Raw genomic sequence first — 202,037 nt, 5'->3', positions numbered from 1 at the left:
TTGCATGTCACTCGCCTTCTAAGTGCAACCCTCCTCTTCATGAAATGATAATAAAACAAGAGATATCTTTAATTTGTTTCTGATCTTAAAAAAGAGACTCGATCTGTTTAGAAGGTATTGTCGATCTTTGTTTCCTAGGTGACTTTAATAAAGTTAACCCAATTTATATATAGTTGATGTTTTTTCCATATGCTTTTACCTTCCACTGTTAAACACAACAGAATCTGATTTCTAGCATCCTGTCTCCATTTATCATGGCTAAGTAACTTCCTAAAAAAAGGAAAACCTGGACCTTTTAACCCTTTTTTCCTCGGGCGGGGCTGCTGGTCATTCCAAAGTCCAGGGTTTAGACCAAAGGTGGCCAGGCCATTTCCATTAGGTGCTCTAAACTTTATAACCCTACTTGTGGTATATAAGTAGGGTTATATACCACAAGTATTTTTTATACCGCTTCTTCAAAATGAACATTTTTGTTGAAATTATTTCTCAGTGTTTTTTTAATGCAACTTGTATTCATGCTTTTCTACTATGCAAACTGTTTTATTTGCAACACAACCTCTATGCACTGAGAATGGGGAATGCAAGTATAAAAACTGAAATTCTATTCCCAGGTCTCCATGTATAGCCCAACAATTCCACCCCTCCTCCTCGCTCAATCAAAACAAAGAGCCTGAAGCTGTACTATCCACATCAAGACATAGAGGTATGTTGTGTCCTGATGTGTCTCACCCTAACTATTACTTAGTAGTTGTACCTAGCTGTGAAAGATCTATAATTGTCAAATACAAAGTGTAGCAAATTGCACTACATGATAACTTTAAATCTGCAGTAATAAAATAACTTATTGGCCTTCTAGTTAACCTATGTATCTGCAGTTTATTGTGCTTGTAGTGATCAAACACTAAATTCAGCAAACACACATAATGTTGCTTCACTGCTGCACACAGCCGCCCCCCTGCCTGAGGGCAGAACTGGAGTCTTGGCAGGGCTCCATGGGATGTGGTCCGAAGGTGCCGTCTTATAAAGGAGGCGTGAGCGTCTGAGGGTCCCTCACTCTCTGCTCCACACGACTGCGGCTGCTGCAGAATCGATGAGCTGACCGGAGCCAGCTGTGCACCCCGGGTCCTCCGCCGTCCCTGCTGCCTTCATCACGTCCACATTTCGGGCTGCACTCCAACTGAGGTACAGCGTTCCTGAGTGAAAGGTAAGTCAATGTGGAAACTCAGTTGTTTTTAGGACTTATTCCTCTAACTCGCTGCAATTAAACTGTTGTCTTGTTATAAGAAGTGTGGATGAACTTGATTAGATGCTCAAACTACTTTTTGTGGACAGTAACATTGATGGAACTTTGTATTGTTGTTGCCATTTTTCTCCACAACTGGGAAAAGGATGTTTCCCTCCTTTACATCAGTGCTGTTAGTCACTGCACTGACCAGTGTCTGGGCCCAGGACCTCTATGAAGAGAGGAGAACTGCTAAGAAATCCAGAGTCAAACCTCTGGCTGCCAATATTCATTATGGACAAGGTAAGAAAATTAATGAAAAAAAAGTATATTCAGTCTTTTTGGAGCTCATTTTATTGCTGTGATACATCAATCAGTATTTTAAGTGGTTTAGTTGTGGATGCTTTCCTTCATTTTTATCAAAGAAATCCTATTTAGGATTTATAAATATTTTACTAAAGACAAATTGTATAAAAACCTGAAGAAAATGCAAGATTTTTACATGAAATCCAAAGAAAGTGTATCATTGAAATCGCTGGAAGAACAACTTGTAAAATGGGTTGTAATGACAATGGAACATGCTGCATCTTGTTCTGTGTGCACGCAGCCATCCAAGACGAGGACTGCAGCTTGGAGCTCTCCTTCCTGTTGGACAGCTCTGAGAGCGCTAAGGACAACCATGAGCAGGAAAAGCAGTTTGCCATGAACGTGGTGGACAGACTCCAAGGGGTTCGACTGCAAACCGGCCGCAGCACGAGTTTGAGGGTGGCCCTGTTGCAGTACAGCAGCCATGTCATCACAGAGCAAACTTTCAAAGACTGGAGGGGCATGGAGAACTTCAAGACCCGGATCGCTCCCATCATCTACATCGGGCACGGCACCTACACCACCTACGCCATCACCAACATGACCAAGATTTACCTGGAGGAATCCAGTCCTGGCAGCATCAAGGTGGCCATCCTCCTCACAGATGGCACTTCCCACCCAAGGAACCCTGACATCTTCTCCGCTGTCGCTGACGCCAAGAACCAGGGTGTCAAGTTCTTCACCCTGGGCATCACCCGGTCGGCCAATGACCCAGCCAATGTAGACCAGCTGCGTCTGCTCGCCAGCTCCCCTGCCTCCCGGTTCTTCCGCAATTTACAGGACGAAGACATAGTCGAGAAAATCGTGACTGAGATTGTGAGTAAAATATCTTGTCTTTCAGCGGAGAGCACTTGCAGAAAAGTCGTGCATTTGCCTTGACGAGGCATCTTTTGGGAGTTGACACATACGGGCTTGTTCAGGTATTTATATAGAGATGGAATGATGACAATTCAGCAGAGAGACAAAGGGATAATGTATGTGTGACAGCGCTGGATTTAAGTTTTTCTCCAGAGAATCTACACAAAAAACTCAATGTTTTGATGAGCTTATCCCGTGGATTTCCTTTAAAGGCTTAGCGTCTCTTTTAGGACTAAATCTCTCATCACATTCCTTTATGTGGAAACAGTTGCATTTAAACAAGCATTTTCGTTACAGCAACACACAAGGTTTGCAATTCATTCCACTTCATCTCGAAGGGTAGAAGATGCTTAACGTAGAAGCATTCAGGAATGTTATCTGTCTTTATCAGCTTTTTTTTGTGATGTTTTTGCTACATTGAGTTATTAAAAAAATCTATAGGTTAGGAATGAACAAACTTGATAATGTTTTTTCATAAACTTCTCATTTCTTTGCAGACTGGCCTGGCTGACGAAGGAGTAAGTATTACAGTTAACTGATAGACATTTAATAATGTGTAGGACAAGATGCCCACTTTGATTGTGTAGAATTACAGCCGTGACAACTTTGCAACGATGTCTCTTCTTTTTGAAGTGCCCTCTGGCTCAGAGATGTGCTTGCGAGAGAGGGGAGAGGGGGCCCAGTGGGCCTGCGGTGAGTACTAATCCTCAAACTTTTCAAAATACCCCGCAACCGAAGATCAGTTTTCCTTTTGAAGTGTCAAAGATGTCTGACAGAACAAACGATATCAGAAATCTGGCGCGAAGAAATCTGACATTGATCCTGTTATGTGGGGTATGGTAATTGTGCCGTTTGGAACAATCAGGATAACTGTTTGCTTTTCCTCCACCAGTATAGCTTGCAGGCATTTGCAAACTCGCAGTAAGTGGACAGGTGGTGCCGTCCTACATTCTATAAGCAAACCAATGGCAACTGGGAAACAAGAGGAGAGACAGGGGATTGTATTTGCCATAGAAATATGTTTGTCGATACTCCAAGCTCCTTGTCCCAGCTAGTTACTGTGCATTTCTCATGCAACATAAGATGTCCTATGGAAACCAGAGGCACCACATTCAGGGCTCTTCTCCCTGTAAAACTGGACCTTTGGCCATCATAAATCTAAAATGCAACCCTGTCTGCCACCAGGTCAGTAAGACAGGGACACAGGATGAGGGAGTGCAGTATGGAGAGCCAGATATTCTACTGTATGTAATGGTTGATGCTAGAGGAAGACATTCACAGCCCCTCTTAGTACCCACTTGTGTATACTTCCAAATTTCCGTTCGATCCCTCTCCTTCTTAGACAGCGCAGGTAATGTGAAGCTTTCCAGCAACCGGACGGGTAATCACGTTGCTGACAGACAGCTGCATGGTCATTAACCAGGGGCTTTCTCCTCAGAGAGATTCTTTAAATTCTTACACTAAGACAGAAAGGTTCTCATAATTGCTCTCATTAGTTTAATGGTCAAAAAGTAGCAATTTCTGGTGACCGGCAACTGAAAATCCTGGTCCAGGTGCAGCTAGAGACAATGACCTGTGGCTCCGTGGACAAGACACTTCATGCCCACTAATGGCGTCAACCGACGTTCAGCCCTCAAATCCAAGAGCACACCCGTACGACACATTCAGACACGAGGCCAGTGGTTTTATTAGCCTCTGTCTGTATTGCCCGGTGTCTCTCTGTAGTGGACAAAAATCCTTGCACTTTGACTTTGCAAACAACGTAGTAGACAATCTTTAATTTTCAGGTTATGGGTCATGGACTTGTGTATTTGTCATTAGTGATTTTAATACATACTGACTGGAGAGAAAACACTCAGAAGAACAAATGATCCCAATCTTGACCCATATTTTGTTTCGTTCTCCAGGGAAAGAAAGGTCGATCCGGAGATGATGGAACCCCGGGGCTCAAAGGGCATAAGGTGTGTGGTTTGATTGACATATGGGCTGACATTCTTTGCTGGGAATCTTTTTTACCCTCCTGAGTGCACTCCTAAATCATATGTTTCCGTTTTGCGTGATCCAGTATCTGTTAATTGTGATCCATTGAGCAAGACTTCTAAAAATTTATATTTGTGTCAGAGTTAATGGATATTTTTTATTATGTTTTGTTCTTATGTTATTTGATTTTATTTATTTATCATGTTATCTGTGATTAGGATTAGTTTTAGGGTTAGATAAATTACATGCTAATGATCTTAAACAGATTTGGATGTAATTTGAGAGTAACGTTACCTTCTGACCCAAGCGATTCTGTGCTCTGCTTGACATTTAGTGACAAGTATTTATGCAAATATTGAGCATATTATGATCTCTTGCATCTTACTCTTCACTGATCTCCTACGGAGTACCCCAAGGTTTGCTATAGGGCCCTATTTTATTTACTTTGTATGCTTACCAGGCCCTTTACTTTCTGATTCTGATTCTGATTTTACAGACAAAGTGACAATCTGTATTGTTTCACTGATGATATTTAGCTGTAACTTCCTTCAATAACAGATGATGCCAACTGGTGTTTAGTCTGCTAATCCATGGATCTGTTCCTGCATATTTTGCACTATTTTAGTATTTGTTGTTTTAAAATATATTTAATATTATTAATATTATTTAATTCTTTGTATGGGGCTTATAGACAGGGATTTTAAAGGGTCTGACGTTTTCAGTCCATTAAGAGGTAACAGTTTGATATGTTTCATATGTTTTTTGTTTTTCTTTTAAACTTGTTAATAACTGCAATGTCAGACTCTGACCTTCTACAACAGGCTGGACATACTAACATTGATTATTATAATGAGTCTGTGTAACCCCTTCATATCAGGGTGAAGCAGGATTGAGTGGTCTACCTGGACGAGAAGGTGCTGAGGTAAATGAGGATATTTAACACCAAAATAAAAAGAATATTCGCTACTGTCACATTAGTTTGTTCACACATATTTCATTTATTCTATTTGCAGGGGAAATTAGGTCTGAAAGGAGATAAGGTAAGCAATTCAGGTATTGACAATGATGATGTTTTATATTGCTGCACACAAAATGGATCTGTGCTGTACCTGTAATCTCTACACAGGGTGAGGGGGGGGAATGTGGCACTCCAGGAATCAAAGGAGACAGGGTACGTTGGTACTACCGACACTACTCATATTGAATAACATGTTTGCAGTTTGAGAACACTGTATTTGATGTTGTGATCTCTTTCCTCCAGGGTCTTGAAGGTGCACTTGGTCCAAGAGGAGTCAGAGGCCCGCAGGTGAGTCATAATTCACGTGTTTATAGAGCTTGTCTTTGTTCGTTAAGACTTTATATTGTTTAAACAGTCACATAGAAGAGAACAAAGACATGTTTTACCTACAATCCATGGATACTCTGGATACTTACAACTGGAAATACAATAAAACTTATTTCAGATACTGTAAATAACCATTAAAAATATAGATATACATTATCATGATATTCTACACAGTACAACCAACTTCGTAATCGACAACTACAGTGTCAGTCAACGACAATGTTCATTAAACACTTAACACTACAGCAGGTACAAAGGACCAGATTATGTCCAACACTTCCTCCTTTCCATACAGAGTCATGTACAAACCAACTGTCTGGTTGTTTTCTAATTAATGGTTGTTTGTTGTCTCTGCAGGGGGTACCAGGACCACATGGAGACATCGGACCAGAGGGCCCTCCGGGGAAACAGGTCAGCCCCTTTCTAAACAACTCTCACTTCAGCTCATCGTGCACATCTGCTGTGACCTTTACATTTCCTTTTATGATAAGTTTAAACAAGAGGTTGGAGTTTTACCACCCAGGGTCATAACCATCCTGCACAGAGGCCTGTTTGTCTGCTAATAGACCCCTGCATGAACATTTGGCAATGAGCCGAAATCCTCACCATTATTACTGTTATTCACCAACATTAAAAGAAAATCATACTACTGCTTCTCCTGTGTGTATCCTGTTACTAAATACAGACTAGAAAGTGCCTACAGCATTGTCAGCTTCTCCAACAAGAGCTCCTGTTAATAACATACACGGACCGTCAATGTATATGCTCAGTCTCGCCATGTGAGGATATGCTCGTAGGTGGCATTTGCAAAGATTAACAGCAATCTTGGTGGTCTCTATTTAGTGTGATTTGTATTAGATCCCAAAAACAGATTGCTGGAAGAAATGCAGTAACTGCTCAAATTTACCTGATGATTCAATCACATAAAAATGGGCAAAATGATTACATTTTTACGTGTCATGCTTGCTGTATATAAACATACCATCATTTTGTGATTCGTGAGAGTGCACCAATACATGCTCTCAACCAATCAAATTCTCAGTCTCGGTTGTCAAACATTGACAATTCACTTTGTTGTTATAACATCCATCAAAAACTATAATGTTGTTTTAGTGGCCTTGATTGAATTTGAAGGATGAAGCCCAGGTGTGTGGGCCAGTTGGCAGAAGATGAAAAAAAAGCCAGAAGTCTCGTCTATCCAGCAGACAGGAAAAAAAATACAGGAAAGCGAACCAGAAAGAAAAAGAGAAACAGAGAGCTTCCACCAATACTCAGTTATTTTGAGAAACAGTTGTTTGGGGATAAACATTGAGACATTACAGGGGCTTGAGTTTCGCTCATATTTGTCCTGACCTGCAGGGAGAGATCAAATACCTCGCACATTACCCGATTTACAATACACACAGCAGCTGAAAGATTGACTGCATTCGTTTCAGCATCTTGTCTACATGTGTTTGTGTGTCAATCAAGTCTAGTTTTAATTTCCAGTGTACACTTTTGTCAAGTGTTATTATGTTTGTCCTCACAGGGTGAACGTGGCCCAGCTGGTCCTCCAGGAATTCAAGGGGAAACTGGTATTGGACTTGCTGGACCAAAAGTAAGATGTGTAATGGATCATCCAGTGAATAAGTTATTGTACTATGAGACTCTTTGTGATTGTTTATTAGGTGTCGTTTATTTAGGTTGATGTTATTAAACTAAATCATTATATCAATCTACAGGGTGACATGGGGTTCCAGGGCAGGCCAGGTCCTCATGGTCCTCAAGGAGTGGGGGAACCTGGACTTCCTGTAAGTTAAGAACCAAACTGTCTGTGGCAAACTGTGGCTGTAGTTGTATCATTGGTAAATTGTTAAATGTTTTATTCAATTTAATTTTTGGGTGACGTATTCAACACTTTGGCTTTGTTTACAGGGACCTCAAGGATCTCAAGGCGTTCAAGGGGACAAAGGACCCCAGGGTGAAGGGTTCCCTGGACCAAAGGTAGGCCTATTATTTTGAGACAATCAAACAACAGTAACATTGTCTAGGTTAGGGTTAGGGTATGGAATATTGCTTTGGTAACATACTTAAAAAATAGATAAATACATTCTTGAGAGTAGAATAGAGTGAGCAAAGACCCCTCTATCCCCTTCACTGATGATTCTGTCAAGCTGCCCTTGAAGAAAGCATTTAACCTCCAGTGCTGCTGAGGCAATGGCTCAGCGGTGAGTATGTGGATCTGCAATAGTATAATCTGTACAGTGCTTCTGGTAAAGTAATCAAACCCTATAGTAGAAAATCAAAATAAAGAAGTCATAAAGTATCCAAAGAACCAAAGCTTGAACCACTGTAACCCTCTCCTAGGTTATTCCACATCTTTTAATAGATGACAGTGAATACATACTTTGAGTGTCTATGGCGTCAGGAAGTTTGGCATACGCTCTACTGATCTTTGAGTTTTGCAACAAGTTATTTCTGTGGAGTCATGTTCCAGTGTTTAATTCTGTGTCGCTCCTGTATCAACATGATATCAATATAAAATTAGGGGCAGCAGACATTCTGTAATTGATGCGCAAAACAGAGACTTCTGAACCAATTAGTTTAAAAAGCAATTGTTTCATTACCACCTAATCTAAATAACTACCTGCTTTAATTTTCACAGAGTTTAAAACACACTTGCATAATTACCACATCAATTGATTGTTGGATGCTGAAAGTAATGTGACACCAGTTTCCAGTTTGTGTGGCTGGCATTGCTCAGAGACAGATTCTTTCAGGCCGACAATTAACACAGAAACACAATGTGCTGACAAATTCCTGATCTCAGTGTAATTGTAGCTAACAGGGGCATTCTTCAGTTCAAGGCCTGCATCTGTCAAAGCCACATCTCTTTCTGTTCCAACTCAACGGCTCACAGCTCAGGTGTTTGTTCAAGCTTTGCAGCTGATGTGTTAAACCTGTGATTTTGTTTTTCCTCCCGTGCTGCAACATGCCTCACAATGGAACATTGTATTTTACAATCGACCGCAAACTCCTCATTCAGAAGCACATTGCAGGGCTTCCACCAGGGTTTTAACGTTACATGCGAGACTGGATGCAATAGCATGTGGCTCAAAGCCTAAAACTATACTTGAGGATTATAAATGACAGCAACATGTCTTAGTGTTCAAAACAGAAAGCATTGAACAGTGAAATTACAAGACGTAAACTATATCTCATTTTACAGCGGCTCATGACAGAGCTTGTCAGTAAATCTGACAATGTAAGGAACATAATTATGAGGTTGTTGAGGAAACCTTCGGGACACTTTTATTGGTCGAAGGAAGCTCAGAGAAAATGATCGCTGGGAAATGTCCTCAAGCAACTTCACATCTGTTCGACCTGTGCCAGACTTCCTGGCTGTTGTAAGTTTTACTTCTCCGCTCACTTCTACCTCTTGTAATAGGGGGATCTCTCACAGGTGATCAACTTCTCAGTTCAGGTCGGCTTGTCTAAATCTAGTTAAACTAGCAGTTCTTGTTCAGCTCCTGTCATCACCCACTTGTGCTTCATTATTCATGGGCAGTGGAAAAAAGTTGAACAATCATGCGGGCATGAAGAAAGTTGAAAAAAAAACTGTATCATTCCTCGTGCATAGGATCATTGTGCATCAATCATGAAAAGCTAACAGGTGCTAACATGCTCTTTCTTCCATACTCTCTTCGTGAGAACAATGCACATTTGGCTTTGACTCAAACTGGCTGTGATGTAACTGACGAACATGAACTGATTTTCGTTTCCACAGGGTGATCGGGGGCTCCCAGGACCGAGGGGGCCAAGGGGACAGCAGGGTGCAGGAATCAAAGGAGACAGGGTGGGTTATAAATTTATAATCTGACACAGAGTATTCACACAACAAAGGCAGAAATGAAATCCATAAAGGAGCCCAAATGTTCTCTACTCTTTGAAACACAAGACTCGGCCAAGAGGAGTTTAGGGAGACCTACACTAAACATCTGGTTAATATGGAAAGGTTTAAAGTTAATGGTGGTAAAAGCGGGCTACACCATGTGCTATAAATAATGTGGGACTATAAAGGTAATACATATCAGCCACAGCATAAAACCTACCCACTGTCAGGCCTGGACTGAAATGAGGACTCAGATGCAGAGGATTACACGTACCAGCACACTTTATTGATTTCTGATCCTCTAAGAAGAGTGACAAACAATCGGGCTATGAAAAAACTCACTTAATATATACAAAACACTCACTAGAAAAAGAAAGAGGTATAAAACATAAATCAAAACAGAAAGTTACGAGACAGAAACCCCAAGACAAGACAACCCTCACCGCGGTGTTACACCTGCCATAATATCAGACAGGTGGTTTCGATGTTGTGCCTGGTGTCTGTAGTATGATTAGATGGAACCCCTAGCTCTGGGAGGCTCTGTAGAGTAACTTTGGCACAAAAAAATGTGTTTTGGGACAGAATTATTGTTAACTCCACAAAGTGACATCCAATCCAGAGGTAGGCTATCACAAGAACTCCTTTTGCTTGCAATACAAACCTGTGTATGTGCCTGTTTATGTTGTCTCTTTGTGTTGCCTGTTTTTAAGACTTTATGTCATTCATTGCTACTTATTTTTATGATTGTCTTCATGTTGTTGCTTGTTGATTGGCAAGTTGAAGAAAATGTTCCACTTCGGTGAACATAAAGTTCTGAGTGAGTCTCAGATGTCAATCATAATGTTTCACCCCGTTTTTATAGTATCATTTTAACTAATTAAAACCAAACTAACCGGGAAAATTAGCAGTTCAGTAAACAGCAATGTGATAAGGACTGTCTAAAATGACAGAAACCGTCTCTGCAAACCCTTTATTTTGTCATGTACTTTTGGAAAGTTACTTTTTCCCTTCCACTATACTACAACCAGTGACCAGGGGGGGATTTAGCTTCACTTTTTGGGGGGGGGGCTTTATTTCCCTCCATCTTTATATAGTTTACGATATTGACCTGTCAATGGTGTTCTACTTGTAGGGTGAACTTGGGCCTGCAGGTCCTCTCGGGCCAACTGGACTGACAGGAGCTGGCATACAGGGAGAAAAGGTCAGCAAGAAATTGTTCTCTAAATGTTTAAAAAGTTGTGTATCTCATGTCTCTGTCACACTCTCTGACATATACAAATGCAATAATAGAATCTACAGTAATTATAATCTTCTACTCTTTATTGTTACACAGGGTGTTGAGGGTCCAAGAGGTCCACCAGGAGTCAGAGGGCTAACAGGAGAAGGTTTACCCGGATCTAAGGTTTGTTTAAACACATGTCAAATTCAAGAGTCCATTTGCTTGTTTGGTCAGAGAGAGCTGGTGCAGTATTTATTATCATCTCATACAGTCAAGGTCAAGGGATTCAAGGGTTTTACATTTAGGATACTTTGGGTTGCTGAGACTTAGGATTTGATATGACATGCCTGATTATACCTAGCAGTGTGAATGGTTAAATACACAGTAAATAGAAGGTATATTTGAAGTGACCATTCTTGTTGAAGAAAGGGGAAGTCAGTGGAGTCAGTTCTTGGCAGCCTTACCTTCTCCGGGTAGAGATTGCTCCTGATGCTGTGTTACATTTTTAATGATGACCAATGCCATTTTTCTGTTTCTAATTCTAGGGAGACCAAGGTTTACCAGGAGAGCAGGGAGGTCCAGGAGAGAGAGGCATTGGTGAGCCTGGTTCAAAGGTAATCCAACACATGTCTCCAACTAAACAATTCAATGAAGCTAAGGTCCGTATTATCACTGCCCATGTAACAAATCCATGAAAAACCTATTTTGCTGTCACAGGGAGAGCTTGGAACAGCTGGTTTGGGTGGGCTGCCTGGTCTTCCTGGAGAAGATGGAGCTCCAGGACAGAAGGTACAGTATTTAATGCCAATTTAGTGGAAAACCCCAAATGTCCTCTTTGTATCTGAACCATACCGTCCTTCCCTTTGTTCACTGACTTACTAATACAAAAACGATTATTTCAAGAACTCTTTGTGTTAATAAGATTGTGTCTTTGTCTCTTTTAATGTTCCTCCATTAGGGGGAGCCTGGTTTATCAGGTTTAAGAGGTCTTGAGGGAGCACAAGGAATTGGAACTCAAGGGGAGAAAGTATGATTTAAATTACACCATATATCATTGTGTAGTTCACATTTTTATTAGGTAAAATGCTAATCAGATAATGTATGGCTGTCTTTCTGTCCAGGGTGACCAGGGTATGAGGGGTATCCGTGGGTTACATGGTCCTCCAGGGATTTCAGGACCCTCTGGACCAAAGGTAAGAGCTAATGTTGTATTTTGCTATGTTATGATAGCTTCTTCCTACAACCAAAAAACACATCTTCAATTGGCATCTGAGGTATTGTCAATATAGAGACTGTACATCTCTAACCAATTCTCTTTCCAGGGAGAACGTGGAATACCAGGTCAGCAGGGCATCTCAGGTCAGCCAGGACGGTCTATATCTGGTTCAAAGGTAAATTAATAAACATTTATCATCTACCTTGGCAGATAGACTATAACCACACATCAAGAGTAATTTCCTGAAAGTGTCTGATGAGATGTAATGCAACCAAATACTGTTGTAGCCAAGAATCCATTTGACTTGTTTGTCCTGTTTTCAGGGTGATCAAGGTCCTGTTGGGCCCCATGGTCCTGTTGGGGAAACAGGCCTTGGACTGCCCGGTCCAAAGGTAAATACCATTATCTTTTATTCTAGAGTGTTATAGAACTTTAAAGACAATGTTTGTATGGACTGCAACATGTTATTGGTCTTCATCAATTAATTTTGTTCCAAGGGTGATCGTGGTCATCCAGGTTTACCGGGTCCACATGGTCCAAAAGGAGAAGGCTTTCCTGGCCCTGAGGTTTGTATTACAAACCAAGAATTCACAAATCCTAATATGTTTTAGTTTATAAAACCCTGTGGACATTGGCACAGTGTGAACTAATCTATGCATCATCTTTTAGGGTCCTCCAGGCCTGCCAGGCTTACAAGGAGAACTAGGCCCAGAGGGAATTGGAATTCCTGGTCCAAAGGTTTGTGTCGAGTCTAGGTGTTGTTTTTTTGTTGGTTGTTTGTCTTTCTGTTTTTTATGGGAGTGTATGTGTGAATATGGTGATGTTCATTGTCAATTTGATTATGTCATGTCTATTCTAGGGTGATGTTGGCTTTAGAGGATTGCCAGGATTGCCTGGCCCATCTGGAGAGGGCTTACCAGGACCACCGGTAAAAAACATTCTTGAACATTAAGATACAAACCACTCAAATCATTCAAATTCAATTGATATTAAAATATGAATCACGACTAATACATGATCAAATAAACCACACACAATATACTTTATAAGATTAGAAATTGTCCAACAGATGAATTTGATCATTAACTAAATGTAAGTTGGTCGTAAACTAGTGTCATGATTACTTCTTAACCTTTGTTTTAAGGGTAATCTTGGGAGATCAGGACCCCCTGGTCCAATTGGAACTCCAGGCGAAGGCATTCAAGGTCCAAAGGTAAATAATTGTGGTTTACAGTTTGTGGATATTCTTTATTTCTGGAATTTACCAAGCTTCTCATAATAAGGTTTGTTTCACAACTCTACTTCCTTGTGACAAGTGTGAAGCAATATGATTTAATTAATTTTTTCTGACAAGTTACACAGTAGACAACTGTCTGACGAACTAGCTGCAGGACAATTCATAAAAGTATTTTAAGATCCTTCAAGAGACTGGATGAATTTGAGTGTCCAATGCGTCAGTCTACAGTACAGTCTAATTTCAGGGAATGCCTGGATCTCAAGGTATGACTGGACCAAGAGGTCCTACCGGAGACGGCTTTCCTGGCCCTAAGGTGAGAAATTTCTATGTAGCTTTCAAAAATGTAATGATTATGACATGAACAGGTCTTTGACTAGACTGACAATACTCTCCTTGATACAGGGTGATCGTGGATTACTGGGTGAGAGGGGAATTAAAGGTTTCAAAGGAGAGATGGGAGATACTGGAGTCGCTGGTGAAGCAGTAAGTACTGACATTGCCATTATGACTTAACTTACTGCATGAATATGATTAATACACATATATAGTGTGAAATAAAACAGCAGAGGAAGCTGTTATTCATCAGATGATGACTTAAGAAGATATTTTCAATTCATTACCTTGTAAAATGTACCAAGAGGCAGAAAAATTTAAGTTAGTCAAATTTATGCTTTTCTTATTCCAGAACAATGGAGTTAAAGTGTTTGTGTGTAAAACACTTGAACAATAGTATACTGTTAGTATTAATATTAGCATCACAAAGCTATGACAAAGAAACTAAACTACTTACCACGAAGTGAAAATGGTGATATTTTTATACTTTTCTCAAACCCCAGGGGAAGCCAGGAACAAAAGGAGAAACAGGCCTGACGGTAAGTTTATAAATTCAACAAATGTTTGACCATTCAACAAATTAAATAGATTTTATACTAATAAGAATGTTCCATGTTTTACAGAGAGAAGACATTATTAAGCTGATCAAAGAAATCTGTGGTAAGACCAAACGTCCACTCGGGGTTAAACTATGTTTAACTACGTTTCTGGTGGTTTTTAACTTCACAACTGCTATAAATGTAGAGGCAAAGTGAGATTGACAGTATAAGTATTTTGTTTTCAAATCTTATTAGCTTGGTCCAAATAACGGCAACAGCATTTTGAATAAGCTACAATTAATTTAGCCAACGGTTGGAACATTTGGATCCAGATCAAAAAATCTTTACTACTGGATGGATTACAATGATGTTGTGTATATAATTCATGGGCCACAGAGGATAAATCCTTTTGATTCTGGTGGCCCACTGACTTTTCCTTTTCAACGAATAATTGAGTTTATGACCAAACTAATGACCTTCCCATCAGACTCAGCTGTGTTTGATGCTAATTTTAGCAGGCTAAAAAGCTAATTTAAGATCATGAACAATGTCATTGTGTCACAGCCAGGGGTGGACTGGGACAAAAATTCAGCCCTGGCATTGTCTGTCCAGACCAGCCCACTACATTATCAGCGGACACCACATAGAAGTCCACAAATCTTGCGGCGTCTTTTCTCATGCATACTACTGTTACCACCTAGCTCAAAGATGGCAACAAGAAGGGAGGCCACACACAAACCTCTCAAGCCAAAAGTAAATTTATTTAACTCCAAATCAAGATAGCTCTAACTACGTAGTGGGATGTGTAAAATATGTTACGCGTCAGTGGTGTTAACAGTGTTTGGATGTGTGAAAATAAGGTGTGATGTATGTTGTAAGGTGCAGAAGCAAAGAAAAACAAAGGCTGAGGGCCCCATGCCCCTGGAAGCAGCCTTTAGATCTGCAGCTGAAGCCCAGCCCAAAAGGGCAGGCCAAGGGTGACACCCCTGCCAGCTCTACCTGTGTCTGGAAAACAACTCCTCAGGCTCTCACATGTCAAGTGGTCAACCTGAGAAGGACATGGATACATTATAATGTCTCTAATCATCACAAATTAAGTATGATTTCATAAAACATAAAAAACTCACCAGACTAGAGGAGACTCAACAGACAAACTTTGGTACAGTGAAGGCAGAGAGTGGAGGCAGACAGAGAGCAAGTCCTCGAACATGGACAGAGGGGGAACAACTCCTCAGGCTCTCACATGTCAAGTGGTCAACCGGAGAAGGACATGGATACATTATAATGTCTGAAAAATAAAGAAAATGTTTTCCTCTGTCCTGAACCTAGAGTTGAGAACTTTTTGGATGTGTGTTTCTTTTAAAACCTTTTGAAAATTATTATAATTATGAAGTATGAATTTATACATTAAAAAATACAGTATAAACTTACCAAATTCCAACAGTGGTCCCAAATGTCCACATATAAAACAGAGGGAGAACGACTCCTCAAATATATCACAACAACCTGTAATAATTGATAATTTAGTGTACATGATCACACCATTAAGGATCAACACATAAGCACTCTCATCTCTATTTACAGCTCAGAAAGTTTACTGGTGCTATGGCAACAGTAAACGACGTTAGCAGCTCTTAGCTAGCTTAGCTAAATCATCTGAACAATAATAACCCATAATATCACAATTCGGCATATTAAAACAAAATCAAAAACGTTTTCTACTCTGTTTTGGACATGTCTCAAAAATGTAGCCTAGCCAGCGCCAGGCCAACGTTACTTACCATGTCTGCCTCCACTCGCTCATCATTGTCGAGTCCTCCTCGCTCGTCTCCCGGCGCACCTGCTGCTGCTGGGCTGGTGAACCCGGCACCAAATAGGTCAGTTTGGCACATGTAGCAGCCTCCACCTCCAGAGACTTAGGCTTTTTTCCCGATGCTTCTCAGCGCCACCCGGGCGTTTTTTACTCTTATTATCCATTTTAAGTTTCTGTCTCAGCAGCAGCCCGTCCCGCGACTCTCCCCGCCAATGCCTTGAGGTCCCGCCCCACCCTGGCTTGTGTTGTGATTGACAGCACTGTCAGGGCTCTCTGAGCCTGTCAGACCATGATTGATTGACAATGACAAACAATAGACCAATAATATGTGTCGATGCTGGCAACACACTGCCAGCCCTCTGTAGCCAATTGGCCGGCCCAATTGGAGGGAATTTAGAGAGGAAGAAGAGAAAAAAAAAACAAAAAAAAACATAGCGGACCAGACCGGCCCACATTGGGTCAACGGCCCACCGGGACGCTGCCCGGTATGCCAGATGGCCAGTCCACCCCTGGTCACAGCCATGCCTTTGTCCATTGTAACAGAGCTGTTGTTGCGACTATAGATTTTGCCCTTAGCTAGCATAAGGTAACCTAAAGTACTGGAGCAAGTGAGATATGCTTAAATCTATGGACCTTATTTTGTTTCAGGATGTGGCATCAAGTGCAAGGAGAGGCCCATGGAGCTTGTGTTTGTCATCGACAGCTCAGAAAGTGTCGGCCCCGAGAACTTTGAAATCATCAAAGACTTTGTCACACGGCTGGTGGACCGCACCACAGTTGGTCGAAACGCCACCAGGATCGGACTGGTCCTCTACAGTCTGGAGGTCCATTTGGAATTCAACTTGGTTCGCTACATGACCAAACAGGAGGTCAAGCAGGCGATCAGAAAAATCTCTTACATGGGTGAGGGCACCTACACAGGCACCGCCATCAGAAAAGCCACTCAGGAGGCCTTCTTCAGCGCTCGGCTTGGAGTCCGGAAAGTGGCCATCGTCATCACCGATGGGCAGACCGACAAGCGAGAGCCTGTTAAGCTTGATCTAGCTGTGAGGGAGGCTCATGCTGCCAACATCGAGATGTATGCACTGGGGATCGTCAATTCATCTGATCCGACACAGGCTGAGTTTCTGCAGGAACTCAACCTCATTGCCTCTGACCCCGACAGTGAACACATGTACCTTATTGATGACTTCAACACACTACCAGGTGATATTCACAGCCAGATGTTGTAAATATCATTCTTTAAGCTGGGTCTTTATTAGATTATAAAGCCAATTGTTGTCAGCTGAAAGATTGTAAAGTTCCTTAAATTAACTGATGAGTTAATTTCTTTTTTTCAGCACTGGAGTCTCAGCTTGTCAATAAGTTCTGTGAAGATGAAAACGGCGCAGTCTTTTACAATCGCATCGCAAATGGACAAAGGAACGGCAACAATGGGCATGGTATCAATGCACACAATGGAAACAATGGATATAATGGCCATGGTAATAATGGTTATGTTTATGGAAATAATGGACATGGGAACAACGGGAATACTTATAACTACCAAGAGGAGATTCAAAACGAGAGACGCACCAACACCAGAGGCCGTGGAGACACTTTCACGCTGCCCATCAGTGCGGATCCTCTCCCTTTTCAGGTCTTGCTGAAATACTAAAATTCTATCCTTTCTATACTGATTGCTGAAAATTCGTCTCTGATTAAAAAAATGTATGTTGCTTTACTCTAGGTGGTGGAAGATGATGATGGTGAAGATTTAGACATCAGAGCCCAAGTGCGGGCCAGCACCACTGTGGCTGTTGTTAACAAAACAACAGTGCCTGAATCTTCTGTGACAGATCGCTCTGTCCCCAACAAAGCAGTCATATCATCTTCGTCCTCCTCATCCTCATCAGCAGCATCTTCTTCAACGCTGGATTCAGAAATATCCTTAAACTCGAATCAACTGCAGCCAGTGGTGACCCCGGTCCTGCTTGAAGGTGAGAGCTGCACTCCTGCTCAGTAGACCTTTTTCACAGAGAACATTCTGACACGTCACTGGATGGTTTATGTTTCATTAAGGACAGTCCAAGACCGAGTTGGCCCTCCTGCCCAGTTTATTTATACTTTTGTGTTATGTTGTTTCATCACCTCCAGCAATGAGCAAATCCTCCATTTCCTTTGTGCATTGCTCTTTATACCAAAACATGCTTACCAAATTACCAACCCTACAATAGATCCACACCAGTGAAGGTTAAAATGTTCGGTCTCAGTTGAAACTGTGAAGTGAGCGGATTTAATACAACTGCATGGTCATTTTGGAGGCTGCAGATTGTGGTGCTATTTTGTACTATATTCATACAACCTGGCTTGGACTTATTATTAGAAAAACTTCTCAAGAAAATTAAGTTTAATTTAAAAGCACCATAAACTGTTGCCTCCCAAAGGACCATATAGTTGAATCAACATCTCTAAATTAAATTTTTATTATAACTTCCTGAAGAGATGATTTATTGCAGAATTATTATATTAGCCTGATTTGTGGTTTCAGTTACTTAGATACAACTAATAAAGTGACATGTTGTAATATTCAGAATCGATTTGGGATATGCTGCTACTCTAATTGGGTAAATAAATGTTTTATGAAAAATGTAGATCTCACACACACCTTTTCTCCTGCAGAGGCCGCTATTGAATCCCGCTGTAACCTCAGCCTGGACCAAGGTACCTGCCGAGACTACATCATCCGCTGGTACTATGACAAGCAGGCCAACGCCTGTGCACAGTTTTGGTATGGAGGCTGTGGCGGAAATGACAACCGTTATGAAACAGAGGACGAATGCAAGGAGACTTGTGTTCTATCCAGAAGAGGTGACTTTTAGAGATTTTTAACAGCAACTATATTATAAATTGTTGTTCCATTATTATTCACATCTATCTGTTACACTTTTCTGCCTCCAGCTGGATAAAAAGAAGAACAGAAGAAAGAAGCAGAACGTGACAGAAAGTTGACATTTCTATTCTACATTCTTCTGAAGTGTTCTTTCAACGTGTTCAAAACTTCTCATGCACTTTTGTCCCACAATTATATTTTTTGGTTAAATAGCGAAGGCGTGTGAGATAGTCAGGCGCGGCGCGTCCCATTGGGCAAGTCCGGCAGTTGCCCAGGGCCTCGGCCACCAGGGGGCCTCGTCGTATTTATGATTTTTTTCTTTATTTTTCAAATAAATCACTCCTCATGTCCTCCTTCATTCAATATGAACCCAATAGCAAGACAGGTTTCATCGTACTTTATTTTCAACTTGGTTTTTGACACTCGCCCGCACAACAGTGTACAGGTAGCCGCTGTAGAGTCGCGGGTTGCCGACCCCTGCCTACGGCGAAAGAATGATTTGTTTACAGTTCCACTGTTAAAGAGATGCGGACGTCAAAAGTTTTGACTCAAAACATTAGTTCCTCCTCACATATCCCCTACCGCAGTTGGGGCGCAGTTTGAGAATCACTGCATTTGGGAGACCCAGAGGTGAACTGTCCCCCTCGCCCCCTCCCCTTCCCACTTCTCACACAGCATCAAGCAGGGGTGCCTGCAGTTGCCAATTCCCCACAGAGTGATATGATAGATAATAGAAAACCGCTTCGCGGGCCAGATGATTTTTTTTTGTGTGTTTGGTTAGTGCAGGGGTCGGCAACATGCGGCTCCGGAGCCCCTCTGCAGTGGCTCCCTGTACAGTGTTATGCATGTTGCGCATATTTTTCGCGAACGGTGAACTTAACGAATAAGTTTTCATATAATGAACGTGAGTGAACGTCACGTTCATTTTTTAAATCATCATCATATCAGGCCGTCATGAAATACCAGGAGCGGGTGAATGTGTGGGTGCGTGCTCCCAGATAGCGGACACACACACACACAGGCCCCGGGGCTCCGCCCCCCGCCCCGCTCACTCGCTCAGAGAGACTCAGTGAGATCAGAGCTCGTTCACGTGAAGCAGCCACTCAGTGACTTACTGCCTGCTTCTTATCAGTGGAAACAGTGAAAACATAGAGTTTCTCTGGTCACAGCTGATCAGAGATCAGCGCTGCAGCTTCTTGATCAGAGCAGAAGCTGCATTTGGTTTGTACCGAGCTTCAGTGTCTGTGTCCGCCTCCAGTCTGACCTGGTCTCATGTTTTGTTTTAATATTTCGTCAACTAAAATATGCGTCACATCCTATTACGTCCTGGCGCTCTTACCTGCAGGTTGCTAATCTATAGTGTCCGACCCCCGGCCTCGGTAAACTAACCAGGGACAAATCCCCCAAAAGAAATGTCTGGGAGGTAAATAGAGAGTTTAATTCTGCGTGGACAGATTAATTTTCAGATTAACTTTCACTGCCAACGATGTAGGTTTACCTGTATGCTTGATATGTGGCGAGGAATTAGCAAACTATAAGAAAAGTCATGTTGAAAGACATTTCCAGAGCGAGCACACAGCATCTGCTGAAAAGTACCAAGCTGGAGATGAGCAAAAAAAGCAGAGTTCTGTGTTTCATTTAATTCAAAGTAGGCCTACACATGTATTATGTTCTCCTCTTCATAAGAGTTTGGTGTTTTCCTTTTTTGTAACAGGTTAAAATAGCAGTTAAACCGTTTTTTTATTGTCGTTCTATAATTTAATAAATGCAACAAACTATAGTTTTTAAATATATTGTATAACTATATATATAACTTTATAACCTGTGTTATCAAATATTTTTTTGGCTCCAAGAGGGGAAGAGGGGGCAAAATGGCTCTTTCGATAGTAAAGGTTGACTACCCCTGGGTTAGTATGACACAAAAACTAACTCACTCACTCACATGTCTCCCTTTCTCACACACTTATTTACTCACTTTCTCTCTCTTTCTCTCTCTCTCTCTCTCTCTCTCTCTCTCTCTCTCTCTCTCTCTCTCTCTCTTTCTCTCTCTCTCACACACACACACACACACACACACACACACATAGTCAAAATAGATTATTTTTTTTTGGGGGGGGGGGGGGGCCCATTGGAGGCCCTGTTCTTTGCCCAGGGCCTCCAATTAGCCAGAACTGCCCCTGGAGATAGTCATGACAAATCGAATCAAACGCTGAAAAAGTGCCATTATGTTACTGTTTTAACCTCCTGACTTAATAACCTCTACAAGAACTGACTGCATTACCTCAAAGAAATTGTACAGAAGAGAAAATAGTCTTAATCCTGGCTGTCCTGGGTTTAAAGCGACGACTTCAGGGAATTAACTACAGTTCAAATCCAATCTATAAATAAGCTATGGTTTAGATCTTTTGCCTATTAGACCCATGTATGCTATACATACAGTTAATATAGTTCTAATAAAATAGCAATAGTGAGATGTTTGTTTACATTATGTTGACCTGCTGAAATATGTCCTGACTATTTTCGTGCAGCTGTAATAAAGGGCCGGCCATTACTGTTTTCAGAGGTCTGGTAAAAGTGGCAACTTGTACATTGAAGCATTCTGAAATCAACCCATTTAAATGCCTGTCTACTTGGGCAGCGTGTGTGTACTATGTTTTGTATGTTGTTTAATAATAAAATATAAAACAAGAGTCGTTGAGTGTTTCACAGGTGCTTGTTCAGCAAAGTATTACTAATACCATTATAAGTATTAAAACATTTGTGCACCCTTCTTTGAGTTCCTACTGTTATAATTAAATATAGTTTTTGCACACTATATTAATTTTATACAAAATAAATACACAATACAGAGTAATAAATGTTTGTATTCTTAGTTATGAAAAGTACCATTGCTTAATTTGAACTGTTTTGAAAGGTTGAAACTCTGTGTTTGAAAGTTAAAAAAAATATATTTTAAAGTTTATAATTTTTCAATCTGTAAAAAGTTTTAAAGCCTTGCATTATGTTTTGATAGACCTCCACCAGCCAATCAGAAGTCCGACGACCTACATACATACATACATACATACATACATACATACATACATACATACATACATACATAATGCCATAGTAATTCAATTTATGAAATTCTAAATTCATTTATTTGTTTATTCAAATGTTTCATCTATTTCTATTTTGGCCTTTCGGTTCCGCCACATTTTTGGCCCTCCTCTCCCACCGTCTGTTACCACGGTGATTATGACGCTAGGGGCTCGCTCAGATTAGCCGATTAGCTAACCGAGTGGTCGCTTGTCCAACAGGTGAAGCGACCACAGGTAGTGAACGTGGATACACTGACCTGTGGGATCTATAACCCGCGGCCATGGCGTCTGTGTTAGACGCTCTGTGGGAAGACAGAGACGTGAGATTCGACATAACAGCGCAGTAAGTTTACCCTGACTTCGTTTCTCCATCGTAGCAGCTGGTTAGCTCAGCTACGCTACATGGCCTGCAGCTAATAGTTGTTTCCCCAATAACTGTGTGTCCACGGTGTTTATGAAGCGCAGCCATGTGGTAGATGTGAGTATTATAACTGTACAACACACCGACCTGTCTATTAACGTATCGCTGTTCACAGGCAGATGAAAACTCGCCCAGGAGAAGCGCTCATCGACTGCCTGGACTCCATAGAGGACACGAAAGGAAATAACGGAGATCGAGGTCCGTAACGCTCTTTGGACATCTAGTGTGTGGCCGATCAGAGACCTTATAACCGACCATGTCCGTTTTGTCTTACAGGACGATTGTTGGTAACGAACCTACGGATCATCTGGCACTCGCTGGCTCTGCCTAGAGTCAATCTGTGTAAGATCACCTGTCAAAAGGATTTGTTTATTTCGTCTGACTCTTTCACCATCAGCTGCATAATTCTGCCCTCTCTTGGAAGGGGCATTAATGACTCTTTTCAAACAGTTATTGCCAGAGGTTAGATTTGTTTGGATTGTGCACCCACTATTCGGTTTTCCTTTTAGCATGTACTTCCTCCAAATCGTATTATTTATAAGCAACAATAGTTCTGAATATTTAAACAAGAAAGGCACACACACTTAATGAGAAATGTAAATGCAAATCTGTTTTGGTTTTCAGCTGTGGGCTACAACTCTATCATTAACATCACAACAAGGACCGCTAATTCAGTAAGTAAACCTTATTAAGTATTTATTGTTATACAACAACTTTTTAAAAACTGTTGTCAATATGATATTACGAATATTAGTAATAAAGGTGAATGGAGATGTAAGAATTGAATGCTCTTTTTCAGAAACTGAGAGGCCAAACTGAAGCGCTCTACATCTTGACAAAGTCCAACAACACACGATTTGAGTTCATTTTTACAAATGTGGTTCCAGGAAGTCCACGGCTCTTTACTTCTGTCATCGCTGTGCACAGGTAAAACAAAGCTGTGGAAATATTCAGTCCTCTTACATTTCTACTTCAAATACATTTCCTACTAAATGTCTCTGCCTTGTTGTGTTTTGTTGCAGGGCCTATGAGACCTCTAAGATGTACAGGGACCTGAAGCTGCGAGCGGCTCTCATTCAAAACAAGCAGCTGAGACTTTTGCCCCGGGAGCAAGTTTATGATAAAATCAATGGAGTCTGGAATTTATCCAGTGATCAGGTACTGGTGCGCATCATGAAATATGTCTGTTGAAAGAATATTTAGCATTTACAAGTTCACATAATGTACAGTTTACCTTTACAGATTAAACCTGGACTAGCTCTACATATCTTCACAGTTACTGTACTATGCAAAACCCAAATATTTTGAGATTTGTGTACTTTCAATTGTAATAATTCTAATCAGCGTAATAAGCAGCATGATTGTAAGAAAAGTAAACAATGTAAGATATTTTCTCAACGACATTAACTGCAGATTTAATTAAAGGTGTCTAGAGTTTGACTTTTATTGCTGTTGTTAATTCGATTTTTAATAAATAGTAAACTGTATAAGTGTGAGTTACTGTACCTACTCCTCTGATGTTGGCTTCTTTCAGGGTAATCTTGGGACTTTCTTCATCACAAATGTTCGGATTGTGTGGCATGCCAATATGAATGAGAGCTTCAATGTCAGCATTCCTTACCTCCAGATTGTAAGTATATACCACTAAATATCAATAATGATCCAACAGTCAAACTTTCTATTTAACAGAACTCATATCTGAGCTTTTGATAAACAAATAGTTTTCTGCTTCTTTGTTGATACAAATGTTTTTGAAATGAATCTCCATAATAAAGGGACTAGATACTATAATGTAGACAGTAGTAACAATCACATACCATCCCTGTTAACATTGTTGTTATTGTCTTATCTGTCTGTCTGTCTGTCCGTCCCCCCCCCCAAGTGGTCTATCAGGATAAGAGACTCAAAGTTTGGCTTGGCTTTGGTGATAGAGAGTTCACGTCAGGTAAACTTGTTTTTGAGTGTCCTTCACCTCCACTAGTCACAAAACAAAGATTGAATACTAGTGACAGGAGTCCCTTCTCTGATCAATTCACTGGTAATCGACGAACATGCTTTGTCTGTGTTGGTTTCAGAGCGGTGGCTACGTGCTCGGATTTAAGATTGACCCTGTGGATAAGCTTCAAGACGCCCTGAAGGAAATCAACTCATTGCATAAGGTTTACTCTGCCAACCCCATCTTTGGAGTGGACTATGAAATGGAAGAAAAGGTAGAAATATCTGACTTTCAGTGATCTCACTGTAAACAAACCAATTTTTAAAAAGTCTAAAATATCATGATGCCATTTTTACAAGTGGATTTATTTTACCTAGACCCTCATTAATGTTTTTGATAGTTTTCCATATGTTCAGCTGATGTTGTTGTCATAGCGCTGTTTGTCCTGACTGTGATTGCAGCCCCAGCCGCTGGAAGAACTGACCGTGGACCAGCCCCCTGATGATGTGGAAATCGAACCCGATGAGCAGACTGACGCTTTCACTGTGAGTGTGTCTGTTGGCCACCGCGTCACTCCTCTGGGAGTCAGTGGTTTACTTTTCAGACTCTCAGAATAGCTGTGAGCTAATGCACCTCAGCTTAATGAACAAACATGAATTTGTGTTGCCTGGTGCTCCTGTTTGTATGGGTGGAGCTCATCAGACAACAATAACCTATTATCACAGTCAGCGCCCCAGCTACTTTGACTCAATATGTTTTTGTTGTTTCTGTTTGTTTGCTTTCAGGCCTACTTTGCTGATGGCAATAAGGTAAGATGTCACACAAATAATGAATAATGATAATCATCATCCTTAAGTGTGTTGTCAAATATGCTAAACTTAACTTGTTCATCGTTTTTCCAAAGCAACAAGACCGTGAGCCAGTTTTCTCTGAGGATCTGGGGCTAGCCATCGAAAAGCTAAAAGATGGCTTCACACTGAATGGACTTTGGGAAGTAATGGGCTGAAATAATGTGCATGTACATTGTGTCATTATTCAGAAAATAATGTATTTATTTATAGCTCAGGTTAAAAGTTGTACAGCTCATCCATACACACATAAATAGAAAATACAATATCATGTGTGAATGCTTTATTCTGGAGTAATTTGTATAAAGTATATTTTATTGTCATGGGTAGAATGTGAAATATAATAAAGTTTGTAAAGTTTTAAAGTTAATAAATACGTGTATTTAAATAAATAATGTACAGTACTTTCTTCCCAATATTTAGGTGTTTTTTGGGTTTTTTAACCAATATGTTTGTTGAGTTTTGATAAAGTAATAAAGCAAACGAAGAGAAAATATACCTTTTAAGTAAAACAATATTTAAATTTATATAATGACATAAACATACATATATACATGTGATAAATGTCAATTGTAAACTCATCTATGCATTGAACAATTATAAAACTGTATATTGAAGATTAGTAAAATACAATACAAAACGAGTGTTTGTATTTGTGTGGGGAAGGGACACAATGATCTCGACAAAGCTGCACAAGTATTTAAAAAATGTCAAAGGAGGACAAACTGTCACCTCCTGCAGCCGCAGCTGTTCACTGTCCCTGTCCAGGGTTGTGACGTACTCCACACTCAGTATCCAGAAGTACGTAGAACACACTGGATTGTGGTAAATACCAAGCACATCCATCATCGTGTACAGTAGAGAAGGTGGTCCTGACATTGTGTTATTAAGTGTGTGGTGCTTTTACTATGTACTATGCTGAAATTCTTTTAAGAATATATTCTTCTAGTTAGACCGGAAGGTGACTCAAACGAAAAGATCAGAGGTTATTTCTGTGCGGCTGTACAACAATGTTGTCACTAATCACCAAGGTGACAAGGCCGTCACAGCTGTTCCTGCTCTGTGACAGCTGGGTGAGCTCTCCCCTTTGGCCAAGGGGAATACTTTCTGAATGGAGTGGTCGGCTATATTTAGAGGGGCATAGTTATATTGAAGTGGCCTCAGACCTGACTGCCTAGAGTTCTGCCTTCACAAGCTGGGACAGTCGGTAGAAAACTCATCTGCTCATCCACTCCCTGCCCTGAGAGAATGGATCCCCGCGCCATGAGGGACGATCTGCGTCTGTTCCAGAGCACCCTGCTGCAGGACGGACTCAAAGAGCTCCTGAATGAGAATAAGTTAATCGACTGTATCTTAAAAGTGGGAGACAGGAGCATCCCCTGCCACCGGCTCATTCTGTCGGCTTGTAGTCCTTATTTCCGGGAGCTTTACTTCGCTGAGGATGGCAAGGACGTGGACAATTCTGAGTTTGTTCTGGAGAACGTGGATCCCAATATTATGGAGTCGATTGTGAACTACATGTACTCAGCAGACATAGACATCAATGAGAACAACGTGCAGGATATTTTGGTTGTTGCCAATCGCTTCCAGATCCCCTCGGTGTTCACGGTCTGTGTGAACTACCTGCAGAAGCAGCTGTCAAAGAAAAACTGCCTCGCCATCTACAGGCTGGCACTGATGCTGAACTCCGCCAGATTGGCAATAGCGGCGCGAGATTACATCGCAGATCGGTTTGACACCATTTCCATGGATGAGGATTTCTTAGAGCTTTCACCCCCTGAGCTCCTTGCTATTATTGGAGCGGATGCACTAAACGTGGTAAAGGAGGAAGTGGTGTTTGAGACTGTCATGAAGTGGATCAGGAAGGACAAAGAGAAGCATGTGAAATCCTTGGGAGAGGCTTTCGATTGCGTTCGCTTCCGTCTGCTCCCGGAGAAGTACTTCAAGGAAAAGGTAGAGAAAGACGAACTCATCAAGGCAGATCCAGAGCTTCTCAAGAAAATCAAAGTCATCAAGGAGGCCTTTGCGGGGAAGCTGCCCGAGAAGAAAAAGGTAGTAGATGGTGAGGAAGGAGAAGAGGAAAAGTTGCCCGGCTACCTGAACAATGACCGCAGATATGGCATGTATGCCAAAGACATGGTGCTGATGATCAGTGACACTGCTGCCGTGGCCTATGACAGCCAGGAGAACGAATGCCTCCTCGCTGCGATGGCGGAGCACATCCCACGGAACCACGTCAGTCTGACATCGAAGACGAACAACCTGTATTTGTTGGGAGGACTCTTTGTCGATGAAGAAGACAAAGAAAACCCGTTGCAATGTTACTTCTACCAGGTAAGAAAAAATGTGTTTATATAACCAATGTTCCCTTTTGGTCAGTCCTCGGTACTACACATTAGTAGACAGGGATTGATTCCTTGTACCGAGTGGATTGACTGAAAGACAACGTTTCATTTTCACTCGAATATATCCACTTTCATGGTTGTTTTAACAAATATCTCAAAATGTGTCTTCCAGTTGGACAGTCTTTCTTCTGAATGGATCGCTCTGCCACCGATGGCCTCCCCCAGGTGTCTCTTTGGTATGGGGGAGTTTGAGAATCTCATCTTTGCTGTAGCTGGGAAAGATTTAGAGGCTGACGAGTCACACGACACAGTTTTGTGCTATGACACTGAGTAAGTTCAGCTCGACAACATATGGGTTTTAATTCAATGGATTATATTGAAATAATTGATTTATTCACATATGCTTTGTTACTTTATCTGCCCTTTTCAGAAAAATGAAGTGGAGTGAGACGAAGAAGTTGCCCCTAAAGATCCACGGCCACTGTGTTGTCTCTGAGAACGGGCTGGTTTACTGTGTCGGAGGCAAAACGGATGACAAGTAAGAACGCAATGCCAGAACATTAAATATAAAGACAAGATACCATATTCACAGTATGCTAACTCTTTGGGGAATCAATTTGTCTTACCCGTAAAGTAAATCCACCAACAAGATGTTTGCATACAACCACAAGAGGTCAGAGTGGAAGGAGGTGGCCTCCATGACGACGCCCCGATCGATGTTCGGAGCCGTTATCCACAAAGGGAAAATTGTTGTGGCTGGAGGCATCAATGATGAAGGACTCACAGCTACATGTGAAGCCTATGACTTTGCAACCAACAAGTATGTGCTTTTATACCTAAAGTTACTATGGACCCTATAAACTTACCATGTGTTTTATCACTATATATGGATTTGATTTGGGGATTGCTCTAACATTTCTTTGTTAAAGTAACCACATTCATTTATTTTTCAGTTTCTCTTTCCTCTAGTGTTTTAAGTGGGTTTTTGTGTGTCTGTTAAAAAGTTAGTATGGTTTGGGTCCGTCAAGCTCAAAGTCCTCAGTAAAGAATAAACAGATGAGTCGTAGCTATATGAGGAAATTGATGCGTTTTCTGAATATCAAAGCATGGAAATCTTAATAATAACCAAGATTGAAATTGTGAATCTTAATATGGACAGAATACATCTCCTTTGAATGCCATTTCCCATTGGCATTCAAAGTGACATTTTTTTCTTCAATTATAACATTCAAATACATTTTTGTCAAATAAATCTGAAATTATTTAGTTGCCTACCTTTTTGGTTTGTGACCCCTCTGCAGTTCACCTGATCTTAAATCACCAGCCCCCGAAATTAGAGAAAATGTGTCACTGAAATATATTTTTTCCCCCTTATTTTCAACCTTAATATATCTGAATCATCTGTGTGGGAGTTGTTGGGACCAATGATGTAAATCCATAAAGAGGATAAAAAGTCAAGGAACGAGAGCCATAAAGGGGGAAAGTATCACATTACTACAACTGAGGTCACTGTGTTGCAGGTGGTCACCCTTCACAGAGTTTCCCCAGGAGAGGACTTCAATCAACCTGGTCAGCTGTGGTGGGGTGCTCCACGCTGTGGGAGGCTTCGCTGTGATGGAGAATGAGAACAAAGAGGTTGCACCCACTGAAATCACTGACATTTGGCAGTAAGTGTGGATTTTCTTGCATTATCCAACATATTTTAATGTGGTAATTCACACGATTTTGGTGACTTTCTTCTGCAATGACAACTCTCGTCACATCTTTTCACTTCCTTGCCAGGTATGAAGATGACAAGAAACAGTGGACTGGTATGATCAAAGAGATGCGTTACGCAGCCGGAGCATCGTGTGTGTCCATGCGTCTAAATGCAGCCAGAATGCCCAAACTGTAATAACAGTTCAGGGACACTCAGTTTTCTGCTGTAGAAGAGTACATCCTCAGAATGCTTCATTGTGGTCAAATGACATTTTAACATATCAAACACGTCCCAGTAACTTGTATTTTTTCCTACAATAAATTCTTATCATAATTTATCATCATTAGAATGTCTAATATGGAGGAGTTATTGTTATTTGTACCATAAGTTGTTGTTTCTTCAGTAAATGGTTTAAATAGAAATAAATATCTCCTGTTCATCTTGAAATGTTCCTCTTCTGCTCATTTAAAATGTCTAGTTTGACTCTTCGGCATTAGCAAATCATCGCCCACTCTGACATGTTGGCTTTATCTTCAACTACATTTATCCTTCACTTCCATTTTACAAAATGTCCATGAGCATTAGCATTTTTAACACGACTCGTGAAATATTAAGTCTCCTTACTTCGGACATGAAACCCTGTGCATATATACATTTGTCTGACAGACTTCAATTCCTTTCCAAGACATTGTAGCTGTTTTTAATACGAGAACAATAACAAGTCAGATGTCTGCCGATGATGAATGTTGGAATGTTTGTGCAAATTCATATATCATACTAAGAAAAAAATAACTATCTATATGTTTCTATGCAGTGACTTTACACATTGACTCACGTTAAGGCACATTATTTGAATACTTTGAATAATAATAAAGATGTGGTGCAGATAATAAAACCATCCATCCATCACTTATCCATACCACTACTTCATTGAGGGGAACTGGGGGGCTAGTGTATTAATACCAAATAACAGTGAATTATAAACCCACTGTAAACTTTCAATTGCAACCGTTATCTTTCCCACAAAAAATTCTACAAAATAAAATATACAACAAAAAAAGTTTCACACTTTGTTTATTTTTTTAGATATTTATACAAAAGCCCATTATACACAACCGTTCTTAACATGAAGGAGGTAGATTCATGTCAATCTTAGGCTCTTTTACAAAAAATAAGGAGCACTTGATTATTAAACAACTATATCAAAAAACAGGTATCTCTTCAGGCATGCTGAAAGTGTTCAATGTAACATTTCTTTCATTCTTCAATAAATACGGCTTCATAAAGAAAGCTCTCTGAATATTTTCTTCTTTAGATATTCCTTCCAAGCATCCTGAGTTGAAAGCTCCATGGAGTTCCATTCAAAGTGAGGGATCTGTAATCAAAACACACGCTTATTATTTCACTCTCCGTGTTTTATACAACATTAAACTGGCCACTAATAAGATCCAGTACAAGAGATGATTCATGCGACGTCCACTGGAAATTTGTCTTTTCACCTGAACAACACGATATCCCAGAATCTCAAGGTGTCGTTTTCTCATCATGGCTTCACCTTTCATGTGGTGGGAGTTTTTGCAGAAGCACCGCGAGTCAAGGAAGTTCACAGCCACTCTGAAAGATGAGTAAAAACAGTGTCCATTGGATTTCTGAGTGATTATTCCTGTTGGATATTTCAGGCCGTGTTCTGTATTAGTTACCGCTGAGCTCCGGGTGGCAGCTCGTGCTTGTCATTTTCCAGCGAGCTCACCCCCCAGTGAGCCTTCCCTCTGTCAGAGATCTGCAGTGTGTTCAGGTTAGAGTACGGCAGCGGCTGTAGGTGTTTGTCCAGAACACATTCAAAGTCTAAAAGAGAAAACAAAGACATGGCTGCATTACATCCTATCATAGGAATCTGGACTTTTCCCCATTCACCTCCATTGAAGTTCTTAGGAGGGACAAGTTCAGTCTGTGTTGCCTAGTGCAGGTAAATTTCATTACACAGAAGATAATCAAATACTACTCACCTATGGTATAAAAATAGGGAGTGACGACGGCGACTTGAACACAGTTAATGCCACCGAGAACTTCACCCAGCATTTTGTGGATCTGCTGCTGCACAGGACCCACAGAGCTATTCCCTGAGAAAGACATTTTGATCGAGAGTCGGTCGACAGTATAAATTGATTTGAATTGAAAAGTTGTAATCCACCAACTCTGGAACATATTAGACAACCACGTTACCTTTCCTTTGCAGCTGCTGGCAGTGGCTCTCGTGAAACCACGGCACCTGGAACTCAGGACACTCGAGACACACAGCGCGATTGAGCTCCATGAGGCGCAGTCGGGTCCGCATGTTGAGGGAATCAGGCAGAGCTGAAAGACATAACAAGAATCTAAACTTGTCCTTTTGAGGAAGAGTGGTGAGGTTATGTGCCGAGATGAATAGTTTGCCACAGATAAACAAGGACACGTAATTATAAGGTTACTGGAAACTTGAACATTTAAGGCAGTACTTTTCCCATCATTGAAAGAGCCTAGAAAATATATTAATATCATCAAATATCCTGGAAATGATCTCTATTGTCCTGGAAAGGGGTTTTGTATGTAAACTTCATCGCATAGTTGGTTTGAAATTCACATTTGGTAAAAAGCTTTGCCAAACAGAGGAGGAGGTTTCTAACAGCCACATACAAGACAGTCCTGACATCCATTTCCAGGAAGTTTCACTGAAATTCACACCTGAGGACTCAAAGCTCACAGGGGGCGGGTGGGTCAACAACTCTCGACGACCCGCAACAACTCCCAGTGAAACCAAAAGCAGGTTGGGTCTTGCCTCTCAGGTAACCTCAACTACTCCTAACGACCCTACAATTTAAATACCTGGGAGTCCTAGCAGACAGCTAGAGCTGAAGAAGCCTCTTCGATGAGAGGTGAACGTCTTCGAGGAGCTCAAACATGGGGGTCTTGCAAAGAAATGCAAGACCCCCAACATTTAATATTTTCAAACACATCCTGAGTGAAACATTACAACTGAAACGACCCACCTATACCCCTTCTCCCCTTCCCTTCTCCATTAGCGTGTCTATTAAATGTCTAAAAAAAGTTGAAAATTACCAACTGGGCACATACTTTCTAGTTGGGAATCCAGTTTTCCCAGAAAGTCAATACTGAAGATTTCTCTGATGAGTTCTTCAGGGAAACTGTCAGCCACAGCCAGCGAGTACGCCTGGAGAACGAGCAGATGTGGGTCAAAGGAACCTGCAAATACACAAAAAGTTGCTGTTAGTACGAGCTCTAAATAAGGACAAATAAAAGTCTGTAATCCCAATATTCACTTACTGATATGAGGAGTGAACCGCTGAATGCACAAGTCATACAACTCGTCTGCTTGTGGAGGATCATAACTCAGGACAGAGAAGGGCAGCAGGGTGGCGTATGTCGCAGAGTAGTGAATCTTTAAAATGACACGGGAAATATAAAGTTAATATAAAATCAGTGATTACAGATTCAATGTGGCGTGATGGTCCTCGAAGCACCTTGTCAATCTCTTTAATGGCCACACTGGCGATTCTGTCCATCAGCGGAGGGCAGAGGTGATTCATCCTGGTTAAAAAGAAAGCCAGCTCCGGCACACTGGTCCAGTTGATCTGATCCGTCATTCTCTGCAGCGTGGCCATCGTCTCCTGCAGCAGCATTTCTTCAAACCACTCCCCGGACACGTACTTCAGCTCCTCGAGCAGCAGGTCGAGCCGGTCGGAGGTCTGCAGCCTCTCGTGGCCGCAGCGGTTCAGGGTCTGCAGCAGGCGGACGTACTTGCTGGGAGTGCCGTGGCGGTGGGACGGATCGTTCCGTACCCACTTGGCGACGGCAAAAGAAATGGTGTTGAGGTCGTTGAGGCTGCACTGCGGCACCACTGCCTCCACGCGCGCCTTCACGGCCTCCTCGAGCCGCGGGCTGGGCAGCATGGACAGGACGCGGGTCAGCATGGTCACCTCGTGGGGGAAGACGCTGTGCTGCAAAAAGCTGCACAGGTGAAGAAGTGTCATCAGGGTTTTTTCGTTCAATCACAGTGTTGATAAGACACAGAATGGCTTCAAGGGAAAACATACTTGACCAAAATCCTTCTTAGTTTGGTGAAGAATTCAGGGTTCTGGTACTGCAACAGATAAAGGGCTTGTGTGATTCTGGCCACTTCCACTGGTCTATACACATGAAGGTTCCTCTGGACCACTGATGCAATTCTGTAAAACAAAGAAGGAATAAAATATTTAAGCTTTTATGTTCTTAAAAATATTCACAAAATATTTAACATGTTTAAAAAATCTGATGATCTTTACATAAAATACACAAAATGATGATAAAGATCCGTGAAATTAGATTTGTAAAGATATGTAAACAGGCTACGACCTGAGTGGGAGGTGTTTACAGTTTTAAATGTAACTTGTTTCAGTCACATATACGCAAATGTAGCAGCGAAAAAACCTTAAAGTGTCCGATGACATGACAGCAGGGAAGCTTCCTCTGCTGAGGTCGATAGTGTGATAAAAAATTTAAAGCAACGTACAATCTTTTATATTTTTCATATGTCCTATCAAGATGCTATAAGACAGACATATAAACACACTTGTTCAGTAAGCTGAGGTTCCTGCTCTGAATTTCTTCCAGTGCTTCAGCTACAGCCAGGGCCTGCTGTGCACTGAGCTCATCCGCCAACAGGAAGGCCGTGTTCTCCAACCTGAATGGACGGAGAGCACAAAGCAGACGGGTGACTCTCGAGGACTGCTGTGAGGTGAAGGGGCTCGATTTCCACTGCACTCCACTCATAATGATACCAACCCTTCTCGGATCTCCGGACTGGCCATGGGAGTCAGCGCCACAAACAGTTTAGAGAAGGAGAAAGGATCAGTGCTGGAATCGATCAGCTCTACCAGTCTTTGTTTCACAGCGAGCCTGAAGTCACAGTTGTTGAACTGCAGGGCCTGATACAGCCCCATGATGATGCTGATATTCTCTGCGTCCAGCCGGGGAATGCTGGACAACAGGATCTGGTTGCACTTCTCCAGCAGGGGGCGATGGCTATACTTCATGTTGCGGAGGAACTGCACCACTCTGCGAGGGTTATTGTAATTTGAGGGATCCATGGTGTCCAGGAGTTCATCTGCTTTGCTGACGAAGGCGTCCCGCAGCCGGGTAGAGACCAGGGATGATGTGCTTATCATGAGTGTCGTGAGGATCCTGAGAAAAACGATGCCAGAGTAAATAAACATATTAAGATGATTCAGATTAATCATAAGAGGAGGTTTTCTTAGCAGGATTACATAAAACCTACCAAACTGATTTGACTGGTAGAAAGATGGAGAATGAGCCAAGAAAAAACCTGTTAACCTCTTTTAACTTTCTTCAACGAGATCAAGATCTTTCTAAATGTTTGTGAATTTCTCAAGAATTATTGCACAGACCTCAGTGAAAAGAATCAGGCATATTTAGGGGATCGATATCTATGAGTGTATGCAATTGAGTGCAGCTTGACTGAATTTAAGGGGACGGTTCATTTGTCAGAGTTTTTTTAGATTTTTGTCTGAAAAACACCAACCTGGCATCATCAATGGACGACAACCTCTGATCCACAATACTGGTGATGTGGCCCATGAGAGGACTGTGTTGAAGGTGCTGATCACTGAGACAAATAGCAAACTTGGATAGGGAAGCCATCTGAAATCTGAAAAATTAAAATTTGCAACATCTCATTAATATCAAACATTTGTTTCATAAATCAAATCAATTTACATCTTGGATGCTTCAGTCATTATTATCAAGGCAAAAAGCAGGAAACTTGCAACTTCCAGCTTCTTTAATGCGAAGATCAGCGAGGGCTGGGTAACATGGCCAAAATATTATCAAGATAAATGTGATATTGTTATTTCTTTTAAGATTTTTTCTCCTGAGAGAAGGTTGTGGTTTTGAGCTCTTTATTAACAGACAAAACATATCTACATATCCATTTGTCTATCTATCGATCAAATTTTTTCGTAATTACTATTGAGCAAAATTGTAGATATAATGGCGGAAGATTTTCTCAATTATCTGGCATCTTAGAGTGTAAACAATCACACATTTAACTGAAGAAGATACTTATTAATACTAGATTAATCAGTGATGAAAATTATAGTTGAGCCCTTTATTGCCTGAAAACAAAGATAAAATAACAAAATAGTGTAATATAATCATACCGGTCTATTCTGAGCCATGCTTCAGAAACCAGCTGTTGTATAAGGGAGTCATGTGGATCCACATTCAGCCTGCAGGACAAACAATAATACAGTTTCATAAGTCAGATAGATACTCTTTAAGATAATGGTGTCTGTGTGTTCAGGTACCTGAGGAAATTATAAAGCATGTCCACCAGGATGAAATCATCCATTATAGCGATTTTGTTCTCAGCCAAAACCCGGAGGGTGAGGAACTGGGGGTGGGTCCTGATGAGCTCCACGGTCCTGAGCAGCTGAGGTTTCTCCCTCTGGAACTGCCACAGCATCCCCACAGCACAGCTCACATGGCTCACCGTGAGCTTGGCTTTGTTCTTGCCCACCATGTCCAGCACCTGGTCCTCGGCCGAGCAGACCCTCAGCTGCTCCAGAACCTGGTCCCGGTTCCCCGTGCCCCCGTGGAGGAGCCTATGGAGGCAGGAGGTCACACGCCGGAGGCGAAACATGATCACAGGCCTGGGGGCTTCGGGTTAAGTGTAGACTGGGGTCTTCATTGTGCCAACAGTGTCCACCACCACCGTCAACCTCAAACTGACAGGCAAGGACAGCAGTCTGGTGTCACTCCCATCAAGTCTCAGTGTGGAGGTGGTAGATGTTAGCTGCACCTTTAAGGACCTCTATCAACTGAGAAAAAACACAACAACACACATTATTTTCATCTAAATCAAAATTTCTAACATTTTCTCTGGTTCTATAACATTAAAGAGACAAACAGCTGACATGTCAGATCTCTCTGGGTTCAGAGGAGCTCACCTGCTCTGAAGCTTGAGAGGAAACAGACCCACTCAGACACTTCCTGTGACTTTCCTCTGGTGTGGACTGGAGTGGACAACCACTGACAGCAGTTCAGTTTTGCAACGAGGTCTTCACGTGGATGAAGAACCAGTCAGCTCAGATGACTGAAATGACCGGACCACCCCTGCTCGCCCTGCTCTTAGCGGTTTCTCTGCAGGCTAGACAGAAACAGACTTATATATGAGGCAAAAACACAAGGGTCGCACTAAAAACCGCTCATTCAAAGTCAAAATCACCTAGCATGTGTGCTACAGTGACTCACTTCCGTAGCCAGTGACGCAGGAGAGTTTTCAACCCTGGGATTTGTCTTTCAGGCTGCAGCTCACTCATCCTGTAGAATGGAGGCTCATGTCAACATATACTTTAAAACTTTGCTCGAATACCAGTGATTTCCATTTGTATGAAATCTCTATATGAATCTTTTTGCATTTATTGGCTAAAATAACCCTTGTCGTGTTCATACAAGTATTAAAGTATGTCATGATTTTCAACAGGGGGGGAGGTAAAATTCATAGATTTTAAACAAAAACTTGATATTAATAAATGACATGCATATGACTTATGAAAACCTGTACCGAACCTGCGCTTTGAATAACAAAAAGTCTATCTTTTGAATCTGTGAATTTGGTATAATCAGCAGAAAGTTTAGCCAATATAAAATAAATAGAAAGAGAAATGATAACAAGTTCAAAATCTGTCATCATAGATATCACAAATAGTACATGTACAAAATAATTGTTTTATGGATAGAGTTTATGATACAGTACTGAAGATATTTCAAAATAGGGTAGTACCAAAATAAACACACAGCAAGGTCAAGGCAGATACGATAAGTAAAAGCTTGTGTGCAGTGTGTGCCAACGAACGTGTTCGGGGTTCCAGAGGAGGATAACAGGACATTTAGCCAAAAAGTTAATGTAAATGGACTCAAACACTTCCCCTCCATCGGCATGCATACGTATATACTGAGTAGATTGTTCATTTTGGGGGCGAACTATCCCTTTAAGCAGCCTTAAGAGAGGTTGTGCCTGAGAGGTAAAACTCGGGGCACCAGAGCGCTCGCGTTCAGCCGATGTGCGCACGAGCCTCCCCAGACGTTGACGCGCCATCTTTAGAAACCCTGAGCGCTGCTCTGAATGAAACTTCATTTTCGTCGCCTGTGAGGAGCCGCTCGCTGTATGGAACGATTCCTTTCCTCCCCAGGTGCAGTGCTTTCACATTACCGTTATCATGGCGACCTCTGTGTGCGGTTTAACACACCGAGACCGTCCGTGTGGCGCTGTGCTCTTCCCCTTACGTGTTGTGTGACTGAGGCTAGCTGAGCGTGCTAATGCTAACCCCAGGCCTGGCGCTAGGTGGAGAGACGTGAAGCCGCCGCGATATGAGCGTGTAAACGGGGACACTCAAAACACAACACCGTATAATGTAACGCTAGCTAGCTAACGTTAGCATACAAGTAAAAACACTAGCTCGCGTTATTTTGTTTATAACTCTGATGTTTTTGCCCCGTTTCCCCTGCTGACCTGCCATGTTGGACACCTCTGATTTACAGTCAACACCAGCATCGTTTATTATTGTGATGAGTGGGTTTCAGTAACGCTTCAACAAACCGAGATTTTCACTGTATTCCTGAACTCGTGCATCCTGTTGTCACTCATCTTTGTGATCTGTGTCTCTCACCTGCAGGTTTTTGATCAGATCAGGTTATAATGGGGATCAAGGCTCCGCGCACACGGTGCTTCTTCGACGTTGGCATCAGTAATGTGCTCGGTAAGAATCGAACCTCACCTCACACTGTCCACTTTCTGATGCGCTCGCTCACCTGCGAGGTCACCGGGGAAACCTCCGCAATACGGACGCAGTCTTTTAATTAAGAGATTCCAAACTCCACGAGGATTACCAGTGTCTGTTTTGATTCACCTTTAGAGAGGAGCGAGAAGAGTTGTGCATCTTCACTAACCCCACGATACGAATGCACAATGTATCTCAATGTTTCCTCAATTTTCTATATATTATTACATCTTCTCTATTACTGATTACACATGGTTGCCTTTTCATTAATTAATTCAATCGGTATTATCTAGAAAGTGCTTTAAATGGTGGATAACCTGTTACTGTTAAAGCAAGTGGGCTGTAATTTACAAAATTAGGGTTTCAGTTTAGAAAATCTGAGAATTAGGAAATTTGCATTGCAATTAACACTTCTACTATATGTGAATTGTATGAAGGTAGTGTACAAAACAAAATTTGAAAACAAGTCTCAGTATAGTGCAATAGAATACGACACCACAAACTACTGCCTATTGATTGGCCATAAAGTAGGATTAGGAATCCCTCTAAAATGCCACCTGAACATTATAACCTCCCTGAAGGGAGGATTCATATCAGGGAGGTTTTATGACACCCAGTTCCGCTGACATTAGCATTTGTCCTGAGTGATCTGGTCATAAGTGATTAGCTCTAAGTTACACTGTGCATCCTGAGATCTAATGACTCAGACCACATGAAGAGGTCGTCTGGGGACACATGCGGTCACGTTCTTTTCGCTGCGTGAGTTTGAATCCGTCCTGGGTCACATAACATAGGATTGCTTCCTAAGCTGACGTCCTCTGCCCTGTTGCAGTTTCACTGTGATTCAAATGTAATTGTATTTCCCTGTTTCCATATGTTGATGTGTTTGTAGCCACCACCACAATATAAATGCTGAACACCACATCATAATATTTTTTTTTTCTCTCCTTTTTTTCCAAATGGGTAAAATCTTACTGAATGGTGGAACTGTGCAGCGCAGTGATTCACTCAGCCTCTCCTTACTCAGATTTTCCTCTCTCTGTTTCTTGCACACAAACAGACACACACACACACACACACACACATTGACAACATACACATTTGTATTGTCAGATTGACTAAAAATCTAAAAACAAACTCAATATTTGCATATAAAGGGGTTAAGGGAGATCGGATCAGAATTGGTCACAGGAGATGTATAGAGTTACATTCTTATCCCAGGTGTGAATTGATGTACTGTACTTTGAACTGTCCACTTGTGTTTGAATCTCTCATAACACTTCTGAAAGGGGCCTTTGACTGCATTAGTTTTACTTGGGTGCAGACAATACAAAGACAACTAGAGTATAGGGTTTCACCTCAGTTAAAACTCAAGTAAACCATTCTAACCCAGTGTCTCCTCTCAGTTGGCAGAGTTGTGGTGGAGTTGTTTTCCGACATCTGTCCCAAAACATGTGAGAACTTCAGATGCCTCTGCACAGGTGAATATGTAATTTCCTCGCCAAGAATATTCCAGCAGCTCTTTTTCTCTGATCACACGTGGAATAATGATAATTGCTGATGTGACCTCCAGGTGAGAAAGGCATCGGTAAAGGAACTATGAAACCTCTGCACTACAAAGGATGTCTGTTCCACCGTGTTGTGAAAGACTTCATGATTCAAGGGGGAGACTTCAGTGAAGGTGAGTTAATAAATGTTGACACTCGTGAATGGTGTACTTCGTTGAGAACAAATGTGACACATGCCAGGATGCAGTTCCTGACTGTCTTACATGGTTTTTATTTCTACACAGGTTCAACATAGTGTCTACACTGTGGCCTGCGGCATTTTGTCTATTTGTGCACTAGTGTTATTGTTGCAATTAAACCATCAAAACGCAGATTGCAGATAGAGCTTCTGTACCACTGTGTGTTTACTTCAAACAATGGCAACTGAAACGTTGAAGTTGATAAATATGAAACAACTGTTACTTTAAAATTACCACATAGCCCAAAAGACAGAAAATGTTGGAGTAGATAATTTGTAAGACCATTGAAGCGGTAGGAGGGATAGAGCCATAGACATCAGAAAGACCAATCCCAGTTGTTGTGGTCTGCATGGCTGTGATTTTTTGTTACATTTCCTGGATGGTGCATGTCAATCTACAGCAAAGGCTATGGTAAAGTGTGCACTCAGGGTTTACCTCCTAGATATCGTATGTAGATGGTGACAGAATCTTATAATGAAAGCAGCAAAAAAGCTTTTATCAGCCTCTGTCTTGAGTATCCAAAAATCAATAGTTTCAAAGTTCTCAAATTTGTATTTTTCTTTATTTTTTGCTTCAGCTCCTTAACCTATTATTTCTTTCACATTACAGGCAATGGAAAAGGAGGTGAATCCATCTATGGAGGCTTTTTTGAAGGTAAAGACGCCACTATCAGAGCTGTCAGTTGTTCCAAATTGACGTTGGCTTCAAGGTGAAATTTCATCTTCTCCTTTTCCCTCAGATGAAAGCTTTGCCGTTAAGCACAACAAGGATTACCTCCTGTCTATGGCCAATAGAGGCAAAGACACAAATGGATCCCAGTTTTTCATGTAAGAACTGTTTATATTACGTATTTATTTTTGTATCATTCTGTTATCTGTAAGTCTTCATAATAATGATTTGCTTTTGTCTTTTTAATTGTTCGCTGTGACACATCAGAACAACAAAACCTTCACCACATCTGGACGGGTAAAGACTGCTTGACTGTTATTTGAAAGTCTACTTGATTGCATATTGCTCAATGTACACTAAATGTCTCACAGTATAAAGTTAACACCGCTTTACTTTCTCAGAGTCCATGTGGTTTTTGGTCATGTGATCTCTGGCCAAGAGGTGGTTCAAACCATGGAGAACCAGAAAACGGATCCTAACAGCAGACCATATTCAGACGTGAAAGTTTTGAACTGTGGAGAGCTGGTCCCGAAATCTAAAGGTTTGTTTGTGCAAAGCATTTTCAGTATTTTACTGAATGATTTTTTTAAATACCAACTTATTCTCCTGTTGGATGAGGAGGCACACTTTTTAGATTTTATAAAGCAGTTGTAGTATAACACAATTTTACTTATTTGCAGCCAAGAAGGAGGAAAAAAAGAGAGCAAGAGCATCCAGTTCTAGCAGTAGCTCCAGCGACTCTGAAAGCTCCTCAGATTCCTCCTCTGACTCTGAAGAGTCTGAGAAAGAATCCAAAAAGCGGAAAAAAAAGGCAAAGAAGCTAAAAAAGAAACAGAAGAAGAAGGACAAGAAAAGGTACTTAATGAGTTTTTCACATTTTCCCTGTCTACAGTGTAAACAGTACTTGGTGTCTTTATATTGAGCCACAATGGTTTTCTAGGTCAGAAGCTGAAAGTGCTGAAGAGAAGGACCAAGAGGAGACGGTTTCATCTACTGTACGTCCTGAAGAAATCCCACCCATCCCAGAGAACCGATTCCTCATGAGAAGAAGTCCACAGGCCGCCCAAAAGTCGAATGAGGTGGATGAAAAGGATCAGAGACATAAAGAGGAACGGCAGAGAGAGAGGTTGGTCTGCCTCACAGGCATTTATTATATAATATAAACTCTTTGTAGCATTTAATTGGCTCTGTCAATTAATACTTACCTCTTTTCCAGTTCTAGCACAAGATATAATTCTCAGTCAGCATACAACAGAAGACTTGTGATGACCAAATCTGGCAGGAAAATCAAAGGAAGAGGTCCTAGGGTAGGTGGACAAAATTCTTGTCACCGTTCATTCTATTGAGCCGTCGTTTTAGTGTCGTTATCGCAGAGGAAGTAATTGATGTGTCATTTCTCCAATCCAGAGGTACCGGACACCGTCTCGTTCAAGGTCCGGAGACCGCTTTCGGCGAAGTGAAACTCCTCCACACTGGCGTCAAGAGCTGCAGCGTCAGAGGATGAGAGCAGTCACTGGAGAGCGCTGGATTAAGGGTGACAGGTAAGATGCAGTGACTTCGGATGCTTGTGGACAGTTTTGAAAAACAAACTTCAGCTGATTGAACTAACCTAACTTTTACTGTAGGTCTGCTAACTGAATCGTGATTGCACCACATGACTTGCAGTTGGAAGACAATGAAATAAGTGTAATATTAAAAAAATATACTGTGGATGCAACTTTACATTGAATATTAATATTGTGAGTTATTGTCTTAATCGTGAAAGGAATTTGTAAAACAGAATTTTTCAAATCTAAATATTAAAAGCTTAACAGGCTGCACCTGCAGTCGTGGCAGATTCACACTTCGTCATCCTGAATCAGGATACTTGTATGGTTCAAGTGTCATTCAAGTAATGTTATTTTTCACATTACTGAAAGCAAAATTCTGCCTGATGTCAGTTGTTGTTCTGTCACTGACATGTGTTCTGCATTTTTTTTCTTTTGCAGAGGTGATATGAATGAAGCCAAGGATGAAGCTGCTAAAGCACCAAGAAGAGAGCGACGAGCCTCCAGCACGAAGCATGAAAAGACCGCTGAGGGTAAAAAGGAGAAGAAAAGTCGGTCACATAGATCCAAAAGCAAAGAGGAAGAAACAGCTGAGGATGGGAAGCCTAGCAAACACAAGGCAAAGAAACAAGATAAATCTCCAAGTCGTAGTAAAAGCAGAGAGAAGAGTAGAAGGTCAAAAAGCAGAGATAAGAGTCACAAGCACAAAAGTGATGACAGGAGAGGTCGTTCACGGAGCAAAAACCGAAACAGTGACAAGAAAGAAAAAGAATCTGATCGTAGTAAAGATAAATACAAGAGCCACGAGTCTGACGAAAAACATAAAGAGGACACAAAAGGAAGAAATGGTGAGGGAACTAGAGAAAAGTCCAAAAGCAAGGAAAGAACAACCTCAAAAGATGGACATAGATCGAGTAGCAAAAACAGGGATAGACACGGATCTTCACCGTCAAAAGACAAAGAAGAAAAACGAGAGAAAGACGGAGAGCGGGGCAGGGAACATAGCAGGAGTAAGGAAAGACAACGCACCGATGAAAGAGAGAACAAGAGGAGAGGAACATCCAGGGATAGGGACCGTCGTTCAAGAAGTCCAGACAGGAATAAGACTAAAGACTCTCAGAGAAGCAGGCGCTCCAGAAGTAAGAGTAATAAGAGTGATCACAGCAAAGACCAATCATCTCATAGAAGAGACAAAGCAGCTACCAGTCAAAGGAGAAGACATAGCAGCAGCAGCAGCAGCTCCGACAGTGACAGAAATGAGAAAAGTAAAAGTCGAAAGAGACCCGAGTCCAAGACAAGACCAAAAAGTAAATCTAGATCTAAAGACAGAAGAAGTCCAGATAGATCCAGACCAAGACCAGATAGTACAAAAGGCAAAGACAGAAAGGACAGCAGGAGGAACAAATCGAGTTCAAGCTCCAGCTCTGACAGCGACTGACCCTGTGACAGTAGCCTGAAGGAACAGATTTCCTCCATTTTATACCCACTATAAAATTCATGCAGCCTTTTAACCACAGTGGAGCATATTCACATTCCTCATTCATTGCAAAAAAACGAAACTCTTCACTGTTCAGGAGAACTTAAGCTCAGTGTAGAAAATTATTTTCAAACACTTTTAAAAGTAAGAATAAGGGGGAATTCCTTTTTTTTTTTTTTTTTTTCCAGGTTCCTGTTTATATATGTGGCAGTGTAAATAATTGGTATTCAAAAAAACGTTCTAGCCAGTCCGGTGGGTTTACGGCAGCCACAACATGGAAGCCGTGGCCACAAGGTAATCCTTTGGCGTAACCACGACGGTCCATGAAAAGTCCACTAAGAGTGCTTTATTCACTAAAGGCTTAAATTGTAAGTAGGAAGTCGGTAACATCGACACAGTCCACTTCAGGAAAGGATTCAGCCATTATAGATTCAGTAAAATATAAACTCCTCTCTCCGAAGCTCACTCACATTTCTACTCCCGTCTTTCTGCAGCAATCCAAGTCTCGTAAGACTTCTTGTTTAGCACATGTGTAATCTTGTCGCACTCTTTGCAAAGACCCAGAATATGTTGAGCCTTTGATTGGTAAAGTGTAAATTTACCCCATAACACTGAAGACTCTGCTGTTGTGTTGCTGCTCCCAGTGGGGGGTTGGGGATCTATTGGGCAGATTCGAAAAATGTTTGTAACCTTTCATTTATAGGGTCCAGAACGGTATAAAGAGTAAACATTTAACTGCTTAAACTTAAACAAACTGAGGCAGCACATGAAATTTGTCTGAACTGTTTATCTCTGAATGGGGATTGTGAATTCATTATGTCACTTTTGATGGTTAGCTGAAGCTGCAAGGCCGTTTAAAAAAGAAGGACTTGAGACTGAAAAAGAAACTAGAATTAGTACCAGATTTTATTTTAATTGTACATGACCAGAGGAATTTGGGATGAATTTTATTATTTTCACTGTTTTTTGGGGTAAATTTAGGATTACTTGGTTAATTATATTTTGGCTTATCATAAGTTCTGATTTCAGGCTGTAAAAAATTTGATTAAACTAAATCTTTCCCCTGATGACATGTACTAAAATTTGTTTTAATATTATTTAAAGCAGTTGGTTTTGGGGGTGACTTGCCTCTTCCATATTTGGGAAATGCCTGCCATTCAAGTTATTTTCACTACACAGTTAGTCAGGAAGAGCCCACTCAAAACTACTTGCATGTGTGCTTAGCCCTGACATCAATGGATAAAATCATTTTTTGTTTTACATCCACAACTGTTTACTGACTTTGTGATATCTCTGGATTGTCTTTTGTTTTCTTTCTTTTTTTGCGTTTCTGTTTTGATAGAAGAAATGTCATTATGATGCTGTAAGTACAATATAAAATCAGTTTGTATAATTGTGTTTTGTGCAAGTTGGTTTCAAGTACTCGACTACGGTGTACAAAGATTAAAGAGCTCAATTTGGATTGTAATCTGTTTTGATATTCTGTTAATACTGATATAATTATAAACAAAGCTAAACAATTAATATCGCAAACATTCAGCTTCCAGCATTTCAGTCACTAGTTCAGTGCCTGTTCTTAACATGCCTGTTTGGAATGAGCCCATCTGAAACTGCAGAAGTGCAGTAATTAAATATTGAAAATGCCGTTGATCTTAAAAATCTGTTCTATCTCCCCCTTCCGTATTGGGAATAATAGATATTTTTAATGATTTTAAGTATAACTACTTTTTTAGTTTTTTTTTTATATACACTCCAGACCCTCTATCAGAATTGTTCTGTCATTTTTTAGTCCTCTTCAAACAGAACTACAATATTGCATGCCAAGACTTCCTGTGCAGCGTTTTTATTAAACAGATGTTGCAGAGTGAAGTTAGATAAGTTTGTGTTCATCCTACCTGGTTTATCCGGAGAGAAGAGTCTGTTTTTCGAAAGACGAACCCGTATTTGCTTCATTTCTGATCACGCATTTGTGGCTGATGAACAAGGTCGAATGATTAACCATTCTGCTATTATTTTTTTCAGATATCACATTCGGTTATTTCAGATGTCTGTTAAGCAAAATGGATACAGATTTTCATGCTGCCAATAGCGTGAGGCATGGTTATGGGTTGTCTGTCCGTCTGGGGAATGTCTTCAAATATTTACTTGGACTCCAGGAAGAAATGATTCGAATTATGTGATGAAAGGTCTCAGTGACTTTTCAAAGCAAATATTTCGCCTTGTGAAGGGGATATCTCTGTAGCCTCGTGAATGAATCATTTCACATTTGGCACAAACCATTGTTTGGACTTGAGGATTAAACCACTTCATCTTGGTAGCCAAAGGTCAAGGTCACGGTGGCCTCTCAGAGTACATTTGTTTTTCTTGATCATGATATCTTAAGATCGGCTTATAATGTTCACTTGGACTCAAGAGGAACCTGTTTAGATATAAATAAGTAAAAATAGTAAGACATTTTTATGCCTAAAGTAATATCGTGACAGGAAAAGACAGAAATAGAGATGGGATCAACGGTAAACAATATTGTAAGGTGTAAATCCTCCTGCAAACATCTTAGTTTTCACCAGATAAACCCCATTCTCATCTTTGCTTCATCAATAAATACTGTCTCATAAATGTCCTTGGTAGGACCAGAGTTGATGGACATCTGAACACCGTTGTGTTCCTGAACCATGTAGCTGGGCCTGACTCCCCCGACAACAGGACCGAGTCCTCCTCCAATCCCATCCCCTATAGCTTTGCAAAGTGGGAATACGTCTCGCTGAGCCTCTGCTGCTGCATTGATGACGTTGTGTGAATAGATTAGAAACTGCTTTTCCTCCTCAGCCAGAATGTCTCTGTTCTTGGCCTCAAACTCATCTTTCTCCCGTCTCAGCTTCTGCTTCCTGGAAACTTTTGCAGCCTGGGTGTGCAGAAAAAACAACATTTACTTTCAGAGAACAAAGGCTGCTGTTACCTGTGATGGTGCAGTGGTGGTGCACTGATGGTGATCTGTGTCGTTACCAGTTGTGTTGAATTGCAGTCTTGAATCTCTCTTAGATCTTCTCTGATCCTCTGAGCCTTCGCTGTTTCTTCCTCAAGAAAGATCATCTCAGCTTTTTTCTTGGCTTCAAGAATGTCTCTGCACATCTGTTTTTCTTCTCTGTCCCTCTGCTCCTTTCGGCGTATCTGACAAAACAGTGTTTTGTTAAAGGTGCCATAACATTTAGTTTGCTTCAGCAGGACAAAGCAACACAAGCAGGGATTCTGCTTGGTCTAAAAATCTATTATCAGAACTTTAGGCCTTGAAAGTAAAAAAAAAAAAAAAATAATGTTAGGTCTTCAGTGTTTTTAATTGAAAGGTATGTTGATGCTCATTTAACACAACTTATGTTGTTCTTTTTAAAAAATCTTTAAGAGATTTTATTTTTTGATAGTAGCTCCCTTAATTAAAAGGAATGACATTGATTAACAAATATTTGCTTCTATAATATCATGATGGTTTTATGGACGTTTGTAGAATCTGAGCCAGTGTTACCTGCAGTTCTCTGTGTTCAGTGATGGACTCCACGAATTCAGTCCTGTTCTCCTCCTCCTCCCTCAGCAGCTGCTCACGTCTGGCCTCCCTTTCGGCGATGGCCTTGGCGATCCTCTGATCCTCTTTATCAGTTTCCTGATGCTGTTGGTCCGTCATGTACTTTATGAACACGTCTTTTCTTCTCTGGGACTCTCTGTGGAGTAAAGAAACTCGTACGTTTAAACAATGTTAACCAAAGAACCACTGGGATGTGGAGGCAGATGAGTGGGTCTACACTGGGAGCTGGATGAAGACATGCTGGGTCTTACCTGAGCAATTCCATTTCTTTCTCTTTCTTTAACTCCATCTCTATGTCTTTCTCAAAGAGATACACTTTCCTCTGCTCCTCTTCAGCCGCCCGTTTTTGGGCCTCTGCTGCTCTCATGAAGTCTCTTTTATTGACATATTCCTGTATAGTGAAGCTGTGGGTTAGAAAATAAAAATAATCCGACACAACATGTGTTGTTAAGACCCTACCATTTGACCTTGCTTCAGGTTTCTCTTCTGCTCTTCCTGTCTTTCTTCCTCCATTCTCTGCTCTGCCAGATAGAGCTCATGAAGGAGAAGGTTTTCCTCTCCGTCCTTCTTGTTCTCTTCCTCTCGTCGCTCTTTAGCCAACTCAAATTCCCTCACCCTAAAGAGAAGAAATCACATTCTCGTGAACCAAATCTTTTTTTACTCAAGCCTTCTAACTTGAAATATGTCACAACCAGAAACAGCGGGCCGCACTGTTATACTTTACTCTGTTTCTAAATAAATACGATTTTAAATGCACATTTTCATGCAAATTTACCAACAGTGATGCATATGTTTGAGATAACTGTGGAGACAATGAAACTGCTCTGATATGAGACTCACTGTTTTTCCAGTTCCTCTGCAAAAGCCAGTTGCTTAAGCTTCCTCTGGACGGCTTTCTCTTCCTCCTCCCTCAGAACCTCATCCTTTCTGCTCTCTCCCGAATTCATGAATTCTTTTTCCACATCTTTAGAGGCACGCCTTCTCTTCAGCTCAATCTGAGCCGCCCTTTCCTTCAACACCTCTGTCATTAAGAGTGCACTCTATAGAAATGGTAAAAATCAATTATCCCCAAACAAAAAGGTGGTACATGGATACAGCCTATTATAATAAAAAAGAAGAAGCAATACTAACATGTAATCCTTGGACTCGGTTGGTTTGATTGAAGATCTGAGTCTTGGCTTTCACAACAATGTCTTTACGTTGTTGGTCCTTGTAATCGGCCTCTTCTATATCCAACTGTTTCCTTTTCTCCTCCATAATCTGTTCCCGGATCTTCTTCGCCTCCATCTTCTTTTTCCTTTGATTCTTGATAAGGAGGACACAGACTTATACTCACAGGTGGAAACAATAAAAGTAAAAATTGGACGAGAAGCCCTGTAAGGACGACCTACAGTGATGGTGTCTGGCCACTCTTTCACCATCTGTTCTGAGCGCAGGTGCAGGGCTCGTCTCTGCTTCTCTGCTTCTCTCATACCCTCCTTGTCTCTATCACCCTGCTTAACTTCATTTTGAATCCTCTGCCATTCAGCCTTGGTCAACACGTTGACTTGTCGGATAGCAGGTGCCCGGAACATCTTGCTGTCTTCTAAATAATGTTGTAGAATACAAATGAATTTCCTGCATATTAAAAGGTGGAACATCTGCTATACACTGGCTGGTTAGTGCAGCACACTGAGGTCATTTGAATTGCTTAGAATATGGACAGTTTTCATTCTGTAATTAGTTGCATGTTCGAAAAAGCAGACATGAAAAGTTACACTGTTAATTACAAAGTGTGCTACTGTATTTTGTACTACACTGACTGAAATGATTTTGAAATGGATCGTGTAGGATCCATGTATATGTGTGTACGTGTATTGTGATAAGTGTTGTGTGATGAAGACACAAGTTTCCCTATGGGACAAAAGATTTCTTGTTGGCCACTTCCAAAAAACAAATCAAATGACATATATAGATAGATTGGCAAAGTCAGTAATCCAATAATAATACTGCTTATTATTGACAAGAAACAGTAATATTCTACTTAACATGTACACCATGGTACAGGAATGTCATCCTTTTAAAGCTAGCTTAAATATTTATTTGTAGAAACATGACATAAAAGGCTTCGGGGCTAGTCGAAGTTGTGCATTGTGGTAGCGACTCATATATTTTCATATATTTTTCATTTCTTGGTTATATAATATATTAAGATTTTAAATCACTCATCATGCTGCTAATAAACCAGAAAAATGAATCCATATCTACCTCAACCCCTAAACTCTTGTTTCTTTATTTCTCACCTCTCTTACAGGATCCTCTCCGGTGGCTCATCTGAACCTCGGATGTCATTTTATCACATATATTGTCGATCTATCTAAAAAGCTGATAAAGGGACCTTGTTGTGCAGCTGCATCAGTCAGAACTTGTTGCACTGTTTCCACGTGGACTGGCCTCTTTATCATCAAAGGGTCCAATCATAGGTTCTACATTATGGGTTGCCACTTCCTTTGAACCTACAGTTATATCCCTCATTTGTTTCTGAGCTGCCGCTTTGAAGCTGCATTTGACCAGTGCCATCTGGGCGGTTTGGAGTTGGACATTTCCAAATATGGACAAGAAGGAGGAGCTAGAGAGGATTGTGTCAACCCATTTACCAGCCCTCCTGGCCCAAATGTCAGTCAGGCCCACCAGGAATTGTCCCGGTCCTCCCGATTAGCCACCCAGGCCTGTCCCCACAAATGATCCCAAAGCGGAACTAATAAAGCACTTCTTATAGCTGAAAAAACTCATCGAAATGAAAAGATTTGGACCAATTTTTTATTTTGAAATAAAAAACGAATTATCAAGTGACTTCTGTAGCTCGTTTCAAACAAAAAAACAAACTGCGTGAGCTGCCACTTCATTCTTCAGTCCTAAAAGATAAGTTATAACAGCAATTTGGAAAATTCAAAAATGGCAGTTTTGGATTGGTTTATCATTTTTTTTTCCGTTTTAGGTTCTGGACAAATAACCTATTTATGTTTTTGTTGTTTGATAGTTACACATTCATTACTTATTATCCTATGATACCCAGATCGCGAACGCTGCCAACACCAGGTTGTCCTTAAGTAGCTTTAATTAGCTTGATAACAAGTGGCCAACATAAAACAAGCAACAATTATCTTTAAAGATGATGAACTTACATAAAACTATACCAATAAGTGATTCGCAGTACTTTCACTAAAATGGCGCACACAACAGTGAAAATAAAACCATAACACCCTTTTTCGGGGCTAAATTGGTTGAACGAATGGAACTCAAAGCATCTCCTGCCATCTTTGTGAACTACACAAAACTCACCACTGTAAGGGAGGGGCAGACCTAATGGTGATGGTCTTTTTAACAACCGGCATCACTGACTCATTATAAGAATGATTTAGCTTTATATTAATGCCTTTCTAACACACTTAGTATAGTTTAATCATGTTTTGCTGCAAAATGACACTTCACCACTAGATGTCACTAAATTCTAAACGCTGAACCTTTAAGGCCTTAAAGATCACAATGAATCGCTCACGCATATATTTATATATTGTTAATTATCTTAACATTTCTAGAGAAACGTTTGTTGATATTGATCTTTTCTATCAATATAAACTATAATCTAAACCTGCTGTATTGCTACACACAAACACACACATACACACACACACACTCACACACACACACACACACACCAATAGTTAAACTACATATAGGTTGTTTACTGTACTTTATACTGAGTTTGTGTGGTTTTTAAAGGATACATAAACCTAAAGAACTTTTTTTTAACCTTTGTTTGAGCACAATCTGAGGGAGATAAAGAGTGCTGCTTAAAGCTGTTCACTGCTCTTACACTAGTGTATATTTAGATCCTAGAGTGCTGAAATTTATTTTCAGCCTATACAACGTTAATACGAATACTAGATGTTCAGTTTCCTTCTCTTAGTGCCAGCGTGTTCGAGGACACATTTACAAACAGTTCATAAACACATATTATTTCATTTTTCTGTAGTTTATTGGTTTGAGTGTATATTAGGACCCCCCCCCCCCCCCCCCCCCGAACCATACATGCAAAGACAGGTGACAAATTAAAAGTCAAATCAATATGAAAAAAAAGGAGATAAACGTCACAATTCCCCTTGCAAACATGTTAGTCTTCCCACATGAACCCCAGTCTCTTCTTTGCTTCTTGGATATCTACTGTCTCGTGAAGCTCTTTAATGTTCTGGGTAGCACCAGAGCTGTAGTTAGGCATCTGAGCACCGCTGCGGTCCTGAACCATGTAGCTGGGCCTGACTCCCCCGAAAACAGGACCGAGTCCTCCTCCGATCCCTTCGCTTGCCGCTTTGCAAAGTGGGAAGACGTCTCGCTGAGCCTCTGCTGCTGCATGGATGACCTCGTGTGAATAGATTAGAAACTGCTTTTCCTCCTCAGCCAGGAGGGCTCTGGTCCTTGCCTCAAACTCCTCTTCCTCCCGTCTCAGTTGCTGTTGCCTGGCAGCTTTTGCAGCCTGGGTGTGCAGAAATATCGAGATTTACTTTCAGAGAACAGAGGCTGCTGTTACCTGTGATGGTGCAGTGATGGTGAGCTGTGTCGTTACCATTCGTTTTGAATTGCAGTCTTGTATCTTTTTCAGATCTTCTCTGATCCTCTGAGCCTTCGCTTTTTCTTTCTCACAAAATATGCTGTCAGCCTCTTTCTTTGCCACCTGCATGTCTCTGGATCTCTGTTGCTCTTCTTTGTCCCTCTGCTCCGTTTCTTGTCTCTGATAAAACCGTGTTGTGATAAAAGTGTGATTACATTTTGTTTGATTCAGCTGATTAAAGCAGCACAAACAGGGTTTCCACAGGGTCTTAAAAAGTCTGAAAAAGCCTCAAATTTCATAATCATAATTTCAGGCCAAATGTTAGTTATGTGAACGTCCATTTAATGCAACTTCTGTCAAGCTTTAAGAATTGTTCAAATGAATAAGAGATATTTCTTTGAGAAATGTTTTTGGTTGAAAGCATTTTGTAATGTGCATCTGTTGAAGTTTTCTCAACGAATACAGATATTGGCACGCTGTAAAAAAAAATTAAAAGGATACAGGAACTGATAACGTACAAACACCTTAATCGGAATTTATCAAGGGGGGCACTGACCCGAGCTGAAATCTGATTGGCCGCTGAAGTGCCCCTATCCTTTCAGCAATCTCTTCTCTTTAAAAAAACAAAAAAAAAAACAAGTCATATACTAACAATTTAGATGAAAATGTGTTGAGAGTTTTTATTTCCTGATCTTTTCTGAAGTATGTAATGTTCTTGAACAAGGAACCTTTAAGTGCTCAAAGCCATAGAGCTAACAGTGAACAAGGAATGACTTAAATATGCAACTTACTGAATCAGGAATTGTTCATGGATGTTGGAAATATAATTGGCCCCTCTCTTTAAATTGTGGCCCCCCTTTTTTTAATTCTTGATCTGCCTCTGCTTAAATTGAACTAGTTAAAAAACCCTGAAACCCCCAGGTTTAAAACATAATTTAAAGTACCAATGAAATTGATAAAAAAAAGTTTCCTGCTGTTATATCATGACTACGTTACCATCAGTTCTCTGTGTTCAGCGATGGACCTTGACCCTGCAGCCCTTTTCTCCTCCTCCTCCCTCAGCTGCTGCTCACGTCTGGCCTCCTGTTCGGCGACGGCCTTCGCGATCCTCTGATCCTCGTTCACAGTTTGCTCCTGCTGCTGGTCTGTCAGTTTCTTCATGAGCCCCTCTCTCTGCCTCTGGACCTCTCTGTGGAGTAGATTCACTTTTTGGGACGTGGAGGCAGATGAGTGGGTCTACACAGTGAGCTGGATGAAGAGATGCGTGTTCTTACCTGAACAATTCAGTTTCTTTCTCTTTCCTTAACTTCATCATTTTTTGTTTCGCAGAGAGAAACAGTTTCCTCTGCTCCTCTTCAGCCGCCTGTTTCTGGGCCTCTGCTGCTCTCATGAGGTCTCTTTTATTGACATGTTCCTGTATAGTGAAGCTGTGTGTTAGGAAATAAAAATAATACGACACAACTTGTGTTGTTAAGACCGTACCAGTTGAGCCTGCTTCAGGTTTCTCTTCTGCTCTTCCTGTCTTTCCTCCTCCATTCTCTGCTCCATCAGATAGAGCTCATGAAGGCGAAGGATTTCCTCTCCCTCCTTCTTGTTCTCTCTCTCTTGTCGCTCTCTGGCCAACTCATGTTTCTTCATCCTCAAGAAAATAATTCATATTCTTATGTGAACAGATATTTGTATATTTAAGTCTCCTGCAGGTTCTAACCTGGGGCTGCACTGTGATACTTTACTCTGTTTCTAAAACAAATACGATGTTAAATGGAGACAATGAAACTGCTCTGATTTGGGACTCACTGATTTTTCAGCTCTTCTGCAACAGCCAGTTTCTCAAGCTTCCTCTGGGCGGCTTTCTCCTCCTCCTCCCTCAGAGCTTCATCCTTTCTGGTCCCTGCCAAATTGATGAATTCTTTTTCCACATCTTTAGAGACACTCTTTATCCTTTTCTTCAGCTCAATCTGAGCCTCCCTCTCCTTCAGCACCTCTGTCAGCAAGAGTGCACTCTGTAGAAATAGTCAAATTCTGCTATTATCCCACAGTATGAATATGCAGCCTATTACAATTAAAAAACAATATGCAATACTAACATGTAATCCTTTGATTTGGTCGGTTTGATAGTAGAGCTGAGTCTTGGCTTTCACAATGGCCTCTTTACGTTGTTGGTCATTGTATTCGGCCTCTTCTATATCCAACTGTTTCCTTTTCTCTTCCTCGATCTGCTCCCGGATCTTCTTCGCCTCCAGCTTCTTTTGCCTTTGATTCTTTGATAAAAACGAGTACAGACTCATACTCACAGGTGGAACCAATAAAAGTAAACAAAATCGGACGAGAAGCCCTGTAAGGACGACTTACAGCGATGGTGTCTGGCCACTCTTTCACCATCTGCTTTGACTTCAGGTGCAGGGCTTTTCTCTGGTTCTCTGCTTCTCTCATACTCTCCTTGTCTCGCTCACCCTGCTTTACTTCATTTTGAATCCTCTGCCATTCAGCTTTGGTCAACACGGTGACTTGTCGGAGATCAGGTGCCTGGAACATCTTGCTGGTTTCCTCTGCTGAAGACACGATTAAAAGGGAGGAAATGATCCCAGGAAGACAAAACAGTAAATGTACCACTACACTAATAACACTGTATGTTTATTCAAACCCTAGATTTGCATGATTCAGATTAATTGGCACTGATGAGCTTGTCAACCATTGTGTCATGGGATCTTGTAGAAAACAGATTTTTTAGATAGATAGATAGATAGAAAGATAGATAGAATGATAGATAGATAGATAGATAGATAGATCGATAGATCGATAGATAGATAGATAGATAGATAGATAGATAGATAGATAGATAGATAGATAGATAGATAGATAGATAGATAGATAGATAGATAGATAGATAGATAGAAAGAAAGATGGATGGATGGAGGGATAGATAGAAAGGTAGATAGATAGATAGATAGATAGATAGATAGATAGATAGATAGATAGCCTTAACTTGCATATGAGAAATACAATTAAATGCATGCAAATAATACTGCATAATAGTATAAACAACAGTAATATCATGCTTAACAAGTACAGTGTACAGTGTGAAGTATTATTTTAAACTAGCTTAAATCGTTGTATAGATTAGAATATTAAAACATTGGTGCTTATTCTGCATTTTAGTAGATTCCTCCATTTAATAAAATTACATACATTTTAAAGCTGTCATCATGTTGCCTATGAACTAAAAACACATTCTGATTCTTATCAACCTCAACCCCCCAAACCCCTGTTTCTTTTACCTCCTCTACTGGATCCTCTCCGGCGGCTGAGCTGAACCTCGCAGGTCCTTTTTATCACAAATATATTATCTATTCAAAAAGCGATGAAATGAACTTGTGCTGTTGCAAATGTTACAGCCAAGTCAGTGAGGATTTGTTGCGCAGTATCCAGGCAACGTAATGTGTGTACGTGTGTGTGTGTGTGTTTGTGTGTGGTTCTTCCTCCCTGCCTGGGGGTGGTGCTGGTCCCCTGCTCTGTGTTTTTCCTGTGTCTGTGTTTCAGGTCCGGCAGATGATTGCAGGATTGGTCTGATGGAGCTGACTTTAAAACCTCCACCTGCCAGTTGCCGGCCCTCGTCTTCTTCCTGACGCCCAACACAGCTATGCGTCTGATCACACGTCTGATCTATAGTGTTGTGTTATTGCTATTTTGTTAAGAGTATTTAATGTTTGTTGCCTTTTCAATGAAATTCCGAGCAATCCTGATAATTGTAGGGAAGAGAAGCCTTTCGTTGTTTTTTTGCTACTTTTGGATGTAAGGATGTTATTGTGGTTTTATAGATTGTTTTTCTTATTTTGGCTTATGCTCAGGTTGCTCCTAGGCCTGGCGTAACACTTGTCATGTAAAGACAAAAGTCTACAGACAAAAGGGAGGTTGAATTTTCTTTTTCATTTTTAGGGTAGGAACCATAGACTATATTTGGGTAGGAACTCCTCTTCCTTGTATCTTCTTCCTAAAGGTGGACACACAAACTAGTTGTGCAGGGGGTGATCAGCACAGTTCAACATTACCTGGACCTTCCTTAGGATCGTGCTCATAGAGGTTAGAGAGCTGACCTGGATTCACCTCAATGAGTTTGCTGCCCACAAGATGACCAAGCTTAATCCTGTGGGTCAGATTCAGGTTTCATAACCATGCTACGATAGAAACGGACAAGACTGATTCAATAAAAGCTTCATAACAATCATAATTTTGGTGCACACATTGAAAAATAATTAACATAAATACTTTGTTGAACCATGTTTGAAAAAGCATCTGAGCTCATAGTGTGATAATTTAGTAACATAACAAGAGCATGTTATTTTAAACTTTAACTACAGGTTTGTATTTAAATGTACTCTTATTCATCACAGAGTCAGAGAAACACGTTTCCATCATATTGGGTTCATATTAAAATATACTGACACAGATTCTGTTGAAAATCAAATGACATGCATTTTAACAGCAGGGTTAAAGGCATATAAGGGTTGGACTTGAAAATACTGAGCCAACACTGGCTGGGCAGTCATGTGCAGCCTAATGAGTCAGGTGATCAACACTGTCTCTTGAGTTAAGACTGAACTCGTCTGACCTCAGTGAGTGTTCAGTGTGAGAAGATAAAATCAAGTCTGATGTTGCTTGAAGGGATCAAATTGATTCCTGGTGTATTTGAACACAAACAATCTATCATATTTCGGCACCACACTGTCTGTAGCTTCCTGTTTACCATCTGGTAAGCATGAGGGTGGAAATATGCTTCCAGGCAGAGGAGGAAATAATTCCAACAATTCTAATATGAATCCGAATCTGCAAATTTTAGAAATCTGATGTATATTATTCAACGTCTTTAAAGAAGATAAGAAAGGGAAGTTATTATTAATAATTGTTATTAGTAATAATAATGTATTTGTTATTGTATACCTTTTCTTCAATCTATTTTCTGTTGTTTATTTATGTCTTAATAAACTTGTTATTATTTGACCATATCGGTGGGGGCATCATTTTCTTCTTCATCCTTTTAAATAAAACATATTTTTTATTTATCGAAGTCATAATCCTAAACATGCATGCAACATATCTAAACATAAAACAGAAGACTAAGGATAGAAACTAAAAAGCCCTGTGGTACGTGTCATGGTTTCAAGAATATTCATGGGGAGACAACAAGAAAAGATCTTTGAAAAAATGATATAAATATATTGTTTAACGTCCACTCCTCATGGCTTTAGGGTTCTTGGTCATGACGTCAATGGAGTCTTTCATCTCAACTCTAACAACATGAAGAGATGGTTCAACGCCTCTGGACTAACATCTGTTAAATGTGGTAGTTACCCATTAGAAAGAAACGGATTATCATGAAGAATTCAGCTTCACTATTTATCTGAGAATCTCAAACGGGCAGCTGCGCCACAGTAGGCATGATGGGGGCGGGTCCACTGAGTGAGGGGCGGTCCCCAAACCCGAGGGAACCATTCACAACCAGCAGAGGGAAACTCCCCGTGTCCACCATCACTCTCTCTCTCTTCCGGGCATCAAGCGCTACCCAGCTCCACTTCATCCACCACCCGGCACCGAGAGAACCCCTCCGCACCAAGATGGCCCCTGTCTCCATCAAGAGCGTGTTGATCAGCGAGAGTGTGGACCCTCGCTGCAAAGCCCTGCTGCAGGAAAATGGCATCCGAGTGACGGAGAAGCAGCAAATGTCAAAGGATGAACTCATCGCGGAGATAAAGGTAAAGTTGTCTTTCTGCTTCCACGTGCATCGTCTTCTTTTCTTTTTTCCTGCTACGCAACATGCAGACCTTTTTCTCTCTCTCCTCCCAATCCTGTTCCAAAAAGTGTTGTCATTCGTTTTGCTGCTGCAGTTGTCGGAGGGGGGGGGGTATATACGCAATGCATCATGCGAACAGTAGTTTTAGATTCATTCAAACTTTCACTTGAAGATTGAGCACTTTGATTTGCAAACCTCGGTTCCCAGAGCATTTCCACCAGGCTGAGGTGTGATCGCCTGGATTTTAGTTTAGCACCGCCCCCTTGGGAAGCTGATGCAACTCATCCATGGTTTTACCATTTCTCCTATCACACAAAACAAAGGGCTGAAGTGGATCTGTTCTCACCACAAACTAAATGGATCCATAACATAAGAGAATCTGAAAAGTGATTCTTCTTAACCCCATGTAGCTCTGTTCACTTTTAAATCATTCATGTTCCCATCGGCTTTTTTAAATATTGTTTTTAAAGATAATAAGTGCAAACATGAACTCACACTGACACAAGCATTTTTGATTGTGGTGCATTTAGGAGTAGGCTCTATATTTTTCAAGAGCATTTAAATTATCTGTATCTGCACCTCATGTATCATAAAACATGACAAACAGACAGGAGAGAACCACATTTAAATTCACCAGGTACAGATTTCATGTTGGATCTGCACCAGATATTCATAAATATTAGTCATCTAAAGAAAGTGGTGGGAGAAATCCTGGATCTACATCTGATCTGGATTTGCACCAAAATATCTTCCCTGGGTCAGGCCCCTCCCCCCCCTTTTACAAAATTTGTTTGATTTAGGTTTGTTGTGAAATCACTTTTGATTCTCGATTAAAACCAGAACACACAAACTGATTCCAACAAGTAGGATTTGTGCTTCCCATTAAATGAAACAAGTTAAAGTGTTGGAACTTATTATTTTATATAAATTATATAGTAAGTAAGTAATACAGTAAGTTATTAACTTATTTTGCACAATTTGCCTAGAAAACTTCATCAGGTGTTGTAATACCATGTTGTTTTTTTCTTTTCTTTTGTACATTTCATATTGTGCTATGTGTGGTGTAGTTGTCCAAAAATGTAGCATAACCGCAAAGTATTTGACAGAATTGAATTTGTGGGCCTCAGGGTTTTGGAAGATTTGGAATCGCAGGTTAATTTGCCGCTTTGCTTCGTTACTATTCATATGATCAACTACAGATATCAAATGATTTCTAATCAACAATGTGCCTCTCTCCCCATCCCAGGACTACGATGGCCTTGTGGTGAGATCTGCCACCAAGGTAACAGCCGATGTTATCAATGCTGCTAGTAATCTGAAAATCATTGGGAGAGCTGGGACCGGTGTGGACAATGTGGACGTTGATGCTGCCACCAAGAAGGGCATCATTGTAATGAAGTAAGTCTGGAGGCCTTTTATAAAAATTAGACTTGGATTGCAGCCTCGATATAATGTGCAGTTCATTAACTGGAGACTGTTTCCTGCAGCACACCGAGTGGGAACACGATCAGTGCTGCAGAGTTGACATGTGCCCTGCTGATGAGCCTCTCAAGGTAACATGACTTCTGTATTCATGAGCTTTTGTCGATATGCTCAGTCTTTTTAATTGCACGATAATAATGTGTTTTTGTGTGTTTGCAGAAATGTGCCTCAAGCTGCAATGTCGATGAAACAAGGGAACTGGGATCGCAAAAAGGTCAGCAGAGATGTTGGTCCTCCCCTTTGAACGACCGGGGTCCTCAGTTGGCTCACAAAGCGATTTACCGTCGCATGGTCGACTCCATTGTTGGTCCAGTCTGCAATAATCAGACCGGACACTTGGATCTGTGTAGTTGTGGATTTCGTAATCAGGGTCATTGTCTTGTTTCTAATTTTACAGTTCATGGGTGCAGAGCTCTACGGCAAAGTGCTCGGCATAGTGGGACTTGGCAGAATAGGAAAAGAAGTCGCCTCAAGGATGCAATCATTCCAAATGAGGGCAAGTAAACAGATTATTCCACGATGAAACTGTGTACACACGTTTAGATGAGACACAAATGCTGATGTATTTTCTTTTCTCTATCTCCAGACTATTGGCTATGACCCCATCACTCCAACTGAGGTGTCGGCCAGCTGGGGGGTGGAGCAGATGGAGCTGGAGGAGCTCTGGCCCCAGTGTGATTATATTACTGTCCACACTCCCCTGATGCCCTCTACTGTGGGTGAGTTGTACACAAGTTCTCCCCACTGAGCAGCAACAGACCTGGTGTTAACGTCCAGCCAGTGCACAGCGTTACGATTGTGATTGGATCTCACTTCCCGGCACTATATGCAAATAACACGACTGTCATTTCTCATTTGGGTTTCGGCAAAAGCGAGAGATGGAGAGAAAGAGGGCGAGCAGAGTCAGGAGGGACAGAATTACGAAAAGGATCAATCATAATGTGAGGATCAGTGTTGATATTGTGGTGGTGGCTACAAACAAATCAATGTATGGACACTGAGAATCATAGAAACATCTTTTGATTTATTGTGAAACTTAAGCGGGTCAGAGGACGTCAGCTGGGTAGGCGGTCCTTCACCTGTGGCTCAGGAAACATGTGTGTTCATGCAGTAAAAGGAATGTGGCCACATGTGTCCCAGACCACCTGGAAACGGGGTCTGAGCGATGGGATCTCAGGACACATTTGGGTGCATTGTACTTCAAATGTCTCAGGATGGATGTTAAAACCAGGTCTGAATAGGCTCTCTGAAATCTTTGCTGATTACATCACTTTTAATACGATGCATTGAACTAGCGAGTTGTAGAAGGCACTTATCAGATGTTTTTTGTGTGTTTGTGTATTAAAGGTCTGCTTAACGACGAATCATTCGCTAAATGCAAGAAAGGAGTGAAGGTGGTGAACTGCGCCAGGGGCGGCATCATCGATGAGGACGCCCTCCTCAGAGCGTTGGAGTCTGGACAGTGTGGAGGAGCAGGACTTGATGTCTTTGTTGAGGCAAGTTTACAACCCCCTATCATCACACATCAGTCTAATCATGACGGACCGCGGTAACACAAATCAAGTAGATATCCTCAATGGATATGTGTTTTATGTTTGGCCACAGGAGCCACCGAAGAACCGCGCACTGGTGAACCATCCCAACGCCATCAGCTGTCCTCACCTGGGAGCCAGCACCAAGGAGGCTCAGGCTCGCTGTGGGGAGGACATCGCCCTGCAGATTGTGGACATGGTGAAGGGCAAGAAACTGGTTGGAGCAGTAAGTTGTACCCGATATCACACCAGTCTTTTGGGTTACAAAGAATATTTAAGAGGTGTACTAGGAATTTAGTATTGCACTGCTATAAAGGTAAGAGATGGTGAAAAGGAAATCCGGACATCTCCCCAAAAATGGATAAATCAACGACAACAATAAAACCATAACCCTCAGCTTGTAATGCAGACTTTAAAATTGATCCAGGAACACAAGCTGATGACACTTTAAGGGCATAGTCACACATACACAAATGGGGGCCAATGTCGCGGCTCAAAGTTCACCAGAGTTAAACTTCACGCCAAGCCATGCTGCGGATTGCTCTGACACAGGAAGTGAATGTTTGCAGATTGTTTGTGTGAACAAGAGGCAAATATTTGCCACTGCTTCATTTGTTTACATGTGACAGTGCCCTCTGTGGGTGGTGTTGTTTTTTTTTTTGAGCCACAAATGTCATGCAACAGTTTTCATCTTCACAGCAAATAAGCTGTTTCACATGTTAAATCCATGTTGTGTGTCTCTTTTTAAAGCTATTGCATAAAACCCAAGGTAGGTAACAAGAGAACAGAATGAACCCATGTGACACTAACACTCACTTTACCTGAATGGCAGGATGTCAGCGGCGTCACACACAAAGCTTTTTTTTAAGCATGAGCTCTCACTGTTTTCACTCTTCTACACTCACAATGCACAGCATCAAATTAATGCATTAAGAACACGCAGCTTTGTGCACACACTTCTGGCAATAATCTCCATTTGCAGACTTACTCTATGAAACCAATTTTCCGTTCATCCCATATCAGAGCTGTCACAAGTCTCTCACTTTATTGGAATATCCGATGCATGCAACCACTTCGAACAAATTCAAACTGCAACGGTCTCATAATCCTCCAAGTTAGCCTTTACTTTAACAGTCAACGATTCTATAACACTTGTCAAAGCATGGCCAGGTAGTGGCATCATGTCATGCGAGTGATCAGATCTGAAAATACGTCCTCGACGTGTCACACCAGAGACGTGTGTTAAAACCAGGTCACAACAGGGTCTGAGGGGAACTTAGAACTGATAAGTTCTGAGGTTTCAACATTTCAGTCTCTATTTAACATTCAGATATCACCAGTGAATCTGTTCAGACCCCGAGTGTTGTAGGTGAAGGATTGTGTCTTTTTCCACCGAGAGACCGAAGCGATAATAGAACATAATATATTTCATTATGTATAAATAGAGATTATTAAATGTGATTAAGTACAGCAATAGATTATAGGGACTTGTCAATAACCTTCATGTTTTCATCTAAGAATGTGAATTATAACATTATTCTTACGTTGTATCCCCGAGAAAGCAACGACTCTGTATCAGTTTTTAAAAGCGGACTGTCAATATCCTGTTGCAATTACAACACTTCCAGCTAATCCAGCTTCAGAGGCCTGAAACAATTCAAGCTCAAGTCAAATCATCAACAATCTAATCTGGGTAACTCGGATGTTCATGTACAAGGAGCAGGCCTTCACTACTAATGTGTGACTAAGTCTGTATTTATGTCACTGAATTTTGAAAGTCAAGAAGAAAATGGCTAAATCATGATTATTGAGATGTAATCGTTTGACTATGTGTGCTGCTTAAAGCATCTGCTTCCGTTCACGAAAACACACCTGATCCAATCCAACATGTCTTTTTTTTCTCTTCTAGGTAAATGCTCAGGTTTTGGCGAGCACCTTCTCCCAGGAATCTCATCTGCTGATTAAACTCGGAGAAGCCATTGGAGCCGTGCTGCAGTCGTGCTCCAGCTCTAATAAACCGTTCAGCCAAGTGAAGATCACCACTCAAGGTAAAGCTATACTATAAATATGTACAGTTTGTTTCACCAGTGAACTCAAAGGGAGGACAATATTGCATGAGTGGCGCTTTCCCCCCCTCTAGTGGCGTGATTGTGATTCAGATGCTGTAAGTGATATCAGTTTTACATGAGCTAATGTAAAAGATGTGATCTTCTGTTTATGTCTTATCTGTTTTTATTAAATTAACTGGAAGGTAATCGTATTCACTGTTTTCTACAAACAGGTGATGGCATGAAGTCCTCTGGCGGTTACATGACATCATCAGTCCTGGTTGGACTGCTGAATCATGAATCTGGCTGCTGCCCAAACCTCATCAATGTCCTGAGTCTGGCCAAGGAATCTGGAATCGAGGTACAGTGTCATCTCATTGTGACAAACGCCACCTCGCAATAAGGAGTGTGTCTTTTTAGTTTTTAGTGGAATAATGGTGTCGTGCATGTGAACTGACCCTTCAGGTAAACCAAGCGCACTGTGCTACTGACGAGGCGGCTGATGGAGTGTGCACGGTGGAGATCGAGGCCAACGGCTACAGCTACAAAGCCGTGGGTGCAGTTCATGGTGGTGTGCCGGTGCTGCTGGAGCTGAGCAACAGTGTGTTCAGACAACCGGTCCGTCTCACTGGGAATCTGCTCCTCTTCAAAGCCCCTGCTAGTCCACAGCTCCTTACTTCTGTGGCTGGTGAGAAACTTTAAAGATTATTTGTGTGAAAATCTGCCTAGTAGAACTGAATGTGTTTTAATAAGGCCACAGTTAAAAGATAGGAACCAGTTTGTCTCTGTATTAAAAGTCTTATCAGATTTATAAAATTAAATAGCTAAGTCCTTTCTTGTGCTTCAGCATTTTACACTGAAAAACTAGCACAGATGAGTCTGTGGAGGTCATCGCTTACATCTTATTTTTGATCTTTTATCAGAATTATCAAATTAGTTTTAATGGCGCACACTCACAAAAGGCATTCCTCCATCCATATCTATGGGCCCTTTCCCATCTACTTTGGATAGTTCTGATTTTCAGAAGTTGAGACATGATCAGACAAATGAAGAAAATGAAAAGGAAGAAGGCTTGTTTGTATCTGTGGAAACAATGTTTATTTTGCTGGTAGTGAAACCACATAAAACTAGAGTGGCAACAAAGTTTACAAATTGAACTGAAGGCTATTCTTTTTCAATGCACTTTATTCAGAAATCTTAGCGAATACAACAGCCAAACTGACATCACACTGAGATCACGTGCACGACCATCTACAAAGCCAGTCCCAGCTGTCATAGGGCGAGAGATGGGATCAGAATTATGTTTTTGTTTTTGTGTGTCATGGGCACAACTAACATCCTTTCTATCATCTCAATTCACTTATCAACAAGTGGTCTTGACAGAGTGCAAACACTTCAGCAAAATTAAGTTCATGTATTTCTGTCAGAAAACCTGTATTTAGTTTTACAGATGCTCTTTTTTTAATTTCAAGCTTTCCATTTAAATAAAAGATGGAATTGAGATGTGATCTCTATGGACTAAATAACAGTTTTCCTTGAGTTATTATATTTATGTTTTGCCTTAAACTCACACCTTTTTTCTCTTTCTTTTCAATTGTTCTTTGTTTAGGAGTGCTGGCCACAGAGGGAGTGGAGATCGAGTCTTTCAGCACTCCCTCAGACCGCAGTGGTGATCTGTGGTATTGTGTGGGGGTGTCCTCCCTCCTGCGAGACCTCGGTGCCTTAAAGTCCTTGGTTAAGGAGTCTGCACAGCTCGCCATTTAAACTGACGGCAGCAGGAACCGCTCCAGTGCCTGGATAACATTCAGTATCTGAAGAAGCCTAACATGTTCAATAGTGTCTAATATAATTGATCTGTCTTGGTCTTCATGTTTACAGCTAACGACTTGTTTAGAAGTTGAACTGGTTTCAAACACTTGAACACTTTAAAATGTCTTGCGTTCTGATAACATTCCAGTTGTAAGATGGGTTAGGAGCCCTTTGAAGTGAAGATGGAGTGAATTGTTCTTTTACAGTTTATTTGACCATTTCAAAGCAGAGATGTGAAATAAAATACACTTACTAAAACACTGAAAATGTTTTTTTTTTATTATTACCTAGTGAGACTGAAGAATGAATTACACGGGAGGATTATGTCAATTGATCCGGGGCATTGCGGTTTTGGACCACATCATTGTACTGGTCAACATACCTGACAAGTAACGGTGTCAATAACATAAACATATTTTATTCAAAACCAGTCATAAAATATGATTCATCACCTTTTTAAAATGTCCCAACAGCATGAAGCAATGCAACCAACACCATTTTCTACAATTTGTAAAATTCTGTCTATAAATGTCCCCCTTTGCAATGGCCCATTTCTTCATTCAGTATGATTGTTCCTGACTTTTAAATACATTTACTGACTGAAAACGGCAGTAGGAATGTTATCATGATTTGATAACATTCTCCAAAATCGTTTTATGAATTCAGCTCAAGTTCTGTATTTCAAATCCAATTGCCTTTACTCTCCTATCTGCTTGAACTTCAGGTCAATTTTCTCAAACTCAACTATCACTACGTAAAAACTTGAGTGACACTCAGTAGAGCGCACACGCAGAACGCATAACACAAACCAACTAACAAAAACTGCACAATTGCCCACTTTGACCTACGGTCTCTTATAGTAATTTAACTGATGAAACCACGAGTAGAGTTCATAGGTAGACTGTCCCTGTGGTGGAACTCAGGGGATGGATGTGTTCTAACCCCCCAATAACCCAAACCAGCCTGTACAGCCCCCCTATAATCATACCTTGACACTGAATGAAAATGATTGACTGAATATGATAAACATGATAAACTGCTTGGTTTTCTTGATTCCAAATAGTTTTTTTTTATTTCTTTCAAACTTTTTTAGCTATGTAGGCCAATATAGATAGGGATTCTTTCTAAGGAACTGTAGGACATTTTCATTGGTAAGACATATTCATTTAGAAATGAGTATTTATTAGAACTTTTTATACAGTTTGTGTTCGGCCATGCCATTTGTTCTCAAAACCCACAAATTCAACACATATTTATGCGCTTGGTGGAACTGATAACAGGGACATCTGAGACAGGAGGCCCCAATAGACCCCGGGGCCCTCTCTCAGAACCCTACCCTCACAAGTCAATGAGGGTAGGGAACCAGCCATTTAATATTTAACTGTATGTTGTTTTCATATGTTTCATCATATGTTTGTTTGTAAATTCATCATTAAACGTCAGATGGTAAATAGAAACATAGTATCAGAAATAATCCCCACCAGTGGAAACCAATGTAAACCAGCTCCTGCAGTTACACATACCTCTGTGAGCACTGTTCTGTTAAACTCTAATCCTTGTTAGGATTAACAGGCAAAGCCCTTGACCATGCTGGAAGTGGGTTCAGGATGCCATGGCAACCGCAAGAGAGAGAGAGGGGAAAACACATGAATGGCGAAAAGAGGCAGTGGAGCAGCACCGAATAACATTTGTATTCCAGCGGCGAAGCTTCTCCTGCACAACGCGGGGTCATTGAACGCACCACGGGACTGTGATCGTGGATGTAGCTTTTATATTCAGGCTCGGGGAGAGAAAGTAGCGGTGCGCGGGGGGTGTTTCATGTCAATGGAGGACCTGCTGGTGCAGACCTGAGACTGCTGGAGAAGGAGAAGGAGGACGAGGAGGGGGAGGAAGATGCAGGAGGAGGAGGAGGAGGAGGTGGGGGGTTGAGGGGGGTTGTCCGCTGCACACAAATACCAAAATAGGATCGGAGCTGCCTGCGACCGTCCTGCCCGAGCTAAATTGAGCTTCATGTGTTTGTTAGAGACGATCTGTTCACACACAAGGAGAGAGAGGACACAGAGGAGTGTGTGTGTGTGTGTGTGTGGAGCTGCAGCCTGTATTCATGGATATAAAATGAGAGGTAAGACCTGTGTTGTTATATCAAAGAGGTAAATAACTGACAGCGTGACTGTCATTCATTATAGATGGGAATATGACACTGTGCTGCCCTTTGCTTTAAATGTGCCCTTGGATCACTGCCACACGTGTGTTTTTCCTGCAGACACCATGTCACACAAGGAAGGCGACATCTACACGTACGACTTCACTGATGGAGATCACCCATCGCAGCTCCTGGACGCACTCAGGCACTTCTACGTCGGCGGCCTCTTCACGGACGTCTCCCTCCAGTGCGGTGGCTCCGGGGCGCAGGTGTTCCACTGCCACAAGGCGCTCCTGTCGGCCCGCAGCTCCTATTTTAAGGTCATGTTCACGGCTGACATGAGGGAGAGGTCCGACAGCAGCATCACCCTGACCGGGGTGCGCGCCGAGGTCCTAGGCGCCCTGGTGAACTACGTGTACACGGCTCAGGTGCGCATCACCGAGAGCAACGTGCAGAGCCTGCTGGAGGCCGCGGACCTCCTGCAGTTCATCCCCGTCAAACAAGCGTGCGAGGAGTTCCTCGTCCGCCTCCTGGATGTGGACAACTGCCTGGGGATGCACGCCTTCGCACAGCTGCACCTGTGTCCTGCCCTGGAGAGGGAGGCCAGGAGAGTGACGCTGAGCAGGTTCCCAGAGCTCCTGCTGCAGGAGGAGTTCCTGGAGCTGGACCATGAGAGGATGAGGGCGGTGGTGGCCGCACAGAGCCTCACTGTGCAGAGGGATGAGGTCCTGGTAGATGCTGTGGTCAAGTGGGTGACCCATGATTTGGATAATCGCGTTCACCATACTGTGGACCTGCTGCACTCCATCCACCTGGACCTGGATGAGATTTATTTCAATGCGTCTCTAGAGGTGCTCAGGCAGGGCTTGCTGAGCAGTGATGGGAAATTCAAATCTATGATAACTCAGGCGTTGAGGTCCAATAATGGCAAGGAGTTTTGTGCAAGTAGAAAAATGTCTTCCAGCATGTATATCATCGGTGGCTACTACTGGCACCCACTGTGCGAGGTCCATTTCTGGGATCCTGTCAGTGACACATGGGTGCAAGGGAAAGCAATGCCTGACCACGAAAGAGAGAGTTACAGCATCAGCTCACTAGGAGCAAGTATATATGTGACGGGAGGTTACAGGACAAACACGGTTGAGGCCCTGGACGCTGTTTCGATTTATAACTGTGACTATGACGAATGGACCGAGGGCTGCTCCATGATCACAGCGAGGTACTACCACTGTTCCGTGGCGTTGCATGGCTGTATCTACGCCATCGGAGGCTACAGAGGAGGAGCTCCGGAGCGAGAGACGGAATTTTATGATCCTTTGAAAAAGAAATGGTTTCCAGTGGCCAAAATGATCCAAGGTAAATAATTAGTTGATATGTTATGGATTGACTGAAAAGCAGGAAAAATGAATGAATTAATGTTGAGAAAACTCACCACAAGGTCCGTTTTTTTTTCTGGAGCTTCCGATCAAATCACATGAACTTCATCCATTGGTGGAGTTTACCCACTGTACTCGGGAAGCTGGACTTGCTTGTGTTTCTTGAAGACTTTTCAACTGTCATCCAAGAGGCCAGAAGCTGAAATACACTGTTGACCTGAGGTAACACTGTTCCACAACTGAACTGAACAAGCCTCTTGGATGAGAGGTGTAATGTCTTCAAGAAACACAAGCAAGTCCAGTTGCCTACGAACACTTGTACAACTTCTGAAGATACCATGACCTGGATGTCTGAGAATCTCTCACAGATATCTTTAAAGAATTCTCGACAATTGAACCATTTACACGAATAACCCTCATAAGATCCAATAAACCCTTTCAGCTGAGGCTCAAAGTCCTTACTTAGCCTTCAGATCTCCTGAAGAAGTTTGTGTTGCATTACTGAAAGCTCCTGAACAGATCATATATTGAGATTTTCTCGTTGTCCTTTTCTCCAAAGTCAAGAATGAACGCTCAATAAATTTACGTTTTCCGAAAAAACTATTTGTTGATGATACTGAGAAGAGTTTGTACATTTCATCAATTTATATTCTCATTTAAAACCCCAACTTTGAGCTTAGTGTTTCATTCTTGACCTATGGAATTACATTAAGACAAAGATAATCTTAACACAAGGCCCACTCCTGTTTCTGATCAGTGTTATCTGAGGTCTTTCATCAGTAGCTGAAGTTTGCTCAGATATCAGTGAGCTGGTTCAATCCCTTGAATCTATACATTGAAGAAAGCTGATAGAGAAATCAGTTTGGGAAAATTGGTTTAGATAATGCCTTTTTACATTTTTCTTATACAATTTAAAGCTAAACTTATAATATTCTTTATTATAAGATGACACAATCATTTGTTGCTTGTCATGACAAACCTACAGATAATAATCACCCAACCAAGGTTTTTCAGCCCACAAATTCTTCAGACATGGGCAGCCACCTAGAATTAGCTAAAAGCTCTTAAACTCACTTTAAAACCTCTTCTCACCAAATAAAAGACAATGTTAATGACTAGATGGTGAACGTAGCCCAGCATCTGCTGGGGAAACCAAGATATTTCCCTCTGCAGTTTGTGGTGATCTAAATTTAGCTTAAAACAAAGTGCACATTAGACTACAGGTGGCCAGATACAGAAATACACACTGTGGCTGCTTTGTGTCTGTTGAATGTCTAACCTGTTTGATAATAATTCACCATGTCAACTTTGAAACCTGATAATGTAGGAGTGTGGTGTTTACAGCTTGTCACGCTGCCCCCAAGTCAGTCAAATATATTGAGTTGTTGATCAGATGTTGCAAATGACCTCTGTTCTCTTCAAAGGTGTTGGAAATGCCACTGCCTGTGTAATGGAGGACAAAATCTATGTTACCGGGGGCCACTATGGCTACAGAGGAAGCTGCACCTATGAAAAAATCCAGGTCTACAAGCCAGAGGTCAACGAGTGGAGCATCATTACAATAAGTCCCCATCCAGGTATGAACGTAGGAGAGAAGAACGTCAGAGATAATGGTCTGAATATAATTTTCTTATGTTAAAACTCTGTGTTTTTAGAATACGGGCTGTGCTCTGTGCCTCTCAACAACAAGCTGTATTTGGTGGGAGGACAGACGACGATCGCCGACTGCTACGACCCCGAGAAAGACGAGTGGAGGTCAATATCAGTGATGAAGGAGAGGAGGATGGAGTGCGGGGCCGTAGCAATAAATGGATGTATTTATGTAACAGGGGGATACTCCTACTCAAAGGGGACTTATCTGCAGAGCATCGAGAAGTACGACCCTGAGCTGGACACATGGGAGATAGTGGGGACTCTTCCTAGCCCGGCCAGATCCCATGGATGTGTGTGTGTTCACAGCGTGTGATGTCAAACCCTCATCACATTCTATGTTTATTTATTGTCATTTTGTGCCAAATCGATGAAAGTCTGAACAGTATTCTGTAAAAATGCAAATGCCATGTAAACCGTCACACAAGATGCCAAGCTAGCCCATGTTTGGCACTGTAGAGAATTACACGTCTGCCAAACTGTCCAGGATCGACTGTTTATAAAAATGAATGGCATTGCTCCACTTCCTCCCACTATGGAACCAGAGTCTCTGCAGTAGTGATCCGGGGATGAAGCCATCGTAGGGACCTGTCGATACATTTGTATATACATTATAACAAATTAAAACTAAACTTAGAAGAAACACCCAGCAGGTGGCTCTTGAATTGCATTGGCTTAATTTTAGTTATTCATCTGTATACACAGTCTATGATCCATATAGTGAATAACAAGTCTATTACCTAACCTCAGGGACAACTAATATTTTACTTAACATTTTTGAGTATTTCTGTTTTATCATATTAAAAGGAAAGACTGAAAAGAGAAATGCAGAATCCAGCTCAGACCAACGATGCACTGTGACACTTCAAAGCATCTTTTTTTTTATAAAGCTGCACCACCAGGCTGCTACTGATTAAATAAATATCTACAACTGTGGTGTGATTTCTGTCTACGTTTATTATTTACGTCCATGTAGGTATAACACTGGACTCCATTTGAACTTTGACCAGCTACAGACAGGCTTTATGTTTCACACAGACTTTGAATGTCATATACTGTTGACAATTCATTAGCTTTGTCTAGCTCAAACTAGTTCAGTCAAATACAATAATGTTTCAATGAATCCTCCTTTCACGAAGGTTATAATGTCCGGTAATTGCTGATACTGTTTTAGGAGGTGTTCTCCTGTTCTGAATGTAGTTTGTTGCGATGTTTTTCCTGTACTACTACATTATACTGAGTGATATACTATTATTATTGTGTTCTCCACCCCATTCAGAGTCTAAATAACACGAACATAAAATAATCATGAGGTTGAATAAACCTAAATCAATTCCAACAAAAATTTGGTGGTTTATTTTTGTTGTGCACTTATTGCTGGTTGTAAACCAAATTGCCCTTGATAAATTGCAGGAAGTGCGCAGTGGGCTTCTGTGCGGGAAGTCCGCAGTTTGGCTCTGCGCAGGACGTGTTAATTTTTTTTATATTTAATATCTTTTAATTTAATTTAATTTAATCTTTTTTTATTAAATTAAATATAACTCTTTTATATTCAATTCAATTTAATTTAATTTAATTTAATTTAATTTAATTTAATTTAATTTAATTTAATTTATTTATATTTTATGAGTCATTTTGCTATGCCCATTGAAAATTCCTCCAGAATACGTACTTTTTCACAACTTTCTAATTTTCTGCAAATTTTGGTCAGAATTTTAGCATGTTAAAGCCCTCAAAAAGCCAATTCATTTGCCTGACAAATAATAATAATAAACATTACAATTTCAACAGGCCTCACTGTGTGTCAGTGCCTGTCAGTGCTCGGGCCCTAATTAAACATTCGAACTTTGATAAAATAAGGATTGATTGCCAAACTGTCAGACTGCAGACTATGGCCCAAGTGCATATAAACTAATAATTGAGTGACTATTGAATGTATCAGCAGAGAATAAGATAGTGTTAGCAGCAGGGGCGTTTCTAGGGTTGAAAGAAAGGGGGGGCTTAGCCCCTAAGGATGCCGAATGTTTGCGCGCGCAGCGTGCGCCAATGTTTTTGGGGCTCATTTGGGGCTTCATGGATTGGTTCAATCAGAAAGAGTGTGATTTTTCTCTGTATCTTTGCTTGCATTCATTCAGTATAAGATAACAGAAGAGACATAATTTCAGGGTCATTGTGAAATTTGACAACACAAATATGAACTGATTATAAACAACAACATTCTATAGGCACTGATATTATTGTTTTAAAATACTAGAGATAGATATTAATGCAAAGAATAGAGAGCTGTCGATAGTTATTTCTTATATTTCAAATTTGCTCGTTCACACTCTTGGAGACATTTTCTAACAAAATAGCTAGCTAGCTAGCTTAGTGTTAACATAGCTCATTACAATATTCCCTTTCATTTGCCTCAAGTAAACCTAAATTTAAGCAGGTAACAATCGTTAACAACTACAGATAGCCACATTCTGTAACTACCTGTACTTACAATTTCACTCCGTGCATCCTTTACTATGAGCTAACCTCCTTGGCTGTAATCCTGCTGTCTTGATGAGAAACGTTACTTGGCACAGTGAGAAAGCCAGCGCAGCAGCCCTAACCCTAACCCTAACCCTAATCCCGGCATGAAAAAGCCCATAATGTAGCCCCCCCTGTTCCTGCAGGATCTCTGGAGGCCAGTGTCTCTGTGAAGCCTCCAGGGCCAAACATCTACCTGGGTGAGCGTGTGCTCCTGCAGTGCACAGTGGAGTCCCTCTCTGCTTTTGTGAAGAGCTACTGGTGGTTCAGGTCCAAACCACACAGGGCTCCCCCCCAGGCACCTGATCTCTGGTGACAGCTAATTCATGACCGCGGTAACACGGGAGGAGGCCGACAGGTACTGGTGCCAAGCCGAGTGTCGGGAGAACCGGACTGAGGTTGAGCTAAAGGCCCGGCCAGTCTCGCTTGTAGTGTCAGGTGAGCAGCAGCTACGACTGCAGCCACTGCAGCGCGGCATCAGATTTCTGCTTTGCACAGGATGAATCAGATGAGTACAGAGGTTGTGTATTCTCAAACTGACTAATGCAGAGACACATAGAGGCTCTTATTTTCCTCAAAACAGCCTCTGTCACTCCTCCCTATCATGGGTAAAAACATGGTTTATACTATTTCTAATTGATCAGAAAACTGTCAGAAGATTTTTTTTAAATGTGTTTATTCATCTAAGCTTATTTTGGCTTCATGACTGACTGTGTTTAGCAACAATAAAATGTTGAAAACCCCTTTGAGGGTCCCTGGAGCGAACCCTAGCTGACATTAGGTGAGAGGGTACACCCCGGACAGGTCAATCTCAAAATGTAAAACTGTCAAAAAGAATGTATATTAATTATCAATAGGATATCTTCATCAGTCTTACATTTTTTTGCCAAACATTGAATCCAAAAACAGACACAACTCTCACTGTAGTACTTGATTTATTACAAAATGTTGCTGCACTCGACACAAGATTTGTTTTGTCTCTTTACTATTCGGAGGTGTGTTTTGGGCATAACATGCAATAAACCAATCAGAGAGCCATCTACCATTACCTTTAAAAGTATTAGTGTCCTTGCACCAGCATGAGCCCTTACAAGTCTGAAGCATTTGTGTTCACTGCTGCCAGTGGGACCAGTGGAGTGTACTGGTGTGAGGGCGCCAGGGGCCGCAGTAACGCAGTCAACATTACAGTAAGCTGTGAGTCTTGTGTAACAGAGAAGTTTCAGGACAAACTCAGGAAGAAACCACCGACTTCTGTGTAGCACTGATGATTAAATAGGACTGTATTTAATACAAAGGTAACATAAAAGAAGTAGGAGTTCAATCTTGCCTTCTAATTTTCTTCCACAGATGGCGACATCATTCTGAAGACCCAAGCCTCCCCTGTGTTTACGGGTGACGATTTCACCTTGTGTTGTCAGTATCAGAGCGGCAAACACAAACAAACCAGCTTCTTTAAAAACTACTCTTTGATAACTCTTTGATAACTACATTTGCTGATGGTGCAGATTTGATAGCTTCCAATACAAATGTTGTTTGTTTCAGTTGTCACATTTGTCAATGTCAATACTTTTGCACATTTAAACGTCTCTCCTTTGAGTACATTTTGACACTAAGAATCGTATTTGTTATATCTTATTATCTAATCATTAATATAATTGACCGTTCTAAATCATTTTACATGTATCATTTCTCCTGTGTTTGTTCGAGGTTCCATGTTGTTTGCTCCCTTTGAATCGTTATTTGCTATTTCTTGTCGTCTGAAGTTATAAAAGTCATGGAAATCGTCGTGCTTGTTTTATATCTTTTAAGGCAGAACAAACAACTACCAAGAAACTAAAAATAACTATAAAGATTAACCAAACAAATACAATTTAACACAAATCCACTGCAAACAGACAAAAAAAAGACTAAGAGACCCAACACAAGTCTGAAGTGGCACAAAATGGCTAAAGAGAGACACACAAAAGTACTACAAACAGACAAGAAATGTAGAAAGAGAGAGAAAGAAAGAAATACTCTACATATATATTCTACATGCACCTGATAATATATTTCCATTCAGCTGATTGAGTAAAATAGATTTCTAAAATTTCACAATTTACTTCGCTAATTTAGGCTCTGGATTTAAATGCTACATTTTTTTTAGAAAGACCCGAAACCATTATGTGTCTGTCAAGATAATTAAGATGCAGGCCACACTGCATTATTCCTCATATACTATACTGCTTATAATTTAAAAGAAGCACATTACTGTAAAATAAATACATGTGCATGCCTTTAGAAGCTGGCATCTTTGTTAGTAATTTAATGCAGTCGATTTTATTTTCAGTTCTTCTCTTTATTGCTTTAGAGGATGAAAAGGAACCTGAGAAGAATAGTTTTTTCCACTTTGTTTGATAAGCAGGGGTTTAAACACACGGAGCTATTTCGAATAATGTAGAAAATATTGGCTGTGTCAGGGATTACATCTCTTTGCGAGGACTTCACTCTTATAATGACTGATATAACTCACAGTATGAGCAACAAAGTAAAGACTCAAGATCATCCAGTGCTGCTGTGTGCACACAGTTTGCCAAAATACAGTATAAATATGACATGGATTTTCAGGAAAGCATTTGGTCTGAGTTACCAGAGGAACAGAGAGGTGACGTGAGGTGCAGGACAGAGAGCAATATTAATATTACAGCCCTGCACTGTAAGACACGCTGAAGAAGAATCTGTCAAAACATCAGGTCAGAATTTGATCTCATAAAAAACTTCTCTTACATAATGAATGGTGTGTTATGTTGACAAAGAAATTAAGTACAAAAGGTTACTCCTACAGTTCTTTTTATCTTTGTACAATAATACAAATTTCTAAAGAACATCTGCAGCAGACATTGGTTCTTTATTGTCGTTGATATGCCGTTCATATAAAGTTCATATATTCCAAAAGCCTCTATAGCGGTCAAACCAGTTAGGCCTCATTGATAGACCATGTTAGCTGCCAATTTGTTGCATTTTGCATTAATAGATCACTACAAACAGTACATGTCTTCTTAAATAGACCTAAAATCTACTTTAGACAGAAAGATGTTAAGAATCTCCAGTACTAAGAATCTAAAACAGTAAAAATTAACTCTGAGATGTTTTTGAAATCTGACCTTCAAAATCATACTGTCATGCCATGTGTAAGGTAGGGCAGTCGGTGGATGAACAGAATGTGTGTCCATTCATCGTTGAGGAAGATATCAGGAAGTCCTACTGACAAACATTGTTGTGCACTTTAAAGAACAAAGTATTTTCATGTGAGAGAACAAGCATTTCAATGAAAACCAGGGCTGCGCAAAATGATCAAAATGTCATATCCTCTTGTAGAAGTCATTTCATATCCAGTTAGTCATATGTATTGTAATTGGTCATCCGTCTCCGTGATTCTTTAGGTTTTGTTTGAGCTCTGAGCTGTATTGCTCTCATCCATAGACACCTATGAAGGTATTTTCTGCTGCAAAACACTTGTGCAATGGAATTTTTGGTTGTAGAAAATCGTCTTTTCTTAAATGTTCTCCACACAGTGTGACATGAACCTCTTGGTAAAATAAATTTAAACTATTTAAGTCTGAGTTTTGTTTGGAAATATCCTGGGTTGTATAATGTTCACATGTTCGTTTGTGATGAAATACTGCGGCTAAGAGTTACACGACGAACAATAGAGAATGAAATGAAACAAAATACATTTTCTACCATCACACAATGTGTATGTGTATGTATGTATACATGCATTTGTATATGTATATAAACATATATGTAAGTATATATTGTATATATATATATATATATATATATAAAAATATATATATTAGGGCTGTGAAATGATTACAATTTTTAATCAAATTAATCACAGGTTTCTATGGATTAATCATGATTAATCACATTACCGATTTTTTCGGAATATTTTTGTGAAAACAAGATTTATGACATTTAACTTTTCTTTTGTGCTGCAACTCAGCAGTTCTTCAGCAGTTCTCATTGCTTTTCCATATGGAACATTAATATAATCTTCATCCTAAACAGAATTCGGGCTCCTTAGCCATTGTGTGGTTGAATAAAACTTTTTTTTTTAAATTAAACAGAAATTATTTGAGCTTCTTAAGGCCAATGTATGCTTCTCCGTTTTTACGGACACAGACAGACAGGACCGCCCTCTCCAACGTGGAACGCCCTCTCCGTGCCTCTCCGTGGCTCCTCGGAGAGCTTTTCGTGCCGCGCTCATTTTTCTAAAGGCCTCAAGGCCTCAGTATGCTTCTCCGAGTCCGTTTCGGAATGACGGACGGACGGATCGGACGGACCCTTTTTGATTTATAGTTCTACGAGCCTTTTTGTTGTGAAAACAATTCACCGCCAGAACAGTAGATGGCGAGACGGAAGTCGAGCTTAGACAAGCCTACCTCATGAGGTATATAGAAGAAGTCCACGCTGGTTTATTTACGTCCTCCCGGCTCCTCACACACAGTGAACGATGGTAACAGAAAAAGGATGTTGATGACGCGACAGTTTTTGCTGAATAAAGTGACACCCAGCGGGTCAAAATGCTTATGTTATCGTGTCTTAGCGCAGCGGTTCCCCGGTCTTGTTTCCAAACTGCGTTGCTAATTCAACAGCTGCAACAGCTTGAAGCTACACGGAGGCAGCTAGCTCCCCCCAGCTTCCACACACAGTCAGCACGGACACCCGATACTAAGTGTTTGCTTCTAACCTGACGGTGTTTGAGAAACAGTGTCATGACAGCCGTGGGATTAAAGTCAGCGGGTTTTTTGCGCTGTTCCCACCGCAGTTAGCATGGTGGCTAGCCCGCTACCCCCGTTATCAAAGTTCGTTATAACCGTATGTGACCGTACACACATGCTGTAAGTGCTCTAACCAGCCACCGTCAGCCGGACACACTTGTCACATTTATCATAGAGTCGTAGTTGTGATTTTGGTTTATTGTGATGTAGGGAATGGAACAGGAAGTTTCCATTCCGAAATGCTGGCGTTAGCGGACCAATCACAGCCAAGTGCTATCCGTGGGCTGTCCGTCATTTCGACGTGTAGTTAGAAAAATGAGCACGGCACGAAAAGCTCTCCGAGGAGCCTCGGAGAGGCACGCAGAGGGCGTTCCACGTTGGAGAGGGCGGTCCTATCTGTCCGTGTCCGTCAAAACGCAGAAGCATACATTGGCCTTCAGTATGCTTCTCCGAGTCCGTTTCGGAATGACGGACGGACGGATCGGACGGACCCTTTTTGATTTATAGTTCTACGAGCCTTTTTGTTGTGAAAACAATTCACCGCCAGAACAGTAGATGGCGAAACGGAAGTCGAGCTTAGACAAGCCTACCTCATGAGGTATATAGAAGAAGTCCACGCTGGTTTATTTACGTCCTCCCGGCTCCTCACACACAGTGAACGATGGTAACAGAAAAAGGATGTTGATGACGCGACAGTTTTTGCTGAATAAAGTGACACCCAGCGGGTCAAAATGCTATTGTTATCGTGTCATAGCGCAGCGGTTCCCCGGTCTTGTTTCCAAACTGCGTTGCTAATTCAACAGCTGCAACAGCTTGAAGCTACACGGAGGCAGCTAGCTCCCCCCAGCTTCCACACACAATCAGCACGGACAGCCGATACTAACTACTACCAAGTGTTTGCTTCTAACCTGACGGTGTTTGAGAAACACATTCCGAAATGCTGGCGTTAGCGGACCAATCACAGCCAAGTGCTATCCGTGGGCTGTCCGTCATTTCGACGTGTAGTTAGAAAAATGAGAGAAAAATGAGAGCTGCACGAAAAGCTCTCCGAGGAGCCTCGGAGAGGCACGGAGAGGGCGTTCCACGTTGGAGAGTTCCACGTTGGAGAGGGCGGTCCTATCTGTCCGTGTCCATCAAAACGCAGAAGCATACATTGGCCTTAAGGTTTTCTTTAACAAGTCAAGTCTTTCATTCTCACTGTCCACCTTAAAACTATGAAATGAACTGAAATATGAACTAGTTCAGAATTTAAATGGTATGAACGTGAACTATTCATGTTTACTTGTATGAACTGAACTGATTGTGGACATCATTATTGTTTATTTGTATCAACATGACATTATATGCTATCAGTACAGGCTTTTGTCTGCCTGTGTGTGCATCTGTTTACAATCCAAAAGTTATTGGTTAGGAATGTTGGAGTTACGAACAGGAAGTATGTCGTGTTCGCTGGACTTTAATAAAGTTAAACATAAAGAGAGAAGTTTCCTGTCGTCTATACGCAAGGACGCTACAATATGAACGTGTTCACCGTTCAAATTAATTATTGTCATTGAGTTGCGTTCAGTTCATCGTTCTCATAAAAGTGAACGTGTTCAATTAAACGCGTTCTTTTGCGTTCGTGCATGCACAACACTGAGTATTAGTATTTGTTGTAGGCTTTAGTTTGTGTGATTAACATAGAGGGGATATTCTCCATCTTGTCCTATATTCTAAAATGGGACAGCGTTTAGTTTAAAAAGGCATAGAGGTAATGATGTCTGATCTACTGAGAGGGCCAGATGGCTTTCATGGTGCTGCCATACAAGCCAGTAGCCAGTCAGATTTACCTTTGGCCTCAGCGTATCCTCAAGTGAGGTATAACTGAAGTTGCAGAAGACCTTCAAACGTACAAGGGATATTCACCATCTAGTCCTATATTCAAAAATGAGAATTAAAGTGAATTCATTCTGGTTGTAATGTAAACGCATAGTAACTTCATTTCTATAGCATTTTTTAACCGACAAGGATATTCAAAGGGCTTCATATTGTACATCAAGACATTATGTAAATGCACACAATTCAAAGATTCAAATGGGAACAATGAATAAACTGGAAGGGAACAATTGAATTAAAATCTTAATATGTTGAATTATGAAATAATAAATATGTTACAAAGCCTTTTTAAATATGAGGGCATGTTTTGTAATGTTGCCTACGCTGTCTTCTTGATTCTTTATGTCAGTAGTTATTGTGGGGGAATCACAGCGACACCCTGAGGCTGAGAGCGGCACCACACATATCCGCTCCCGTAGCGTGGAGCTGCTGTCGCGCTAAAACAAACTCTTTTTGGTCCTCGCTGTTCGCCGTAGCACGCAGTCCCACAACGTGCAGGCGACGAAGTGAAGCACTTTTAGATTTCAGCAGAAAACCCGCTGCTAGCGCCGACTCTTCGTACTGTAAGTTTCACCTTCTTGACATAAAAAGTCGGTCTTTATAGTGTTTCTGTGTCACCTGGTTAATGTTAGCAGCTTTACGAACGAGCGCAATAGACATTATCTAACGTTAGGCGTGTTTTGGCGACATGCTGACACGAGACAGGCGTTACGCAGTTTTCTTAATGACTTAAATAACTAATTTAACTTAACGTGTACAAACAACTGGCAGCCGACCAAGTCTCACGTTGGATAAAACACGTTTGAGCCGCGTGTCTGCACCCAAAACATGTCTCGATTGTACAGCTGGTGCACGCAAGCTAACCTAGCGTGTTAGCCATCAAGCTAGCTGCAGCACCGGCAGCGTGAGATCAGGGTAAATGAAAAATGTCCACTCCTCATGGCAATCAGGCTCAAACATTCTTATTTTGCCAGTTTTTCAATCTGCTGATTGGATTTCCATATTTCTGATCATTATGTTCCAGCTGCTGAGCATCTGCCTAATCTTGTTTTGGGGTTATTTTGTTGGTATTTATCTAAAACAAACTACAAATGTCTTGTTTTGGCCCTCCATTTGCTATGTGCAGTCATTTTATTTGTCTTCTGTGAGTAAAATAATCCTTTCTTCGCTCATTGTTCATACACAGTGACTGAGTCGAAATGAACAATGTAGATAATCAATTTTTTTTTATAAAAATTGCAATATGTCAAAATTCTGGCAGGGATGTGTTAAGGTGTACACAGTTTTTAACTTCAACCCATCTACTAGAAGTTATCAAACTCAACTCAATATCAAATTTGGACTAACAAACTTGAAGGAGGATATTTCTCCATTATTGAGAAGATGGAAGCAGTGAATATTGAGCTATATGACGTAGGCCATTACTCGGCACAATTGTTGTGGTTTTATTTGCTGTAGACATAATTGTTTTTTGTTTTAGGACCTGGGGTTACTGTTGTCTCGACTGGACAATCATGGCAGAAAAGCAAGAGATGTCTTCAATTGAATTGAAAGTGGCACGACAAGTAGAGGTAATTTCAATGCTTAATTTGTTTATATTAATGTAACAAGGACATCTGAACAACTGACAAATCTGTTTTATTCTCACCTAGTACTACTTTGGAGATCACAATCTTCCCAGGGACAAGTTTCTGAAAGAACAACTGCAGCAGGATGAAGGCTGGGTGCCTTTGGAGACCATGCTTAAATTCAACAGGTTTGCTATTCTCTCAAACTGCTCCTTTCAAAGCCTGGGATAGAGGCTGTCGCACCTTGTACAGATTGTTAATCCCTATGAAGCAAACTGTGGTTGGTGAATATGGGCTATACAAATACAATTTAAATAACAGGTAGGACCAGGTTAATGTGCTCCCTCAGACCTGTCCCTTAAGTGAACCTGTTAGCAGCCAGATCACATTTAGCCACAACATCCCGTACACAAAACGGCCACACCTCTCAAATAAAGAGATTCATAATTATTAGAAACTCCGCTCAACTGGTAAGTCGGTGTGACTCGGCACATCTGCTTGATGAGAACTCTCATCAAGCCTAATGGAGCAGTAATTCAGTATCATCTAGTGTCTGTAATTATGCACTGTCACTTCAGTAAAATGCTGTCGCATGCTCTTCTTGCTTTCTTTCCTGCTCAGTGTTTAAAACATTTGTGTTCTCCTCCCAGACTCAAGACTTTAACTACCGACAGCAGCGTCATTGTTGCAGCTCTCGAGAAATCTAAGTCCGGCCTCTTGGAAATCAGTGAAGACAAGACAAAAATCAGGAGGTTGACAGATAAACCCTTACCAGAGCTGAACGATGAATACAAAGACGTCGTTAAACACAAATCTGTGTACATTGTAAGTTTATGAATTGATTCCCACACAAAGAAAAGTCTTTGTTGATACATTATTTTTTCTTGTATTCCCACTGTATTGAAATATACATGAGCCATTTTTGTTTTAAAACTTTATTATAAATTCACAGTCACAGTCGTCTATTTTCCAAATTTAGAGCTTTGTGATTTCTGCTGCTGTGGCTTGTTAGTGTAATGTTTTTTTATATCTCTAAACATCTAGAAAGGCTTTCCTCTTGAAACCTCCCTCGATGAGATTCAGGAGTGGTTGAGCGGAAAAGGCGACATAGAGAATATTCAAATGAGGAGAAACTTGCAGAGGCAGTTCAAGGTAATATTTTTGTATTTATCACAAAAAGTTAGTTTTTCTGTGTTTTTGGAGGAGATATTTAATACTTCAGTCTTTGCAGGGATCAGTGTTCATCTGTTTTGACACAGAAGAGTCATCCAAGCAGTTCCTTGAACGTTCAGACATGAAATCATTCAAGGACAATGAGATGATTGTGTTATCAAGGTAAGTTGTGCTGCTTCTTGGATTAAGCTTTATCTTCAGTGGACAAATTCTGTGTAGTGATTTAAAAAAAGGAAAGCACCATATCTGAGAACGGGTACAAGTGGACGTATTCTGCTGGATGACACGCTTTTGGAAGTTTTCGCACCCTTCCAGTCTGTCAGGGCTTATTTTAACTTTCTTGAGCTCTCCAGGTGCTTCGCCTGAGCCGCTTTTGAGAAACTGGATGATGGAAGTACTGTTAGTCATTCTTACTTGTTGTTGGTGTCATGGATATGTGCTGTGGGATTACGCTGAATGTAAAAAGTATTACTGGTAGTGTGTCTTTTATACAATAATGGGTGTACTATCACATTAAACTACATTTGACAGGGATTTGAGTTCACCAGGACGTTATCACCTTATTTTTGAGAAACTGTTTCAAATATGTTTGTATGGGTAAAATGCACTTAAGAATATCCAAAGATCTCGAGGAACAGATTAATGTCCCAGATAGATTAATTACTTAAGACAGTAATCATTTGATTGCTGTTATCTTTTCAGGGAAGACTACCATGCAAAGAAGGCTGAGGAGCGAAAACAGTTCAAACAAGAGTCAAAGGCAAAAGCAAAACAGTAAGTACAAATGAAATACTATTTCGTCCTAGTATTCAGTTTATAAAAACTAAATTTCTGACAAATATATTATTCAGAGACAAGGAGCAACTGCAGAAAAATACAGAAGATAAAGAAATGGTAAGATCCCCTCAACTGTTAATCACCTTATATTCGGCCACTGCGATGGACTCATACAAATGTGTTATGGCCACCTTAATAATAAATTGTTATTTGTATTGCAGGGTCTGCTCCTGGACGAACAGACAGGGTGCTTGTTGAAGTTTAAAGGGGAGCTCGAAGATGTTTCCCGAGAGGACTTTCATGAATTGTTCTCTGGGCACGGAAAGATAAAGTGGGTTGACTTTACACGAGGAGCTAAAGAGGTAAATAAAATCTGCACCAATCACAGCCTTGAACTCAGGATGAAGAGATCGGGTTGTTAAAATGTTTTTTTTTTACCTTCCAAACAAGGGTACCCTCCTTTTCGATGGAGACGCAAAGGAGGCCTTTGAAAAGGCCAAGGAGGCAAACAAAGGAGAGCTAAAAATCAAGAACAACAGTGTTGAATGGCAGGTGCTTGATGGAGACGAGGAGAAAGAGGAGCTGAAGAAGATCATCGAAGCTCAACAAGAATCTTACAGCAGGTCCCGGGGTAGAGGTGAATAATAAGCTTCCCAAATAAATGATTTGTAAATAAATTAAATATATAAGATAATCTGTTATTTACAGTATTGATTAGTTTGTACTGATGCATCTTGTTTGCCTTAAAGGTGGTAGAGGAAGATCAGGCGGCAGAGGAGGAAGAGGAGGACGAAGGGGAAGAGGTGGAAGGGATGGAAGCAGAGGTCGGTACCAAGGCAAAAAGTCGAGATTTGATAGTGGTGATGAAGACGATGGTGAGTGCAGCATCTTAATTACTTCCTAATTTGTTACGGACAGTTTATTATAGGCTTTTAAATATGTATTTACTTTGTGTTTATTCTCCAGCACCCGCTGCCCCAAAGAGAGAACGAGAAGATACAGACGGTCCTCCAGCAAAGGTCATCAAAACTGAAAACGGATCTTAGTCACACGGTCGCAACCAGAGATTTTTTCTTTTGTGGAAACATTTATTATAAACAGTTAAAATGCAGAGGCAACTTAAATCCATTCCAGTGAAAGCTTCAGGCTTTGGAGAATCGAAGGAAATCCACCTGGATGTCGACCTAGAGAAACAATTTGCAATGATTGGCATCAGTTTTTCAGCATTTTTAAGTCCCTGTATTATATTGCGCCTCCTACATTAATTATGTACCTTTTGTTTGTAAGATCTTTTTTAATTTTATCATATTCAGCATAAAGACAGTCATTTGATTTCACTGGGACATTTTAGTTGGTCTTGTAAGGCCCGTGTGACATCTAGCGTTGTGCGCCATTGTGTGTTTTGGTTTTTCCTTTGTAGAACTCCTACATTACGTGAGAACATCTTATTTGCTATTTCGTTTTTTTTTGTTTGCATATGTGAATAGCAAATAAAACATTTATTAAAATGAAAAAAGGTTTGTCTTTGTTTGTCATATACAGCTTCAGATATCTGAAGGACAATGTCTGTAATGCAGCTCATTAGCTTACCGATTTCTTTTTGTGGAACTTATAAGAGGCTGGCAAGTCATATCTCAGCTCTGTAAAGAAAACGCATAGTTAAGACTTCAAATATTTAAATTGTAGAGGATATATCCTGTATTTTTCTTACCTGCTATTACTTCCATCTTAACTCCCCAGTCCTTGGCCCTCTTTTGTATGTGCTGTAGATGGAGGATTACACATCAGGCATTACACACACTTTAGATATCAGAGTTGTAGACATGAAATTAATTAAACTGAGATTTGACTAGTTTTGACCTCATCATTGAAAGGACGTTGTCAACAGGTGATGGGTATGAACTTACTTCTCGTGTTGATGTTTTATGAAGTGAGTACACTGCTGTCTTTGCCATTGTTAAAGCAGTCTTTAGGAACTTCATGTCCATCCCTTAAACAAAGAGTAAAAGCAACATTAAAACTACATATAACATTAGAACTACAGGTACCTGCAATTATTATTTTTTAATTACCCCAAAGGAATCTGCTCTGAATTTGCAGAACAGTTGTTAATGCAAAGTATTTTAATCTCAAATGAAAATCTCTTCAAAAATATAGATGTGGAAGTCATTTTCAAACCATGTTCAAAGGATGTTTGTTCAGGAAGATGGGAATTTGTCTCATCTCTAAAATATGTCCCTCATGTCCTGAAGGTTACATAAAGTCAGAAAAAGGCCACTTTTGCATTATGGTAATTACAGTATAGAATATTTTTGGATCTTGACGCAAAATACGTTGAATGAATCAGAATATTTCACCCTCTTCTTTTACCACATCTGTCGTTCAGAAGTGCCAAACCTAATGGATGTGAAATACTGAATCATTGGAGCAGCAGGTTTAAAGCGATGTCTCACCTTGGTTGTGTTTTGTCCCAAATGGTGGATTCATTATTACGGTGTCAAACTTGGAGGCGTAAGCATCTGGGTCCAGAGAGCAGAGATCACACTGGACCAGATCCACGTTGGAAATCTCAAATTCCTCTGCATTACTTCTGAATATTTCCAGTGCGTCCTCGTCAATGTCGAAGCCAATGCACAAACTGCAGAGGAGAGAGGGTGTGAGGAGGGATAACTCCTTTTAAATCAAATGTGTGAGGACAATCAAAAGCTCTCACCCTGCATCAAGCATCGCAGCTCCGATGCTGAGGACACCACAGCCACATCCCAGATCTGCCACCAGTCTGCCCTCAATGTCCCCAAATGTGTTCTGGATGGTGTACAGCATGCATGCTGCAGGAAGAAATAAAAAACAAAGTTAGTGACAACAATCTTTCCACACAAACTCTCCAAATAAGCACATGTTTATCTGCTCCAACCTGCAATGTGAGGACTGGTTGGATACTGCTCGAGAAGGATTTTGGGTTCGTCAAACCCGTCCACCTGCTGAAGACAGCTCTCCAACTCTTTCAGTTTCATCACTGGCGACTGGGACAACACACCATGCGAGGATCCAGCGCCACGACCCAGAGATCAGCTACTTCTCACGATCTTCTTCAGCTGTGATCTGTGAGGGTGTAAACATTCAGCATGGTTCCAGGCGACTTCCGCTGGGGAGTGTGCATCCTTCAAAACAATCCGACCAGATCGAGGCCAATCTCGATAGTTCCTGTTCCGGTTGAAGGGTTAGGAGAGAAAAAGAGAGGGAGTGAGAGAAAATAATAATAATGAAAAAAAATTCATACAAATACATATATGTATATACATTTACATAACACACACACACACACACACACACACACACACACACACACACAAACACACACACATATATATAGGATGCACCCTGTGTGTGTATATAGCGAAAGAGAGATTAAATAATGTTCTGGTCTTCCTGGTCTCATTTCATTTATGGGTGCACTTGAATAATGATTTGTTTGTATCAGTGCGATGAGGATGATGGTGGTGACATTATGATGAGGTTGATAATGATGATGATGATAATTATGATGAGGATTGTGATGATGAGGATGATGATGAGGATGATAATTATGATGAGGATTGTGATGATGAAGATGAGAATGATAATTATGATGAGGATTGTGATGATGAGGATGATGATGGTGACAATTATGATGAGGAGAATTATGAGGAGGAGGATGATGATGACGATGATGATGATGATGAAGATGATGATGAAAGGACGGTCCCACGCAAGGTTATCAGTTGCCTAGAAACCAGCGAACCCAGCGGTGCCTGTGTGTGTTCCGTGTGAACATCAGCTCAGACTCCGCTGGATCAAATCCCTGCTCGAGGCTCAGCGGGATTAAAATACTTCACAGCACATTTATCTGCACTCACTGTGGACCGAGAGCACACCGGGAGTCCGACAGCGAGGCGACGGGTCGTATCGCGAGAACGTCCGAGAACATGGAAACAGGACAACAAAAATAAATTGGTGGACAACAAGCCAGAGAGCATGATGGCGGCGTCGCTGCTGCGCCGGGACAAGAAATCCACTGCCGTCCACCTGAAGGCCGACTTGACCCGGACGGACGACACCAGCGGGGTACGGCAACTCCAGGAGCTGCTCGACGTGGTGCTAAATCCTGAGAAGCCCGCGGCGGACACGGAGGCGCTAGACTGGTGCAAATGTCTCATTGCAGGAGGCGAAGGTTTCGAGGAGTTCTGCAAGACGGTCCGGTCTTATGACAACGCGACCCTGTGCGGCTTGGTGTGGACCGCCAATTTCGTGGCGTACCGCTGCCGGACCTGTGGCATCTCCCCGTGCATGTCCCTGTGCGCCGAGTGCTTCAACAACGGCGACCACACGGGCCATGACTTCAACATGTTCCGAAGCCAGGCTGGCGGGGCCTGTGACTGTGGAGACAGTAATGTCATGCGAGAGACTGGGTGAGACCGAATTAGCTGCGAGCTAAGCTAGCTAGCTAGCTAGCTACAGAACGGGTTCAGCCGGGTGTCGCTTTGACAGCTCTCGGATGGAAATAGTCCCACTTGGTTATTTACTGCGCTGTCGTCGGTAATTTGTGGAAGAGACATGTTTGAATGTTCTGATCATTTTGATAATTTGCTCGCAGAAAAGGTTCGATAGAGCAGGTGAGCCTGGTTGGTTCACCAGCACAGCCGTTCCAACCATAACATTAATGTCATGCTCGTTGCCACAACTGGAGGCTACAACAGATCCCTGTGACACTGTGTGACACAAACATGAGTCTGCATGATGTGTCATTAATAACCTTAAACCCTGATGTGTTGCTACAGCTAATCCAGCTGTTATCTGTGGGCTCTATGGACAGTGGAAACCTCTGTCTGTCTGACATGTCAACATTCGTGATGAAGCTGTGTGTATTAAAGAGCTGGACAAAAAAATACTTCACCAAAATAGTGTGACAGTGGCCCACCTTGTACTTTTTAGTCTTTTAATAATAATAATAATGTCTTTATTTATATAGCACTTCTGTTAAGAGCTTCCTGAAGAAAAAAACAAGCAAAACATTTAAAGACAGCCATGAAAGATACAAAATACAAATTTATCCATGACAACTTAATATAATACTGATAATAACTGATTAGTGTGTAGATTTGTGTGTTGCAATTACTGTGTGGTCTTAAGCAATATGAGTGCGAAATGTAATAGTCTGTGTGTTGCAATGAATCACACCATGTGTATTTAATGAGATAACAAATACCTCCCATGCACTCTACTTGGTTTAATCAACAAATCCTAAACCTGTTTAACATCAGCCCAACCCCAATACTCAATCTTTGCTGAGCCTCTTTCCTGATCATATAGGTCAAAAGAATTAAATAATAAATTAATTAAAAAGGGAATTGAGAGATTTTTGCTGATTAGTGGTCGTCGAGTTTTCTGCAACAGTAACATTTGTGTGTTTCTCTTCAGATTTTGCAGACGACATCGGTTGAGAACGGGAGAAAATATCCCCTCAATACCTCGAGACCTTCTCTTGATGTCTGAGATGGTTCTTCCTCGCTTCATCCTGTGTATCGTACAGTACCTGAGGGATGGATACGTCGAAGCAGGTGAAAACACTCAAAACAAGGACCTTCTCTGAATAAAGATATTGAATATTATTGTAACCAATTTAACCAGTAATAAATGTCTGGTGTCTGAAACCATATCAAATGCAAAACACGGTCTTCTGTGTCAGACAGATACCGTTGTGTTGTACAACCGTTTACATCCCCAAGTTTGTATTGAGTCTCATGGCTTCTCTCTGTTATCTTGCTTCGTCAGACACCACCGCTGAGAGAGATCTGCAGAAAGTCCTGCAGCAGCTGGAGCCTCAGATCTCTTTCCTGGAGGAGCTCACGAAGATGGGCGGAGCAATGAGGACTGTGCTGACGAAGATCTTGACCAATCAGCAAACATTCAAAGAGTTGAGCATGGGTAAATATCTACACCCCTGTTTGTGTAAAAAACAACATAGAGTGAGACCTAATGTCTAATGTCACTTTGCTATTGTTTTATTCTCATCTGTTGCTGTTGAAGTAAAACGGTTACTTGCTTGGAAAGTGTAGACTGTACTCGATCTACTCATGCACTTGTATACAAAAAACAAAACCAGAAATAAAATATGAACTCAAATTGAGGATCAATATTAAGAAATAAAGTAATTGAAAGAAGGCAAGATCCCCTTTCCTAAAATGTTGTTTTCTTCAGCTGGAGATTTCAACACAACTGGTGTTGGTACAGTGTTGAGTGTTTTTCTTCTTTGTTTCAGGCCAAGAGGAGAATTTGCACGCTAAAAAGAACTATGACAAGTATTTGTCAGCGTTAAAGAATTCCGGTCTGGTGTCTGTGGAGGAGAAAAGTCAAGGTGCCACTGCTGATGTCCCAGTAGGTGCTGAAGGAGGTGCTGGGGCATTGGTCCTATTGGGTAAGATAACATAACATTTAATGTGATGCATATTTTGGAAATGGCTTATCCTTATTCATCTGCCTCACAGGGGTCAAAGTCTTGCACTTGCCAGAAATAATAAGTCCTTGTCAGACATTACGGCTTGAGAGATCAAACTTTGCCGAAGTGATTTTGAATGTGTTAGAAAGTTCACGTCTTGCTCTAACCAATGCTGAATACTGCTGTTAGAACAAATTATCCCTTTTAATATTTCAGAAAAGTGCTTTGTGTTTGTCTAATGTCTCAAGATGTGTCAAATTGATACTGATACATTTGTTTTATTTATTTATTATTAATAAAATAAAATAGTTCATTTATGTATGCTTTTATGTATTTTAGGAACCACTGCACCAGGGGCCCCAGATGAGGCTAGTAAAGAGGTTTGTGTCAGCATCATTACCTAAAACCTTAATGACCATTTACAGTTTAATTTACGTTCAGGCTTCAAAGGTTTAGTCTGCCATTTGTTATTATTATATGAATAAATATCTACTATATGTGAAAAAATTATGATAAATCACAATTTAACAGATTCACTGAAGTTAAACTTGGTGTGAACTGATGTACAGTTACTGTAAGTGTTTGTTTTTACTCCCAGGAAGATCAAGATGCTGGGCAATCTGTTGGTCAGAGGAAGCGGGTGAAGCTGAGCAGCAGTACCAAAGGTAAAAAGAGAAAGAAAATGTAATGCATTGATAAACATGAATTACCTAATTTATTGTGATTCTTTTTTCTGCCCTCAGACCCAAGGATTATTGATTCTCTGAAGCATAAATGCTTTCTGGAGGAGTTGCTGTTTTGGACAATAAAGTATGAGTTTCCTCAGAAGATGGTCACCTTCTTACTAAACATGTTGCCAGATCAAGATTACAAGGTATTTCTTTGTGTTTGCATTTATTCACAAGTATGTCTCGTGTTGCTCTAATTTCCCTCTCAGATGTGTCAGTGAATTGAAATCATACTTTGAACAGAGAGACAAAATAGCAACAGTCTGCTTAAATTGTGATGTGGTTTTTTCCCTTTTCCTCTCTGGCAGATCACCTTTACAAAGACATTTGTTCAGCATTACGCGTTCATCATGAAGACGCTGATGAAAAGCCACGAGTCGGACACCATGTCCAATCGCATCGTACATATCAGTGTGCAGCTGTTTAGCAATGAGGAGCTGGCTCGACACATGACAGAGGAGTGTCACCTGCTGGACATAATGGTCACAGTCCTCCTCTACATGATGGAGAGTTGCCTTATTAAAAGTGAACTTCAAGGTAAGTTGTCAGGATGTGTGGGATTCTGCACAGCTCATCGGACTCTTCACATGTTATTATTGTAAAGAATGAAGTAGACCGATGTAAGGACGCTTATTACGGATTACTGCACCAACTCTGTGCCAGTGAACATGGTATAACTGGTGCTTGATCAAATTGAAATTTAAGTTTTAAGATGGAGCTTTTATGTCGTATCTCAAAATATCAAATTGCACACACTTAGTCAAAAGATCTTGTGTAATGGATTGAGGCCGAGGGAATGGATAGCATCATACAAGGTGGTCCTTATTCTTTGTTGCTCATCATTGGATCTAAATTCATAAAGACCACATCCAATTTGTTTTTGTGGAGTAACTGGTACATGAATCCTGTGAATTGTTGAATGAGGTAAAAAAAGAATTGCTTTTCAAACAAAGAAATGCAACTGTTACTTTTTTATTTCTAATCATTTGTCAGTGTAGACAAAAACATGCACAGATGTTTCACCCCTCTGGCATTTCAAATTTTTACAGGGTCTGAGTGAAATGAGCTTCAATATTTAATTTGAGAGCCGTCCTATTTATCTCTACACATGACATTGTCTTTCTGTATTGGCAGCCAGGTGTTGAAATTGCAAGTGAATTGTCTCTCTATATATTTGCCGATTTCTTTCAATGTGTTGCCTATAAATATAAAAAAACTGCTGTAACCTAACTTGCATGTTCGTCCCCCCCCCCCTTTTTTTTTAGATGAAGAGAACAGTCGACATGTCGTGGTGAACTGTAGCGAGGCACTATTGAAGAACAACACCTACTGGCCGTTAGTTAGTGATTTTATTAACATCCTCTCACACCAAAGTGTAGCGAAAAAGTTCCTTGAGGACCACTCACTGCTGATGCTCTGGATGAGCTTTGTGTCATTCTTTCAAGGTAAAACAGGATTTCAACCTGAGCAGTAAACAGACACACTCATTCACTGAAGGTAGCAGAGTTTGTTGTGATTTCTCACATTCAGATAATAGTTGCAAAAATTGAGGCAAAAACCTCAAGAAAGATGTGCTTATTTGTATTTGTTTTTAATTTGCTTGTTCCCCATTCATTCTATTGTGGCAGTCTGGTGGTTTCTCCATTATCCATGACTATCAATGTCTGTCATTTCGGATTGGAAGCAACATGAGGTCAAACACAACAGCTGATTTAAATCACAGCTCATTTAGACTTTATATTCCCTCAATATGCTTAGTCAAGATAAAGGCAACCTCATCTGTCCCTTGGTATAAATACCCCTAATAGAAAGGGTGTGTTGTGGGGTGTATGACGCTTTGTCACTGAATTAGAATTGAGGCTAGTGCTGCTCATTTGCCATGTGAACTGTACCACCACCCTAAAAATAACACTCACCCTTGCACAGTGGGTTTGAGTATCCTCTTGCAAAGGCTATGTGCAGTGTCACTATTACATTGCATGCATGTCTGCTGAACTACTTTTGCATTGAATTCTGCTGTTTCATAACAGTTTGTCGGCAGATATGAGTTTAGAGCATTATATAAGGGGTCACCAGATCTTCACTAGAAAAATTCTAGTTTATGTTAGCATATAGACTTCATGTAGCATGTTTCAACTCTCTATCTTTTCAAATCCTTTCCTGCTGTGACAGGAATGAACCTGAATAAGCGGGAGCTGAATGAACATGTGGAGTTTGAGTCCCAGACGTACTATGCAGCGTTTGCAGCAGAGCTTGAGGCATGTGCACAGCCAATGTGGGGTCTCTTAACACACTGCAAAGTCAAAGTAAGTCCCGTCTTCAAACCAGGACAGCTGTCACACACAGCTCCCATATCCGGATGGTCTTGATCACCGGAACATGCCTCATACATATCCTCTACTTAACGTCCTTAATGTATAAACCTGCATTTATTTTAAAAACATAACATTTTGTGTAAACAGGAGACTCAGGAATATACTAAAACTGTGGTTCGCTACTGTTTGGAGACCCTTCAGATCTGGTTTGATTCCATTGGCTTCATAGACGAGGTAAATAAAAACGACAAAGTGTTATGAGCAAACATTCCTCTTTCTTGTTTCTCACGATTTGTGTCTCTCTCATAGCCTGCTCCAAATCAAGTGACTTTTCACCTGCCACTGCACCGCTACTATGCCATGTTCCTCAGTAAGGTATGTCAGACAGTCTCATCTCTTAAAGACACGCAGGCGTATCTTTTTATGTGGTTCAAAGCTAATCGTGTGGTTTATAATTCAGGCTGTAAAGTGCCAAGGCCTCGACCTGGACAGTCTCCTCCCTGACCAAGAGATGCTGATGAAGATCATGGTGCATCCACTCCAAATCCAGGTTTGACATTCACAGCCCAATGAAAACATTTACATTTTGTATTCATCTGCTTGTTCTCGTAGCCACTTTTTGATGAACACTGTTTTCTTTATGGCTGTAGGCATCCCTGTCCGAGATCCACAGCAACATGTGGGTCAGGAATGGGCTACAGATCAAGGGACAGGCTATGACCTACGTACAGTCGCACTTCTGCAACTCCATGATTGACCCAGACATTTATCTGCTCCAGGTTAGAATTGCTGAATCCCATACATATATACATTTTCACAGTTTATATCATTTTTTTGTTTTGTTATTCTAAATTTTTGTATGCACTTGTTTCTTGGTTTACAGGTGTGTGCGTCGAGGCTAGATCCCGACTACTTCATATCAAGTGTTTTTGAGAGGTGAAGCATCTCATACACACAGTTTTCTTGTTCCTGCAGCATGCCCTTAAATTCACATGCAGCTTAGTAGTCTTACCAGCACTTTACACTCTTGTCTGTAACACAGGTTTAAAGTGGTCGACCTGCTGACCATGGCGTCTCAGCATCAGAACGCCGTGTTAGACTCTGAGCAGGAGAGACCGATGCTGGAAGGAGCTCTGACCTTTCTGGTCATACTCACGAGCCTGCGTGTACATTTGGGTAAGTTGTACATAAATACAGTGATTGCCAAAATAAGAAATACCTTACTATATGATAAAGTAGCTCTACAGTGAAAACAGATCTGTAAACTATAACGGGCAGTGCGATTATTTATTCTTGTCAAGGAAACTTTCACAGTTAGAGACTGGGTGATCATCTCATGGCTTGTTGCTGCATCATTGGGAGACATTGAAAAATGATTAATGTTTGATTTTAATGTGGGGCTGAACTTTGTGATTTATTCACTCTGACTCATTCTCACCAACAGGGATGACGGACGATGAGATCCTTCGATCTGAGATGGTCTCACAGCTGTGTATGAATGACCGCACACACAGTGCACTCTTGGATCTTGTATCCTTCAGTATTTAAGAGATGCATTACATGGCTTAGAGATATTTTCAGTTTCCCCCAGACAATCTTTTTTCTCCTTAAGAGTATTTTCTTAGATTCCTGAGAATCCCAACCCAAAGAGTGGCATTGTTCCAGGGAGTTGTAGTTTTGAGGAGATGCTCTCTTCTGTGGCCGACTTCAAAGCACCAGTGTTTGAGCCCGGAGGCTCGATGCAGCAGGGCATGTACACACCTAAAGGTAGGATGAGTTAAATACTCAACATTCAAAGAAGTACCCTGTCATTTGAAATAACTGAATACTTGAGCTGGAAAGCCTGTAATTCAAAGTGCCTAAAAGCGACACCATAGCACTGTGGCCTGTCCGACTTATTTTAATATCAAGGTTGGCACAATACCTGTAGGACCAGTGAGGAGGTAGATGTTTCTATGTGCTGTGCTCCACTGAGCAAGTCTAATTATAACAGTGAGGAAAGCTGTGAAGGGAATTGGGAATTTCAGATTAAAAGAAAATGGACAAAATAGATTAAAAAAAGTATAGCATGTAAAATAAGAGAATCAGTGGCCTGTTTTTTTCTGATTAATAAAAACCTTTTAGCAATAGTGCTTTCTTTACCTTATTGTGAAGAACTCAATACTCGAGTCCAGTCCAATGAATTGTAAATATTGTGGGTATACAAAGGTTAAAATTGCGCTACAGTAAGAAGAGCAATGTGTATACATATAAACTGGCACATACAAGAATGTTTTTTTTAATGAATCGGATCAGATGATCCTAGGTACATAAACTAATTTGCTTTAATACGCTGAGTTTTATACTATTTTTATACTATTGTATTTTGATCTATAACACTGTAATGTGTCTCCTTATCTGTGAGCTATGTTACTATTTTTTTTTTTTTTTAAATATTTTATTTTCAGTTTCATATGTAATGTGTACAAACAAACATATCAGTATACCAACAGTATAGAGACATAACAAAGGACAACAAAGGATAGCTATGTTACTATTTGAATCACTGGGACACTTCATTCCATTGTCATTAATGTCCCTGGCCACTTGGGGTCAGGCTTACACCACTCACGAATAGAAGGTGAAAATGATGAGAAAGTGAATCATTGTCGCTTTGCAGCAGAGTTAACAAATCATTTCTTTCTCCTTTTCTCAATTAGCCGAGGTCTGGGAAAAGGAGTTTGATCCCATCATGGTCGTTCTCAGAACAGTCTACCGGCGTGACGTCCAGTCAGCAATGGACAGATACTCAGCATTGTAAGTGAACACTGATGCCTTAATTTCCCCTCAGTAAATGCCTTGGTTGCAGCAGTGGTTTTAATTTAAGAATGTCATAGCAGAATTCCCTTTTTATCTGTATCCAGCTTGACCGTACTCTGTTCTTTAGTGGGAGTATTAATGTTCAGTCATCCCTGACAAAGCCAACCTGCATCACGATCTGTTCAGTGTCACAGGGTCCCCTCTCTCACCTGCTCATGAAGGGACATGATAAGAAAGGTCAGGTCTGCTCGGTGCCAGAGCTGCTTCCAATTAGATAGCTGTCGAGAAAAATCAATTTATTATTTCAGGCTAAATTGTATTAGAATGGAGAAAATCTTTCTTCTTTGATTGCACTAGAGACGTCTCGGTGAAGGTGGTGAAGGAAATTGTTTTGGACTTAATTTTCTAAAAGGTTACTGGAGTGTGTGGGGGATGCTAAGTATACCATAGCGTCCTTCTTGGTTTGAAATGGTACTTGGGGATGTGACCTTTTTCACAATGGGATTTTAGTAGAGCCCGGCCAATAATACTTTCCGACATGAACCTTACACAGTCATATCGGTATCATTGTTTGTTTGCTGTTATACAACATAATGAAAACTTAAATTTTACAGAATGAAAACTGTAGAAGAGATACATTTCTTCATAATATATTATAAATATATTTGGTTGTGTCTGTTATTTATAATAAGGTTGATGGTTAAACCGAAGAATATCAAGCATCAGTTACATTTCTTTGTTATAACGACATTTCGGAGTAGTTCATTTTTTTAAATATCTACATAAACCTGTGTTGTAATATTTTATCTCCCTAATAATGGTGTCGGCATAAGGCCGACACCTTCAAAGTCTGTATAGATCAGTCATGTATGACCTTAATGTAGTATACCCTTTTCTCTGCCAGTATTTTCTTTTCCAAACCAAATGGAATGGAGCCATATTTCTCCTTGAAGCATATTGAAGCTGCCAGTGCCACCTTCAGTCTGATACCAGCCTCATGTTGCTCATTCACGCTGTTTGGTTATGATGGATTGCCTGTCAAGCTGGCCTTGGTTTTATATAACAATGATCCCAATATCACTAATCGCGTGCGTGACCGTGATACCCATTGGCTGTGCTGTTGAATAGACTGAAATCTTTTGTACAGTGAATTATTCTATAACAGTGTCACCTCATCAAAGTGTCGAAATTCAAACTTCTGTTGCATGTAATCTGATTGTTCTGCTGATATATCTTTTTTTCCTTGTCGATGATGACTTCTACTAGTTTGAAACAGTCTGGGATTCACACTGGCAACCCTTGGCCGCCTTACAAGGAGAGGACTCCTCTGCACCCGTGCTACAAAGGCCTCATCAAGCTGTTGCACTGCAAGACACTGCACATTGTGATATTCACTCTGCTTTACAAGGTGAGCCTCAAAGACCATTCATGTGATGATACAGTGCTGCCCTTGCATCTCAATTTACTCCTTGAACTTAATCAGAAGTGACTCGGTTTGCCATGTTTAATTGGTGCACAAGTAAAATGACTGAGCAAATAATTGGTCTTGACGCGTCACAAGAATTTGCTTGAAATCACGACAAAACACAGAAGGTGCAGGACTAAATTAACAGACTATGTAGATGAGCCATAATACAGGAACAAAAGGACCAGTGCATTATGAGGTGTGCATTAACTGGAAGAGCATTGGCATAGTCAGTATATATAATAAGAGATATACTGATACTGATACCAGCATCCTCTTTACCTGGAAATCACTTCCTCGCCTCCCCAGCAGCAGTTGCACTGTACTGCCACTGGCAAGTACTGTGACAAGTACTGTTTTTAGAGCAGCTTAAGAAGAAGTCATTCCCAGTAGTGTAGCGTTAGCCAGAGCTAGCTACAATGTCAGCAGTTTGGCAGTATTTAAAGCTGTTAGGTCCCACAAGCAAAACAGCAACATGTTCCTTAGGCATGACTGTGCCTAAGGCTGGCACCACTGTTGTAATTGTCAACACAAAGATTTTTGCAAAGTCCTGATATCCTAATTGGTATCAAGAAGGGGAAAATGGTATTTATTATTTAACATCTCCACCAGTATCCCATTTGTTTGGGGATCTTGTTTGTACCGGTACCATTACAGGTATAAGTCCAAGCAAAAATGTTGATGCACTTGCAGAAACATTTTCCTCAGGTTAAAGTAATGATTCAATATGTTATAGATATGGATGGATCATCCGAACATGTCGGAGCATGTGCTGTGCATGGTGCTATACCTGATCGAGCTGGGCTTGGACAACCAAGTTCAAGACAACAAGGACAATGAGGTGAGATACAAGACCTGTGAGTAGCAGTCTTCTCACTGTGCAGACTCCCAAACCAGCATCCTTTTTTAAAACGTGTCTCTTATACCTTAAGGAGCCTTGCATTGAGGAGCACTGCCATGACAGCTGGTTCCCAGGCACCAACCTCCTCTCCAACCTGCACCATGTCATCAACTTTGTGAGGGTTCGGGTCCCTGAAACGGCCCCAGAAGTGAAGAGAGAGGCCCCTCCCAGCACCAGCACCGAAGCTTCCTCTTATGGCCAGGTGAGAGTTCTGCTAAAGGCTCAGCTGAGTTAGGGTGCTATTAATGACACTGCAATGCTGCTATAATAAAAACTTCTGGGAGTGAGACTTCTAGTAAGTCTAGCTCTCAGTTTGTTATTCACTGTGTTCCAGCTGGCTGCACAAAATGTAGAGTTTCTCTCTTGTCTTTATACAAGAGTGCTGTCAATTGTTTTGGGGGCAGTATGTCTTCTTTAAATGTTTAAGGTATGAAATGATTTCCCTCAATAGCTCCCCATGTACAAGTTTCCTTTGCTCCTGCGCAAAACAGTTTGTCTGCATCCAGCTACACTGATATTTTGCAAATTACTTCAGTTTGAGTTCTTGTCCTCACTCTCAGGCTGCTCCAGTCCACTGGCACAACCTCTGCTGTCAGGAATGTCTGCCCTTGCTCCGGGGCTTCATGTGAAACTACATGAGCAAAATTGCTTTTATATTTTTTGGTGAAAAAAGAGGAGATGAAATATTGAGTTCTGTTTCAGTCGTATTTACTGTGCTTTCAGTTCAACCTTTATTTTCACCCAGAAATACATTGAGATAATAGGAACTCATTTACCAAGAAAACCCAAATATGAAACTCAGGTAACAGAGGTAAGAGCAAAGGTAAAGCCCTCGGAATATTGATAAAATCTTTTGTGATGAAATTTTGATTGGTTTAGCTCGACTAGATTGACTGAAATGTTTATTATAAAAAGAAAAAAAAGTTTATTAACTGACTGTATATAATAATAACAAGGGCATTTGACACAGGACAAAGACTGAATAAAAAAAAAAACTGATAAAATGAACACCCCCGAGGCAACTAGTGCAAACTAAAGAAAGTCACTCCTCCCGGCTAAGAACAGCAGCCACATCATGAGCTTTTTTTGTGAATTAAAAAAATGCTGGTAGGTTCTAATGTTTCTCTCTCTTTTCGGACTTTGTGCTAAATTAACCTTACTGGCTGAATAATGATGGTTAAGGCCTGATGAATGTTGCCCTTACTAAGAAGTTAAGTTAGCGTTTTTCCAGAAATGTTGAACTACAGCTTTAAATAATTCAATAATATAACAAGTACTGAATACAATGGCTTTTAACTCGGAATGCAGGGACTGAATGTGTAAAGAACTTGATTCATTATCACAAAATCACATTAGTAATTAACTGACTTTACAGGTGTTGCTGACAGTTTCAGTGTTTGTTGACTTGCAAGATTCTGTTTGATATTCTTTATCCCCACGTTTTCTTTCAGCTGAGCCCTGGCCTGTGCATGCTTCATTTACCAGGTTACATTGATGGTTTGGTGCTCATGGTGTGTTCATCTGTAACCTCATCATCATCATCATCATCACTTTTGTTCACTTTGCTGTACTTGCTCCACAGAACTCCAGACGTCTTTCAGGGAATTGGAGAGAGGTAGCTGTCTTTTTCTAAACAAGGCTGATTGCTCCGATGCCACCAGCAGCTGCATTTGTCCATGTGATCTTTTACTCTCAAAGAATTCCCATGCACGCGTTTGTTTTGTGCCTTTCAACGGAGGTCTGCCTTGGTGTGTTATGGCGTGTGTATAATGTCGTGCTTCAGCAGTTTCCCTCCCTCTTGACTGCTGAAACTAATTATGTGTGTAATGCAGGTTTGGGTAAACGCTTTTTAACCGCATGTCAGTATGATTGATGTCGCCTAGACTGGGGTATATGATTTATGTTTATTTAACGGTGCAGCTCAGGTCCTTTTTGTCAGGTCAGGGCAATCCTTCAGACGGCTTGTGAGCTTTTACATGGGGAAGATTAGAATTTTCTCCGGAAAATGGTTGTTTTGAGCACTATCAGCAAAGGTACTGGTGAGACGTCAGCTGGAATTTTAAAAAGGACATCTAATCTGACATTTATATATATTGTCCCGGTCAGACTATGGTAATGAAGCACCTGTTCAATCCATCAAAGCCAATCAGACCATTACTGACATCATTGTAGGAGAGAGGGTGTTTGGCATCAAGATTTTTTTTCTCTTGCTTCCCGCATATTGTGTTGATACTGAGGGGGCTTGATACTTGATGTGTATCAAGTGATGTAAAAGTTTGTGTGTGTGTGTGACAGTATTTGTAAAACATTCACAGTGGGTTTCTGTATCTTAAATCATAGAACATCACATTAACATTGCCCATATAAAAAAGTAATTTAAAAAAAGCGGTGATGTGTAATTCATGTCCGTCCAATGTTCTCCTAGAACCTGCGGGAAGCTCAGGTCTTCAGCCTCGTGGCGGAGCGCAGGAGGAAGTTCCAGGAGATAATCAACCGCAGCAACACCGAGGCCACCCAGGTGGTCAGGCCCAAGAGCTCCTCAACCCGCTGGGTCCCGCCAGGCACACCTCCCCAGCTGGTGACGGAGATCCTGGAGATCCGAGAGAGCATGCTGTCCCTCCTCATCAAGCTCCACCAGAAACTGTCGTCCAGGCCGAACTCCCTGTCGCCAACCTGGCTGGAGGATATGGACACGAGCCGTCACGCTCACGGAGACGGCATTACGGCCATTGAGCGTATCCTCACCAAGGCAGCCACGCGCAGCTGCCAAATCAAGCGTAGCATCCAGGACATTTGTGGAAAAGTGTGTCCTCCAGTGCCACCAAAGAAGAACAGTCCATCTGACAAGAAAACCATGGATAAAGAAGAGAGGTATTGTAATCTGCGAGTGCTTTTGTACAGCTCCATTTTGCATTTAACATTCCTCTTTAGAAGACATAATCTATCAAATTGTCTTCAAAAAGTGCTTTACAATATATTTGCTTCAAGTTGTGTGTTCAAGGACAATGCATGTGTATCCTGTCACTTTTCCCTCTATACATCCACTGCCAGGAAGATAATTAATCATGGTTCTCGGGAGCCTGTCACATTTTATCTTTTCAACAGCTGCACTAGGCACTGAATGGGTGTGAGTGTCGGTATGCCAATATTCTGTATGTCACCATTAGTATATGTGCCATTGATGAAGCCTCTTTGTCTAATTCTAAAGATTATAATCTATTTCTGAAGATGTCAATTCTCTACTCACCTTCTTTGTGGAAAGACAATATCCTAATGCGCTCACATGTTTCATCATGAGGCCAGTAAACTTAGCAAAAATCAAATCAAAGTCGGTGGGTTTTGGCTTTTCACCACTCCGCGTCTCCCTTTCCCCCCCTCTAACGATGATGGAATGGGCTATAACCGTGTGATAATGGTCTGCTTTTGGGGTTGGTTTCACCCCACAGACTAAGGTAAAGGTAGAATCGAGTCCCACTCACTGGGACTAGTGCCAGTTTCCATGGCAACAGTCAGGCAGCAGTGCGCTCTGGGCAGCGAGGAGTGAGGAGCTGCTGCCCATTCCTCAGGCTGGTTGTCGGCACCCCTGAAGCCATCAGTGGAAAATTATTGAGCTGCAACGCTCCTGTCAGTATTTGTTTATGTGCTCTTATTAGGAAGTTAATTTACAGTCAGCTCTCACCCTGTACGTCTTCGGACTGGAGCGCAACCCTCCATTTCAGACCTCTTTTACACCAAAAGTGAACAGGTCTATGCAGGTTTTCGAAATGCGGGTAAATCCACTAATAATACAAAATAAAATCGAGTTCGACGTCATGAAAAAGTCAAACACCGATCCACTCTCCTTCACTTCGCTGTCTTGCCAAATTAGCGCGTTCACCTGAGTGTCACATTTCATCACTGCCGATCGGACCCGACTAAAACCCATGTCTACTGCAGAGTCATTCAACTCTGGAGTGAATGCCTTTTGTATCCATTCCCATTGCAAACAAAGGGCGTGTGTTAGTTTGTGTTTTTTGACCAGTGGAAAGGGGCTTAGTTTAACAATCAACCTTTTGATGTGTCTCCTTAATGTACCTACATCACAACTAAATTGGGTGAATGTGCATTAGGTCACTATGGTCTTATTCTGTGGAACAAACTTTCTAATGCAGCTGTATCTTCTTTTAAAAACAACTTAAAACATTTCATTGCTCTCAAGCTTGAAAGTGTGTGTGTGCATTAAGTGTGAATGCAGTAGTTGCATAAATGTCCTGTATTGGTGTCTCTTAGGTTATTTAGTTAGTGTGGAGCATCTATATGTATTTTCTATGTCATCTGTTTAATGTTTTCCCTGTTTTACTGTAAAGCCCACTGAGTCTCTCATACCTTCCTACCTCTGTATGAAATATGCTATATGAATTTAATATATAGATTAACAGATTTTCATCTTTCACAGCTAAGCTTAATTAAAATCAGACACAATGTTACTGGTAGAGATCTAAAAGTAATATTTCTGCAGCTTCATCAAATAATATTTTGCTCGTTCTTTCTTTTCAGACGCCAGAGGGCCAGAGAGAGACAGCAGAAACTGCTCGCTGAATTTGCTTCCAGGCAGAAGAGTTTCATGGAAACAGCCATGGATGTTGGTAAGAAAAGGCAGATTTAATTCTGTTTGCAAAGAGTTCGCCACCAATCACTTCAGGACGCTCTATATATGCAAAAAACCAGCAGCAGCACTGCAGCGTGCTCGCTGTAGTTGTTAATCAAAGTGCGAAATTCAGTCTACAATAACCAACTGAGGCAAGTGATGAATGGTGACAGTATAATGTACAGTGAATGAGGTACTGACTCTCCTCCGTAAACACATGCATAAGGTTAGATGTGTGGTGGAGCTGTTTAACAAGTGCAAATACAGTTTCCTTTTCTTTCTAATATATGGCTCTTGAAAGTATGATGAGTATTTGGATGGTGTGAATGCATTTTTTTTATTTTGATATATTCAAGAATACATGTTTTTGTTAAATTTGCTTCCACCAAGGACGTTATGTTTTCCCCCTTGTTAATCTGGTAGTTGGTTAGTTTGTATGTTTGTTTGTTTGTTTGTAAGCAAAATTACACAAAAGAAACTGAACTGATTCCCTCAAAACTTTCATGGATTTTGATCCCAAAAATGATGCGGAACATTAAGGAAACTAATTTCCCATCAGTGTGCAGTTTTTTTTGTGAATTTAAGGGGACTGTTGGGGCCTGGAAGTGGTAAATGCTCTACTGTTAGCAGAAATCCTATCAACAATATATCTCTTTTTTATATTAACAACAATAACATTAATATAAAAAATAAATAATTGAAAAGACATTATTTACACAGAGCTCTGTTGTGGAAATTTATATTTTCAAAAATAATTGATTAGACACTGATGTGTCCTGTCTACAGATACTACAACCAGTCTGACAAATCATGCTTATCAAACTAGTTTTGTTCTGACATACATGTACAGCTTTTTAATAAAGCACACACATTACTTTTTTTTTTTTAAGGACATTCTGCTTCTGTAGACCTTTTAAAGAAAGTGACCGCTGTCTGAAATACCCCTATCATTGCTTTTCCTTTTTACATTGGAACAAGGTGACAGTGGTCTGAGTCCGTGGCTGTGGTCCTGTTAGGAGAAAGTGAGAGGAGAGTGCTCCTGTGGGAGTGTGGGCGGCTGCTGGCTGAGGGCACACAGGATCAAAGCACTAATAGTGGGCTGGACTCCCAGGACCCACTCTGACACAGCATTGTTAGTGAGTGAATAATAGCTGCTGTGATCGGATGGACCATTATGGCAGGACCGTGTTCTGACCTCTTACTGCACACTTCCTCCTGAGCAGTAACTTTAGTTTGCTTTGCCTCAAGCTAATTTTTGCGTAAGGATCCCTTGTACTGAAGTAAAATTTAATTGTAATTGAAAGATTATGATATAAATCCAATTATGTGAATGTACTGTAGAATGCTTGCAAATATCTTTTGAATTTGCCTGCATGATTTAGCATTTGTTTTTATTTCAGTAGGGAGATATATTTAAGGCGTCTCTTCTCCAGCCTGCCCTTCGTGATAGGTTTTCAAGAGGTGTTATGTTTTATGCAGCTGGAATTGCTACTTGTTCTTGAAGTCGTCCTTAGAATCCGATTTTGTCACAGAATATACCAAAGTCACTTAAAGACCATGGCGTTCGGTTATCTGCAGAAGGAACACAATTTTTAATCTTAAAATATTCTGTTCCCACCTGGACATTGGTGTTGCTACTGGAAAAGATAAAGATTAGATGAAGGATTTGATCTCAGAGTGGTAATTTGATGTAATTATATTAAAGAAATATTAATATTAAAATGTATGGTAAAGCAATCTGAGGTAAACGCACTCAAACAGTCATTAATCAATCAATCATGTATATAGATAATTTTGCAGTGAGGAATTTATCTTTAATATTTTCCAGATCACTATCTCTGATACTTGAGTTAATCCACAGGCCTTCACTGTGAACTTCGGTCTATGAAAGAAATACTCCTTTGTGCCGTAGAGTATTGGACGTGATTCTTAACAGAGATTAGTGGGATCAATAATGTTGTGACCTTTTCCTTTCAGATCGATGACTGTTCATTAGGTCTGTTGTTGTAGTCTAGATGTGTTTAGTAGTGTTGTGCATTATCACTGGCATAAAATCTTCTCTCACAGATGAATTTAACATTCAAAAACGTATCTGCTACGTGAATACAAAACTTAAAAGAGGAATCACAAATGTACGCTGTCGAAAGCATAAAGCTGTAGCACATCCTCAGTGTGTGACCTTGTCATTTTACCTTGTGTTTGTGTGCGTGCGCATGTGTCTGAGTACTGGGATGGCCGGGGGCTAAAGCTGTAGCGTTGACATCTAATGCAAACAACATTCATTTCCCCAGGAACACAGTGACCTCTCCTGAGAACATATTATTCTAAAAAGCAATAAATCAATTTCCAACACAGCTTGACATTTCTACACAATACATGCTGCACAGATTGAACACAGTTCTTAACATTTAAAACTAATTTCACATCAGTAATCAATCTGTAATGTTGTGGCAATCACGCAAATAGTAGCAACGTAGTGCATTAATTTATGTTCTCAGTATGGCCATATAGACCGTACATATATATATATTTCATTGCTTAAATCCTATTTTGTCAGTCAATCCCTATTCTTTGCCCATAACTGTTGTAAACAAGCATAAGTTTTGAATTCTTGAAGACTGGTTCTGCTCTTTTTGACAGAATCCCCTGAGACCGAGGCAGCTATGGATCTTGGAGCATCTGAAGTGATGGAGTCTGAGGTTCTTTATGACTGTGTCATCTGTGGCCAGAGTGGACCGTCCACTGAGGACCGTCCCACTGGCCTAGTAGTTCTCCTGCAGGCATCCTCAGGTACTACACTTCCCAGCTTCCTCCTCTTCCAATTTAACTGTCCTGATCTTCTTTCTACAATTTAAAAATACCTGACAATAAGCAGCCTGGTCAGGTCACATCAACAGGATGAGCCCTTGACAAACATCACCTTCTATTTCACCATTGACTGCCAGAAATATTCCTATCACATTTGATCCACCATATTGTGAATCACATGTTAAATAGGCAGGTTAAGCTTTGTTTTAATTGGCTCATTTATCATTCATGTTGATCCCTGCTCACTTGTACATGGAGACTGCTCTTGTAAGAGGTAATTTCTTTCCCATTTTTGGGACAGGGAGGATCCTTCACTGTCATCCAGATAAATGGTATTTTTGATTATTAATTAGTCACCTTGTAAAACCGTTCAAAAGTCTCTGACCTCAATGTCAAAAAACATCTTGTAAAAAAAACAAAAAACAGCAGGTCCATTATAGTTTACAATGTCATTGTCCTTTCAAGTGACCTGAAACCATTGTCATTGAAAGCTGCACATGTTGTGATGTTATTATTATTTCAGTGTGTTACAAAAGCATGAACATCTCATTATGGTTAACACCAAGTAATAGCAAACCATATTGTCTTGGGCTGAAATCTGTAGTTCATTAAACAATTAGTTAATCAATAATAATAATAATTAATCATGCAAAAATGCCAGACTTTAGATTGGTTCAGCTTCTGCATTGGGAAATTGTTGTTTTCTTCTGTTTTACATCATTGAAAATTAAATATCATTCGTTTCCTTTTTTTCTGGTGAGCAGTGCAAAAATACATTTCATTTTATAGATGTGATTTTGTGATTCGATAAATTATGATGCATTAGTCACTGTTCGCCTACATTTTTGGTTAGCCAAAAGAAGAAAAAGAAATCAACAGATAAATCTAAAGGTTAATTAATCGTAAGTTGCTGTGATTGTCTTCCAGTGCTTGGGCATCGCTGCAAAAACCAAGAGGCTAAGAAGCTACCGACGAGCGACGAAGAGCACATCTATCCTGCAGACACGTGTGGAGTGGCTCATGATGTCAAGCTCACGCTAATGCAACGGTTCTTCAAAGATGTGGGTGTATCGCTCATAATAATAACAATAACTTTATACCAGAGAGAAAATGTGCTTAGAACACTATTAGAGATATGGTTTTATTTATGCAACATAACTGCTTGATTTTCATGGAATATCACCAAATAAAAATTGGCTCAAGAAACTCCTGAAGTAACTACAGGACGTTGCATGGTCCTCTAAATGAATATATGTTGCAAAACGCAGTAACAATTGTACGGCACTCTTTTACAATTCCTGATGCCGACCACTCATCTATAATGATTACACTTATCCCTTGGATATAATCAAATGCGACATTGTTTATTTAGAAAATAATCTGTCATTTAAATACCTCGTACAACACAACAGAATAAAATATGCCTCTTTATTTTCACTTTGTTATATATATTTTTTAGTTTTTTTGCTAATTCAGCACCGCAAAACATCCAGAGACAAACCTATATGCATTCTCTAATTGATGGCATTTGTCGCCTTTGAATTCTGCAGAGTTCTTGTCTGCAGTCTGTGTCCATAGGTTGGGACGGAGGCGTCTACGTCCAGACCTGTGGACACACTTTGCACATAGATTGCCACAAGTCTTACATGGAGTCTTTGAGGGTAAGAAAAATCTTGGACCTTGTTATGTGATTAGTGGACACACAATTCACACAGACATTTTTCAACACCCATAGTTTTTAGTCATAATTTCTTGCTCAAGTTGATTTCTTATCTTTGTCTTATAACATTGTTAATTGATTTTTTTTTAAAGTTTTGATAAGACAGATACTAAAGGTTTAAGCTCTGGTGAACTGACGAGGAGCAGTCGCATTACATAAAGTAAAGAAACTACTGATAATCACTTGAGGCCTAAATCCACCACTTATTTATATTTTCCACATTTAATTGCAGTATGATCCAAATATACTAGATGACATTTTCTGCAATTTTGCAATCCTGAAATGTATTATTATTATTAATATTATTATTAAAAGTATCAATTGCTTCTTAAAATGTGTAAGTTTTAGTCAAATTCAGCTTTCTTTTTTACTTTTCTTTTTTCCAGAATGACCAGGTGCTCCAGGGTTTCTCAGTGGACAAGGGTGAATTCACGTGCCCACTCTGTCGGCAGTTTGCCAATAGTGTCCTTCCCTGTCGCCCCGGGCGGGGCACAGAGGGCGGAGCCTGGCACGCGCCCACAAACAAGAAGTTGTGTGTGCTTGTGAATGAAGTAGAAGATCTTCAGGAGAGACTCGGACCTTTCCCCGTAAGTTTTACATTAAATCCTGGGGTTCATCACTAAAAGCATCAAAGTATCCTGTATTTTTCACACAGCTTTTTTTTAACACAGTCATCAGTAGCTGGTGGTAACAGACAGTGATTGTAATTAGAACAAACAATCAGCTGACGCAAAATTACAGGGGGTGTTGACCACTGATGTAAATGAAACAGGACGGTTAATTCTCCCAGGAAAAAAGCTCCTATTTCATCAAGCACCTGCTTTCCTCAAAGTGTCAGTGTTTATTAGATCCAGTGGTAAACTAACACTCTTTAAGGACCACACAGTTGATTTTGCATGTTTTATCCAGATTATTACAAATCACAATATAGGTACTTGATCAGTCTAATAATTGTTCACAGCATGTTTTAGTATTGTATGGGTTAAATAACATTTCATTTAAATTTTGCTTTTACTGTATTCAATGGAGGTTTAAATGTAAATTATTGGAAATATCTAAAGTACCATTCAACTATACTGTCTCTGAGATTAAATTGATTACCTAGTAATACCATTGCAATTGTCCAGCTGCTGTTAACCATCAGCAATCGTACTGGCCTGATGCAAGATTACTCCATAAAAACTTTTTGATGTACGATTGCTCACTTCTTAATAGTAGTAGTTATAGTTTCTGGAAGCAAGAGGCATATAAGAACTGTACTATATAATCAGGACTTGTTTGTGTACTAAAAAATCATTGCATTACTTATCATAAACCGCAGTCCAAACTGCTAATGGAGGAAATTTCATTAAAGATAAATCATAAACACAATTATGACTAGCTGCCTTGGAAAGATGAGTTGTTTTTTATTACGTACTGGGTCAGTGAGTTTATGGTAAATACCTCCATCTTAAAGCTTCTCACTAGATGACATTTCAAGGAAGTTGTGATTTCATCATTCTGTGCAGATTTCTGGAAAGTTCTTTTGATCGATAAGTGGAGGTTCTGAGTTGAGGCTAGATTCCTAAAGTTCATTCCAGAAGAATCTTGACTTCATGTTGTTCCTATTTTTTAAAGACGGAGTCCAACTTAAGTAAGGAGATGGAGTTGGTTATCAAAGACATCAAGAACACCACCCAGAAGAAATACATGGACTATGGCAAGCACGCGGGCTCTCCTGACAACGACTTCCTCTTCATGTACTCGGTGGCAAGGTAAGAGCAGAGTCACCTGGAGATTAGATGGGATACAGTGCGAGTATGAGTGTTGCAGATTTTTTTGTGGTTTTAGAACCATAATCTTCAGTACTCTAAGAATACTTCATGGATGATGGAGTGTGTCCACCCAGCCAGCACATCTTTGACAGGATTTGTACCTTATCACTGAATCTGTTTGTCATTTTCATGGACGGAAGCTCCATCACATCTGATATATGGTGTTCAGATTTAACTCTTCAGTAAGACTTCTTGTTTTTGGGCAGTGTGGTGAGGGTCTGTATCGGGGACTGTCCCGAGGGGAGGAGTCAAAGTGTCTCAACATGCAGATTAGTACAGATTGTTGTGGTAACGAGGAAACGGCACCTTAAGCAATAACTCTGCATTTTTTTTAGTAGTAGGGTAAAGTACTTTCTCCTATGCATTAAATGGAGATGGTTAATGTTGGGCGGGAATCTGCTTAGATTCCTCCTGAATATACATATGGAGGTATTCTAGACACGTCCAACTAGGAGGTGACCCTGGAACCCAGAAGCCCAGAGTGCACAGAAGGGATCTTGTATCACAACTGGCCTTGGACTTTTCCAGCATCTCACTGGAGGAGTTGGAAAACACAGCTGGGCAAATTGTGTTTCTGCTATATGTATATATATATGTGTGTGTGTGTGTGTGTGTGTGTGTGTGTGTGTGTGTGTGTGTGTGTGTGTGTGTGTGTGTGTGTGTGTGTGTGTGTGTGTGTGTGTGTGTGTGTGTGTGTGTGTGTGTGTGTGTGTGTGTGTGTGTGTGTGTGTGTGGAAATGTGAGCAATGACTAGGTCCTATCAGGTTATCTCTAAGTTGCTCTGTGTGGCCACTGACCTCTCTGTCTGCAGCACTCAAACCCATTCACACACCACTGACTATTGAGACCAGAGGAATAAATGCCAACTCGCTCATCCACTTGACTCTGAAGGTCAGCCCCTCTTATAGAATAACAGTGATTGTCACTGTAGAAGAAAGACAGAAGTGTCCCCTCTGCAGTTTCACTTTATACGTTTCTTTTTACTTAAACTGGAACTGAAATTCAATACTGCAGTTGTTGCAAAGAACTTGTAGCAAGTCTATGGATTATTTTCCCTTTTTTCTCAGTTGTTCAGAGAGCTGTGAAGGCTTTTGATTAGTTTTCTTCATATTTCTCATTTGACTGTTTGCTATATAGTATTGGTTCTGGAAGTCTTTCAAGAGTTTTTTAAAGCAGCATTAGCAACTTTGCCGCTATGTGCTGCAATGAAGTTGTATTGATGGGACATCTAACTAAGTATGATTTATAACACGTCCTATGTCTGAATTTTATGAACAGTGGTCTTTTCTAAGCTTGCATTGGCCACATAAATACAACTACACGTTTGTTTAAAAAGGCTGCACCTTTATTATGTATACGACTGGCATCCACACTACAGAGTTTTTAGAGCTGCTAACAGGGAGAAGTTTGGACGAGCTGCAGGTCCTAATAGAGTTTCAAAAACTCTGGGGCTGCGTTGCTGTCTGAACGGGCAGAAACTGAGATGTTTGGAAATGATGACCTCAACACTCAAACCAATTTGCTGATTCCTAGCCTTCACTGATTCATCAGACTCTTATCACATAACTTTCTTCCGGAGGAAAACAACTTGGCTTCAGCCTCAACTACCAGTGTGGAACGCAACGTGGATAATCAATTACAAGCGATGCTGACCCTGTTGTCTCTGTAAAGTGCAGAATTCAAAAGCAGCCGTTAGCACTGATACAACTGGACCTACTTTTCGCCATTGGTGCATCTAGTTTTTCATCTAGCTCTTTCTACAACTAACAACCAAATGCTTCTTGTGTAAGCTTGCAAGCGATATACTTTTTCAGGTGTGTTGATATGGACAGGGATTAAAACTGAGCTGTTTGATTAAAAACGCTCTGAAATGCTTGTGTGGACAGAGATCATTTTAGTTGAGTTGCAGTTCTGCTGATTGCTCATTGACATGGTCTGCAGGTCCTCTTCATTAGTCCTGAGTCATCTTGGGGTGAACTAGCCTTGTAAGATGCACATTATTCAACTTCGATGTTCCTGTAAATTTTTGACTAGAGATCTTAATTGTATGTCACCCTCCGTCTATCCTCTGGAGAATTGGTCGGAGGTGTAATCTTGGGGAAGAAAATTACCTGGTCTCTTTCTCGTGTATTTGTATCTTCTCAACAGATTGGATACAGGTAAGAGAAATGACCGGCCTCCAGTTAACCTTGGGGTCTATTAAGTCCACACCACTCCCATTCCAAAAAAGCCCTTCCCTGAAGCGTAGCCATTGAGACCTTTTTCCCCACCCAACACTTTGCTCCCTCAGCCCTCCACCCTGAACAGAAACATCCCCTGAGTACGTCTGGGTGCCTGTTGGCTCTCTGAAGTTCAATGAACAACGCAAATTGCCTGAGGAGTGGAAAATTCCTCTGTCACAGGGGCGCTCTTATCAGCAAAAGCCAGATGGAGCTTCACCGTGGCTGCATTATCTATGTGAAATTGCTTTTTCTCCCAGGAAACCCAAGGATTTGCCCCCACCTTCCCAGCCCATATAAAGAAATGGCCAGTGGCATGATAAAAACAGGCTAAGATCAGTCTCATTTTAGTAATTCCTATCTGTTTTCGCCATCTATGTACTTTGCTAAAGCTTTTAGTTTATTTTTTCACTGTTTTGCTGTTGAGGAATTAAAATTCAGGGGTAGAATGTGTTTGGATCTGCATGGGAAATGCACATTGAGGATTATGAGTGAACCGTAGCTGGAACAGCTTTTATGCTAATGGTCCAGCTTGTGCAAAATCAGTCTTGGAAAGCTGTCACTTATTTGATACGGAATTGCTGCTTCAAAACAGGCACATTAAATGGCAAATGGCTTAACTAGAAATGCATCTTTCATCTTCCTAATCAAACTGGAAAAGACGCAGGCCACGTAACCAGAAGCTGAATATGATGATACTCACTCAGCACCATTAATACCAGTGCCCACACTACCTTTCCCAAAAAGAGTACAATCTGCTTTTATGGCTGGTTTGAAAGAAATACTGCTCCCAAGATGTAGGAATTTGTTTGTGTGTCTCCCCCACGTTAGCCTTTAGAGACCAGTCAATTGTGTTTTGTATTGGCCAATATCACAAATTTCTCCCAAGGGGCTTTTACAATATGCACAGCATATGGCTCTCTATCCTTAAACCCTCAATCAATACAATGAAAGTGAAAATGAATACAAAAGGCAAATCTTCCCTGTAAGTCGTGCCTCATAAATTCAGTACTCGAACAGATGATAAATTCCTAAAATGTATATATTTTCAAAAACTCTTTAATACCTTCCTGCGTTCACACTTGGGCCGACTTGTGTGTTCATTTAATTCAATAGCTGCTTCCTACTTCACTGCATCTATGTGCAGGCATAACATGAGAAACTGTGTGTTGTGTAAAACTGTACGATTTTAGCCAATGGAAAACCAGTTAAAATGTATTTGCCCCTACAATAATTTGACTGGTGGCATGACTGAGCAGGATTAGTTTATACTGATGAATAAGCCAGAGGTAAATGAGTGAGACACAACACAATGATTGAGAACACAGAGTAGACAAAGCAAACTTGGACCCAAACCACAGATGAGAAAAGGACAGGATAGAGGATATCTAGATTAACTGATTGATTGTCTGTTGTGTGGCCATTAAACTGTTTGCTTGGCAAATTTATTACAGCTAGATTGAAAGGAGGTTAACAGGTTATGGCAAGTAGAAATAAGATCTTCAGTTGGAGAGACTTCTCTTATATTTCTATGTCCGTGGTTTCTGTCTGGGGTGAATGCAGATTCTAATGTTTGCTCTTTGAGATTTAATGTAAATATACATGTAACGGATATGCAATATAAATAAATGGAAATGTTTTGCCTCTTTAAAAGCAGGAGTAATAAACTCGTTGAAATGGTCAGCTGTGCAGTGTCCATGGAAAATTGTCACATTTCGGAGTAGTTTACTTTTAAGGGTTTTGTGTAGTGTTTGTGTCTTTTCACATGTGTACCTGCTGTCCACTGATGCTCAGGCTCTGTCTCCTCAGGACCAACCTGGAGTTGGAGCTTGTGCATCGGGGAGGAAACCTGTGCTCTGGAGGAGCCAGTGCAGCTGCCAAACGCTCATGTCTCAGTAAGTACTTTAAGACCTCCTCAACTTTTATATCTCATATAATGTCTCCTTTAAATCTGTGTATGGTGAGTGTGATATGTTATGTCAGTTGGAGAGCCATAAGCCTGATATTGCTCCACTTATGGGATCATTAATTACAAGGATGAAAAATTAGGTTTTTATGGATCATTTTATGGATCCTGTATAAATTTTTACGTCACATTTTAGATATCATCAACACTGCACATGCAACATTAGAATGAATCGTTTCCAGTACTGACTGATAATAATATAATTACAATAGAAAGACATTTAGTAAACCGAGCGACCAATTCCCTTTTCCTAATAATATTCATAAACTGTATGTCTGGTCTATTTTGAAATAATAATGGTAGGTGCTAAATAAGACTTGATTAATTTCTTATTGTGTAATCGATTATAGTGTTTTTGTGTTGCCATAGTTTATTTTTTTTATATTTTTTTTTTCAATGAAATGGTGGTTGTCATTTGTAAGGGGAGGTTTGTGTGAATTGTAGTCAAACCCATTCTTCAATGTTACTGCAATGAACCATGAAAAGAAAAAAAGAAAAACACTCAGGGGTGATTAGCAATGGCATGCAACGACAGAGACTGTTGCAGGTGAACTGTTCGGGGCAGTCAGGGTAAATGAAGCAGACAAATGGGTCAAATGTTTTTGTCGACCGTGTCACAACTGATGAAAATGGTGATCAAAGCTAAACATCAATCACTACTAATATTTATCACATTGATTACGGATCAAAATCTAAAATTTTTATGAATTGTTCGAGCATTTGTGAATGAATGACCCTATGTTGCGAGACAAAGTCATATATACCTATTAGCTGTCAAAGTTTCCTGTTCACACTCCGTCCCATTTCCTATTTCTTTAATTATTCTATCAAAGTTGCGGCGGCTGCAGTGAAATGGCCTGTCATCCTTGAGTGGCTGAAAAGAGATTTCACACTAGAGGTTTGCCATTTATGAGCTACATTAACCATGTAGCCGCACTGACAGCCAAATTTACTCAGTTGCAGTACATTACTGTTCGTTCTTCTTTGGGAAATGGATCTGAAGGAAAAAGGCAGAGGTGTGCTAACTGTGAGAGCCCAAGGGGTTCCTAAGCCTGTTTCCCAGCAGGCACTTCTTCTGTTCAGCTGATGAGGATATGATGGACCTCAGAGACGAGCTGTCCGCAATTCCACTGAAATGGGCGAAATCGGCTCCAGAGTCCGGACTCAAAATAGACTGTCCTTGGTTTATTTAACTGCAAATATTTGAATTAATTTCGGTGACTGTGTGGCTGTTACTGTACAGGGAGTTTAAAGGCGGATCCCATTGACCTCAGTTGTGCAGACTTGGGAGGGTGTTGACTGCTGCATTTCACTCACCTCAGCTCTATGCCTCTGTGCCAGCGACAACCAGTGATGGAAGGTGTTATTGGGTGGTCCACCTGTCCGATTCTTGTGAACCCTTTATCTCAAGAACTCCGTTTGGGAATTTCTTCACTGATTTCTCCCGGATGAACTGAGCTTTGTACGTAGAACACTGTATCATCATATGCACCAAGACGACTTGTCACTCTGCCATGAAAAGTCAATCCACAGATCAAAACCTCTTCTGTGAATAAGGTCCATTTTCTAAACCGTGTGTGGTTGACCAAAATGTATGTCAAATGATGAAAGACATTGGCAATACAGAAATATAAATTTCCCCTCATCAAGAGTTAGAACATGGGAAACAGAAGAAACATTATTATATATATATAACAGAGTGAGGTGCCTACAGTTAAGCATGTTGTCCAATCAGGTGGATCAGACTATAGAAAGATTAGTTGGCGGTGACACCTTTCATAAACCAGGCAAGTAGCATGAAAGTGCAGTCATTTACATGTGAAGTTTCTTATGTCTTTACTCATTTCATCGTAGAGGACAGTTAAATTTGTCGGGCAAAAAGGACACATCCCATTACACTGGAAATGCTTCAACTCCCACTGTCCCCTCTTTCCCGTGTGTCTCAGTAGCGTGGGAAGCGGAATAACATGCTTTATTGTTACCTCAGCCTAGGAGCTTATGCTTCTTTAACATTGTGAGATGGGGTGTTCTGTAGTACTGTAATACTACAAAATATTGTATTATTAAACAACTGATTAGATCTTGGAACTGAAGCTGTATACATTTTGGAGTTTAATGTCAGTAGCTGGAAATTACTACCATGATATTAATCTCCCCTCGTCTATTTCTCATTTACCTTCCTGCCTTCCTACCCTTGCCGCTCCCAGGTTAATTCCTTGCAAGAGGTGAGGGAAGAGAGGAAACGATGCCACAGTGAAGACAAATGAGATGTAACCAGCGACTGGAACAGACACGTTTTCCTTTCTAACTGCTGTGTCCACGTCACCCTGCGGAGGGCAGTGTTGCTCCAGATATTGACGATTCCCGTATGAGTCAAATTGCAGAGCTGATTATTGGATGCACTGCATTACAGTATCATAATTCCATGTAAAACAAAATCAAATAGGATTATTGTTTCTCAATGGAAAAAGGTTTAGGTTGAACAGAAAGTTGTTACATTCACCTTAAGATGAGAACAAAAGGAAGTGATTGGTTTAGCGGCACTGATTTCAAATACGCTTTTTAATCGGTTTCTCTTACACAATTTTAATTACTGGTTTTAAGAGACCTTCTGATTTCACAGTTAGTAAAAGTAGGTTAATTTATTCCGGGACCAATAAGAAAGACGAGACAATTTTTTTTTTTTACTTTGGATACAATACATTTAAAATTAGTTCTTGCCTTTCACGCAGATCCAGTCAGCTATAATGTCATGCATTTGTGGCTTCCACCTTTTATAGTACAGGCTTGATCTGGGCAAAGACTTTAGAGGCTCTGAAATGTCCTGCTATTAAAAGCTAGTGTGTACCACAGAGATTGTGCGTGCACAGGGGGTCTCTGCTCATGTACCATTAGTTTCACAGCGAACAGGTGTGACCTGACCAAACACTCGCTCGAGGCTATCGAGGAACCACAGTGCGTCCACCTGACTTGGACTGGTTTTATCTGAGTCAAACCATTAGCCTGCAGTCACTTCAAGTCATCCCCTTTCATCCTTCTCATCTGCACTGGTTGCTGCTGCTGGGTTGTGACAATGGGCACTGAGATAAACAGACACACACTGGTGTTGTGCCTGTCAGAGCTTTGTGAGAACGTAACAATGATGTGTTCTGTTTCCCCCCCCCTCCTCCTTTACAGATCAGCTGTTCCATGTGCTGGCCATGCACATGCGTCTCTACAGCATTGATTCAGCCTATAACCCCTGGACTAAGCTGACTCAGATTACACAAAGCAAAGAGGCAGAGTGAGTTACTCTCTCTCTAAGCAGCGCCGCAAACAGTACATCGATAAATCTGATCGCACGCGTCACATACTCCCCAGTCGCTACTTTTTCTGCCACTTTTCCGCTCTCTCATAAACATGCAATCAAAGAACCACTTTGTGCTCTCTCTTTACGCCTCCATGTCCTCCTGCCCCCAACAGCCTTTTTCTTCCACACAAAGACGAGCTAAAAACATAAAAAGGGACCCCGCGTGGTTTCCATAGATACCAATAATTGCTGCATCTGGCAAATTACCGGGCACTCTACAGAGAACAAAAACGACCCTGTCAAATACACTGTAAGGAGAACAACAGCACCATACCAGCATGCTGATCCCTGTTTATCTGAGTGTTTGATAAGCCCTAACTTTAAAACCCAGGTCAAAGCAGCAGTATTTTAAAAAAGGTTTTTAAAAAAAGCTATCGGAGCACAGGTCTTGCTGTGTATATAGTTTCAAATTTGCTTAACAAATAAGGGTCTTTTAAAAGGCCCACTCCCTGTGTCTCCACCTCAACGTCTCTAAGCCCTAGTTACATATTCATATTGCGTGCCGTCTCCATTTACATGTCTTCTCCTCTGTTGACAATTCAACGAGGTTCCAATCTCCACTCGACTATTGAAAGGCCTCAGGGGTTTCGAAAAAGAGGAACTGCACTTAAAGAATAATACCTTCCATTACCAGAGCACTCACCAGTTAATTCCACTGTGCATCGGAGGAAAGCAATAGAGGACAGAGCTTTCAACCCCGGTTCGACTACTGAATACACACTATACTTGCATACGTTCCTCTTAAGTTTCTCTAATAAAAACAGGCCAAAAACAGTGGGTTTTTTTTATTCATTATGTGGAAACATCACTCTGTCCTATTTAACTGGGCTAGATCAGGTTGACCGCCTCAGGATGGCATTGACAGTGCTCCCTCCTCAAACCCAGACAAAGTATTTTTACACACCTAATGGCTCCTCCGAGAATACTGTATGGCTGTGGGCACTTTAGTAGTAACAGGTCGAAAAGCTGTCTTACAGCGTTAACAGGGAGGAAAGGTTGTTAAAACTCGTCTCTCACCAACTGGTACAAGGACAACTGACAACAGAAATAATTTGTACATTAAATAAAACGTTCTTACATGCGGTCAAGATTTAAGACATACGTAATGTGTTAGACACCAGGACATGAATGAGTGTCTGCTTAAATTAAATAAAACTGAAAATTTCAGACTGCCTATTCTTGTCCATATTTTTGTCATTCAATGAAGGGAAAATGTACTTTTATTGAAAGATAAATTCAGTCATAAAACCAGAATGCTAAATTGCTATCGCATTAATCTGATGGCAATTATCTTCATTTGAATTTGCATATAAATGCACTGTAATAAAAAGCTCTTCTGTTCTTTTTCACAGCAGCTTCGATGAAGAGAGACCCGAGGTACCCATGCTGTTTCGAGACGTCCCTTCCCTCCTGATCATCTTTGTGCTTACGATGCCACAGCCTCTGCGAAAAGGTATACGGTCCCCTCTGTCTGTATCATGACACCACAAGAGAGCAGGGAGTCGCTCAGCGGCTGCTCCACAAGGACAACTCCATTATCAGGCGTAATCAGGGCTGAGTGCAGGACAGAAGCATTTCACATCTCTTATCGATGCTCCTGTTGTTGCTGTTTTGACTGTGAGCTTCAGAGATGGGAGGGCTGCAATTTCATCTGCCCCTTATCTTTGACTTGTCGCTGCATTTCTTCCATCTTAGAGCTTTACAACAAAACGTAAGGGGGGGGTCCCCAAAGACCTGGCCTGACACACTAAAGTCACATTTAATGGGATAAGAGTCGCAGCAGGCAGATCATCTCATTGATGAGTGAATTGGGTTGACCGCTGGCAGGGACAGGGAGGACTTTTGCAGCACAACCAAGATGGATTTAGTGGAAAGAAGCCTTCGATGGAAATTGTATATAATTATAACATTATAATAAAATGTTGTTTGGTTTCATAAATTGTTTTTTGTTAATATTTTGTTAGACCAAATCTCGATATTGGCATCTCCCTCCAAAACCCATATTGGTTTGGCTCTTGCAAAAAACATTAAAAGAGAATACATTTTTAGTGTTTATTTTGAATAACAGGATAAGAGGCACATTAATGAAGAAGTAGTGTGCTGAATGAATATGCTTAAAGCAAAAAATAACTACATCTTAAAAAGCCTCTTGATTTGTCTAAAGTGAGCAATAGAAAGGGACAGACATGATTGGTCCTGAGTGCACTTGTTGGTTAAAAGGTATGACCTTCTTTGAATTCTGTTTTCTTGTGTGTACTGACTCATGTCACAGTGACCAACACAACCACTTTGCTGTGGAAGAAACCCAACACCACTCTCTGATGTTCTTTTCCGTACAAAATCTAAATGTCTTTCAGGCTTCATTTTCCACCTGACATGCTCTGGTAATTATCCTGCACACTGTTCAGTCGGGCTCTCCATACAATGCAGCGGAAATGAGCACAAAGCCCTTGTGAATGAGGTCCAACCTCCTTCAAAGAGCACTTTTTAATGCTCTTTTCTTCTAAAGTCAAGATCACACATGCTCACTGTGTCACCTTCTCTCATCTCTCGTAGAACACTTTACCTGTGTGGTGAAGATGCTGTACAACCTGCAGTTCATCCAGGCTCTGACCGCTCTGTCGACCAAGTTCAGCCCAGAGGAGAGGCAGGCCTGGAGCACGTCTGGAGCACTCAAGAAGGTAGAAGCCAAATCAATTGACACGACTCTGAGACATTATTCACCATCGCATGCTAATTTGACCTCCTTCAGTGTAGGTTGACAATTTATTTTGTCTGCTCTGCAATGCTCAGAGCTTTAAGTGCTATAAACAGGGTCAGGGCAAGTTAAATACTTAAAAAGTTTTAATAATTATTCTTGATTCTTTTTTTCGTTTCTTTTCTTTCTACTTTTTTATTTTTGCTGATTTTGTTGGTTTGCCTTGGCTTATTTTGTGCTTTGCCTCTGTAGTCAATGAATCTCTGTAGCCTTATAATTAATTAAGCGTACAGAGAGGTACCCTGTGGAGTTTCCTCGTAAACAAAGAGAAGTTACATTTACATTAATCGACACTTTACACATTGTGTGTATTAGTTATATCTAACTCACTTGTTGCTTTTCCTTCCTCATAAAAAATGTCAAAATGTTGTGTAGGGAAACCATTACAGAATTCTGCTCTCAGTGCAGTTTCAGGCCTACACAGGAATATGTTGTCAGTCCACATGTATTCTTTGCTCGTTGAACACTTCCCTGGAACCCCAGTACGTCCACAACCTCAGTAAATCATTGTTTGTGACTAAGTATTGAGATGAATTAAGCCCTTTCCGATTTCATTTATATGCTTACCACAGTCGACAGTATCGATCTTCATTATCTGGAAAAGTGTGATTACTGGAGAGTGTTGCATTAATTGGCTATTTGTCCTCAGTCTATTAAATCTGTATTAGCGAGCGACTGCCTTGAATGTCAAATGACAAATAGCTGAAAGTGTCTTCCTGCAGGGTGTTTCTATTCATAATGGGGGCCTGGATTCCTATCGTCTTACTACGCTGTCATTAAACAGTAATGCGGGAATTCACGGGCTGCCGTTAGGATGGATTTCAAATCCACGACGAGAACAGCATCCATATTTGGTAGAACGTCGTTGTAATTAAATTGAGGTTGTTAGAATAGATAAAGTCTTAGCAAAGATCAGAGCCTGGAGGGAAGAAATCCATGGATTAGAAATTCCTCCTCTATAAATCTATGACAAGGGACGGCAGGCGAGATAAGACTGCTGTTTTATATTCTATCACCTTCAGCTTGATAAATGCTCTCAGCTTTTCCTCTTTATAAAATACGCCAAACCAGTTGAATTTTTATCCGAACATACATTCAGTAATGTCTCTACCACTTATCAGATGTTATATTGTGTGCAAAGAATGATTGTCTTGTGCTTATTCTGCATAAGTCATTATATTCTACAGGGAATCTGATTTTATACTAAAGAGGAGGAACAGGAAGAAACATGCGTGACGTATCATGATTTGTGACCTTCATACAATTGAAAACTAACAAGAGATTGATTAAGTCAGAACAATTTGATTCTTTTGTGTTTTTGTCCATGGTTATTATGTCTTTCCTATTTCTGAAGGCCTACAAGTGAAATTAATAATCAAAACAAAACTGAATAAACCTTATGTGCAGACACAATCTCTTTTGTCTGCAATGGAAATTGATTCAATCATCTCAGGAAATGAGACATCGAGGTGAATGTGCTAATTTAGCAAGACAGCGAGGTCAGAGAGCTTCTCAGTTTTCGGTGCGTTCATGATTTCAAATATGATGCACCGGGGGAAGAAAACCGAAAGAAGAACTCCTCTACTGGCAAATGGAAAGGCATCAATCACCATTTCTTTTAGCAGGTTCACCAGTGTTTACATAACCTGCATATACAGGCTAATTTTGGTGTAACAGAGAGAGAAGTGAGTGGAATCTGTTGTTTTCTCATTTCACATCACTGAGAAACTAAAGAGACGATCGCAGACTCGGTTAAAAATAAGATCATTGCCATTTAATGTTCGATAACTTGCTCTGAATATTCTGTTTTTCTGCTCCAGAGTGCTGCAAACGCTGAGAGGTGTTTTGAAGCGCTGCTCAGTCACGCCATCGGTGAACTCTCCAAGGACAAGAGTATCTACAAGGTGAACGCTGAGGAAACGTCAATGGTGAGACGTGAAACTGACTCCTTAGCACTTCCTAACATAACCGCCCTCAGGATCTCTGTGTCTTTCTCTCTCTCATGTGGCCATTACGGTGAGAGACAGTGGTCTAGTATCTCTGCTCATCTCCAGGGGGAGATATACATCACAGTGTTATCACCGAGCTGTTTGCCGGTTATTGATCAAGTGTTGCTATTGTTTCCAGCTGAGCTCCAGTGTGTGGTCCCCGCAGTCCATCGAGTTCAGCCTCCAGCAGTTCTGCCTGCCTTTCCTCCGCCTCTCCTGCCTCCTGCAGCATCACCTCTACGGAGATGACCTCACTGGCTGCATGGTATGTTATAACATCAGTGTCATTCTACAGGCGAATTTATGCTCTATGTTAGAAATGGAAATGGACGTAGCCTTCTGCCCGTACTCTGCATTCATTTTTGTGTGTATTTATGTTTCGGGATGTAAGTAGGCATGAGTTTGACCCCCTCTCCTTGTTTGTGTGTTGTCAGGAGGAGGAGGAGTTCTCGTCCTTGGCTGCGTGTGTGGGGCTCTTACCATCGGCCCCTCAGTCTTCCAACACTGTGCACAGTGCCTCGTTCCTGGAGTGGACGGTCAGCGCCTTCGACCTGGTGACACAGTGGTGTGCTGAGGTCCAGGGGCTCTCTCAGATGCAGACTGAGCAGTCAGTGGTGCGTGAATTTCACTCAAAACATAAACGTTATATGGAAAATATCAGCATTCAATGAGAAGTTAATTCTTTTTTTTGTTTCTTGGACTTCCAAACTCTCTGCAGTGTCAAAATTCAAAACACATATTTTGAACTTGGCACTTTGTAAATGATTCATGAAACTAAAACTGTGTTTGACACTTAGAATTTTAGTTCCAACCTTGGTTGACAAGGTCCGTAGCTGTGTCTCTGAGGAGAGTGACTGCACAAATAACCCAGTGTCTAACACCCCCGTGATTCAGCACTGCTGTCATCTCGGATATTACACATTTGGGGGAAATTGCCTTGCATGTCAATTTATATTGGATTTAAAAGGTTTTGTGATATTTATTACATCTGATAGCTGAACAAAATCTTACAAACTAGGAAGGCAAACTGGGCAGATTTATTAAACTACACAGATTTCCCCCTCAACTTATTTAAAAAACTGTATTTAGCATTTTGTTATTTTTGTTGATGACTAAAGCTGAAGAGGTTTATGATAATTAGTTTGGAATAATTCATCACTGACTGTGGTGCACATCAAAGCTGTGGCCTGACTCTTGCCTTTCTCTTCCTCTGAAGACGTTGCTTGATCAGGATCCTCAGTGGGCGTCCCCTCGCCTTTTGCAGCTACCTGACAACTACAATATCATCTTCCAGTACTATCACAGGAAGGCCTGCACTGCCTGCAAGAAGGTGCCAAAGGACCCTGCACTCTGCCTCGTGTGCGGCGCCTTCGTCTGTCTCAAAGGCGTGTGTTGCAAACAGCAGGGGATTTGTGAATGTGTTTTGGTAAGTGACTCAAACTCAGGGCCAAACTGTTAATGACTGTATATAATATATCGCAGCTTTTTGGCAGTGTTACGATCCGTGTGAAATTCACGTGTTGCTTGTCATTTGTAGCACTCGCAGCATTGTGGCGCAGCTACAGGCATCTTTCTACTGATAAACGCCTCAGTCATCATCATCATCCGGGGACACCGGTTCTGCCTGTGGGGTTCCGTGTACCTCGATGCTCACGGAGAGGAGGACCGGGATTTACGGTATGAAACATCACATGCAGCCATTACAGACATGACATAGTGCAGTGAGCTTTTAACTGTTAAAACGTATAAATACACATATACTGTGTTCATCGTACCTATGTTCAGTATTTACCAATACTAACGCCCATATAGTGTTCCCGCAACTTTCGAGAAAGTAAAATTAGTTTGAACTATTCCCTGACGTGGACAATGGTGCACTACAGCAAACTTAGAAATAAGTATAGCAAGTAATAAAAATATTATATTATAAGTAATATGACATATCAGTGTGCATGCTGATGTTTCTGTAGTAAAAACACACAACGTCCTCAAAACCCCCTATGGTTTCTATCCAGCATGGATTTAGGACACAGCTTTTTCTTTTCCTTTTTTTAAACCTGTTGCTGCAGTGAAAACACATTTCTCACTCTTGTTTTCCCCTCTGGCCTTTTTTCTCCAGCCGTGGCAAGCCTCTCTTCTTATGTGAGGAGAGGTATCGAGTGTTGGAGCACCAGTGGGTATCACACACCTTTGATCACATCAATAAGCGTTGGGGGCCTCACTATAATGGACTCTAAGATCTTCCACAGTCCGGAGAAGACCGCAACCCGTGAACGGAGAAGGATTTTTGTTTTGTCTGGCTCATGCGTCTGTCTCGATCAAAAATATTTGGGACTTTTAAACGTGATGAACACAAACTTGCGGTGAGGGTTTTTGCTGCCACAGCCTTGGTTTATGTGAAGTTTGGTGTACAATCATGTCTAAAGATTAACACGTGTGTGTGTTTAAGTGATTTATTGTGTGGTTTTCAACAGGGGAAAATAAATAAATTGGTGAGATCTAAGTAAAGCAAGCACAACTTTGCCCAAATTTGAAATTGGTTTGGAGCAGGCTTTTGAAGCCTTGCATATTTATCTGGGTTCAAAACGACATACGGTAGAGAGTGCTGGAAGTCCCTGCAAAGTTTGAAAACTTTTTTTTTCAAAATGTCTGATGTTGATGCATATCCCTTTTATTTATCAAAACGTGCTCTGCTGTACTGGCATGAGTTTCAAGCTCCTGATGAGTGTAGCGATGTTTTTGCACTCAGTGTCTCGGCAGGACAAGTCCACCCATCAACACACTAGAGTTTTTTTTTGCAAACGAGCAAAGACTCTTTTGTTTTTCTTTTTAATGGGTCTTGTTGCAATCCATCCTCAGGAATTCTTTTTTTTTTCAGTTTTTGCTGTTTAAAAAAATAAGTTTTAGATATTTAAATAAATGCTGCTGCTCATTGTTCAAGTAAGTGATTTTAACTTTTGTGAAGAATTTTTTTTTTTTTTCTAAGGTTGTGCTTTGGGTTTACAGCAGATGGCTGGGAACGTTGACTCCAACTCACTTTAATGTTTATGGAGGTTTGCGGTCGCTTTCTTTCAAGATTCCTCTCTTCACTTAACCTAGTCCTGCCCCATCTGCTCTCTTTGTGTCTGGATAGTTCTGAAGAATCAACTCCAATGCCAACTCTTTAAATGGCTAAACCATCGACTGTACATAAAGATGGTAGACGTGTCTCCACTTCCTCCACGTTGAACAAAAATTAAGCTTAAATATCCTAGACAGGGATAGGATGTTTTATCCATTTTCCCATCTGCTAACATGGAGGTGGCAGGTTTTATTACCTATACATCAGCCGGCCACTAGGGGGTGATCAAGATCATTTAGCTCCACTTTGGGGATATATCATGTCGTCCATCTTTATATACAGTCTTTGAGCTAAACTCGCTGTCCCTGCTCCACAGAAACCCTGAATTCAAACCCCCAGAATCGAGGTCACATACATTTTGATTGGGTGTCCTGCTGCACTGGCAGAGCTGAACTCCACATGAGAAATGAAACGTTATATCAGTTTCATCAAAAGTTTTCTCTGAAGATTTAAAACTCGATGGAATCTAAGTTGCTTTTGCCAAGAAAAGTCGAAACTCCTCGTGTGTCTGTGCTGTCAGAATTAGTTTTTTCTCCTTTTGATGCTTTTTTTAATTGTCGAGTCAAAACTGCAGTTCAGAGCATTTACTGTGATAACCATCATGTAGTTGTGATTTATAGTTGCATTCCAACTTTAAAAGATCATCAAACTTGAGTATCTGGTCTACACTGTGCATGACATCCTTTACACCACAATTATTCAAGTGTCTTAGCTGCTTTTTTTTCTGATTATCATCCGTTGTTTTTTTCTGGAGGGGAGGAGATTTATCCAGTGCCTGCAAAATAAAAATTTTCCTCTGAGTGATAAGCGGCACAAACTGCTTATATCCCTGATGTTTTTGTTCTTTTCTCTCTATGAAATGCTGGGCCACATTATGCTGCATCAAGGAATTTTAAAGGAACAAGCTAACACCTGAAAACCTTCCTCTTGAATTCATGCATGCTGCTTTTTCTGTTTACTGTGTTTCTCCTCCCTTCTGTGTTCTGCAGTACCAACTCTGTAATGACCGCAACCAAAATAGCCAATGAGTAACAGGGGGGAGGGGGGGGTAAAAAGTAACTGAAAGCTCTTGTGTGTTCTCCTGTATGAATGAAGAGAGAATACAGTATATTACTGTAGGTGCTGACTCAAACTTTCTGAGTTTGTTCAGAAAGTGTGACTTGGACATTTAATGCAAATGTAACATATGTGAATAAAATGTAAACACACAGATTCTTCTCCTTTTCTTTTCCTGTCTTTGAATTGTCATTTAAATGATCCTGCCGACTATATTTACCAGATTGTATTTTTCTATTTTAGTATTAGTGCTCTCATGTGGTAGTATTTATAAGTATAATACTCTTTAAAAGAGTCACTTGTAGTAGGTATAAATGTTAACGGACAACAGGACATGATTTCAAGACACTATAGATTTGGCTTCCAGAGCACATCCTGTGACCGTGGCAACATGTAATGTGACTTTGTACATAAAAACAGTTTGTGTTAAAAGTTTGTACATGTTTTTAAAATGTCGCAAGCTGAGTAAACGATTATTAGGGTCAGACCTCAGAAAAAGATTAGCGCCAATATTTATTTTTCTTTTTACAGAGGGAAATATATTTTAGTATTTTATAAATTAAGTCGGAATGTTGAGCAACAATTACAATGTTAAACACTTGACATGATAGGCTTTACAAATAACTGATTTATTAAGACTTGATTTAATTCAATCTCAATACCCAATTTTTTTTAGATTGTTCTCGACATTTCAGCTTTGTTCTCTGTTTAAAATAAAAAACAATCTTTTGTGACAAACCTTTTGTCGATCTTTGAACTTTATCTTCGTAATAAGAAGAATAAAAACATTTCAAAACATGCTGTAAATGAAAAAAAAATCTTCCTATTTATTTCCAAACCCCTGCCCTAATAGTCTTCTGTGCAGTAGACTCTTGAGACCACTGAAATGCCTGCTCCTAAAAGTTTTTTCAAGTAGTAATGACTACACAGGACGTATTTGGTTGATTCCTTGAAACTGCTATTCACGTTATTCCAGATAGTGTGTGTTGGACTTCAGTTACCATGTGACTGAGCTTTTTTCTTCCAGGGTAACTGGGTTGAACTTTCATAAACAAGGGAGGCCCCCTGGTTAATGACGGGAGGCCACACAAAGCCTCTGGTTTTCTGCCTGTTAGACAAAGAGAAAACAGTCAGCACTATGGAGCCGCAGAGGAATTTTCTCTGGGTAAAATCACCAGGACTTTGGGACGGGTTTGCTGCAGAGAGATGCTGGAGCTGGGGAGAGCTTCACTGGACCTGTCCTCACTTCCTCCAGATCCAGGTCAGTATCTGGAGCCGGAGCAGAAACGGGAACAAACCTCTGTGTGTGCATGAGGTGATGCAGGTGAGATCACAGCTTCCGGTCCGGCTGAACAAACAGGCTCGGGTGTCCGTGAATTATTCAAGTCCTGCTCTGAGTAAACAGGGAAATCAGTTCGGGGATGTTTCTGTGGACATGGGTAAGTTGCACGTAGAGAACTGTTGGTTTAGGTCAGAGCAGTGAGTCCAGTGTAAACTGTCCCCGGTGATGGGATATGTTGACGCGTCTAAAGATGGACTCAGGAGGGTGCAGGGATCAGCTGAGGTCTCACACACTTTCCCATGTTTTGCAGATTTTAGAGATGGAAACACGGGGGCAGCTTTGTCAAGGTAGGACTCACAATACACACACTAACACATCTTCAAGGTCACATCAGGTGCAGATGGGTTTTCTTCTAATGCCACTGGGCTTAATTATTTTACATTGTAGAAAATAGGCTCCTTCATATGGTGGTGTTAATCTTTTCATTGGAGTTTACAGAGGTGTTAAGAGGTAAGACATCCAAATCACATAAATGCATCATCATTAGCACTGACAGACCTCAGAGGTCCAATAGGTGAGCATTAATGGAACAGGTTTTTATTATAAGGTTAAAATAGACTTCATGTTGGACCTCAGTTCTGCAGGAGCCCCAATATGATATCGTTTTATCTGGGAGTGGATGTCAAAATATAGAAAGTTATTTATTCGATGTTTGGTAATTTAAGTATTTCTTTGTTTTTAAAACTGATTCTGAAGTCGGCTACAGTTTCACCTATTCATCTACACAAGCATTTTGCAGATCCAGTCTTATGATATAATGTTGGCTAACGTTGGATATATTCTTAAAAGTTCGTTGTTTATGTTTTTAAGGATATCATTTTTATCTGGGAGTGGATGACAAAATATGAATAGTACTTTATTTGATGTTTTTGCACGAGCTTGTAGATCTTTGGTAAATAAAAGTGACGGTCAATCTCTGCTGTTATTAAGCTTTGGCTTTTGGTTTTGTCTACTGTTTGTGCAGAATAAAAATGACAAACACCCACATGCAATGAATTATCTCAAACCTTTATTTATAACCTGTGATATGTAGCTGTGTTGTGCCTAAGCAGGAGTACTGCACTGCATCACATCACAGGCGTTATGAAAACAGCTATGATTACTTTAAGTCTGTGGTTAAGGTTTGCTGAGTCATCACACTGATCACAGTGTTGTCTCTTTGTTCAGTGAGTTGATTCAGTCTGAGTTAGATTTGGTTAGAAAATGTTGTGGATGCACAGATGTGATTTAAAGGCCTTAACGTTGGAAAGATGTGTTGGTGTCTGGACGTGTGAGACTTTGGTCATCCAGGGTGACAACAAGGGCACAGGGCTTTGGGCCTGACTCGTGGCTCCTGGAGGTTTACTGCAAAGCCTCCTCATATCCCCTTAAAAGGGATTATACATGAGAGGGGTTTTTTTCCCCTCTCTCCGCAGACTTACCAAAGGGTTTACCAAGTTCCCGGAGGGCTTTACCAGAGAGGGTGGGATTGTGCGAGTTTGATGGAAGCAGAAAATTAGATTACTCACTTTTACTCTGCGTTGTTTTCTGGTGTGAAAGACCCCGTCTGGTCCCTGGGCCGCGTTCTGACCTCGGAGCATGGTTTAGCCTAAGCTTAACCCCAAAGCGACAGATAGACACACTAACATCCCGGGATTTACACAGTTTACAGTCGTATGTATGTTTACTTCACTGATGTTGGATTATTTATTTTTTAAACTACTTGACAGGGCCACATAGGACAGAGCAGCATTTTGAACTGCAGATCCGGTCGATCGTTTTCAGGCGCTGACACACGATGGTAAACAAAGGGAAACCTGAGCGCTGCCATCGAGGAACCCTGGTGTCCGGTTCTAACCCACTGCTCGTGTGTCCTCCATCTTGATCAGCGCGTCTACTATTCAGGGAAAGTTAGAGTTTTGTATTTATTTAACACTCTGCCAAAACTTCCTCTGTATGTCTGCACCATAGGTTTGACAATTTACACGGAGGACGTGACAGATAGTGGTAGGAAGTGGAGACGTGTTGTCCATCTTTATATTCAGTCAATGTCTATGTTCATATTATCTTTATCCCAGCCTGTCTCGAATATGCATACACAAGAACCCACCTTTGGCAGAAAACACAGAAATATGGAAACCCATAAGGCTGAATGTAAATATATACAAATATAAATTTGGGTGGTTCTGTCTCGGGAGGAAGCGGGTCGTCCACTAACCGAAAACTCAACAGTTTTAACCCCAGTCTCCTTGAGCACAAACCAAATTGCCCCTTACGGCTGCACCAGCAGTGTGTGAGTAGAGCGGTGCTGCACATAGATTCCACTATGAATGTGGGAATGGATAAAGAGTACTGTAAAGCACTTTGAGTGATCATCAAAGCTAGAAAAGCTTCACAATTCATCCATACGGTGGTGTTTGTAGTCCCCACTGCCCCACGCCCATGCTCTATCTGTGACCCTGCAGGTTACATATATCTACAGTTTATAAACATTTGCTTTAATGCTTCTTGGTCTAGAGAAGGAAATCTGTTCAGCAAATAAGAAGATCTGTCACTATAAATCTTCTTCTTCAGAAACTGCATTTGCTGTTTTTGTCTGGTAGCTCTTTCCAGCTGATGTGACTCTTGTCCTTGTTATATTATCCTTGGGACTTTTTCAACAGAAACATCCAGTGTGTTAGGTTCTTCAGCCTGTCAGCTCTGTTATGTAGATGCAGATATGTGCTTCCTGCACACTTCTGGACAGACACATGAATTTATAGACGCCGTGGTGCTCAGCTCTCTTGAATCCTTTTCAAGTTCAGGAGACCAAGATGTCAGAAGTTGTTTTCTCAATTAGTGACAGCCAAACGTGTAAAGAACACTGTGTTCAAAGGGGGGGGCACACAAATCACGTGTCCTAGCAACTATCAGGAACTTCCTGGTAACCTGCGTGCAACCCGACACGCTTCATATCAGCAGGCCATTATGAGTAGCTACATCTGCCACTTGAATATTGAACAGGGCCGGGGATCAGGTGGCAGATTACCGGTGAATTATTAATCCCTGTAGATTGGCGTGAATTAGTCCGGTGCACGTCGCTGAGCGGGAGACAAACAAACACTTTCACAGAAACAGGTAAGTTTGACTTGTGGCTTTATGATCTGAGCTCTATTGATCTTTGAACTCCAGTTTTAATATTAAATAGGTGCAAATGAGTGAGTGAGCACATTAGATATTTGTACACAGGCTGCCGTAAAATTGTTGCTTTAGCGACCTTGTTGCTTTTAAGTATATGCAGTACTTTTTGTGTTTTGGATGATTGATGGTCAAACAATAGATTATATTATTAACTCAAGTCCTTTGGTGACGTTCAAGCTGATGTTACACTTGGTTTGTACTTTGAAAGCTCTTGCAGAATCAGATAGCTGCACAATAATAGACAGTCAAGTAGGTTGTGCATTTAACTATGTGTCACATCTGCCTGCACATGGGACTTAAACCTGTGTTTAAGAGTTGCAGTCAAACATTCTATCGGAGGTACGTGGTGCTGCCGGAGAGGAATAAGATCCATCTGTTAGAAAAGTTGGTGAAGGTGCCTTGGCAACAGGCGGTGATGTGTTCAACGCACTGTGCATGTCACCAAACAGAGCGACAGTTATAAATGGGTAAACAGGTTTGGACCTTGTTGATTAATAAGGCAGCTGCGATGCATTATTCATGGTCGGTTTGAGATGGACGATTAACTTCAGAAGAGTCAAAGATGGATGATCAGACCGGAAGACAAAAAGAGACTTTAAATGTGTGATGTGAAAAAGTGTAATTATAAGAGATAGTTGGCTCGTGCTGTCACAGGCTGCTTCTTGAAGGACACAGTGAAGGATATCTGTTGTATCTCCGCGCTGCACGTTTGAACGCCTCCCCGGGAACAGTGGTAAATCCATCTAGTGTCAACCTGCGTGCACAACAATTCATGAATCTGTGCTTGCACCTCCTGAGGGTTCGACATCATCCAACGGCTTTTACATCAATCTGCAGCTCGAAAAAAAAAAAAACGACTTCTCCTTCCCCTCCTCAGGGTCGCACAACCTCTGTGATGCATAACATGTTTATGACAAGCGGCACACAAACATTACCCTCCATCATGTTTATCTGGAATACGTGTCATTTTCCCAAAATAGGATGCGTGTCGCCCCAACATGGCAACATCATCTCCTCGTCCATCATGCTAGTGGGCTTCGGCTGCTTCGGCAGTCAATGCTTTGCATCATTAGTCTCGCATGTTGTTTGCAGGCGCAGGAAAACATCACTTGCCTGATGATCGACGTCGGCCTCTTCTATCCGGTCGATCATCGGTCTTTATAACCGCGTCAAGGGCCGAGGACATTTTATAAAACACCTTTACGTTATAATCATTTTTCAAAACTGTTTGTGTGGAGGTGTGTTACCGGTTCACCGCTCATTCAGGACGCCACTTGTCAAGTTAATCTCCGACCAATCCAATTGCTCTCCAGGAGATTGCACTTCTTAGCGGGCGGTGACAAGGTCCCCGTGGAGAGGGCTAATTCAGTGCTGCTGTGAAATGCCACTTGTTGCCCGGCCTCTCGGAGGAAGCCCTTCCTGTTGCTACACAGTTGTTGTATTATGGTCACTGGAGACTCCTTAGGCGAGTTTTTTTCTCAACCCCGATGAGTCAGAAGAAAATAACCTTGGCCATGTGAGTAGAGTCTTGTTTCTCTCCACCTACAGCTTTGTCTCTGCTTTGATTTGTTCTGCTTTAAACCTGTTAAGTGTCTCCCCTGGCAGATGTAATCGCTTCACTGAGCTAAACGAGGAGGCCTTTTGGGAGCAAATGTACCTGTGTGCACTGTGGGCTGCCCACTGTTCATCCATTATAACTACCTGCCCCTCTGTATAACATTATGTGTTTCTCTGTCTTGAGGTGAGAGTGTTCAAGCCTGTGTGGCTCCTTCTTGTAGGACAGAGTGTTAGGAACTGGAAAGGGATTTACATACCTTTATAATCACAACAAAAGTATTCACAAGGAATTATTGTTGTCCTGGTGTGAGATTTGAAATTGTCACTGTTGATTCTAGATTGTGTTGATCTTCCAGCAGGTCGCTGTACGGCCTGTACCCCTACAGTTCCAGCATGATTGGCCTGGAGAGCCTGGGCGATCCGTCGGGTAACTGGGACATCGTGGAGACCATCGGGAAAGGCACATATGGCAAAGTCTACAGAGTGACCAACAAGAAGGATGGAAGTGAGGCAGCAGTGAAAGTTCTGGACCCAATCAATGTGAGTCGGAAAAAAGCTTTATTTACTTTGGGGAAAGTTTTATGCTACAATTTGTATACCTTGTACGACAGAATAATAACTTTAAACTGTTTGAACCATCCATAACTGTGATGGGGTAGGTACTGACACATGCTGATGATTTAGAAGGAGTCACAACGTAGTATTTATTGTTATAGTCTAAAGAAGTACTTTGCATTTAATATAATGTATCCGAGCATTCAGTAACTCAACCACACAGTAATTTAAAGCAACATTAGGCAAAGTTTTAACCTAAAAACAGCAGCTTTAAAAAGATTTTTTTATGATTCACTGACTTGGATTAGGAGGAATGTTTTCCCCTCTCATTCCCACTCCTCACTTTGAACGTCAGTTCCTCTTCTATTTTTAGTGAATGAGTATGATTTACTGTGAGAAGTGTGTAACTGACCGATAGTCGCAGTTTAAAATGCCAGAGTCAAAAGTAGTGCTGAACTGCAGATCAGTTAAAAGTTCTAAATAGAGTTTGGTGCATTTGTTAGAGCAGCAGCTCTCCTGGTTCAAAGAGCCGGGAATCATGGGTAATATCCACCGTTGAGCTGTGTTTCAGTTCAGTGAACACATCGATAGATTTGTTTTTCTCTCCATGAAAACAATAATATCATAATCGCTCAGACCCACAGCCCGACAGAATGTATCAGCATATGTGGCTGCAGAGGGCGCTGTGGCTCAGTAAAGTGACATAGGGTTGCTTTAAGGCCGTGGGTTCCTTGTTGTTCAGCAGAAGTTGCTTCTTACTGCAACATGACTTCAAGTGTCAAATCAACTAGATCTAGTCATTTGTGTATTTGCCTAAAAAAGCACAGAGTAAAACACATACCTCCACGTAGTCCTTCACATATATGTGTAGCTAATAGTCTAACACAATACATGTGCTTGTTTACGTCAGGATCCTTACACTACTTCCTGTGGATCAAATGTCCCTGTATCAACTTAAAATATACTTTAACTTGATGTGCAGTTGACTGTCTGGTAAATTAGATTATTCATTGATGTGACATGTGTGTATTGCTCCTCTCTGTAAGTTGCTGTTATCAGTATTGGAGAAGGAAGGAATGCCCACAAGCCTTTATTCTGACAACAAAAACTTATAATATTGTGACAGAAGCCCGAAAGAGGCAACGACTAAAATCTCTGTGTTTTTCCTTATAACTATGTAACTTGTCTCAGCATGCGAGCCACACAAACAGAGTAAGTTACTTTTTCCCTTCTCTCCATCTTGATGCAGTTGTTCTTGCTTCCGTGAAATACATCAATGTCTCCCCCTTTTCATTTATTTCCTGTCATGTTACGTCCAACACACCCTCACCACAAAGTGTAGCTCTTTCCGAGTGGCTGTGTCCTCCACTCGTTTGTCTGCGTGATAAGGACGCCGCAGACTCTGCATCTGCAGCGCATTGTGCTCGTGACACTCTGTCTCTGGAGGGGGCCTGTGCTTGTGTGAATGGAACAATCTCCATCCTGGCAGTGATATCCACCAGGAGGCTCCCCTGATGCCCATGAAGATGAAGCTGCCTCCTCCTCCATCCCTCTCCCTGATTAGACTGCTGACATTATCACTCAGACATCCAGGAAGAGGAATTCTGCCTCTCTGACTGTTGCTCTTCCGTCCCTTCAGAGATTTACTTTGATAGAAAAGTGCTTCCAGAAATAGATTAGCACCCAGTGCCTCCCGTTTCTACTGTGTCTGAGTTTACAACCCTTGCATTAGCTGTTCAATTGTCGTTATTCTGCAGCGTTTCGAAATCTAATGCAGCCTGAAATATTTCAATCTTATTACTGTTGTCACTGTAACGGTTTGTTTACATGTGTTTGCGTAGATCTCTTGCGATTGTACAATCCAATTCAGCTTGTCTTGTCTGTCGCTGTCTAAAGGATGTGGATGAGGAGATAGAGGCTGAATACAACATCTTGAGGTCCCTGTCCAACCACCCCAATGTGGTGAAGTTTTACGGCATGTTCTACAAGTCAGACGATCTGTCAGGCGGACAGCTGTGGCTGGTGCTGGAGGTGAGCTCACCCATTACGTCTTTCTCCTGCAGGTTCTGGATCACAGAGCACCCGCGTTTGGATCCGTAGCACTCTGCAGTATAGCATTTTGATGGATTTTTAAAATGTGTGTTGGTGCTAAAGTGGTAGGTTTACATTGTGGAAAATACACCCCCTCACATTTCCATTATTTGCGTTAAGCTAAATTAAATGATAGCTGGCTGTAACCTTACTCTTGACAAATATAAAATTCAATGCGATTCCACAAGAGTCGAATAATTTCTTTAAAGGTGTGCAGTGTAGTTTTGTCCACAAGTGACTCCTGGTGCCAGTATTTTCTGCCACATGTCTTATATCCGTTCAGCTCAAAGACTGTTATAAAGATAGACCAGCCTCCTCCATGTTAACGGATGGGACACGGACCAAACTAAATAGTCAAAGCAAACGTTAAATAAATTGTTCTCAAAGATGGTGTCTGACCTTTTAGGTAGTTCTTATCCCAGTGCAAATGTTTTGTAAGTTTGTGTTTAATTCGTTATTCCGTGTTAGCAGCTGAGACTGACTCGTGATTGGTCGAGCACATGTATCGACAGGTCATCGCTCCATCACTCATTCACTAATGTGCAGAGTCCGGCAGCAAATGTTCAAGATGGCGGAGTTAGTATCTGGGTCTTACTAGCTTCATTCTGGATAGTGGGAGGAAGAGTAGATGCGTTGTCCACCATTACATACCATCTATGGTTCAGCTAATCAAACCACTCTGGTTTGGTGTTCATCCTCTTAAATAGCTAGCTAGCTACGGCCATGAAAAATAATGAGAGAAAAACTGAGACAGCCTTTGATGAAATAGACCTGGCTGAGACATTTTTTAGAAACTCAGAATTGCATTGATAATGATATATTAACATGTTGTTAATTGCCCCAAGCAGCCATAGCTGAAAATCATGGTTTATGCTTTGTTTACTAGTTAGCAGTTTATGAAAAATTGGGCTACGCACAATACACGCAGTTTGTTTGAATGAAAAACTGAATAGAACGACAGTCATGTTGTGGCTTTTTTACAGGACCGCACATCGCACCTTTAGCTATTCTCACTTACCTCAAAATACAGTTGTTGTTTTTTTTACCCCAAAACATTTTTAAACTCAGAAAACGCGGAAGCTTGAGTTAAACCTTTTCTTTAAAGTAGTATTCCTCAGTTTGCAACGACAACTCATCTGTAGAATGTTGATGCCATCATGCTGCCAGTGTGATGCTGCATTGTGTGCATCTGTGGGTTTGTGTGTGTGTGTGTGGGGGGGCCAGCTCTGCCTATGAATCATAATCTCGAGTGTTGTGAAAGATGGACGAGTCACTGTGAGTTCCTCTGTCTCCCTCCCAGCTGTGCAATGGCGGCTCCGTCACAGAACTCATCAAAGGTCTGCTCATGCGAGGCCAGCGTCTGCAGGAGCCCGTTATCTCGTACATCTTATGCAGCTCCCTCTTGGTAAGACGGCCCGCTGCAGAGCTGCTGGTGCTGGGGAGGAGGCGGGATGCAAACATGCAAAGAACGTGCTGAGGATTTATTCCCAGCGTGTGAAGTGTGGCAGGTGGTAATGGATGTCTCTTCTCCTTAACCGCTCCTTCCACTACTCAACTTTGGATTCATCATGTTCAGATTTTCACTAATGACAAATTGTGATTGAGATTCATGCTGAGCACTTTGTGTTTTCTGGCCCTCTCGTTTATAGGGTCTCCAGCATTTGCACAACAACCGGATTATCCACCGTGACGTCAAAGGGAACAACATCCTCCTGACGAACGAGGGGGGAGTCAAACTGGTCGACTTTGGTAATTTGAAAATGGCAATTAAACCACATTATGGATTGTTGGAAAGAATGAAATTTATCAACGCCTGGGTATTGCCTCTCAGATTTATCTTTGTCTCTGTGGTGGATTGTGAGCTTATCTTTTTGTATTTGACTGATCTGTGGGAAGTGTCAGCAGCACGGGAGAGGAACACAAGCACAGGACTAATCGTTTAAAGTGCTTCACGCATTCCAGTCCTTCGCTCAGCACTACATCTCTTTATGAGTTTGGTCGACACATGGAGCATAATTCACTACATCTACAAACATCCAGTTCAATTCCAGGATGAACTGATTTGAATTTGGTTACAAAACGAAAAGGTTACTCTGACCTCAGAGCAGGATTCTGGTCATAAATCAAGAATTCACATGACAAAATTTAAGACAAATATCTAAAAGGATAAAATTATCCTTACTAGAATCTAGAATGTCACTCAGTGGAGCACATACCTCTGTCAGTGCCTCATAAACATCAGACCCCTAAACATGATTGATATTTTTGTTTTTTAAGATCCATGAATGAATCCCTGGGTATCAGTCTTATCTTAAACTTAAAGAAACTAAAAATAGGATCCTGGATTTGTCCCTTATCTGGATCCACAGCTAAATTTAATGAGTTCTTCATTGACCACATCTTTCCACCAGGTTTTGTAGTAATACATCCTGTAGTTTTTGCACAATCCTACTAACAGACCAACAAAGGCAGATGAAAACATATCAAACTTCAACTTCATGATGTTTTCTAAAAAAACTATATGACCATTCTTCAGAGTCATACCTTTGGAGCAGAAGGGGAGATTAGGATCATTTTTCTTAACTGCTTGGTGGAGGCACACGACCCCGTGAGGTGGTTATTCCAGTTATTCCACGGACTGTGGCCTGGACCCAAGGCTATTATTGCTCATTTAAATTGCATTATTTGATCCTTTGCATATTAAAAGAAAACTGTTATGGCAAATGACTTTGAGTCACCCCCAGGCAAGTTTATGTCCTCTGTGTAGCGGAGACGAAGTGGACCCATGCTGATAAAAATCTGTCCCACATAATTTGAAATGATTATAGCCCATTATTATTACTGCTCGGCAGGTTGCCATAGTAAATTAGACGCCAGGATTTATTGATTAATTCGAACGCTTAGTCTCTGCTATAAATTCTATTTTTATTCACAGTAATTTCACATTGATAGAAATACTTAATATCTAAATCTGGATTATCATTAGACTTGATTTAATGTTAATTTATTTTATTTTTGTCCAGGTGTTTCAGCTCAACTGACCAGTGCACGGCTGCGGAGGAACACTTCAGTGGGCACTCCGTTCTGGATGGCTCCTGAGGTCAGAGTCTATACTCAACGCAAACGCTCCTCTCTGGTAATGCAGCAGTGAAATAGCCACAGTGTCTCGGAGCTTAATGGAACAAAGTCTGTTCTCATGTGATACAAAGAGAGGAAAGAGAGAGGGAGGAGAGCCTGGGTTATTTCCCTGTGGCTCTCCCCTGTGTCATTGTGTATTCCCCTCCATGGGCACAGCTCTCGAGGTCGCCTCAAGGTTAATAGCCCGGGAGTCTGTGGCCCCTCGGCTGACTCTGTGGCAGGAATGAGGTGCGGTGATTGGGTCGGCGGGGAGAGGCACCTCATGGGCAATTAGAATAAACTCGGCTTTAGAACGTAGTGTCTGTCATAATTATCGACTGTGGAGGGAGAAGCTCATACCAGACCCAGTGAACTGACCCATCTCTCGGTGTTTTAAATAGTCCATAAATATAGATGCATGTAACTCTGCCAGATTCTTGTCTTACAGTAGGAGAGAAGAAGAGACATTCAGATTTATGAGCCTTTCTTTAAACGATCAGGTGGCCTCTCTAAGGCTGTGTTATTAAAGTGCTTTATTGACATACCAAATGTTTTGGTAAAATCTGCTAATGTCACCTTACTGGCACATTTCCGAACGTGCTTTGATGAAAACCTGTATATTTGGACTCGGTGACGGTGAATATGAAATGTGTTGCCAGGTCATAGCCTGTGAACAGCAGTATGATTACTCCTACGACGCCCGCTGTGACGTGTGGTCCCTCGGCATCACCGCCATCGAGCTGGCAGACGGAGACCCCCCCCTGGCTGAGATGCATCCAGTCAAAGCCCTCTTCAAGATCCCACGGTGAGTCCACCAGGGGGCGCTCCTGCCACACAGCTGCAGGCAGCCCACACAAGGACACACACATACAGTTCCATCTCTTTCAGTAAGAGGAGGACAATGACAAACTGAATTTGACTGCAAAGGTGATAAAGGGGTAAACGACATTAGCTTTTTTCAAATTGACATTTATTTTTTATTTCCTTGAAATTGGAACTGGATCTCTGTGGTTTCATCCGTGGTTTTTGTTGCTATTTCATCTTTATATTTTTCCATTATTTCTTACATGAAAGGAAGCATCTGCTGAATAATCAGTGTTTAAAAATATTTATCATAAAAAAAAATGCTGTAGAATATTGTCTTGCTGTATTGCTTTAAATCAATTCAGTGATTAATCTGTAGAAATATTCCCTGCTGGAGACGTGGTGTGTGCGTGTGATAATCATTTGAGAGCTTAGTGGCTGCACGCGGTTGACCTTTTGTTATCAGCACAATCGCGCAATTATCTCTCAGTTAGGTGGAGATATGCCCTTCTGATTGCAATTTGCATTGTTGATGAGCTCCATTCACACTGAGATGAGGCTGTCATCTCCTCCCCGTCACAATGTTATCTCCTCCCTGCCAAGCCAGGGGAGGAACGCGGGGCGGCTCGTGGGACAGGAGTTATGGGAGCCGGTGCAGTATTTCATCAGCACCCCAGTTTAACCAGAATTCAGGATGATTACAGGGAAAGGGGATGGTGAGAAGCAGGATGCAGAGGGATGAGTTTTTCTCAGGGATGCACGTAACAACATTTATTTGGGTGGGGAGAGATATTGTAGCTTAGAGATTGTAACCCTAAGTAACCTGGATCTGGATGAGTGGTTTCTGTCAGGCATGTTTCCTTATCGGCAGACATAATAGGAGGGGACATATGCGTTTGCCCTTGTCAATGTCCAATCCTGTTTCATTACTGCAGATCTGTTAGTGTCTTTGACTTTGGGGATAACTAGGATGTTAACAGAATCAGACGTATATCTCTGGCTGACATTTCTCCATCTCTGTCCCACTCAAAATAGATATTCTGCCCTCTTGTGTGTGAATCGGGACCTTTTAAAAGGCTCTTCAGTGGCGGTGTAAATCACAGGGAATGTGTTGAACCATGAAATGATTCTGTTAACATGTCGTTTATCTCAAATATATTTTCTCATCACCGCGGCTTGGCAGACCAGACCACAGGAAAACGTGCCGTAAATTATGACTCCTGTCTGAATTACTACCTAAGTATGGAAATGCGTCTCACCTTTGGGTCTTTAGTGGCAGCGACAGTGATTCACGATTGAATCAAAGAGATTCATCTTCACCAGGTTTTGATGATCGCAAAGTTCGACATTTAGATTTTTTTATTTAATACGTCACAAACCATTGCCAGGGGAGCCTTGTCTGAAGTATTGTCCTTGGGTAGCATATGCTATTTGAAATCCATATAAGCACTAAAACATGCAATAAGCATTTTCATTATTCAGATATTTTACAGTTGCATGTTTCCAGGCTAAAGGTTTCACTGGCATGTTGTTAATCTTGTGCGTATCATCCACCTTATCCTTCCTCTTCTTCTGAAACAGACTGAGACAGTAAAATACTCCCATACCTGCAGGTAGTGTTATTCATCTTCCTTATATGTTCTCGTATTGTGTAGTCAGCCCTCTGTAGTGCGACTACTTCCTTATTGTCTGCTACACAAAAGAGAAAGTCAGTCTGTCTTGTCAGGCCTCAGATTTCATTTTTCCTGGCGAGGACAATATCAACATACAGAGTGACTGAAGCAGCAGCAGCAGCAGCAGCAGAGAACCATTATGTCCCAGATTTGGATGTGCAAGTGGAATCATGCACGGGTGGAAAGGCTTCTTGTCCCAGCAGCTATAAATGATAAGAGCAGCTCTGAGATCTGTCAGAGGGGACGCTGATGAGCTCCATGAATTAGGGTCACCTTGGTGCGTGGTCTGTTTGTGCTTCAGAAATATCCGATGCCTGATGAGTTGTGACACACTGTCCACCTAGGCATGCGTTTAAACCTCAGGTAGATCATTCTAGTCTTTTTGGTGTTGTAACTTCGGTTCTCTTGATGAATCAAAGGTTTTTTTTCCACTCTTTGTTGTGATCAAAATTAATTGAAGGTGTTACAGCGTGTTCGACAGGTATGCGATGTCCATGGTGACCATGAATGGAGGTAATGGAGCGTGTCAGAGGGCAAAGTTGTAAAATCATCAACTGCAAAATTAATTACAGACACTCAAGACAAAAGGGGGCGTGCGATACTTAATATGTGCGAAGGTTAATTGCTTGAACCGATGTTCTTTACTCGGCACGGCCCCGGAGTGTCCAATGTAACGTTAAACCAAAGTGTGTGTAAAATGCGCTGTAAAGGTTAGAGGCGATTGGCAAAGACACCCAAGGTTGCATTTATCGGCTAGATCGCCCGCAGATACCGGCCACATATTTAATGGCAGTCGTATCTGTCAGAGCGGAGGCAGAGAACGGGTGAGGGAGGAGTAAATGATGGCGTGTCAGAGGAAACAGAGGCTAATCACATCAAATCATGAGGCTCAGGGAGAGGAACCCAGACCTGGTGAGGGACAGGGATATCAATGTTGTTTCACTCATGATCACAACTGTAAAAACTCAAGGTGGCGGTAGAGGGAAAAGACTGAAAAGTCATGAGGATTCATCCTCCGGGGACCATGAATATCTGTCCAGAGTTTTGTGCAGATCCATTTTGTGGGTAATGTAGGTAATTCATGTTGTGACTTTAAATGCACCACAGGAGAGGTATTCACCAAAGGTCTTAGAGTTCATTACTTTGATACTAACATCATCCACAATTAGGTTTTTGTCCAAATAGTTCTTGAAATATGTCTTGATCAAATTTGTGATCTGACCGATCAACTTACCTACCATGGCTCCATGAAGTCCTGACGTTAGATTAACCCGAGTATCCTGGATCCGTCGAGGAAAGTAAAAGTCTTTTTACCGTTGTTAGTGAGCAGGATTACGCTAAATCTACTTAACCAATATCTATGAAATCAAATTTTGTGGAAGGATGAGGCATAAAACCTATAACATTTTCTACGGATCAAGGATTTTCTTTAACTTTCTTAAACATCGTGAGAGCATTTTTCAACATTGTCGTTGATTTCTCAGAAAATAATTCATGGATCTTGATGAATAAAATTCCCTAATTTAGGGGACTGATGTTCATGAGTGTGTGCAATTTGGTGCAGATCCACATACAAATCCAGATCTAATGAATTGGAATGTGGTTTCATACTGGGACTGTTGGGATTTGATGGAGGTTTGCGCTCGACTGAGTTCCATTCTAGTACATTTGGATGATTTCGATGTCTGTCACAGTTGAGTGTCAGAAGTACGCTCATTTGGAAACTGTGGGAGCCCTGCAAACGTTTAGCTCATCAAATCCCTCATAACTGTAAAAACCAGACACTATCTAAAATAACGGAATTGATTTTGCACATTTTATGTGTAAAATAAGTGTCTTTGAATAAAGGTATGAAACCACATCATCGTCATCATCAGACTCTGATCCAGTCCTGACCCATGTCCAGAGGTTTCTGGCTGGTTGGATGATTTTAACATTTACTGTATCATCTCCTTCTTTGATGCACTTATTTTACTGCTATGTGCAGTGTTCGGAGAGCTGCTGCATTTCGGTGATGTGTCCGCCACAGACATGATAAATGTGGCAGCAGTTCTCCGTGCTCATGCATGTGTGCTCGAAGAAGTGCCAGTGCTCCGGCTCAGGTGATGGATGAGTTGAGATTTTAAGCGGGGGGTCTATTCACTGGATAGGTCTTCATTTTGGGCCCTCACTACCTTGTCTAAAGGCCACGGTGTTTCTGCTTTCAGAAACCAATGCCCTCTACAGTAAGTCAAAGAAATGCATGAATCCTGTAAGTGAATTCAAGCGTATACTCTTTATTCTCCTCAAATTCTATCAGAATCAATTCTGCATCAGCAAGGTTATGCAAGGCAGCTTTAAGATAGTTTTACAGCAAATGTAGATTTATCTTTGTGCCACTTTTACATTTGCGAGAACACCTCAGTATTGGTGCCTGTTCTTTTGAAACATTAATCACCTTCAGAGTTTTCATGATTTCCATTCTAGATGATGTAAACCGTGGATATGTGATACAGAAACAGATCATTTCCGATTTGTATTGGCGTTTATAATAATTGTACAGTTTTAAAGTTTAAATTTACAGCACAGAGAGCTTTAGGGAAAGATTTTAAGTAGAGCCTAACTGATTTATTGGTTGGCCTATAAATTGGTAATTTCACGGATATTAACAAGGTTTTTATTTCACAGAATTGCATTTCATACAATGCAGAAAAGATTTGCATTTATATTTATACTTTACTTATATTATCTTTAAGTTCTATATATTTGATTATATTGGTGTTTCTTGTATTTATAGATATTAACAATATAGTTTATGGATAAACTGTAAGATATCAAGGTTCAATCATAAAACTTCATCATAAGGGTTTGATATCATCATCTTTGGAATGATGCCAATTTTCTACCTCTGCCAAGTAGGTTGTTCTCATTTTGTAGATTTGTTTTTGTTTGTTTGTTTGTTCGTTAATAGGATTACTCAGAATAAATCCACCGATTTCCATCAAATTTTTATGGAGAGGTGGGGCATGACCAATTTTGATGTAGATCTAGATCAGGTCTGCATTGGATTTCTTTAACGTTGTGAGATCGGGCGGAAATAATTATGTGTGGATCTTGATGAAAACCTTCAGACATATTTCGGGGGTTGGTCAGTTTCACAAGGGGACCCCGGCAGAGGTGTGCAGTAATCCACATCAGTCTGGCTCTAAAGACTTGATCACAAAGTATCAAAGACAAATGTACATTTCAAACTGGAGAATTGCTTGAGTGAAAAACTGGAATATTCAAACATCATATGGAAAGCAGAATTATAAATCCAGCTGCATGGGGCTGATTTTTGTCTTCCTTCATGGCTTAGTAACAGGCGTCAAACGCTTTTGACACCTCTGTGATTTTTTTTTTTTTTGCCTCAATCCACTGTGAGGAACGTCTGACAGTACGAGCGCTGCCTGGACCTAGATTGGAATAAGCCATTTGTGTTTACAATATGAGCCAGCCCTCTCACAAATGGTGGAAGGGGGGGGGGGGGGGGGATGCCTGAATTTGCTAAGCACAATGAGCACAGTTGACGGTGTTATCAGCCGTGCTGCTATATTGACTCTGTAATGTATAAGCAGTGTGGTACAACATCAAGGCGAGAACGTGTCTTCAGGCTCATATTAGAGGTTGCATTGAAGCAGTCAGTCAGAGGCTTTGATCTGCACTTTGGAAAGGATTGGCTGCCTGAATCCTTATCAAAGACTCCACCAACTTAGTGCTGCGTAACATGACAGACTCCGTGCCCCAACATCCTCCCATCCCTTTTCAAAGAGATGGAAAACAGACGTTGAATATATCGTAGTGGTTTTATGTGTAGCGTAGCGTCTCACTCTGGTTTGTTTGTGAAGGAGTTTCAAATGTTTTAAATCCGAACTCATGTTGTGTTTGATGGATTGACGGCTCTGTGGACCAACATGCGTGAGCTAATTAAAGCGGTTAATAAATATCTTCGCCGGGCGTGTCACTGTTTCCCTGACAGTGATAAAAGGTTCAGCCTCCAGCTGTCAGCTCCCCGTGCAGATGACTGTACTCAGGCCCGTCCAGCCTTGGCTCCTCATACAGACCTGCCTCCTGTCATCCTGTGCACTTGAAAAGCGTTAGCCTCATTATGGATGGCCTCCGTAAATGCTGCTGACAGAGGTATAACTAGCTCCCATAACTTTTGGCTCCCAACGGCAGATGCTTGCTGCCAGACAGTGGAGGAGCTGTTATCATTTGTCACTTTTTTCTGTGGCTGCCAGAGACCTGGAGCCCGACCAGCTCCTCCTCAGACCAGCGGCTCTCACAGGAGTCTCCACGGGCCCTCTCCGCCTGCTGCTGATCGTTGGTCAGCAGAACTCAGGAGACAAGTCTTTAATTTGCAGCACTGATGGTGTCGTTTATACGCTTCTGATGAATTCAGTTTTTCACACACTGTGCTGACTTTTTCATGTTGTGGTTTTTTGTTTCAGAAATCCCTCCCCAACTTTACGAAATCCAGAACAGTGGTGCAGGAGTTTCTGTCATTTCATCGGACAGTAAGTCTCCTCTAACTTCGTTAAGTTGTCAGCCTTCGTCCTCTCTCTGTCTTCAGACTTTAGTCTTAAGAAAAAAGCCGTTACTTCCCAAGCCTCTCTTAAAGCCTTTCAAAAGACAAGTGAATACCCATAGGCCTTTGTCTCACCTGGCGCCTTATAGTTGAAACCCTGCATTTTAATTGTCTTTTAATGCATGCAGTTATTGTTTATTACTCCATTTATGGTGTTATTTTATTCATGTGAAGCACTTTGTGACTTTGCTCTGGGAAAAGTGCTATACTAAATAAACTTTACTTATCTAATTACACACTAAAACTGTCGTGAAAACACACAGTTAATGGAGAAACGTAATGTTCCGAAAAGACTGTTTTACCCTTTCTGAAGAACTGAGGCAGAATGTTAATTCTTTATATATTGATATGTATAAATGGATGGAAGGATTTTAATAATTTAATAATTATTATTATTATCAAGAGTTCTCTTAGTAATTATTATATTAGGGTAAGATGTGTGTGGGGGCATAGATACACACACACAGAAACACAAACACACACAAACACACACGCATATATATATATATTTATATAGGAATAGACAGGAGGAACATTTTACATTTGTATTAACAGCTACATGTTTTAAATAAAACATTTACTTTAACTAGTGCCCCTACCTGTTAATATGCATCTGCAAAAATGAATAAAGAATAACCCATATTATTTTATAAAGAATTTCTTCAGTATATAATCATAGAACATACATTTGTAAAAGAAGCCTGAGCAGGGATAGCCTAACAGTAGCTATCGTATGTTATCAGCAGGCGGGAAGGTGCATGTAAACATGGACGGAATCGAAATTGATATTTTATAGCCAGATTTTATCAACCCTCTTGTCTTTCTGTTCATTGACTTTCATTTGTGTAAATCTGCCACAGAGGAACAAACTAATTCACCTGAGTTATCAGCTCCATCTGTGGCCCAGATAACTTCTCGATGCCTCCACTGTGCAAAGCTAATAATGTCGGGGGGGGGGGGGGGGGGCTGTAATGGCTGCTCACAATATACAGCCGTAATATCTGCTATGCAGAGGTGTGTGAGCCTCCGCCATAATGAGAAAATAGAATTCAATTTGCCCGGCAAGAATTATTTGTCAGTGTGTAACACATGCTGAAGTGAAAGGGGAGCAATTGAGAAAAAACAAACAGACCCTCTGCCTCGTCACTAAAGATATTGATTAATCAAAACAGCGTCAAGGCATATTACCTCCTAAACCAGCCAACACACATTTAAGTGATACTGGTTTTTACACATCTAAAGTGTCATTGCAATGGTTTTCATTGGATACTGTGTGAGTTGCAGCTCTAATCTGGGTTAATGGATTGTTTGATATCATATCAGAATTAATCTCCCCAAACAAAGCCCAGCAGAGTTCAATGTGAGGAGGCTGGACAATGTTATCAAGGTTTGCAGGCTGTTTCTGAAGCCTTTTCAGACCTGTCAGGTCTGCATGTGTGTGTTGGGAGAAGTGGAAAGGTGGGGGGGGGGGGGTCCAGGATAATAAATCCATCACCGGTGTCTGCACATTTGCAGGCAAAGGGCCGACTCCGGTGACAAAGTGGCCCGCCTTGCAGCATCCCGGCAGCACAGCCCTGCTAATAGCAGCAACCTCTGCTTAATGTCCTGGTGCTAATGAATTCATGGAATTAACTTCCAGAGCCGAACAAACTGATAAAAGAAACAGAATTTGAGTGTAGATTAGGTGCTCGTAATTAGATTGGTATTTTTCTCCTATCTTCCCTCCGCCTGCAGTTGTTGGTGTTGTAGCTCTTTGCACACACACAGTCACATGCTTCAGGTCTTTAGCTGAACAAATGAACAGTGCACATGTGGAATATTGATACTGATGCTTTCTTGAGCTCAGGTGAGGATTTCAGGCTGTATAACTTCCGTTTTAATACGGACGGGTTGCTCTGGGTTTTCAGTGCTCGCTGTTGTCCCAGTCAATATTTTGAGAGGCTTTGCAGCAAAGACAAACTGATGCTGAGGTGTTGCCGCCGGCCAGTATCACTAAGTGACATCACCTATTGGCAAACACTGCACATCACAGATAGGACTTACCGCTTTGCCCCAGCAGGGCTTGTTTGGACTCGGGGCCATGGTGACAGTGACCATGTGTTACTGGAAGAGAGAGAGAACGACAGATTAGTGACCCAGACTTTAAAACACTTGCTCCCTGCTGGCGTGACCATCAGCCCGAGCTGACCCAGACAAATCAGCTTTCTAAAATGTTCAGGTGACTCCGCACTTAGCTGTGTGTTTTGTGACGTGTGACGCTGACTGACAGTAAGTGTGGAGGTGAAGTAACGGTGTGTTGTTTTTTGTGTGTTTCAAGGTGCCTGATAAAGGATTTCGAGGCACGTCCATCTGTGACCCACCTCCTGGAGCATCCCTTCATCAAGCAGGCCCACGGCAAAGAGCTGGCTCTCCGGCAGCAGTTGGCTTCTCTCATCCAGGAGCAGCAAGAGTTGGGCTGCAAAACCAAAACCAAGTAAGTTATTTTGAGATGTAATTTGGAATAGAAAATGGCTCTTTGAAGAACAGTGGCGATGCTTATTTTCCTCACTTGTGTGCCGTCATCTCTGCTGCTGCAGATAGCCACTGACTCAGTGTTGGTGTTTTCTTTGTCCAGTAGGGGGCAGGGTCTCATCTTCTTACACTCGAGCATAGAGACGATGATGATGAGCGCCAGTAATGGACATTACAGTATGTGATTAAAGAGAAGTTAGGGGAGTGTGACTAATTCAGAAGCAGTGATTGTGCTGACTAACCTTAGATTAATAAATGCTATTTAGGCCAGTGGATGAGAAAAACTGTGTGATGGGGACAAGTCTTTGATTCCAAGCACTTTCCCACCAGTCTGATTAAACCAGTGATAGAGTAAATGGATTACTTTCTCTGGGTTAATTTACTCCTGAAAATGAATTACTCCTCTATTTGCTGTTTTTTAATTAGCTATATATGTTTTTCCTTAGTTATAGATGGATGGATAGTTTATTGTCAAACAGGATATGATGACTCTCATGTCAGTGAATGACAGCACAGAACGCCTCCTGTTATTTCCTGGAGAAATATACTGACGTTGGCAATGTTTAATCTTCATTATGAAGGAGTTTGCTGAACCTGCCCTTGACTGAGAGTCTTGATGTTGTGCCAGCTCTGTTTACTCCCGCGAGTGTGCAGAGTCGCTGCCTGAGCCTGATCCCGAATTCCTGTCCACAGTGAAAGTGGATAATGGGATTAGGAGCTTGTAGGGCGAGAACTGGGCTCGCCTGGTTTAGTCTCTCATGCCACAGATCAGCGCACAATGACTTCAGATAAGAATAAAGACATAGGGAACTTAAAAGTGGCTGCCGTAGGTGGAATAGTGTGATTCACTTCAAAGCAGGAGAGAGGGAGGTAGAGGCCACAGGTCCCAAGTCCTTCTCCAAAGGGACATGATGATGACAGTCACTTCATCGGGAGCAGATGTTGAGTAATTCCATTATATTCAGAATACAGGATGAATACAAAGGCAGAGGAGGAAACAGTTCATGACCTGAAGCATGAATATCTTTATTTATATACTGTGATTGATTATTTATTGTAATAGAATATAGATACATCTTGTGATTTCGATTTTTATTTAATGTTTTGGAGATCGAGAAGTAACCAAAAGGATTTTCATCAATTTTAGAAAAAGGTGGTGTTATTCTGTATTTTTCTTATTGACTGCAAATCCAATAAAAAAGTAAAAAACTATTTTGACAACATGTTTGTGCTACTCGATGACACTTATCCATCCATCCATCCATTTATCCTCTCATCCATCCATCCATTCCTCCTCACATCCATCCTTCCATTCTCTCATCCTCTCATCCATCCATCCATCCATTACCTATACCACTTGTCACCACTGCCCTGTGTGACACTCAGCATCAATTTAGGATACTTAAAAAAAAAAAACTGATTAGTATACATACATATATACATATATAGTTTGTTTTTAATAAACACACATCAACAATACGCAATAGCATATTTGTTGGGGACTTTTTTTTTTAAACCATGGATAAATACATAACTGTGTGAAGTTTAAACTTAGCCTTGTAAAAGTATATTTTCAACCCATTGTAACTTCATCAAGTGGTCAATTACACACCACTGAATAAAAACACATTACAATTTTTGATTTGGCTTCATGGAAAATACAGGGTGGTAGAATCGATTCATAGACAGGGTTGGTTGTGGACAGTACATTACTATGTGCTGCGCATACACAACATGTATACAGGCACATAAAGCCCTCACAGACTATTTCTCTCACACTCTCCCCTGGGGTTTGCTGCAGCCCCACAGAACCAGCTGGTGGTTGACCTCTGCCCCCTGGGGCTCGTTGGATAGTGATCGGTCAAAACACAGATGAAGTGCAATCACAGCCTCTGATAGTTGGAGATGTGTCCCCTGGGATCAGGCTTTAAGGGCTTCACACAAACAAGGGAAGAGACTGGGTCTCACATCCAGCCAGTCAAACCACCACCTCTCATCTGGTGGTTACTTTACTGAGGCATTATCATGTCCTTGGCTTCTTACAGGCACGAGCGGATCAATACTCGTAAAACCCTCATAATAGAGAGCTGCCCCGATGATGATCTGGTAAACCTGGAGTTCTTAGATGAGGTAAGATTTAACATGTTTATCTCATCGTGCATTGATCGGCCCAAGGTATAATGTTCCTGATGCAATGTATTTTCTTCTTCTTCTTGTGTGCAGGAGACAATCATCAGCCATCTCCAAAAGAGGTTTGATGAGCTGCAGGTGTACACCTACGTTGGTGACATCCTCATCGCTCTCAACCCTTTCCAGAATCTCAGCATCTACTCTCCCCAGGTTGGCTTTCGACCAATCACACAAATGTTCCCAGCGGTTTCTCATGGAAATTATGATTGATTCATTGCCATTGGTCCTATTGTAGTGGGCGTACATAATATACTATGACTGATATACTATAATATACTGATATGAGTGTGTCTGTGGCATGTTTGTCAAGAGGTCATTCTGAACTATCAGTCAACTGATTTAATTCGTTTTGTGTAGTTTCAGTAAATTAGAGGTCTAAGGAAGAATAAATCAAATTAAAAAAATTACCTTTTTAATAGTGTAGCTGATTGTTGGATGTGTACTATAAACAATGTGAAAATCTGGCCTTGAATCAGACTTTAAAAACACTTCTTTCAATAAAAACATTGTGTAATTGACCATTTTTAAGTTTCTTTTTAAAAACCTAATTGTAATTTCCCACATTTTTGTCTCTTGTTACATTCCTCATCTTCGTTTTGGGAGATTTTCCTATCACAAGAAAACATCATCTGTAAACTGAAAATTGTGTTTGACAGAGAAACACAAACATGTTAATGTGTGAGTGTATAGATTATGTGTAAAAATTACTTTTAACAGATATTTTCATGTTAATATGTTTTTTTTGGGGGGGAATTATTTAGAAGTCAAAAGCATATTGTATATTACTATGTATCCATGTGTATTTCCTCAGTTCTCTAAGCTGTATCATGGTGTGAAGCGGGCCAACAACCCTCCACACATCTTTGCCACTGCAGATGCAGCGTACCAAGGCATGGTGTCGTTCTGCAAAGACCAGGTATTCTGTAGAAATATAGGGATGATGAAGATGAAAACTTTAAAGAAGACTATTGAAAGCAATATATAATACGTTTTTCTTGGTTAAATAGTGTGTTTTCTGTACTGTAAATATTTTTGTCACCCCATTTGTATTCTCTTTTTTTTTAGTGCATCATAATCAGTGGGGAGAGTGGTGCTGGAAAAACAGAGAGCGCTCATTTAATTGTTCAACATCTGACCTTCTTGGGAAAGGTACAGCAGTGGGGTCATTCTGTTGTGGTTAAATCTGACATTGTTTCTGTTGAATACAGCATAAACCTCATCAACCAATCACATCACAGCTTTCATTAAAGAAATGTGTTTTTGTTTCCAGGCGAACAATCGGACGCTGCGTGAAAAGATATTACAGGTGAACCCCCTGGTGGAGGCCTTTGGAAATGCCTGCACAGCCATCAATGACAACTCCAGTCGCTTTGGGAAGTACCTGGAGATGAAGTTCACGCCGACGGGAGCCGTGATCGGAGCCAAGATATCCGAGTATCTGCTGGAGAAGTCGAGGGTCATCAAACAGGCCATGTGTGTACCGCGCAGCCTCCATCTTGTTGGATTTGCACACGTCATATTTCTGACAACTCTGTTTCCTTTCCTCCAGGTGGGAGAAAAACTTCCACATATTTTATTACATATACGCCGGACTTTACCACCAAGACAAGCTGAAAACCTACAGGCTTCCGGACAAGACACCTCCCAGGTAGGTGCTGCAACTTCTCTCATTGAAATCCTGTTGTCTTTCACTTCCCATCGTGGAAACTAACATTATATGCTTCTGCAGGTACATAGACAACCAGCACTGCAAAGTCATGCAAGACATCGTGTCGAGCAAACTGTACACGGAGCAGTTTGACGCAATCCAGGAGTGCTTCCGGAACATTGGTTTTACCGAAGAGGTGGTTAAATATTCAACTAAATGCTCTACACTGCTTTCATCTGTGGATCCATTTGGTTCTATGTAAATTAATGTGTTGTTCTTTTGTTCTTTAGGAAGTCAACTCTGTCTACAGAATTCTCTCAGCCATTTTGAACACAGGCAATATTGAATTTGCAGCCATCACGTCCCAACACCAGACTGATAAGAGCGAAGTACCAAACTCAGAGGCCTTAGAGAACGGTGAGTTGTTACGTAATAACCTTCTTTTCAACATGGGACCAAAGAGTTTTAATGGTCTCCCCAGAGAGGACAGAGACTTTTATGTGATTTAGGTGAGATTAAAAGAGAGAGTCTATTTTTCATGCTTTACTCGTGTGATGTTTTATGGAATCTGTCCTAACATATTTTCTGGTTTTAATGATTTTATGCTTTAAGAATCAAACCTTTTAGTGGTGGATTTTATCTGCAGCGCGTGGGAGAGGAGGAATGAAAGACACATGTTTAAAAGTCGGGGTTATATTGTGTTATATTGTGTAATAGTTTACGCTCTTTTGTGATACATGATTCATTATTGATTGGGAGTCTGTGTGGGCTTGGCAATTTTACACACAAAACACAAAACCAAACAATGGTTCATCTCAGCTTTTAACATCTTTTTAATTAAAGGAAACAACTTTTTGAGTGCAGGTAAAACCATAATGCATCTAAAAGCACAGAATCACTTTCCACTTACATCTCTCTACTAAAAGGAGTTCTGAGTCGAGCTTCACTGAACCTTGAATAAACAGATAATCAGCTCTTTGGGTCGCTGCCACAGGTCTTTACTTACTGTGGCACAATTACTGGTGATCACTTTAACAGTTTCAGGAAGAAAGCTGCAACCAAATGTAAAGACGCAAACAAGATCTTCATTATCAAACAAATGTTCTGATCCCTCTTTCCTAGCTGCGTCTCTCCTGAGCATCGGCCCTGAGGAGCTCCAGGAGGCGCTGACCTCTCAGTGCGTGGTCACCAGAGGTGAGACCATCATCCGCACCAACACTGTGGACAAAGCCACGGACGTGCGAGACGCCATGTCCAAGGCCTTGTACGGACGCCTCTTCAGCTGGATAGTGAACCGCATCAACTCCTTGCTGCAGCCTGACATGAATATCTGGTGAGTTGTGCTCCGGTGATGAGCATCAGTGCGGACGTCCACCACTACTCTCTTGTCTTCGTCTTTGTCTCCAACGATCAGGCGGCCTCTCGGCAAAGCTCCGATGACCTTTATGGAAGTCTGCAGAGGTAGATGCAAACCTGCAGAGGAGAATATCAATGGGCAAGCAAAAGGAGAGCAGAAAAAAGTTTCGATAAATTTTTGATACTGAGTTGCGTGCAGAGAAAATAATGTTGGGATGATTAAAAAGACATCAGAGAGACTGCAAAGGGGCTGTTCATTGATCCAAAAGAATTCCTTCATAAATATGGGCGTCTACTGTCAAGGACTCATCTCTGAGATGTACAAAAGCTCAGAGTTCCTGTCTGCATTCCACTCATCTTTGCCATTTCCTTATTGCCATTAATAACCCGGTCGCCCGGGCTAAAGGTGACCTCTACATACAGTGGTTAATGACGGATCGTGGAAAGCAGCAGCTCCGAGCTCCGAATATAAAATACCCAGTGTTAAGTCTTCATGCTGTGTTGTAGAAATGTATTGTTTGTGCCGACGATGAAAATAACTGGATGTTTAATCAATAGAGACAGAAATCACAAACATTTAAGAAGCTCAGACTATTTTTAAAGCCGATGTTTATCATTTCCCATCCATCCTGACCAGACTCTTTATTTGGGTTGAACTCGGATTATCATTAAAGTTTAATCAATTAATATGGCTGCTGGGGATGTGCTCGTTCCGTGACATAGAAGAATTGAAGTTTGCTTGTCCCCGTTTTTTCCCTCTTTGAAGTGCGGCGGAGAGTGGCATGAACGTGGGAATCCTGGACATCTTCGGATTCGAAAATTTCAAAAAGAACTCGTTTGAACAACTGTGCATCAACATCGCAAACGAGCAGATCCAGTTTTACTTCAACCAGCACATATTTGCCCTGGAACAGGTCAGTTCTACACACACAGGGAGGTTATTCGTGGTATGTAAAACACCTCTGAAAGATTCAATGAAAGTGACAAACAGGAACAACAACACACTGTTCTGGAAATCAGTGATTATATTATTATGTGTGTTTTTATATATCAGGGAGGAGATACTCTGAACAGGAACATTTCTCTCTGAGCCAGGCTGTGATGTGTAAAGGATTGTTTGTACTTTTGTGCACCACCAGATTACTCTCTTAATTGATTTAATGAAGTTGTTTACCCTGAAGTGCGAGAAGTCTTTATTTTCCTTGATGGAAATGAAAAGCCATTAATCAAGAGGGGTTTTACCATAATGCCTTTTAGTCTATGTTAACTGCAACGCTCTTCCTAAAGGGAAAAGAAGGAGAGGTAATTTTATTTATATCCTAGAATTGCACTCAATAAAGCACAAACCTCCACCGAGGTTCAGCAGCTCCCTTAAGAAACCAGATTTCAATTCAGTCGATCCGTGTGCTATTAAGAACAATGAACACCTCCAAACATACTTTTGACATTTATTTAACTGTCTTTGTAAATATTTTCTTAATTGTTTATGTTGAATATATATGAATGGTAACACAAATACGTTAGCAGGCGACTCAAAAATCTGGATCAAAGATTCCTGGATGTACTTTTTGATCCGGATTCGCACCAAAGGTTTTTGTGTTTTTCCCTGACGCATATTGCATCCATCCACTAAATTTCATAATAATCCATCCAATAATTTGTGCGTAGTCTTGTTTACAAACAAACTAACCTCCTTGGCTAAGGATATAACTCCATTGCGTGCAAACAAACCGAGCTGTACCTAAAAATACATACAGAAACAAATGATAAGAAAAATAACCCAAGAAATAGAAACAAAATCATTTACTGAGGCGGGATTTCACTTAGCATGAGAACTGCTCATTAATGATCCTTTTCCAGCCCTCTGCAGGACTGGAACTGTTATTAGAAGCAACTTTTGCCCTTTTACACATTAAATAAAGCTTCAAGCAGCTTCACATTCCTGGAAAAGTTGCTTTTATACAAAGAAGTGCCAGCTGCCCCTGACGCTCAGTGGAAAAGCACTTTTACTTAGTTTGGGTATCAAAAAAATCTGTGGCTCTTGCTGTGCACACAAACTGATTATTCAGTGTTGATGACTTAAACATGAGGACGGTTTAGATCCAATGGTTCCACTTGATTTGTAAAATATATTTAACCAACTTTTTGATCTGAAATTAAATAGATGCAATAATATGATAGGACTGTGGGTTATTTGCAAATTGAAATAAATTATGAATAAGTAAGTGACTCTATTTGTTAGTTCAGAGCTGTTCTGTTTTATGCATTCAGTAAAGACTCTATTATGCTGTAAACTTCAGCCATAGACACATACACAGACACACACACACACACACACACACACACAGACACACACACACACACACGCTGCTGCTGTTTGGTTTTGTTGATGAGAAACTTTTCTCTCTTTTTTTCACCAAACATGCAGAAATCATATTTAGCCCAGATTGTTTAATTGGGTCATTTATAGAAATCATTAGCTAGATTGTTCTACATTTGCTGGTTCTAATTAGATGGAGTACCAGAGTGAGGGAGTGGATGCCAGCCTGGTGGTGTACGAGGACAACCGGCCCATTCTGGACATGTTCCTGCAGAAGCCCATGGGTCTGTTGTCCCTGCTGGATGAGGAGAGCCGCTTCCCTCAGGCCACGGACCAGACCCTAGTGGGTGAGACTGGAATTACACCTGACGGATGCGCACACGTTTCCACGAACAAAAATTCTGAATGGAATGAGAGGTCAGAGGTCAAAATAGTTTCATCAATTATCAGTGTAGTTCATTGCTATGTGTTGGTGTTTCTTTTTCTTTTCTTACTTGCAGATAAATTTGACGACAATCTTCGCTGCAAGTATTTCTGGATACCGAAACGTGTAGAGCTTTGTTTTGGAATCCAACATTATGCTGGAAAGGTATCAAACGAACGTTCGGATCAATGCAACAAACAATCTACTGACTTGATTCCTGCCATGACAGAAGTATAGATTTAATTGTGTATTAACAATACTTGCTAATGTATCTATGTGTGTTGTGTGTGCCCTGTTTACAGGTGATGTACAATGTGAATGGATTTTTGGAGAAGAACAGAGACACTCTTCCTGCAGACATTGTTGTGGTGCTGAGAACATCAGAGGACAAACTTCTGCAGCAGCTCTTTTCCAGCCCCTTGACTAAAATAGGTAGGCATCAATAACATTAATACATATACATATATAGCACGTATACACAAACATATGCACATACATAGGCCTATACACGTATACATATACTCATACACATGCACATGCATGTACATATATAAACATACTAAAAATATAAACGTATACATACATATATACAAATAGATATGTGCACATATACACATGCATACACATACAGTAAACATATACTGTACATACACATAAACATATACATGTACATACATATACATTCTCATACACATACATATACACCTACACTATACACATACAAATAAATATACAGATACATCAATACAAATACATGCACATACATACCTATAAACATACATATACACATAAATATATAGATACAAATACACATATACATAACATACTCATTTACATAGCAGTTTAGAACATATCAAGCCCTGCCGCTAACAGGAGCATTATTCTCCCGCTTACCACAATAGAAATGGAAATGGAAACTTTTCTTTGTTAACAATGCCGGGCTCTGACTGTATTACTCACTGAATTGTGCTGGTGTCTCCTGCTCCCACGAACGTTCAGGTAAGTGGGTTTCGTAAAGACGCGGCTCCCAGGCACCTCCGGGTCCCCCTTCATTTCAAGCCTCTGTGTGCCGCGCTTGGATAAATCTGCAGTCTCCATTATCTCTTGAGAGGCTCAGCTCTCTGCACGGCGCTCTGTTTTTATTTTCACTAAGCTGTCCCTCTTGGTTTCCGAGTGCTGAATGCTATCTACAGATTGTGGGTGCCGTAGGATATTTTTATGATAAGGTTTCTAAATACCCGGGGGATGAAGAAACAGTATTTAGAGAACACAAAAGCAACTCTCCCCACCTCTTTTCTGTTAGTTAAATGAAGGTGCTAATGTGCTCGTCATTAGCCGCAGCCGAGGCCTCCTGGTCACTTGACTTAGCCAAAATGCTAATAGATGTGTTAAATTATCAGATTCTCACTTCCTCCTTTATTTCAGCTAAGCCACATTATGTGACTCACTTCCTTTCTAGGGGCCTGTAAATGGCTGCTTTCGCTCCCGGTGGCATTAAAAGGCGCTTCACTTCACAAAAGGCACCTCAGCCGAGACTCCACTAGAAATCTGTGTGATGTGTCTGTAAACTCCAATTGCAGGTTGTGCACGAGGGAGCCTTCAGCCACTTCTCTCTGCAATTAACGGCTTCTCGGGAGTGCACATTATAAAAACAAATTCAATGAACACTTAATGTCAGTGCACTAAGGTACTGTTTACTGCTTGTTGACATAGCTTCAGTTCGGTCTAAAAGCTTCTTTATTTCCTTTTTGTTCCGCTGCACTTTTGTCTGCGCTGGCGGATCGAGTTGATGCAATGATGCATCATAGAAGAAAACTGTTACTGCGTCGTGTCGTTTGAACCTTTACGTCTTTATTAAAAGCAGCAACAAAGCTCACAGTCATTGCACACGTTCTTTCCCGTCTTCATTGAGAGCAAGTTTGCCTGCAACGCGTCTGTTCTGTTGTTTCAGTGGAGTTGGGGGTTGAATTCTCTCATTGCAGTTTTGCGAAACCCGCAGATCATCTCATCAGATAAAAGCTATGAAACACTCGGGCTCCGGCTTATCGTTCTGGAAAAGATGGAGCGCTGTTTACAGTGAGATAGAGTATAGCATAAGAAAATTACAAATCTATTCTTCAGGGTAAAATATGTGGGGGATTTAATTTGCATTTTACTTCACATTATAGATTCACTGTTATCTGTGAAATTACCATTATCTGGGGGGATCTGATGGAAATCTGTTTTACACCAGGGTGGTTTCACACTCTGGGTCGCCTCTGCACTGTGTCACCACTAGGGGACACCCTCATAGACCTGCAGCCTGACTCTGTGATGGAAGCCAAATATGGCTACACGCACACACACGCACACACACACACACACACACACACACACACACACACACACACTCAATGGTAGTCTCTCCGCTGACCCCATATATCAATTTGAAGTAATACATAAAAATAGTTCACTGCTCTACATAATTTTCCTTAATTTCTGTTAAGTCTCAAGTCTAACACAGACCCTCTGTCCAGATTTATCTGATTTGTCATGACGTCCACGACCTGCTTTATTCTCCACACACCAGATTGTAGATGCTGGTGTCTCTGGGTGTCGACGCAGACCATGTTTGTGGAACAGTAGGAAACCAGGAAGGCCCCACAAAGTAAAAAGCTCCCAGGTGGTGAATAGCGCGGCCACTTGAGCCGTGCAGAATGTGGGTCCTTGAAGCTTGGACATGTGGTGGTGTTTTGTCAGAGGAAATGGGATGTATTTGCATGGACAAATTCCTCGGAGCCAGGGCCTTCCCTAGATCAGGGGGATCACACTGTTTGAATTGGCCGAGTTCAGTCGGGCCTACCAGGGACCGGGCAGCCTGCAGTCACAGTATGGGTCTCTCTATTTGTGTGTGTGTGTGTTGTGTGAGTTGTGTGTGTGTTGTGTAGCCTCAGGGCTGCTTGGCCCTGCTGGTTGTAGCACAGCACATCTGCACATGCACACACTGCACCTCAAGGCTGCCAGTCCTTTGTCAGAGCTCGATGAAAATGGAGAGATGGGCTTCCCAATGAAAAGTTGAGGTTCACAGATATTGGAGACATTTATTTCCTGAATTTGTCTTGAATATTGATTTACGTCATTTAATCTTTGCCAGGATTTTATATTTTACTTCATAATGTATGTAGGAAAATCACCAGTATGAGAACTGGGCTGATTTCAGTTAACATCATAACCAACTGCCTCTGAAAATAATGTTATCAGGCTGAAAAGTCCAGAGATTTAATGAACTTATTCAGTAGCTTAAAAATATCGTATACAGCAGATGACTATGACTTGAACAAGTCTCATTAGGAAAACGAAACATTGCAAACTGGTGACTGATGTGGTTTTACTGTTTATTTCTCTGCAGTGGTGGAAAAAATCTAGTAAATTTACTCTAATGCTGTATCTGAGCATTAATTTACATATCCCTTTGTTTCACTACATGTCAGAGGTGAACATAGTACTATCCATTTACTATTATGAGTTACTTTCCAGATGAGCCTTTTTCATAGACAACAGGATAAACTCTTCAGATATAATCCACCACAATATCATGCCACTGCTACTTTTACTTAACTAATAAGTATAAAGAGAGAATTTTGTTACAAAGAAACTTTTAAAAACCCAGACAGTTTTACTGTGGAACATTTCAGCAGCCTTTAGCAGAGTGGCTAATGCATAGCAAAGATAAAACAAACATACATATACATATAGGAGTGGAACTCATGAGGAAGTGACAGGGCAAGTGACTTCAATTAGAAGAATATAATCACAATCAGACATGACCTGCGGAGGATCTCCGGAGAATTGGCTCCCGACTTTTACTACAGTTTTCCTTTGACACATGAACAACGCATTGGGGGGGGGGTTTCCTGCTCAGATGCGTTCACAACACCAACACATTTCTCACAGGATCCAGGTGAGGGGGGGCGCAGCAGGCGGAGGCCGGAGCTATCGTGTCATGATTTTGTTTACATCACATCGATAACGGCGTCGGCTCTTATCACCACAAACTCTCCAAACAGCTTTCTCACCCGGAGAGATTTACCGTTCGTCATGTTTTAGAAGCGTCATCACCCCCCCCCCCCCCCCCCCCCCACACACACACACACACACACACTCCTGCGTGGTGAATCCTGCGGAGGATCTCCTTCTGCAGATTCTGTGGACTTGCTGCAGACTTTATACTTGGTACAGGCGGGGGAAGTCCGCAGAAACTCCAGAGTCTCTCACTCAGACATGAAATAGTTCAGTCCACGTCTGAAAGCAGCTTCAGACAATTTTGTTATTTTCATCGTAGCGTTTATAAGACAATTAATGGGCCAAACTCCTCTTATATTTATTGAGCGATACGATTTCTGGCATGAATTTCTGTCTTCATTCATTTATTTTAATTTCGAAAGAGTGAGTTAACGAAACAAGCTGATCCTGTAAGATATCTGATGTTTCGAGAAGGTCTTCATGTTTGCGGAACACTTTACATATTGGTTTTACATCTTCACATGAAGCTTCAGTTGCCACTCTCCGACCCTCTGGGTCTCCCTTCATGTCAGGAGATGCTCCTGTGTAGAAGTGACAGGCTTCTCCCAGCGATATGACACTTCCAGCTCTTTGTTCTCTCCCAGCTGAAGCCTCTTTCTTCATCCCAGTGGACAGACACCGCAGTCTTCCTCCAGACTTCCACTCGCACAGTCGCCAACTCATACTTTTTTTTCATTTTCTCTCCTAATCGTGGCATTGGAGCTTTTTTTTTTTTGAGTCAGCAGTGGGATTTTCGATGGCCCCGCACATCAGTAGCGAGGAGTCGCTTCTCCTAAGTCACATGGTACAACATCCTTTGATAAATTCAACACTGTGTTGTGTCACTAAAAGCCAATTACACCATGCTTTTTTTTATGATTGATCTGCTCTGACAGTGGTGTATGGCATTTAAATCAACAGCCCCCCGAGCCATCTCTGGGCATAAACGGCGGTGGTTATGGAGGGTGGCGGGGAGGGTTGGCGGGGGGGGGGGGGGTTACGGGTGCTTTAATCTCATTTGCTTGGTTGCTGAGTTGAGTTTCTAGATCACATGTTTTCAAAAAGGGAGCGGGAGAGCGGCGGAGATATCCAGCAAGCCTCTGCTCACTCAGCTCGGGATGGCTGCACTCTCTTACAACTTTGATTGTCCCCCGTGTCGACAGCTCGATCCACAGCTTCTGAAGTACAAGGCGCACACTGGCACTCATAAAAGCGTGCAGGGAGGTGTCATATTGAACGCGGGATTGCTTTTTAATCCCAAGCACATTGACTATTCTTGTCAATAGAACCCCAATACAACTGCCAGCTTGAGCTTTTTAGCTTCTTTTTTTTTTCCTGCAGGATTCTTGCTGGGCTTAATTTTCAAAGTGAACGCACAGATGCCAAGGAAGGTCTTTTTTTTTCCTCTCTGCACTCACCATACACACACACACCTACCCACACACACACACACACACATGAACACGCACAAACCACTCTGTGTTTGTCCTGGGAGTCCATGCCAAGAGCAACATGCATGAAGCAACAACGATCAGTGGGACACTCCTCCACCTCCTGTTTCTCAAGACCGAAAGACCTGATGGGAAATATTCACTGCTCTCCTTTATTAATTATTAACCTTCCACATTAAAATGTCTCTTCTCCCCCATTTTATTTTCATCATTCCAGAGCACAAAAGTCCGACCTGCCATTCGTTGTAACAAAAAACACATGTGGCCTTCTTCTCGTACCCAATCCACTGTCAAAGAATAAATCTGGCTTTTCCTCGCTCGTCTCTGTTTGAATAATTATTATCCACATCATTAGACAAGTCCCCCACTGTATCTAAATTAGAAGGTCTTCTTTCAGGCCGGACATCACAGGTGTTCCCTCGGTTTCATGTCTCGGGAGGCGGAAATCTTTGAGGACGCTGACTATTAACCCGTGCTCTAATCATGGAGTCAGGAGGGGATATGAAACCCGCCAGAAGAATGAATTAATGCGACTCGCCAAGGAATACACGAAGAAAGCAGCGAGTGGCCGTTTGCGCGGCTTAGGTACAACTGTCATAGTTTCTCTCATCGAGGCGCAGCCCCTTCATCTCCCCTTGATGGTGTCATGGAAGTGAGAGGCGTGAAAGCACAGTGACACTCCGCGGGCCCGTTCCACCCGCAGCCGCTAATTCATCATGACAAATGTGCTCAGATGATCTGGCCCAGCAGCACTAATGGGGAGAGGAGAGAGCGCACTTCATTTGCACAAGACCCACTCCAATTAATCCATCCAGCTTTACTCTGGGCTAATTGGAGCGGGGCCCTCCCTGCCTGTGTGCTGGTAATATACCCGACACAGTTTAATGGCTCCTGTTCTCAAAGATCATACTTTTTTTTGTGTGTGTATATATATATATTTTTGTGTGGATTGTGCTGAAGGGCAGTCTTGAGGATGTTAAATCTGTCCCTGTGATTTTAAACATAATGCAAGCTCACACGCACGTGTTTAAATTAAGCAATTAGCTGATCACATTTCCATGTAACCATATTTTACACTTTCTCCTATTTTTAGGTTGTAATTCTGAACCTGTAATCACGTTTTCAAGCACCTTACTAACAAATATACAAAGTGCATGTATCCCAGAGTATCTTGTGAGGTTTGTTTGCCGAACGCAAAATGTATTAAAAGAAGAATTAATGAGATAAATAAAAAATTTGCAGATAACTGTCAAAAGCTAAAAGCAGCATCACTGCTAGCTTTAGAGTCGTTTGATCTGCTCCCCCGTCATATGTTTCTGGTTGTTTTGACTAAAGCAGTGTGTGCGTGTGTGCGAGCGTGCATACTTCCACAGATGTGTATTAGGGGACCATGTTGAGCCAGGACTTCCCTGGGTGAGGACATTTTTGCCCATCTTCACTTTGTCCATGGGTTGTTTTTAGGGTTAAGGTTTACATGTAGGGTAACTGTTAGAATTAGGCATTGTGTGTCCTTCCTGAGACAGAAGTACGTACAAGGTTGTGCATGTTCACGTGTGCGTTTTATTTTTGCTTTTAAACATCGTTGTAAAGCCACTTTGATGGGTCTGCACAACATTAGTTTAGGTTAGGGTATAGGGTAAGGGATAGTTGTAGGCATGTAGCTGTAACAGTGAAAGCTAACGTAAGGGCCCAGGGAATGCGTCAATGAGCGTCCTCAACTAATGAAACACATTCTGGCTCATCTTCACAACTTCAAAGGCCTTTTTGAAAGTTCCGACTTTGTTTTAAGGTTCAAGTTAAACTTTATTTTAGGTTAGCGGCAGGTATTTAGGTGTGATATGGAAAACTAGAGGAAAGGGCCAGGGACTGCTTTATGTCAACGAGTGTCCTCAGCTAATGAATGACAAGTGTCTTTTTTTGTGTATGCCTTTGATTTTGTGTAGATTTTCTTTTTAAACCATTGTTGTGAGGACAGGTTTGTGTTTCTTCACATCTTAAAATTGCTTTTTGGGAGTTTAGACTACTTTAAAGGTTCATGTTAGTATAGGGTGAGGGATAGATGTTGTCATTTAGCTGTGATGGTGAAAGCGAGGGTAAAGGGGCTCGAGAATGCGTAATGTCAACGAGTGTCCTCAACTAATGAAAGACAAGTGTGTGTATGTGTGTGTGAGAGATAGAGCGACATCACATTGCTTTGTTGCCTCGCGCCAAAACCTTTGGCACAACAGGGACATTCTTTGTCTAAAGTTAGAAGTGGTCTGCTTGTTAATTAATCCATCATAAATTGATTTTGATCTCTCCAGCGTTTGATTGATGCGTCCACACACTTGATAGCGCGGGGTCCTCTGAGGAAGGCAGGCGCTGATCCAGTGTTTTAAGTATCTGGCTCGCTGTCAGACCATGTCCTCCACAACTGACGTCTGAGTCTTGAAGTTACGCGGAGAAAAGCCGACTGCACATTTGCATTTTTCGAAGTTGGGCTGTGTGCGGTGGAAAAATCTAGAACAATTGTTGGCCTGTCACTTCAGCTTTATCTTAAAAACTTACAAAGGTTTCCCTCCTTGCCGTACACGGCTGCTCTGGTAATGCTGCCTCCTGTGTCTGCAGACGTATTTTTCTAAAGGTGTGTGTGGCACATCTGTGCAGCTATTGTTTATTCATGGAGTAAACCCTTTGAAATGTGCTAAGATACTTCCCACTCATTATAAAAATCCTGCCACCCATGGATTAGGACTTTGATGTCACCAATCCTGCTTCAAAGGCTTCTTTCACTGCTATTAATCACAGTTTAGCCTCTGAAGATATAGCCAGAGAAAACATTTGGACATCTTGTGCAGAAACTTTGAAATGTTCAGACTGTCGTGCATATGCTACGTTCATATCCTCTCCGCTGTGTGTGGGGCTGTTGGACTGCTGTGCACGCAGCTGCTCTCCTGAGTCTATGGGATTCAGCTCAGATTTAGGCTTTTTTCCGAAATGTCTTTTATACTGTGCTGCATATGAGCCCCAACACTGTTAATACAGTAGTGGAGTTGTTCACCTTACTTTTCTTTTTATCTTGTATATTGAAAAAGAAAATCACACTAAATGCTGGATTGTTCACTCACAATAATTGTGTCATCCAGTCTCTCATACCTTGTCCTGATGTTACTAACTTTGAATATCAACTTATTTATTTTTTTCTTAAACAGGAAATCTGGCGACATCCCGGGTGAGGGTCACCGCCGCCTCCAGATCTCTGCCCCCGCAGCTCAGTTCAGGACGCACCAAGGTGAGGCACATGCTCCTGTGGCACAAACCATCACATCTGACAGCATATTGTTTTTACTGTTTTTTTTTAAATTATTTGTTGCTGATAGATATTGCACCAAGAGAAACCCAGTAAAAACCTGCACTCTGTAGTATACAACATTGATTGACTCCCTTATTATGTTTGCTGTCTTGCTTGTGGTGATGCAGCTTCGCCATCTGGCATCCGGTGTCTACGAATCGAAAGTTGTTTCTTGGAATCACTTTTTTGTAGCTTCTCTAAAAATCACAACAGCAGCTCCACTAAAGTACATGTGTCAATAAGAGGCCATGATGGTTTTATTAGGATAATCTTCTATGATAATTCTGTCTCTGAGTAGTAACTTTTAAAGGACCACAATGAAAATATATTAATAGTCATTAATCAAGTTCATTCTGAGGTTTTTATTGCAGAGTTTGTTTGAGTAACTTTCGATGTGATCACACACACTGGGTTTTATGAGCGTCAGTTGCAGGGACAAACTTTTTCTGATTTCACTTTTCTTCTGACTTCACTTCATTTCTGATTCACTTTATTTAAGGGGACAAATAATACTTTTTGTTTAATATTATTTATTATGAATGTGAAAGTAGTACAAATTCCTTACTTCTTGTCTATCTATTTCTCTCTTCCTTTATTTCCATCTTATTCTTCAACATGTGCTGTGCTCAAAGTCTCCCAAATACCTATTGAAGGTAAGAATTCTGTTAAAAATGAATCTTTTCAAATTAACAGCGCTCTCTGGAAATACATTATTCACTGAAATCAGCCGAGCATCCCTTTAATCCAAACTGAGACTCTAACTCTGTTTCACTAACTTTCCTTTACTTTTCTATCTTCAATTACAGTCTGGTTTTTGAAAAAAAAAATGTTTTCAAATGTTCACAATTCTGATACATTAATATAAACAAAGTTTCTGTGATGTATCATTTTAATTTATAGAAATACATAATATGAGACACAAACACAGGACATCATTTTGGGTAAGAAATAACACTAGTAAAACAACTTTGTTGAACTTCCACTAAGCACCTACTCAGTTATTCTTTAACAAGAAAGGACTTTTTTAATATCGACTCGGTGTGATTGATGTAATATGTATGCCGTCATGTTCTCAATCAGAGTTCAGTAGAAGTTGACCGAAAGTGACACTTACAAAAAGTTTGGAAATTAAAGTCTTGCGGAGGTGGTTAAGAGTCCTGGAAGTTAGCCCCAGATACCGGGAGCTCTGTTTGATTCTCAAAGAATCTGATTCCTCTGTTCATGTAAAGCAGATCACGTTTGACGTACCTTTTCTCTCTCTGTGATGGGATGGAATCAAGTATTAACATACACGCTTTGCTACGTAGACTTACCATAAAATATCCACTGCATCATTAATTTTGATGAAGCCATGAACTGGGAAGGCCATTAGAAAGCTTATATTGTGTCCTCGTTAATCCGTCGTAGTCAGGATGACTGTCTGCTTTGTGACGGCTAGTCTCATTACTCAGAACGATCCACAATTTTCCCATGCCCCACAGCAGTGCGGAATTATTCTCTAGATTGTTAGCTTTAAGTGTTTATGGGGCTGTGTTATACAGACGGCACAGTTAGTACAGCTGTGAATTCCCAACTGGCCCATTTGGAGGAAGGCGACCTGCTGTAATAATACCTTTATTTCTACGGAGTCGACAGAGGACGTCAGGTTGCAAATAAACGACGTCTCACTTGAATCTGCCTGGTTCTCAGTGATGCTCCTGGCCTGAGTCTGGCCTGTTTGTCTATGTTGAGTGTTCAGTGTGAATGTTTGTGTCCAGGTGGACACCATGGAGATGATGCGGCACCCAGAGGAAACCACCAACATGAGGAGACAGACAGTTGCCTCCTACTTCCGTGTAGGTGTCCGATCTCTTTCATCCTCCCAGCAAACATCACACAACATGCAACCATTAAAGAAATACATGCGTTCACGAGCTAGAGAACTATAAGATATTCTAATAGGGATTCTACTATTTAGTTTCATTAAAACTCACAGTAACTTGATTGTCAAACAAGCTGCGTAATAATTTTTTAACAATAATGTCCGTAAATATTGATATATTTATTTTGAGCTTGATTATACTTTCTCATTGTTGCCCTTTTCTAAAAAAGAACACTAGTTGTTTCATGAATAAAGCAAAACCAGCTTAAACACAGCCAGTTTTCTGGGAGAACACATGGAAAACGTGCTTCCCACCAAATTAAGATCAGATATACATTCAGAAATATAAATATACTTACTTTGAGTTGATACTAGTGATAGGAAGTTGGTGCAGAACACACATGAGCTAAAAAGGAGTCAAAATAGGACATCACTCTATCAGGTATTCAAAAGTTATTCTCCCAATCCATTCTAATTTGGATCCATGTCTGCTGGATAAGTAGGTGGCACAATTTGATCCCTGGTCCCTCCAGTGTCTGAAAAATTGGGAATGGACATTTTACATTGAGGTCAAATGTGTTCACAACAACAGGGAATTTCATATCAGGCGAGGGATGGCACCTGGATAGAGTGGGAGGCAGGACATGATGTATAATCATTTTCTGTTGCCCCAAAGTTACAAAAATCTTCAGTTATTTACATTTGTTATATGAGAATGTAAAAACTTTACTCAATCCCATCGGGACTGATTAATCCTGCCAGTTACTATTCACCTTAAACTTTATAATGAAACACATTTTCATCTGGAAGAAGTCGGTCTCTCTTTGATGTGCAAATCATCCCGACTGAACTATAGCACCAGACTTTGATAATGTGAATTCATTTAACTGCTCTCCTGTGTTCTCGCCCCGGCCCACTGTTTACTGTGGTCTCATCGTGTTGCTGCAGTACTCCCTGATGGACCTGCTGTCTAAGATGGTGGTGGGTCAGCCCCACTTTGTGCGCTGCATCAAACCCAACGATGACCGGCAGGCGCTGCGCTTCTGCAAGGAGCGGGTCATGGTGCAGCTGCGCTACACCGGGATCCTGGAGACGGTGAACATCCGTCGACAGGGCTACTCCCACCGCATCCTGTTCGAAGAGTTCGTCAACAGGTAAGGGCGGCGCGGAGGCAGAGGCGGCACATCCTCTCTCCGGTATGCACACATACTGAGCGCCGTCATAACCCTGGAGACGGTGCAGAACAAGGGAGCCAAGCTCTGCATCACACAAAAACACCGGTTCTTTAATTAGATAGGGGTACAAGTCGAGCAGAGCAAGAGGCAGACTAATTGGCAGTCATTAGTGATAGTGCAAGACTAAATCCTACAACTCTTGTAGCTGGGTGGATACTCCAGTCTGGAGAATATGGATAAAACTCAAACAGGGAGGAACTGTGATTATAAGGGCTGATGCATTTTAATGGATTTCCTTTTGCTATTCATAAAGAGTTTGTTCTTTAACTCAGTGACCTGGAAAAGCTCTAATGTAGTCTCCTCGTCCCTTTGGTATATATTAGAACACAATTAAAACAAGATTTCCTCATTAGGGGGTCATTATGTAAGGGTGTTGTTTTTGTTGTTAAAAATGTGGGACAGGAGCCGATAACTATGCTGCACACTTTACCACACGGCACAATTTAAAAAGTAATAAACCTAAACATTCTCCGCCGCTTCAAAAAACAAACACACATTTTTAGACACGTCTTTGGGAAAATTCAAGGAAACTTAAGTCCGTTCCATTTTCCTTTGAAAAATATTCCAGCCTTTTCTAATATGCCGACTTTAAAATGATGTAACATTTAATTAACTAGGGCTTGTGGCCTCTAGGAGAGAAAGAACTTTGACGGCCAGTCTCACTGATTTAGTGAAGCTTTAGAAATTTGCTCTTTGAATGACCACATGGTTTTTCCTCACAACTCTTTATAGCTGCTTTCAGATGAACTCCGGATATTCTCCTGAAATTATCCGGACGGGCTGTCTGTGAGAACGCAAATACCCGAGTCAGTTACCTCGGAGATTCTCTGGAGTTTCTCCTGTCAGCGCCCCCGCACAAACTATGGATCATCTGAGCTCATGTGTGAATGAAGTAGGATATTGTCCAGAAGATTCACTGCGAGCAAGTGGACTATTAGATGACATTTCTTACACGTGACAGATGAAAAGCTAGGGGTAAAAATTAAACAAATATATCAGGATGAAAAAGAGGATCCATACACATTGACGCCAAAGAATATGTCAACTGGGAGAGAGACAACGAGGTCCCAGAGCTTTTTGCCATTGGAGCCGCCATTGGAGCCGACGCTGGTGTAGATGTGCTCTAAATAAACACATCAGATTTCTGCAATGGCATTTATACGTCATGTCCTGTCTGTTGCTTGTGCCGGCCAGACGCCACCCCTCACCTTAATGTGCCCGACATCTTCTGTTTGTGTGAACGGAGCTGAACAACACAATCACCTGTAGTGTTCGTTATTTGTGGAAGGCAAAGTCCAGAGAAAGTCCGGACCCAGCTTTCCAAACATTTTCCGTGTGTGTATGTCTGCCTCTGTGTGTGTGTGTGTGCGTCTGTGTGTGCGTCTGTGTACGTTACCGCTTCAGACCACATTTTAACCTCACCACTGAATCCATATCATCCAACCTGAGCTTCGCAGAAGTCGTACAAACGGACCCGAATGGATAAACTGCACCTTTAGTGAAAACTGATTTCAATTTGTGCGCTCATATCAAAGGCTCGTCTGATGTTGCCAAGCAGTGCTTTGTATTTACCATCAAAGAAATAACAGGTATCAACAGGAATTAGAATGAAAGGCTGTAGACTGAGGCGGGTACGGGGAGTTCAAAGAAGTTTTTCTTCTTCTTGTTGTTCTTCGATTTTGACCAACGCCAGAACCCAAGAGATTAACCAGTAGTTGTGGAGCCTTGATGTCCTCTGAGCAAACAGTCAGAGCCACTTTGTCCCATGCTGGTATATTGTAAACTACAACTAGAGGATCATGGGACAGATCCAGACACCGTCAGCGATAAAACATGGGAGGAAGCTGATTCACAGTGATAGGCCGAGGCTGATGGGCATCGTCTGTGGTCACTGAAATATGAGACGATGATCAGTTCAAAAGAGCTGCAACAATGGGCCTCTGTTGCAGACTCCTGTCTCTGTCCGGCTCGTTTTTCTCCTCAGACTGAGCAGCCGACTTTCTAACTGTGGTGCTTCAATAAAGTTGTATGCAAAGTTCATTGTCGCTTCTTTTGAACATGGTCAGGTAAAGTGACTTGGTGCCGTTGTCCTTTACTGAGGAGGAGCCACATGTTTGTGATTAAGATGACACAACTACGGAATAATCAGGTTTCTCTAAAATCACACTTGGATTATTAAGTTATCCAATAATCCCAAATTTCGCATTTATACTTTACTAAGGCAGACTCTAAGGCAGAAGTTATAATAATAACATCTTTTTTTTGCTAATAATCAAATCAATACCACCCACGTCAATACAGTAAACTACCAGGAGATTAAGTAGCTTTCGCAAGAGAATCACAATTGTAATTTATGAGTAAAGAGGTTTGGGAAGGTAGATTCATATTGAGTTCATGTTTAGCCTTCAGACATGACAATGGTTTCATTCACCTCATGTGACAAGAGTATTTAAAAAAATGTCTACTTTTAATTGTACTACTCTTCAACTTTTTTCTATTTTATGTTAATGTACTGTGAATTAATACACAACATTTCCAAAATGTTGTTTAAGTGAAAACATGCCTGAACATCTTTTTCCACAATACGCTGCACTTTCTTCTCAACTTTTTGGTGACACTGTCTTTGTGTTCCTGCCAAAAGGTTTTGGAACAGATGAAAATGACCAAGTTTCACTTCACTATTATAGTAAAGTGAAACCTTAAACTAAAATTTTAAACGTTTTATAAACTTTATTTCATGAACTGATCATAAATGTTAAATTGAATCAAATTGTGAATCCTTTCCTTCTTTTCCTCCTCTCACAGATATTACTATCTTGCATTCCGGGCTCACCAGATGCCCGACACCAGCATAGAGAACGCGGTTGCCATCCTGAAGCGGGCCAAATTAGAGGACTGGGCATTGGGGAAAACAAAGGTAACGTTTTTACACCTGAGAATTCAAACGGTGAAGAAATCTGTGTTCAGAAATCACATTTACCTGAGCATAGTTTTAACATTTTATGTGATCAAGAGTTTTTGTTAAAGAGAAAGAAAACATAGAACAAGAACTACAAGACTGGGACGTTCTAACCTGGTCTTCATGTCCTGTCAGGTGTTTCTGAGGTACTACCATGTGGAGCAGCTCAACCTGCTGCTGCGGGAGGTGATCGCTCGGGTCGTGGTGTTACAAGCGTACACTAAAGGCTGGCTGGGCGCCCGGCGTTACCGAAAAGAGAAGCAGAAGAGAAAACACGGCGCCATCATCATCCAGTCAGGTACACTGGAGAGGGAATTATTCCGATTTAAATCAAAAATATATACAACATTCTTTTTTTATCTTGCAACAATTAAACAGGTGCCAAATCAAAGTGATTCTGACAATATTGGTTTCTTAACGACCTGGAGTCTATTATGCTTCGGCAACTCTTGATAAAAGAGATGAGTTTGATGCAGAGCTTGACCTGCGAGGGTTAAGAGCGATGCTTCAGAGCAGACAATAAGACCTCAGAGAGTTCAAAGGGATCCATCCCTCTGCCACCTGGTTTAGCAGTGTTTTGAAGTGGGATCTTGTGTAGTATCTGCCGTCTATTTTGTTTCACAGAGGTAGGTCAGCAATCTCTCTCTTTCACACACACACACACACACACTCACACACACACTGTCTCTTTCTCTCTCTCTAGCCTGGAGGGGCTACGTTGCTCGGCAGAACCTCAAGCAAGTAAAGAAGGAGCGGGAAGGGGCCGCTGTCCGCATACAGTCAGGTAATAAAAAGTTTATATTTTCCTCTGAAGCTCTTCATACATTCAAAATGCAGACCTCCTGGAATTTTCTCATGTACTGTGGACCCGTGTCCGGTGGAAAAAATTAATCCCATTTTTTCCTACGTTTTTCAAAAGGAGAAAAGGGATAAAAGCACAAAAACCTTGCATCTTTGTGAAACACCTTTTTGATCTCGACGAGTGGCCCACGAAACAGTAATAATTAATTAATAATGCATAAAGGAAAGCTTTTGAAAGTTTGGGCAGCATTTGGTCCCCATGTTTCAGGAGAACAGTGCATACTGAGATCCTTCTTTTCCTTTCATCTCTTTCCCAGTAAAGGCAAGAGAGGGGCTTATCCCTTCTGTTTCCTCACGACTTCCTCTCTCAAATTCCTGGCCTATTACACAGCTCTCACATACCAGAAACAAGATGCCTTTTTATACTGTCAACCTTTTCATCTGAAATGTAAATTAATTCTTACTCAGTGTGCCTTGACGAAGATCAAAGTGGGCACATTAACCTTCCCGGGTCCCCCCCCCCCCCCCCCCCCCTCCACTCCCTCCTTGGAGCCTCTCACTGGAGGACAGGGGAGGGTGCCAAAAGGGGCAGGGGAGAGGAGGGCAGAAGGAGGAGATTTGGCATTGTTTCCCCTGGCTTCCCTAAGGGCTGCCCTCATCTGGCACATGGAGCATTTCGGTCGCTTGCACACCTTGTGTAAATGTCCTCCATTAAAGCCCTTGTAAATAACGCTGCAGAATGGGTAAACATGCTTTTGGTGTGAGAAAAGCCTCTCCGTCGCCGCCGCCGCCGTCTTTCTCTTTAGAAAAAGTGTTTGTGTGTGGCCGCCGGGGTTTGTTGGATGGGTGGGGTGCAGGGGTGGATGGGGGTGGGCCTGAACCTGACATAAGTGGGGCCTCAGCCCCCCGGCAGAGCACTCCAGCACATTCACATTGTGTGTTCTCCGCAGCTTATAGCCTTTGAGGTGGACTGCATTTGCATTCTGAAAATAAACAGATGCCTTTCAAATGCATGAGCCTGGTGGCTTCTCAGATCTCAGCAGGGCCTGGGGGACATGCTCACCATCGATCAGATTAGACCATGCAAAATAGAACCACGGCTCAACAATGTACTTGAGCTTTGCTTTCCTGTGCATATAATTTTACAAGAAAAACACAAAGCCGGTTGACGGAGTAAATCAGCGGGCTCCATTTACCATCCTTCTCCCTTCAGTATGTTTCAGTGATCACACTGTTTTCCTACTGCTGCACTACAGTCCGTGTGTAGTTGTTCATCATAGTTCTACCAGTCAATGCATTGTTTTTAATTCAAATCTGTCGTAAAGCTTTGATAAACAGTTGTTAATTGTGTTTGTCTTGATAACTGTCCCAGTGGACTATACCAATGTGGTTTAGACGTATTACAGAGGGAGGACAATGGTTCTCTGACCATGTGAAAGCATGTCTGACGTATATTTTCTGTGCAGCTTACAGAGGCCATCGGGTGCGTCGCGACCATGGACCCCAGAGGCCCAGATGTCGGCCCGAGGCCGGCAGTAAGACCACCAAGGAGGAGCAGACGAGGTGAACTTTGACATCTCTCGCCCTTCAGGGTCTGTCCTCATCAAAAACCCTATTTCCCTGCAGTTGGATTTTTTCCCACCATTTCAGACAGTAGTCTTCAAACGCAACTGAAAATGAGAGACCATTAGAGACGACTTATTGAACAAGAGGTCTGACACTCTCTTCTCTCATCTCCAGCCCTGTCGGTCGGGCTCCTCTCACCCCGTAACGTGCTGTTGTTTCAAGCAGCAGAGAAAGCTCCTCCCCGCGCGACCCACCTCTTTCAGTTTTATAAATGTAATAAATATCTTTCCACCAGATTGCACACTTGTCTGACCACAAACGGGGCCGGGCGCTTCACTGGTCTCCAGATGTACGAGTCGAGAACTTTGTGTTTATTCAGCACATGGGCAGGCCAGTCATTAAGAAAGTATGTGCTAAGCAGGAGAGCAACCGCCGACCGAACAGCAGCACACGTGGTGTCCATGGAGGCTTTTAGCAGAAAGGCGGCACCGCAACTCTCAATATTCAGTTTATTACAAATCCCCTGATGTAAGGTTTGGGAGTACAGAGTTATTCTTGAATTATTCTGTGTTATGAGAGTCAGAGAATCCGTGAAAATTACAATAGGGACATATTCAATGATTCTGAGTGTGATGTTTAAAAATCATGTTGATGTCTTAAAACAGCTCACATGTTAAGATATTGCTTTGAAATCGTGGGCGACTTTAAATACTCTAAAATACCAGATTCCCACATCTGAAAATGTTGTGCTCCTTATATGCTCAAACCAAGCGCTGCCTCATCAGGGAGTTTTCTCTCCATGTTTACGATCATATTCCTTGGTGAGAAACACTTCAAACCTCCACTCAACAATTCTGTTTAATCAGTGTTGGAATCTCTCCATATGGATTTATTATGACATGATCTGGCCCATTTTTCCTCCTGTAAGATCTATGTTCTCACCTACATGCTGTTCTTTTCCCTTTTGATATCCCTCCTCGCTGCCACGCATGAATTCTGCGTTTTGCATCCAAAGAGCGGCGCCCCCAGTTGCATCACCCAGTCCAAACTGGAAGAGATGTTGTTTTTCTAGACCCGGAGCGTGATTGTGACTGGTGTGCACCTTTGTGTTGGCAGATGTTGTTGTGGGATTTTTTGTGTGTTTGTGTTTTTAAATAATGCAACAATGAGTGATCACACACAAAAAAACCTCTCTCTCTCTCTCACTCTGCATAATCATTGCATAATCATGAACTAAGGCTGTTTTTTAACACTAAACAAGGAGATAAATACAAATCACCCCGAGCGCAACTAATGTTAACACTGTTTGAACAGTTATTAATATGCAAATATCATAAATGTAATGTATGTGCTTTAATGATATTTATGTTCATTGCACCTAAAGATGCGTCTTAATTACACAGGTCTGTCAGCCCGAAGAGCAAAGAGTCCCACACAGATCACATATGCAGAGGAAATGTAAGTAACCACATATAAATGAGCTTTTTCTGTCACGCCTGACTGGAGCCACATGTATGTAAAAATGCTGCTCCTTTTAAAACATACAAATAAATAAATAAATAAAAAAGCAGCTTTAACCCAGATTATTCTTTGGGAATTTTTGAGTCCTTGAGACAAAAGAGTTCTCTTGCTCCAACCTCCATCTCAGCGGAGAAGACAGGGTGGTACGGGAGCGAGAGAATCAAAAGGCTGGAAATTCACGGCTGAGAATAAATGCCCGCTCTTCCCCGAGGTGATTTGTCTTTGCGCTCCTCTTTCTACAGATGTTAGACCCCTTTTTTAGTAAAGACCTGAGGTTCTTTGGTAGCACTTTGATATCCTGCTCGGATTCAATATGTGAAATAGAAGAGCCACTCCGTGACTTGGAGCACATCACAGTCTTTGAAGTCTGATCCAATTTTTGCTGCTCACCATTTGATGTTGAAAGGATGAAATGAGGAAAATGTACAGTTTTTGCCAGTAACTCTGCTGAGCATATGTAAGATTAAAAAAGCAAAATCCTTTGGAGGATGTACTTAGAAATGTTAAGCAGATTAATACTTTCCTATAGCTCTTTTATTCAAAGATAAAATTAAATATGAGAGGAAGGCTGTATGTGCTGTTTTTTAACCTCACAATTAAGTCAGTGTGGTGCTGTTTGCTGGGAGGTAGGGCTACTAAAGGGGGATATGCAATTGCATTAGCATTTGATTAACATTGCAAAGCACATTAATGGGTGTGAGTGCCAAATTGTAAATTGTAAATAAATGAATACAGCATCTACATGACTAAATTGAAAAAAATTACGGAGCCTGCTTCTGCTTGTGTCTATTTATCCAGCGCTTTCCATTGACATTGCTCTTCTGGGTGTGTTTACGCCTCCTCTTTCAAGGTTGGCCCCGACAGCCGAGACAGACAAGTGAAAGACTTCAAGAGAGACAAAGGCAGAGCGGAAGACAGTGTAACGAAGCCTTGCAGGGAGACAGCTAGGCTGCGAGACATGCAGTGTAAACAAGGTAAGCCCGAGCGCAGAGCTGGCGGGTGCAGGTAATTACACAAAGAGACAGCAGAAATCCCGCTTTAATGGATAAAGTGCCATTTTTAATACAGCCCCCCTTTCAACCTTTCATCCCAGCCAATCCCCTGCTGCCATTCTTTGTTGACAGCACAGGGAGAGGAGTATTATGGGTGATCATTTCTGCGGTATTTTAATAACCCGGGTCAGCTCATCACAAACGTCTCATGGCAAGTGGTGGTGGGGGGGGGGGGGGGCTCTTTGGAAGTGGCACGAGCACTTCAAAGCTTTCGCTCTCCTGCACGGTGAGTCCTTCACTAAGGATCTCATCAGTGACTCTTAATGGACCTGCACAGTAACGGTGACAAGAAAATACACAAACCCTGATTTGTTGAACATATGTTTGGTTTGCTTTTTGCCCCAGGCGATGAATTACATTAATTCCCGCCTGCCTGGAAGGCTGAGTGGGTGGCTGCGCAGGGGGCCTCCGATTACGGCCGTCACCCAGCCCACCACTAGGGTAGCCTGGGTAATGGGGGCCCGGCCCTTCATTAATGTTATTAGAGGGGGTATGAGGTAAGAGACGGAGGTGGAATAGCATTTAGCGGCGCGGCTGAGAGATTACTGGGATTAGACATGATAATGTAACACAGACAGGGCTCTCCAGCAGGCCCGGGATTAGTGTCAGCACGCCACAGCAGGTCTGGGTTAGATAGCGGCTAATTCGGTAATGCTGCATACAGGTGACCTCCGCTCCCAGACATCACTGCAGCTGACGGGAGGCAGTGTTTGATGAATTTACAATGTCAGAGTGATTATGTGAGTCGCAGTCGATGCTGGTTACAAGGGCCTTTGCTCTACTGGGTGTTTTGTCCTTGGTCACAGGAGCTTCCATTACTTTTAAAACACAAAGCGTTTCGAAATAACAGTTGGACTTTCTGGTTGTTGTTTTTTTTTTGCTGCTTGAAATCTAGAGATACACCTTTTTACGTATGTTTTAGTCAAAATTTGTTTGAATGTACAGTATTTAAATTACCATGTGAACCGTGACATAGTACTCAACTCCATCATCCAATGCAGCAGTTAAAGAGAGATGTGTCCTTGCTGTTTTCTAGTGGTGGGATGTAACAAAGTCCATTTACATTGTTACTGTACTTAAGTCCTTTTTTACATTACATCTATCTGTTTTTTACTTAACTAGATTTATGTTCAGGTACTTTTCATGTTTACTCCACTACGTACATGATCTAATATTTGTACATTGTGCTCCACTACATTGTCACATTAGGGAATAGGTTACACTCAGAAAGTACTCGGACTTTTAATACTAAAAGTATATTTATAAGCAAGTTCTTGTTTACTTTTTCTCAAGTACAATAGGGTATTTCCTCCACGACTCTTTACTCGCTGCACCTTTAGTGTGGATATGAGTTACGAGCAGTTTTACTTCTCAGGTTGTTAAACTTGAAGGATTTTTTATGGGTCACAAAAACTGAAAGTATCCAGGTTTGATAGGAAAAAATATGAATACAAACTATTTATTTTATTTTATCCTAACTTGTGAAAGTACACAAGCCAGAGTCATTTAAATCTAGATTCATAGAATTCAAATTGTTTCCAGATTAAATCAAGTTGTTTCAAGAGTTTACTCCTCACAAGTTCCAAGCAAACATTAGACATGGACTCCCAACTCCCAGGTTTGGAGGTTGCGACCTAATGTAACCTAAAACCTTTTTATTGCAAGAAGTCAGACACGTGGCTTCGAGCATGTTCTTTCATACCTAACATCACATCTGTCAGTCCAGGTTTATTCTATTATATATATTCTATATTCTAAATGGCCTGTCAAAAAAAAAAAAAAATCCTCTTCTTCTTCTGATATGGGCTTCTCTGACTATTAAGATTTTTCTTTCTGTGGAGAGCACACAGATTTTCAGGTATTCAATGCGCCCCGTCCCTGCAGCGATTATTAAGGTCTGCTTGTGGCTGCGGCTTCTTTCAGGAAGCCCCATTTGAATACGTTGAGGGAGGCCACGGTGGCTCAGGCACCCAGGGCACACTTTGATCCCTGCAGATCTGAGGGCCCTTTTTTTTCATCCCGAGATTGAGCGAGTCATGGACGCCTTGCCCTGCCAGATGTTTGGAGACCAGACTCCTTCCTGCGTCTCATCCTGCTGTCGCCTCTGGTGATCGCATCGGGTTCTTTTTTTCGTGGGGGCTGGAGCCCGACCTGGAGTGTTTCAGGACACCAGTGGAGAAAAACAGAAAATTAGCCATGGAAATTGAATTACCCCACCCCTCCGGAATCAGTTGCACACACTCCCCACACCCTGGTCCCATTAATGCCAAAACACTGGGGCGTGTTCGAGTGTGTTTGACGGACGTTGGGTCGTTTCTGAGTGATTTACCAAAGCCTGGTGTTCCAAGTGACAAGATAATCAGTATTTTTCTTTAATGTATTAAACAAAGCGGAGCACATGACTTGGAGAGACGTCTGTTTTACTGTGTACCTGACACCAGGCGAGGTAACTAGTCTCCCTCTTTAGCCAAATACCCGCAGTGCTGCATTTTATGGCGTGAAGAGAGCATTAAAGCACTTTGTACTCCAGGCATTCTCCGACGTCTGAAGCGCCAACCTTTGATTTCCCCGTGTTCTGTCAGTGAAAAAGTTCTGTTGTCGTGTAAGCTGCCTGTTCATGAAATATGTCACCTCTCGTCACCTGTCTCCCAAGCCTGAATATTAATACAACATATTTATAAATGAGTCACAGAGGCGTTTGCTGAAAGAAAGCTTTTGGTAGCGAGCGGCAGATACGATCAGAGCGCTGCTTATGCTCCTCGGCGTGGTAAACAGGATGGTGCCGAGGATCAGTCAGAGCTGACTTTATGGTTTATGAAAACTGAGCTACTTATGTTAACAGGCTTTTTGAAGATTATAGTTGTGGTAAACATACATGTCAGGAGAGAGACATGTGATAAAACAGAGCCACAACACGGAGACCAATTACCTCTGCACTCCGGGAAATGGTTAACCTGTTCGAAGGGATGAGACGAGGAGGGGGAAAGAAAAGAACGGGTGAAGTTTTCGTCGAATTATCGTTCAGAGTGATGCTCTGCCAGTGGAGTCAATAAGAATTGATTCTGTTTGTTGCCCCGGAGTTGTCCCTGTGCTTTACAGCCACAGCTGGAGAGCTTATTGGAAAATGTGGACCACACTGAGGTCAAACCCACACCCACCAGTACATCTCACTTTCGTCTCCCGTTCCCTCCCTCGCCTCTTAAAACATCTTCCCACATGTTCCGCGAGATCCGCAGCCACCAGGTGCTGCTCCACCCCCCCCACACCACCACCACCACCACCACCACCAAAGCGGCGGCATCACTGTATCAACATGCATCTGCCAGACAAATGATCCACCCTCTCCATGTTCTCTAGACAAATACTCTCCCTCCCTCTCGCTGTCTCTCAACCTCCTGATTTATCCGTCTGTCTCGGCGTATCTCCGCGACTCAACCGGATGCCTTCAGTTTTAGGCAAATTACAGGCTCCATGAAGCGGCAGAGGAGATTTGGAGGGGATAGGAAAAGACTCAACTTAACGGAAGGAGTTGCCTCTGTCTGACGCTACCTACGTAATCCTCTTAATGTCAGTGGGAGTAGTTAACAGGATGTACTTCCAAACTACTCATCATCACAATTCCAACAGAATAATCTCCCCAGACATGAAGTCAAGGTGGAAGATGATGCTCCAAGTTCTCTGTTATTTCGCACATGCGGATTGAGTCACTTGACGTAGTTGGACAAGTTTTTCCAAACACACAGAAATCGTATTACTTTATTTTTGTTGACAGAATTTGTATATTGGAGTAAAACGTATGTTATCTAACTCAGGAGCTTAATGCTGTTAGTTTGCATATTTTAATCCATTTTTGCTCCGGTTTCCTTGTCATTCTCGTCTCCCTCCTCGCTACTTACTTTTTTACTCATCCCACGAGGTCACAGTTACATGTATTATGCCTCTGACAAATGATTGACTTCCACAAAGTTGAGAGATTTCTCTTTTTTTTTTTTTCTCCACGCAAACATTTCTTTAGGAGTCAAAGTTCCGAATCTGCTGTCAGGCCAAATGATTGATTTCAGTGTGAAAAATTACTTGCAACTAACAACATCCTCCGCCCGCAATAGTGAAAACAGATGCGGTAACGACTCCTTTTTCTGAATTATCTGCAGGACCTGACCAGCGTGTCCTGTAATTCAAAGCACATGAGTTTCTTTATAAGTATGATGTTCAAAATGACGAGAGCGGTAATGGATCTTTGGAACCCCGAAGAAACTTCTGGAAATTCTCCTCGACTACAGCTATCTGTTTAGGGTCTTTGTTTGCATCTGACAAGTAATGTCTGTGTGTGTGTTCATGCACATGTTTGTATGCGTCTGTCTGGGTTTATGTGCCTGTGTGTGTGTTTGTGTGTGTGTGTGTGTGCGTGTGCAAAAAGAGAGGGGTCTGGGTTGCACATGCCTCATTTAGACATCAAAGCGCTCTGATGATGATTTTTCCTTATAATCCATGCCTTTTGGTGCCTCTGCTCCCTCCATCTGAATAAACAAAGCCCAAGTGGTTCTCTGTGGTCTGGGAGAGTCAGGTGATTGTGGAACGTGATTCGGGAAGTAAATCGATACACATCTAATTTATTCGACTGAAGAAGAAGAAAAAAAAACCCCTCTTTTATGTTGTTTTTGAGGAGCATTCAGATTTTTCAAGGGATTTCAAAGTGGCATTTAGAGACGTAACACGAGTCATCTGGCGCTCTTTGAAAATGAAAGAAATACCTATCTCAAAAAGAATTCCAGCCCTTTTATATCTCTTGAAGCAAACTTGTACAATATGTGAGTCTCTCACCGAGAAGAGCGAACCGTGCTAGGCTTTCTTTTGAAAAAGGGAGGAATCAATATTGCATGAACCACAGAGCCTCTGTATTCCCAGTCGACCATTATTCCTCCCCACCCCAAACAGCAGACGTTCCCCACGATCATTTAGCGAACCCCCAGCGTGAGCCACTGTCTGACCCCTTCCCAGCTCTGCCTCTCCATGTCCAAGCCGTGCTCCCCTGCCAGAAGCCAGTTTGTCTGCCTCCCTGCCTGTAATATATCTGCAGGAGCAGCATTCCTCTGGGGCTGGCCTGGATCAAATGGCAGTGATTTCCCAAACAGAGGCACAGAGATGGGAGGCTTGACCCATCCTCTGATCTGCTACACGCTCTAATAGCTGCAGGTCAGGATGGATAAATGGAGATGTTCAACTCCCATGGGTGATGTTCTGGGCTCCAGATCAGCAGCAGGATGTGGGCGCCAACAGATTAAGGCCTGAACGATTTTTAGGAGAACATCAAATTGTGTTTTTCTCAACTAATGCAGTGATTTAAATTGTAATTATTTTCTATAAACTGAACTGCAGGCCTGTGTTGTACATTTTCCTAATACGATTAGATCTGATAAAAATAAGGCACACGTCATTATGTTTAACACTGGATAATTAATTAATACAATTATGTATTATTATTATGAATAATGTATAGGATGAAATAATAATGCTAATATCTCTACTCTGTAGTTGCATAAGTGACAGAAGTGACATACATTATGTGTCTGAAATCGATGTGAGACAACCTCAATCCCTGACACTCCGCTCTGTTGTTCATTCTCAACAACACAAAGTCTATACAGCCATGGCAGCAGCTCTATGGGGTTATATTTAGACACAGTGCAGCTTTGATCTGAATTCTTATGTCAGCATGCTCACAGTGACAATACTGGTTTAACAGGTACAGCACATTTACCATCCCTGAGCTCTCTTGAGTTAGCATGCTAGTATAAGCACTAAAGACTCGCTATGATGTGAATATTGTCATTTTTTGCAGGTTTTTGATCATCAAATGTGAAACCCAACAAGTAACATTTCAACGGGATGATGGTGCTAGAAAAATCACGGCATCTGCCAAAATATATTACGGTTCATCATGAGGGGAGCATGAATATGTGAACCAAGTTTCAAGGCAGCGTATCCAAGAATTGTGGGGACATTTAACCATGAATGTTTTAAGCGGGTTGGAGGTAGTTGAAATGTCAGGGTAGGAATCCTCCTGTGCTACACATGTAAGTATTACTGAGGTAGCCTGTATATAATGATCTCTACTTCCTTCCACTATCCAGAAATGTGTACATGTGAACCTATAGCTTACGCGGTAGTAATCGCTGGATGGAGCCGTAAGTTTACTGTCTCTCCAATTTACATTCAGACCAATCATGAGTCTTTCTCAGCTATCAATAATGACTTTTCACCCTGTTTATAAAGCATCACATAACTAATTAAACCCAAACTTAGTTTACTAAATTAGCACTCGCACAAAAATCAGCATGAACAACATTTAAAAAAAAATGTATTTGACGTGGGCTTTGGCTTTGTGGTGTGGTCCATGTTCCATGCATTAACATGGAGGAGGCCTCTAGGGGGGCGATCGAAAAACCCTGGCTTCACTTTTGAGGAGCTGTCATGTCGTATATCCTTTATACAACAAATAGATTTAAAATAACAGAAATAAGATATTTGCCCAATTCATTGGAACTTGAACTTTAAGTATTTAAAATTAAGATGGTGGTTCTTGCATTCTTTCAGATTGAGATTTTGAGATAAAAGCTTTAAAATGATCAGCAGTTCCTCTCTTTTAGTTCCAATCGAGAGTCTTAAACAAACAGGAAGTCTGATTCTTTTAATGTTAGCTCTGAATGTAGTTTTGGGTCAGTGCCTCCCTTTTTTTCATATTTGTTGAACTCATATTTTATTAAGATAAAACATATGCTTGTTTAAAACACTAACAGGCTCTTTGCAGACTGCTTTAAAGAAGGATTCAGTCCCGAAACTTTGTCCAAGGCCGTCAGAATTCATTATCTGTGATTGAGTGCTTTGATGCAATTTCAGGGGAATTAAACATTTGCTTATCAAACCCATTTTCTGCATGATTAGCCCAACATTGTCCTACATACTGACACTGTTTTGTTTTTATTAAAAGAGTAAGGTACAAATGTTTATTTGTGCAGGTTTATTTAATCTGTTTTCAACCTGTGATGCAGATACAATGGTTCTCTCAGGTTTCACACAACATGTTGTATAGTTTATCTCAATGTAACATCTAAATATTAAAAGTGATTATGATGTAGCCAGACCGAGCTACTTGTTAAGAGGAAATATACTGAGCCATATTTTTTTACAGTTACATGAGCTCACTCCAAATATCCTCAAAAACTCAGGGGCAGCAGGGATTCAGACAGTGGCTGGTTAGCGCCTCTGAGGCATGGAGAGATAAGATTCACGGTAAAAGTTGGCTAATATCTCTGAACTGACAGGAACTTTCTGGGCATTTAAGGAGTGTGACTTTAGTAAACCTGCGCTGGTTTGAATAACATCAAGAAAACCGAGGAAAGATGGGGGGGGCTGAGGAGAGGGGCCTGCTCTTTGATGTATAGGATTGAGATGTGATGAGGTCTGTTCAAAGTGAGTACAAAGTAGTGTTAAGATGGAAAAAGCAAATGCAGCTTTAGTCAAGGTAGAGAAGCCGGGGTAGTGAGAGATGATGAAGAAATGTCCTGTCTCAACAAGATGAAACGTTATCTGACATTAAATATATATGCTTCCTTGTAAAGGTGGCTCAGCTCTAAAGCGCACTTTTGTAAGCGAATTCCAAGAATGTGGTAAGGCTTCATAATTTACTTGTGTTTGAATAATCAAAATTCTTTTCTATCTTTAGTGAGCGATCAATAACATTTCACTGTCTGTGCTTTGATAATTAATTCATTCTTCAGATTTCATTCACAGAAGTTTAGTTTTTTTTAATCGGGGGGGAAACAAATTAACGCAGCCATAGAGGATTCGTTCAATGGTTGGGAATCTGAATGTGAATGTGTGCGTTTCAGGAGGGAGCAAGGTGAAGATCAACTCTCAGGATGTGTCTGTGTTTCATGGGCTCAATATGCCGAAGGGAAATATTGCTTTTCCATCCATACATTTTACTGTGCTATATAAAGATATAATCAAAAGCATTTAAAAATGGCCCAGGGCTCATACAGATCAGAAATGTCGCTAGCCAAGCCCTGTCTCAACATCAACCTACCAACACATTTAAATACACTTTTGATCGTTTGAGGGAATTAGCTAATATCTAATGAAACTAGAACCAACAGATGATCTTATCTTAGGATAGAGACTGGAAAAGGGAGGTGTAGCTATACATTGATGGTTTTATTTTTGGACATAGCAAGGTTGTTTCTCAAGCTAAGGTAACCCATGTTGTTTGTGGCTTGTTCAGATATAGTCAGATATCAGTTGAACTCTGAAAAGTGTTTTATTTCAAGAACTATTGGAGGATTTTACATTATACTAGTGTTTGACCGGCACCTTACTAAAATACACTCTATCACATTTTGGATGTTTTCGTTGATTTCCAAGGGAATAATTCACGGATCCTGATGAAAACATTGAGGCACATTTAGGGAACTGATCTCTATGAGTGTTGGAAATATGGTGATGTTTGACAGAATTTATGACCCATGGGGCCTTGGTGTAGGTATGCGATCTTCTGTTTCTAGTTTGCCACAATCGTCTGCAAAAATCTTTGGGATTTCTACTGTCAAGGCTTAGTAAGATCTGATCTGAGCATTCAGGAAATAAACTAACCTTCTCTGTGAGTCTTATCCACAGCATATACCACACACGCCACAGTCTCACCTCAGCCTCTTCCAGTGGAGCTGTTTAGCAAACCTAACTTGTCGTCATCTGTGAACCTGTGAGGGGAGATATAATTCGATTTGGTTCATATTTGTGGATTTGTGTAACGTTAAGCTGTTATTGAGTCAGCTCATCAGTGAAATTACATAATCTCACCAAAGTAAATTTCAAATGTTTGCCACTTTGTCACACACGAGGGTGCAGATTTGAAAAGTCGAGGGCAGGATCTGTTTACTGCTGCTGTCATTGCCGTCGATGTCATTTTGGTGCTTGTTGTTGTTGTTGTTGTTTTTTCTTAGCTGGATCACTGCCCTCGTTTTTCCTCTGTTGCAGGTCCAGTGATGAAGCTGCAGCAGAGAACTCCTCGCCGGCGGGGCCAGCAGCCCAAGCTGCTCAACAGCCCTGAAGACAGCCTGTACTACAACCAGCTAAATGTGAGTTCAAAGTGCCGATAAAGGCCTTTGTCTGACTTTGGTTCCACATGATAATACAATTAAACCTACCTGTGCCAGACCCTGGAGCCCCACCCCCACGCTTCTCTGCCTCTTGTCTTGAACATGCGCTTATGCTCTTTATCTGTTGCTTTCATGTCAGGATGTCTGCCTTCACGGTGAATAATTGATGTGGTTTATCAAAGCTGAGCAAGATGCATGCTTCATCAGACTCACTTGAGCCCTTTGATCAGAAAAAAATTATGCTGTGACTTCTGATATTATCAGCATCTGCTCGCATTCAACACAAAATCACTTTGAATTAAAAATTAATGACTCTCTGCTCATCTTTTGACTGTGTGCTCTTGGCCCTTTCCTCAGAGAACTCTGGATTACCAGGGGAGCAAGAGGAAGCCGAGAAAACTTGGGTAAATAACTGCTTTCCTACTTACAGCAACTCTAAACAGAGCAGGCCCTTTGTGGAATAGGAGAATCCAGAAATGGAGTTGTTTTCTCATAATGTAAATGGAGAGCCGAAAATAACAGGCTTTTTATGAGCAGTTGCTCTGCGTCATTAGAGAGGGGGTTACATTTTAGGGCTTTGTCAGCATGCTTATTTAAGTTGCTGAAGGTCTGACTTGTATTTGTTCTATAAATTACGTCCTGGCTCAGATCAGCGAGAAGAGGACGCCTGAACGCCTCATCTGCAAATATTGTTTTTATTTCCGCATGTCTTTTTTATCCCATCACCAAACTCAGTTTGTAGCGCAGCCACTTCTGACCACTTTCTTTTTCTTTTTCCACATCACAGTCAAATCAAAGTGCTGGATGGAGAAGATGAGTACTACAAATTACTGTCAACAGTGGAGTCGATCCCTGAGGAGGACTACGCGCCCGCCCCCTCTCCCGCCCTTTCTACTGGGCCGCTCGTCAGTCAGAGCTGAGCCTTACAACCATGTCAACCGGTAAGACAGATGCAGCAGACATGTAGACAGACACTCCAAAGAACATCCTCCGTGTTGGAAGTGCTGTGGTGTGTGGAGCCGGTGGCAGCCGTGCAAAATAAGCGCCCTGCACAGGCAGTAGCCTCAGCTGTGAATCTTAAGTGGTCAGAAAGGGTACACATGGAACACGTTACTCATCAGTGACTTTATACCAACACTTTTATAAGGATTGTGCCATTTTCCCTGAAGTGACTTGACAGTTCCTCTGTTTCTGAGGTTCTTATAGTGAGAGACGTTACATTTTGTAAGAAGAGGGGCTCTAGACATCCTCCTAGTCTTTCTGTGGTCTTGTATACTTGACTTGCTGCTATCGTATGTCTCAATGTGAAAAAATTCATAATATCATTATGATTTTTATAATTTACCAGGGTCTTGAATCCTTCACTGAATAAGAAATGACTAGCTAGCTTTTAAATGGCTGTGTAATGTTAAAGATGTTGCATCAATAAATTAATTAATGACGTTAGATGTAACATCATCATGTAGTGCAGAGGAGGGGTGGTGACTTGTTCATAAAAATATCTTGTAGTGTATCATGTATGTTATTTATTTTATCGACTTGGTCTTAAGTCTAAGACAAATTTAAAATATTAAGTAAATTAGACAAAATGTTTATCTTTAATTTACTATGGTCAAAATAGTAATCAATATAAATTGATGTGAACTCAAGAAAAGAAAGCTAATCCTTTTATTTGTTTTGCGTTAACTAGTAGATGTTGTAAGGGTCTAACATTTACATGACATTAATATTAGAATTCAAATTTATTATTTCCTTTATAAGATTTTTCAAAATGACCCATCATTTAAATACCACTTTACATTTACACCAAGGAGCCCTCCCCCTTCATCTTGCAGTGTGTTTCTAAACTCGGTGGTGTTTTCCTGACATGGAAACATTTACCTATTTTCGAGCATTATGTTTGTTGTCGGAGACAGATCCTTTCTGAACCCTGAGACTCTGGTGATGAGAGCTCCCACAGCGAGCTGCCTGTAGTTGGAGGGGCTTTGTGCTGTCTGAGTGCTGGAATCACCACACAGCCTCACAGAGGCAGAGCCAGACCTCACTTTGAATTTCACCCTAAATACAGGAATTTTCTTTAAGGATGTGAAGTGTCGGAAATGCAGGGCTGGCGAGTTGATTTGTAGAGGGGTTTTTTTTCTTTTCAATTTGCATATCATTTACTGCATCTCCCTTTGTTGACACCCGAGGGCCTGAGAGGAGATTTTGATCTTAATAGGAAGGGTAGGGTGGTATGACTGAGGATCTCATCCTCCTTATACTCAGCAGGGAAAACATTAGAGCTCTGCCTAGACAGTGAGACCGGCTTCACTTTCAGGTTCAGGTTCAGGAGAATCCTGGTGGGTTGAAAGAGGCCCAAAGTGTTCGTCATATCCCTCTGCTCGGTGCTGCGGAGGTCAGGAGCAGTTTGAGGAGCTGACGACTGACTCATCAACGAAACATCAGCGTTCATCCATAATTAAAAACACAGTATGATCAAAATTTAACTTGATAGATGGTTTAAAACCACCAGTTTTATCACCTGACAACACTTCCTACCATGACTATGCTGTTTGTTGTAGTGAACGACCACAACGCTTGTCCTGCGAGATCCAAATAGGCGGAATGCTTACACAAACTCGCCACATTGAGGAATTATGTTTTTAATCTTAAGTAAAAGTTGAAATACACCAAAATACTATCGTGCAAGTTAGAGTTCTACATAAAAATGTAAGTAAAAGTATGTAAGCATGTATGAGCAGTGGAAACAGCTCTTGTCATTGTTAAATGGATTATCTACTTATTATCTCATTAGATTATCGTTATTATTAGTGATAAATTAACCTTGAACTCATATAGTATACTTTTAGGTTGTATACAACCTGAAAATATAAAATTGATACTTAGAAGTTAATTGTCAAAGAAACAAAGTGACTATACATGTTAAATGAATTTATTGAACAACAAATTTCCTGCTGAAAAGTCTAAGTAGCAAAAAATGCAGATACAAGTAAAGTGACCTGTATTTGGACATATGGACAATGCAAATGTACTTAGTTACATCCCACCACGACCAGTATAAGACGACGAAAAGATGTAACACACATCATTATTCAAAAAGCTCATTCCATGATTTGAAAAAAAAAAGCTCACCAAATTAAGCCCCATCAATAATATATCACTAGTCTTTTCAATTTGCCATATGCAACCCGACTGAAAATTCCGAAGTAATAGTCTGGACCACTGGCGGTGTTATAATGTGGTGTCACAGTTAGTTCATAAGCATTTCACCTCCGGTCGTAGCCACAGATCCTACAATAATTAAAATCCTCGCTGTGCATTACTCCCTTGCTGGGATAGTTGGTTCCTCTGAAGAGCAGCCTGAAATAGGTCACCCCAGCACCCTGTAGTGCATCTTAAAAGTACACTGAATCAATTAAGTGTGATCATGCTCCCCTGATTATTTTGGCCCTGTTTTACCACAGAGAGGAATTTCAAACAGGCTCACTCGTTTGAATAACAAGGTTGGACTGTGGTGACAAATGGTGCCAGAGTGGGAGTTTCTTCCCCTGGTTTTCACTGCCAAATTAACTCCCTGGCTGATTGCCTGCGTTAGCATATGAGAGGAGGTGAGCGGAGGTGTGTACGTAATTGCCTTGCTTAGCTGATTATGCGTTGCAGAAAGAAAAAATGTTATAAAAATGCTGTTGTCACTCCCGGGAAACATGTTCTGACCTAATGAACTGATGCGCCTGCGACTGCTCGGACTGCCGGTCGCCTCAGCGCAGCGTCAAGTCCGCCTTCGAGGCCCGACACCTGTGTTTTCTTTAATGCGACTTCGTAAATCCAACTCCCTCTTGTTTTTCCTCATTAAATCTGACAACATCTGGCGTGCTAGAGAGGGGCTCCTTTAATGTGGCTGCCGTTGCTGCTGGTGTTATTTTTGCCATTTGGGCTTTTTTTTCTTGCATGTGCTGAACTTTCATTAGAGCTCCATCCAAGCCGCAGCCGCAAACACTGTGTTCCAAAAAGTTTTAAATCACCTTTATGAAAATCGCTCAAGCTGCAGCCTTCACAAATGATGAAAAGCTTTTATTTTCTAAAGAAGTATACTTACCTTTTCACCTAATAGTGTTGTCTCACTTCAAAGGGAGCGCACGATTAGGCCAACATTGTCCTGCTTCTGTATCCTTTGAGTTCAAAGGGAGAGTTTGAATACCTGTATTTCATGTGCAGCCTTTTCAAATACGGTTTTAATGCAGTTTATGTGCTCTTGATATCCAGATGTGTCAGATTTTTCCCCACAGTGGAATATAGCACACTACATTACGGTTGCATACAACAGCATTTTGCATAACTAAAGAATTAATGTCGCGTCTTCTTCCTTAATAGTTTTTGTTCCTCTGAACTTCAAGGACAGAGGATGAACAAACGCCTTAAGTAGCTACATACTCAGCATTGTGACGCTCTTTGCCGGCTAATGATTGGCACCAAAGAAAGTGGCATAACGTGAGCGGCGACCAGATGTCAGAAGTGCGTCGAGGGCTCTGAGAAAAAGAACATTCCCTAAAGACGGCATTAATAAAGAAACTGGTCCAGCCTGTGGAGAAGGAGAGAGTGAGAGGCAAAGAGGAAGGAGGAGATAAAAGAGTCTGCTGAGTAGATACATCAAAGGTCTGTTAATGACAAGGGGATGCCATTAGGGTTACAGTGGCTTTTGTTTCAGCTTCCTCACACCTGCAGTTTGTCGAGGGCTCTCTATGCACTGTTTTGTTGTCCAACATTTGCATGAATGTTAAATGCATGCATGAGGGCTGCTACTCTTGGAGTTGACCAGATGTTTTGGTCAAAACGACAGCTTCCCTTTTCATTTGCAGAACAGGCTGCCCCTGTAAAGAGGGATAAAGAGGAGGCTCACATAGAACAAGGGGAGCCGTATGGAAAAGCTGTTATCCTGTACACCATGAAATTTATTGACTTAAAAGTTTTCTCAGTGCCTCCGGTGCTGGAGCGGGATTTGACAAATCAGAGCGTGAAATTGTGATTAGCCTCTCTCAGTTTGTAGACGGACTGGGGCACCAGCAGACTTGGCATGGCCAAAGGTGTAACCTGTTTTGTTTTGCCCCAGCACTGCTTTCCCAGATGGTGGGACCAGCTGCCACTGAATAAATGCTGGACGGTTAACAGTGTGAGAATTACCGCGGCCTTGTTTCAGTTTGGAATGCATAACGGAGAAGCTTGTCTTTTTTGCCACTGCCAGGAGGTGCAGGGACGTATCACCTGGTGTTCAACCGAACAATCTTTTTTATTAAGGTCAGAATAAACTGGTGTATGGTGAAACTGCTCTAAAAACCTGTCCAGCGGCTCCTATACATGTATTTCTTTTATTTGCTTAGATGTGAATGGAGAACCCCCGTAGTTGATTTACCGTGTTACTGCAGGATTTCTTTACATTTCGGGTAAGATGTACATCAGCAGTAGAGTCAGACCACTAAGCAACCACCTACGTACCTTCTGTCTGCAGACCGACCCCAATGACTGTGTGTCAACAATATCACGTGATCTCCGCAGCGGATTTAACACGTCACTTCCTGCCTCTAGCTGCTCCCGGCTGCACCACCTCTAGCCTGAATAATGTGGAGGATTTGTCGCAGTCGTGAGCGCGTCTTTGCAGAGAAGCTCCCGCTGCGTTGAAAAGCAAACTGCGGATTAAGTCCGGACCCAATTCTCCGGACTTCCCCGCAGGTCATGTCTGAAAACGGCTTTAGATTATTTAAACCTTGTGCAGCAGGGAATCTTCCCGTACTGTTAAAATACAGAGATTAACCTGCACAGATTGATGTTGAAACGATCAGGCTCTTAGTGCCTTGCTCAAGTGCTCTGTGGCAATATCATCTGGAAAGTCGTCACCAAAGTGAATGACTGTTATACGATTTTATCATATCTTTTCAATAACATCAACCAGTTCTCTTTAAACCACTTGATTATTTAAGGACCTCCTGTCCCTGGCATGGCAGTGTAATAACTGATGTCTTTTTATTGAAATTTTTCCTGGGAGAGCGCTGCAGGCTGTGACCCCAGCTGTACATCATCACAGAGGGGGAGGATATCCCCTCTTTAAGGCTGGATTAACACATGCAGGGTGGGCCAGGAGAAGGTAAAATGACCTGTCCTGCCTTACATGACCCCAGGCCCACCCCGCACATTGCCAAAGCTTTGCTCTTTGCTCTTGAATATGCAGAGGTCCCCTGCCTCATAGGCTCGGAGGAGAGAGAGAAAAGAGTTGTATCGCGTTGCAGGGAAAATTAGTGAGACCAAAGTTGGAGTTTCTGTGTGTTGGGGGCTGCGAACAATGGCAGCTCTCTGTCAGACAGCAACTTCAAAGGTCTGCTGAGTGACTGCTCTGAGTTATACTTTGTTGTAGATCACTGAGGAAATTCACAGATGTTTTCTCATACGAGACACCATTATAGCGGCTCAAGTACCCAGTAGCCCCAAGCGTCTCTCTCGCGCTCTCCCCTCTCCCTCTCTCCCTCACTCTCCTTCTCACATATGCAGCCCGCCCCCCCACTCTCACCCTCTCCCTCACCCTCCCTCATCCCAAGTCTCTGATATCTCTCGTATGAGACAGATGTGGAACCTGTTTTCGCTCCAACTGTCCAGAGAATAGGGAAAGTTAAAAAGGGGTTCATGTTGTGGCGTTGCCCCTCGTCTCTGTCAAATCCACGGAGCTGAACTGTCAGTTCACTCAGGATGTCAGAATCACACACAGCTCCCTTCTAGAACATCGATCTGTGGTCAATTCAATAAGTTGCAAATGAAATGATTTAACCTGAAAATACAGAATGATAGTGAATGATGTTCCGGTCGTGCTGCATAATTTGTATATAAATGTGTTTTTCTGTCTCCTCTGCAGATTGACGGCTTCATCACCAAACTGGACCAAAACAAAATGCATCTCAACAATACACTTTTCATTTATTGTATATTTTTATTTATTTATAGAAAATTTCTGTTTTATATGAGTCAAATAAATGTATTTAAACCATTGACTTTGACTATCTTCCTTGTAATTAATTGTCTTTTTCATATTTTATGCAAAACCTTAAAGTATGTAGAAGAATAGATGAGCACTTTCATTGAACGTGATTGTTATGAGTTGATTCTTTGATCAGCTCTTTGTTTTAAACTCAGAAATGCACATTTCTAAGCAAAATAGAAATGCGATGTGATGCACTTATTCACCTCGTTGTTTCTCTTTGAGTTTTATTATTGGTAGATTCTTAAAATGCCTGATTCCATTGCGACAACTGTTGAGAGTTTTGTCTCCTGTATCCACTGCAAGACTTTCTCTTCTTTTAAAATATTCAGCTAATCCCTGCTGCAGCTCTGTACATGTCTGCACCTCTCACCAGCGTTTCTGTTGATCGACTCTCTGCTTTATGCTTTTAAGTACTTTATGAAGTACACGGATGGTATTGACTGATACCGTGTTCAAACCTTTGAGTATCCAGCCTGAAAACTATTGCAGTAGGGTTTCCTTCAAGTTAATTTTTTTCCATCAAATGCCAGAGGAAATTTTCTTTTAGCCTTACCAATGCTGAGGTGACCTGCAAAACTTGAGTCACGGCCATTAGACGGTGAGGGTTTGGAGCAAGTAAATTACCTCGAGGACTGGACATTGTGTCAACGCACACAGTCAGGAATTTCTTACAAACTGTATCAAAGTCCTGCTCCGGCAGAATCCTCCCTTAGATGGAGTCCCATTGAGATGCATCATAATGTAAGAACTTGCATTTGGGGCTGAACCGAGTATCTCAAAGGAAGATACTGATAATTTAAGCTGATGGCTCATAACATTGATGCAGTTGTCACCTATGGCAGATTTTCTTCCTTGCATTGCATGACAGCTCATATGTAAAGCTGATTTAAGTTAAAATCCGCCCTAAGGCAGAGTTAATATACTCAAGTTTAATGTCCACATCCCTGCTTTTCAGAAACGCAGAAAAGGGGATTTTTTGGGGTTGGATTGTCCATTTAACAAAGATCAACTGACAGCTCTTTGCTGCACAGATGCAAACTTATTGAAATTCAGTTAGTCCACTCTAGCTAACTGAGTTTTTTTTTTATTATTTTATTAGGATTTTCATTATAATGGTCAAATGTTTCTGGTGAGCTGGCCATTACAAATAGTTAACACGGTGTAGCTAATGATTTCATTTATTCATGGTTATTAAATCATTTGCTAATACTTTATAAGCAATGAATACTAATGGATTGGCTTGACACTGTTTTAACATATACAGTGAATATGTGTATAAACCCTTTATCATTGACTTACCAACATATTGCTGATTTGATAAACTGGTAGAAAATGAGAAGCTATGAGTATTTACCAACATTCATAACTCGATATTGCCCTATTAGACATGCTGGACACCACACAAGGATTTGTTTTACAACCTGGCAACTCAAAACACAAATCGGTTCACCTGTTTTTATCTCCTTTATGTCAAAATCATTCAACACCCAGATAACCTGAGCAAATACATGTACGTCACCAGTGTCGCTAATGGATTTGATAACGGTAAATGAAAATGTTGATGCTGCGGTAAAGATCAGTTAATAATAAGGTTTCGGAATATGAGCCTTATTAAAAAGTTGTACTAATGTTTATTGATCATAAAAGTAACTTCCATCTACACATTCAGAGGTTGTGTTTGTTTATAGCCTGACCGGCAGGAGGATTTTCAGTAAAGGTGTGAAAGCGCCAACAAATGTACAAACACTCTCTTGTGTAAATTTGGCTCAGAATTCAAAGCAATGCTCATTTCTTTCTCTGCATATTTTCTATAAACTTAACTCTATGCGCTTCTTCACCAACAGCTGCCATAAATTGATGTAAACAAGGTTAATCTCCTCTGTTTTTTATTTTATTATCATTCAACGGTGTGACTACACCACTCCTGTAGCCAGTTTTGTAGTTTAACATGGCTCCAGTGCAGCCCAGCAGGACTCCTCCTTTCCCTCATGACTGTGTATAAAGCCGTGGGAGAGGACTGGGAACATTAATCCCTTCAAAGGAACAGATCTAATTCAAAATCTGCCGCTCCAAACTAGTTGAGAGGACAGTGATTGTTTCTGCAGGGAAGCCAGATAAAGATCAGAGGGTTGATATAGAAAACTACAACTTCCATTTCAACTGCTCTCCCACCAAAGTTTGGATGTTATCTAGTGAAAACTGCATACTTCCGCCTTCATTAAACAAAAAAGGGAAAATGTGATGTGATATGTCAGTTTAGCCTTTGTTTTAAAGTTTCGTTAAATTACAATCTGTTTGATTTGGACTCTGCAGTGGGATATTTTAACGTAAACTTCCTCCTCAGATATATTGATAATAGGATAAAGATAGACAAACCTAACAGAGCTGTCACTTTTGTGTTGCTGTTGTCACCTGATTTAAAAAACAGAGCTTCCGCCTGTGTGACACACGTCAACGAACATTCATTTGAATTAGCTTGAGAGTTAAGATTGCATTGCTCGACAAAGGGGGCGAGAGAAAGAGAAATCTCAATTAGTGATAAGTTGTGATAAAACATCTGATTGAAATGCGAGAAGGAGAGAGAAGCGTCGAAACAAGTCAGTGGGGGCATAATTAAGTGTTTAATGCTGTGTTGCGGTTCAAAGGCACAACAAAGACAAGGTTTTTAATTCAAATTAGAAATGAGAACTTTGTGTTGAGTCACTTGATTTAGGTCTCTCTCTCTCTCTCCTCCGTCAAGCGAGTGAGGCAACTGCTCTCTGAGATCTCCAGAGATAACAATGTCATATTGTCACATAGGGTTCTGCTACAAATCCTTAATTACAAAAAGAGGATCAGATGACTTACAGCATCCAATACCGGGGTCTCCAGGCGGCGTGAGGGGTCTTTGATCAAGAAAATCCAATTATTTGTGTATATACATTTCCCACATAGTGATTACTTCATTAATTGTCCCGCCTTTATCTCCTCCCTGCCCATCCCCCCTAATAATCAGCCCCTTTATCCAGACCAACAAACACACCATTGGAGCTTTGTGGATTCAAAGGATTTGCTTTCCCCTCTCAAAGAGCCGCCATTCTTTGATGATTGGGCAGCGGCGAACTTCAAAGTAATAAATCTTATTTCTGACTGGCTGGCGGCCCACCAAAGTCCTTATCAAAGCCTAAGAAGTGATCCCTCAGTCTTCAGATACACCGAGGAGATCCGGGAGAGAGGAGCCACCGAGGAGGAGGCAGGCACCGCTCCACCAGCTCTTCTTCCCACCGCCAATGCGCACATTTATCTGAATTACAACTTTTTTTTTATTTTTCATTTCTTAATTTGGCTTATTCCCGTCCAGAGGCAGGAGGACGCCTTTTTACAACCATGGCGGCGGTGGCGGTGCTGCGGAATGAGACACTCCAGGCTTTTCTTCAGGTCGGTGCGCCACTTTCTACTTTTTCACGACTTTTAATAAACTTGTAAAAACTCGCTCAACCGCGAGGATTTGCATCGCGCGTCTCACGCACCGGGCTGCACTCCAGACTTTTTGATAGCCCGGTGTCATATAATTTAATTGCCAACACTAATAGTGTGCGTGTTAATGATTCCTGCGTCAACTTTTATGTCACATCCACACGGTTCAGGCTGCGGGATCGATTTAGTGCGCATGAAATTCAAACCATCCACGCATTGAAGAATAATAAAAAAAAGACGATGAACGCTTTACCTCGTTAAATGTCTTGAATAATGATTGTATTATAAAAATATATACGTGTGTCCTTTATCCAGGATCGCACTCCGAACTCCTCTCCAGAGAACTGTAAGCACTCTCCGCTGGCTCTCCTGGCCGCCACTTGTAACCGGATCGGGCACCACCACGGATCCAACCACACCGACTTCCTCCAGGTCCAGTACGACCCCACTCTGGGCTCCCCCTCGCGTTTGTTTCACCCGTGGACTAGCGAGGGGAACCCCCAGAGCAGCCTGGCCGGCAACTCCACTTTCGGACTATCCTCCAAGCCCCAGCTGACCGCGCACATCCAGAGCTCCTTCAGCGCGCACCACGAACTGCCCCTCACCCCTCCGGCGGACCCCTCGTACCCCTATGACTTCTCCCCCGTGAAGATGCTGCCTTGCTCCATGCAGTCCCTGCAGTCCACCTGCCCCCCCACCTACGTCCCCGCCGTCAGCTACGCGGCCCCTGCTCCCATGCCGACCGCGATGTCAAGTTTTGTCACGGGACCCTCCGGCCTTATGCACCACCACCACCACCACCAGCAGCAGAGACAGTTGTCCCCGAACCCCGGGGAGGATATTCCGTGGTGGAGCCTGCAGCAGGGGAACCACGTCAGCCACTCTGCCTCCCTGGGTCACCACCGCTTCCAGCTGCAGCGGGGCTTGGTGCTGGGACACACGGACTTTGCGCAGTACCAGACGCAGATCGCCGCGCTCCTGCACACCAAGTCCCCGCTGGCGACTGCGCGGCGGTGCAGGAGGTGCAGGTGTCCCAACTGCCAGTCGTCCACGTCCAGCGACGAGCCGGGCAAGAAGAAGCAGCACATCTGCCACATACCGGGCTGCGGGAAAGTTTACGGGAAAACGTCGCACCTGAAGGCGCACCTGAGGTGGCACTCCGGGGAGAGGCCGTTCGTGTGCAACTGGCTGTTCTGCGGCAAGAGTTTCACCAGGTCGGACGAGCTGCAGAGACACCTGAGGACTCACACGGGGGAGAAGCGCTTTGTGTGCCCGGACTGCTGCAAGAGGTTCATGAGGAGTGACCACTTGGCAAAACACGTGAAAACGCACCAGAACAAAAAGGGCAAGTGCCACGACAAGACTCTGGACCACGTCAAAAGGGAGGACACGAGGAATATGTTGTAACCCACTTTATAGTCCTTTTGAAACCGTAGACATCATAGTGCAATACAGTCTGTCCTACATTAGTTAACAGTTTCTATACATAGGGCATTTTGTTTCTCTCCTCGGTTGATTTCTCACATCCTGACAAGACTTCCCAACATTGCTGGTCTGTGTAACACATTTTTTTGGGGCTGTGTATATATAAAAGTTTCATAAGTTAAATTTTGGGACCATGGAGAAGTTCTAGCTCATGAGTTTGAATTCAGTGTCTTTGTCGTATCAAGGAAGACGAGTTTTCAGCTTGTGTTTTGATCATTGTCTTCGGTGGAAGATTTCACTCCCCTGTACATTATATTTAATAGCTTTTGTTGAATGAAAGTGTCCGTTGTTCGCTCCATATGGGGCTGTTTTTAAAAGCATGCTCTTGAAAAGATCTGCTATTGTTGATATGACCCAAATACTGTGTGAGAATAAAGATTATAACATTTCCCCTTCTCAGAATAATTCCTTCCATCTCCCTCAGTTATATGAGCGACGAGACGGTCAGTGTTTTATATATTTGCTGAGAAACTGCATATGATATCACCTGGAATAATATGTGTGTGCTTTGTAAACTGGTGTCAAAAGTTTTGCAAGTTAAGCTCAACATTTTTTAACTAAATTAAAACCAGTAAATGTTGTCCCTGGTGACAAATGTGATTTTTACTTTGTACCTCTAGATAAAGGTCAAAAAAGTAATTTACTCCAAAAGGGGTCTTTGTATATTATTTAGAAATTTTATTCCACAGTCTTAACTCCTACTTGTTTTTGTCTCGTATAACTTAAACAAAAATCTTAAATTACATTTAGGTATCAGTGAGGTGACCGTGGTTGTGTTGGTCTGCACTGTATTGGAAAATCTTTACAGAAATATGTTGGAAATGTATATATATATGATCTCAAACAATTCCCAAAATAGGGTTAAATGATAAAATGTAGCTGTGTGAGTGCTGACAATCAGCCAACAACTGTGTTAAATCTGACATAATTCATGTAAATATTTCCTCTCCACTGAATAACCTGAGCGCTTCATAGGTGCAAACAGGTGCACATATTCTAAAATACAGCTCAATCAAACTTCACACTTAAACGTTTCACTGTAAGGGCATTGAATTCAAAATGACAAAATTAGTTTTATAGGAAAAGATGCAAAATAATCTTGAAAAGGTTAAGTCAATTAAATAAGTTGTTGGGAAATTATCGTACATTTTCTTCACATTGTATTTTGTCTATTTCTTACATTTGAATAAAGTGTGCAGATGTTAAAATGTATGAATGCACTCCAATCGATGTGGTCTATTTGTTTCTGCATTTTACATTTACCTCTGAGAACTTTGTAGTGAAACCGTAGACTGAGTTCTCTGAGATCAAGTTACAGAGAGACACTCTGCCTTTTAACAGAGATATCCCTGGATTCATGTTATAGACATTATATACAGCAGCTTCGATGTCTAACTTTAACATCACTCAGGATCTGGATGGAAGGAGAAGTTTGTCTTTTTCTGAGTTGACTCATATTACATTTTTAAGGGCAGACTGCTCATTGATGTCAACACCTACATTTAGTGTCATGTTATATCACTAACTTCTCTACCACAGCAGCTTACTGTGAATCACCTTGCTCAAAGGCACTGCTTTGTGGTACGACTGTGTATTTATGTGTGTGCAACTACTTCTTGGGCGAATGTTATTCATGCTAACCTCCTCAAGACTTTTCAGTGTTGACTGGGGACTTGAAGTGATGAATGACGTTCTAGGGACAAGAAAAACAATAATCTATAACCATTTGAGGCATTCTTACATGAAACTAATAATCGCATTGACGGAAAGAACTTTTCAGCATTTAAAAGATCTGAACAAGAGAAAACCTGAGAATACCCGCTGCCTGCACCGAGCAGTCACACTGTCGTCCTGACTGTCTTATGTGGGATCAATGAAAATGTCAGTATGAAGACAACAACTGCTGCCACTCACTGGAGTTTTGAACTGTCAGTTGCTGCCTCAACAGCGCCCCCTTTTGAAAGATAAACCCAAATATTCTATTTTTATACATATATAAATATATATATATAAAAATAAGTAACTCATTCACAGTAAAAGAGTAAATTCAATACCTTCTATTGCTTTATTTCTCTTATGAAGCCATTTTCATCTGTCTTGTCCTTGGTAAACTCACATATACATAAATAACTAAAACTAACAGTAGAAAACATAACAAGAAGTTATTACAATGTTGGTGTCTTGAAAGGTTTATTTACATTAGTGATATTTATAAATATCAGCCAATCAGGATTGTGTTTTTAAAATTATCATCAGATGACAATACAGTTATTCATAGTACACAACATCTCTGTTCTTTATATAGTCATAAATCACTGCTGCCTCGTGCACTTGGTCTGAGATGTGCCAGTGAAGCTGCGGGAGTTGTTTCACCAAATCCAAAGAATGAAGAATCTGCATGAGTATTAACACACATTCATCACAAAAGAATGAGGAGGAATGAAGATTAAAAAATGTACAGTATCAGAGGAGATTTGACCATTTGAACTGTAAAGTCTTTATCCAAATTTCATGATCCTATTATAGAAATGATGCCAATATTAAGTTGAGCACAGTCAGACAGAGGCATGTGAGGCTCACTGTTCTTCAGCACTGTAAAAGACCACAATGCTTAAATGCTCACGGAGAAGAATATCATTTATCATAGAATATCATTAAATTTATTTCCAAAAATGAATGAAAGACTTAATGACCTAGATTTGTCCATATGTGACTCGAAATTATTTAACCTCTATGAATAAAATAATTATTCGGAATAGAATAAATACTTATTCCTAATCTTTTTCTTTGTCATTTACACTTTCAATGCCCCTTATGTAACATATAAGAAGTATATAAACAATGTAGTTGCATTCATTTATCAGGACATCATAGAAATGTGTCTTTATGTTGTTATGAATATGAAGCATCTATATATGATATTAAATTATTTATTGAGAGAGTAGTTTTTACTCTTCGTGAATAAAATACAAATCATTGATGATGTCCACAGGACGTAGCTTAAAGCTCCGGAAGTAATGACGTAAGTGAATGACTTGTACACGTTACTACTTGTTCTAGAACACACTGTAGAAAACATTACATTATTAAATACTGTAAAAAGCCTATTATCTGGTTACAACTGCATTCTAGCATGTTATGAACTACATATTAAGTGTTTATATAAATGTTGATATTCACACTAAACAGAACTTCTGGGTTTGTGCTGAAATGATAAAAGATTAACTACCATGTTTAGGAATCATATTGAAAACAGCAATTGAGACCTAAAAATGGATAATTGAATAATTCTCTTTGGTCATGTGAGCTGTAGAGATGGAGTTCAGTCAGAGTGTTCATTAGACAGGAACTGACTTCACTGTGGCTTTGGCCTCACGCACACTAACAAAATAAAATGACTGATAGGCTGTGGAGTGATTTAAATCCTGATGTCAACAACTGTAAATGGCTGCATCGATGGAGGATAAATATTTAGTGCTTCTGATTTGGAAACTGATGCTTTACATTCAGGAGGGTCGGGTAAAAACTGTTTGTGCATTTGATAAATTAATGTTGACTCCGACATCACTAGGTAGGGGAGAGCGGGGTAATGTGGGAAATTTTTTGCATTTGCTCCCCTCTAGGCGAGCTAAAATGATATATCAGTAAAATTTACACATTTCCAAATAATTCAGGATGTTTTCTAGCAATGGAAATGATCAGAATGTCTTCAGGACAAAGGGCAGTGAAAATATGATTGTTTTAAAAAAAGTGGTCTTGTGTCCCACTTTACCCCAGCTACGGGGTAAAGTGGTCCACTTACTTTTTCCACTTTAAAACTACCATAATAACACATGTTGTAAGAGTTAAAATCCTGACAACCACACATTCCAAAACTAATATCGGACTAGTAACAGAATCATGGGGATTGATCAATTAAGCACATTTATGATTATTATGATTCATGTGATCTCTTGCACACCCTAGCTTACCTGCACAGAGACAGGGATATTGTTTGTCTCTGCGTATTCAAATGCCAGTTCACGGCACTTAACTGGAGCAAGGCCATGGAACTGGTCAGCTAGTTGTTTCAAGTGTTTGACAAGCTCCTCCTCCATCTCATCTGTGAATATTCTCTTTACCTCAGCTACTGCACCCCAGGCTACTGATTTTACTTTCCCTTTCTCTTTTTTCTTTATGAATCATTTGAGGGTTGTCTTATCAATATTTCTATCCCTTTGTGCTTTTCTTAAGGACTTCTTTCCTTGCATGACCTCAGCGGCTGCACTCTCCATCTCTGCGAGGGGTGTTTGGCCCCAGGTTGTCTTCCTGGTGTAGTTTCTTGGCATGATGGCTTTTCTACAATGTTTATGACGTTAAAAATAAAACATATATAATGTAATATAACACTAGAATATGTTTAAGACTAAACTTAACTTGTGCTTCATGGTGGGGTAAAGTGAGACACTGTCCCACTTTACCCCACAGCATTTGTCCCACTTTACCCCGAAGCAACAATTTTAGAAAAACAACATCTTTTAGCAATTCAGGCTAATCTTCAGCTAGCATCAATCACATGGTTTTATATATTGGAAGTTCACCAACATGTATGATATAAGTTTTTCTACCTGATTCAATTTGTTTTGACACAACAGTTGTTTAAGTTCAAAGCAAGAAAATTTACTTTTACATGCAAAAAACACATTTTTGTGAAAAAACATACTTTCCACAGCACCAGCACCAACTTCTCCTTCATGGCAAGGGGGGAATGGGAGGGGCTTGAAAACTTAATAGTCCCATGACCACAAATGTGTTCCGTTGCCTAGATACAGGGGGTGTTACACATCACCCGATGTCCCACATTACCCCGCTCTCCCCTATCATTGGTTCTCATCATGTAGTGATGGTTTGGATATATTTGATTGACAAAGGCAAAAAGTTAAAGCCTGACTGGTGAGAGGAAATACATCAGGGGAGGCATCACCAGTCTCCTAACTGAGCCACACCCACCTCAAAACAGTGAGAAGAAATAAAAAATGATACAGAAAATATTTCACGTTAACTAACTAACAGTTTTGAACAAAGAATCCCCAAAGATAGGTTTTTAGAACCTTTAAGTATCCATTTTCCAATACTGATACAAGCAGCGGAAACATTTCCGATACTGCGAGTATGCAAATATATGAACCATTCCGATACAATGTCTTCCAAAGTATGTTAGTTTCCCCCAGGTAAAGTTACAATTGTCTTTTCCCCAAAATCAATTGTTCTTTGCTGCTTCCAAACAGCAGTTATGCTGGAGTTGTGCACTACTGCCACCCGCGAGAAGAAGTGATTTCCTGTTGAGTTGATTTAACCAGAACTGCTTTTTTGTGTCATGGACAACCATCGTATTCTACTTATCACTTAAAATGTATCAGAATCAGACAATGGAAGCTTTTGTGAACTTTTATGAATTTTCCCACTCTTGTACATATTGAAGTGAAACTAACAAATGATGCGATTCCCTGATTAAGATATAGGTGACAAACTATGGTCAGTGACTACAAATATTTGAATTGAAGTGAAGAAAATGATGTGATCCAGCAAAGTGACTCGTGATGTGTTTTATATGAACAGCCATCCGCTACTTGCTACTGAAATACAGAGAGGTTTTTGTCTGCAGCAGTCAGAGGTGATGGGAAGTTTTCTTGTTCAAACACAACGGACTCATTCAGTCAAATACTATAAACCTCCTGTTGTGTAATTGAGATGACCACATTACATCTCATCCAATTTTTGAAATCACAACAGCTGGAGAAATTGAAACAAATAAAATCCCTGTTGTTCCTTTGTTTATTTAATCTACACATGTAACTTTGACAAAGACTCAGATGACATTGCTTTGTAATTTCACGAAGATTTATTTTCCATTGTTGGAATAATTCCTCTGATTGTAACCAGGCATTTTGAGTCATTTACATTTTTATGAGAAAATTAAAGGATTGTACTTTTGCATATTTTAATTGGCTTTTAAGGAGAAAAAGGGGTACTGGGTATTTAAACCATGAAAAATTGTTAAATTGGATTCTAACTTTGTCTTGTTATTTCTAGACGTATAAAACTGTTAAAATGATAAAGATGAAATTTCATGCCAGCTCTGATTAAAATGGTGACTCTTGAATGGAAGCTTACAAGTGAGGGGTCAGACAGATTCAGTCTCACGCTGGGCTCCATGTTTAATACATCAGTACACAGTGATTAAAGTCTAATTAAAACCTGATTTTTCCTCATAACTGATTCCCATCTCTTTATTGAATACATAAATATGTTTAGATGCAGATAAGCATGTACATAGCTTCACAGTGTTTGCCCAGTGATGAAACGCAGTGAGGGTACTTGAACCAGCAACTCCCCATGGACACGTTTTCATCCCCTGAGCATTAAACCTTGTTTACACTTTGTCCTTGACCCAATTTGAGCTAAAAAAAACTGACTTATAAGTAATGTTCGTGCGTCTTTGTAAAAAAAAATGGTTTTCATGCATTATATTTGCCTGGACTGGGTTCCTATATACAGTGTCTGTGTCCTTCTCTTTAAAAAATCAACTATTACAACTAGCAGCTAATACAAATAGCTTAGCATTGTTTCACAAAAACATTTTTTCCTGGATTAATACCTCATTTTCCTACTTATTTTAAAAGCTGAAAGGCTTGTTAGTGAATGCTAAGCTACCAAGCTTTTGCTGGTTATTTATTAAGTTGTTTTTAAACCCTCTTAAATCCAGTGGTTCATCAGACTGATAAGTTACTATCAATGTGTTAGTACCTGACTCACCATCCATCCATCTATCCCGCCATCCATCTATCCAACCATCCATCCATCCATCCATCCTTCCATCCCTCCATCCAACTATCCATCCCTCCGTCCATCTTTCCCACCATCCTGTGATGGCGTGGGGCGAACAGGGCGTCTGTCCATCATTGGGTCAGACAACCTTCCATCATCACATTCACACCTAAGGCCAATTCTCCAATTAACCTAACCTGCGTGTCTTTGAACTGTAGGAGGAAACTGGAATAGCCAGAAAAAAGAACCTCACAGACACGGAGAGAACATGCAAGCTCCGCACAGACAGCAATGCCCTGGTCGGCCATCAGGTTCAAGCCCAGAACCTGAGCATGTTGGTCAGATGTATTGTTGGTGCATCGTTATCTTGACGCAGTGGAAAGCAATTGTATGATTGACCAACCAAAACCTGTTAAAACCGTTTTTGTTGTTAAAGTAGCAAAAGTGAATTTATAGACTTGCACTTGCTCCATAAACTATGTTCCATAAACTTACCTGATTAAAATACAGCTCCATATTTTTTGGTTTAGGGAGCTCCAGCAAACTGCAGGAGGCAGTTCAAAAATACAGAAGTCTTGGACACATTGGCCCAGCTCCTCTGAAAATTCTGTCTACGGCCCTGGAGCATCACCTGCTCTAATGAGATAAAACAAGGGTTTTCACACAGTAGCAGCCATAGCCTATTTCATT

The 202,037-nt window shown here is 41.2% G+C and overlaps 14 protein-coding genes and 1 long non-coding RNA gene across 20 annotated transcripts; 10 read left to right on the top strand and 5 right to left on the bottom strand.

Annotated features, from left to right (window-relative positions):
- Window positions 1-1,064: 1,064 nt before the first annotated feature.
- On the top strand, window positions 1,065-21,514 carry col28a2a (collagen, type XXVIII, alpha 2a). Its single transcript, XM_053440623.1, has 36 exons — window positions 1,065-1,204; window positions 1,389-1,525; window positions 1,830-2,404; window positions 2,944-2,964; window positions 3,080-3,139; window positions 4,354-4,407; window positions 5,304-5,348; window positions 5,440-5,466; window positions 5,553-5,597; window positions 5,688-5,732; window positions 6,129-6,182; window positions 7,300-7,368; window positions 7,493-7,561; window positions 7,686-7,754; window positions 9,538-9,606; window positions 10,775-10,843; window positions 10,976-11,044; window positions 11,407-11,475; window positions 11,579-11,650; window positions 11,820-11,888; window positions 11,983-12,054; window positions 12,184-12,252; window positions 12,401-12,469; window positions 12,575-12,643; window positions 12,747-12,815; window positions 12,937-13,005; window positions 13,222-13,290; window positions 13,559-13,627; window positions 13,717-13,797; window positions 14,151-14,186; window positions 14,271-14,307; window positions 16,648-17,205; window positions 17,340-17,638; window positions 17,729-17,978; window positions 18,661-18,849; window positions 18,940-21,514. Exons 2-36 carry the CDS (start codon window positions 1,390-1,392, stop codon window positions 18,945-18,947), a joined length of 3,699 nt encoding a protein of 1,232 aa, XP_053296598.1. The 5' UTR covers window positions 1,065-1,204; window position 1,389; the 3' UTR covers window positions 18,948-21,514.
- LOC128456441 (uncharacterized) lies at window positions 14,929-15,459 on the bottom strand. The gene is made up of 2 exons (XR_008341834.1): window positions 15,314-15,459; window positions 14,929-15,234 (listed from the first exon to the last, which is right to left on the bottom strand). It is a non-coding gene; the product is annotated as an uncharacterized LOC128456441 (long non-coding RNA).
- Window positions 21,515-22,115: 601 nt separating the features above from the next.
- On the top strand, window positions 22,116-25,554 carry bbs5 (Bardet-Biedl syndrome 5). Its single transcript, XM_053440622.1, has 12 exons — window positions 22,116-22,297; window positions 22,491-22,573; window positions 22,652-22,717; window positions 23,000-23,049; window positions 23,175-23,302; window positions 23,398-23,533; window positions 23,910-24,005; window positions 24,258-24,320; window positions 24,451-24,585; window positions 24,773-24,856; window positions 25,097-25,120; window positions 25,216-25,554. The coding sequence occupies exons 1-12, from the start codon at window positions 22,236-22,238 to the stop codon at window positions 25,315-25,317; spliced, it is 1,029 nt and encodes a 342-aa protein (XP_053296597.1). The 5' UTR covers window positions 22,116-22,235; the 3' UTR covers window positions 25,318-25,554.
- A 744-nt stretch (window positions 25,555-26,298) lies between these two features.
- Window positions 26,299-29,650, top strand: klhl41a (kelch-like family member 41a). The gene is made up of 6 exons (XM_053440446.1): window positions 26,299-27,493; window positions 27,677-27,834; window positions 27,935-28,042; window positions 28,139-28,324; window positions 29,025-29,171; window positions 29,287-29,650. The coding sequence occupies exons 1-6, from the start codon at window positions 26,408-26,410 to the stop codon at window positions 29,396-29,398; spliced, it is 1,797 nt and encodes a 598-aa protein (XP_053296421.1). The 5' UTR covers window positions 26,299-26,407; the 3' UTR covers window positions 29,399-29,650.
- Window positions 29,651-30,260: 610 nt separating this feature from the next.
- On the bottom strand, window positions 30,261-36,578 carry fastkd1 (FAST kinase domains 1). Of its 4 annotated transcripts, none has more exons than XM_053440443.1 (16): window positions 36,509-36,578; window positions 36,205-36,404; window positions 35,563-36,075; window positions 35,416-35,484; window positions 34,779-34,904; window positions 34,022-34,420; window positions 33,810-33,920; window positions 33,295-33,426; window positions 32,722-33,208; window positions 32,525-32,639; window positions 32,315-32,443; window positions 31,427-31,558; window positions 31,210-31,323; window positions 30,904-31,048; window positions 30,703-30,817; window positions 30,261-30,578 (listed from the first exon to the last, which is right to left on the bottom strand). In XM_053440443.1, the coding sequence occupies exons 3-16, from the start codon at window positions 35,895-35,897 to the stop codon at window positions 30,483-30,485; spliced, it is 2,505 nt and encodes an 834-aa protein (XP_053296418.1). In that variant the 5' UTR covers window positions 35,898-36,075; window positions 36,205-36,404; window positions 36,509-36,578; the 3' UTR covers window positions 30,261-30,482. The 4 variants fall into 4 exon arrangements, with proteins under 4 accessions (XP_053296418.1, XP_053296417.1, XP_053296416.1 ...); XM_053440442.1 differs by having other exon boundaries at window positions 36,483-36,510; XM_053440441.1 differs by lacking the exon at window positions 36,509-36,578 and having other exon boundaries at window positions 36,205-36,502.
- Window positions 36,579-37,312: 734 nt separating this feature from the next.
- ppig (peptidylprolyl isomerase G (cyclophilin G)) lies at window positions 37,313-44,939 on the top strand. The gene is made up of 13 exons (XM_053440127.1): window positions 37,313-37,449; window positions 37,933-38,016; window positions 39,444-39,518; window positions 39,611-39,718; window positions 40,394-40,438; window positions 40,524-40,611; window positions 40,721-40,750; window positions 40,855-40,994; window positions 41,134-41,308; window positions 41,394-41,579; window positions 41,670-41,760; window positions 41,861-41,994; window positions 42,442-44,939. The coding sequence occupies exons 2-13, from the start codon at window positions 37,956-37,958 to the stop codon at window positions 43,436-43,438; spliced, it is 2,130 nt and encodes a 709-aa protein (XP_053296102.1). The 5' UTR covers window positions 37,313-37,449; window positions 37,933-37,955; the 3' UTR covers window positions 43,439-44,939.
- Window positions 44,940-46,037: 1,098 nt separating this feature from the next.
- Window positions 46,038-49,382, bottom strand: LOC128456257 (cilia- and flagella- associated protein 210-like). The gene is made up of 9 exons (XM_053440351.1): window positions 49,334-49,382; window positions 48,443-48,636; window positions 48,183-48,356; window positions 47,892-48,091; window positions 47,511-47,667; window positions 47,303-47,442; window positions 46,995-47,187; window positions 46,481-46,645; window positions 46,038-46,379 (listed from the first exon to the last, which is right to left on the bottom strand). The coding sequence occupies exons 1-9, from the start codon at window positions 49,380-49,382 to the stop codon at window positions 46,038-46,040; spliced, it is 1,614 nt and encodes a 537-aa protein (XP_053296326.1).
- A 1,822-nt stretch (window positions 49,383-51,204) lies between these two features.
- Window positions 51,205-54,334, bottom strand: cfap210 (cilia and flagella associated protein 210). The gene is made up of 9 exons (XM_053440350.1): window positions 54,316-54,334; window positions 53,992-54,191; window positions 53,727-53,900; window positions 53,437-53,642; window positions 53,122-53,278; window positions 52,914-53,053; window positions 52,636-52,828; window positions 51,655-51,819; window positions 51,205-51,564 (listed from the first exon to the last, which is right to left on the bottom strand). Exons 1-9 carry the CDS (start codon window positions 54,332-54,334, stop codon window positions 51,205-51,207), a joined length of 1,614 nt encoding a protein of 537 aa, XP_053296325.1.
- Window positions 54,335-57,129: 2,795 nt separating this feature from the next.
- Window positions 57,130-64,565, top strand: phgdh (phosphoglycerate dehydrogenase). Its single transcript, XM_053439628.1, has 12 exons — window positions 57,130-57,389; window positions 58,674-58,825; window positions 58,915-58,980; window positions 59,069-59,123; window positions 59,307-59,405; window positions 59,496-59,628; window positions 60,257-60,405; window positions 60,515-60,667; window positions 62,351-62,489; window positions 62,723-62,850; window positions 62,955-63,177; window positions 64,099-64,565. The coding sequence occupies exons 1-12, from the start codon at window positions 57,252-57,254 to the stop codon at window positions 64,251-64,253; spliced, it is 1,590 nt and encodes a 529-aa protein (XP_053295603.1). The 5' UTR covers window positions 57,130-57,251; the 3' UTR covers window positions 64,254-64,565.
- A 2,001-nt stretch (window positions 64,566-66,566) lies between these two features.
- On the top strand, window positions 66,567-69,834 carry klhl23 (kelch-like family member 23). Its single transcript, XM_053440413.1, has 3 exons — window positions 66,567-67,797; window positions 69,242-69,394; window positions 69,473-69,834. The coding sequence occupies exons 1-3, from the start codon at window positions 66,567-66,569 to the stop codon at window positions 69,781-69,783; spliced, it is 1,695 nt and encodes a 564-aa protein (XP_053296388.1). The 3' UTR covers window positions 69,784-69,834.
- Window positions 69,835-79,045: 9,211 nt separating this feature from the next.
- Window positions 79,046-83,659, top strand: ssb (small RNA binding exonuclease protection factor La). Its single transcript, XM_053439073.1, has 12 exons — window positions 79,046-79,188; window positions 80,106-80,196; window positions 80,278-80,381; window positions 80,844-81,018; window positions 81,238-81,345; window positions 81,425-81,528; window positions 82,069-82,140; window positions 82,218-82,260; window positions 82,365-82,505; window positions 82,594-82,780; window positions 82,893-83,018; window positions 83,110-83,659. The coding sequence occupies exons 2-12, from the start codon at window positions 80,140-80,142 to the stop codon at window positions 83,187-83,189; spliced, it is 1,197 nt and encodes a 398-aa protein (XP_053295048.1). The 5' UTR covers window positions 79,046-79,188; window positions 80,106-80,139; the 3' UTR covers window positions 83,190-83,659.
- On the bottom strand, window positions 83,211-85,327 carry mettl5 (methyltransferase 5, N6-adenosine). Its single transcript, XM_053439074.1, has 7 exons — window positions 85,058-85,327; window positions 84,857-84,971; window positions 84,597-84,781; window positions 84,051-84,133; window positions 83,855-83,906; window positions 83,734-83,783; window positions 83,211-83,327 (listed from the first exon to the last, which is right to left on the bottom strand). The coding sequence occupies exons 1-7, from the start codon at window positions 85,155-85,157 to the stop codon at window positions 83,286-83,288; spliced, it is 627 nt and encodes a 208-aa protein (XP_053295049.1). The 5' UTR covers window positions 85,158-85,327; the 3' UTR covers window positions 83,211-83,285.
- A 593-nt stretch (window positions 85,328-85,920) lies between these two features.
- ubr3 (ubiquitin protein ligase E3 component n-recognin 3) lies at window positions 85,921-124,406 on the top strand. 3 transcript variants are annotated; one of them, XM_053439071.1, is made up of 40 exons: window positions 85,921-86,591; window positions 87,601-87,740; window positions 87,955-88,107; window positions 88,442-88,597; window positions 88,958-88,998; window positions 89,217-89,283; window positions 89,362-89,492; window positions 89,655-89,883; window positions 90,612-90,791; window positions 91,519-91,652; window positions 91,809-91,895; window positions 91,971-92,036; window positions 92,122-92,211; window positions 92,312-92,440; window positions 92,545-92,597; window positions 92,704-92,837; window positions 93,106-93,191; window positions 93,287-93,428; window positions 94,361-94,457; window positions 95,727-95,868; window positions 96,662-96,766; window positions 96,858-97,028; window positions 98,409-98,441; window positions 99,252-99,697; window positions 101,363-101,451; window positions 104,094-104,243; window positions 105,189-105,322; window positions 105,812-105,922; window positions 106,368-106,568; window positions 107,599-107,735; window positions 111,824-111,909; window positions 115,158-115,263; window positions 116,685-116,782; window positions 117,886-118,010; window positions 119,908-120,015; window positions 120,215-120,340; window positions 120,510-120,689; window positions 121,292-121,501; window positions 121,613-121,752; window positions 122,195-124,406. In XM_053439071.1, exons 1-40 carry the CDS (start codon window positions 86,158-86,160, stop codon window positions 122,310-122,312), a joined length of 5,565 nt encoding a protein of 1,854 aa, XP_053295046.1. In that variant the 5' UTR covers window positions 85,921-86,157; the 3' UTR covers window positions 122,313-124,406. The 3 variants fall into 3 exon arrangements, with proteins under 3 accessions (XP_053295046.1, XP_053295045.1, XP_053295047.1); XM_053439070.1 differs by having other exon boundaries at window positions 85,922-86,591; window positions 116,682-116,782; XM_053439072.1 differs by lacking the exon at window positions 98,409-98,441 and having other exon boundaries at window positions 85,922-86,591; window positions 116,682-116,782.
- A 6,266-nt stretch (window positions 124,407-130,672) lies between these two features.
- myo3b (myosin IIIB) lies at window positions 130,673-189,577 on the top strand. The gene is made up of 34 exons (XM_053440246.1): window positions 130,673-130,850; window positions 132,762-132,896; window positions 134,257-134,361; window positions 134,606-134,705; window positions 135,980-136,056; window positions 136,733-136,878; window positions 143,020-143,085; window positions 145,474-145,629; window positions 147,713-147,797; window positions 147,891-148,007; window positions 148,669-148,773; window positions 148,923-149,006; window positions 149,128-149,330; window positions 149,407-149,505; window positions 149,587-149,701; window positions 149,796-149,922; window positions 150,628-150,838; window positions 151,628-151,775; window positions 153,375-153,528; window positions 153,682-153,770; window positions 153,908-154,037; window positions 162,289-162,368; window positions 164,186-164,263; window positions 165,238-165,443; window positions 168,330-168,441; window positions 168,619-168,781; window positions 169,187-169,267; window positions 170,751-170,847; window positions 172,254-172,308; window positions 173,222-173,345; window positions 182,457-182,557; window positions 182,936-182,982; window positions 183,366-183,519; window positions 189,474-189,577. The coding sequence occupies exons 1-33, from the start codon at window positions 130,704-130,706 to the stop codon at window positions 183,496-183,498; spliced, it is 3,876 nt and encodes a 1,291-aa protein (XP_053296221.1). The 5' UTR covers window positions 130,673-130,703; the 3' UTR covers window positions 183,499-183,519; window positions 189,474-189,577.
- Window positions 189,578-192,965: 3,388 nt separating this feature from the next.
- Window positions 192,966-194,462, top strand: sp5a (Sp5 transcription factor a). Its single transcript, XM_053440245.1, has 2 exons — window positions 192,966-193,016; window positions 193,371-194,462. The coding sequence occupies exons 1-2, from the start codon at window positions 192,966-192,968 to the stop codon at window positions 194,460-194,462; spliced, it is 1,143 nt and encodes a 380-aa protein (XP_053296220.1).
- Window positions 194,463-202,037: the final 7,575 nt, after the last annotated feature.

Source organism: Pleuronectes platessa, chromosome 14 (assembly GCF_947347685.1).
Source record: "Pleuronectes platessa chromosome 14, fPlePla1.1, whole genome shotgun sequence".
NCBI lineage: Eukaryota > Metazoa > Chordata > Actinopteri > Pleuronectiformes > Pleuronectidae > Pleuronectes > Pleuronectes platessa.
Note: the sequence above shows the minus strand (reverse complement) of the source record. Positions and strands in the feature narration are given on the sequence as shown.

Excerpts from the sequence above, each read along its gene's own strand:
- col28a2a (XM_053440623.1), top strand. The coding sequence starts at position 1,390 with ATGTTTCCCTCCTTTACATCAGTGCTGTTAGTCACTGCACTGACCAGT. Across the intron at positions 5,349-5,439 it reads CTGGACGAGAAGGTGCTGAG|GGGAAATTAGGTCTGAAAGG; the intron begins GTAAATGAGGAT and ends TTCTATTTGCAG. Across the intron at positions 7,562-7,685 it reads TGGGGGAACCTGGACTTCCT|GGACCTCAAGGATCTCAAGG; the intron begins GTAAGTTAAGAA and ends CTTTGTTTACAG.
- bbs5 (XM_053440622.1), top strand. The coding sequence starts at position 22,236 with ATGGCGTCTGTGTTAGACGCTCTGTGGGAAGACAGAGACGTGAGATTC. Across the intron at positions 22,718-22,999 it reads TCTGCCTAGAGTCAATCTGT|CTGTGGGCTACAACTCTATC; the intron begins GTAAGATCACCT and ends TTTGGTTTTCAG. Across the intron at positions 24,586-24,772 it reads ACTATGAAATGGAAGAAAAG|CCCCAGCCGCTGGAAGAACT; the intron begins GTAGAAATATCT and ends CTGTGATTGCAG.
- klhl41a (XM_053440446.1), top strand. The coding sequence starts at position 26,408 with ATGGATCCCCGCGCCATGAGGGACGATCTGCGTCTGTTCCAGAGCACC. Across the intron at positions 27,835-27,934 it reads GTTTTGTGCTATGACACTGA|AAAAATGAAGTGGAGTGAGA; the intron begins GTAAGTTCAGCT and ends TGCCCTTTTCAG. Across the intron at positions 29,172-29,286 it reads GAAATCACTGACATTTGGCA|GTATGAAGATGACAAGAAAC; the intron begins GTAAGTGTGGAT and ends CTTCCTTGCCAG.
- fastkd1 (XM_053440443.1), bottom strand. The coding sequence starts at position 35,897 with ATGTTTCGCCTCCGGCGTGTGACCTCCTGCCTCCATAGGCTCCTCCAC. Across the intron at positions 33,921-34,021 it reads AGTCCGGAGATCCGAGAAGG|GTTGGAGAACACGGCCTTCC; the intron begins GTTGGTATCATT and ends CCGTCCATTCAG. Across the intron at positions 32,444-32,524 it reads GCGGTTCACTCCTCATATCA|GTTCCTTTGACCCACATCTG; the intron begins GTAAGTGAATAT and ends GTGTATTTGCAG.
- ppig (XM_053440127.1), top strand. The coding sequence starts at position 37,956 with ATGGGGATCAAGGCTCCGCGCACACGGTGCTTCTTCGACGTTGGCATC. Across the intron at positions 38,017-39,443 it reads TGGCATCAGTAATGTGCTCG|TTGGCAGAGTTGTGGTGGAG; the intron begins GTAAGAATCGAA and ends GTCTCCTCTCAG. Across the intron at positions 41,580-41,669 it reads GAGGAACGGCAGAGAGAGAG|TTCTAGCACAAGATATAATT; the intron begins GTTGGTCTGCCT and ends CCTCTTTTCCAG.
- LOC128456257 (XM_053440351.1), bottom strand. The coding sequence starts at position 49,382 with ATGACATCCGAGGTTCAGATGAGCCACCGGAGAGGATCCTGTAAGAGA. Across the intron at positions 47,443-47,510 it reads ACCTGAAGCAAGGTCAAATG|GAATATGTCAATAAAAGAGA; the intron begins GTAGGGTCTTAA and ends TTCACTATACAG. Across the intron at positions 46,380-46,480 it reads ACTGCAATTCAACACAACTG|GCTGCAAAAGTTTCCAGGAA; the intron begins GTAACGACACAG and ends CTGCACACCCAG.
- cfap210 (XM_053440350.1), bottom strand. Across the intron at positions 53,054-53,121 it reads ACCTGAAGCAGGCTCAACTG|GAACATGTCAATAAAAGAGA; the intron begins GTACGGTCTTAA and ends TTCACTATACAG. Across the intron at positions 52,829-52,913 it reads AAAGAAACTGAATTGTTCAG|AGAGGTCCAGAGGCAGAGAG; the intron begins GTAAGAACACGC and ends TCTACTCCACAG.
- phgdh (XM_053439628.1), top strand. The coding sequence starts at position 57,252 with ATGGCCCCTGTCTCCATCAAGAGCGTGTTGATCAGCGAGAGTGTGGAC. Across the intron at positions 60,668-62,350 it reads GCAAGAAACTGGTTGGAGCA|GTAAATGCTCAGGTTTTGGC; the intron begins GTAAGTTGTACC and ends TTTCTCTTCTAG. Across the intron at positions 62,851-62,954 it reads CCAAGGAATCTGGAATCGAG|GTAAACCAAGCGCACTGTGC; the intron begins GTACAGTGTCAT and ends CTGACCCTTCAG.
- klhl23 (XM_053440413.1), top strand. The coding sequence starts at position 66,567 with ATGTCACACAAGGAAGGCGACATCTACACGTACGACTTCACTGATGGA. Across the intron at positions 67,798-69,241 it reads AGTGGCCAAAATGATCCAAG|GTGTTGGAAATGCCACTGCC; the intron begins GTAAATAATTAG and ends TTCTCTTCAAAG. Across the intron at positions 69,395-69,472 it reads TACAATAAGTCCCCATCCAG|AATACGGGCTGTGCTCTGTG; the intron begins GTATGAACGTAG and ends CTGTGTTTTTAG.
- ssb (XM_053439073.1), top strand. The coding sequence starts at position 80,140 with ATGGCAGAAAAGCAAGAGATGTCTTCAATTGAATTGAAAGTGGCACGA. Across the intron at positions 80,382-80,843 it reads ACCATGCTTAAATTCAACAG|ACTCAAGACTTTAACTACCG; the intron begins GTTTGCTATTCT and ends TTCTCCTCCCAG. Across the intron at positions 81,346-81,424 it reads ACTTGCAGAGGCAGTTCAAG|GGATCAGTGTTCATCTGTTT; the intron begins GTAATATTTTTG and ends CAGTCTTTGCAG.
- mettl5 (XM_053439074.1), bottom strand. The coding sequence starts at position 85,157 with ATGAAACTGAAAGAGTTGGAGAGCTGTCTTCAGCAGGTGGACGGGTTT. Across the intron at positions 84,134-84,596 it reads TGGGACAAAACACAACCAAG|GGATGGACATGAAGTTCCTA; the intron begins GTGAGACATCGC and ends TCTTTGTTTAAG. Across the intron at positions 83,328-83,733 it reads AGTTCCACAAAAAGAAATCG|GTCGACATCCAGGTGGATTT; the intron begins GTAAGCTAATGA and ends TTGTTTCTCTAG.
- ubr3 (XM_053439070.1), top strand. The coding sequence starts at position 86,158 with ATGATGGCGGCGTCGCTGCTGCGCCGGGACAAGAAATCCACTGCCGTC. Across the intron at positions 89,284-89,361 it reads GCTGAGCAGCAGTACCAAAG|ACCCAAGGATTATTGATTCT; the intron begins GTAAAAAGAGAA and ends TTCTGCCCTCAG. Across the intron at positions 94,458-95,726 it reads ATGGACAGATACTCAGCATT|TTTGAAACAGTCTGGGATTC; the intron begins GTAAGTGAACAC and ends GACTTCTACTAG.
- myo3b (XM_053440246.1), top strand. The coding sequence starts at position 130,704 with ATGATTGGCCTGGAGAGCCTGGGCGATCCGTCGGGTAACTGGGACATC. Across the intron at positions 149,007-149,127 it reads ATCTGACCTTCTTGGGAAAG|GCGAACAATCGGACGCTGCG; the intron begins GTACAGCAGTGG and ends TTTTGTTTCCAG. Across the intron at positions 168,782-169,186 it reads CGCCATCATCATCCAGTCAG|CCTGGAGGGGCTACGTTGCT; the intron begins GTACACTGGAGA and ends CTCTCTCTCTAG.
- sp5a (XM_053440245.1), top strand. The coding sequence starts at position 192,966 with ATGGCGGCGGTGGCGGTGCTGCGGAATGAGACACTCCAGGCTTTTCTT. Across the intron at positions 193,017-193,370 it reads CACTCCAGGCTTTTCTTCAG|GATCGCACTCCGAACTCCTC; the intron begins GTCGGTGCGCCA and ends TCCTTTATCCAG.